This window comes from Somniosus microcephalus, chromosome 2, assembly GCF_052327205.1.
Source record: "Somniosus microcephalus isolate GS21.2 chromosome 2, FLI_Smic_1.0, whole genome shotgun sequence".
Lineage (NCBI taxonomy): Eukaryota > Metazoa > Chordata > Chondrichthyes > Squaliformes > Somniosidae > Somniosus > Somniosus microcephalus.
This window is the reverse complement of record NC_140988.1, coordinates 219,565,914-219,854,271: the sequence shown is the minus strand read 5'-3', so window position 1 is coordinate 219,854,271 and position 288,358 is coordinate 219,565,914. Positions and strand designations below refer to the sequence as shown.

At 47.7% G+C, this 288,358-nt stretch overlaps 1 protein-coding gene across 3 annotated transcripts; it reads left to right on the top strand.

Annotated features, from left to right (window-relative positions):
• Positions 1-98,946: 98,946 nt before the first annotated feature.
• On the top strand, positions 98,947-284,092 carry LOC147123232 (BTB/POZ domain-containing protein KCTD8-like). Of its 3 annotated transcripts, none has more exons than XR_015073924.1 (2): positions 98,947-99,220; positions 280,151-284,092. XR_015073924.1 is itself a non-coding variant. In XM_085969450.1 (2 exons), the coding sequence occupies exons 1-2, from the start codon at positions 99,009-99,011 to the stop codon at positions 280,606-280,608; spliced, it is 666 nt and encodes a 221-aa protein (XP_085825576.1). In that variant the 5' UTR covers positions 98,969-99,008; the 3' UTR covers positions 280,609-284,092. The 3 variants fall into 3 exon arrangements, 1 of the variants encoding a protein (XP_085825576.1); XM_085969450.1 differs by having other exon boundaries at positions 98,969-99,216; XR_015073925.1 differs by lacking the exon at positions 98,947-99,220 and adding an exon at positions 278,623-280,045.
• The last annotated feature ends 4,266 nt before the right edge of the window (positions 284,093-288,358 follow it).

Here is a 288,358-nt window from a genome sequence, read left to right as displayed (position 1 = left end):
TGTCTGGGAACAGGGTCTAATGAGAGGGAGGAACTGAATGAAATCAGTATTTGTAGGGAAATGGTGTTAGGGAAATTGATGGGATTGAAGCACGATAAATCCCCAGGGCCTGATAATCTACATCCCAGGGTACTTAAGGAAGTGGCCCTCGAAATAGTAGATGCATTGCTGGTCATCTTCCAAAATTCTATACACTCTGGAAAAGTTCCCATGGATTAGAGGGTAGCTAATGTTACCCCACTGTTCAAAAAAGGTGGTAGATAGAAAACAGGGAATTATAGACCGGTAAGCCTGACATCAGTAGTGGGGAAAATGCTAGAGGCCATTTTAAAAGATGTAATAGCAGAGCACTTGGAAAACAGTGAAAGTATTGGACAAAGTGAACATGGATTTACAAAAGGTAAATCATGCTTGACTAATCTACTGGGATTTTCTGAGGATGTAACTGGTAGAATAGATAAGGGAGAACCAGTGGATGTGGTGTATTTGGACTTTCAGAAGGCTTTCGATAAGGTCCCACATAAGAGATTAGCGTGTAAAGTTAAGGCACATGGGATTGGGGGCAAGGTACTGACTTGGATAGAGAACTGGTTGGCAGACAGGAAGTAAAGAATTGGAATAAACGGGTCTTTTTCCGATTGGCAGGCAGTGACTAGTGGGGTACCGCAGGGATCGGTCCTAGGACCCCAGCTATTCACAATATATATTAATGATCTAGACGAGGGAACTGGATGTAATATCTCCAAGTTTGCAGACGACGCAAAGCTGGGTGGGCGTGCGTGCTGTGAGGAGGATGCCGAGAAACTCCAGTATGATTTGGACAGGTTGGGTGATTGGGCAGATGCATGGCAGATGCAGTATAATGTGAATAAATGCGAGGTTATCCACTTCGGTGGCAAAAACAGGAAGGCAGATTATTATCTGAATGGCAATAGATTGGGAGAAGGGGAAGTGCAACGAGACCTGGGTGTCCTTGTGCACCAGTCTCTGAAGGTAAGCATGCAGGTGCAGCAGGCGGTTAAGAAGGGAAATGGTATGTTGGCCTTCATAGCGAGAGGATTCGAGTACAGGAGCAAGGATGTCTTGCTGCAGTTGTACAGGGCCTTGGTGAGACCACACCTTGAGTATTGTGTGCAGTTTTGGTCGCCTTATCTGTCATGTTCTTGTCATGGAGGGAGTGCAGCGAAGATTCACCAGACTGATACCTGGGATGGCAGGAATGACTTATAAGGAGAGATTGGGTCGATTGGGCTTATACTCGCTGGAGTTTAGAAGAATGAGAGGGGATCTCATTGAAACTTATAAAATTCTAATAGGACTAGACAGACTAGATGCAAGAAGGATGTTCCCGATGGCGGGGGAGTCCAGAACCAGGGGTCACATTCTAAAGATAAGGGGTAAGCCATTTAGGACAGAGATTAGGAGGAATTTCTTCACCTAGAGAGTGGTGAACCTGTGGAATTCTCTACCACAGAAGGCAGTTGAGCCCAATTCATTAAATATATTCAAGAAGGATTTAGATATATTTCTTAAGGCTAAAGAGGTCAAGGGATATGGGGAGAAGACAGGGCACTGAGTTTGGATGATCAGCCATGATCTCATTGAATGGTGGAGCAGGCTCGAAGGGCCGAATGGCCTACTCCTGCTCCTATCTTCCATGTTTCTATGTTTCACGATCCTGATCACCGCTACCCTCCCTCCAGATTGCCCCCTCACCTGGTCGTTCCAATTCCCGCTCCCCTTTAAAGACTTACCTGATGGCTATTGGTGGCATCCCAACAGCCTGATCTCCACGTCCTCTTCTCCAGTGAACTGCCTGGGGACATCTATTCTGTGTCCGCTGCTCTCCGGCATGATAATAATGAGGTTCGAGGCTATGGCCACAATAACACTTCCCATGCACTGCAAAGCTGCCTCTCAGGTCATTCCTTTCAAAAAACCTTTCTGACTAAGTGATAACATAAATGGCACACTTCCAGTCTAAGATTGTCCCATTGCCTTGCTCGTGAACTGGGCAAGCTCCTTACTCCTCCTGTTTCTGCTTCCTTGCAGTGAAATCAGAGGATTCAAATTTCCCACACTCTAGGGAATAAACTGATCAATCATTGCAGCTTCCCAGCATGCATGAAATTTGAATCCAGTCAGTTAACCACAAATAAATCAGGTCAAGCTATCAGATTAGTAGATTTGCAAGTTAAGTTAATCCATTCACAGAGCTACTTTTTGGTTTAAAATCAGGACTCAGATCCTTGTTTCCAATCTCTTCTAAGACTAAATATGGAGAAACTGAACACTGACTGCAAACACACTGGAAAAATGCAAAACATCACCTCGAAAAGCAATAGGTTTCAGTGTTGAATGCTTGTTTTGAATGTATTTCATAGTATTTACACTTGCAGCATTAAATGCTGGTTGAATCTACGGTTAAATCTGCAGGTGCAGTGGAGTCTGGGCATTAACTGAAATTCTTCATAAAATAAGTGCAAATGTGGAAAAGCAGGTCATTATTCTGCTCAGGGACTGGGTGGCCCAGTTAACTGCATTTTCAGATTGAAGGTTTTTTTGAAAGTAATATTCCACAATAGGGTTGTACAATGAATTTATCTTAGAGATTTCCTACTGTAACCCAGCTATTATTAACAAAGGTAGGGATTAAGGCTATTTAAATTTGATAAGGAAGGGCTAACATTTTATATAAGCAGAGTTTGGACGATGGCCAAGAGGAGAGTGAAAATAACAAAAGGAAAAGTAAATCCAGGCAAGTAAACAAATTGAAAGGAATAAACAATATCAGAAAATGTAGAGAATATTCTCCAAAGTGCCTTTACTTGAATGCTAAAACTGTTCAGCATAAATGGGTTGATTTTCCCTATCACAGTGCCTGGCGAGTGCTGAGTTCCCAGGTACGGTGGAATGGGAAAGAGGCTGGAGATCTGCTGCATTATTTAAATTAATAGAAGGAAAATCAGTTGGTCTCTGGAATGGGCATGTGATCCTCCCTTTCTGATTTTTCTTTCTGTACTCCACCCTGGCTTTGCTTTACACTCAGGCCTTAAATATGAAAATCTACCTCTATGAGTATGTTTAACATAAAGTGGGTAACAGTATCAGAATTAGTGAAAGTGGGACAAGATTGCCAATGTATCATAGACCCAGCTGGGGAAAGTCACTTTTAGACCTGCGCTGGGAATTTCCTCCAAATTGCCCAGAAGATTAGCGTGAACCCCGTTTACACTGCAAAAATGGAGCTTCCGCTAATCATCCACTGAAATTATGGAGGCCAATCAGGAAAACCCCGCTGAGGAAACTCCTAGAGCTGGTTCGTAAAAGTGACCAGTATGCATCCATAATATAGAAACAGTGGAACTTCAATAGACCCATGAGCACAATATAATTAGTTTTCAGATTATCACACCATTAACGACCAGGAGAAATATCTATATAATAAGAACATAAGAACTAGGAGCAGGAGTAGGCCATTTGGCCCTTCGAGCCTGCTCCGCCATTCAATAAGATCATGGCTGATCTTCTACCTCATCTCCACTTTCCTGAACTATTCCTGTAATGTATATACCTTTAAGGGGGGAACTACTTTTTACAGCTCATGTATACTGTAGTACTGGCAGTGACCACACCTGTATATAGCACTGAGTAGTAATCTGTACAGGCAGTTCCAGTGTGAGCCACGTTGAGTAAACACCTGTTGTACTGTTCTCCTGCAGTCTGTGTCTTATTATACACGGACACAACATTGGCGACAAGGCAAGTTCGAACCTACCTGCAACTCTGCATCACCTCCCGGGGATTCATTCCTGGAGATCAGTGGATTGGAGGTCAAGGCCAGAGACTCGGGCGTCGACCACGGGCAACCGCCCAGTCATCCAGCAGAGACTCGAGAATTGCGGGGGAGGCTGTCAAGAGCCAGGCTTGGCTTTCCAGTCGAGGTGGTCCAGCGAAATGGGCTGGCAACAGGTAGTGTGCAGACCCTTCCCTGACAGCGGCGGGCTAGAGCCCGACCGAGCGGCACAGCAAAGGGCCGAGCAGCGTCGATGGGGGAGAGAGAGAGAGGGCAGAGCACACAGGGCGCAGCCGATGTTCAGGGGCCGAGCAGCGTCGAAGAGAGGTAGAGAGAGACGCACAGAAACCCGCGAGGTGCCGACATTGCCATGAGGGCCGCCAAGAGCGGCGCTGGCAGCAGCGCAGGAGAAGCGTGAAACCTACAGGGCACCGCCATTGCCACGAGAACCGCCGGGAGCGGCATTGGCAGCAGCGGGGGAGGAAGGAAAGCGCAGGAGATGCCATTTTAAGCTATTGGGAGACGCCATTTTAAACCACACCCAAAATGCCGAAGAGTGGCAGTATCACCGCATTTGACAATGAAGTCGAAGATTGGACTACATATGTCGAACGAATGGAGGTACACCAAGGCAAATGAGGTGTCAGATGACAAGAAAGCGTCGGTATTGTTAAATTTATTGGGTGCAAAGACGTATGGTTTATTACGAAATCTAGTAACCCCAACGAAGCCAATGGAAAAGAGTTTTGAAGACATAGTAACGATACTCCAGGAACATTTAAAGCCCACACCGCTGCTGACAGCAGAAAGATTCAAGTTTCACAAACGGAACCAGCATAAGGATGAAAGCAATGCTGATTATTTAACAGAACTGCGCAAACTATCGAAACACTGCCAGTTTGGAGCGGGACTGGCAGATACCTTAAGGGACAAGTTTGTGTGTGGGCTTCAAAGTGAAGGAACCCAGAAACGGCTTTAATCTGAAAAGGACCTTATGCTGGAAAAGGCTTTCAGCATTGCGGTATCATATGAAGCAGCAGCACGGGGCGCTGCAGAGATACAACAGAGACCGCAAGAATATGGCACAAACGAAATGTCATATGGAACAGAGAAGTGCTATCGCTGCGGCAGAACAACACACGGCCAGAATGATTGCTGGTTCAAAGACAAAGTGTGCAGCCAGTGTGGAAAAGTAGGACACATAGCACGAGTCTGCAGGTCAGGAAAGAAAACCAGCAATAAGAAACCGACCATTGGGAAGTACAAGAAGGTACATAAGATAACGGAGAATAGTTCAGACGAACAAAAGAGTGATAACGACTCAGAAAGCAGGGAACTGAGTTGTCTGAAACTACATAATGTGATCACAACAGAGGATCACCGAACCATTTGGGTCACTCTCAAGATAGCAGGAGTCCAGGTAAAGATGGAATTGGACACAGGATCAGCTCTAACAGTCATAAACCAATGGGACTACGAGCGGCTATTCTCACACATACCCTTGAGAGACACAAAAATTATTTTGAAGACGTACACGGGGCAAAAAGTCTACCCCAAAGGAAAAATAAGGGTGACCGTTATATATAACGGTAAGGAAACACCAAAACTAGACCTGTATGTATTGCAAGATGGAGGACCACCATTACTGGGACGTGAATGGATCCGGAAAATACAACTGGATTGGCATTCCATACAGGCACTGACTGTGGCTGACAAAAAGGATGACGATGTCACACCTGGCCGACTGTCAAAGATCCTAACTGACGCGAAAGAAGTGTTCCAGCAAGGACTCGGAACACTAAAAGGCATGACAGCGACGATTAAAATTGAAGAAAACGCAAGCCCAAAATTTTTTAAGGCCAGACCGGTACCTTATGCGATCTGCCCAGCCGTCGAAGCAGAGCTGGAGAGTCTGGAACATTCAGGTGTACTGTCCAAGGTAGACTGGAGCGAGTGGGCTACACCCATCGTCCCTGTGATGAAAAAGTCATTGAGCAGCACGCCTGGGGAACCAAGGAAGGTTCGCATCTGCAGGGACTTTAAGGTAACAGTGAACCCGGTCCTTCACACCGTACAATATCCACTTCCGCGGATTGAAGATATTTTCGCCTCGCTATCTGGAGGGAAACGCTTCACTAAGGTTGATCTGGCCCAAGCGTATCTGCAAATGGAGGTAGAAGAAGCATCAAAAAAATACCTCGCAATCAACACCCATAAAGGTCTCTACCAATACAACCGGCTGGTATTCGGGGTAGCATCAGCTCCGGCTATTTGGCAGAGGGCAATGGAACAAGTCCTGCAAGGGATCCCAGGGACCCAGTGTTATTTGGACGACATCCTGGTCACGGGCGAAAATGACAGTGATCACCTTGCCAACCTGGAGCAGGTGCTCACTAGATTGCAGGAATATGGGCTCTGAGCTAACCGCCCCAAATGCGAGTTTTTTAGAAAACAGATCTCGTATTGTGGCCACATTATCGATAAAGAGGGGTTACATAAGTCCCCAGAGAAGATTGAGGCAGTAGTCAAGGCTCCAGCAGCGGAAAATGTGTCACAACTGAGGTCGTTCCTCGGGCTGGTAAACTACTACCATAAGTTCTTGCCAAATTTGTCTACAATACTGCACCCACTGAACACCCTACTGCAAACTGGGGTGCCATGGAAGTGGAGTGACGAATGTAGATGAGCTTTTCAGAAGAGCAAAACATTGATCACATCGAAAGAGGTATTGGCTCATTACAACCCAGCATTACCAATTCGGTTGGCATGTGTTGCGTCACCCTACGGCATTGGAGCGGCGCTGTCGCACAGATTCTCGGACGGCTCAGAGAGGCCAATAGCCTTTGCATCACGATCACTAACCTCAGCCGAGCGTAACTACGCCCAGATTGACAGGGAGGCCCTCAGCCTAGTGTGTGGAGTGAAAAAGTTCAATCACTATCTGCACGGGCAGGAATTCACCTTGCTGACTGATCACCAGCCTCTTGTCTCCATTTTTAATCTGAAGAATGGCGTTCCGGTGATGACTGCGCAACGACTACAAAGATGGTCACTTTTTCTCGGGGCGCACCACTATGAGATTGAATGTAAGGGCATGAAACAGCATGGAAATGCTGATGGGCTATCACGCCTGCCACTGCCTACTGCGGCGGAAGCACCAGCAGTGGATCCTGTCGAAATATTCCATTCGACTATAGTTGAATACCTACCGGTAATTAACGCTTGTATCGAAAAGGAAACCCGAAATGACCCGACACTGTCTCGGGTATATGATTTGACGGTGAAGGGATGGCCAGCACATGGCGACTCACTGTTGCCAGCATTCTCAACAAGGAAAGAACAGCTGTCAGTGTGCCGGGGGACCTTGATGTGTGGATCCCGAGTGGTAATTCCACCCAAGTTAAGGGATAGAGTGCTCAATGAGCTTCATGAGGGTCATCTGGGAGGGGTGAAAATGAAAATCCTAGCCAAGGCTTATGTGTGGTGGCCGGGAATCGATAACCAAATCGAGGACCTGACCAAGAGATGCTCAGGATGCCAGAAAGTCCAAAATGCACCACCACAGGCCCCTCTACACCCATGGGAGTGGCCCTCATCTCCATGGCAATGGTGCATATTGATTTTGCTGGTCCATTCATGGACTCAATGTTTTTAATAGCCGTGGATGCATACTCAAAATGGCCTGAGGTCATCAAAATGTCCTCCAACACCACGGAGAAAACTATTGCAGTCCTACGGACCATTTTTGCCAGGAATGGCTTGCCAGAACAGATCTGCTCCGACAACGGACCACAGTTTGTATCCGAAGAATTCCGGAGGTTCTTGAAAAAGAATGGGGTAAGGCATTACACATCCGCCCCGTATCATCCAGCCACAAATGGATTGGCTGAGAGGTTCGTACAAACCTTTAAGAAGGCAATAAAGGCTATGTACAATGACAACATTCCACTGCAGCACAAGGTGGACAATTTCCTGTTCACCTACCGGAATGCGACACATGCAGTCACCAACCAGGCCCCAGCCATGATGTTCTTTAACCGAAGGTTAGGATCTCGCCTGGATTTGCTCAGACCAAACGTACGAAGAGATGTTGAGAGTAAGCAATTCCAGCACATCCATGAGAAGCCAACAAGGAGCTTCAATGTAGGGCAACCAGTCTTGGCCCGCAACTACCGAACAGAAAAATGGCAGCCAGGAACGATATGCACACGGCAGGGCCAACTAGTGTACACAGTGGACGTTGGGGAGAGCATCGTGAGACGCCATGCTGACCAGATCCTAGAGTCACAAGAACAAGTCAACCCCATGCCTCGCCCATACGTACCTGGTGATGAACCCGACGTACAGGTCACATCTACCCCAGAAACAGTAGCGTCGGAAGCTGATGAACCAACCGACGACAGGGGGCCAGAATCGCCTCCGCACCAAGAGCAAGACACTCGGGAAAGGCGCTATCCAGAAAGGATCAGGAAGCCACCCCAAAGACTGAATATATAAATAGACTATTTTCAGCTAATGTTGCATGTTAAAAGTGTTAATTGTAATTAGTTTGATATTTAATTGTTAAATGAGTGTTATGGTACTGTTAATCTAAAAGGGGAGGAATTGTAATGTATATACCTTTAAGGGGGGAACTACTTTTTACAGCTCATGTATACTGTAGTACCGGCAGTGACCACACCTGTATATAGCACTGAATAGTAATCTGTACAGGCAGTTCCAGTGTGAGCCACGTTGAGTAAACTCCTGTTGTACCGTTCTCCTGCAGTCTGTGTCTTATTTTACACGGACACAACAACTCCCATATACCTTGATTCCCTTAATATTCAAAAATCTATCAATCTCTGTCTTGAATATACTCAACGACTGAGCCTCCACAGCCCTCTGGAGTAGAGAATTCCAAAGATTCACCACCCTCTGAGTGAAGAAATTTCTCCTCATCTCAGTCCTAAATGACCGACCCCTTATTTTGAGACTGTGACCCCTGGTTCTAGACTCCCCAGCCATGGGAAACATCCTCCCTGCCATCTGCCCTGGCAAATGCTGTAAGAATTTTGTATGTTTCAATGAGATCACCTCTCATTCTTCTAAACTCTAGAAAATATAGGCCTAGTCTACTCAATCTCTCCTCATAGGACAATCCCCCATCCCAGGAACCAGTCTGGTGAACCTTCATTGCACTCCCTCTATGACAAGTATATCCTTCCTTAGGTAAGGAGACCAAAACTGTACACAATACGCCAGGTGTGGTCTCACCAGGGCCCTATATAACTGCATAATATATATATCATATATATGATTTTAAAAAGACAAATTTTCAAAAGAATAAGAAGTGGATTAAAATGATTTAAATGGGAAATCTTATAGAAAGATATATCAGTTAAGGAAATACAACCTTTTAGAAACTATTGTGTTGAGTTTGCAAGATTAGGATACACGGAAGGAAACTAAGTGTGAGGTAAACAACCGGTCACTGAAATCGATGAATAGGTCAATTAAATGGGAGTTAAAAAAACTATACAAATGTCCACGGAAAAAGGAGGGGGTGGGTGGGGTGGTCGGGGTCTGTCTGGGAAGAATATAAGAATTTGTTGAAACAGGAAAAAAAGATATGAACAGTGAAAACAAAACCCAAGCGATAAATATGGCTAACGATATTAAGCACAAATATTGAAAAGATCTTTCACTGTTATTACAGTAAAAGAATAGTCAGAGAAGAAGTTGGAAATCTAAAAGATAAAATTGGTAGTAAATTAAAGATGATAAAATAATTGAATATAAGAACATAAGAAATAGGAGCAGGAATAGTCCACTTGGCCCCTCGAGCCTGCTCCACCATTCAATAAGATCATGGCTGATCTTGGGCTTAAAGCCACTTCCCTGCCTGCTCCCCATAACCCTTCACTCCCTTATCTTGCAAAAATCTGTCTATCTCCACCTTAAATGTATTTAATGACCCAGCCTCCATGGTTCTCTGGGGCAGAGAATTCCACAGATTTACAACCCTCTGAGCGAAGAAATTCCTCCTCATCTCAGTTCTAAAAGGGCGACCCTTTATTCTGAAACTATGTCCCTGAGTTCTAGATTTCCCCACGAGGGGAAACATCCTCTCTGCATCTACCTTGTCGAACCCCCTCAGAATCTTATATGTTTCAATAAGATCACCTCTCATTCTTCTAAATTCCAATGAGTATAGGCCCAGCCTGCTCAACCTTTCTTCATAAATCAACCCCCTCATCTCTGGAATTAACCTAGTGAATCGTCTCTGAACTGCCTCCAATACAAGTATATCCTTTCTTAAATAAGTAGACCAAAACTGTACGCAGTTCTCAAGGTGTGGTCTCACCAATACCCTGTACAGTTGTAGCAGGACTTCCCTGGTTTTATACTCTAACCCCCTTGCAATAAAGGCCAACATTCCATTTGCCTTTTTGATTACTTGCTGTACCTGCATGTTAACTTTTTGTGTTTCATGCACAAGGACCACCATGTCCCTCTGAACTGTAGTATTTTGTAATCTTCCTCCATTTAAATAATAATTTGCTTTTTTATTTTTCCTGCCAAAGTGGAAAACCTCACACTTTCCCACATTATACTCCATCTGCCAAATGTTTGCCCACTCACCTAGCCTGTCTATATCCTTTTGCAGATTCTTTGGGCAGGATTTTCATTGGGCCATGGAGGCAGGATTGGAGGCATGTGGGGGGCTAGAATCCTGAAACCGGGGGGCATGAACCCATCCCGACCCAACCCGCCTCCATGCCAGTTTCAAAGGAGGCGGGTACCCGACCCGCACTGGGACCCGCCACCCCGAGGCGGGAAGGGGATTAGTGCCAATTAACTGCTTGTTAACAGGCAGTTTTTAGCCTAATCCTATTTTCATTCTTGATGTGTGGGATTCCCAACGGCACCAAACCATGCCAAGTTAGCGAGGCGGGCCGTCGGGCTGAAGGGCTTGGAGGGGTCGAGATGTCCGGTGTTCAGGTGAGTGATGGGTGCATGAGTGCAGAGGTAAGTGTGTTTGTTGTGTTTAAAGTGTTTAAAGAAGTTTTACTTACCTTTACAGCCTTCCTTCCTTCAGGTCTCGGGAGTCCCTCATCTCATCGGCACAGATAGCAGAATGGCCGCGATCTGTCAAAAATTGCAGCATTCTACTTTCTGTTCTGGAGAGATCTCTAAATCATACTGAGAGGAAGGAATTAACTTGGAGTACAGATTGTCAGTGTTTGACAGCTTCAAACAGCTGTGAAATGCTGATATTTCATCTGTCAAAAGGTCTTGACAGATGAAATATCAATCTGTGATGACACCTGTTGCCGGGTGGCCCTTAATTGGCCTGCTGAGCCCGCTAGGCGGGCTCAACAAGGTCAATCAAGTCAAAATTGCATGGGTTGGCTACAACTCGATGGAGGTGGGACTACAACCCCGAAAGTTGTAGTCCCGCCTCCTACCCACCTCCTCAATGAAAATCCAACGTTTTGAGTCCTCTGCACAATTTGCTTTCCCACCCATCTTTGTATCATCTGCAAACTTGGCTACATTACACTCGGTCCCTTCATCCAAGTCATTAATGTAGATTGTAAATAGTTGAGGCCCCAGCACCGATCCCTGTGGCACACCACTCGTTACCGTTTGCCAACCGGAAAATGACCCATTTATCCCGACTCTCTGCTTTCTGTTAGTTAGCCAATTCTCTATCCATGCTCATATACTACCCCCAACTCCGTGAGCTCTTATCTTATGCAGTAACCTTTTATGTGGCACCTTATCGAGTGCCTTCTGGAAATCCAAATACACCACATCCACTGGCTCACCCTTATCCACCCTGCTCGTTACATCCTCAAATAACTCCAGCAAATCTGTCAAACATGATTTCCCTTTCATAAAACCATGCTGACTCTGCTTGACTGCATTGTGATTTTCTAAATGCCCTGCTACTGCTTCCTTAATGAAGGACTCCAGCCTTTTCCCAACAACAGGTATCTTAAGAAACAGCTTGCCAAAACCTCCAAGGGTAGAAATTTAGAATGAATGAGTTAGCATCTCTGTTAAAGGAGCAAAGAGAAACATTTGGTCTGAGCTCATTAAACATCTGTACCATAGTATTACCAATAGTAAGTTCTGAAGATTTTACAGATAAAGTAGATAGTGGCCATCCCTGTGATATATTTTATTTGAACTTTCAGAAAGCCTTTGATAATTTTCCTTATGAAATACATCTAACTAAATTGAAAGCCACAAGACTCTAGCACTGGATAAGAAGTTGGTTAAAACAATAGAATCCAAGAGTACTTGTAAAAACTTTAACGTCAAATCTCAGGGCGATGTTGAGCAGAATCCTGCAGTGGCCTGTACAAGTATCCACGTTGTTTCTAATCTAAATACATGTCCTGGATCTCTGAACGATAAGCTTGTAAAATTTCCGACAACACTGTAGTAGGAAGAGCAGTTGAGACATAGAATGCAGCTAATAATTTACAAATGTATTTAGATTGGTTGTGTAATTGGTAGACAAATGAAAAATTATTTTTAACATTAATATAAATGTAAAGTATTGCATATAGGTCAAATAATGTGGATCATTATATGCCCCAAGACTCCCACCATCTCTGCTTCAGCCCTCAGTGCAAGGGGTCTGATCCAATAAATATTCAAAAGAACTCCTGACTGTTTCTTCAGGAGTCAAGGCTGCTCCTCTAGCCTGGCTCAGGGGCGCAACTCCAGTGTAAAACAGAAGTAAATCATTGGAGAAAATTTGCTGTTGCAAAGACTTTAAAGCCTACAGTGAATTAAGGTTGCACCAGGCTCTTGAAGTTACAGCAGCTAAGTATGTTTTGGTGTGTACCTTCTCCTTCAGCTTTTGTTAGAATGTTGAATTGCATTGATATTTCTCCAAAGGGTTCCTTAGTTTTCTGAAGACTTCATGATGGCTTACACCTCATGCTCCGGTGGCTCTAGGAGGATGGCAGCCAAGATAAGAGAACAACGACCTTCCCATTTTCACATTGGCATCCCTGATCACATTCAGTTAAATGGAAGGACAAGCCCTCATTCCTATTGCGCCATGGCTCAATGGATAGACAACTCTTCCACCTGGAACCTGTGTTTGGAGCTCCCTCACAAGCATTTCTTGCCTGTCAATTCCAACTTCTGATGTTACAGCGTTCCTCTAGCACTTGTTCTTTCAGTTACATCAGCTGTCTGCTGCCACCTGGGAGATTCCTTTCAGATGCATACCATCACCTACTGCTTTTAATATTGTTCCAGGACAAAGTGGCACACAAACCCAGAAGTGGTAGACCATCAACCCTGGATATAAGGGAGCTTAGAGACTTTGAAGACCAGGTTGTTGAGCTCCAAGGGTTGCAAGCAGCAGTGGAAGTTGGCAACTGCCAAATATGGGAGTGCGCATGTTTTACACTTTAAGTGAGTTGTGCTGACTGATAGGTGGCTTCAAATTCCACTCCATGGGAAGCTTGAATCAGCCCACCCAATGATACTGATTTGCTTCACACGTGTAGATGAGTGGACATGGGGGTCTAAATACTGCCTGTCCATGTATAATGCAGGTGGTTGGCTATGTTTAGCTCACATAACCTATTAATGACAGTCATAGTAAGAAGATTACAAAAAATGTGCAACTTGCAGCCTTCACATGCATTTTTCAACTGAATTCAAATTCTCAAACTGATATTGGTGGGATTTGAACTCACAGATTATTAGTCTAGGCCTCTGGATTACTAGTCCAGTAATGCAACCACTACACTACCATATTCTCTTCGTGCCACTGTAAATGGCCTCGGCACAGCAAGGTGCACATTGAACATACACAGAATCTGTAGCCCAGAAGATAGTGCGAGATAGGGAGGAAATGGCAGTTCTGAAATATGCCTTTGTAAACAGAAACCTTACTCCCATAATTGCCAAGACTGGATAAATTCTGGATTTCCAGTCACTACCATATACCTGAGGCATTGCTTCAGGTCAAAAATATAAGAAGGCTTAAAAGTGGAAAGCTATGCCCATGATGGACACTGAACAGGAAACAAGCCAGTTGCAAAACTTTAACCAACCATGTCAGAATCATAGAAGAATCATAGAATGGTTACAGCAAGGAAGAAGGCCATTCGGCCCGTCGAGCCTGTACCGACTCTCAGCTAGTCCCACTCCCCTGCACTTTCCCCGTAGCCCAGCAAATTTCTTTCCTTCAGATACTTACCCAACTCCCTTTTAAAAGATAAGATTGAGTCTGCCTCCACCATCCTTTCAGGCAGTGCATTCCAGATCTTAAACACTCGGTGCATGAAAAAGTTTTTTCTTACGTCACCTTTTGTTCTTTTACCAATCACATTAAATCTGTTTTCTCTGGTTCTTGACCCTTCTGCCAGGGGGAAAACAGTTTCTCTTTATCTACTCTGTCCAGACCCCTCATGATTTTGAACACCTCCATCAAATCTCTCAATCTTCTCTGCTCCAAGGAGAACAACCCCAGCTTCTCCAGTCTATCAACATAACTGAAGTCCCTCATTCATGGAATCATTCTTGTAAATCTTTTCTGCACCTTCTCTAAGGCCTTCACATCCTTCCTAAAGTGTGGTGTTAGAGTTTTTTGAGGTTGTAACTAGCAGAATGGATAAGGGGGAACCAGTGGATGTGGTGTATTTGGATTTTCGGAAAGCATTCGATAAGGTGCCGCACAAGAGGTTAGTAAACAAAATTAGGGCTCATGGGATTGGGGGTAATGTACTTTGAGGATTATGGTTAACGCACAGAAAACAGAGAATAGGAATAAACGTGTCATTTTCGGGTTGGCAGGCTGTAACTAGTGGGGCCTCAGCTATTCACAATCTGTATCAATGATTTGGATGAGGGGACCAAATGTAATATATCCAAGTTTGCTGATGATACAAAGCTGGATGGGAATGTAGGTTGTGAGGAGGATGCAAAGAAGCTTGAAGGGGATATAGACAGGTGAAGTGAGTGGGCAAGAACATGGCAAATGGAATATAATGTGGAGAAATGTGAAGTTATCCACTTTGGTAGGAAAAATAGAAAACCAGAGTATTTTTTAAATGGTGAGAGATTGGGAAATGTTGGTGTTCAGAGGGACCTGGGTGCCTACCTTTATCTCCAGCCACTTCTCTTGCTTTCTTAGTTAAAGTCTTTATTCACATGATTATCTATAGTTATATTAATTCATTTATCTAGTTAATGTTAAAGAGAATAAAACACAAAGGGCTAGATTTTCAGTCGCTTGCGCCAGCAGTTAGCGCCTTAAGAGAAGTGATTTCCGGGCGCTATGCGTGTAGCGCCCGGGCACAGCGCAGTTTGCACCCCGCCCCAAATTAAGTTGCCCATTAGCGCCGGCGCAAAGTTTAGCGCCCGCCCGGATGCGCGCGCAGAAAATGACGTCACATCCTCGTGCAACGCCCTTTGGCCGCCCCGATTCCAAACTTCAGTCGGACCGCCCCATTGTGCGGCGGGCGGCCGGAGCGTTTGGAAAAAGGAACGCAACACAACCAGCGCGGGCCCCGGGGGGCGCTAATTAAAGGGAACGTCCTCTCCAGTATAAAGGCCAGCCATTTTTCAGAAAACAGTCTTGTGCAACGCATTTCTGGAGACACAACAAGGAGGATAGCTAACTGGTTTCAAGCAGCAAGAGCCAGGTATTTTTGGACTCAGGCCATAGCGCTGCAAGTGGCCATTTGGAAATTAGACTGTTTGCCAGGATTTGATGGGGCCTGCATGGGGTGCCAACGCGGAGCTGCAGCGCCATGTCCGTAGGGCTCGCAGACGCATTGTGAGAGGGGCAGCCCTGGCTAGAGGCAGAGGGGGCTACAGGCGTCGGCCACATAGGCCTTACCCAGTCAGGCTATACCGCCAGCAGCGCTCCTACCTAAACATGAGTGCCGCGCGATGTGTTAAAAGGCTCCGATTCCGAAAGGAGGTGATTGCAGAGATCTGCCACCTGCTTCGCCGAGATCTGCGGCCAAAGCTCAGGTGCAGGACGTCTCTGTCGGTGGAAGTGAAGGTGACGGTGGCATTGAACTTCTATGCCACCGGCTCCTTCCAATACGCTGCTGGGGACATAGCAAACATCTCCCAGTATGGCGCGCATCGCTGCATCCGCCAGGTGACCGAAGCACTGTTCAGAAGGAGAAGCCAATTCATCTCCTTCCCCATGGCCCTCGAGAGCCAGCATCAGCGCGCATTGGGATTTGCCAGACTCGGGGAATTCCCCTTGGTGCAGGGCGCCATTGACTGTACGCATGTGGCTTTGCGGGCCCCTCTGGAGCATGGCGAGCAGTATCGCAACAGGAAGGGCTACCATTCTCTGAATGTGCAGCTGGTATGTGACCACAAGCAGCGCATCATGGCAGTCAATGCCAGCTTCCCAGGCAGCAGCCACGATGCCTTTATCCTGCGGCAGAGTACTGTGCATGACATGTTCCAGGCACAGCCTCCCCCAAGAGGATGGCTCATCGGGGACAAAGGCTATCCTTTGTGCACCTGGCTCATGACCCCGCTCCGCGCGCCCAGGACCGCTGCTGAAAAGGCCTACAACGAGAGCCATCAAGCCACCCGCAACATCATCGAGCTAACTATTGGGGTCCTCAAGCAGCGGTTCCGCTGCCTTGATCGCTCCGGAGGAGCTCTCCAGTATTCGCCGGACCGGGTCTCCCAATTTGTGGTGGTTTGCTGCATGCTACACAACCTGGCTATCCGCAGGACTCAGGCACTGCCACCTGACGTTGGACCTGCACCTCAGGAGGAGGAGCAGGAGGAGCATGAGGAGGAGGAGGAGGAGGAGGAGCAGGAGTACGTTCCCAGGAGGGAGCGACCAGGGCCAAGGGCCGCACGACGCCACCTTATTACACGGTACTTCTAAGCCCCCTGTCAGGGAATGGCCAGGGGCCATGAGGGAAGATGAATGCAGCCGCTCCGCAAGCCCTCAGCCGGCGAAGCCAACAAACACTAAGAAGAACAACCATGGAGACTGCATGAATAAAGATAATTTTTTATTGCACAAAAATGAAAAGCCCTTCCCACATGAATCCCCAAAAACAATAAACGGGCCCCACAAAAAGCCCAACAAACGACTCACTCCCACAAACTGGGGAGGAGTCACTCCACCTTTCTTCAAACCAGGCCTCAACGTCGGCCTAACGCAAAAAATAAGCCCTCCAACAACACAACCATGGGCAAAATAAAGATGGCCACCGCCATATTAAAGGAAAGCTGCCCACACCCTCGACTGAGTGGCCCGCGAGGGTGAGACCTTGCCCAGCCTTTTGCCTCCCCTGCCCGGCCTGCTGCTCCTTCGCAAGCTCTGCCCAGTGGCTGCTGCGAGGCTGGGGGAAGGCGCCTGAGGCTCAGATGCCCTTCCGCCAGATGCCGCTGGGGGGCGGCCTACACGGCGTTTGGGCCTCGAGGGGCCGTCTGCTGAGTGGCGCACCTGAGCCTGGCCACCATCAGCTGCAGCCGCTTGCCCTTGACGCCCCAGTGGGGGAATGGCGGCGACGGATGGCGCAATGTGGGCCAGCTGGCGTCTGGGATGCGCTGGCTGGTGCTGTGGCGCGGTGGCACTCGGCCGGGCCCGCACTGCAGGATCCGCAGCAATCAGCCGAGGGGCGGCTTGCTGGGATGGTCCAGCGCGGCGGCTGCCCTGGCGATGCCTGCCTGAGACAGCGCGTGTGGCAGCAGTGAGTGCCCCTGTGGTCCTGGTGTGCGCGCGCATCACAGCCGCCAGGGTCTTGACGGCATCAGTCAGCATGCGGCCACTCGCGGCAGTTGCTGCCCCGAACTCGCGCACACTGGTCGCCAGCGACTCGATGGCCTCAGGCATGCGCCCCACCACGCTCATGAGCTCCGTGTGGCGCCGGTCCGAGTCGTCGGCCATCTTATCCAGCTTCCGCACCTCCTCCGAAGTGAAGGTGTCCGGACTGGAGTCGCGACTCTCCCGCTGGGGAGGAGGGGGCCGAACTAGGGGACCCTTGCCGCGTTGGTGGCGGCGAGTGTGCCGATCAGCAGCACTCCCCTCTGATCCTTCCCCCCTTTGGGGGGAAGGCCGCGGGCCACGCGCACGGCTGCTGGGTGGCTGGACGCCACTGGTCCCAGAAGCTGCATTGCCCTGCGACAGTTCCTCCAGGCACTCGTCCAGTGAGGAGGTGTCAAGCATTTCCTCCTCTCCTGCGGGACGTGACTGTTCCCCCGAAGGTCCGGCTTGCTCCTCCTCCTCCTCCTGGTCGGAGGTGCTGTCACTGGCAGCTTCAGGGTCCTGGTCGTCACCAGCTGAAAGCAGGAATGCACAAGAGTAGCTTCAGAGTGAGGAGACGGCGTCAGCGAGGGAGTTAGGACTGGTGGCATTCAGCGCATTGGTGGGACAGTGGCAAAGGAGGTAGCTCGGATGGGCCAGTGCGACGCGAGAGGGCCAAAAGGCAAGGTCCTTACCATTGCCGGGCAGTGGAGGGTCGGATACACCGCACGCTGTGGGGACAATCACACGGGCTCCCATGAGCACACACACGCGCTCCTCCAGCCGAGTGAGCTTCTGCAGCTTGGCGCGGCCACCCCTGGCATGGGCCTGGCGATTAAACGCTACTTTAGCCTGCAAGAGAAAGGACGGGCTGTAAGTGCGCAGTGAAGCCCTGATGTAGTGTGCACTGCCTCCCATGGTGGAATAGCTTGGACAGAGTGAAGCCCTGATGTAGAGTGCACTGCCTCCCATGTTGGAATAGCTTGGACAGAGTGAAGCCCTGATGTAGAGTGCACTGCCTCCCATGGTGGAATAGCTTGGACAGAGTGAAGCCCTGATGTAGAGTGCACTGCCTCCCATGGTGGAATAGCTTGGACAGAGTGAAGCCCTGATGTAGAGTGCACTGCCTCCCATGTTGGAATAGCTTGGACAGAGTGAAGCCCTGATGTAGAGTGCACTGCCTCCCATGGTGGAATAGCTTGGACAGAATGAAGCCCTGATGTAGAGTGCACTGCCTCCCATGGTGGAATAGCTTGGACAGAGTGAAGCCCTGATGTAGAGTGCACTGCCTCCCATGGTGGAATAGCTTGGACAGAGTGAAGCCCTGATGTAGAGTGCACTGCCTCCCATGGTGGAATAGCTTGGACAGAGTGAAGCCCTGGTGTAGTGTGCACTGCCTCCCATGGTGGAATAGCTTGGACAGAGTGAAGCCCTGATGTAGTGTGCACTGCCTCCCATGGTGGAATAGCTTGGCCAAAGTGTAGAGTGCCGAATGGCCATTTGATGCTCATGACTGTCTCAATGCTGCTGGCTGAGGGCTGGCCAATAGGACTTTCAGCTCCCTTTGCCCATCATGTCAGGTGTACATGCAAGAATGAGGAGGAGACTGGAAAGGCTACTCACCTTCACAATCCTGGTCAGATCGTTGTATTTTTTACGACATTGTTTGTGGGTCCTGGAGGCATCGCCGGTGAACGTCACCCTCTGGGCGATCTGCTTCCAGGCTTTGGTGTAGTCATGGTGGGTTGGATTCCTCCCACTCTCTGGAAACAAGATCTTGCGCCTCACCTCCAGAGCTGTGACCATTATGTCCAGATCACCCTCTGAGAAGCGCAGGGCACGCTGACGGGCCTTCTCTGGCGTTGCCATGACTCCCTGGGGCTGAGCAGCAGTGTTGAGGCCTCTTTGCAAGGCTGCAGTGTGCAGGGCGTGGCAGCAGACCAATTCGTCCCTTCCCCCTTTAACAGCTGGTCGGCACCACGGGGTCTGCTGTCAGTGCAAAAATGACCGCACCCGCGCTGCGCCCCGCCTGGGCGCTATCCCTCTGGACCGCCGGCTTAGCGCCTAAAGGTAGGAGTGGAACGCCTCTTTTAGCGCTCCACCACTCTCTTAGGGCGAAGCCACTGAATTTCCGGCAACGGGGCGCTACTTTGGGGCGGGCGCTAACTTCGGGCTGGCGCTAAGGTTAGCGCCCCAAAACTGTCTGTACTGAAAATCTAGCCCTAATACTCACCCACCAATCATCTACCTGCAGTCCTGTGATGTCTCTCCTTGCTTTTGCTGTTCTTTTGGAATTCGGCAGAGACTGGGGGGGTGGAGAGGGAGAGAGAGACTGGGGGAGAGAGAGACTGGGGGCAGAGAGAGAGAGACTGGGGGTTAGAGAGACTGGTGCAAGAGAGAGAGAGAGACTGTGGGGGAGAGAGAGAGACTCGGGGGAGAGAGAGAGAGAGACTCGGGGGAGAGAGAGACTTGGGGGTAGAGAGAGAGAGGGACTGGGGGTTCGAGAGACTGGTGCGAGAGAGAGAGAGAGACTGGGGGGGGAGAGAGAGAGACTTGGGGGAGAGAGAGAGAGACTGGGAGGAAAGAGAGAGACTGCTGCCAATTCCTTTCAGGTCCGCTATCTCGTGCCCCATGCTCTTTATCCTGTGCTGCTGCCGATTCCTTTCAGGTCCGCTGTCCTCGGGCCCTGTGCTCTTTATCCTGTGCTGCCACCTCTGCTGCCGATTTCTTTCAGTTAGGCATCTATGAAAGGTGACTGCATTCGAGACAGTTTCCTAGAATAATACGTATGCATTCAAGACAGTTTCCTAGAACAATACATCATGGAAGCAACCAGGGACAGGCTATTTTAGATCTTGTGTTGTGTAATGAGACAGGGTTAATTAGTAATCTCATAGTAAAGGATCCTCTGGGGAAGAATGGTCATAATATCACATTGAGTTTGAGAGTGAAATACTTCAGTTGGAAACAAGAGTCTTAAACTTTAATAAATCCAATTACATATGTATGAGGGGCGAGTTAGCTAAGGAATATTGGGAAATTAGATTAAAAGGTATAACGGTAGATCAGCAGTGGCAAACATTTAATGAAATATTCCAAAATTCTCAATAAATATATGTTCCATTGAGAAATAAAAACTCCACGGGAAAAGTGATCCACCTGTGGCTAACTAAAGAAGTAAAGGATAGTATTAGATTAAAAGAAGAGGCTATTAATGTTGCAAAGAATAATAGTAAGCCTGAGGATTCCAGAAACCAGCAAATGATGACCATGAAATTGATAAAAAGGGAGAAAATAGAATATGAGAGTAAACTAGCAAGAAATATAAAAACAGATTGAAAGAACTTCTACAAGTATGCAAGAGTAGCAAAAGTAAGCATTGATGCCCTAGAGGCTGAGACAGGAGAAATTATAATGGGGAATTAGAAAATGGCAGAGACTTTAAACAAATATTTTGTATCTGTCTTCACAGTAGAAGACACAGAAAGCATACCAAAAATAATGGGGGACCAAGGGGCTAATAACAGTGAGGAACTTAAAGTAATCAATGTCAGTAGAGAAAAAGTACTTGAGAAACTAACAGGACTAAAAGGCGACAAATCTCCTGGACCTGATGGCCTATGTCCTAGGGTTCTAAAAGAGGTGGCTGCAGAGATAGTGGATGCATTGGTTGTGATCTTCCAAAATGCCCTAGATTCTGGAACGATCCCAGCGGATTGGAAGGTGGCAAATGTAACCCTGCTATTCAAGAAAGGAGGCAGGGAGAAAACAGGGAACTACAGGCCAGTTAGCCTGACATCAGTCATCGGGAAAATACTGGAATCCATTGTTAAGGAAGTGGTAACAGGGCACTTAGAAAATCATAATATGATTAGGCAGAGTAACCATACTTTTATGAAAGGGAAATCGTGTTTAACAAATTTATTAGAGTTTTTTGAGGATGTAACTAGCAGGGTAGATAAAAGTGAACCAGTGGATGTAGTATATTTGGATTTCCAAAAATGAGGTGCCTCATAAAAGGTTGCTACCCAAGATAAGAGCTGTGTGGGTTGTGGGGGTAATATATTAGCATGGATAGAGAATTGGTTAATGGACAGAAAACAGAGAGTAGGGATAAATGGGTCATTTTCCGGCTGTAACTGGTGGGGTGCCGCAAGGACCAGTGCTTGACCCTCAGCTATTTACAATCTATATTAATGACTTAGATGAAGGGACCGAGTGCAATGTATCCAAGTTTGCTGATAATGCAAAGTTGGGTGGGAAAGTAAGCTGTGAGGAGGACACAAAGGTTAAGTGAGTGGGCAATTAAAGAAAGACTTGCATTTATATAGTACCTCCTACACGCCTCCATTGATAAAATCCAGCCCAATATTGTGTTCCAGGATTCCTGCCTATTCTACCTGGGAGGAATTCTTAGTTTAAGCTCCAATATGATTATGATAGAACGTCAAATCCAAATTTTCAAGATAAAAGTGTACAAACCACTGGCAGGTTGATATCTGTGCTTTGCCTGTGAGCTCAGTGGGGCTTGTCTGGGAGGGTGGTGTTGGTTTGATTGGCAGCCCTACTGATCAACTCCTGGACAAGTGACAGATTGAAAAATGAGCACCTAACCTCCTGTGGTCACAGGGAATAAAGGAGGCAAGAAGCACATTGGGTCAGTCAATGTTAGATCTGAGAAAGGAGTGCAGACTAATGAGGGACAACTCGCTCATATTTAGCTTAGAGCCAGTCAGACCCATAAGGCTGACTAGGAGAAGTTAAATCAGCCCACTAACGTGGGATAGTGTGGACTGATTTATTATTTTTCATATTCACAAGGAATGGTTTGAATTTAACTGAATAAGTGAATTTTGATTGTAACTATCACTGTAATTGATTTGCTGTCTGTAAAATAAAACAGCTGAAAAATTTGCATCTCATCTCAACAACTTGTATTTATATAGCATTTTTAAGGAAGGAAAATGCACAGCTTCGTCTCACTGAAGTATTTTCATCTGCCTACCAAAACATTGGAGAAGCGTATATCATCAACAACAATTTGAATTTATATAGTGCCTTTAAAACATCCCAGGGCACTTCACAGGAGTGTTATAAAAAAAAATTGACACTGAGCCACATAAAGAGAAATTAGGGCAGATGACCAAAAGCTTGGTCAAAGAGGTAGGTTTTAAGGAGCATCTTAGGAAAAAGAGGTAGAGAGGCAGAGAGGTTTAGGGAGGGAATTTCAGAGCTTATGGCCTTGGCAGCTGAAGGCACAGCCGCCAATGGTGGAGCAATTAAAATCAGGGATGCTCAAAAGGCCAGAATTAGAGGAGCGCAGATATCTTGTACATAAGGGCATGTGTGACGGATACGATATCCAGTTGAGATCACAGTACTAATGTAATGTCCCCTGGGTTATGCTATCATATGATTAGATTTTGGACAGTACAGGCACACTCCTGAACTTGTAAGACTTGGAGACTTTATATGAGCGATTAGCATCATATAAGGAGAGATTGAGTAGACGAGGCCTATATTATGTAGAGTTTAGAAGAATGAGAGGTGATCTTATTGAAACATACAAAATTCTTACAGGGCTTGACAGGGTAGTTGCAGGGAGGATGTTTCCCCTGGCTGGGGAGTCTCAAACCAGGGGTCACAGTCTCAGAATAAGGGGTCGGCCATTTAGGTCTGAGATGAGGAGAAATTTCTTCACTCAGAGGGTGGTGAATCTTTGGAATTCTCTACCCCAGAGGGCTCTGGAGGTTCAGTCATTGAGTATATTCAAGACAGAGATCACTAGATTTTTGAATATTAAGGGAATCAAGGGATATGGGGATAGTTCCAGAAAGTGGAGATGAGGTAAAAGATCAGCCATGATCTTATTGAATGGTAGAGCAGGCTCGAAGGGCTGAATGGCCTACTCCTGCTCCTATTTCTTATGTTCTTATGTTCTTATCATCACTGAATCTGAGAGAATATCTAAGGCAGACCCAAAATTTGTAATATTGTGCTTGATATTTTTGAAATGCTGTTCCGCCAAAACTACGATGGACAGGGACAATCCCTATGGAAATTCAACTCTTAAATATTTCAATTTCATCTAATGTTGCTTGTCCTTTTCTTGTGAAAATGCTGGTAAAAAATTTACGGCAGAAATTTCTACTTTGGTGGGGGTGTAACATGGCTGGTAGCAGATTGGTTGCCCATTATATGGGCTGCCCAAATTTTCCTTTCAATTGAAGTCAAATGGGCCGGGTGTATAACAAATAGCCAATTCACCACCGCCCATTGTATGCCCCCACCAAAGTTGAAAGTTCTGCCAAAAGTTACTGTTAATTCTAAATAAATGCATATCTAATCTAGAACATCAACCATTTTGCATCCATAGAATGCAGAATTCTTGATCCAAGAATAATATTTAAATAAATAATCAGTTCTAATCCAAACATGACATCTCCAATGATCCTGAACACAAAATATACTTTAATCCCTTAGTTTCACCTTTCGTCAATTTTTTTTGGTAATTTTGAGATTTAATGGATTGTAGTTAAAGGTTTGCAGATTGTCCATTTTTATCTATAATTCATGATGGTGTTCCTTATCCAAATCAATTCTAATCTGGGGCTGCACAGTAGCATAGCACACCGGAGCTCCAGGATGCTCTGCAGTGGAGTGCTCGGTCTTGTGATTCTGCACATGTTGAGTCGTGCCATCATAGGGACCATTGAATGGACTCTGCTCATTACATCTAGGAAGGGGATGAGGAGAACAAAGAAAGAACAATAAATGATTCTTGTCAAACTAATTTACTAGGATTTAACTATACAGCTCAGATCATTTCTGCATGTGTTGTGGGATTGCTGTCTCCTTAATGTAAAACAATTACAATTAATTAGGACTTTTAATTTAATATACTTATGATGAGCCAGTTATTAGCTGTGTACTTCTGGAAAAAAACAAAATTGTGTTCTGAGAATTTGTACAAGGCTTTAATTAATAAAGTGACTTGTTGTGGTGTGAGTTTTAGTTTGCAAAGACAATTTGCATTCTAATTGAAACCCTCCAGGGGTTTGGACCTACAGCGCGTGTGTGTCTTTGGCTGCAGACATTCAGTTTTACAAAACTTCACCCTCGCAGATAGTAGCCAGTGAATTTCATACTCTTTGCTCTACAGGATACAAAGGACGCTCAGATGACTACGCAGAGGTTCTATTGATTTTGACTTTTGTTGGATAATATCTTAATCCATTTGCATCACTACTTTCAGCCACAAATGTGGCGTATCTTGAGCTTGCTCACTCACTGCGTAATTCTTTCTGATGGCTTTAGTCCAGAAATACTAAATATTCCTGCCCTGAAATTTAAAGGAAAGCTCCTATTGATTCTGGCTGATGGGTAGCTGGATAACATACAAAGTGGTGGCTAAAACATTGGTAAAGAGTTCCTGCATTATAATATAAATAACAACTTGCATTTATCCCCGACGTTAGCGCCCTAAGAGAAATGTGTAGCATTTGATTTAGTGCTCCAATCACCTCCAGGGGCGCTGGAGACAAATTTCCCGGTCGCTGGCGATAATTTGTGCCGGGCGCTAAATTTTGCGCCCAGCCGATATTAGCGCCCCAAAATGGTCAATACTGAATTTTTCCCCCTAAGGACCTCTGTGTGCCAGCCTCAAACCGATGGCCTTGTGGATAGGTTCAATAGAACTCTTGAGTATGTTAAAAAAAGGTTGTGTATAAGGATGGGATAAACTGGGATACCCTACTGCTGTTACTTTGTTTGCAGTGAGGGATGTGCCTCAGTCCTTAATAAGGTTTTTCCCATTTGAGCTGCTGCATGGGTGACAGCCTCATGGAATCCTCGACATTGCTAAAGAGGAATGGAAGGAACAAAACAGCTAATCCAAAAATATTGTTGAACATGTAGTGAAGCTGAGGGGCAGATCAAGGAGTTTATGCCCATAGTGAAGGCTCCTTTGAGAGAAGGCACAGGAAAGCCAGAAAGCCAAGTATAATAAAGAGGCTGCAGTCAGGAGATTCTGACCAGGCGACCATGTAATGGGCCTTGTCTCCAGACCTGAAAACAAGCTCTGCAAGGTGGCAAGGTTACAGTGGCTGTGGGCCCGGTGAACTATAAGATCAGACAACCTCAGAAGGAAGCCTGAGCAGATATGCCACATGAACCTCCTAAAGCCATAGAGAGAGAGGCCCTCTCTGTGACGGAGGAACCGCTAGGGGGCCCTGATCTCAAGGTACAAAGAACAGTTCACCTCTCTAGTGAACTGAGGATCAGTATAGGCAGGGTCAGTACATGGTAGACCAGAACCACGATGTATTCACATCTTGACCCTGAAGGGCAAGGGCAATCTGTCGAGACTTGGTGACGCATCCTGGGGTGACAAAAGTAAGACCTTATAGAATCCCAGAAGCCAAATAGAGGAAGGTAAGCCAGGAGATTAAGAGAATGTTCAATAGCAAAATACTGCAGATGCTGGAAATCCGAAATAACAACAGAAAATGCTGGAAAAGCTCAGCAGGCCAGGCAACATTCGTGGAGAGAAAATAGAGTCAACGTTTCGGGTCAAACCCTTTGTCAAGGCTGGAAAAGCACAGGAAATGAAATAGATTAAGAGGCCAGGCTGGGAGAGAACAAAAGAGAAGTGAAGAGACATTAAGTGGTATTCAAAATGAGACGAGATGGTGATAAGACTAGTGGAGACAAAAGACGGCTCTAGATTAGATGTGAAATGCGCTGGCAGAATGGGAGACAGCTGCCATGTGGGAGAGAAAAAAAGGGGGGGGGGAAAAGGCCAAAACAAAGGTGTGGATAAAAAATAAGTAAAAATGTAATGGGGGCTGAGGTTATGATCTGAAATTGTTGAAATCGATATTGAGTCCGGAAGGCTGTAAAGTGCCTAATCGGAAGATGAGGTGCTGTTCCTCGAGCTTACGCTGAGCTTCCGTGGAACAATGCAAGAGCCCGAGTACAGTGAGGTCTGAGTGGGAATGGGGCAATAAATTAAAATGACAGGCGACTGGAAGCTCGGCGTCATCCTTACGGATTGAACGGAGGTGTTCCGCAAAGCGGTCACTCAATCTGCGTTTGGTCTCCCCAGTGTAGAGGAGACCACATCGTGAGCAGCGAATACAGTATACTAGATTGCAAGAAGTACAAGTAAATTGCTGTTTCACCTGGAAGGGGTGTTTGGGGCCCTGGACAGTGGGAAGGGGGAAAGGTACAGGGGCAGGTGTTACATCTCCTGCGCTTGCACGGGAAGGTGCCAGGCGAAGGGGAAGGGCTGCTGGGGGTATAGAGCAGTGGACTAGGGTGTCTCGGAGGGAGCGGTCCCTATGGAATGCTGAAAGGGGAGGGGAGGGGAAGATGCGTTTGGTGGTGGGATCACTTGGAGGTGGCGGAAATGGCGGAGGATGATCCGTTGAATGTGGAGGCTGGTGGGGTGAAAGGTGAGGACAAGGGGAACCCTATTGTGGTTCCGGGAGGGAGGGGCAGGAGTGCGGGAGATAGAACGGACACGGTCGAGGGCCGTGCCAACCACAGTAGAAGGGAATCCTCGGTTAAGGAAAAAGGAAGACATGTCGGAAGCACTGATGTGGAAGGTGGCATCGTCGGAGCAGATGCGGCGGAGACGGAGAAACTGGGAGAATGGAATAGAGTCCTTACAGGAGGCGGGGTGGGAGGAAGTGTAGTCCAGATAGCTGTGGGAGTCAGTGGGCTTGTAGTGAATGTTGGTCAATAACCTATCCCCAGAGATGGAGACGGAGAAGTCGAGGAAGGGAAGGGAAGAGTCAGAGATGGACCATGTGAAGGTGAGGGAAGGGTGGAAATTGGAGGCAAAGTAAATGAAATTGTCTCGTTCAGGGCGAGAGCAGGAAATGGCACCGATAGACTTTCGATAAGGTCCAGTATAAGAGATTAGCATTTAAAGTTAAGGCACATGAGATTGGGGGCAAGGTATTGACTTGGATAGAGAACTGGTTGGCAGACAGAAAGCAAAGAGTTGGAATAAATGGCTCTTTTTCCGAGTGGTAGGCAGTGTCTAGTGGGGTACCGCAGGGATCGGTCCTTGGACTCCAGCTATTCACAATATATATTAATGATCTGGACGAGGGAACTAGATGTAATATCTCCAAGTTTGCAGATGACACAAAGCTGGGTGGGCATGTGTGCTGTGAGGAGGATGCCGAGAAACTCCAATATGATTTGGACAGGTTGGGTGATTGGGCAGAAGCATGGCAGATGCAATATAACGTGGATAAATACAAGGTTATCCACTTTGGTGTCAAAAACAAGAAGGCAGATTATTATCTGAATGGCAATAGATTCCGAGAAGGGGAAGTGCAAAGAGACCTGCGCGTCCTTGTGCACCAGTCGCTGAAGGTAAGCATGCAGGTGCAGCAGGCGGTTAAGAAGGCAAATGGTATGTTTGCCTTCTTAGCGAGAGGGTTTGAGTACAGGAACAAGGATGTCTTGCTGCAGTTGTACAGGGCCTTGGTGAGACCACATCTTGAGTATTGTGTGCAGTTTTGGTCGCCTTATCTGAGGAAGGATGTTCTTGCCGTGGAGGAAGTGCAGCGAAGATTCACCAGGCTGATACCTGAGATGGCAGGAATGACGTATGAGGAGAGATTGGGCTGATTGGGCTTGTACTCACTGGAGTTTAGAAGAATGAGAGGGGATCTCATTGAAACTTATAAAATTCTAACAGGACTAGACAGACTAGATGCAGGAAGGATGTTCCCGATGGTTGGGGAGTCCAGAACCAGGGGTCACAGTCTAAGGATAAGGGGTAAGCCATTTAGGACAGAGATGAGGAGGAATTTCTTCACCCAGAGAGTGGTGAACCTGTGGAATTCTCTACCACAGAAGGCAGTAGAGGCCAATTCTTTAAATATATTCAAGAAGGAGTTGAATATATTTCTTAAGGCTAAAGGGATCAAGGGATATGGGGAGAAAGCAGGGACAGGGTGATGCGCTATCAATTACTCATAAAAGACTGAGAGTTAAGAGAGTAACTAAAGGCTTTTATTAGCAAAGAACAGAGCATGCCTCTCGTGGTTGACTGGGCTCCAAGAAGGCAGGGGGCTGCAGGTCAATCACCTTTATACCTGGGCCTGTGGGTGGAGCCAGCCGAGACATGTTGAGGCATGCATAGGTACAACAGTGTGTAACAACAACAACAACAACAATAACAGTGGTTTACCACATTCACCCCTTGTTTAAAATTGAGTCCGGCGGGGTGAAGTGTACTAAAGGTTCGTGTAAGTAAGTCTATCAGGTGGCCTTGTATGCCGTCCTGATCGTTGTGGTGGCGGCGGTGATGGTGCAGCATCCAACGTTGAATCTGGCGTCTCATTGAGTGGTTGGGTGGTCAATGACGGGTCCTGGGGCTGCGGCATGCCGTCTAGCGGGGTTGGGTTGTGGGTAGTGGTGGATGGCAATGGTAGTGTTTCAGGGGCACCCAAAGGTGCTAGATCTCGTGTGGGGGCTGTGTCCTCCCGACCGTCCGGGTACGCTACGTAAGCGTACTGGGGGTAGGCGTGGGTAGTGGTGGGTGGCGAGGGAGGTGTTTCGGGAGCACCCGAAGGTGCGAGGTCTCGTATGGAGACTGTGTCCTCCCGCCCGTCCGGGTACACCACGTAAGCATACTGAGGGTTGGCATGGAGGAAGCTCACCCTCTCGACCAGGGGGTCCGTCTTATGGGACCTCACGTGCTTCCGCAGTAGAACGGGTCCTGGAGAAGTCAGCCATGTTGGTAACGAGATCCCCGATGTGGACTTCCTGGGGAAGGAGAACATTCTCTCGTGAGGGGTAGCATTGGTGGCTGTGCAGAGCAGTGACCGAATGGAATGGAGCGCCGCAGGGAGGACTTCCTGCCAGCGAGAGGTCGGAAGGCCCTTAGATTTCAAGTTTAAAAGGACTGCCTTCCAGACCGTCGCATTCTCCCTTTCCACCTGGCCATTCCCCCGGGGGTTGTAGCTGGTGGTCCTGCTTGTAGCGATACCTCTCGAGAGCAGGTACTGCCGGAGTTCGTCGCTCATAAAGGATGAGCCCCTGTCGCTATGAATATAGCTAGGGAAACCGAACAAGGCGAAGAGGTCATTCAGACATTTAATGACCGTGGTACTGGTCATGCCTGAGCAAGGGATGGCAAACGGGAAACGGGAGTACTCATCAATTATGTTGAGGAAGTACACATTGCAGTCGGAGGAGGGGAGGGGCCCTTTAAAATCGACGCTCAGCCGTTCAAAGGGGCGCGTGCCTTTGATCAGGCTTGCTCTGTCTGGCCTATAAAAATGCGGTTTGCACTCGGCACAGATTTGGCAGTTCCTGGTCATGGTCCTGACCTCCTCGATGGAGTAGGGCAGGTTACGGGATTTGATGAAGTGAAAAAACCTGGTGACCCCCGGGTGGCAGAGGTCATTGTGGAGGGTCTTCAGTCTATCGACCAGCGCGTTGGCGCATGTACCACGTGATAGGGCATCCGGGGGCTCATTGAGTTTCCCGGGCCGGTACAAGATATCGTAATTGTAGGTGGAGAGTTCGATTCTCCACCTCAAGATCTTGTCGTTCTTGATTTTGCCCCTCTGCTTATTATTAAACATAAAAGCTACTGAACGCTGGTCAGTGAGCAGGGTAAATCGTTTTCCGGCCAGGTAATGCCTCCAATGTCGCACAGCTTCCACAATGGCCTGGGCCTCCTTTTCGACAGAGGAGTGTCGAATCTCGGGGCCCTGGAGGGTCCTTGAGAAAAAGGCCACGGGTCTCCCCGCCTGGTTAAGGGTTGCAGCTAGGGCAAAGTCAGATGCGTCGCTCTCCACTTGGAAAGGGATGGACTTATCCACTGTGTGCATTGTGGCCTTCGCAATATCTCCTTTTATGAGAGTGAAGGCTGCACAGGCCTCTGCTGTCAGGGGGAAGGAGGTGGACTTGATGAGGGGTCTGGCTTTGTCCGCATAGTTGGGCACCCACTGAGCATAGTACGAGAAAAACCCTAGGCATCTCTTCAGTGCTTTTTGGCAGTGGGGGAGGGGGAGCTCCATAAGGGGGCGCATCCTGTCGGGGTCGGGGCCGATGACTCCGTTCTCCACTACACAGCCAAGAATGGCAAGGCGCTTGGTACGAAACACACATTTGTCCTTGTTGTATGTTAGGTTCAGCCGCTGGGCCGTACGGAGGAATTTCTCTAGATTAACATCATGGTCCTGCTGGTCGCGGCCGCAGATGGTGACGTTGTCTAGATAGGGGAAAGTGGCCTGGAGCGCGTTCTGGTCGACCATCCGGTCCATCTCCCGTTGGAAGACTGAAACCCCGTTGGTGACGCCGAAGGGAACTCTGAGGAAGTGGTAGAGACGACCGTCAGCTTCAAAAGCTGTGTACTGGCGGTCCTCAGCCCTGATGGGGAGCTGGTGGTATGCCGACTTCAGATCAATCGTCGAGAACACCCGGTATTGTGCTATCTGATTGACCATGTCAGATATGCGGGGGAGTGGGTATGCATCTAGCTGGGTGTAGCGATTGATCGTCTGGCTGTAGTCAATAACTAGGCGCTGTTTTTCGCCAGTCTTCACTACCACCACTTGTGCTCGCCATGGGCTGGTGCTACTTTCAATAATCCCTTCCTTCAGGAGTCTTGCTACCTCGGATTTAATGAAGCTCCTATCCCCGGCACTGTAACGCCTGCTTTTGATAGCGATGGGCTTACAGTCGCGGGTGAGGTTAGCGAACAAGGAGGGGGGGGGGACTTTAAGGGTGGAGAGGCTGCAAATGGTGCGCGGCGGGCGGTTTAAAAGCTGCTGGCTGCAGACTGTGAGTGGGGGGAGGGGTCCGTCGTACGCTAATGTGACACTCTTAAGGTTGCACTGAAAATCCAACCCCAGTAGAACGGCAGCGCAAAGATGGGGCAGGACCAGGAGTTTAAAATTTTTGTCGTTTACCTTAATGTCCATCATGGACCTGGACAGTTGATGAGGGAGAGATTGGTCCAGCGTCACAGAGGCCAGCGTATGGTCGAGCGAGTCGATGTGGTCGTCAGATGAGGCGGTGGTTGAGTCCGGGTCCCCCGTGGTTGAAGTTGGAGACGTCCGAGATGGCGGACAAAATGGCGGCGCCCATGGTCCCGATCCCCACGCGGCTGGGGGAGCCCAAGATGGTGGACAAGATGGCTGCCCCCACGGTTCGCACGCGGCGCTGCTGGCGTTAGCGGTTTTACCTTTGCAGGCGCTGACATAGTGTCCTTTCTTCCCGCAGCCGGAGCAGGTAGCGTTTCCCGCCGGGCAGCGTGCTCTGGGGTGTTTTGCCTGGCCACAAAAATAACATTTCTGTGCCTTGGACGTCGCAGCAGCAGTTGAAGGTGGCGGTCCCATGACCCAAGGTTGTGGCGTCCACGTTGCGGAGCGGTTAGGGGAGAAGGCGTCCATATTCCTGTGGGCCGCGTCGAGCGAGAGCGCGAGGGACACTGCCTTTCTCAGGTCCATTTCTCCCTTTTCCAACAGTCTCTACCGGGAGTAGTCGGACCTTAGACCCGCAACGAAAGCATCTCGGATCAGTCCCTCTGTGTGTGCTGCGGCTGATGCTTCTTTGCAATCGCAGTCTCGGCCGAGTATCCGTAGTGCCCGTAGGAAGGCCTCCACCGATTCCCCGGGCTGCTGTCTGCGGGATCTTAAGAGGTGCCGGGCATAGACCGTATTTACCGGGCGCGCGTATTGCCCTTTTAGCAGACCGATAGCCGCCACGTAGGTCGTCGCGTCCTGGATTATTGTATAAACTTGGTGGCTCACCTTTGAGGCCAGGATTTCCAACTTGTTTTCGTCCAGGGTCACAGTTGAGGCTTGCAGGTAGGCCTCGAAGCAACGCAGCCAATGCGCGAATTTGGTAGCCGAACCCGCTTCTTGGGGGTCTAGGTCCAGGCATGTTGGTCTGAGGGCTCGCAGCAGCTCCTGTTGCTCAGCGTTTGGTGCAGCAGCTCCTGTTGCTCAGCGTTTGGTGCAGCAGCCTGCTGTTCAGCGTTTGGTGCAGCAGCCTGCTGTTCAGCAAATGTCGACATTTTGTTTTTGCTAATAAAATTGATGCGCTATCAATTACTCATAAAAGACTGAGAGTTAAGAGAGTAACTAAAGGCTTTTATTAGCAAAGAACAGAGCATGCCTCTCGTGGTTGACTGGGTTCCAAGAAGGCAGGGGGCTGCAGGTCAATCACCTTTCTACCTGGGCCTGTGGGTGGAGCCAGCCGAGACATGTTGAGGCATGCATAGGTACAACAGTGTGTAACAACAACAACAACAACAACAACAACAATAACAGTGGTTTACCACACAGGGTACTGAATTTGGATGATCAGCCATGATTGCATTGAATGGCAGAGCAGGCTCGAGGGACCGAATGGCCTACTCCTGCTCCTATCTTCTATGTTTCTATGTTTCTATACAGCCATCAATGTACCGGATAAAGAGGTGAGGGAGGGGACCCAAGTAGGACTGGAACAAAGAGTGTTCCACATATCCCACGAAAAGGAAGACATAGCTAGGGCCCATGCGGGTACCCATAGCAACACCTTTGATTTGGAGGAAATGAGTGGAGTCAAAGGAGAAGTTGTTCAATGTGAGAACAAGTTCAGCCAGGCAGTGGAGGGTAGTGGTGGATGGGGACTGGTCGGGCCTCTGTTCAAGGAAGAAGCGGAGCGCCCCCAGGCCATCCTGGTGGGGGATGGAGGTGTAGAGGGATTGTACGTCCATGGTGAAAAGGAAGCGGTTGGGGCCAGGGAACTGGAAACTGTTAAAGTGGTGGAGGGTGCCCGAAGAGTTGCAGATGTAGGTGGGAAGAGACTGGACAAGGGGAGAAAAGATAGAGTCGAGATAGGAAGAGATAAGTTCGGTGGGGCAAGAATAGGCTGGAACGATGGGTCTACCAGGGCAGTCCTGCTTGTGAATCTTGGGAAGGAGGTAGAAGCGGGCTGTGCGGGGTTGGGGAACTATGAGGTTGGTGGCTGTGGGGGGAAGATCTTCAGAGGAGATGAGGTCAGTGACAGTCTTGGAAACGGTGGTTTGATGTTCGGTAGTGGGGTCATGGTCCAGGTGGAGGTAGGAGGAGGTGTCGGAGAGGATGTTCAAACTAGGTGTGATTGTAGTGAATGAAGTACCCCATTGTTTTAGTTCCGAAGGGTACTGGCAGATCCCTTTAACAGATTCCATGAAAGAGAACAGGCCCCGAGGGGCTCAACTCGTACACCGTCATGCCATTGTGGATTGCATGGGGCTCCAGCCACCTTCCAAAGACTTGTTGACCAAGTATTGAGGCCTCATTCCCGGTATTGGGGCCTCATTCCCGGTATGCAGCAGCATATTTGGATGACATTATCATCTATAGTACAGACTGGGATTCACATTTACATAAAGTAGAGAGTGTATTAGACACAGGCTAAGGATATTTGGGCTCATGGCAAACCCAGAGAAGTGGCACATTGGGTTGTCATGGAAAATACCTCAGGCACACTGCAGGGGGCAGGGTGGTGGAGCCTCAGGTAAACAATATGGAAGCTATAAAAGCCTGTTCCAGATCAGGGAGTGAGAAACAATTCAGGGCCTTTTTGGTTACCGACTATTTATTCTGGACTTTGTTGCCCAAGCCGCCCCTTACTGATCTGACTAAAGCAAAAGCACCAAACCAGGTACAGAGGAGCCCTGAGGTGGAGGCTGCTTCAGGAACCTAAGCCAAGCGCTGTATAATAATCCTATGCTCATGGCCCCAGATTTTAGCAAAAAAATGCAAACTGATGACTCAAAGGTGGGTTTCGGAGCTGTATGCTTTCAAATAGTTGAGAGAGAGGAACATCAGGGTGGGGGGAGAAATTTGGTATAGCCCCATTTGGGGCGCTAAAACTTTAAAAGTTGAAAAATTAGCAGCAGGCGCTAATCATTCTCGCCTCCCGCGAAATTCAGCTTCAGCGCTCTGAGAGGGAAGTGGAGCGCTAAATAAAGCGCTAACCACTTCTCTTAAGGTGCTAAAGTCCGAGAGCTAAACAATTTTGAGCGCATTGTAAACGGCACTCTTTCATCACAGAGGCTCCTTCCCTCGCTTAAAGGGAAGGGCCAATGATGCAGCACAAGCTAGTTGTCGTCAGTTCTGTTTTGCAAGGCGACCTGGGTGACTGTCATTACAGCCCCAAACACTCTCACAAAATGGAGGGCTTGGACATCTTGCATCAATGAAATGTTAAAAACTTTCCACAGGCACCAGACTGGTGCAAATAATAAAGGTTGCGCTAGCTAAAAGCATTCCCTTTACTGCTCCGAAGCAGTCAGCTGAGTTCACGTCTCCTCTAGCTGGCGTTGTTGGCGCGAATCGACAATGCAGGAAGCGAGAGTCAATTTTCCATCTGGGGCGATAACGGGGCACTGCGCATTTTTATGACATCATGATCTGCTAGGCACTAGAGGCCCAAGCGCTAAGAGTTAGCACCAGTGCTAAACTGGCACTGAAGTTCGCGGGCATCACTGCATTCACCATGCCCAGGCACTAACACCTTAGCAGCCCATTAGCGCCCCACCAGGCGCTAACGGGAGGCGTTAACATACCGAATTTCGCGGCCCTTATGCTCTACCTGAACAGAAAATTGTTGCCTAGTGAGCAGCGGTATGCTAAGAAAGAATAAAGAAAGAAAGACTTGCATTTTGATAGCGGCTTTCATGACCACCGGGCGACTCAAAGCACTTTTCAGTCAATGAAGTACTGTTGAAGTGGAGTCACTTTTGGAATGTGGGAAACGCGGCAGCCAATTTGCGCTCAGCAAGTTCCCACAAACAGCAATGTGATAATGACCAAATAATCTGTTTTTGTTATGTTGGTTGAGGGATAAATATTGGCCAGGACACTGGGGATAACTCCCCTGCTCTTCTTTGAAATAATGCCATGAGATCTTTTACATCCACCTGAGAGAGCAGACGGGGCCTCGGTTTAACGTCTCATCCGAAAGATGGCACTTCTGACAGTACAGCACTATAGTATGGTAGAGAAGGAGTGCCTACCAATTAAATGGGCCCTAGAAACCTAGAGATACTACCTATTGGGTCACCAGATTTTCCTAGTGACCGATCACGTGCCTCTCAAATGGATGCGGTCTAACAAAGAAATGCCTGTTATCTAGTGGATTTTGTCACAACAACCCATTGTTTTGAGCTGGAACACCATGCGGGAGTAGCTCATGGGAATGCCAATGCCCTCTATTGCGCGAAATGCTTCATGGTGCAGGCCACTAGGGCCGATGACTCTATGCTGGGGTGGGGGTGGTGGAGAAGTGTGTAGCAGGGTAATTTTAACCAGCTTCTTTTAAGCACCTTATCGACTTGCCCTGCCACCTTTAAGGATTTAAGTATATGGAGACCATCTACACTTTTCAAAATCGTGCCATTTATAGTATACTGTCTTTCCATATTAGTCCTCCCAAAGTGCATCACATCAGAGTTCTCTGCATTGAACCCCATCTGCCATGCTTGTGCCCATTTGCCATCCTGTCTATGTCCTCTTGAAGTCTTCAACCATCTTCATCACTATCTACTACGTGGCAAGTTTTGTATCATCTGTAAACTTTATAATGCTGCTCACTACACCTGAGTCTAGGTCGTTTATAAAAATTGAAAAGAGTAATAGGCTCAAAACTGACCCTTGGGGAACACCACTGCAAACCACCTCCCAGTCTGAAAAACATCCATCTACCACCACCCTTTGCTTCCTGTTACTGAGCCAATTTTGTATCAATACCACCCTTTTCCCCTTAATTCCATGAGCTTCCATCTTCTTAACAAACCTCCTGTGTGGCACTTTGTTGAATGCCTTCCGATCTACTGCACTACCTTGATCAACCTTCACTGTTACCTCATTAAAGAATTCAATCAAGTTAGTCAGACACGATTTGCCATTAACAAATCCATGCTGGCTCTCCTTAATTAACCCATGCCTTTCCAAATAGAAGTTTATTTTGTCCCTGATAATGGTTTCCAATAACTTCCCCACCACTGATGTTAGGCTGACTGGCCTATAGTTTCCTGATTTATCCCTCTCCCCTTTCTTAAATAGTCGTATAAACATTAGCAACCCTCCAGTCCTCTGGCACTACTCCTGTATCCAATGAGGATTGAAATATTGTGACCAATGCCTCTGCTATTTCTACCTTTGCTTCTTTAAGCAACGTAGGATGCATTCTATCCGGACCAGGTGACTTACTAATTTACCATGATGCTAATCTTTTTAGCATGTCGTCTCTATCCATTACTATCCTGTCCATAACTTCCCTCTCCTCTTTTAGTGTAACTTTCACATCACCTGCTTCCTTTGAGAGGACAGGTGCAAAGTACTCACTTAATACTTTAGCCATGTCCTCTGCCTCTACATGAAGATTTCCCTTTTGGGTCTTTAATAAGCCCAACTTTTCCCTCGCTAACCTCTTACACTTTATGTGTTTATAAAATGTTTTAGGGTTCAACTTAATGTTGCCTGCTAATCTTTTCTCGAACCTCTCTTTGCCTCCTGTATTAACTTTTTCAATTCCCTCCTGCACTTTATTCAGGTTATTAACTGAATCTTGCTCCTAACATTTGTCATAAGCTCCCTTTTTCTGTTTTATTTGAACTTTTCTTTGTCATCCAGTGCACATTAGCTTCGGATGCTCTACCTTTTCCCTTAAAAGGAATGCCTAGTTTGTACCTGAAGTATCTCTGCTCCATTACTGCTTTACCTTGCAATAGCCTTTTCCAATCACCCTTCTTAAATCACTGAAATTAGCTCTTCCCCAGTTGAGCATTTTTACCTTTGATATTTTCTGGTCTCTTTCCATAATTACAGTAAACCAAATTATGTTGTGGCCACTGTTAGCTAGATGATCTCCCACTGTAACACACTCCATTTGCCCTACTTCATTTCCTGGAACCAGATCCCACACAGCTTCCTTCCGTGCTGGACTGGAGAGATAATGATCGAGAAAATTCTCCTGTACACATCAGAAATTCCTCTCCTTCCCTACTTTAACCCTGTTTTTCCCAGTCTATATTAGGGTAATTAAAGTATCCTAATAGTACTACTCTTTTTGTTATACATCTTTTGAAATGTAGACAATGTGATGTCTGAAACTATATTTCAAGTTCTGTCAATCTGTTTATAGATTCAATAAATGACAGGGACAGAGAGTATAGCAAGGAACAAACCTGCACATGTGTTTTTTGGGAGAATCACCATTACATTATCTAGCCTGTTAACCATAAAGTACTTCTGGAAAGCAATTCATCAATGGGCTATGAATTAAACCAGAATTATGAAAAATGAATCCAACAAACTAAGAGCTGGTTTACAGATAAAATGCTTGGCAATTCATTTTTTTTTCTCTGCAGATAAGGTTTATCCATGCAGAACAATCCTAATGTGATCAATATGGGATATAGTCATGCGTCAGCAGGAAAAATGAATTAGGAGCATGTGGCGGAGACCACATAGGGACAATAACACAATGTATAGCCAATACTGTTACATGTACCTAAACACAATTCACTTTGTATAGCAATGTTGTGATATGTACATGCTGGGTTGGGTTATCAGTGCAGGGTCCCTTTAAGAGCGTCGATAGTGTGATGACGTCATGACGTCGGTTGCGTGATGACATCATAGCCCCTGCACGGGGCTGAGCCTTCAGACCTCGTGGAGAGTGATTAAAGTAAGACACGTTTTGCCTTTGCTTAAAGAAAAGTCTCAGCCTGTTGATTTCTGTCGACTCCAACATTGGTGACCCTGCTGCTCTTTTGGACGATTCCAAAGACCTCATCTGAAATGGCGGCGAATGCCGTTTCCATCAAATTACCCGAGTTTTGGGAACAACAGGCTGCCGCTTGGTTCGCCCAGGCCAAGGCTCAATTTGCAATCCGGGACATCAGCGCGGATGACACGAGGTACTACTACGTCATCCCTGCTCTCAGCAGCTCCACCGCGGCCAGAGTCGTGAACCTGCTCGAACCCCCCCCGGAGCTCAACAAATACAAAACGCTGAAAGCACACCTCTTACAAACTTTCGGACTCACCAAAGCCGAACGCGCACACCGGCTTCTCTCTCTACCCGGGCTTGGCGACTCCAAGCCCTCGGAGCTGATGGACCACATGCTGGCCCTCCTGGGCACACACACACTGTGCTTCCTCTTCAAGGAACTGTTCCTTCAACAGCTGCCAGGTCAGATATGGTCGGCTTTAGCCAACTCTTCCACTACCGATTTCCGCGACCTGGCCATGGAGGCCGACAAATTTTTCTCTGCCGGGCAACTGTATTGCGCGGCCACGCGGAGCCCAGCCCCCACCGATACAGCCCAATGGCGGCAACCCTCAAGCCTCTGCTTCTACCATGCGCAGTTCAGCCCCAAAGCCAGGAAGTGCCGGCCCCCGTGCAGTTTTCCCATGTCGAAGCAAACTAAAGACCACTCGTCGGCTGCTATGGCTGTCAGCCGTTCAGGCAGTTTGTTGTTTATCACAGACACCAACTCCGGATGTCGTTTCCTTTGCGACACGGGTGCCCAGGTGAGCATCCTGCCCGCGTCAACCATAGACATTCAAGGGGGGAACCACGGCCCCGTCCTCGAAGCCGCCAACAGCAGTTCCATCCGCACCTTCGGGAAATGGAACGTGGCGCTTTGTTTTGGCGGGCAACGGTTCACCTGGGACTTTGTCACAGCAAAAGTGTCCACCCCCCTTCTCGGCGCTGACTTCCTCTGCGCCAATGGCCTTTTGGTGGACGTCAAGAACCGACGTCTCATCAACACGGAAACCTTCAGCTCGCTCCCATGTTCCCTCAGCGGGTCCAGCACAACGCAGTTGTCCAGCGCACTCTCGGCCTCCGACGAGTTTTCCCGCCTCCTCGCCCAGTTCCCAGACCATACGAAGACCACGTTCTCGTCCGCCGCCACCAAACACGGGGTAGAACACCACATTTCGACCACCGGTCCGCCTGTCTATGCCCGCGCTCGGCGCCTTGACCCGGGGAAGCTCGCCATCGCCGAAGCCGAGTTCGACACCATGGAGCGCCTCGGCATCATCCGCCGGTTGAACAGTCCATGGGCTTCGCCCCTCCACATCGCCCCGTAACCAGGCGCCGGTGCGGAGACTACCGGCGCCTCAACGACGCGACGACCCCTGACCGCAATCCGATTCCACACATCCAGGATTTTTCCGCCCGCCTGGCCGGGAAAGTGGTGTTCTCGAAAGTGGACCTTGTCCGGGGTTACCACCAGGTCGCTGTCCGGCCGCAGGATGTCCCGAAAACCGCGGTGATCACCCCGTTCGGGCTGTTCGAATTCCTCCGCATGCCTTTCGGCCTCAAAAACGCCGCACAGGCTTTTCAACGCCTGATGGACACCGTGTTATGGGACCTGCCATTCCTGTTCGTCTACCTGGACGACATCCTCATCGCCAGCGCCTCCAGGACGGAGCATGTGTCCCACCTCCAGACTCTTTTCGAATGACTCAGTCAACATGGCCTAATCGTCAACCCGGCCAAGTGCCAGTTCGGGCTGTCCTCAATCGACTTTCTCGGGCACCGCATCACGAAGGATGGGGCGGTGCCACTCCCATCGAAAGTTGAGACCGTGATGGACTTCCCGCGACCCCTCACCGTTAAGGCCCTGCAGGAGCTTTTGGGCATGGTGAACTTTTACCATCGTTTCGTCCCCCGAGCAGCCCAGCTTATACGGCCCCTTTACGAGGCCCTCAAAGGCAAGCCCAACAAACTCGTCGTCAACTAGTCTGATGAAATGGCCAATTCTTTCACGGACACGAAAAGGGCCCTGGCTAACGCAACCATGCTGGCGCATCCGTTGCCTGATGCACCAATCGCTCTCACCACCGACGCCTCGGAGTATGTGGTCGGCGCCGTCCATGAACAGTGGGTCAACGGCGCCTGGCAGCCGCTCGCCTTCTTCAGCCGGCAGCCCCGCCCCAACGAGCAGAAGTACAGCACCTTTGATCGCGAGCTTCTCGGCCTCTACCTCGCCATCCGACACTTCCGTTTCCTGCTGGAGGCCCGCCCGTTCACGGCGTTCGTGGACCACAAGCCGTTGACCTTCGCCATGGCCAAAGCCTCCGAGCCGTGGTCAGCCTGTCAGCAACGCCAGTTGGCCTTCATCTCGGAGTTTACAATGGACATCCTGCATGTGGCTGGGAAAGACAACCCCATCGCCGACTGTCTCTCCCGAGCCGTCGCCAGCGCCGTGCACCTCGGCATCGACTGCACCCGCATGGCGGCCGACCAGGCCTCCGACCCGGACATCCAGGCCTACAGGACGGCGGTCACGGGCCTTCAACTAGCAGACGTCGCATTCGACGCTGCCGGCACCACACTCCTGTGCGACGTCTCCGTTGGGCAGCCACGTCCCGTCGTGCCCGAAGGATGGAGACGGCAAGTTTTTGACGCCATCCATAATCTTTCCCACCCGGGCAGGAAGCGATCACAGAAGCTGGTGGCGGCCAAGTTCATCTGGCACGGGCTCAGGAAAGATATTCGCGACTGGGCCAGCACCTGAGCGTGGTATGCCAACGCTCGAAAGTACATCGCCATACTAAGGCCCCATTGGCGCCTTTCGCGGTGCCTGAGAGGCGGTTCGACCACCTTAACGTGGACCTGGTGGGGCCCCTGCCGCCCTCCCGCGGGTTCATCCACCTCCTCACAATGGTCGACAGAACCACCCGATGGCCAGAAGCCGTCCCGTTGTCTTCAACGACGGCCGCCAATGTGGCTCGGGCGTTCATCAGCACTTGGGTCGCCCGGTTCGGCGCCCCATCTGACATTTCCTCCGACCGGGGGCCCCAGTTCACGTCAGAGCTCTGGAACGCTGTCGCCCGAGGCCTCGGGTTAAAACGCCACTGCACCACAGCTTACCACCCTCAGGCTAACGGGCTGCGCGAACGGTTTCATCGCTCCATGAAGGCCGCGCTCCGAGCCAGCCTCCGGGACGACGGCTGGATTGACAGACTCCTGCGGGTCATGCTGGGACTCAGGACCACTCCCAAGGAGGACCTCCAGTCCTCGTCCGCCGAGCTCGTCTACGGACAGCCGCTGCGGGCTCCCGGGGATTTCGTCCCCAACGCAACGGAACCTTGGTCCGCAGCCCGTCAGTGGTCCGACCTTCTGGACAACGCCAAGGTTTTCGCTCCGGTGCCCATGTCGCCGCATGGCCTCCCGCAGTCCCACATCCCGCTCGACCTTCGTGCGGCGGAGTACGTTTTTGTTCGCCACGACGCCCACCGGGGACCACTTCAGCCACCCTACGATGGACCATTCCGCGTCCTGGAAACCGGGGACCAGACCTTCGTAGTGGATGTCGGTGGTAAGCCGGACTGCATTTCCGTGGACCGTCTTAAGCCGGCCCACCTGGATCTGGACCAACCCGTTGAGTTGGCACAGCCCCCGAGACGGGGCCGACCTCCGGTTTCCACACCCTCAATCCACCACCGAGCGCCCGAGGTCCCTCCGACGAAGCCCCCGGTCCCCACCCTGGAATTGAGGAGCCATTCTGACCGTGTGATCCGCCCCCCCCCCCAACGACTGACATTGCCAGTGCTAGTGAATTCTGGGGGGACGTATGTGGCGGAGACCACATAGGGACAATAACACAATGTATAGCCAATGCTGTTATATGTACCTAAACACAATTCACTTTGTATAGCAATGTTGTGATATGTAAATGCTGGGTTGGGTTATCGGTGCAGGGTCCCTTTAAGAGCATCGGTAGCGTGATAATGTCATGACGTCGGTTGCCTGATGATGTCATAGCCCCTGCACGGGGCTGAGCCTTCAGACCTCGTGGAGAGTGATTAAAGTAAGACACGTTTTGCCTTTGCTTAAAGAAAAGTCTCAGCCTGTTGATTTCCGTCGACTCCAACAAGCACATCTTTTGCATCACCATATGTTCCATTCTCCCTCCACCAGTTTTCAACAGAACTGGAGTGGAGAGCCAGATATAGCTTAGGAATATACTCTGCCATGTCCTGCCCATCTTTACAACCCCTCGATTTCCTGCAGGCAGGGTCTAACAGCATACAATACACCCGCTCATTTGGCCCCTGGTATCCAGCACTGCTGAGTCTAAAAGTGAATACTGTTTAGGCAGAAATTAGAGGTCTGCAATAGAGTAGTCTAATGATTAACTCAGTCGTATAGGGTCATGGAAGTATTAAAAAAAGTGTGTATGCGAGGAGTTAGCTAGAAATCAGGAAAACAAGTCTGTCAATGAACCAGGACGGAAGATTACCCTAGAAGAGGAATCAGCAGCTGGAGAGCAAGATTGAACTGTGCAAAATAGCTACTCTAATCAAAAAGTTGTATGTGTTTATGCTAATATCATCTAGGTTATAGATTTAAACAGGAAGTAAATGATTGCTATCTGTTTTACTGTCATATAGACTACAAAAAAGTAATTTTGCCAAACAGCATACATTGTAAACCCTGGAATTGAACATTCTGTTACTATACATAGATACATAGATACATAGAAGATAGGAGCAGGAGTAGGCCATTCGGCCCTTCGTGCCTGCTCCGCCATTTAATGAGATCATGGCTGATCCTTTAATTCAGTATCCCGTCCCCGCCTTCTCTCCGTAACCCTTAACCCCTTTTGCCCACAGAAACTATGATGTGAAGTTAAGGCTATTATAAGTCTGACAAACTTGATTGAATTTGTTGAAGAGGTATCAAGGAGGGTAGATGAGGGTAGTGCATTTGATGTAGTTTATATGGACTTTACCAAGGCTTTTGATAAGGTTCCACATGGCAGACTAGTCACGAAGTTAAAAGCCCATGGGATCCAGGGCAAAGTGTCAAGTTGGATTCTAAACTGGCTCGGAGACAGGAAGCAGAGGGTAATGGTTGATGGGTGTTTTTGTGACAGGAAGGCTGTTTCCAGTGGGGTTCCGCAGGGCTCAGTACTAGGTCCCTTGCTTTTTGTGGTATATATCAATGATCTTGACTTGAATATAGGGGGTATGATTAAGACGTTTGCAGATGATACTAAAGTCAGCTGTGTGGTTGATACTGAAGAAGGAAGCTGTAGTCTGCAGGAGGATATCAATAAATTGGTCAGATGGGCAGAACAGTAGCAAATAGAATTCAATCCGGAGAAGTGTAAAGTCAAGGAAAGGGAATACACATTAAATGGTAGGACACTGAGTAGTGTAGAGGAAAAAAGGGACCTTGGAGTGCATGTCCACAGATCCCTGAAGGTAGCAGGCCAGGTAGATAAGGTGGTTAAGAAGGCATACGGAATGTTTGCCTTTATTAGCCGTGACATAGAATACAAGATGCTTCAACTGTATAAAACATTAGTTAGGCCTGAGCTAGAGTACTGTGTGCAATTCTGGTCACCACATTACAGGAAAGATGTGATTGAACTAGAGAGGGTACAGAGGAGATTTACAAAGATGTTGCTGGGAGTAGAGAATCTCAGCTATGAGGAAAGACTGGATAGGCTGGGTCTGTTTTCCTTGGAACAGAGGAGGCTGAGGGGAGACCTTATTGAGGTGTATAAAATTATGAGGGGCATAGATAAAGTGAATAGAAAGGACATATTTCCCTTAGCAGAGGGGTCAAAAACCAGGGGGCACAGATTTAAAGTAATTGGTGGAAGGTTTAGAGGGGATTTGATGGGAAATGTCTTCACCCAGAGGGTTGTGGAGGTCTGGAACTCACTGCCTGAAAGGGTGGTAGAGGCAGGAACCCTAACCACATTTAAAAAGTACTTGGATGTGCACTTGGGATGCTCTAACCTGCAGGGCTACGGGCCAAGAGCTGGGAAGTGGGATTGGGCTGGATAGCTCTTTGTTGGCCGGTGCGGATATGATGGGCTGAAATGGCCTCCTTCCGTGCTGTAACTTTCTATGATTCTATGATTCTACGATTATACTGCAATTCTGAAACTAAGGCCGCGATTTTTACGGGGCTTAGAGGGCGGGTTTGGAGGTGGGTCAGTGTGGTAAACCACTGTTATTGTTGTTCACCGTTGTTGTTGTTGTTGCACACTGTTGTATCTATGCATGCCTCAGCTGGCTCCGCCCCTGGCTCCACCCACATGCCCAGGTATAAAGGTGACTGCCCTGCAGCCCCCTGCCTTCTTGGAAACCAGTCAACCACGAGAGGCATGCTCTGTTCTTTGTTAATAAAAGCCTTTTAGTTACTCTCCTAACTCTCCGTCTTTTATGAGTAATTGATAGCGCATCAATTTTATTAACAAAAACAAAATGTCGGCACCAAACGCTGAGCAGCAGGCGCTGCAGCAAATGACGGCACCAAACGCTGAGCAGCAGGCGCTGCTGCATGTCCTCAGACCAACATGCCTGGACCTAGACCCTCAAGAGGCGGGTTCGTCTACCAAGTTCGCACAATGGCTGCGTTGCTTCGAAGCTTACCTGGAAGCCTCAGCCGTGACACTAGATGGAAACAAACTAAAAATCCTGGCCTCCAAGGTGGGCCACCAAGTCTACACGCTCATCCAGGACGCGACTACCTACGCGGCGGCTATCGATCTGCTAAAAGGACAATACACACGCCCGGTAAATACGGTTTATGCCAGACACCTCCTGAGATCCCGCAAACAGCAGTCCGGGGAATCGGTGGAGGCATTCCTACGGGCACTACAGATACTCAGCCGAGCCTGCGACTGTAAAGAGGTATCGGCCGCGACACACACTGAGGGACTTATCCGAGATGCTTTCGTTGCGGGCCTCAAGTCCGACTACTCCCGGCAGAGACTGCTGGAGAAGGGCGAAATCGACCTGAAGAAGGCAGTGTCCCTCGCGCTCTCGCTAGACGCGGCCCACCGGAATATGGATGCATTCTCCCCTAACCGCTCCGCACCGTGGACGCCGCAACCTTGGGTCATGGGACTGCCACCCCCGGCACCAACTGCTGCAGCGATGTCCAAGGGCCCGAAATGTTACTTTTGTGGCCAGGCAAAACACCCCAGAGCACGCTGCCCGGCGAAAAACGCTACCTGCTCTGGCTGCGGGAAGAAAGGACACTACGTCAGCGCCTGCAAAGGTAAAACCGCTAACGCCAGCAGCGCCGCGTGTGAACCGTGGGGGCAGCCATCTTGTCCGCCATCTTGGACACCTCCAGCCGCGTGGGGATCGGGATCATGGGCGCAGCCATTTTGTCCGCCATCTTGGACGCCTCCAACTCCAATCGCGGGTGACCCGGACTCAACCACCGCCTCGTCTGACGACCACAGCGACTCGCTCGAACATACGCTGGCCTCCGTGACGCTGGACCAATCTCTCCCTCACCAACTGTCCAGGTCCATGATGGACATTACGGTAAACGGCCGCGCCACTACTTGCCTTTTCAACAGCGGGAGCACAGAGAGCTTTATCCACCCCGACACGGTGCGCAGTTACTCTCTCCCGGTCCTGCCAACGCGCCATCGGATCTCTATGGCTTCCAAATCCCATTCAGCAGACGTCGGTGGCTACTGTGTAGTGACCCTTTCAGTAAGGGGCACAGAGTACAAACATTTTAAACTTCTTATCCTGCCCCATCTCTGCGCTGCCGTTCTACTGGGGTTGGATTTTCAGTGCCACCTTAAAAGTGTCACATTAGCGTATGGCGGACCCCTCCCCCCACTCACAGTCTGCAGCCAGCAGCTTTTAAATCGCCCGCCGCGCACCATTTGCAGCCTCTCCACGCTTAAAGTCTCCCCCCCACCCCCTTGTTCGCTAACCTCACCCGCGACTGTAAGCCCATCGCTACCAAAAGCAGGTGGTACAGTGCCGGGGATAGGAGCTTCATTAAATCCGAAGTAGCAAGACTCCTGAAGGAAGGGATTATTGAGGGTAGCACTAGCCCATGGCAAGCACAAGTGGTGGTAGTGAAGACTGGCGAAAAACAGCGCCTAGTTATTGACTACAGCCAGACGATCAATCGCTACACCCAGTTAGATGCATACCCACTCCCCCGCATATCTGACATGGTCAATCAGATAGCACAATACCGGGTGTTCTTGACGATTGATCTGAAGTCGGCATACCACCAGCTCCCCATCAGGGCTGAGGACCGCCAGTACACAGCTTTTGAAGCTGACGCTCGTCTCTACCACTTCCTCCGAGTCCCCTTTGGCGTCACCAACGGGGTTTCGGTCTTCCAAAGGGAGATGGACCGAATGGTTGACCAGAATGCGCTGCAGGCCACCTTCCCCTATCTAGACAACGTCACCATCTGCGGCCACGACCAGCAGGACCATGACGTTAACCTAGAGAAATTCCTCCGTACGGCCCAGCGGCTGAATCTAACATACAACAAGGACAAATGTATGTTTCGCACCACGCGCCTCGCCATTCTTGGCTGCGTAGTGGAGAACGGAGTCATCGGCCCCGACCCCGACAGAATGTGCCCCCTTATGGAGCTCCCCCTCCCCCACTGCCAAAAAGCACTGAAGAGATGCCTAGGGTTTTTCTCTTACTATGCTCAGTGGGTGCCCAACTATGCGGACAAAGCCAGACCCCTCATCAAGTCCACCTCCTTCCCCCTGACAGCAGAGGCATGTGCAGCCTTCACTCTCATAAAAAGAGATATTGCGAAGGCCACAATGCATGCAGTGGATGAGTCCATCCCTTTCCAAGTGGAGAGCGACGCATCCGACTTCGCCCTAGCTGCAACCCTTAACCAGGCGGGGAGACCCGTGGCCTTTTTCTCAAGGACCCTCCAGGGCCCCGAGATTCGACACTCCTCTGTCGAAAAGGAGGCCCAGGCCATTGTGGAAGCGGTGCGACATTGGAGGCATTACCTGGCCGGAAAACGATTTACCCTGCTCACTGACCAGCGTTCAGTAGCTTTTATGTTTAACAATAAGCAGAGGGGCAAAATCAAGAACGACAAGATCTTGAGGTGGAGAATCGAACTCTCCACCTACAATTACGATATCTTGTACCGGCCCGGGAAACTCAATGAGCCCCCAGATGCCCTATCACGTGGTACATGCGCCAACGCGCAGGTTGATAGACTGCAGACCCTCCACAATGACCTCTGCCACCCGGGGGTCACCAGGTTCTTCCATTTCATCAAATCCCGTAACCTGCCCTACTCCATCGAGGAGGTCAGGACCATGACCAGGAACTGCCAAATCTGTGCCGAGTGCAAACCGCATTTTTATAGGCCAGACAGAGCAAGCCTGATCAAGGCCACTCACCCCTTCGAGCGCCTGAGCGTCGATTTTAAAGGGCCCCTCCCCTCCTCTGACCGCAACGTGTACTTCCTCAACATAATTGATGAGTACTCCCGTTTCCCGTTTGCCATCCCTTGCCCAGACATGACCAGTACCACGGTCATTAAAGGTCTGAATGACCTTTTCGCCTTGTTCAGCTTCCCTAGCTATATCCATAGCGACCGGGGCTCATCCTTTATGAGCGACGAACTCCGTCAGTACCTGCTCACGAGAGGTATTGCTACAAGCAGAACCACCAGCTAAAACCCCCGGGGGAATGGCCAGGTGGAAAGAGAGAACGCGACAGTTTGGAAGGCCGTCCTCTTAAACCTAAAATCTAAGGGCTAGATTTTCAGTTGCTTGCGCCAGCAGTTAGCGCCTTAAGAGAAGTGATTTCCGGGCGCTATGCGTGTAGCGCCCGGGCGCAGCGCAGTTTGCGCCCCGCCCCAAATTAAGTTGCCCGTTAGCGCCGGCGCAAAGTTTAGCGCCCGCCCGGATGCGCGCGCAGAAAATGACGTCACATCCTCGTGCAACGCCCTTTGGCCGCCCCGATTGCAAACTTCAGTCGGACCGCCCCATTGTGCGGCGGGCGGCCGGAGCGTTTGGAAAAAGGAACGCAACACAACCAGCGCGGGCCCCGGGGGGCGCTAATTAAAGGGAACGTCCTCTCCAGTATAAAGGCCATCCATTATTTCAGAAAACAGTCTTGTGCAACGCATTTCTGGAGACACAACAAGGAGGATAGCTAACTGGTTTCAAGCAGCAAGAGCCAGGTATTTTTGGACTCAGTCAACAGCGCTGCAAGTGGCCATTTGGAAATTAGAGTGTTTGCCAGGATTTGATGGGGGTTGCATGGGGTGCCAACGCGGAGCTGCAGCTCCATGTCCGTAGGGCTCGCAGACGTATTGTGAGAGGGGCAGCCCTGGCTAGAGGCAGAGGGGGCTACAGGCGTCGGCCACGTAGGCCTTACCCAGTCAGGCTATACCGCCAGCAGCGCTCCTACCTAAACATGAGTGCCGCGCGATGTGTTAAAAGGCTCCGATTCCGGAAGGGGGTGATTGCAGAGATCTGCCACCTGCTTCGCCGAGATCTGCGGCCAAAGCTCAGGTGCAGGACGTCTCTGTCGGTGGAAGTGAAGGTGACAGTGGCATTGAACTTCTATGCCACCGGCTCCTTCCAATACGCTGCTGGGGACATAGCAAACATCTCCCAGTACGGCGCGCATCGCTGCATCCGCCAGGTGACCGAAGCACTGTTCAGAAGGAGAAGCCAATTCATCTCCTTCCCCATGGCCCTGGAGAGCCAGCATCAGCGCGCATTGGGATTTTCCAGACTCGGGGAATTCCCCTTGGTGCAGGGCGCCATTGACTGTACGCATGTGGCTTTGCGGGCCCCTCTGGAGCATGGCGAGCAGTATCGCAACAGGAAGGGCTACCATTCTCTGAATGTGCAGCTGGTCTGTGACCACAAGCAGCGCATCATGGCAGTCAATGCCAGCTTCCCAGGCAGCAGCCACGATGCCTTTATCCTGCGGCAGAGTACTGTGCATGACATGTTCCAGGCACAGCCTCCCCCAAGAGGATGGCTACTCGGGGACAAAGGCTATCCTTTGTGCACCTGGCTCATGACCCCGCTCCGCGCGCCCAGGACCGCTGCTGAAGAGGCCTACAACGAGAGCCATCAAACCACCCGCAACATCATCGAGCTAACTATTGGGGTCCTCAAGCAGCGGTTCCGCTGCCTTGATCGCTCCGGAGGAGCTCTCCAGTATTCGCCGGACCGGGTCTCCCAATTTGTGGTGGTTTGCTGCATGCTACACAACCTGGCTATCCGCAGGACTCAGGCACTGCCACCTGACGTTGGACCAGCACCTCAGGAGGAGGAGCAGGAGGAGCATGAGGAGGAGGAGGAGGAGGAGGAGGAGGAGGAGGAGGAGCAGGAGTACGTTCCCAGGAGGGAGCGACCAGGGCCAAGGGCCGCACGACGCCACCTTATTACACGGTACTTCTAAGCCCCCTGTCAGGGAATGGCCAGGGGCCATGAGGGAAGATGAATGCAGCCGCTCCGCAAGCCCTCAGCCGGCGAAGCCAACAAACACTAAGAAGAACAACCATGGAGACTGCATGAATAAAGATAATTTTTTATTAAACAAAAATGAAAAGCCCTTCCCACATGAATCCCCAAAAACAATAAACGGGCCCCACAAAAAGCCCAACAAACGACTCACTCCCACAAACTGGGGAGGAGCCACTCCACCTTTATTGAAACCGGGCCTCAACGTCGGCCTAACGCAAAAAAAAAGCCCTCCAAAAGCACAACCATGGGCAAAATAAAGATGGCCACCGCCATATTAAAGGAAAGCTGGCCACACCCTCTACTGAGTGGCCCGCGAGGGCGAGACCTTGGCCAGCATTTTGCCTCCCCTGCCCTGCCTGCTGCTCCTTCGCAAGCTCTGCCCAGTGGCTGCTGCGAGGCTGGGGGAAGGCGCCTGAGGCTCAGATGCCCTTCCGCCAGATGCCGCTGGGGGGCGGCCTACACGGCGTTTGGGCCTCGAGGGGCCGTCTCCTGAGTGGCGCGCCTGAGCCTGGCCACCATCAGCTGCAGCCGCTTGCCCTTGACGCCCCAGAGGGGGAATGGCGGCGACGGATGGTGCAATGTGGGCCAGCTGGCGTCTGGGATGCGCTGGCTGGTGCTGTGGCGCGGTGGCACTCGGCCGGGCCCGCACTGCAGGATCCGCAGCAATCAGCCGACGGCCGGCTTGCTGGGATGGTCCAGCGCGGCGCCTGCCCTGGCGATGCCTGCCTGAGACAGCGCGTGTGGCAGCAGTGAGTGGCCCTGTGGTCCTGGTGTGCGCGCGCATCACATCCGCCAGGGTCTTGACGGCATCAGTTAGCATGCGGCCAGTCGCGGCAGTTGCTGCCCCGAACTCGCGCACACTGGTCGCCAGCGACTCGATGGCCTCAGGCATGCGCCCCACCACGCTCATGAGCTCCGTGTGGCGCCGGTCCGAGTCGTCGGCCATCTGATCGAGCTTCCGCACCTCCTCCGAAGTGAAGGTGTCCGGACTGGAGTCGCGACTCTCCCGCTGGGGAGGAGGGGGCCGAACTAGGGGACCCTTGCCGCGTTGGTGACGGCGAGTGTGCCGAGCAGCAGCACTCCCCTCTGATCCTTCCCCCCTTTGGGGGGAAGGCCGCGGGCCACGCGCACGGCTGCTGGGTGGCTGGACGCCACTGGTCCCAGAAGCTGCATTGCCCTGCGACAGTTCCTCCAGGCACTCGTCCAGTGAGGAGGTGTCGAGCATTTCCTCCTCTCCTGCGGGACGTGACTGTTCCCCCGAAGGTCCGGCTTGCTCCTCCTCCTCCTCCTGGTTGGAGGTGCTGTCACTGGCAGCCTCAGGGTCCTGGTCGTCACCAGCTGAAAGCAGGAATGCACAAGAGTAGCTTCAGAGTGAGGAGACGGCGTCAGCGAGGGAGTTAGGACTGGTGGGATTCAGCGCATTGGTGGGACAGTGGCAAAGGAGGTAGCTCGGATGGGCCAGTGCGACGCGAGAGGGCCAAAAGGCGAGGTCCTTACCATTGCCGGGCAGTGGAGGGTCGGATACACCGCACGCTGTGGGGACAATCACACGTGCTCCCATGAGCACACACACGCGCTCCTCCAGCCGAGTGAGCTTCTGCAGCTTGGCGCGGCCACCCCTGGCACGGGCCTGGCGATTAAACGCTACTTTAGCCTGCAAGAGAAAGGACGGGCTGTAAGTGCGCAGTGAAGCCCTGATGTAGTGTGCACTGCCTCCCATGGTGGAATAGCTTGGACAGAGTGAAGCCCTGATGTAGTGTGCACTGCCTCCCATGGTGGAATAGCTTGGCCAAAGTGTAGAGTGCCGAATGGCCATTTGATGCTCATGACTGTCCCAATGCTGCTGGCTGAGGGCTGGCCAAAAGGACTTTCAGGTCCCTTTGCCCATCATGTCAGGTGTACATGCAAGAATGAGGAGGAGACTGGAAAGGCTACTCACCCTCACAATCCTGGTCAGATCGTTGTACTTCTTACGGCATTGTGTGTGGGTCCTGGGGGCCTCGCCGGTGAATGTCACCCTCTGGGCGATCTGCTTCCAGGCTTTGGTGTAGTCGTGGTGGGTTGGATTCCTCCCACTGTCTGGAAACAAGATCTTGCGCCTCACCTCCAGAGCTGTGAGCATGATGTCCAGATCACCCTCTGAGAAGCGCAGGGCACGCTGACGGGCCTTCTCTGGCGTTGCCATGACTCCCTGGGGCTGAGCAGTAGTGTTGAGGCCTCTTTGCAAGGCTGCAGTGTGCAGGGCGTGGCAGCAGACCAATTCGTCCCTTCCCCCTTTAAGAGCTGGTCGGCACCACGGGGTCTGCTGTCAGTGCAAAAATGACCGCACCCGTGCTGCGCCCCGCCTGGGCGCTATCCCTCTGGACCGCCGGCTTAGCGCCTAAAGAGAGTAGTGGAACGCCTCTTTTAGCGCTCCACCAACCTCTTAGGGCGAAGCCACTGAATTCCCGGCAACGGGGCGCTACTTTGGGGCGGGCGCTAACTTCGGGCGGGCGCTAAAGCTAGCGCCCCAAAACTGCCTAAACTGAAAATCTAGCCCTAAGGGCCTTCCGACCTCTCGCTGGCAGGAGGTCCTCCCTGCGGCGCTCCACTCCATTCGGTCACTGCTTTGTACGGCCACCAATGCCACCCACCATGAAAAAATGTTCACTTTCCTCAGGAAGTCCACATCGGGGACCTCGCTACCGACATGGCTGACGTCTCCAGGACCCGTCCTACTGCGGAAGCACGTGAGGTCCCATAAAACGGACCCCCTGGTCGAGAGGGTGAGCCTCCTCCACGCCAACCCCCAGTATGCTTACGTGGCGTACCCGGACGGGCGGGAGGACACAGTCTCCATACGAGACCTCGCACCTTCGGGTGCCCCTGAAACACTACCATTGCCATCCACCACTACCCACAACCCAACCCCTGTAGACGGCATGCCGCAGCCCCAGGACCCGTCATTGACCACCCAACCACTCAATGAGATGCCAGATTCAACGTTGGATGCTGCACCATCACCGCCGCCACCATGACGATCAGGACGGCATACAAGGCCACCTGATAGACTTACTTACACGAACCTTTAGTACACTTCACACCGCCGGACTCAATTTTAAACAAGGGGTGAATGTGGTAAACCACTGTTATTGTTGTTCACCGTTGTTGTTGTTGTTGCACACTGTTGTATCTATGCATGCCTCAGCTGGCTCCGCCCCTGGCTCCACCCACATGCCCAGGTATAAAGGTGACTGCCCTGCAGCCCCCTGCCTTCTTGGAAACCAGTCAACCACGAGAGGCATGCTCTGTTCTTTGTTAGTAAAAGCCTTTTAGTTACTCTCCTAACTTTCCGTCTTTTATGAGTAATTGATAGCGCATCAGTCAGCTGTTAAAGTCACAATGATTGACGGTGGGTTGGAAACCTGCCGTGATCCCACCTCCGTGTGAGTTTCCAAAGTGTCGGGTCTACGAATTCAGAACAGACCCGACACCAAGTGACGGGTGAGGGATTTAAGACACTTAACTTCTTGTTAAGTGTTTGTTATTTGCTATTTTGACAGCCTTTTCCTATTTTCGCACATTTTCAATGGGTTTCATGACGTTCGGAGATCACGTCAGTTAAGTATGTCGGGAGTAGCATCGAGCTGCATAGTTCACAGCTGCAACTACAGTATAACAGCTGAACTCTCACATCTGTACACTTTCAAATTTCAGAGGTTGTTGATTTCAGGATTTGGAAGACACATTTGATCTGTCTTGAGGCTGTGAGTGTGTGGTGTTAACTCTATATGCACTGTCACTACCATTGCTGGACATAAAAGGCACCCTTACCCTTCAATAAAATCAAGCCCACACATATGGCAACCAATCTCATTCATACAACATTAATTTATTCCAACAGAGTAAAAGAACAGAAACTTAACTTTGATATCTAGCAGAACACCCAAGTGAGTACCCTTGTGATTATTTATGTGGCAGCTTTCTCTTACGCGTGCTTCTAGGTGGTGCTACCCCTGTGGCTTCAGCAGATGTAGAGGCCGCCTGCTCACTTCCCTGCTGTGCCTGCTTAGATGCCTTTGGCGGTCATCCTCTGGGTTTTGGAGCCTGTGAGGGCCCTGCCAAAGTCTGATCCTCCTGCGGCTGCACAGGGGCAGACTTGGCCATCACTGTTCAGGGAGTCATCTTGGGCTCTGACCAAGGGGTTGGCAAGGGGATGGCAGTTTGAGAGCTTTGAGAGGAGCCCCCACTTGCATATCCCCTCCCACCATCATCCCTCTCATGGGCCACCCACACTTTTCTGCTAGCAAGTAGCTGGAGTGACAGTCCTCATAACGGGGACATCCATGAACCTCTGGTTCCCCTCCACGATAGATGCCCATCTATCCTCCATAGCTGACCATCTATTTAGAAGAGTCACCATGTTCATTTAAGTCTGGCGATTTATGTCCTCCATGGAGATTGCCATACTTTCCATGGCGGGACCTACATTTGCCATTGCGTGCGTCACGGCATTTCTCATATTTGAGATGGACTCCTCCATTCTCTGCACACTCGTAGTCACCATGGTTGCAAACCTTGTCAGAGACTCCTGCACTTGTTCCTGAAGCTCCAGCACCGCTCTCTTTCTGGATGGCCCCAAAGGCTCAGTGTCTACATGCAGCTGAGCAGAGCTAGGAGACTCCTGCGGCCTCCGACAAGGACTCTCCACTGCTGCCCCTGTCTCCAACATCTGCTCTTGCTCACTCGTAAGTTGTGTTATGCCAGGTGACAACACTACTCTATCTCACAGAGGACCCACCGAGGTGTGCGTCCCTGCGCTGGTGCTGGGTGCACTCATTTCTGCTGATGCTGCTCCCTCAGAGGTTGCAGCTTCCTCTGAGGAGTCCTCCTGCTCTTCCCCCTGGACAGTAGGGAGGAGGGCTCTTGCTGGTCCTGTGGGAGAGTAATGACATGAGTTAGACATGTGATATGTAGATTGCAGACACATCCCATTGTGCACATGATGAGCATTCAATTTCTATTGACATCAGATCCCATATGTGTCACTCATGAAAGCCAAATAAGATGGATGGAGAAGCATTCTGTCACCAGGTTGTTCTACTGAGCCAATCTCTCCGTTCCCCCACTTTGAGCTGTTCCACTGATATCGCAATGTCGAGAGCAGCCTTCTCAGCGTGGGTGAGCTGTGAGAACGATTGTGGTCCTCCTCCTGTTCTCCCCCTCTCCCTCTTACTGTGGGCTCTCTTTTCCTGCAATGATGGAAAGAAGTGGAGTTTCAGTGAGAGTGATGGAATGAGTGTAAAGAATGGATAGGATAGATGTTTAGAGGGAGACGATGATGGAGTGGGTTCCCATTGCCAAGTTCCCTCCTTTTGAGTTGTTAGTTGTTGTCATTGCATAACCTTGAGGGTGGGTGTGAGAGGTGCATAGTAAGATGGGAAAGTGAATCTGTGCATAGGGAGAAAGGGATGGGTGATGGCGCAAGGGATGTTGGGGTGAGTTAGGATGTGCAGGAGTAGGGTTGGCAATGCAGAGTGATGGGGATGTGATGACCAGCACAGCAGAATTAAGGTAAGTGTGCTTTTATACTCACTTTTCCAGAGCGCAGGAACCTTTTCCTACATTGGACCCAGGTGCGTCTGACCTGGCATTGACCTCCTCAGCTATTTGCAGCCAGGCTGCCTTTGTCTGCTGAGGAGGTTTCCTTCTTCCATCACTGGGCATAGGACCTCCCGACGTCCACTGACTCCCTCCACAAGAACATGGAGGGAGTCATCGTTGAAATGGGGAGCTGCCTTTTATCTCCCTGCAGACATCGTGGAGAGCACCAGCACTCAGGAACCTCAGAAAAGAAGTGAGATCTAATTGTGAAATGGCCCCCTTAAATACACGGCTGCAAACGTGGCATCAGAGCAGCTCAGCAGACCCACACCTTGTGATCAGGACGGGTAACGCGCACGGCGGGCTTGACAAGCCCAATTAACAGAAAACTGTGTCAGCAGACCGGCTGGAGCCGGGAGCGGGACCGGAACCCGCCAACTGCTAATCCCACCGTCAACCCGCCTCCACTCGGAAAATCCAGCCCTAAGCTATTCTACATTTTATAATGATTACGTTAAAACCTTGCCTGCCTAGAAGTAGTGAAATAAAGTAGATGTTAGCAATGCATCAAAATATGCCCTGTTTAGTCCTTGTCATCTCTGAAATGAGCTTGACCGACGCCGGGCTGAATTCGTACTGATGGATGAGCCTGTGGCTGGATCGTTTTAATTAGGTCAGTTTATGTAGATTGAAACTCGAGCCAAATTAAGTATCACAGTAAAACCTAGACATAAACAAAAATAGATCAGGATTTATATCACATTTATTACTGAATAAAGGAGTTCTCTGTCTGTTTTATATTTCGTTTCTATTTTCCTGGCTAATTTTAATGCAATTATTTGCTTCATCTTTTCTATCTATTATTTAAAGAAATGAGTGATCGCAAAGATACTGCACCTGGAAGTGCCAATTTGAATGTAATGTTACATAACTAATTGGTTAGACTGGAACTACAACTAATATTATGTGACAGCACCTCACTGAACACTCAGAAATCCCACTGTAAACCTTTTAAGTAAAAAAAGTACTGGGTATCCAGAATATATCCTGCTGAGCAGAGCCTGTCAGAAAGAGAGGCAGAAATGCAGCTTGAATGAGCAAAGCTTACAACTCAAAGGTAGCTTAGGAAGTCGGTTCAGAAATGGAGGATGAACCAGTGATTAAAAAGGAACAAATGCGCATAGGAAGAAGCCAATAAACCTGTAACAACTGAAAATAATCCCTACTGAAAACCAAAAAGCACATGTCTCCAACATCCTAAACTGCCAGCTATGAACCAGCACCGCACCCCAGCATCACCACCAACAACCGCAACCCCCCCCCCAATAAGGTAACATTCATACTTTGCCCACCCTTGAAATTCCCACCGCTGAGGCCAAAGCATAAGCCCCCCCTCCTCATGCTGCTGAGGCCAAATGACCCAACAAACCTCCTCTCTATATCACTAATATTATCATAGAATCATAGAAATTTATGGCACAGAAGGAGGCCATTTGGCCCATCATGTCTGTACCTGCCAAAAAAGAACTATCCAGCCTTATCTCACTTTCCAGCTCTTGGTCCTTAGCCCTGTAGGTTACGGCACTTCAAGTGCATATCCAAGTACTGCTGAGAGTTTCCGCCTCTACCGTCCTTTCAGGCAGTGAGTTCCAGACCCCCACCACCCTTTGGGTGAAAAACATTCTCCTCAAGTCCCCTCTAATCCTTCTACCATTCAGCTGGATGCAGATGCCGTCGACAAAGAGGTTGATTTTGGAGGAGCAGCAACAAATGCGGGAGGCTCTGGCAGCTTTTGCAGCTGCGATGTGCACGATTGTATAGAGACTGGAGGATTCCATCTCCAAGGTGAGCAGCACCATATCACAGCTGATGGCGATGATGTGATCTTCCATGGAAAGAATGGCCACCTGCATGGAGCAGCAGATGCTCCAGTCACACGAGAACATGCTTGCTGTGAACAACAAATTGCAGACTTTCATTGACCTCATCTCTAGGAGGGATACTAACGTAGACTTGGGCATTCATCACCCCACTGATGTGCAGCAAGGTGCTCTCCAACTCCTTACTAGCAGGGAAGTGCGGGTGGCCCATGAGAGGGATGATGGTGAGAGGGGACATGGAATTGGGGGCTCTGCTCAAAGCGCCCCCACTTCTCCCCCGTTGCCACCCCTCAGTCAGAGCCCCACATGCTGCCTCCTATCCCGATGGCCAAGTGCCCCTGCATAGTTGCAGGAGGAGCAGTCTTTGGCGGGGTCCTCACAGGCTCCAAGACCCAGAGGACGTCTGCCAAAAGTGTCAAAGCAGTCACAGCAGGAAAGTGAGCAGCCTGCCTCTACCTCTGTGAAGCCACAGGGGTTGCACCTTGTAGAAGCGCTTGGAAAAGAAAAAAGATACAATCGTAGATGCACATGGGTGTTTTGCCAAAATGTTAGTGTTAAGTTTCAGTTCTATTTATGACACACATCAATTTATTTGGTTGCACTACTTTCCCGTCTTGTCCATTTTTGCCTGCTGCAGATCCCTGGAAGGAACCTGAGGTGAAGAAGTTGAGGGTGGTAGTGACTTTGACAGCCACTGGTAAGGCATGTCCACCAAGTCCTCTGGGCAGCAGGTCTTGTTCCAGCAAGCTACAAATGTCTGCGGCGACCTCGCGCGATAGCCTGAGCCTCCTGAAGCACAGCTGCTCAGTCATGTCCAGGAAGCTCACCCTCTGCCTGTATACCCTGTGTTGGGGGTATCGCCTACAGTGCGGTGCACCACTGTGCTGATCCTCTCTCTCCTGTGGAGCATCAGTTCAGTGAGGAGAAGGCTGCTGCTGTTGCTGGTGTTGTTGGTGCTGGGAGTCATCTTGGTGTGAATCTGAGGTCCAAGGTGAGACAATATAAGTGGCACCCATGCTGATCTGATAGATGGCAGGTAAAGTGGAGATCAGAGGCACAATCCTCCAATTTAGTGAGAATGACTTGCAATGTGGTGAGAGTGGCTCCTGACAGCAAAATCTCTGCACAAAATTGTGGCAGCAAGAGCCTTTCCGTTAGGCAAGGAAACAGGTGTGAGGTGTCAGTATTTATGTGTTTTGTCCAGCTGTCACTTAATGAAGTAGCACAATGGCCACTGAGCTCCCACCTTGCCTTCACAGGCGAGCTTTCCGAGGTCCGTGAATCCCCAGCGCAACCAGTTAAACCCCAAACCTGACGTTAAAAGGCCAGTTAAGGATCTGTAAACAAGCAGTTAAGTACCTCAATGAGGTCGCCCATCTCGAGCGTGTCCGTGGTGCACTTCAAAACGTGCCCCAGTTAAATGCAGAAGTCGGCGGGATGACGGTGGATTCCTGACGCGCTGTCAATTTCAGCGCTTTGAACTGCCGACCCGCCCCCAAACCCGCACACTCTGCAATGTGAAAATTCCGGCCATTGTCTTCGGTCCCCGCCACAAACTCCGTGCCCTACCCATCGACTCCATCCCCCTCCCTGTCCACTGCCTCAGCCTGAACCAGATTGTTCGCAACTTTGCCATCCTATTTGACGCTGAGCTGAGCTTCCTACCCTATATACTCTCCATCACCAAAACCACCTACTTCCATCCCTGTAATATTGCCTGTCTCCACCCCTGCCTCAGTCCATCGGCTGCTGAAACCCTCACCCAAAACTTTCTTACCTCCAGATTCAACTATTCCAATGCTCGCCAGGCCTCTCATCTTCCACCCTCCATAAACTTCAGCTCATCCAAAACTCTGCTGCCCGTATCATAACTTGCACCAAGTCCTGTTCACCTATCACCTTTGTGCTCACTGACTTACATTGGCTCCTGGTCTGGCAATGCTTTGAATTTAAAATTCTCATCACCCCAGCATTGGCGGCCGTGCTTTCAGCTGCCTAGGCCCTAAGTTCTGGAATTCCCTCCCTGAACCTCTCCACCTCTCTACTCTCTCTCCTCCTTTAAATGTCCCTTAAAATCGACTTCTTTGAATACCTCCTTATGTGGCTCGATGAATTTTTGTTTGATAATTGCTCCTATGATGAGCCTTAAGACGTTTTACAATATTAAAGGCACTATATAAATGCAAGTTGTTGTTGTTGTCACAAATTTGCCAGAACAAATTCAATGTCACTTTGGATGCTTGAAAGTTTCAATCAAATTCGTTGCACTTTTGGTCTTAATAATTCCCCCTTATTTGCCATTGTTCAGTTTTGTTCACTTTTCCCTGTAACACTTTTACAGTCTATTGATCTGTGACATTTAATTTCTTGTCAATCAAAGGAAAGAAATTACGTTGAATTGTAATTACTTGGCCTATTATCACTATGATTGTTTTGTGCTGATAATAATTCACAATGTCATATTAAAAATAATAACTAATTATTCTGCATTATCATTTGGAGGACCACAAGTTGTGTGGCATTTTGTAATGAATTCAATAATCTAGCAGCAATGACTAAAAACTAACAAAAGGCCAGACAGATTATGTTGCATTAGAGATGATTTTGTGAAAGAATGACCTTTGGTAGTTTATTCACACCTCACACACATCAATATTGGACCATTATGTACCATTGCTGCTGCACTATTCTGTATCTAAACCAGTGAATACTGAGAGACTTTCTCCAAATTTAGAAAACAGGTCCTGATTTCAATTATGCCATAATTTACATTTTAGACACAATTGTATATGACCATAGCAATTTAAGCTCAGAAGGAGTCCATTTGGCCCATTGTGTCTGTGCTGCCTCTTTGCTGGACCATCCAGCAGTACCTAACCTCTGGCTCCTTGACAACTTTAAAAACAACTGGCTGCAAGTATTTCACTTGTTGAACCCAAGTACTGTCCATCTTATTATACTGCCTTATGGTCTGACTCATTTCTTCCCCCTAGTTCTGGCCACCAAGACACAAGTAAGATATTCAAGCATAGGAGGTAGTTTACAAAAGAGGGAGGAGACTGAGCCCTAGTGTTTGAGGTCTGAATGATGAGGAAGGACAGGAGAAACTTGGGATTTCAGCCTTGAGAGGAGGTGACTGAGAGGTGCTCTTATAAATGTAGATAGGATAGTTAAGGAAATGGAAAAGGCAAATCTGGAATATTACTTTAAATTAAATTGTGAAAGTAGGATGAGGGGACACAGGTGCAAACTTAGGACTGTCCAGAAGTTCTTCTCCCCTTCTTCACACAGAGAGTGACAATACATAGAATAGACCTCCAGGTAGAGTACTGGAGGCAAACACTCTGGAATTATTTAGGAAACAATTGGATGATGGACTGTATGGGTGGATTAAATAGAATGTGCCAAATGGCCTTCCATATCTATATTTATTTTGTCATCTTAAAACTGTGGAAATCCTTATCTCGCTCAGACTCCCATCCCTCCTACAATATACAGATTTCAAAACCCAAACTTGGCATAACTTAACCACTACTTCTTGATTGATGGCCTCTTCTATTCTTTTCAACCGAGGTGGTGTTCTGCATTCTGGGCCTTGGTTGCTCATCATCATTTCTCAATTGAAACTTAACTTAATTTCAAGGACTAATACTGAAATTTGATGTATGAATATGTTTTTAAAAAGAGGCATAGTTATAGAGTTTCAAAAAGTGTTAGATTCAGAAATACATCTCGTTTTATTGTCAGCACCAAAAATATGGTTTCACGATCAACTATTTAGTTTGGTGAACAAATGAGATTTTAGTTTGGCAGCCAAGCAACTTCAGTTATGAGCCATTGGCCAATACTTGAGAAATGAACCTTAAAGCTCCAATTATATCAATTTTTTTCCCTTCCCACATTACAACAGTGATTACACTTCAAAAGTACTTCATTGGCTGTAAAGCACTTTGAGACATCGTGAAAGGCGCTAAATAAATGCAAGTCTTTCTTTCTCTCGTACACAGCCAAGCACGCCCAAGTTCAATGCTATTTTATAATCCTATGAATTTCAAACTGGGTTAATCGAATAGATCCAAATAAACAACATGGTTTCTACAGGCAAATTTACAAGTTTGAGGATCAAATGAAAACAATATGTTCTTCAATAAACCCAATTTATTTGAGTCAGGAATTTGCTGGTACAGGTATTAAACTAGAAATAGGCTGGACTTTCATTGAGGAAGCGGGTAGGAGGCGGGACTACAACTTTCAGGGTTGTAGTCCCGCCTCCATCGAGTTGTAGCCAACCCACACGATTTTGACTTGATTGACCTTGTTGAGCCCGCCCAGTGGGCTCAGCAGGCCAATTAAGGGCCACCCAGCAACAGGTGACATCACAGATTGATATTTCATCTGTCAAGACCTTTTGACAGATGAAATATTCGCTTTTGACAGCTGTTTGAAGCTGTCAAACACTGACAATCTGTACTCTAAGTTAATTCCTTCCTCTCAGGATGATTTAGAGATCTCTCCGGAACAGAAAGCTGAATACTGCAATTTTTGACAGATCGCGGCCATTCTGCTTTCTGTGCCGATGAGATGAGGGACTCCCGAGACCTGAAGGAAGGAAGGCTGTAAAGGTAAGTAAAACTTCTTTAAACACTTTAAACACACCAAACACACTTACCTCTGCACTCATGCACCCATCACTCACCTGAACACCGGACATCTCAACCCCTCCAAGCCCTTCAGCCCGACGGCCCGCCTCGCTAACTTGGCGTGGTTTGTAGCCGTTGGGAATCCCACACTTCAAGAATGAAAATAGGGATTAGGCTAAAAACTGCCTGCTAACTACCTGTTAACAGGCAGTTATTTGGCACTAATCCCCTTCCCGCCTCGGGGAGGCGGGTCCCAGTGCGGGCCGGGTACCCGCCTCCTTTGAAACTGGCATGGAGGCGGGTTGGGGGCGGGATGGGTTTGTGCCCCTCCCGATTTCGGGATTTTAACCCCCCACATGCCTCCAATCCCGCCTCCATGGCCCAATGAAAATACTGCCCATTATATTCCACCATTAATTGATATGCTGTACTTAATTGCTAGCTCTTTGTCTCTCCAAATATAGATAATCAAAAGCCCAAGTGGTGCCTAGTTCAAAGTCAATTGAACTTTCATCTCATTGCCCCTGGAGGATCTTGACTCCTGGCAGTATGTAGGCAGACGTAATACAAATCCATGAATGTGGATCTTCAAAGAAGTGGCAATCTGTGCACATTTTGTTAAACTGCACAATTCCCTTTTTAGTGACTTGATAATAAATGGATATTACGCATGGGATTAATATCCTCTGTGCATTGGAATTAGGAACATGATAATTGTGTATTATGGTGTAATTATTTTGTATGTTAACAGTGATGGAGTGGATACTAGCTTTTACCTATGCTCCTGAAATTTCTGTTTTGAGTAAACGATTGCACTCATTTTGCTTGTTAAGGGATGGATAAGGGGTAATAGAAGGGTTTCACCCTAAATTCCTAAAGATTGACTTATAATGGAAATGGTAAACTAGCAATAGCTGGCTAACAGCTTCACAAAAACTGACAGTCCCAGAATAGCTGACTGCTCAAAAAAGGTCATGAATAAAGTCTTGATAACGCATGAAGACGAGGGATGGCATTGAAAAAGCAATGAGAGATGTGACGATCATAATTTAAGCTGCAGATATGCCCAAAATGTCATCACTTTTATTGTAGGGGAATGGTCTTAAAGAACACAAAAGCAGTTTATGGCAGTGGTACTGAAGGGTGCTTAAAGTGTTGGATTTATTTCCTAGGAGGACCTGATGGCTTACAGCCCTCTCAGAAGGTTTTGATTTTTGACACTTTATTTGTGCATGTTTTGGCATTTTAGAGCCTATTATAATTCTGCCCTTCTCCTTGAAGAATTAGAGATATTTGAATATAAAAACAAAAGTAGCTGTATGTACAACTTTGTAGGGTAAAATTAAAATAAATGGGTTAACGTCCTCCTGTTAAAATAACGGAGAAAGGAATGCCATGTAGGCATGTTAAGTTTTCTGCTGCTGCTGTTATTGCCAAGAGTAATTTTTAGCTTATTTAATTTTTTCAACCTGTCAAAAAGGTTTTTTTTTCTATAGGAAATAAAAAGCCATTACACACAGCAATCATTAAAAAAAGGCATGCACAAAATCATGGTTTCCAGCAGCAGGTATGGGGAGCTGATCTTAATGCTCTCAGGTGCAGCTGACAGATTGCCTCCAGTCTGGGGTTTGTGATCTATTATACTCATTGATTATTAATTTCACTCCTCTATTTCCCTGTGGGTGTTGACCGTGCTAATATAAGTAGTGTGGGCTCTTTCAACAGTCACTCCACAGGCACAAAGGGACCTCAAGCTTGTATGCATAAACAAACTGGAAACAGCAAAACCACAGAACATATTCAGGCGTCTCACCTCACACACAAACAAATCAACAGACTCAATAACACACATAAATTTCGGACGTTCAATATAATTTGTTTAAATTAAGTAAAGTTCATCACCACTTTTACCCCACCGTTTATTTCCAAACCTTGACAATTCCACCAGTGCCAGAAGTGCTTAATAAAGTCAGTTAATGCATTCGCATCAGGGAACTATGGGGGCGATTTTCTCACTGGAGGTGAGATGGAGGTGGGTTTCAGCTTGGGTGTGTCAGAAACTCGTCTCCACTGATAGTTTTCAAAAAATTGAGATTTTCCCATGATTGGCCACTTGATTTCAGAGGTGTGGGATGCCCTTGCTCAATTAGTGTTTTGGGACTGAAACTCGCCTCTGTTGACTGCACTTTTCCAGTCTGAGTTTATGGCTTCTTGCTCCCTTAGCTCATTCCACAGCATTTCTGCTTCTCCTGCACCACCTCCAACATCTTTTGAGATCCGAATATCCAATTCCAAGGCAAGGGCCTACCCAAGGCTCTCAGGTGAGGTGCTGCAAATGTTGTTTGAGGGGGTGAGAACTAGCATGGAAGTGCTCTTCCACTCATCTCGGAGGAAGAGGCCGACCAAAGAAACCAAGGCTGTGTGGGTGCAGCTAGCAAGGGTTATAACCTCCAGATCTGTGTGTAGATTGGGAGACTGTTTCTGTGTATTGATGAAATGCCATCCCTGTTGGAAAGCATTAACATGGTTTGATGCCAAAATGTTGGTGTTATGCCATCTGTTACTTAGACTTAGGTAGCTCCATATTGCGGGCAACGCCACACTTGCGTTGTCAGGTTGGTGGCCTGACTGACAGAAGGCCAGAGAGTCATGTCCATTTTCAATGAAGTCCTGGCATGGAGCCAAGGACATGTGCCAACTTGGCCAACCTATACAAATCTGGCCATGATAAGTTAATCCCTTGCATCCCTGGCAGCCATGTGCTGCCAATGCTGCTGGTCGAAACACCAGCGCTCTGACCTCCTCCTGCTGCTCCTCCTCCTCCTGCTGCTCCTTGTCCTGCTTCTCCTCCTCCAGATCATCCTCCTCCTCCTCAGCCTCCTCCTCCTCCTCAGCCTCCTCCTCATCTGAGGCCCAAGGTGAAAGGAAATAAATGTTTCCATTCTGCTTGCAGATGCCTCCTCTGGGGAAGCGCTCATTGTAAGCGAGGTGAGGTTCTTCCCAAGAGGTCCCACAGTTGATGGAGTCAAGCTGCAGCACCTTTGACTTCGGAAGGCCTTCTAAAAGTGCTCAGAGACCTTTTAAAGACAAGGTCTGGCACCTGCAAGTAATCCTTGCTGCAGTGAACAAGATCTTGTTAGATCTGCAGCTGTGAGGAGGCCACCCACGAGTCAATCTGCCAGGTTTACCTGGCGTGGTTCAGGAGGTGCGTGAAGCACGCCGAAATGATGGTAAATTCAAGAGGGCCTCTCAAAATAGGATTAGAGAGGCCCTTAACAAGCATTTGCAGTAGTTAATTAACGCTATGGCCAGCTGGAGGCGGGAGCGTTTCCCGACCACCAAAACCGGCGCCGGTGAAATCCCACGGAGGCGGCTTGGAGTCGGGTTTCTGACCCGACCTCAATAATTCGAATTTTCCTGCCTTTCCCGCCTCCAAACCCGCCTCCTCTAGCGTCAGAAAATCATCCCCTTTATCTGCATCTCAAAAAAGTTGCTGCAACTAGTTTTGAAGAAAATAAGCCCTCATATAGAATAACCTACAAAGTTGCTTTGAGGAAAATTAAAAGCTACATTTCAGGAAGTTATTTGTTCCATGCAACTTCTTTGCAGACAAACGTGAAATAAACACACTGGCCCCGATTTTAAAGGGAGGGCGGGTATGGTGCGTGCGAGCCCTGAAGTGGGCAGTGAACGTCCTGTGGCATACCGACCACAGAAAGGACACAATCCGCTTTTCGGTCCGTAGACTATAAATCAGGCGTCATGCCTTTAAGAAGGATCACACCTTTAAGAAACTCGATCTGCAACATAGTTAAGCCCAGGGCGGGGGAGGGGCAGTCGAAGCTGTGGACTGATGAAAGGCAGTCATGCTTGGTGTAGGCTCTGACGCCATTTTGTGTTCAACATGCAGTCTCAAGAATTAAACCTTTTCTGTTGAACCTCTCCGAGTTCAGTATTTTTTGCTAGGAGTACGTAGACTCCTACATTGGTGACCCCGACGCTCAGGATGACTCCTAAGCGTAACCATGGCTGACACAAACGCAGTTTCTGTGAAGCTGCCGGAGTTCTGGGAGAACCTAGCCACCGCCTGGTTCCTTCAAGCCGAATCGCAATTCCGACTCCGCGGCATCACCGCCGACGCAACGATGTACGACTACCTCCTCGCCTCCCTGGGCAGCTCCACAATCACGAAAGTCTGGACAACACTACAAAACCCTTCGGAGGAAGGCAAGTACGCACATCTCAAGGCCGCGCTCCTTAAAAAATTCACAGCCTCCCAATTTTTGTGCAACTGCCACCTCCTCGACCTCCCGGGCCTCGGTGACTCCACGCCATCAGACTTGCTCTCACACATGCTTGCTCTGACCGACGAGAAACCGCCCGGCTCCCTCTTCCGCACGCTCTTTATCCGCCAACTACCTCCCAGCATCCGCCTGGCGATCGTGGCGTCCAGCCTCACGGACCTCGAGGTCCTGGCCGACAAAGCCGATAAGCTCCTGTCCGCCGGCTCCAACCACGCTGTCACCCCCGACCTGGCCTCCGCAGCGTCGGCGCGTGCTCCACCCTCTATTGCCGCAGCCACACAGCTCGGCCACGAGGCCCCCCAGGCCCCCACATCCCCCAAGCCCTCCGACCCAGGGCTACTGCTACTTCCATACCCGGTTTGGCGCACGGGCACGCCGCTGCAGCCATCCCTGCACGTTTCCAACCGCCCCCACACCGGCCTACACGATGGCCGTGGGGCAAGTAAGCGCGCTGCTGTACGTTATGGACAGCGCCTCCGGACGCCGTTTCCTATGCGACACGGGCGCGCAGCGCAGCATCATCCCCGCGTCCGCCCTCGAGATCCAGCGAGGCGGCCGCAGCCCTGCGCTGGCTGCCGCCAACGGCACCGACATCTGGACGTACGGCACCCGCACCATCACCATCGACCTCGCAGGCCGCCGCTACCACTGGGAATTTATCACCGCCAAGGTGCTCTCCCCGCTCCTCGGTGCGGATTTCCTGTGCGCCCACGGCCTGTTGGTTGACATGCCTCGGCGCTGCCTCGTGGACATGAACACCATGTCACCTATCCCGGGTGCCATGGCCCCCCTCAACCCACCGAAATGGCGTGGCAGTGCCGCGCCCGCTCAACGGACGACTACTCAGCACTCCTGGCTGAGTTCCCAGCCCTCATCAACCCGACCTTCTCCGCGAAAGTTGCTAAGCACGGGGTAGAACACTTCATCCCAACCACAGGCCCACCGGTGTATGCCCACGCCCGCAGGCTGGACCCGGCCAAGCTGGAGATCGCGCGGGCCGAGTTCGCCACAATGGAACAGCTCGGCATCATCCATCGCTCCAACAGCCCCTGGGCCTCCCCACTCCACATCGTCACCAAACCCGACGGGGGATGGCGCCCCTGCGGGGATTACCGGTGCCTAAACAACGCCACCACGCCGGATCGGTACCCCATACCGCACATTCAAGACTTCTCGGCTAGACTGGCTGGCCGCTCAGTCTTCTCCAAAGTCGACCTGGTGCGCGGTTACCATCAGGTGCCAGTCCACCCCACGGACGTTCCCAAGACGGCCATAATCACCCCTTTTGGGCTATTCGAGTTCCTCCGAATGCCCTTCGGCCTCAAAAATGCGGCCCAGGCCTTCCAGTGGCTCATGGACTCGGTCCTCCGGGACCTGAAGTTCCTCTTTGTCTACCTGGATGACATCCTGGTAGCTAGTTCCTCCAAGCAGGAACACATCGAGCACCTCCGCACCCTGTTCCAGCGGCTCAGTGAGCACGGGCTCATCATCAGCCCAGCCAAGTGCCAATTTGGCCTCAGCAGGATCGAATTACTCGGCCACCACATCACGCAGGATGGAGCCATTCCCCTGCCCGCCAAGGTGCAAGCCGTCCAGCAGTTCCCCCAGCCTACCACCATCAAAGGCCTCCAGGAGTTCTTGGGGATGATCAACTTTTACAACCGCTTCATTCCCGGAGCGGCCTCCCTCATGCGGCCCCTATACAAAGCCCTCCGGGGTAAGAAAGACAGAATGGCGATCGAGTGGTCGGCGGACATGTTGACCGCTTTCGACTCGACCAAAAAGGTGCTCGCCGACGCCACCATGCTCGCTCACCCACAGTCCAACGCCAGGGTGGCCCTCACCACGGACGCCTCCGACCACGTGGTCGGCACCGTGTATGAACAGTGGGTCGACGGGGCCTGGCAACCGCTGGCCTTTTTCAGCCGCCAACTGCGCCCCCCGGAGGCCAAATACAGCGCCTTTGACCGCGAGCTCCTCGCACTGTACCTGGCAGTCCGTCATTTTAGATTTCTTCTGGAGGGCCGCCCCTTCACCGCGTTTGTCGACCACAAACCCCTGACATTCGCGATGGCGAAATCTGCGGACCCGTGGTCAGCCAGGCAACAACGCCAGCTCGCCGCAGTGTCCGAATTCACCACGGACATCCGGCATGTCTCCGGTCGAGACAACGTGGTGGCCGACTGCCTATCCCGCCCCGCCGTCCACGGCGCTCACCTGGCAGTGGACTATGCTCAACTGGCAGCGGAGCAACGGACCGACCCCGATCTGCTCTCCGCGCCCACAACCCTCCCAGGGCTGCGACTGACCGACGTCGCCTGCAGCCCGTCCGCCGTCAGTCAAATGAGACACTTCCTTGGCGCAACCCCGCCCCGTAGTCCCGGCGTCCTGGTGAAAACGGGTGTTCGACATCGTCCACAGCCTCTCACACCCCGGCACCCACGCGTCCATTAGACTGGTGGCCAACCGATTTGTCTGGCGTGGCCTGCGCAAAGATGTGCGCGTCTGGTCCAGATCCTGCATAGCTTGCCAGCGTGCCAAAATCCACCAGCACGTCAAATCTCCACTCGCGGAGTTCACCGTGCCAGAAAGAAGGTTTGACCACGTCCACATCGACCTCGTTGGCCCCCTGCCGCCATCACAAGGTCACACGCACCTGCTGACAATCGTGGACCGTACCACCCGCTGGCCCGAGGCCATTCCACTGACATCCACCACCACCACCGACATCGCGAGAGCGTTCATCGGTACCTGGGTCGCTCGGTTCGGCGTCCCCTCCGACATGACTTCGGATAGAGGCCCGCAGTTCACCTCTGACCTGTGGGCTGCCATCGCCCGAAACCTTGGGGTGGCCGTTCACCGCACCACGGCTTACCACCCCCAAGCCAACGGACTGTGCGAGCGATTCCACAGGTCCATGAAGGCGTCCCTCCGCGCCAGCCTCGAGGATGAGGCTTGGATCGACCGCCTCCCGTGGGTGCTACTTGGCCTACGCTCCGCGGTCAAGGAAGACCTGCAAGCCTCGGCGGCGGAACTCGTGTACGGCCAGCCGCTGCGCGTACCCAGAGAGTTCCTGCCCACCGCCACGACCCCCTGGTCGGCTGACCAGCAACGCCGCGCTTTCGCCAACCGAGCACAACAGTTCGCTCCGGTACCCACCGGCCAGCACGGCGAACCAGCAACCCGCGTACCACCTAGCCTGCACATGGCCAAATTTGTTTTTGTGCGCCAGGATGCCCACCGAGGACCTCTACGGCCCCCATACGACGGACCCTACAAGGTACTCCAGACGGGGAACAAGTTCTTCCTCCTCGAAGTGGGCGGCAGAACTGACAAGGTGTCGGTCGACCGGCTCAAGCTGGCGCACCTAGAGCCCGATGAACCCATTCAGGTGGGCCAACCCCCACCGCGGGGCAGACCGCCTAAGAGCCCGACGCATCCGACCGCCCCGCTCCCAACACCAACTGCCAAGAGCCGTTCCGGCCGTGCCATCAAGCCGCCACGCCAGTTCGTACACTCCTTACTAGCGGATTCTGGGGGGAGCTGTGTGGCGTACCGACCACAGAAAGGACACAATCCGCTTTTCGGTCCATAGACTATAAATCAGGCGTCATGCCTTTAAGAAGGATCACACCTTTAAGAAACTCGATCTGCAACATAGTTAAGCCCAGAGCAGGGGAGGGGCAGTCGAAGCTGTGGACTGATGAAAGGCATTCATGCTTGGTGTAGGCTCTGACGCCATTTTGTGTTCAACATGCAGTCTCAAGAATTAAACCTTTTCTGTTGAACCTCTCCGAGTTCAGTATTTTTTGCTAGGAGTACGTAGACTCCTACAGTCCTATATTTATGTGTGTTATTGGGTCTATTGATTTGTTTGTGTGTGAGTCACGACGCCCGTATATGTTCTGCAGCTTTGCAGTGACCTGGAGGCCTGGCCTATCTTAATGGCTGGGCCTCATTTACATAAATTTTCCTGGAGTTCTGACCGAACCCGCCAGGTCTATTACCTGGCCAGTGGGCGGGAATGGGAGTGAGATTTTGGTAGCAGGAAGCTAGAGGTGGGAAGCCATGGGCACAGTCCCCAGCAGTCAGTTAAGGGGAGGTGGGGGCTGGTGGGTGCCTCCGGCCGCGATCGGGGAGTGGGGAGGATGCCCTGGGCAAGGGAGGCCTAGGGCTTCCTTGTGAAGGTTGGAGGAGCACTCCTGCCTCTCCTGGCTGACAAGGAAACTTAAAATTCAATTTTTTACACTACTTGCTGGACCTCCTCTGGCCCACGATCCCCCTCTCAGCAGCTCTGGCCAGACAGGGAAGCCGTCACTGCTCCCATGCTCAAGCCTCCGACCAAAATAGCAAAGAAGAACTCTGCTTCCTTCCTGCAAGTGTCCAGCTTGCCTGCTCAAAAGAGCAGGTTAAGATCAGGACACAGCGGGAAGGCCGCAGGATAAGGGTGAGATAAGTGACTGGCCTCATTTTAACTGCCCCCCTGCCCAGTTTCCATAGACAGGGGCAGTTAAAATCAGGGCCATGGCTATTACAATTCTTAGAAACCGTCAGCTCAGTTGAAACTTTTCTGCTTCAAGTTTGTGCGTAACCACCAGTGGGAGGAAAACACCCATCAGTTCCGTCCTCCAACTGATCTGATTGGTTCTGACAATCACCAGTTGTGCCTTCTGACTGATCTGATTGGTTCATATTGACAACCTCTAATCCCAGCGAAAAAAGCAGATGTTTCTGGTAAAACACTGACAAACTGCCACATGGGATGAAAAACTCACTGTCAGCTTAAAAAGCTAATGGTTGGCATGTATTTCATGTTAGGAGGCTGAGGAGAGACTTAATTAAGGTGTATAAAGTTATGAAGGGCCTAGATTGAGTGGATAGGAAGGACTTAGTTCCCGTAGCAGGGGTCATAGATTTAAAGTAATTGGTAGAAGGATTAGAGGGGAGTTGAGGAGAACTTTTTTCACCCAGATGGTGGTGGGGGTCTGGAACTCACTGCCTGAAAGGGTGGTAGAGGCAGAAAGCTTCACCGCATTTAAAAAGTACTTGGATATGCACTTGAAGTATTGTAACCTACAGGGCTATGGACCAAGAGCTGGAAAGTGGGATTCGGCTGGATAGCTCTTTTTCGACCGGCAGACTCGATAGGCTGAATGGCCTCCTTCTGTGCCATAAATTTCTATGATTCTATGATTCGTTCAGAGCTGGCACTACAGTAATGGACGGAATGGGGAAATATGTAATGTGACCTGCAACTGATAAAATTAGCAGGTGGGACAATGCAGAAACTAAGACAAGGCGATAGAGTAAGGAGATTGCAAAGAATGCCAAGATGTCCCAATGGAAAAGTGCTCTACATGTTGCAGCTTCCCAGTGTGGGTGTCTGGGCATATGTTACCTCTGATGTCAAAACCATTTGTTATGTTGTTGTGATTAAGATTTGAGACAGCAGAGCTGAATATGAGCACAGATTCTGTTAAAATATGACATGTGAATTGGAAATCATTAGGCATTCAGGATCAATATGTTATGAACAGGAATTCTAAAACTTACTACACCTGCTCACATTTAGTAACAATTTGCATTTATATAAGCGGCAATTTTACAAGTTTCTGTTCCCAGTGAGAAGTATTGTTTGCTGGAATTGTGAATTTGAAAAATTACCGCTATAGCGTTTTAAACATAGGAAACAGCCCAAGACATTTCACAGATGAGGAGAGAAACGGACAGCAAACCTTTAGAGAGAGTTAGGAGAGTTGACCTAAAGCATGGTTGAAGAGATGGGTTGTAAGAATTTGAGCATAGAGGTAGCAAGGCGGAGAGGTTTTGTAGAGGTAGTTACAGAGAATAGGGCTGATGTGGCTGAAGGGTCCACCACCAACAGTAGATGCGGAGGAGTGTGGGACAGCAGAAGGTCGTAGTTGGAGGACTGGAGGACACAGGAGAGAACATAAGGCTGGAGAAGGAAATTAAGCCATTGTGAAAAGCACAGTCAGTGTTAGCAGCTCCAAAAACAAAAACACGTTTCAAATTAAAAGCAAAAAATACTGGAAACATTCAGCAGGTCAGGCACCATCTCTGGAAAGAGAAACAGAGTCAACGTTTCAGGTCAATGACCTTTCATCAGAACTGGAAAAGGTTAGTGATGTAACAGGTTTTAAGCAAGTACAGAGACAGGGAAAATGGGGAGGAAAGGAAAGTACCAAAGGCAAGGTCTGTGATAGAAAGGCAGGAAATATTAAATGAAAAAAGGTATAATTGTATAAGGCAAAAGGAGATGGTAATGGGACAAGTAAAGAAACAAAAGACGAGTTTAGAAGAGGTATAAATGGGAATAGCAAAATCATATGCAACAGCTGCCATCTGAGAAAATGCGGGCAGAGATTATGATCTGAAATTGTTGAACTCAATGTTGAGTCAGTAACGTGTCTAACTGAAAGATGAGGTGTTGTTCCTTGACTTTCGATTAGGCACTTTACAGCCTTCTAGACTCAATGGATGTTCTTGCCATGGAGAGAGTGCAGTGAAGATTCACCAGACTGATACCTGGGATGGCAGGAATGGCGTATGAGGAGAAATTGGGTCGATTAGCCTTATATTCACTAGAGTTTAGAAGAATGAGAGGGGATCTCATTGAAACTTATAAAATTCTAACAGGACTAGACAGACTAGATGCAGGAAGGATGTTCCTGATGGCGGTGGAGTCCAGAACCAGGGGTCACAGTCTAAGGATAAGGGGTAAGCCATTTAGGACTGAGATGTGGAGGAATCTCTTCACCCAGAGAGTGGTGAACCAATGGAATTCTCTGCCACACAGGGCAGTTGAGGCCAATTCATTAAATATATTCAAGAAGGAGTTGGATATATTTCTTGAGGCTAAAGGCATCAAGGGATATGGGGAGAAAGCAGGGACAGGGTACTGAATTTGGATGATCAGCCATGATCTCATTAAATGGTGGAGTGGGCTCGGGGGGTCGAATGGCCCACTCCTGCTCCTATCTTCTATGTTTCTATAACATTGATTTCAACAATTTCAGATCCTAACTTCTGCCCCCATTTTTTTGTTGCTGAGGGTTCTGATGTTCCCATTTACACCTCCTCTAGTCCCATCTCTTGTTTCTTTACTTGTCCCATTATCATCTCCTTTCACCCAGCACCATCATCCCTTTTGTCATTTAATCTCTCCCGCCTTCCACCCTATAACAGACCTTCCCTTTTGTTCTTTCCTCTCCTCCCCCCTTTCTCTGCCCCTGCACTTGCTTAAAACCTGTTACATCTCTAACCTTTTCCAGTTCTGACAAAAGGTCATTGACCTGAAACGTTAACTCTGTTTCCCTCTCCACAGATGGTGCCTGACCTGCTGAGTATTTCTAACATTTTCTGTTTTTATTTCAGATTTCCAGCATCTGCAGTATTTTGCTTTTTTTTTTACTGAGTTTCAAATAGTGCTTGGTAAACACAAGTGCTGGAGTTAGTTCAATATATACAACCTATCACAGTGAATCATAAGAATTTTATGATGGTTGGTTAAACAAAACTCACAAAACCAAATGTAGTTACCAAGTATCAGGATGCTTCCAAAAGAGAAGGAAAGTTAAAAGTCATTCAACAGCTGCAATTTGATCCCACCTACACAGTTGCCAGCTAAGAAACTGTTTCTACCTATAACAGAACTTGTCAAGAAGCACATTAATGAGCCTAGTGATTTGAAACTTGCCTGGACTGACTGGGTCTCTTCAGTGATGGTGGTAATGAAAGGGAATCAATCCAAAGACAGTTAAAGTTCTGAAACATAATTACTACAGACGAAGCAAACATAGCTGATGTCCTGTCTGAACTAATGATAGCAACTGCATTCAATTTTATAGTTACAAAGAATAGGCTTTGGCATGCTGTATGAGATGAAGAATCAGGTCTGCTGACTAACTTTTTAACACTGTTTGGAACATACAAATGGTTGTGCATGCTTTTTGGAATCTGCTGAGGAATTTCAGAGAGGGCTTCATGAAGTACTTGGAAATCTGGAGAGAATCACTGGGGTGGGAGATGAGATTTTACTCTATGGTACAGATGAATAAGGTCACAATGGAAATGAAAAGCCCTATGAAGTAAGGCCAACAAAAAGGCATAAACATACGAATTAGAAACATAGAAGATAGGAGCAGGAGTAGGCCATTTGGCCCCTCGAGCATGTTCCGCCATTTAATGAGATCATGGCTGATCATCCATATTCAGTACCCTGTCCCTGCTTTCTCCCCATATCCCTTGATCCCTTTAGCCTTAAGAAATATATCTAACTCTTTCTTGAATATATTTAATGAATTGGCCTCAACTGCCTTCTGTGGTAGAGAATTCCATAGGTTCACCACTCTCTGGGTGAAGAAATTCTTCCTCATCTCAGTTCTAAATGGCTTACCCCTTATCCTTAGACTGTGAACCCTGGTTCTGGACTCCCCCGTCATTGGGAACATCCTTCCTGCACCTAGACTGTCTAGTCCTGTTAGAATTTTATAAGTTTCAATGAGATCCCCTCTCATTCTTCTAAACTCTAGCGAATACAAGCCCAAATGACCCAATCTCTCTTCATATGTCATTCCTGCATTGCCAGGTATCAGTCTAGTGAATCTTCGCTGCACTCACTCCATGGCAAGAAAATCCTTCATCAGAAAAGGTGACCAAAACTGCACACAATACTCAAGGTGGTCTCACCAAGGCCCAGTACAACTGTAGCAAGACATCCTTGCTCCTGTACTCGAATCCTCTCGCTATGAAGGCCAACATACCATTTGCCTTCTTAACCGCCTGCTGCACCTGCATGCTTACCTTCGGCGACTGGTGCACAAGGACACCCAGGTCTCATTGCACTTCCCCTTTTCCCAATCTATTGCCGTTCAGATAGTAATCTGCCTTCCTGTTTTTGCCACCAATGTGGATAACCTCACATTTATCCACATTATACTGCATCTGCCATGCATCTGCCCAATCACCCAACCTGACCAAATCATACTGGAGTTTCTCTGCATCCTCCTCACTGCACACACGCCCACCCAGCTTTGTGTCATCTGCAAACTTGAAGATATTACATCTAGTTCCCTCGTCTATATCATTAATATATATTGTGAATAACTGGGGTCCTAGCACCGATCCCTGTGGTACCCCACTAGTCACTGCCTGCCACTTGGAAAAAGACCTGTTTATTCCAACTCTTTGCTTCCTGTCTGCCAACCAGTTCTCTACCCAAGTCAGTACCTTACCTCCAATCCCATGTGCTTTAAATTTGCACGCTAACCTCTTATGCGGGACCTTATCGAAAGCCTTCTGAAAGTCCAAATACACCACATCCACTGGTTCTCCCTTATCTATTCTACCAGTTACATCCTCAAAAAATTGCAGTAGATTAGTCAAGCATGATTTAGCTTTTATAAATCCATGTTGACTTTGTCCGATTTTGTCACTGTTTTCCAAGTGCTCTGCTATTACTTATTTTATAATGGACTCTAGCATTTACCCCACTACCAATATCAGGCTATAATTCCCTGTTTTCTCTCTACCACCTTTTTTAAATAGTGGGGTTACATTAGCTACCCTCCAATCCATGGGAACTGTTCCAGAGTCTACAGAATTTTGGAAGATGGCCAGCAATGCATCTACTATTTCTAGGGCCACTTCTTAAGTACCCTAGGATGTAGATTATCAGGCCCTGGGGATTTATTGGCCTTCAATCCCATCAATTTCCCTAACACCATTTCCCTACAAATACTGATTTCTTTCAGTTCCTCCCTTTCATCAGACCCTATGTTCCCCGACATCTCTGGGAGGTTATTTGTGTCCTCCTTTGTGAAGACAGAACCAAAGTATTAATTTAATTGGTCAGCCATTTCTTTGTTCCCCATTATAATTTCCCCTGATTCTGACTGCAACGGACCTACGCTTGACTTCACCAATCTTTTTCTCTTCACATATCTATAGAAGCTTTTACAGTCAGTTTTTATGTTCCCTGCAAGCTTATACTCATACTCTATTTTCCCCCTCTTAATTAATCCCTTTGTCCTCCTTTGCTGAATCCTAAACTGCTCCTAATCCTCAGGTTTGCTGCTTTTTCTGACCAATTTATATGTCCTCTCCTTGGATCTTATGCTATCCCTAATTTCCCTTGTTAGCCATGGTTGAGTCACCTTTTTGTTTTATTTTGATGCCAAACAGGGATGAACAAATTCTGTAGTTCATCCATGTGATTTTTAAATGTTTGCCATTGCCTATCCTCCACCAACCCTTTAAGTAACGTTCCCCAATCCATCCTAGCCAACTCACACCTCATACCATCGTAGTTTCCTTTATTTAAATTCAGTACCCTAGTCTCTGAGTCAACTACTTCACTCTCTATCTTAATGAAGAATTCCATCATGTTATAATCGCTCCTCCCCAAGGGGCCTCGCACAAGATTGCTAATTAATTCTTACTCATTGCATAATACCCAGTCTAAGATGGCCTGATCTCTCGTTAGTTCCTCGACATATTGGTCCAGGAAACCATCCCGCATACACTCTAGGAATTCCTCCTCCACAGCATTGTTACTAATTTGGTTAACTCCATCTATATGTAGATTAAAGTCACCCATGATAACTGCTGTGCCCTTATTGCACATGTCTCTAATTTCCCATTTAATGCCATCCCCAACCTCAGCATTACTGTTTGGAGGTCTGTATACAACTCCCACTAATGTTTTCTGCCCCATGGTATTTCTCTGCTCTACCCATACAGATTCCACATCATCAGAGCCGATATCCTTCCTTACTATTGTGTTAATCTCCTCTTTAACCAGCAATGCTACCCCACCTCCTTTTCCTTTTTGCCTGTCTTTCCTGAATATTGAATACCCCTGGATGTTGAATTCCCAGCCTTAGTCACCCTGGAGCCATGTCTCCGTAATCCCAATTATATCATATCCGTTTACATCTATTTGCGCAGCTAATTCATCCACCTTATTATGAATGCTTCTCGCATCAAGACACAAAGGGGGAGAAATTCGGTATCGCCCATTTTGAGGCGCGAATATCGGCCGGGTGCAAAGTTTAGCGTCCGGCGCAAATTATCGCCGCCGCCTGCAAAATTTGCCTCACTCGCCCCTGGAGGTGATTGGAGCGCTAAATCAGGCGCTACACAACTCTCTTAAGGTGCTAACCCCGAGGAGCGAGGTGCTACCTCAGGGCGGGCGCAGCGCAGGTGCTGCCAGTTAGCGATTGAGCACAGACACACTGGTGCCAGTCAGTTCTTAAAGGGGAGGGTCGATCTTGCTCTGCAGCCATGCCCTGCTCACTGGAGCCTTGAACCTCGGCCTGGACAAACCTGTGGTGAAATCTTCCAGCCAGGGACTATGGAGAGGGCCAGGGAGCGAGCACAGCGCTTCAGCGAGCGCGGCTTGGAGGCTCTGGTTGGCGCGGTGGAGCGCAGAAGATCTCTACTGTACCCAGAGAGTGGCAGGAGGCCTTTGCCAAGTGAATACAGAAAAGCATGGAGGGAGGTGGCTCACAGCGTGACCTCAAGCAGCATAGTGCCTAGGACCCCTGTGCAATGCAGGAAAAAGTTCAACGACCTCACTCGGGTCGTCAGGGTGAGTGCCTTTTTTTCAAAATGTCCTCATCCCTCCATCTCCACCTCACTTTATGGCCAGAGGGTCTTGAAAGCCCCAATGCCCAGCACTCATCCAACACCTATGGCCCTTTCATAAAACACACACGCACATTCCACACTTTGCATACAGTAAGGGCTATTCAACCGTGGGAGGCATTTCAGGCATGATCATGGCTGCATACAGTAAGGGCTATTCAACCATGGGAGGCATTTCAGCCAAGATCATGGCTGCATATAGTAAGGGCTATTCAACCATGGGAGGCATTTCAGGCAAGATCATGGCTGCATATTTGCTCAGACGCAGTCCTTTTTCTTGCAGGCCAAGCTGGCTCATAATAGGGGACAGCAGCAATGGACCGGTGGAGGGCAGCCTCACCTTCAAGCCCTCAGCGATCTTGAGGAGCGCATCCACAGGATTGTGCCAAGCCGGATGCTTGGTCCCGTCGCCACTGGAGACACCGACCCCGTTCTGGCCAGCAATGGCAATGTCATCACCTTTTTGTCCTCTCTCCTTCCACTTGTTCCTCACAACAGCAGCCTTTGACACTTTCAATCCAAATCAGTACATCGCCGCACTCATGTCTCCCTTGCTGCCACCTTGTCCTCACGCTAAAGCCACTCTTGTACCTCCCTGCTTTCAGATGGTGTTTCACCAGGTGAGGAGACAGGCCCTCAAGCTGCCATTGGGATTGAAGCTGAAGGCGAGGAGGAAGAGGAAGCCCGACCATCAGCGCAACCCTCTGCCGAGGCAGCCCATGCCCATACTGGGGACACGACTTCCCTGGAGGGGAGCGGGGGGGGAATGGCCTGATGAAGGTGAAGCTCCAGGACCCAGCGGGCTGCAGCAACGCGAGGGGGTTAGGGAAGCTCGGGGGCCTTCTCCCCGGACAGAGAGTGTGGCCTCGAGTCCTGCTGCACTGAACGCAGATGAGGAGCGGGTCCTCGCTGAAATGAGCACCCAGGCGGAGCAAAGGCACACTGAGGTCAAGGCTGCAGTGGCAAGGATGCCCGAATCCATTGAATAACTGGCAAGGAGTGTGGAGCACTTCGCTGGAGCACAGGCGGCTGCCACACAAATGTTAAGTGCTGCAATGCAGTCAGTGGCTGGTCTCATGCAGACACAGATTGAGGTCATGCGAGCACTGACTGCTGCCACTCTCGCTGGATCGGGCAGATTTCCCTGGGGCTCTCACCACGCCGCAGCAGGCCAGCAATCTGTGCTCCATCAGATTGCTCCGCATGCTGAGGTGCGGCCCCATCGGAGTGCCAGTGTGTCGGTCGAGCAGGGAGTTGCTGTCCTCGCTCAAGATGACAGGATTCCTGCTGCCAACACTATCACTTCTCCACTGCAGCTGCCACCACCTGTAGGACAGACTGCTGCCGCCCATGCAGAGTTAAATAGCGCCCCCCCAGCCCCACAGTGACTGGGAAGCGTTCCAGTCAACCTGTCATTGGTCGCGCCAGGCGGAAAGGAGGGAGGCGCCAGTGAATTTCTGGTCCGGGGCGCCCCAAGGGCATTGCACTCTCGAATGACGTCAAGATCTGCGTGCGCAGGAGATCGGGCGGTATTGTTTAGCGTTGCCGCAAAATGTCTGGTCAATTTCGCGAGAGGCGCAGATATCGCCGCGCCCGGGCGCTAGTTGGTTTGCGCCCCACTTAGCGCCCTCTTAAGGCGCTAATGGGTGGCGCTACCAACTGAATTTCCCCCCCAAAGCCTTCAGGCTTGTTTTTTTAACACTCTTAGACCTTTTAGAGTTATTATTTACTGTGGCCATGTTTGATTTACACCCTTGATTTCTCTGACTGCCACTTTTACTTTTCTCCTTCCTGTCTTTTGCTTCTATCCGTGCTTCCCTTTCATCTCTCTCCCTGTGCAGGTTCCCAACCCCCTGCCATTTTAGTTTAAACCCTCCCCAACAGCACTAGCAAACACTCCCCCTGGGACATCAGTCCCGGTCCTGCCCAGGTGCAAACCCTCCAGTTTGTACTGGTCCCACCTCCCCCAGAACCGGTTCCAATGTCCCAGGAATTAGAATCCCTCCCTCTTGCACCATTCATCTAGCCATATATTCATCTGAAATATCCTTCTATTTCTACTCTGACTAGCACGTGGCACTTGTAGCAATCCTGAGATTACTACCTTTGAGGTCCTATTTTTTACTTTACCTCCTAACTCCCTATATTCAGGTTTTAGGACCTCATCCCGGTTTTTACCTATATCCTTGGTACCTATATGCACCATGACAACTGGCTGTTCACCCTCCCCCTCCAGAATCCAGAATAAAGCAGAAAAGAAATAAAATAAGCTTCAAGGAACGAGATGTTGATTTGGACTAACACCAACTGCTGTTAAAGTTGAAGAAGTGCTTCAGATTCCTCCTTCCACCAACAAACAAGGTGTCCAGATAATTCCTGGAATGACTATTTACATCAATTTACTCCAGAATTGTTGGAGAGTGCTACCTCTTCAACTGGAACTATCCACTCCATCCCCATTTCTCTGCTGTTTCCAAGGTCCTTTTATATTCTTCCTTTTCAAATACTTATCTAATTCCATTTTAAATGATTTTATAATATTTGCCTCAATGGGACAGATCTTACTGTAGCAGGGCATCTAACAGTGTCTGCCGTTAGTTAGACTTGCCCCTGCACTCTTCAGCTCAAAAATGTTTTGCCCACTAAGTTGCTGAAAGTGCAAGCTGATAACGGCACAGCGAGGAAAACCGGGCAGCTGGGAGCTGAGTGAACAGGGCAACCAGCAGGGTATCTCCTTAACCAATGAGATTTATGGATTGGGAAATAAACACAGGAAGGACTGAGGAAAGTGAATTAAAGGGGGGTGAATTCAATGTCAAATCAGGTAAAGAGAGAGAAATAATGTGAGGGAAAGAAAGATTGGTTTAAGAGAAGAGAAAAAAGACAGACAAATAAATTAAAAAATAAATTGACATGTTTAAAATCTCTTAAAACAATTCACAACCTGAAGGAATGAGACTCCATACTCATGATTGTTAATTTTTGGTGTCAGAGAGTCAATGGCCTAGAAATTCAGTTGGTTGCGCCAGCCGGTAGCGCCTTAGGAGGAGTAGATGTCGGGCGCTAGGCGGCTAGCAGCCGGGCGCAGCGCGAACTGCGCCTCTCCCCAACTTCACTAGAGATTTAGCGGCAGCGCAAAGTCTTTGCGCGCGCTCAGCTGCACGCGCAGATCATGACATCATTTCCTCGTGCAACGCCCTTTGTGCGCCCCCAACCGGAAATTCAGTCATGACGCCCCATTGTGCGCCTGGCGCCCCTAGCGACTGGTAGAGTGGAACAGTGCTCAGTCGATGCGGGGCGCGGGGGGCGCAAATTAAAGGGCACTCCTCCTGCACTAGAAAAGGCTGCCATTTCGCAGCACTCCTTCTTGAGAGACGGATCTTTGCAGAGATACCAAGGTAGAGAGCTTTCTGCTTTGGCTCAACACTCGGACAGGTACTTGTGGCTTCAGGCCACAGCTTTCCACTTGTCTTTGCCTCATTGACATATCATTCTTTGCTAACATATTATGGGGGCTGCAATGGGTGTAAACGCTGGCTTTCTCCATTGCATCCAAAGGGCTCACAGACGCCGTGAGAGAGTGGCAGCCCTGGCTAGACGGAGAGGGGGCAACAGGCGTCGGGAAAGGAGGCCTTACCCACCCAGGGTATACCACCAGCATTTCTCCTATCTCAACATGTCTGACGAGCAGTGTGTTCGGAGGCTGCGATTCCGAAGGGAGGTGGTCACAGAGATCTGCCACCTGCTTGGCGGTGATCTGCAGCCACAGCTGAGGAGCAGGACGTCTCTGTCGGTGGCAGTGAAGGTGACGGTGGCTCTCAACTTCTATGCCACCGGCTCCTTCCAATCCGCCACTGGGGACATTTCCAACATCTCCCAGTTCGCCGTGCATTGCTGCATCCGCCAGGTGACCAATGCCCTTTTCAAAAGGAGACGTCAGTTCATCTCCTTCTCCATGGCCCTTGCCAAGCAGCAACAGCGTGCAATGGGCTTTGCAGCATTCGCGGGCTTCCCCATGGTGCAGGGCGCCATTGACTGCACGCATGTGGCTTTGTGGGCACCTCTGGAGAATGCCGAGGATTACCGCAACCGGAAGGGCTACCATTCGCTCAACGTCCAGCTGGTGTGTGACCACAGGCAGCTCATCCTAGCTGTCAATGCCCGCTTTCCAGGCAGCAGCCACGATGCCTTCATCCTGCGACAGGCTTCTGTGGCAGACATGTTCCAGGCCCAGCCTCTCCCACGAGGATGGCTTATTGGGGACAAAGGCTATCCTTTGTGTACCTGGCTGATGACCCCGCTCCGTGCGCCCAGCACCCCTGCTGAAGAGGGATACAACGAAAGCCATCAAGCGACCGGGAACATCATCGAACAAACAATCGGCGTCCTGAAGCAACGGTTCCGCTGTCTGGATCGTTCCGGTGGAGCCCTACAATATTCGCCGGAGCGAGTCTCCCATTTCGTGGTCGTTTGCTGCATGCTGCACAACCTGGCTATCCGCAGGACTCAGCCACTGCCACCAGAGATTGGAGGACCACCTGAGGAGGAGGAGGAGGAGGAGGAGGAGGACCAGCACAGGAGGGAGGCAGAAAGTGCAAGGGCCGCCCGTCGCCGGCTTATTGAACGTCGCTTCTAGGCCCCCTCTCAGGGAATGGCTTGTGCCAATGTCAGCAGATGAATGTAGCCGCTCCACAAGCCCTCAGCCGAGCAGGGCAACCAGGACTTGACAAAAAAACCATGCACAGTGCAATTTAAGAACAATAATTTATTGCAAACCTCTGCCCTTCCCACATTACAACCTCATGTGGAGACGCCCCCCCAAAAACACAAAACTACCAGTCTCGGCCTTACAAAAACACAACTACACCAATCTCGGCCTTAAAAAAAGAAAGAAAGACACCAGTCTCGGCCTTACAAAAACACAACTACACCAGCCTCGGCCTTACAAAAAGCACCAGGCATTTGTGCAGAGCTTCTACTTTTTGCCCTGCGAGGGCGATGCCTTTCGCATCCTTGCCTGGCCCCTGCCCGCCCTGCAGCTCCTCCTCAATGGGAGCCCAGTGGCTGCAGCAAGGCTGGGGGAAGGCTGCTGAGGGTCAGATGGCGAGACGGCAGATGCCCTTGGGGGTCAGCCTGCACCAGCTCTGGCCTTGGAGGGGCCGGCTGCTGACTGCTCCAACTCTGCCTGGGCGGCAGCAGTCTGTCCAGCGGCTCGTGGCAGCTGCAATGGCGGAGTGGCAGTGTCGGCTGCAGGAATGGTGCCAACCTGGCAGATCGCAGGTGCTCGCTGGTCGCCTGAGACATTGGCACTCGCACGGGCCAGCACTGCAGCATGCGCAGCAAACAGCTGAAGAACAGACTGCTGGGCTGCTGTTGCGCGGCGGGTGCCCTGGTGATGCCTGGCTGATCCAGCGAGGGTGGCAGCAGTTAGTGCCCGTGTGGCCCTGGTCTGTGTCCGCATGACCACAGCCAGTGAATGGACGGAATGACTGAGCACTTGGCTCGAAGCCGCCTGTGCTGCCGCGAAGTCCTGTAGACTCCTGGCCTGTGCTGCTCCAAATTGCTGCACACTCCTTGACAAAGACTCAATGGAGTCAGGCATCCTTGCCACTGCAGCCATGAGCTCATTCTGCCTGCGCTCAGCCTGGACGGCCATTTCCTCCAGGAGCCGCACCTCCTCTGCGCTGACCGTCGCAGGACTGGAGGCCACACTCACCCTCTGGGGAGAAGTCCGCCGAACTTCCCCACCCCTCCCGCGTTGCTGCAGGCCGCTGGGCCCCGCAGCTTCACTCTTCACCGACCCTTCCCCCCGGCTCCCCTCCAGGGAAGACGTGTCCCCTTCCTCGCCATGGGCTGGCGCGGCTGAGGGTGGCACTGATGGGCCGGCTTCCTCTTCCTCCTCCTCGGAATCGGAAGCACTGACAGTGGCAGCTTGAGGGCCCGCCTCCTCACCTGGCGATTCACCATCTGAAAGCAGGAAGGCACAATAGTAGCTTTAGAGTGAGGACAGGGCGGCAGTGAGGGAGGCATGAGTCGGGCATTGGTCGGACAGTGGCAAAGGATGCTGATCTGAGGCGCAAGTGTAACGAGAGAGGTCAAAAAGGTGATGCCCTTACCATTGGTGCCCAGAACAGGGTCGGCATCTCCAGTGGCGACGGGGCCACTCAGCCGGCCTGCCATAATGCGCTCCACATGCTGGTCGAGGTCGGAGAGCTCTTTGACATCAGGACGGCCTCCCCCGGTCTCAGTTCATTTCCGCCGGTTGTACGCCACCTTGGCCTGCAAGAGAAAGGATGGCCTCTAATACAGTGTGTAGCCCTGATCTTGTCTGCAATGCCTCCCATGGTCGAATAGCTTGTACAGTGTGTAAAGTGCTGAATGTGCAAGTGATTTTCATGCCAGTCCCATAGCTGCTGGATGAGGGCTGGCCATTAGGGCTTTCAGGTCCCTTTGCCCATAAAGTGAGGTGCACATGCAGGGATGAGGAGGACACTGGAAAGGGTACACACCCTGACAACCCGAGTGAGGTCGTTGAACTTCTTCCGGCATTGCACAGGAGTCCTGGCAACCACGCTGTTGGAAGACACCCTGTTTGAGACCTCCCTCCAGGCTTTCCGGTAGGTGCTGGGCAGCGGCCTCTTGCCACCTTCTGGGAACAGAACATGGCGCCTGCACTCCACTCCGCCAACCAGCAGCCTCAGGTCACCGTCGCTGAAGCGCTGCGCTCTCTCCCTGGCCTTCTCCATAGCCCTGGGCGTTGTGCAGGTAAAGCTGAAGTGGTCAGGCCTAGGTTGAGGGCTGCAGTGTGCAGGGCGTGGCAGGCAAACAAATCGACCCTCCCCCTTTAAGAGCTGACCGGCGCCAGAGTGTCTGCCGTCAATCAACAACTTGCCACACCGGCGCTGCGCCCGGCCTCGGGGGTATCGCTCAGCACCGCCGGCTTAGCGCCTAAAGATAGTCGTGCATCGCCTGTTTTAGCGCAGCAGCAACCTCTTGGGGCGATGCGACTGAATATCGGCGAAGGTGGCGCGACTTTGCGCCGGGCGCAAACTTTTGCGTCCGCCCGACTTTACCGCCCCAAAAGTGGCTATACTGAATTTCTAGGCCAATAACTCTTATCATGGTGTTAAAAGGGTAGTTATGCTTATAAGCCCTAAATATTTGCAGCGGGTTTAATTCATATCTACTGCACAAATACAGCAACCTCATGACATTTAATGCATTTCAAAGGTGAGGCAGACAGCAAAATGCCTTTTTCACGAAGCTAACGGCAGAGCGGCGCAACTCGGACAGTAACTTTGGATATCCGTGCTTAACCGCACATCTGTCCCTTACATGAAGTTGCACATAAATAACGGCGATTGGCATTAACCTCCCCATTACTTTGATAACAAAATCTGGCCCAATAACTAATTGTGGTGCAGCATTCCATGTTCTGTGTCAAAACATTTCTTCTACCTTCCTGTTTTGTTCTTCCAAGTGATAATCTCCCCATTGCTACCAATTCACCAACCATTACAAACAATCTTTAACTATTCAACTTCTCAAAGCCTTTCGTAAATTTGAAAACCTCAATCTGCACTCTTTTACCCTTCTCTGTTCCAGTGAACAAGACCCCACCCGGTGTTTTGAACCTTTCATAACTATACCTTTTCATTTCTGGTGTCATTCTAGTGAATCTTTGGTGTACTTTTTCACTGTAATGAATTTATCTTGTATTGAGATGCCCAGGTCCGATTTAGTAATGTCGAGAGTACATAAAGTTTTTAGCCTGGAATTTACACTGTGCAATATCATTGTACAATCATACTCCTATCAAATTCCTTTGCCCTTTATTTTATCAGAGATATTTATCCAGATGTATTTATCTATTAAATGGTTGGTACAATAATATCACACAGTGTACTTGCCAGGCTACTGCTTCGAAATATGGATCAACATCATGTGTTGTGCATAGTATAGGCCAGGAATTAAATAGTCAAAATATCTGGTTGATGAAGCTTTTAATGCGGCACGATTTCAAAAGAAAATAAGGTTTAAAAGATTGAAATGCTATTATTTGGTGTTAACAGTTTATGGTGTCAACTGAACTCCTTGGGTGTGTTAAAGCTGATGATGAATTAATTCCATATATTTATTGTTGCAGGCTTTAAGTATTCACTAATGCTAATTTATAAATGTGAACCGGCACAGGTATTATATTTACCTACACAATAATTTACTTTCAAATAAATTGTGATATTAGCCTTCTACTGACACAGCATTGAGAGAGCAACAATGAAAAAAAAATCAGTCACTGAAAACTTCATCTGCTAATAATATTACAAATATATTGGGGGGAATTTATATCTGACTATCTTTTCACGCTGAAAACTAGGGCAGTCGGCAGACAAAAATTAAAAACAAATATTGCTGCAAGTTATCCGTCAGACTTGATTTTTTTGAGTGGAATTCGTAATAGAGAATGAATGCTCCTTCTGGCCTCACAAATATCTTCTGGCCCACTGCTGTGCCATCTGCACTCTCACCCCATGATTACAGCCACAATCTTTTAACTAATATCTTTTGGCTGAGCTCCTCTGAGGAGCTGCACGATTTCCCAACCCTTGAATGCGAGCTGCCTGTGAGCTGGAAAGATGGCTCGACCACAAAGATTGGTTGGATCTCAGACTGATTCCATCACACATCCTGCCCAATGGAAACAGTCATCCGAAAATCCCCCCTATTTTTGTGTGAGGCCTGTATTTTTCCCTTTCAGTTTTGTGTGCAACATTTTTTGCCTCAAGGCAGTTTTGTGAGCAATGGGCAATCTGCTTTTATGTTTCTTCTCTTCTTAGGCAGTCCCTCGGAACCGAGGATGACTTGCTTCCACATTAAAAATGAGTTCTCAGGTGACTGATGAGTCCAATGCGGGACCTACAGCCTCTGTCACAGGTGGGGCTGATGGTGGTTGAAGGGGCGGGTGGGTGGGGTGCTTGGGCTGATGTGCGTTTCTTGCGCTACTTGCACTTGGCCTTCACTTGCTCCCGGCGAAGAGACTCAAGGTATTCAGCACCTTCCCGGGTGCTTAGAGTCATAGAGTCATAGAGTTTTACAGCACAGAAAGAGGCCCTTCGGCCCATTGTGTCTGCGCCGCCCATCCATCCCTGTCCAGTCTAATCCCATTTTCCAGCATTTGGTCCATAGCCTTGTATGCAATGGCATTTCAAGTGCTCATCCAAATGCTTCTTGAATGTTGTGAGGGTTCCTGCCTCTACCACCCTTTCAGGCATTGAGTTCCACATTCCAACCACCCTCTGGGTGAAAAAGTTCCTCCTCAAATCCCCTCTAAATCTCCTCCACTTTGTGCAGTCTTGGGCCAGGGATTCCCAGGTGTCGGTGGGGATGTTGCACTTTTTCAAGGAGGCTTTGAGGGTGTCCTTGAAATGTTTCCTCTGCCCACCTGGGGCTCTCTTGCCGTGTCGGAGCTCTGAGTAGAGTGCTTGTTCTGGGAGTCTCGTATCGGGCATGTGGACGATGTGACCCGTCCATCAGAGCTGATCGAGCGTGGTCAAAGCTTCGATGCTAGGGATGTTTGCCTGAGCGAGAACACTGATGTTGCTGCGCCTATCCTGCCAATGGATTTGCAGGATCTTGCAGAGGCAGCATTGCTGGTACCTCGCTAGTGCTTTGAAGTGCCTGCTGTACATGGTCCATGTCTCTGAGGCATCCAGGAGGGTGGGTATCACTGCTGCCCTGTAGACCATGAGCTTGGTGCCGGGTTTGAGGTCCTGGTCCTCAAACACTCTCTTCCTCAGGCGACCGAAGGCTGCACTGGCACACTGAAGGCAGTGTTGGACTTTGTCATCGACGTCTGCCCTTGTTGACCATAGGCTCCCGAGGTATGGAAAGTGGTCCATGTTTTCCACATTTAGGCTGCAGCAGGCTATGGTAAACATCATAAAATGCACTACAGATCCTGGACTACTGGCGAACAATGTATTCCTTATGCTGTAAAATATATATGTTCTATTACATATTTGAAAATAAAAGATGCTTTCAAAGCAGTAATCAAATCTAAAAATTCAAATGGTGGTTGGGAACTATTTGGGTTGTTCTTTCAGTGTCCATGGTGCCTCCTGGTGCCTTATGAATTCGATTATTGTCTTGAAACCAGTCCCAGGTATCCATTATTCCTTTATCAATCCTCTACTAAAGTACCATTGAGAGAGTGGCATTTTGAAGCTCATGTTGCATTCAAAAAATATATATGTATATAAGTGCAATTTTTTCAATTACAGTACTTGAAAACTTCAATCTACACAAACTCTGAAGAGAACAGAATTCAATTTAAAAACATCTCAGTTTACAGTACAAGGATTACATTCTTAGTCTAGTGTAGTTTTAGCAGTAGAATCAGTGGCTTATTAGCAAACCCATGAGGATATGAAGTCCACTATGTCAGAAATGCCTTAGGTTAGTGTATGGCTTATTACCGGCTCAAGAATTCATTTAAAATTAGTTATTTGGATCCACACTCTCCCAAGGTGCCTGATATATTCTTTTTTTTTGCTTTGTTAAAACTCCCTATATTTCTGAAGAAGTCAGCTGATTTCCTTTATAGTCTGTTGGCCAAGTAATTTATTGTTTGCTGAGAAGCTGCATTAAAGAAATTTAATGGACTGGTAAAACGCTCTTATAAGGCTATTGACATTGTATCAGCAATTAGAATGTGTCTCTCACCTCAATATGCTGATAGTTTGATGTAACAACCTTAAATGTACCTCTGCTCTTTAGAGGATTGTAATTGACTTTTAATCTGATCCAGCTTCACATTAAAAATTGAATTCTTAAATATAGGAAAAAGTAGAAACTGAATAGCAGTGCAGTTGCTAATGACTTTGTCTGAAAAGGTAAGCCAAATGCATGCTGTGCAAAGTTTCACATCAGGTTTAAATTGCACCAGTCACATTTTAGGTCAGTTTAACAAAATTGCAGATCAAGTAAAACAATTGTGGGCCTCACCTGCATGTGGTCTGCATTTATATCAGGAGTGTGTGAGGCAGAGGCTTCTCCAGTGTCTCTGTTGGTAAATGCACTGCAGTATTGAGCCATACAGACATGGATGGTCCCAGTGTATGCTGAGTTAGTTGATTGCAGATAGGATAGTAGTAGGCATTCTACCATTGGTTACAGCACTCTTGCATTAATGAGAAGGAGGTCAGCAAGGGTTTCAATTGCTGATCATTTTCTTAAGACTACGGGGGTGAATTGCATATGGATAGGGACGCAAAACAGGCGGTATTGCATTGGTCACCCGTTATACACCCTGTCCAGCAATCTGTTCCATTGACTTCAATAAAACTGAATATCAGCCTTGTCATATAATGTCCTCAACTCCATCCCACAGCATGCTACCCGCCACAATCTCAGCACAACCCCAGCCCGGCATGAGGCTGAAAAAGCCATCCGACAACTGAAGAACAACAAGGCCTCAGGAGCAGATGGAATCCCCGCCGAGGCACTAAACCATGGCGGAGAAGCACTACTGGCGCAAATTCATGAACTCATTTCTCTTATCTGGAAGGAGGAGAGCATGCCAGGGGATCTCAGAGACGCCGTAATTGTGCCCATCTTCAAGAAAGGTGACAAGTCCGATTGCGGTAATTACAGAGGGGTTTCCCTGCTATCTGCCACAGGGAAAGTCATTGCAAGAATTCTCCTCAATCACCTTCTCCCAGTGGCCGAAGAGCTCCTCCCAGAGTCGCAATGCGGATTCCGCCCACTAAGGGGCACAATGGACATGATCTTCACCGCACGTCAATTACAAGAGAAATGCAGGGAACAGCACCAACCACTGTACATGGACCTCTTTGATCTCACAAAGGCCTTCGACACTGTCAACCGTGAGGGATTATGGAGTGTCCTCCTTAAATTCGGATGCCCTCAAAAGTTTGTCACTATCATCCACCTGCTTCACGACAACATGCAAGCCGTGATCCTGAACAGCGGCTCCACCACAGACCCAATTCACGTACGAACTGGGGTCAAGCAAGGCTGTGTCATCACACCAACGCTCTTCTCAATCTTCCTTGCTGCAATGCTCCATCTCACTCTCAGTAAGCTCCCCACTGGAGTGGAGCTAATCTACAGAACAAACGGGAAACTGTTCAACCTCCGTCACCTCCAGTCCAGATCCAAGGTTGTCCCATCCTCTGTCGTCAAATTACAGTATGCAGATGATGCTTGCGTCTGCGCTCACTCGGAGGTCGAACTCCAAACCATCGTAAACACCTTCACCGAAGCATACGAGAGCATGGGCCTTACACTAAACATCCGTAAGACAAAGGTCCTCTACCAACCTGCCCCCGCCACATAGTGCTGCCCCCCGATGATCAAAATCCATGGCAAGGCCTTTGATAACGTGGACCTCGGGAGCCTGTCAACAAGGGCAGACGTCGACAACGAAGTCCAAAACCGCCTTCAGTGTGCCAGTGCAGCCTTCGGTCGCCTGAGGAAGAGAGTGTTTGAGGACCAGGACCTCAAACCTGGCACTAAGCTCATGGTCTACAGGGCAGCAGTGATACCTGCCCTGCTGTATGCCTCAGAGACATGGACCATGTACAGCAGGCACCTCAAAGCACTGGAGAGGTACCACCAACATTGCCTCCGCAAGATCCTGCAAATCCATTGGCAGGTTAGGCACACCAACATCAGTGTTCTTGCTCAGGCCAACATCCCCAGCATCGAAGCTCTGACCACGCTCAATCAGCTCCGATGGACAGGTCACATTGTCCGCATGCCCGATACGAGTCTCCCAAAACAAGCGCTCTACTCGGAGCTCCGGCACGGCAAGAGAGCCCCAGGTGGGCAGAGGAAACACTTCAAGGACACCCTCAAAGCCTCCTTGAAAAAGTGTAACATCCCCACCGACACCTGGGAATCCCTGGCCCAAGACCGCACAAAGTGGAGGAGAAGCATCCGGGAAGGCGCCGAACACCTCGAGTCTCTTTGCCGGGAGCAAGCGGAAGTGAAGCGCAGGCAGCGCAGGAGCGCACATCAACCCAAGCACCCCACCCACCCGCCCCTTCAACCACAATCTGCCTCACCTGTGACAGAGACTGTAGGTCCCGCATTGGACCTACAGTCACATGCGAGCTCATTTTTAATGTGGAAGCAAGTCATCCTCGGTTCCAAAGGACTGCCTAAGAAGAAGAAGATAATAGGCGCTTAATACGATTCAGCCTGTTTTGTGTCCCTGCTCTTGTCAAATTTCGCCTCCCAGCCCCACCCCCCCCCCCCCCACTCCCTTTCTAGAAAACGGCACGTGTGGAGATCAGGCAAGGACAGCTTTGATTAAGAATAGCTATTTGAGCAAGGTACAAGAGGGTGGGTGGCACCTATGGAACTGTATAACTTCAGGAGAGGAGGAGAGAAAATTTAAAAAGAATAAAAGAACCATGTCACTTACTTAAGATGGCTGCAGGAGTGTGTATAAAGGTTGATTTCACTGAATTTCAGTGCCTGATAAGGTGAGACTTGGGGAAAAAAGGTTTATTAAATATGCAAGCTGAGACAAACACAAGGATTATATCAGAGCAAGGTTCAAGAGACTTTAATGCACAAAGTTTCATTGAAATAAAATGCTGAACAGCCAGGATAATCCTTTTAAATGTAACTTCTGAACTAGCAATAATAGTAACATGGTAGAATTCTATTTAAATCTCATTCTGAAGAGCCATCTGTACATTCCTATGTTCCTAAGAGCCATCTGTTGTGTTTACTTGTCTGCACAGCCCATTCTGTTATGCGTGCTTGGCAAGAATGGCCACAGAAAGAAAAGATCATTTGGGGCCACTCCACCTGTCAAATACCTGTTTCAGCAAATGCCGCATTAGCAGTAACAAAGGAAACAAATGTTTTTAATGACCCATCAAATTCAAGGGTTTTTCCCCAATTTATAAGTTATGAACCTTCACAAAATGCTGGAGTGATGTACTTAGGACCTTTATTAAATGCTATAATTTTCACATTTTATGGAATAGTAATGCCAGCAACTGGCATGACAGTTTCCCACAGAAACAAATAAATGTAAGTCTACAATCTCAGTTCATTCCTTCAAAGCAGAGTTAAAACATGAGTTATCAATGCTGGAGGAAAAATTCCTAAAATACATCCTGGTTAGTTGAAAAGCTTACTCCGTACTGAAGGAATAGCCCAGTTAGCACTGCTGAACTCAACTGTTTTTTTGTGTCTATTTTCATGTTCTCCTTTGAAGAGGCTCACTCTTGCTACTGATGGTCTCAAAGGCTCTCACACCCCTCTATTATCTTGCTCAATTACCTATTCTCAATTCTGAGTCTAAACAGTGAGTGTTGGCAGCCTATTCAGGTATAAGGGGCATAACAGCTGAGCCCAATTCTATTCTCACCAAATATCCATACATGCACAATTTCCAGCAGGAAGAACTGGATAGTGATCAGGAGCAGTTATGTACTTATGGGCCTGACAAACAATGTCAATCCTTAGCTGATTATTCTGCTCCCTAACCCAGGGGCGCCCAGGCTAATTAATGTTCTGGCTGATATTATCCTTGAATCGTTTGCCAACATACCAAGATAGTAATCCTATATTACAGCAAACCACTTAAAAAGAAAATTAACTTTAAAACCAAAGACGTGATAGATCATTCACATCTAGGAGAGAAAAAAAGTTGGCAAATGGAAAGGAGCTACTGCATGGGCAGATGTATATGACCTGGGAGCAATGAAACCATAGCAATTACTTTTTGGTTTGATTTTAGCTGATTTTTATAGCTAGGTGACCATTGGTTTCATCAGGAATTCTCAATTTCTGCCTCTGCTGCATTTCCCATTTCTATTAGGTCATATCGTATTTGATTGGGGTATGGCAGCATAGTGGAATAGTATTCCAGAGGCCTGGACAAATAATCGGGAGCCATGAGTTCAAATCCCACCATGGCAGCTGGGGAATTTAAATTCAGTTAATTTAATAAATCTGGAATTTAAAAAAAAAGCTAGTATCAGTAATGGTAACCATGAAACTACCAGATTGTCATAAAAACCCATCTGGTTCACTAATGTCCTTTAGGGAAGGAAATCTGCCATCCTTACCTGGTCTGGCCTATATGTGACTCCAGACCCACTGCAACGTTGTTGACTCTTAACTTCCCTCTGAAATGCAAGCCACTCAGTTGTACCAAACCACAATGAATAAAGAGCTTCACGACACGTGCAGTGGTTTAAGAAGGCGGCTCACCACCACTTTCTCGAGGGCAATTAGGGATGAACAATAAATGCTGGCCTTGCCAGCGACGCCTACATCCCGTGAATGAATAAAAAAAAATTAGATGCTGCCAAAGTCATAGTGAAAGAGGAGGTAGTGGAGATACTGGATGAGATAAAAATTGATAAAGAGAAGGTACTTGAAAGGCTGTCTGTACTTAAAGTTGATAAGCCACCAGGACCGGATGGGATGCATCCTCAGATGCTGAGGGAGGTTAAGGAGGAAATCGCGGAGGTACTCGCCATAATCTTCCAATCCGCCTTAGATACGGGGGTGGTGCCAGAGGGACTAGAGAATTGCAAATGTTATATCCTTGTTCAAAAAGGGTGTAAGGATAAACCCAGCAACTACAGGCCAGTCAGCTTAACCTCGATAGTGGGGAAGCTTTTAGAAACAATAATCCGGGACAAAATTAATAGTTACTTGGACAAGTGTGGATTAATTAAGGAAAGCCAGCACGGATTTGTTAAAGGCAAATGACCTGAGACAGGAGACAGGGCCTCAGTTTAATGTCTCATCTGAAAGACGGCACCTCTTCCGAACAGGGCACACTTTCAAAATTTGCAGATGACGCAAAACTTGGAAGTATAGTGAACAGTGAGGAGGATAGTGATAGGCTTCAAGAGGACATAGACAGACTGGTGAAATGGGCAGACACGTGGCAGATGAAATTTAATGCAGAAAAGTGCAAAGTGATACATTTTAGTAGGCAGAATAAGGAGAGGCAATATAAACTAAAGGGTACAATCCTAAAGGGGGGGTGCATGAACAGAGAGGCCTGGGGGTATATGTGCACAAATTGTTGAAGGTGCCAGGGTAGGTTGAGAAAGTGGTTAAAAAAGCATACGGGATACTGGGCTTCATAAATAGAGGCATAGGGTTCAATTTTCCAAACCCCGCGGAGGCGGGAGTGGGGGGAAAATTGCAGAATCAGGGAGCACGAACCCTTCCCGCCCCCCAACCCACCTCCATGCCCGTTTCTCAGGACGCGGGTACCTGACCTGTTTTGGGAGCCGCCTCCCCGAGGCGGGAAGGAGATTAGTGCCAATTAATTGCCTGTTAACAGGTAGTTAACAGGCAGTTTTTGGCCTAATCCCTTATTTTTAGCCCTGAAGTGTGGGCTGCCCGATGGCTCCAAACCATGCCAGGTTAGCGAGGCGGACCGTCGGGCTGAAGGGCTTGGAGGGTTCAAGATGTCCGGTGTTCAGGTGAGTGATGGGTGCATCAGTGTAGAGGTAAGTGTGTTTGGTGTGTGTAAAGTGTTTAAATAAGTTTTACTTACCTTTACTTACTAATGCAGGCTTCCTTCCTTCAGGTCTCGGTAGTCCCTCATCTCACCGGCACAGAAAGCAGAATGGCCGCGAGCTGTCAAAAGTTGCAGCATTCTGCTTTCTGTTCTGGAGAGATTTCTAACTGAGTCTGTGGAGAAGGACTCAAGTTAGAAGTCAGATTGTCAGTGTTTGAAAGCTTCACAGAGCTGTCAAAAGCTGATATTTCATCTGTCCAAAGCTCTTGACAGATAAAATGTCAATCCCTGACGTCACCTGTAACCGGGTGTCCCTTAATTGGCCTGCTGAGCCCGTTGGACGGGCTCAACAAGGTTAATCAAGGGAAAATCGCGTGGGTTGGCCACAAATCGATGGAGGCGGGACTACAACCCAAAAAGTGGGAGTCCCGTTTCCATCACATCCCCATTGACAAAATCCAGCCCATAGAGTACAAAAGCAAAGAAGTTATGATGAACTTTTATAAAACATTGGTTCGGCCTCAACTGGAGTATTGTGTCCAATTCTGGGCACCGCACTTAAGGAAGGATGTGAAGGCCTTAGAGAGGTTGCAGAAAAGATTTACGAGAATGATTCCAGGGATGAGGGACTTCAGTTACATGGATAGACTAGAGAAGCTGGGGTTGTTCTCCTCATAGCACAGAAGGTTGAGAGGAGATTTGATAGAGTTATTCAAAATCATGATGGGTCCAGACAGAGTAGATAGAGAGAAGCTGTTCCCATTGGCGGAAGGGTCGAGAACCAGAGGATACAGATTTAAGGTAATTGGCAAAAGAACCAAAGGCGACATGAGGAAAAACTTTTTTACTCAAGGAGTGGTTAGGATCTGGAATGCACTGCCTGAGAGGGTGTTGGGGGCAGACTCAATTGTGGCTTTCAAAAGGGAATTGGATAAGTACCTGAAGGAAAACAATTTGCAGGGCAACGGGGAAAAGGCGGGTGAGTGGGACTAGCTGAAGTGCTCTTGCAGAGAGCCGGCACGGGCTCAATGGGCCGAATAGCCTCCTTCTGTGCTGTAACCATTCTATGATTTGATGATTCTAGATAAATGTCCATATTGGGGGCCTTAGGCATTATGGTGGCCATTTTTCTCGATCCATTTTGCTGATGATGTGGCGAGATTGGAAGGTCAACCTGAATGTTGAGAGAGACAGGTTTAAATTTAAGCACAGTGCACCTCAAAATTTACAATAAGGTAAAGGAAATAATATTAGAATATAAAGGCTTAAAATATCATATCCACACAAAAGGAACATGATATTGGACAGAAAGTGCTGGAAATACACAGCAGGTTGTTCAGCATCTGAAAAAGAAAGACAGATTCAGGTGCAGAGGGCACATGTACATTGAGCGTTAAGTATTTTTTTTTTCCCCTTTTTCTCGAATGCCACCATTAAATGATTGAGTTCTAACTTGATGAAAATACGATTGAAGCTATGTCAGTAATGGGGATTGTTTGGCAATTGCTTTTCACAGATAACATTTCCATGCTCCCAGAAGTACAGGAAACATCATATCCCATGAAGTATATGATCATCTCTATTTAAATTTATCCCTATAACCTTCAATTCTATTTTTGAAGTGATTGATGTCATAGCATTTGCTGTTTTTGTTGGGACTCCATTCCACATATCTAATGCTCTCTGGGGGGATTTTCTTTTGTAACTTTTTGTCCTAATCAAGGTGAGGAATGATAGTACTTGGAAATTAAGTAGCTTTCCATTTCAAGCACCCACTGCCAGCATTAAACACTTCCAGATCAGGTACAATGTGGGTTAGATGTTATACTAAAGTAAAGCTCTCTCTGCTTTGCCCCAGTAATGTAAGGTGGATTTATCAATTACCATTAATGAACAGAAAATGATGCAGGCATGCTGATCTACTAGCCCAAGTTCCCACTATCCACTCTTGGCGCATGAAACTCTGCCCTGACAGCATCAATTCATAAAATCTACCCTGTGTCTCAATCTTATGCCCAGAAAAGTACTTTCTCCAGCTCCATTTTGACATCACCATTCCTATACCAGCCACCCTTATAGTCTACGTGAATTTGATTACAATTTCTGCCAAATTAGTGGTGGTCTTATACTGCGGAGCCACACCCACGAGAATCCTGCCGTCATATCATATTACACTGCAGAAACAAAACATTTGGCTCATCAAGTCTGCAATAGTGCTTTTCTCCACATGAACGACCTAGCCTAATCCCACTCTCCTGCTAACTCACCATACTTTTTTATTATTATTTGTATCAGATAATAAAAACATATAAAACATAAGATGAACTTACCTTCAAGGGTCCAGACTGCTTCCCAGGCCTGGACCCTTAAAGATGCAGAGGTGGGGGGCAGTATGACTAATATCCCTGGATATACCAGCCACCATACTTACACTAGATCCAACTAATCCAGAGAATCAGGAACTCCTAGTTCAGGAGTTTCCACCCTGGCTCTATCCTCTCTAAGGCAGGGGACCGTGTTTAGGATGGATGACATTTCTGCCTCACTGAAGGCCCCCCAGAAACTCCCAGAAAAAGCCAAGACCTGACACACCCAGATCCCAGTCTATTTTCTGGGCCTTTCGCTGAATTCCAGTTGGAGTTGGACTCCTGAATGGTCTAGCTCTAATTTTAAGATTATGCCCTCTTGTCCTGAATTCCCCCACCAGAGGGAATAGTTTTTCTGTATCTACCCTATCAAATCCCTTTATCATATTAAACACCTCCATTCTATCACCTCTGAACCTTCTAAACTCAAAGGAATACAAGCCAGGTTTATGCAGCCTGTCCTCATAATTTAACCCTTTAAACCCTGGTATTAACCTTGTGAAACTACTGTACTCCCTCTAAGGCCAATGTATCTTTCATGAGGTTTGGTATGTAAAACTGAGTGCTGTACTCCGAATGGGGTCTGACCAAGGCTCTGTACAACTGAAGCATCACTTCATCCCCTTTGTATTTCAGTCCCCATGAGGTAAAAGCCAACATTCCATTAGCCTTTTTGATTACTTTTTGTACCTGTGCACTAACTTTTAGTGATTTATGTACAGGGACATCTCCACAGTCCCGAGTCTCTCATGATTAAGGAAATATTCTGATTTGACTTCTCAGATCCAAAGTGGACGACCTCACAATTCCCCACATCAAACAGATCCCTGGGAAACACCACTTGTCACATTCCACCAGAGAACATTCCCTTTATGCCTACTCTCTTCTACCTCCCAACAATCATCCACCCATGTCACAATGTTACCTCCAATTCTGTGTACTTTTATTTTTGCGAATAATCTCTTGTACGGAACCTTATCAAATGTCTTCTAGAAGTTCATATAGACAACATCCATAGACAGTCCCCTATCTACCATGCTAATGACTTCCTCAAACAATTCAACTAGATTAATCAGATCTGATCTACCCTTCACAAATCCATGCTGACTCTCCTTAAGCAGCTCATGCTTGTCCAAGTGCTCAGTCACTATGATATGTTCCAGGAGCTTCCCCACAATTGATAGAATGACATTTGTAATTTTATAATCCAAATGCACATTTCCTGAATCTAGAGAACTTTGGAAAATGATGACTGCAATTTGCATCTGCAATTTCCTCACGTATTTATTTGAATACCCTGGGGTGGAAACCATCAGGTCCTGGAGAGTTGTCTAGCTTAAGCCCCAAATTCATAACATGTAAATCATACCAAAATACAACATCATACAAATTGTGTACGATTTAACTTTGGTGAAATTGACAAATGCCCCTTTTCTCCACTAACAAACAAAAACATAAACACGGTGCACCTCAAAATTTAGAATAAGGTAAAGGAAAGAGTATATGGAAGGCAAAGGCTTAAAATATCATATCTACACAAAGAAACACGATAATGGACAGAAAGTGCTGCTGGAAATACACAACAGGTTGGTCAGCATCTGAAAGAGAAAAGACTGATTCAGATGGACATGTCTACATTGAGCATTAAGGCTGGGATTTTGCTCACCTCAGTGTGTCCGTTGCAGGTGATGTTGGTGGCAGGTCGAGGCCCCGCTGTCTAAAATGAAATTACGTTGATAGGGCTTGTAAAGCATGCCCAGCCCGTTTCCCAGTCCATTTGAGGATGTAACTAGCAGGGTAGATAAAGGGAAACCAGTGGATGTAGTATATTTGAATTTTCAAAAGGCATTCGATAAGGTGCCACATAAAAGGTTATTATGTAGGAATAGGTGTATTCCTAACAAATAAAGGAGCTTGACTCGGAAGAACAACAAACAGGATTTTAATGTTAAATTAGATGAAGTACAGCAAACAAAGTAGAACGATGCAGGAGAGTCGTGGAACAGGTCTTTCCCCAGTGGGGATGCCACGAGGACTGACTAGGCAGTCCGGAGGTTTGTGCGATGACATCATCGCGTTTGCGTCGTGACGTCATCGCGTTGCTCGCCTTTCCCGCGCTTGGGGCGTCACGTGACTTGCAACGTGACATCATCGCGTTTGCCCACGCTTGGGGCGGTCACGTGACTCGCGTGATGACGTCACCGCGTTTACCCGGCACCCGCCATTGGAGCTGGCCGTTGCGGCCGAAGTCGCGGGAACGGGAGGCCGAGCTAGGCCAGCACTTGCCGCGGGAGCGGGAGACTGAGCTGGGCCAGCGATTGCCACGGGAGCGGGAGACCGAGCTGGCCCGGCTCACGTTCTTAAAGGGGCAACGGCCCGAACAGGCAAACTCAATACAACGTAGGTAAGTTAAAGGGAATTATGTATCATAAGTAAGGGACACCCGGTGGTACCGCTACAATTACACAAGATTAGGGCTCATGGGATTGGGGGTAATATAGTAGCATGGATAGAGGATTGGTTAACGGACAGAAAACAGAGAGAAGGGATAAACAGATCGTTTTCAGATTCGCAGGCTGTAACTAGTGAGGTGCCACAAGGATCAGTGTTGGGGCCTCAGCTATTTACAATCCATATTAATGACCTAGATGAAGGGACCGAGTGTAATGTATCCAAGTTTGCTGATGATACAAAGCTAGGTGGGACAGTAAGCTGTGGGGAGAACACAAAGAATCTGCAAAGGGATATAGATAGACTAAATGAGTGGGCAGTAAGGTGGCAGATGGAGTGTAATGTAAGGAAATGTGAGGTTATTCACTTTGGTAGGAAGAATAGAAAAAACAGAATATTTTTTAAATGGTGAGAAACTTTCAAATGTTGGTGTTCAGAGAGATTTGGGTGTCCTCGTGCAAGAAACACAGAAAGCTAGCATGCAGGTACAGCAAGCAATAAGGAAAGCAAATGGCATGTTGGCCTTTATTGCAAGGGGGTTGGAGTATAAGAGTAAGGAAGTCTTGCTACAATTGTACAGGGCCTTGGTGAGACCACACCTGGAGTAGTGTGCACCGTTATGGTCTCCTTATCTAAGGAAGGATATACTTGCCTTAGAGGCAGTGCAACGAAGGTTCACTTCATTGATTCCTGGGATGAGAGGGCTATATTCCCTCCCAAACACTTCTTTCCTTTGAATCCAGTCTTCCGTGTATCCTGCTTCCTCTCACCTCTATTTGTGTCAGAATCTTCAGCTACCTCAGCCCTCTTCGCAGGAGCTCCCTCCCCAAGTCCATCTACTCCTTCTCTCTTTCCATTTCACTCTTCCCCCTCTACCTAGAAAGGAGGGAGACAGAAAGCAGGAAACTATAGAAACATAGAAACATAGAAGATAGGAGCAGGAGTAGGCCATTCGGCCCCTCAAGCCTGTTCTGCCATTTAATGAGATCATGGCTGATCATCCAAATTCAGTACCCTGTCCCTGTTTTCTCCCCATAGCCCTTGTTCCCTTTAGCCTTAAGAAATATATCTAACTCCTTCTTGAATATATTTAATAAGTTGGCCTCAACTGCTTTCTGTGGTAGAGAATTCCACAGGTTCACCACTCTCTGGGTGAAGAAATTCCTCCTCATCTCAGTCCTAAATGGCTTACCCTTTATCCTTAGACTGTAACCCTTGGTTCTGGACTCCCCCGCCATCGGGAACATCCTTCCTGCATCTAGTCTGTCTAGTCCTGTTAGAATTTTATAAGTTTCAATGAGATCCCCTCTCATTCTTCTAAACTCTAGCGAATATAAGCCTAATCGACCCGATCTCTCTTCATACGTCATTCCTGCCATCCCAGATATCAGTCTGGTGAATGTTCGCTGCACTCCCTCCATGGCAAGAGCATCCTTCCTCAGATAAGGCAACCAAAACTGCACACAATACTCAAGGTGTGGTCTCACCAAGGCCCTGTACAACTGCAGCAAGACACCCTTGCTCCTGTACTCGAATCCTCTCGCTATGACGGCCAACATACCATTTGCTTTCTTAACCGCTTGCTGCAGCTGCATGCTTACCTTCAGCAACTGGTGCGCAAGGACACCCAGGTCTCGTTGCACTTCCCCTTTTCCCAATCTATTGCCGTTCAGATAATAATCTGTCTTCCTGTTTTTGCCACCAAAGTGGATAACCTCGCATTTATCCACATTATACTGCACCTGCTATGCATTTGCCCAATCACCCAACCTGTCCAAATCATACTGGAGTTCCTCTGCTTCCTCCTCACAGCACACATGCCCACCCAGCTTTGTGTCATCTGTAAACTTGGAGGTATTACATCTAGTTCCCTCGTCTAGATCATTTATATATATTGTGAATAGCTGGGGTCCTAGCACCGATCCCTGCGGTACCACACTGGTCACTGCCTGCCACTCGGAAAAAGATCCATTTATTCCAACTCTTTGCTTACTATCTGCCAACCAGTTCTCTATCCAAGTCAATACCTTACCCCCAATCCCATGTGCTTTAACTTTGCATGCCAATTTCTTATGCGGGACCTTATCGAAAGCCTTCTGAAAGTCCAAATACACTACATCCGCTGGTTCTCCCTTACCTATCCTATCAGTTACATCCTCAAAAAATTCCAGTAGATTAGTCAAGCATGATTTACCTTTTGTAAATCCAGGCCAGTTAGCCTAACATCTGTCATTGGTAAAATGCTGGAATCCATTATTAAGGAGGTAATAGTAGGACATTTAGAAAATCATAAGACAATCAAGCAGAGTCTACATGGTCTTATGAAAGGGAAATCGTGTTTGACAAATTTGCTAGAGTTCTTTGAGGATGTAACAAACAGGGTGGATAAAGGGGAACCAGTAGATGTAGTGTATTTGGATTTCCATAAGGCATTCAATCAGGTGCCACATAAATGGTTACTGCACATGATAAGGGCGCACGGGGTTGGGGGTAATATATTGGCATGGATAGGGGAGTGGCTAACTAACAGAAAACAGAGAGTCAGGATAAATGGGACATTTTCTGGTTAGCAATCAGTAACTAGTGGGGTGCCACAGGGATCAGTGCTGGGGCCTCAACTATTTACTATGGAAATTTTACTTGATGAAAGCCTTCCCCCAGGAGCTAATTGCAACTGGGCAACCTGGAAGTGCCTTAACAGACTTAGGACCGGTGTAGGTTGCTCAAAGGTGTCACTAAGCAAATGGGGATATTCAACAAGCCCGACAACTTGTGAATGTGGAACTGAGGCACAGACTATGCAACATCTCCTGCAATGCCCATCGTTAGAAGAACCCTGCACTGTTGCAGATCTTGCCGAATTCAACAACGAGGCGCAAAAATGTGTCCAGTTCTGGCTGGGCTATGTATAGACTGTCCGTGGACACGATAAGAAGAAGAACTATTTACAATCTATATTAATGACTTGGATGAAGGGACCGAGTGTACTGTAGCCAAATTTGCTGATGATACAAAGTTAGGTGGGTTAGCAAGTTGTGAGGAGGACAAAAGAGACTGCAAAGGGATATAGATAGGTTGAAGTAAGTAGGCAAAAATTTGGCAGATTGAGTATTATGTGCGCAAATCTGAGTTTATCCACTTTGGAAGGAGGAATGTAAAAGCAAATTATTATTTAAATGGAGTGAGACTACAAAATGCTGCGGTACAAAGGGATCTGGCGGTCTTAGTACATGAAACACAAAAAGTTAGCATGCAGGTACAGCAAGTAATTAGGAAGGCTAATGGAATGTTGGCCTTTATTGCAAGGGGTATGGAGTATAAAAGTAGGGAAGTTTTGATGCAACTTTACAGGGCGCTGGTGAGACTGCACCTGGAGTACTGTGTACAGTTTTGGTCTCTATTTTTAAGGAAGGATATACTTGCATTGGTGGCAGTGCAGAGAAGGTTTACTAGGTTGATTCCTGGGATGAAGGGGTTGACGTATGATGAAAGGTTGAGCAGGTTGGGCCTATACACATTGGAGTTTAGAAGAATGAGAGGAGATCTCTACCCCAGAGAGCTGTGGAGGCGGAGTCATTGAATATATTCAAGGCGGAGATTGACAGACATTTGAACTGCAAGGGAGTCAAGGGGTATGGGGAGAGAGTGGGAAAGTGGTGTTGAGGCCAAGATTGGATCAACCATGATCTCATTGAATGGCGGAACAGGCTTGAGTGGCCGATTGGCCTACTCCTGCTCCTGTTTCTTATGTTCTTAGAATGGGCCCATACTCTCTGGAGTTTAGAAGAATGAGAGGTGACCTCATTGAAACAAACAAAATTCTGAAGGGGATTGACAGGGTAGATGCTAAGAGGTTGTTTCCCCTGGCTGGAATGTCTAGAACTAGGGGGCATCGTCTCAGGATAAGGGGTAGGCCATGTAAGACTGAGATGAGGAGGAATTTCTTCACTCAGAGGGTTGTGAATCTTTGGAATTCTCTGCCCCGGAGGGCTGTGAATGCTGAGTCTTTGAGTATATTCAAGGCTGAGATAGATAGATTTTTGGATTCTAGGGGAATCAAGGGGTATGGAGATTGGACGGGAAAGTGGAGTTGAGGTCGATGATCAGCCATGATCTCATTGAATGGCGGAGCAGGCTTGAGGGGCCGTATGGCCTACTCCTGCTCTTATTGCTTATGTTCTTATGTTCTTTAGAGGAAGTAGGTCTGGTAACGTCCTTCATGACGCATCATCAGCCAGTTTCCTTAAAGGGACCATGGCCAACTTTCTTTTGACATTTGTGCTGGCAGTGTTTTACAGCATTGAGGTGCTGCAAACACTGAAAAGCACTGCACAGTGGTGCAGGGCTGCACCCAGGTTCTCCCATGACTCCCTCCATATGCTTATGGAGGGACGCACAGCATGCAGAAAGGGCCTCTTCCTTTCCCATGGGCGGAAGAGACCTCCCTAGGACACCACCACAGCCTGGTTGCACATTGCAGAGGTCACAAGCAGGGATGTTGTCAGGAGGACCTGGGTGCAGTGGCGCAAACCTTTTAATGATCTCATTATGAAACATTATGTAAGGGGTCGTTTTAACGAGCTTATGGTGTGCTAGATCGGTTTTGATTTCGCACTGCTCGTGAGCGGTTCCGAAGCGCTCCCCCCTCACCGGTTCTAGACACTGGGCTTATTGCCAGACAACCTTGATGTGTGGCCCAACTTGTGACTCGGAAGACAAATGGATCAGGTGAGACAAGGTGAGTTTTAAATCAGAAATATCTTTATTTTCAAGGAGAATAAACACAGAGAATGCAAGAATCAATTTAGACAAAAATCATTAGCACGTCTCCCAATGGGAACTAAAATTTAACACACAAGGAATAACTTTGACTATCTTAAATCATACAACAATTCTTAATCAGCGGTATACTAAAACGGGGGTGGGAAAAGCGCATGGACACATCGAAGGATAAATCACACTCCTGAATTACAAAACCCTTAATGTTACAAACCCTCCCGTTGCTAAAATATACCTGTGGTAAACCACTGTAGTTCACTGTGTTCACTGTTGTTGTTGTTGTTGTTGTCGTTCACTCTTGTTTCACTGTTGTGCCTGACTATGCCTCAGCTGACTCCGCCCCTGGGCTACCGAGTATAAGAGCAGCCGCATGGCAGCTCCTGGCATTCGGTCGTCCACTAGAGGCATAGTCCTGATCTGTCTGAAGTGCAATTCAGTAGTTAATAAAAGCCTGTTGTTCTGAACTCTGCCTAGCCTTTTATTAGAATTGATAGCGCATCAATACCTCAACTATGTCAGTTAGGTAGAGTTGGGCCTTTATGCTCACCAGAATTTTAAAACCCTCCTGGACCTTGGTACTCCTTGTTACGTCCGGGATCTCCAATCTTCCTTATGGGACCGGCTCCTGGACCCGCTCTCCTGCACAAACTTGGAAGTCCTCCGAACTCCTCGAGCCGTCTACTCTTCCGCACGGTCTTCGAACTCCTGATGGTATCTGGACTTGGACTTCACTGCTTCTGGTGAATCTTGTGGAACTGTCTGATTCTGGCTGAATCTCTCTCCTGCACAATCTTGAAAGTCCTCCGAACTCCTCGAACCGTCTCCTCTCCACTCGGCCTTCGAACTCCTGATGGTCTTGGATCTGGACTGAACTTCTGAATCTGTTCTCCTGCACAATCTTGTGGGTCCTCCTTGCTCTGTCCTTGACCTCGTGTCTGTGTGAATCTGTGATGGATCTGTCTGAATCTCACTGAATGAATGTCTTGCTGTCGATTTTCCCTCAACAGTTATATCGTTTCCTTGCCCTTATCTCGGTGCCAAATCAGGGGTTTTCTTTTGTCAAGGTAATGGGCAGGCTGCTTTGACAAAAGCAAGTACTTTATTTTAATGTCTTGTAAATGAAACTGATGGGATCTGTCCTGTGTCCCTCTGAGTTTGGTACAGATAATGTTTTTTTTCCTGTGCTCAGCGATTTCAGAGATGGGTTTGCGTTTTGCTAGCAATTAGCGCACCTCCAGGTGCAAATACTTTTGTTTACGAGTTCGTTACTGCTGTAACCATATTATCATATCAATAGCAGTAAGTTCTGGAATCTTCTAATCGGTGATGACTCAGGCTGCTGTAAGATACTGCTGGTGTGTCCTTTTGAACTGAGCCATGAGAACTGCCAACTCCATCTTGTGTTCTCACAATGTGGCCATTTCAGGGGTTTTACCAATCTAGACTGTATTTTTTGGATTTTGCGAATCCTACAGTCCACCCTGTGATACAATGAACATCTCAAATCGTCTTTGTATCATGTGTCTTTGGGTGAGCACAAATCCGTTCCCTCCCCAACTGACCTTCCCCGTAGTTTACCTTACTATGGAGTGTACCTCGCCCACGCACTTTCCTCATTCTGACAATGAAGTTGAGTAAACATCTCCTATCGGAGAAAGCATTCAAGCAATGTACAGACTCGCCTAGAGTCGTAACATAATCTTATTTCAATAATACAAAACCATCCAATGTACAAAACAATCCAGTGGAATACCTTATGCATTCATTCTAAAATAACAATAACTAAACCTTATTCTCCAAAATTATATGGCCTAGAAATTCAGTAAGGCCCCGCCAGCTCGCTTGCGCCCAAAAGTTAGCGCTGCACGCGGAGCTAGTTGCGACCATCAGAAATTCAGTTTTTGCACCCCAAGTCGGAACCGGGCGCTATTCCAGGGTGTGCCCGCCCCCGCTTGGGGCGCTGAAACTGAATTTCAGCGCTGTAGGTGCTGCTGCGCCACCCGCTGCGGAGCGGCAGGCTGCCGTACTGCAGGCCTCCTCCTTCTCTTAAGGGGGAGGTGCCTGCAACGGGGAGATCGCCGCTTGATAGTGCCGGCAAATGAGCCCGGCACCACGGAGAAGTGCCAGGCTCGCGGGAAGCAGCCGGCAATGCCGCGGGGGGGGGTGGTGGAGGAGGCCGGGGAAGGAGGTGCGGGCAGGCGGCCGCCGAAAAAGCGGTCGGCCGCACCTCCGCCTTAACTAGCGCCACTAAGGCTGCAGGACGGCCACGGTTGCAGAACGTTGTTTGCGGCCGCTGCGGAAGAGGCGGCCGCAACTAAATATGGGGGTCGGGCCGGTATCGGGGCGGAACCGGGGCACTACGCACACCGATGACGTCATCGGTGCCGGCGCAACACTACCGGCTACCGCCGCCATTACTGCTGCGCTGAATATCAGCGCAAACTCCTCTATTGGCACAGAAGCCCTCTTTGGGCGGTAACTGGGCGCAAAGCTGGCGGGGCATTACTGAATTTCTAGCCCCATATATCTATGTACATCTGCCGCCCGTCTCCGGACGGCCAGCTTATAATCTGCGGGGACTGTCGCAGGCCTCCCCCTGCGGCGTTCCCACATCAGTCTCAGCTGCTAGTCCCTGGCAGCCTGTGGCTGCTGGCTGTGGACTGTTTAAATTTCCCGCAGCTTTCTTACGGGGGTTTCTTTTTGCGAAAACCGGTGACCAGACCTTTTTCGGTTGCGGTTTTCTCTCTAACCGTCTGACGGTCACCACAAATGAGGTTTCCTCACGGGTCGGACCCTTGGCTGGAGTTTTGGCCCTGGCTGCAGTTCGTGGCTTCCCCACGACTGCCGGCTGTGGGCTTCCTCCCACAGGCTCCGCCTCCCTAGGCTCTGGGTCAGCGGCAGGCACCTCTTTGCTACCTGGGACTCCAGGTTGAGAGTCCCCGCCCCCAGACGCCACCTCTCTAATGCTACACTGAGGGGCAAGACCTAAGACCTCCAGCTCCTCGCCTTCACCACAGTCAGGGGCGGGACCTTCGTCCTCCGACTCGGCTTCCTTGTGACCAGGGACAGGACCTAGGACCTCCGGCTCCTCACCTTCTGGGTGACCAGGGACAGGACCTAGGACCTCCGGCTCCTCCCCTTCTGGGTCCCAGAACAATGGGGGAGTCTCCCGTGTGGACGGGACAACTCCTCCCCTCACGCAGGCTGCTCGTCCAGCCTGTGTGACCTGCGGCTGCAGCTCCCCTGCAGTTTTTAATTCTTTGCTGCCTTTTTCAGCCCCCGCTGCCTGCTTCCCTGCCTCCGGCTTAAACAGCTTACATTGATTGATGTGAAACCATTTTGTGCGCCGGGGCAGTTTCACAGCATACACCATGGGGCTGGCCTGATCTACAATGCTGTAGGGACCCATGTAAAGTGGCTCAAAATTCCCCACACGGGCGAAGTTCCTTACCATCACTAGATCCCCTACCTCCCAGCGATGGCTTTTACTGGGCTCGAGCAGCATCCTATTTCCCTGGTGCTGCCTCCCCATGTTACCTGCGGCCCCCTCATAGATCCTTTGGAGGCGTTCAAGGAGCGTGCGGGCGAATTTGTCCCGATTCACCTCCCTTAGCTGCCCCTCCGTTAGGACTGGGGCCAGGACATGGGTGGGGGTTCTCATGACCCTCCCGGTCATGAGCTCATGCGGAGAGTACCCCGTACTCTTCGACTGGCTGGAGCGGATCCCCATGAGGACAAGAGGCAGGGCTTCTGCCCACCTTTGGGGCGAACCCATTATCTCTTTCCTCATTTTTTCTTTTAAGGTGCGGTTCATCCGCTCCACAATCCCCGATGACTGTGGATTGTAGGCTACGTGCCATTTCCCCTGAATGCCCAGCAGCATCAGGGTATTCTGCATTACTTGGCCGGTAAACTGGCTTCCCTGATCGCATTCCATGAACTGGGGCAGTCCCCATCTCAAGAACACCTCCCGCACCAAGATTCTCGCAGTCCCTAACGCTGTGGCTGTTCGGCAGGGGAAGGCTTCAACCCATTTAGAGAACACGTCCACCAGAACGAGGCAGTACTTATAGTCTCCCTGGGTGGCGGGTAAGGGCCCGATATAGTCAATTTGGATTGACTGCCATGGTCCCTCTACCCTCCTAACGTGTCCCATCGGCACCTTCCTCCTGTGAGGATCGGGGTTATTTGCCGCGCACACAAGACAGTTCGCGCAAAACTCCCGGACGTCCTCCCGGAGTCCTGGCCACCATCCTGCTTGTTCCACCCGCTGCCAGGTGACCTCAGGCCCGGGGTGCCCTGCTCCTGGTCCCTCATGGGCCAGTTGAAGGAATTCCCTCCGGTGCTGCTGAGGCACCACCCACTGCTCTTCTTTAAACAGCATTCCCTCTCTTATGGACAGGGATGCTGCACCATACGGGCCTTCCATTTTCTTCCCCTCGCTAACCGCGTTAAATACCCCTCTCAGGGCAGGGTCCTGAGATTGGACCGATTTGAGGTCCGGGGCTAGCGCTACCCCTACACTCTTCTGGATCCCATCCCTGCCTTTTACAGCTGCCACTGGTCCGGACCCGTAGGGGTCCCAGAAAATGCCGGTCTGGGCACCCTCTCTCGCCAGTGCGTCAGCTCGCTGGTTCCCCTGACCGCGAGGTTCTGTGGAGGAGTGAGCCTTCACCTTGTGGATGAAGACCTCACCCTTCTCCCCCACGGCTGCCAGGATCTTCTCCAGCAGGGCCTTTACCACCAAGGGTCTCCCATCCGCGGAAGTGAATCCGCGACGGGACCAGATGGCCAGGTATTCGGTACACGAATTGCATGTAAACATGCTGTCTGAGCAAATCGTGTACGGGGTAGGGAAAACTTTGGGATGGGTAACCACATACGCCACAGCAGACAGTTCTGCCTGCTGGGCGCTCATGGTACTGGGGAGTTTAATCGGCAACACAATGTCAGCCGTTGGGTCATACACTCCGAACCCCGTGAGCCGCTTTCCAGCGGATACTGTGCTGGAACCATCCACGTAAATCTCACGGCCGGTGGGATGTATCCCAGCCCAGAGACCAACGTCGACCTCCCATACCCCTTCAATGGAACATTGATGGGCTGTTCCAGGGTAAGCCAGGTTGGCGGCTAATCTGGGCTCGCACAGGCCTCGTACCCGCAGATCCATTTGTGAGAGGAGTAGGGTCCAGTGCGCAATGCGGGCACTGCTTACTGTCCCATCCTTAATCCTCCCATCCAAAAGCATCTTGGTGGGCGTGTGGTGTGTGAGGAGGGTGATGGGGGAGGTGCCTGTGAAGATGGCGGATCTTTTCACAGCCCAGTGTGTGGCCAAGAGGTGTCGCCCACAGACCGAGTAGCTCCTCTCCACGTCATTGAGCACCCTGGAGGAGTAAACCACGGGTCTCAGCTTGCCATGTCGCTCCTGGAGCAACACAGCACTCAGACTGTCCCCGCTGGCCGCCACCTCCAGGAAGAACTCCCTTCCCCCATCTATCGCTCCCAGGGGCGGTGCGGTCTGCAGCTTCCCTTTTAGGAGCTTGAACGCGGCCTGGCATCCTTCATCCCATGACCACTCCACTCCCTTGTGCAGGAGTCAGAGTAGTGGGGCTGCCATGGCCGCATAGTCCTCCATGAAGTCTCGGCAGTACCCGGTTAGCCCTAGAAACGACCTCACACCCTTTATGGTGACGGGGACCGGTAACTCCTGTACCGCCTCCCTCCTAGCCCTATCGATGGCCCTTTCTCCGGCGCGGATAGTCAGCCCCAGGAACTTGACTTCCTTTTGACCGATCTGCGCTTTCTTTGGGTTGACTTTGAACCCCCTTCTGGTCAGTAGTTCCAACAATTCAGCCAGCAGTGGGCCGTGCTCCCCGACCGTGTCGGTAAACAGGAGCAGGTCGTCCACGTACTGTACTAACTGAAGGGGCTGACTGAACTCTTTCAGGCTATCCGCCATGCATTGGTGGAAAATGCTGGGACTATTGTGGAAGCCTTGTGGCAAGCAATTCCAGGTATACTGTTGCCCTCTGCAGTAAAGGCAACTTTATACTGGTCCTCCCTCCGCACAGGGATCGACCAGAACCCATTGGAAATATCCAGCACCGTGAACGTGGTCGCGGATGCGGGGATACTCCCAATGAGGTCGGCCACTGCTGCCACTGTGGGGGCACATGCGGGGATGTTGCTGTTCAACACCCGATAGTCCACCGTGGCTCTCCAGGAATTGTCCGGTTTCTTAACCGGCCAAAGCGGAGAGTTCACATGGGTGGCTATAGGCCTCAGCACCCCCTGCTGTACCAGCGCTGATATGGCCACCTCCATATCAGCCTCTGCTTCCTTTGGGAAGTTGTACTGCTTTTGGGGCCGGGCCATGGGATCCCCATCTACCCTAACCTCAAAGCCAGCAACCCTCCCACAGTCGTGTTTGTGCGTGGCGAACACACCTAACTGAGCCTGCACCTCGGCTCTAAATACTTCTGGGATACCCTCCATCATTTCACCAAGGTCGTAACTCCCTTTCGGCTTCATGGTACACAGGGTTCCCTTCCCATCCTTTCCCGGGATTACTACCACTCCACTTTCCTTTCCGGTGTTGGCCCCCCAAAGGCAATGGTTCCTGAGGTCCACGAGGATCCCATGGCCCACGATGAAGTTGGCCCCTAGGATCCCCTTCCCTCCCTCCGCATCCCATCTTGCCAGGACACATGTCCACTTTGTCTGGAGTGTGCCCAGGCGGATCGAGAGTGGCCTGGAGAACGCACCCGTCTGCTCCGCCCCTGTGAACCCCGATAGGACGTATGGAACCCCGTTAGACAGAGGTGAGGTGATGGGATTCTCCGTATGGATCACGGTGCATGAAGCTCCCGTATCCAACAGATAAGTCCCCGTTTCCTTCTCTACCTCCATCTGCACGAGCGGTCTCTTCCATCCGTCGTACTGGAGCGCACATAGATAGACGGGCTGCGCAGGCTCCAGTCATTGCGGGCCACTTTGGGAAGGGGTTGGGGGAACCGCTGGACCGGTGGTGGCTGCTATCTTTCCCTTAGTGAGGACCAATGACCTCACTGAAGCCAGCAGCACGTCCAGCAGCTCTGGAGGGACAGTTGGCTCCATCTCTCTCTCTGGGGCAGAGGTCGGAGGTGCGGCCGGGGCTTGGGCTGGGGCTGTGGGGACCTTTTCCCTTGTGTCCTTCCAGGGATTCTTACAGTCCCTGCGCCAATGCCCCTCCTTCCCGCAACCGTAGCACGTTTGTCGGCTTTTGTTGGGACGGCTCCCTTCCTGGCGCCACTCTTTACGGGGCTGGTCACCAGGCCTGACCTCACAAACCTTCCCGTTTTGCTGGGGTGTTTCACTATCCCTCCCGTTTCTAAAGGTGACGGTGAGTTGGCGGATCACCGTTGCCTCCGTGGTCAGAGGGTTTCGGGGGTCGAACCAGGCCATTGCCTGCGTTCGAACGCGGGGCAGGGAGTTATTCATCAGGCACCTGAGCCAGTGGACTGACTGGTCCCCGTCCAGGTTCGCTCGCGCCGGCATTCCCGGGCACGCACCCTGGTAGACTGGCCACAGCCTGTCCGCGAACGCCTGCGGGTATTCCCCGGGGAGCTGGACTGTTTTCTCCACCCGGGTGAACGGACTCCCCTCGTTCATCCCCATGGCCTCCAGGATCTCGTCCTTCAGCCTGCCATAATTTTCCTGACCCCTCTTACACCCATCGGGTAGCGTCTGGAGGAGATCGCTACCCAGGGAGAACAACATCATCTTGGCCTTCTCTGCCTCGTTGCAGTCGTTAACACAGGCCGCCTGCTCTATCTCCCTAAAGTGAAGAGAAGGGTCCCCCTTCATGGTGAGCTTGGGGATGTAGCTCACCATGGAGCGCAATTGTTGCGCACCGTGTGGCACCAGGAATTGGTTCTGGAGGTCCCCAGGTTCCCCGTCGTCACCGGGTGGTCCGTACCTCTGTTGTGTCACGGGGTACACCGGTCCCGGTCCCTGATTCTCTCTCGGGCTACCCTGGTCTACCTTGGGTTCTTCATCCTTCACCCCTCCTGATCCCAGACCTCTGGAAAACTAGGGGCTAGGGGTGGTGGCTGTGAAAACTCTGGTTCCCTAACCCGTTTTGTTCTGGGGGCTGCCTGCGGGACTTCCCTGCTTGGGTTACCGCTGAACTCAGCCTGGCCGACCTTGGGGCTAATGAGGCATATCATCCCCTTTGCCCTGGCCAATGCCAGATTCAGGCTTTCTATTTCCTGCCTACAGGGGCCGTGGTCTGCCTCCTCAAACCTTTGAGCGCAGGCCAGCTTATAGGCTGCTTTTACTTTGCCTACCTTTTCCTCCTGTGCCTTCAGTTCCCCTGTAAGGCGGCTAATCTCCGTTTTTAATCTCCTCTCTTTCTCCCTGGATTCTCTTGCCTGATACTCTACGTGTACTATCCTGAACCTAGCGCTCCCCTCCAGCTCAGCTATCTTGCCCTCCAACCTTTCTACCTTCCCCCGATGGTCCCGGACCATCGCTGCCCTCTCTTGGCTTATGGCCTCCAGAGCCACTAACACTTTCCCTTCCGCTGCAACCTTTTCCTGCAGCTCTTGGGACAAATGCTTAACCTTGGTTTCTTTACTGGCCACCACATGGTCCAGTACCAGAACCTGCTTTTTATAGCACATAAGCCACACCACTTTCTCAATGCCCTTGCGGTGCTCTTTACTAGCCGTCCACTGGGCGGCTGCCTTTAGGGGACGCTCGGCTCCTAACAGGTCATACACCCATTTTTTCGCTACATTTACTTTACCACACACGTAGGAGGCTAACCTATCTTCCATAACATCTGTCTCACCCGAGTCTTTGTCCACCACACAAGGTTTCTGTAGCCAGCGTCCCATCTGGGTCGCCATCCTGTAAGGGGTCATTTTAACGAGCTTATGGTGTGCTAGATCGGTTTTGATTTCGCACTGCTCGTGAGCGGTTCCGAAGTGCTCCCCCCTCACCAGTTCTAGACACTGGGCTTATTGCCAGACAACCTTGCTGTGTGGCCCAACTTGTGACTCGGAGGACAAATGGATCAGGTGAGACAAGGTGAGTCTTAAATCAGAAATATCTTTATTTTCAAGGAGAATAAACACAGAGAATGCAAGAATCAATTTAGACAAAAATCATTAGCACGTCTCCCAATGGGAACTAAAATTTAACACACAAGGAATAACTTTGACTATCTTAAATCATACAACAATTCTTAATCAGCGGTATACTAAAACGGGGGTGGGAAAAGCGCACAGACACATCGAAGGATAAATCACACTCCTGAATTACAAAACCCTTAATGTTACAAACCCTCCCGTTGCTAAAATATACCTCAACTATGTCAGTTAGGTAGAGCTGGGCCTTTATGCTCACCAGAATTTTAAAACCCTCCTGTACCTTGGTACTCCTTGTTACGTCCGGGATCTCCAATCTTCCTTATGGGACCGGCTCCTGGACCCGCTCTCCTGCACAAACTTGGAAGTCCTCCGAACTCCTTGAGCCGTCTACTCTTCCGCACGGTCTTCGAACTCCTGATGGTATCTGGACTTGGACTTCACTGCTTCTGGTGAATCTTGTGGATCTGTCTGAGTCTGGCTGAATCTCTCTCCTGCACAATCTTGAAAGTCCTCCAAACTCCTCGAACCGTCTCCTCTCCACTCGGCCTTCGAACTCCTGATGGTCTTGGATCTGGACTGAACTTCTGAATCTGCTGTCCTGCACAATCTTGTGGGTCCTCCTCGCTCTGTCCTTGACCTCGTGTCTGTGTGAATCTGTGATGGATCTGTCTGAATCTCACTGACTGAATGTCTTGCTGTCGATTTTCCCTCAACAGTTATACTGTTTCCTTGCCCTTATCTCGGCGCCAAATCAGGGGGTTTCTTTTGTCAAGGTAATGGGCAGGCTGCTTTGACAAAAGCAAGTACTTTATTTTAATGTCTTGTAAATGAAACTGATGGGATCTGTCCTGTGTCCCTCTGAGTTTGGTGCAGATAATGTTTTTTTTCCTGTGCTCAGCGATTTCAGAGATGGGTTTGCGTTTTGCTAGCAATTAGCGCACCTCCAGGTGCAAATACTTTTGTTTATGAGTTCGTTACTGCTGTAACCATATTATCATATCAATAGCAGTAAGTTCTGGAATCTTCTAATCGGTGATGACTCAGGCTGCTGTAAGATACTGCTGGTGTGTCCTTTTGAACTGAGCCATGAGAACTGCCAACTCCATCTTGTGTTCTCACAATGTGGCCATTTCAGGGGTTTTATCAATCTAGACTGTATTTTCTGGATTTTGCAAATCCTACAATTAGTACAAAGCCACACTCACCTTCATCCTGCTGTGCCTCTCATCACATCCCTATCACTTTGCTTTTCCTACCCTACTCCTGCACACCCTTACTCATACCAACTTACCTTGCACCTCCACCCATCCTCCCTCTATCTACATGATCGCTTCCCCATCTCACTAGCCACCCCTCACACTCACCCTTATCCTAGTGCAATCATACCAACTAACAACACACAAGGGTAGCTACTTGGGTGTTTTATCCAATGACCATGTAAAGTTTCTGTTAATGTACTGGTAAACATTGAAACCTTTATTTTCAACACTTTGCATCCTTGGACAGATTTGTGTGTACCTTTGGATGTGGCTTAGTGAGTTGCAGTGAATGTTGAGACATAACGGTACCCCCCCCCCCCCGCAATGGTGATGAGTGTGAAAGGAATGGCTTGGACATTGTAGGGATGCTTTATGGTGTTGGTGTGGGTGGTGCCAACCTGGCACATCATGTGGCAACCAGGGTGTACAGCATCAAGTGAAGTAAATCTGGCCATGGTGAGGCCATCCCTGGCCTCCCGGGCAGCAATGTGGTCGAGTGCTGATACCTTGTGTCCTGTGCAGCATCAGGTGATTGCGGAGAAGGTTGCCGTTGTTGTTGGTGCTTCTGGTGTCGGGTCTGATCGTGGTTGGATTGTGAGGACCAAGGTGAGACAGTATAAATGGCACCCATGCTGATGGAATAGATGGCAGGTGAAGTAGAGATGACAAGCATTCTGTCAATGGTGAGAATGGATGGAGAGTGGAAAGTAGAAAGCCTGCAGAATCTGTGCTGGAAATGGACTGAGGAACCGCTTGTGGCTGAGGAAAGTGATGATCTGTCGGGTGGGAGCTTTTACTGTACATTTGAAGCTGTCAAGTAATCAGCTGGAGCAATGGCCACTGAACTCTCGTCTCAGGTTCACAGACGTGGTCCTCAAGCAGCGTGGATCCTGTGGGCGAGCAGTTAAAGTTAAATGGTAAGGTTAAAAGCATTATTAAGGGTCTGTCAACAACCCAATAATTGGTTTAATTGGGTCGCCCGCCTCTGCGGGTCAGGTCGGATCCGCTGTCAAAAAAAAAAATTCTCACCTGACCCGCCACCGATCCCACCTGGACCCCCCCGGAATATTCCAGCCTAAGTATTTTTTCCTTTTATCAAATCTAATATAGAGATTTGTCCCCAAGATTTGTCACTGTTTGGGAAATGGAACACTTCCCAGAGTTATAGAGAAGCAAAACAGTAATTTACTTTCTAAGTGTCAGCTTGGATCAGTTGGTAACATTCTCACTGTTGAGTTACCATGGGTTCAAATCACACTTTAGTACATGAGTACATAATCTAGGATGACATTTCACTGTGGTACTGCTTTGTCAGAGATGCTGACGTTTAGATAGACATTAAACCAAGGCACTGTCTACTTATTGAAAGGGATGTGAAAGATGACGAGGAATGTCATTCATTCATACATCCAGAAAAATCCCACAATCCTGTCATTTTGGCATCTTACTGTTTCTTAAATTATTCAAGGGTTGGAAGCCTATTGTAAGTATTGATCAGTTTTCTGCTAAGAAGTCATGGTGGTGCTAAATATGTTCATCTACATTTGGATAACAACAAAAACTTGTATTTATATAGTGCCTTTAATGTAGTAAAATGTCCCACTTATTAATCAAAATTTGACATCCAGCTACATAAGGAGATTTTAGGACAGATGACCAAAAGCTTGGTCAAAGAGGTAGGTTTTAAGGAGTGTCTTAAAGGAGGATAGAGAAGTAGAGAGGGGGAGAAGTTTAGGGAGGGAATTTCAGAGCTTAGTGCCTAGACAGCTGAAGGCACGGCCGCCAATGGCGGAGCGATGAAAAGAATGGACAGGCATATTTTACTGAAATGTTAATGATAGGAATATGCCACCCACCACATTGCCATTAACAGTTCAGCAATACTGGGCATCGGCAATGCTGTTGCATACTTGGCATTCAGCATTGTTAGGGAGCCAAAGAGGCATTTCAAAATCAAAGGTCATCTTGCCTATTGGAATCAAGGGAACTAGGCAAAACAGCTTTGTAAAAAAGTAATTTTTTTTTTGAAAACCCCCATGGCCAGTGGCCACGCTGCCGAGGCGGGTGACCCAGCAGGACAGCAAATCAAACCAGAAGCCCTTCACAAAAATTATAATTACCTTGACACCAGAAGGTTTCCCAGGGTGAGAGTAAGGTGAGACTGGCAGGCACAAAGACTGCACGACCAGATCAGAAAAGCCAGGCCTTTGTATCTAAATGATAAAAAACACTTCCATATGAAATTTTGCTCTTTTAATATTGGATTTTTGCAATCTGTTTTCAGTAAGTGACATTTTTAAAAGAAATGACACTCTGGATTACTATCAGATGACTTCTACAGGCAGGTAGCTAGCTATTACATTTCTTAAGAATGCATTCTTGTTACCAGCGGTGAGATATGAACATTGTTGATTGCATATGACAAGGGTAGACAGGTAATAGCTGTAAGTAGACCTGTTAGAATAAATGTGAAGGATTACAGGCAGATTAAATAATATTTTGATGATTCATTGCAGTGTCTATGACAGATTAATACATTTGGACACTTACTGTAATTTTTAGCTCCATATATGTAAATAATCCTTTTTTGAAGATGATGTGCCAAATAACGGCCTGAATCCAAGAGGTTAAAGCTTAAAACTTAAGGCTTTTATTAAGTAAGAACATGGCATCAAGTTAACACAGGGCAACCATCATTCATCACCGACCCAGCCCTTATGCGTAAGACCCAGCTCTTATAAGTAAGACTCACACCAATCCGGAGGATCCAGAGGGGCGGGGCTAGGGAGGAGCATTAGTGGTTACACCTGTAGAACATTCCAGACATTAACAAGTACAACAACAACAGACAATACAAATGCCAGAACACAGAGTTATTTCATCACAGAAGATTTGTATTATTATTGCATTTCCCAAATCTTTAGGTACTTGCTCTTTGTGAATTTTGTAAATAGCCTTTGCATCACTTTCACAGTATGTTCCTCACCCACCTGCAACAACTCTGCAGTTGGCAGGAATTTAACTCAGGAGTCGGGTTGGAGGCGGGACTACAACTTCCGGGGTTGTAGTCCCGCCTCTATCCAGATGCGGCCAATCCACGCGATTTTAACTTGATTGACCTTGTTGAGCCCGCCCAGCGGGCTCAGCAGGCCAATTAAGGGCCACCCGGCAACAGGTGCCGCCACAGACTGAAATTTCATCTGTCAAGAGCTTTTGACAGATGAAATATCAGTGTTTCACAGCTGTTTGAAGCTGTCAAACACTGACAGTCTTACTTCTAACCTGAGTCCTTCTCCACAGACTCAGTTAGAAATCTCTCCTGCACAGAAAGCTGAAGGCTGTCACTTTTGACAGTTCGCAGCCATTCTGCTTTCTGTGCCGGTGAGATGAGGGACTCCCGGAACTTAAAGGAAGGAAGGCTGAAAAGGTATGTAAAACTTATTTAATCACTTTAGACACACCAAACACACTTACCTTTGCACTCATGCACACATCACTCACCTGAACACCGACATCTCGACCCCTCCAAGTCCTTCAACCTGACGGCCCACCTCCTCTAACTTGGCGTGGTTTGGAGCCGCCGGAAATACCACAATTCAACATCAAAAATAGGGATTAGGCTAAAAACTGCCCATTAACTACCTGTTAACAGGCAGTTAATTGGCACTAATCCCTTCCCGCCTCGGGTAGGCAGGTCCCAGTGCGGGGCGGGTACCCGCCTCCTTTGAAACTGGCATGGAGGCGAGTTTGGGTGCGGGAAGGGGTCGGGACCCCTGATTTCGGGATTTTAACCCCCCACACGCCTCCAATCCCGACTCCACGGCACAATGAAAATCCTATAGTATCCATACCAGGAGCCTTGTTCTTTTTCAAACTATCAATAGAAACCTTTACCTTGCCTTCCAAGAAATCCAGCATCAACTCTCCTCCATTTGTACAAGGCGATTTCTGCAGAACTGATTCATCCACCATGCTCTGTACATAGTATAGATCTTCAAAATATTCTATCCACTGCTTCGTCCCCAGTTATCTGACCATTTTGGTCTTTCATTGTAACCATTTTAAGTTTGTAAGATTCACTTAGTTCTCGTATCTTTCGATACAGCCCCTGTGTTTCGTTTTTTGTGGTGTAATCTTCTGCTTCTTTGCACTGGTCATTTATCCAATTGTTTTTATCTCTCTTGGCTTTTAGCTTTATTTCTCTGGCTGACCTGTTCTATTTGGTCCTCATATTAGGATCTGTTTTTATGCTCACCTTAAGGTTTCTTCGTTTTTCACTTAACTCCAGGGCTTCTTCTGATATCCATTTATGGTTCTTTGAGACGCAACACTTGTTCTGCAGTTCTTAATATTCCACTTTTGATGGTGTTCCATGGTTCTTCTACATCCATTTCTTCAGTTATTGCAGGTATGATGTGTCTCTCTCTACAACATCTTTGTACTTGTTTCTGGCTTACCAAAACCAATGCTTTGCCCTGAGTCCTGTCCATACTGTTTGGGTGGAATGCCCTAGTGGAGCAGGTGGAACTACCACAATCCTGCCTCCAGTTTTGAAATTGCCACTCTTGGGCAGTTGTCGCTCTGATGTCAGTCTTGCATAGTTGATCTCAGATGGTGCTGGTCCTGCTCTCTGCTTCATTGCTCTGTACCATGCCCATATTCACAATGTCTTCTATGACCATATTACTGTGGCTCCTCCTGGCTTGCATCCAGGGACATCCCCAGATTGCAGCCCTCTCACTGTCTTGACTATCTGTTATTACTGCCATGGAAGTGCCACAGACACCCCAGAAAAACTTACCTTGAAGATAGCCTCTCTCATTTCCTTGCACACCTTCTGGACCAAGTGGGCTGCAATTGCTCCTTTTTTTAATATTCGTTCATGGGATGTGGGCATCACCAGCAAGGCCAGCATTTAAAGCCCATCCCTAGTTGCCCTTGAGAAGGTGGTGCTGAGCCGCCTTCTTGAACCGCTGCAGTCCGTGTGGTGAAGGTACTCCCACAGTCCTGCTAGGGAGGGGGTTCCAGGATTTTGACCCAGCGACGATGAAGGAATGGCGATATACTTGCAAGTCAGGATGGTGTATGACTTGGAGTGGAACTTGGAGGTGGTGGTGTTCCCATATGCCTGCTGCCCTTGTCCTTCTAGGTGGCAGTGGTCATGGGTTTGGGAGGTGCTGTCGAAGAAGCCTTGGCGAGTTGCTGCAGTGCACCTTGTAGATGGTACACACTACAGCCACAGTACGCTGGTGGTGGAGGGGATGAATGTTTAAGGTGGTGGATGGGCTGCATTGTCTTGGATGGAGTCAAGCTTCATGCATGTTGTTGGAGCTGCACTCATCCAGGCAAGTGGAGAGCATTCCATAACACTACTGACTTGTGCCTTGTAGATGGAGGAAAGGCTTTGGGGAGTCAGGAGGTGAGACACTCGCCGCAGAATACTCAGCCTCTGACCTGCTCTTGTTGCCACAGTATTTATGTGGCTGGTCCAGATAAGTTTATGGTCAGTGGTGACCCCCAGGATGTTGATGGTGGGGGATTTGATGATGGTAATGCCATTGACTATCAAGGGGCGATGGTTAGACGCTCGCTTGTTGGAGATAGTCATTGCCTGGCACTTGTGTGGCGCGAATGTTAACAGCCACTTATCAGCCCAAGCCTGAATGTCGTCCAGGTCTTGCTTGCATGCGGGCATGGACTGCTTCATTATCTGAGGAGTTGTGAATGACACTGAACACTGTGCAGTCATCAGCGAACATCCCCAGTTCTGACTTTATGATGGAGGGAAGGTCATTGATGAAGCAGCTGAAGATGGTTGGGCCTAGGACACTGCCCTAAGGAACTTCTACTGCGATGCCCTGGGGCTGAGATGATTGACCTCCAAACACCACAACCATCTTCCTTTGTGCTAGGTATGACTCCAGCCAGTGGAGAGTTCCCCCCCCCACCCCCACCTGATTCCTATTGACTTCAGTTTTACTAGGGCTCCTTGATACCACACTCGGTCAAATGCTGCCTTGGTGTCAAGGGCAGTCACTCTCACCTCACCTCTGAAATTCAGCTCTTTTGTCCATGTTTGGACCAAGACTGTAATGAGGTCGGGAGCTGAGTGGTCCTGGCAGAACCCAAACTGGGCATCAGTGAGCAGGTTATTGGTGAGTAAGTGCTGCTTGATAGCACTGTCGAGCACACCTTTCATCACTTTGTTGATGATTGAGAGTAGACTGATGGGGCGGTAATTGGCTGGGTTGGATTTGTTCTGCTTTTTGTGGACAGGACATACCTGGCCAGTTTTCCACATTGTTGCATAGATGCCAGTGTTACAGCTGTACTGGAACATCTTGGCTAGAGGCACGGCTAGTTCTGGAGCACAAGAGGACCAGAGGCTGGACTCTTGAAACCTGTCACTGGCAAGCTGCCTATCCTTCATAACTCTATTTTCTTTGTTTTTTTCTGCAGATAGCTTCTCCTTTTATGGCTGCAAGGTTGAGCATGTTATCTCTGCGCACATGATATTCCAGGAGTCAGGACATATTTCAGTCCTGCAGCCCTTCAAGGAAATGCCTTCAGCACACACCTTAACCTATGGTCATATCTGTGAAATCTCTGTGGTTATGGGAGAACTCTGACTTTTGTTGGGCCAGCACAAATGCACAGGATGATCTTGTGTCACCCTTGGACCTGGTCAAAGAAGGTGGAATATAACCTGTGACAGAGCACCTTATCTTTGTAAAGGTGTTCCATCTTTCCAAAGACAGTTTAATTCCACATTCAAGTTCTGGAGTACTTGATAGAGCTTCAGTATGGTCCTCATTCAACTCATTCACTCTCTAGAGTGAGTTTACTGAGGCTGTGGAGCAGTTCACAGAGCTTTGTGGCCTATATAATTCCAGGAATAACATTAGAAATTATCCCTGACCCTGTCACTGGTTCCTCCACACTGGACATGGCTTCTCCTAAAGTACTGCTGTTTTGTGCGATACCCTGTGCTTTCACCCAGTCTGCCTTAATGCTTCTGTGGATACCTATATTATGGCATTTACTGTTCCTCTCTTCATCTCCATGTTCCTACATTTCCACTAAAAGTTCTGAAGTATGCACCATCCCACTGACGATGCCGAAAAAGCTGTGGGAGGAGTTCTATTTGGTAGGGCCATATACGGTCAGCTTGGCCCAAAATTCAGATTTTAAGATGGTACAAAACAATTAACAATAGTCAAATATAGTAAAACAACTAAACAAGGTTTATTTTCAACAACCACATAGAAATTTTGTACCTTTACATATTTTAGCCCAGGAACAGATAAGAATGCAGCTCACCCGCTTAACTGAGAGAAGGGAGGAAAAGCCTCAGAAAGCCAGATCTTAACTTTAGTATTAGTCGGAAAAACAGTAAACAGAACATTCTAAAAAAGTTTAAGATAAACTAAATATACTTTGATAAAGCAGGGAAGGATTAACCCTGTTTATATTCTCACTTTCTCAGCCTCAGCTATGCAGGCCTGTACACTATTACAAAATGAGAAGTACAGCGAGTGAAGGTTTGGGATTGGCAGTCACATGCCTTTCGTTGGTACTACAAGCATTGTACTATTCACTGTTAAGAGACACAAGAGAAGTGGCCTGCCACAGAGATAGCACTTTTTTGTTAGAATTAAGTGATATTTATTTTGTTCTTGGGATGTGGTTGACACTAGCCAGGCAGTATGTATTGCCCATCCCTAATTACCCCAACGTTTCAATCACATAGGCCAGAATTTTCTCAAGGGAGGCAGGTTCGGGCAGGGGGCCTCTGAGGTGGGTGGGAAACCCGGGAGGCCGGGTTTCCCGCAGGCCCTGCTGACTTTAACGGCAGTGCCTGGTTTGATTTGAGGCCTCAGATTGAGAAGCTGGCTGGCTGCGGGCAGGTAGACCTGAGAAGCGAGGGGCCGGTCTGGGGGATGGATCGTGGGAGGGGTGTCGGCAATCGGCCGGTGTCGGGAATCGGGGGGCGGAGGTCGGCAATCGTCCGGGGTCGGGGATCAAGGGGGTGGGAAGAATCGGCAGGAGTGGGGGATTGGTGGGGATGGGGGAGAGAGAGGATCGGCTGTAGATCGGGGGGTGGGGTTTGGGGGGAAGTCGGCCAAGGATCGGGTGGGGTGTCAGCAAGGGATCAGGGAGTGGGTTGGCAAGAGATCGGAGGGGTGCAGCCAGGGATTGGCAGCGGGGGAAGAGAGGATTGGGGCTGGCCACCGGCGGATTGTGGCCGGCCTCATTATCATCATTGTGGGGGGGGTGGGGGGGTGGGGGTGGAGGCCTCGTGGTGGGGTCTCCGATCGCAGGGGGTGGGTTTGGCAGGGACCCTGGATCCAGGAAGTAGGTATAAAGCCACTTAACTCCAGGATGGAGCAGTCCTCGCCTCTGTTTAACTGCCGGGTTTCACAAATGAAACCCGTCCACAAGCAGTTAAACATAAAATGGACTGGGAAAAAGAGACTTCCAGCCTCATTACAATATTTAAGTTGAGGTAACGCCCCCTGGGAACGGGTTGGTCACCCGCCCCCCTCCTGCCTCCGGCAAAACTGGAAGTGGGTGGATTGGAGGCAGAATCAGGTCGGGAATCCTATTTTTAACATTTTAACTGCCCCCACGGTCCAAACCCACCTGTTGTTTTTGGGGAAAATTCTGGCCAATGTGTGGGACTGAAGTCAAATACTGGGTAGAAGTGGCAGGTTCCCTTTCCTAAGGACATTAGTAAGCCAGTTGTTTTTTTTAACATATCCAGCAGCTTTATCCCCATTTGATGCTAGCCCATAGATTACCAGATTTATTGAATTTGATTTCACAACTTGCCAGGGTGGTGTTTGAACTCTGTTGTGAGTATTATAACCATTCGCTATTATACCCTTAAAGTTGTGTAAGCCAGGTAAAAGCTTCCTGTGACATTAGCAGATAAAACACTTGACAGTCTTAAACCTCAGTAATTATTATTACGATGCCATTATTCATATATAGATTGTTTAAGATGACAAGTGCTTGTTGAAACAACAAAATTAAATAAATTAAGTGACTCAACTTACATTTGTCGCTTTGTGATTCAATTAACAAATGTGGTGAATTTAGAGAATTCAAAATAAATAGACTCTGGTAGTGATGTGCCTCAATGAATCCGAGACTCGACGTTAACGGAGCAAAGCAAGGCTTTTATTAACTCAGAAAGTAATACACATTGGAGAAGTGTCTCTCATCCAGAGATCTGCTGTACTGCTGTGAGACATGCTGGGGCTTGCTTAAGTAGGGACCAGGTATGGGCGGAGCCCTACACACAATACAATACAGGTAAGGAAATGAAACTGAAACTAAACTAAACACAGGGAATACAGTGCCTGATGAATGGCATATTTCATCACATTCACCCCTTCTACAGATTTAGTCTGTTCGGGGGTTTGATAGTCCTCTGTGACCGACGTAGCTGTTGTGGTGCCACGGGTGTCAGCTGGGTGTCCCCAGTGGCCTCCTGGGTCTCTGCCGGGGGCGCCGCCAGGGTTGTTGAAGGGGTAGTTGGTGGGGGCACCGTTGGTCGATGTTCTTCCGGGGGTGGTGAAAGGATAGTGGGTGGGTAAGAATTGCTGTGATCGTTGTTGCTGTTGTTGTCGTGGTTGTTGTCATTACCGGCTGGGGCGAAGTCTTTTATGGACACGGTGTCCTCCCTTCTGTCGGCGTGCTGGACATACGCATATTGGGGGTTGGCGTGGAGTAGGTGCACTGACTCCACGAGGGGGTCCGTCTTGTGGCCCCTCGCATGCCTTCGTACAAATACCGGACCTGGGGTGGAGAGCCATGAGGCATGGATACGCCTGAGGTGGATTTCCGGGGAAAGACAAACATTCGTTCATGAGGCATGGCATTAGTGGCAGTACACAATAGCGACCGTATCGAATGGAGCACATCTGGGAGGAATTCCTGCCAGCAGGAGATAGGGAGGCCCTTGGTCCTTAGAGCTAGAGTGATTGCTTTCCATACTGTCCCGTTCTCTCGTACCCTGGGGGTTGTAGCTGGTGGTACGGCTCGTGGCGATCCCCCTGGACAGCATGTACTGGCGTAGCTCTTCACTCATGAAGGACGCCCCCCTATCCGTATGGATGTAGCTCGGCATACCGAACAGGCAGAACAGGCTGTTGAGGCATTTAATGACCGTGGCGCTGGTCATGTCTGGGCAGGGGAAGGCGAATGGGAAATGGGAGTATTCGTCCACAATGTTCAGGAAGTAAACATTGCGGTCGATTGATGGGAGGGGGCCCTTGAAATCTAAGCTGAGCCGTTCAAAGGGCCGTGTAGCTTTGATTAAGTGGGCTCTATCTGGGCGGTAGAACCGAGGCTTGCACTCAGCGCAAGTGCGGCAGTTCCTGGTCAGAGACCGAACTTCCTCAATCGAGTAGGGTAAGTTGCGGGACTTTATGAAGTGGAACAGCCGTGTGACCCCTGGGTGGCAGAGGTCGTTGTGGAGGGTCTGTAGCTGATCCCTGGTGGCGCTGGCACACATCCCTCATGAGAGGGCGTCGGGGGATTCGTTAAGGGCCCCTGGCCGGTAAATGATGTCATACTCGAAGGTGGAGAGCTCGATCCGCCACCTAAGAATCTTATCATTTTTAATCTTCCCCCTCTGTTTATTATTGAACATAAACGCTACCGACCGCTGGTCGGTAAGTAGGGTGAAGCGTTTGCCGGCTAGGTAGTGGCGCCAGTGGCGCACTGCCTCCACGATGGCTTGGGCCTCCTTTTTCACGGAGGAGTGTCTGATCTCGGGCCCTTGGAGGGTCCTCGAGAAGAAAGCTACGGGCCGCCCCGCCTGGTTGAGGGTGGCCGCCAAGGCAAAGTCAGACGCATCACTTTCCACTTGAAAGGGAGTGTTCTCGTCCACTGCCTGTAGCGTGGCCCGCTCAATATCCCACTTAATGCTTTTGAAGGCGGCGTGGGCCTCAGCAGAGAGCGGAAAAGAGGATGCTTTCAAGAGGGGGCGGGCTTTGTCGGAGTAGTTGGGGACCCATTGGGCATAATAAGAAAATAACCCCAGGCACCTTTTCAGGGCTTTGGGAGTGTTGGGCAGGGGGAGCTCCCGTAGGGGGCGCAATCGGTCGGGGTCTTGTCCGATTTCCCCATTCTCCACCACGCTGCCTAGTATGCAGAGGCGCGTGGTGTTGAAAACGCACTTGTCCTCGTTGTAAGTGAGGTTGAGTTTTTGTGCGGTTTTCAGGAACTTCTCGAGGTTCGAGTCGTGATCCTGCTGGTTGTGACCGCAGATGGTGACGTTGTCGAGGTAGGGGAAGGTTGCCTGCAAGTGGTGGTCATCGACCATGCAGTCCATCTCCCTCTGGAAGACCGAGACCCCATTCGTCACCCCAAAGGGGACTCTGAGGAATTGGTAGAGGCGTCCGTTCGCCTCGAAGGCGGTGTACGGGCGGTCCTCTGGTCTGATAGGGAGCTGGTGGTACGCTGACTTGAGGTCGATGGTGGAGAACACCCGGTATTGGGCGATTTGGTTCACCATCTCGGATATGCGGGGTAACGGGTAGGCGTGTAGCTGGGTGTATAGATTAACCGTCTGGCTATAATCTATCACCATCCGCGTCTTCTCGCTACCCCTCACCACCACCACTTGGGCGCGCCACGGGCTGTTGCTGCGTTCGATAATGCGCTCCTTCAGGAGCCTGTCTACCTCGGTCGCGATAAACCTCCTGTCCTCCCAGCTGTACCTCCTGCTTTTGATTGCTATTGGCCGGCAGTTGGGAGTAAGGTTCGCGAATAGCGAAGGCGGCTTTACCTTCAGGGTAGCCAGACCGCACACTGTGAGGGGCGGCTGGGACCCACCGTAATTGAGCGTGATGCTTTGGTGGTGGCACTGGAAATCCAGGCCCAAGATCACGCTCGCACATAGATTCTTCATGATTAGTAATTTAAAATTATCGTATACAGTTCCGTTAACGGACAATTGTACCGCGCAGTAACCCATAATGGTCAATCTCTGGGTTTTATCAGCCATAGAGATGGTGCCCCGAGCAGGGACCACCGTTAGAGAGAGTTGTTGTGCTAGTTCAGGGTGGATAAAACTCTCCGTGCTTCCACTGTCAATTAAACATTTAACCCCGCACACGTTTACCTCGATGTCCACCATTGATTTGGATAGCGGGTGCGGTCTGGTCTGCTCCACTGTGACCGATGCCACTGTAGGGCCCTGATCGAGGCAAGATGGCGTCCACGCTGTCTGCTCACAAGATGGCGGACCCAACGAGGTCAGGCAAGATGGCGTCCAAGATGGCCGCTCCCACGGCGCACACGCGGCGGTGGCGGGTTTTCCAGCGGGGTTCCCTCTGCACACCTTCCCGAAGTGCCCCTTCTTACCGCACTTAAAGCAGGTGGTGCCTTTCGCCGGGCACAGGTTTCTGATGTGCTTCGGCTGCCCGCAGAAGTAGCAGTTGGGGCCCCGACATGTCGCGGCTGTCGTAGGGCTTCTGGGGGGAGAGTGGGGCCCCGACGGTGTCGGGCTGCCAGGCGGGGAAGATGCCTTCCAAGATGGCGGCACCCTTGGTGCACACGTGGCGGCGTGGGCGGCGCGGGCCGAAGAGTAGGGGTCCGAGTTTCTCTGGGCCACATCCAGGGATCGCGTTGTGTCCACAGCCTGTTTCAGGTCCAATCCCGTTTTTTCCAGTAGTCTCTGCCGGATGTAAGTGGAGCTGAGGCCTGCGATAAAGGCATCACGAACAAGCTCGTCAGTGTACACTGCGGCTTTTACATCTTGGCACTTGCAGTCTTTGCCAAGCGTTTTCAGGGTGGCTAGGAACTCATCCAGCGATTCCCCAGGTCGCTGTGTGCGAGTAGCGAGCAGATGCCTAGCGTACACCTCGTTCATAGGCTGCTGGTAATGCGCCTTTAGGATGTCGCAGGCGGCCGGGTACGTGTTGGCGTCTTGGATGAGGGGGTAAACCCGGTGGCTTACCCAATTCCGCAGGATTCCGAGTTTCATACTCTCAGCGCCGGTAGCGCCTGTGGTGGCTGTGGAATTGTCCAGGAAGAATTCCATACACTTAAACCAGTGTCCGAATCGTGCCGATGCGTCCGAAGCATGCGGGTCCAAATCCAAACGTTCGGGTTTCAAGAGTTGGTCCATTGCGTTGAAAATTGAGTTAATAAAATTGATGTGCCTCAATGAATCCGAGACTCGAAGTTAACGGAGCAAAGCAAGGCTTTTATTAACTCAGAAAGTAATACACATTGGAGAAGTGTCTCTCATCCAGAGATCTGCTGTACTGCTGTGAGACACGCTGGGGCTTGCTTAAGTAGGGGCCAGGTATGGGCGGAGCCCTACACACAATACAATACAGGTAAGGAAATGAAACTGAAACTAAACTAAACACAGGGAATACAGTGCCTGATGAATGGCATATTTCATCACAGGTAGACTCTGCTTCTTGTGAATTTTTTACAGTGGGATCCGCAGCCAGTACAGATTCTGGCAAGCTCACTCACAATTATACATGGAAAGGAATTAGCACGGCCATCACTTTGCCTCATACCATTTTCTGTGCCTTTCCCAGCTGGCCTCCAGGCTGTTTTAACAGGACTTGGATATATGGCTTCCTTTCTGTGTAGTTGAAATCATGAACTAAATGAATGCGAAAAATATGGAAGGATAAACAAGTGGGCCTATTTCAGCAAACACATCCCTGTGCAGCATGCCAGCACATGCACAGAATTCCTTCACTTTTTAAGAAGAAAAATTATTGTAGCATCATAGTGGGACAAAGCATTCCACATGCCAGGTAACTCTTACTAAAAGCACTCAAAGGCAACCCTTCCCCCTCATGTATTCTTTTGGGGTTAAAATAAACTTGCATTTTACGTGGGAAGATTGCCATTGTTTGCTATTTATTGTGAAATCTTAAAAGTGCTCCTTATACACACATTTATGATTTCACTATAAATAGAGAACAGTGGAAATGTTGCTCCAAAATGACTCCACAGTAAGTGGTAGTTGAGATACTGATAATTAATGCATGAAGGCAACTTCATTCTATTATAAGAGGTTGTGTTCAAATGGTAGGCTGCTTATAACCTTTTAAGGCAGGCACAAACATACGTGAAAGGATTGTATTGTATGTTTTTGGAAGAAGTTTAGTATAAAATAAGGTGTCATCGTTCCTAGCTATAAATCTTTCATCCCCTTTCAGGAACTATTACAAAATTAATTTATCAGGTGTGTGAATCTTTCCGAGGGTTAATTAATGAGACTAGATGAATATTTTGTGTTCAGTGATGCTTGCTTTATGAACAGAAAATCCAAACCAACATAATAATAATGATTAGAAAGTGTTATCGTGACATTTCCTGGCACCAAATTCTAATATTGACATTGCTATAGGCTGTAGCTCTTTCTTTTACATTGATAAAATGTATATGCAATTAACATTCAGTCAATTGGTGCATGATTAAATCTGTACAAATATCGAGGAGCCGAACACCTCGAGTCTCTTCGCCGGGAGCAAGCAGAAGCCAAGCACAAGCAGCGCACGTCAACCCAAGCACCCCACCCACCCACCCCTTCAACCACCGTCTGCTCCACCTGTGACAGAGACTGTAGGTCCCGCATTGGACTCATCAGTCACCTGACAACTCATTTTTAGTGTGGAAGCAAGACATCCTCAGTTCCGAGGGACTGCCTAAGAAGCTGCCTAAGAGACACATATCTCCATTTAAAAGTGTGATTGGGATCATGCATTTATCCTATAGGGGGGATTTTAATTTCCTTTGCCTGGCAGAAAACATGCAGAATGGTAAGTGTAAAGATGATTTTTGTGGGGCCCGGAGGAGCAAGAGTATGCCTGTGCACTCTGCAGGTTTGGGCCACTGCCGCCCTAGCTCCTCCCTTTGTACAACTCCGCGCCCCCCCCCCCCGACAACTTACCTGTGCCCCGGCCAGGCGGCCCAGAGGCCCCAAGATATTTGCCAGCAGGAACCCAGCGAGCTGCCTCTGGATGGCCATTTGGAGTGGGCAACTTACCGCATGTATGTGAATCTAGAATCTAGAACTAGGGGTCACTGTTTAAAAATAAGGGGTCGCCCATTTAAGACAGAGATGAGAATTTTTTTCTCACAGAGGGTCGTGAGTCTTTGGAACTCTCTTCCTCAGAGGGCAGTGGAAGCAGAGTCTTTGAATATTTTTAAGGCAAAGGTAGATAGATTCTTGATAAGCAAGGGGTTGAAAGGTTATCGGGGGTAGGCGGGAATGTGGAGTAATCAGATCAGCCATGATCTTATTGAATGGCGGAACAGGAACGAGGGGCAGAGTGGCCTACTCCTGCTCCTAATTCATATATAATGAGATCCAGCCATTAAAATCTTGCAACACCTCCCAAGCAGTAGGTCCACGCGTTCTGCCGGCTGACCAGCCAGGAGTTAAAATTCTTCCTCAGATGTGTAGTCGTTTCTCATAACAATGGGCACTAATCAAGCTCTGTTTCCCACTGCATTCTTATCTGGCTTCTTTTATACAAATGATGAAAAGTGAAAACTTTTGCTCATGACAACTTCATCAAAATATATCGCATATATTCTGTAATCCTCATCAGCTTTTTCTTTTTTCACAAGATGCAGGCAATTCTGCATGCATGTGCTCACTACTAGTCGCTCAAGTAATAATTGCTTGTAAACAACTGGATAATGTGGTGTAGAGCCACATGTAGGTCATACCATTTTGGGAGGAGGGGCTTAGAAACAAGTTTATTTCCCTGAAAGGCATTAGTGACGGCTTTCATGGTTATATTTGCACAAACTTGCCATGGTGGAATTTAAGATTTAGGGCTGGATTTTCTCAGCCCTGAGGAGGCGGGCATGGAGGCGGGACTGCCGGTAAAGTAGCAGAAAGTGGGGGCGGATGGCAAACCCGCCCCCATCCCGCCTCCGTGCCCTTTTGCAGGAAAGGCATTAAATCCTTTTAACTGCCTGTTAACAGGTAGTTAACAGGCAGAAAAAAGGATTAGTGCCATTTTACCTTCACAGGTGAAGGCTTCCCAACCTCGGAGAACCCCTCCGGGTTGGAGGAGACGTGAAGGAGGTCTGCGGGGGTCGGAGGCACCTGGAAGTAAGATGTAGAGGTGAGTGATGGGTGCAAATGTGGAGTGGTAAGTATGTAAGGTGAGTGATAAGTGTTAAAAAATGTTCACTTACCTTGTTTTCTTCCTACAGCCTTCATCCACCCCGGATCGGGAAACCCGACATCCTCCTTGTCAATTTCACAGACTGGCTGTTGGATCCTCCGAACCAACAGCCATCTGAAATTGACAAAGTTGAAAGGTTTGGTGAGTCCTGAACATGAGGACTCATCAAGCTACAGAGAATGTCAGTGTTTGATAGCTTCACAGAACTGTCAAACACTGACATTTCTTCTTTCAAGAAGTCTTGACAGATAGCATGTCAGACGTTGATGTGCTTTGTCAGTGACTTCCTCCCTAATTGGCCTGCTGAGCCCGCAGGGCAGGCTTAACAAGGTCAATCAGGGGAAAATCCCTCTGGTTGGTCAGACGGTGATGGAGGCGGGACATTGACACGACAAGCAGCAGTCCCGCCTCCAACTCGTCTCCATTGAGAAAATCCAGCCCTATAGCTCACAACCTCTAGGTTACCAGTCCAATAGCACAATCACTACGCTGTCCTGCCCATTGTGGCTTTATTGAGAAAAAAAACATATTGGCCATGAAATTTGGCACCTTAGTGCCAGCAATTAAGGCCGTTTTTTAAACAAATGGCGGCTGCCTCACTTCCGCCCACTTCCATTGCGGCCTGCGCTGGTCGCCATCTTGGTGAGGGTGATAGCATGCACAGGATGTGTGTGCACAGTCAGTATGCGGATCATGATGTCAGTTAGTGTGTAACCTACAATTTTCAACGTCGCCGTTCCAAACAACGCCCACTCCTAAAAACGCACAGCTGAACATGTGTTCAGTTGCACAAGGGAAACCCACCAGTGCTATTTAAATGGATACATCCAACTTGCAGGTAAGTTGATTATTTCGCTTGTACTGGTTCTTGCAGAGTTCACTGCAAAGGTAACCGTGGCTCTGAATTTTTTTTGCCAGCGGATCCTTCCAGGCTGGAACAGGTGACATAGCAAACATCTCTCAGTTTGCTGTCCATCGCTGCATCTGGGAGGTCACAGAGGCTCTGTACTCTAGGAGATGGAACTTCATTGTCTTCTCTCTAAACATAGAGAAGCAGGAGGAGTGCGCAAGTGGCTTTGCCAGGATGTCGGGCTTCCCCATATTGCAGGGCGCCATCGTGGCTTTGCAGCAGCCACATATCAATGTTGAGATGTACCATAACTGCAAAGGCTACAACTCACTTAATGTGCAGTTGGTCAGTGACTGCACCCAGCACATCATGATGGTGAATGCCTAGTATCCTGGCAGCAGTCATGATGCCGTCATCCTGTGCCAGTGCGTTGTGCCAGCAATCTTCAAGCCACCATGTCGAGCCCAGGGGTGGCGGGTTGGCAACAAGGGCTATCCACTCTACACCTGGCTGATGACTCCGCTCCACAACCCCATGACTTGTGGCCAGCAATCATATAATGACAGCCATGCTGCCACGAGGAACCTCATTGAGCAGACCATTGGGCTGCTCAAGCAATGGTTCCACTTCCTTGACCACTCGGGACAAGCCCTCCAGTACTCACAGGAATGGGTGTCCCAATCCATGGTGGTCTGCTATATCTTCCACAACTTGGCCATCATGAGGATGCAGCACTTTCCACCATGACCACCTCAGGAGGAGGAGGAGATGGAAGAAGAGGAAGAGGAGGAGGAAGCGGAGTAGGACGAGGAGGAAGGGAGGAAGCAGCCTGCAAATCCCCATTCTGGATGGGCTGTCCATGAGCGCATCATCAGACTCCGGTTCCCCTGAATGAAACCCCAGAACCCCATTGCTCAACACTTCCCCACCTTACCATCCCTCTGTCATGGAACATCATAGCATTCTCTTGGCCACAATGCTGAAATTAAAACCACCACAAAACAAACATTCTAAACATAATTTATCAATGATTAATTCCAATATTGCATTACGAAGTCAACTAATCACCCTTGTGCATTCCCATAGTGTCTGTCTTTCGTGTGCTTTTGCCTATTCTAGTGCTCCTATGAAGTGCTACCCCAGTGGCTGCAGCTTGGGTACTGCAAGGCTGCTGACTTTCCATGGGGGAAACGGCAGATGGCCTTATTGGACGACCTCGAGCAGTTCTAAGCTGAGAAGGCCCGGCTGCAGACTGCACCACCTCAGCATAGGCTGCAGCAGTCTGGGCTGGCTGGCTGACAGGCATCTGCAATGCCACTGATGGAGTGACAGTGGTGGAAATACAAATGCTGTCATCCTGAGAGAGGACAGCAGGTTCAATCCTCAAGGAGCCACTGCCACTCCCCTGGGGCGGCACCTCAGCATTCCTAGCCATCTGCTGGAGGACAGATTGCTGGACTGCTGTGACACCCTGCAAGCCCCTTTCCACACTGGTAAATCCAGTGACGATGGCAGCAGTCTGAGCTTGCATGGCAGCAAGCTGAGCCTGCATGACAGCAGACTGAGCTTCCATTGCAGCACTCAGACGTTGAGTCGCTTCCGCTTGTGCTTCAATAGAAGCTGCGACATTGCCCATCACAACCAGCACCATGGTTGGATGCACAAGTGCTCTAATGGAGTTGCCCATCACTTCCATCCTGGAAATCATGGTCCCCAAGCTTAGTGCGAAGCCCCATGCAAGGTTGGAGCCGGACTCCTCCATGCTCCTTGACAGTGACAGTGATAAGAGGCTGTCTGACAAGCCTGTCATTGCACCAAGCATTTCTATGTGCATGCCCATCACCCTTCTTCTGAAGGCTGCCCCATCAAAGTCTTCATTAGACACAATTTTCGTGGTGCGGTATATAGGGGCTCCATGCCCCCACTTCCACTGAAGGTGTGGAGTATGCTGGCTGACACACAGTGGCACATTTCAGGATGGTTCAGGGATCAAGTGAGAGGGCGTACAGGTTCTCGGACACGCCAGTGGAGATCCTGGTGGAGGAGGTCCAGAGGAGGAAGAATGTCCTGTACCCGCAGGGGGGAAAGAGTCCACCTCGTCTTCCTGTCCCTCCTGTCCCTCTCTCCTGCAGCAGCTGCTGCTGCTCTGCCTGACCTCATGTCCTCCTCCCATTCCTCCTACAGACCAAACGGAACCCCTAGCAAGGTGCCGATGGCCAAGCACTCCCTTTCTCCTGGTGACTCCTATAAGGTGTCCAAAAAACTAGAGTAGCACTGCACTTACTCTTTTTAGGTGAAGTCGTCAGAGAATTTCCAGAATAAATGTTGATAGAGTGTTAATAAAGTCTAGACAAAATGTCCCAGAAAGTCTGTGTTTCAAAAGTTCTCTTCAAATTTCCAGCAGCAAGTGAAGAGTAAAAGGTGATATCACTTTTAAGTCCTGCTCGAAATCCTCTGTAATGACTTGTTTACTCCCAATCAGATGGTTGCTGTTAGGAGAGGGCGTTAGTTCAACTACGAGCCACCAAAATGCTGTGCAACCTCCTTAATGAGTGCTAGCAATTAATTTAAGTGGCAATCAGATCCTTAACGATCCTCTGGGTGGCCATTACCAGCGATGGCTTCAACTCCTTTACCAAGATGGCGACTTGCATTAAACACAGACTAAACCGACATTTCAGCTTAAGACCTCATCTTGGCAAGCTCTTCAGGCTCTTTAGCGCCTGAAGTATCCAGGGAAAATTACCTCCTAAATAATTACATTTTATTATTTATATGTTAAGCATTTTTAGCACTGATGTTTTCTATCAGGGATGTGATCTGTGGTAAGCCTTTTCTTTTCCTATTTGATATTCACAGCCTCAGTTCAAGTCAATGGTATTTGACACTAACAAATATTCTAATGCTAATCTCAAAGGTACAGCCAATTGTAATCAAGGTGCAGCAACTGAACTGGTTTATCTAGTGCAAAGACAATCATTTATAATGTATTGGAGCTGCACAATTTATGCATTTCAATATGTGGTGAATGGAATCATTTAACAGGCACAGGAATTGTATGCAGCACCCAATTTAAGGAGATGTGCCTAAGTTTTCCACTTACGCCCTGATTAGAATCAGGGTCTCTGGTGTATGAGGCAGATATAGCAGCCTTATTGATAGAGTTTTCCGCATATGTACGCGAGGCAGATTGAGCAGTGGGACCATGTAGCAGAAGCATGTGCCAGATGCAAATGATAATCATGCCTTTTGTTGCCTGTCATGCTCAGCAGTCCCAGAAGTACTTTCAATAGCAGAGTCAGGGTCGGGCATGTGGGAAATAAAATTTCCACATGACAAACTTTGTACGTGCTGAAGAATGTCTCAGTCCCGAAAGATTTACAAAGGCTAACAGAAAGCTGTTGATGGCTGGGTTCATAAAATAGGAAGAGCGGTGGCACAAGTGTTGATTGATGTGAGGGCAGGTTTTGATGTATTCCAGAGTCTCGGCTCTCATTTTAACATTAGTAGCCAAGACTGTCACCATAATATACAAATATAAGCAAGCAAGGTAAAGACAATTAAAAGGGATATTGAAAAAAAACATTCAACCAGTGTAAAGAAAAATAGCAACGGTTTTATAAGGAGTATCTTAGGAAATGGAGAATCATTAGGGAGAGGATAGAGCTTCTCAAAAATGAACATGGTGAGATTACTATTAGATAAAGAGATTTCAGTTGCTGAATGAATGTTTTGCTTCAGTGTTTAGAGAGGAGAATAAAGGGAGTCTTAAAAGCGCTAAAGTTTAATGGGGATAATTTTCAACCTCACTGCCCAGGCAGTAACCTGGCAGAGCGGATTGCCCATCCATTGTAGAACCTGTCTGATTTTCATTCTCAATCTTCACCACCTCTCTTGAACTGTCTACTCTCTCTGTTTTGTCAGATGACTTGTCTGTCATCCAATCTTGGATGATCCGCAATTTCCTCCAGCTGAAGATTGAGAAGACCAAAGTCATCGTTTCTGAACCCCTGCCACAAAGTCCATCTTCCTTTCTGGCCATTGTCTCATGCTGAACCAACTGTTTGCAATTTCAGCATCCTATTCGGCCCTGAGCTGAGTTTACAAACCCATATCCTTTCCATCACAAAGATTTCTACCTCTGTAACATCACCGACCTGCACCCCTGCCTCAGCTCATCTACTGCTGAAACCTTCATACACTGCCTTTGTCACCTCTAGACATGACTATTCCAATGCTCTCCTGACTGGTCTTCCATCCTCCAGCTCACATAAACTTCAGCTTATCCAAAACTCTGTTGGTCTTTTCTTACCTGCACTAAGTCCTGCTTATCCATCAACGTTGCCCTCACTGACCTATATTGACACCCTGTCCAACGCCTCAAATTTTAAATTCTCATCCTTGTGTTTAACCACTTCGCCCCTCCTTATCTCTGTAACCTCCTCCAACTCTATGTTCTTCTGACTTTAGCCTCTTGTGAAACCCTCCCTTCGCCCCACCATTGGTGGCCACACCTTCAGCTGCCTAAACTCCTCACTTGGAATTCCTTCCCTAAACCCCTCTACCTCCACCTCCCTCACATCTTTTAAGACCTACCTTAAAGTGGAACTCTTCACGAAAGCTTTTGGCCACCCTCCTAATATCTCCTTTGGTATGGCGACCATTTTTTCCTCTTATGCCTTTTTGTCTATTCTAAAGGTGCTACATTTATGCAAGTTGTTCTTGTATGGAATGAGAGATGGCTGAAAGGTAGACAGTAAAGGATTATGGGAAATGGATGTTCCTCAGATGTCAGAAGATGATAGGAGACTGAGAAGATAAGTGGCAGAAAAAAGAGAGATATAATAGGCCCAGAAATTCGAGTCGGAGGCTTCCCGTGGGTGCAAGCCCCCGACCTGCACTTACATAGTATGCCTGCCATTGTGTTGTGGGCCCGCGTGGGATTCCGATCCTGGGCCTCCTCCAGCTGCCGGTGCGCAGTGCTTGTGTATCCCGGGGCGCAGTTAGTTCGAAGCGTCCCCTGGGATCACATGGGCCATGGGGAGCCAATCATAGCAGGGAATCTCCATTCATAAATTTGTCAAATCTTTGAATAGAGATCGGCCCCAAAACCTAACTAAAACTTCAAATATTTTTTTTTTTAAATCACATTTTTAAAATAACTATAAATTACATAAAATACCTATTTTAAACAATAATTTAAATTTTTGAAAAAGTTAATTACAGTTTTTAACAGGGCTAAAATAAACTTACCTTTCTTTAAAGTATTTAAAAATAATAAACCTGTGGGAAAAATGTTTTAATTTTACTTAATTCACCACTTACCTTGTTAAAAGCAGGCCTTTCGCCTGCTTTTTAAATGCACAGCTGCTAGAGACTTACCAGTATGGAGAAACCTGTAAAAAAATCGGAAGTTCCAGGCATACGCGCTGCCTCTCCGGCACATGTGTTTGATCTGTGAACCCCTTCCTTCAAGGGAATGGAAGTTCCAGTTTCCAGCGCATGCGCAGTGCATGCACGAAACCAGCACTTTCGTTGGCCCTACGCGTGAGTCACCCGTGGGGACCCGAATTTCTGGCCCAAAATAAGTTTGGGAAGAAGAAGTATACCTTAAGTGATAAGTTTCTTGATGCAGTGGAGGAGCAAATGGATCTACGTTTTTAAATATAGAAGTCCCTTTGGGAGGACAAGTTAAAAAAATCCCATTAAGAAGGTGAATTATATTTTGAGGTTTTTATCAAGAGGGATTAAATATAAAAGCAAAGCGATCTTGATGATTCTGTACAAAATGATTGTTAAGTTATATCTGGATTGAGCATAGAGCTTGGAGACAGAGCTGGGTAAATCACAATCAGAGTGGATAGTAAGTAAAGTGGATGATTTGGTGATAGTGTAGCGGTACCACCGAGTGTCCCTCACTTACCGTACATTCCCTTTAACGTAACGATGTATATATGGGGTTTGCCTGTGCGGGGCGTTCCCTCTTTGGGAGCATGACGCGGGTAAATGCGATGACGCGGGCAAATGCGATGACATCATGTCGCACATCACGTGACCGCCCCAAGCACGGGCAAACGCGATGATGTCACGCCGCACATCACGTGACCGCCCCAAGCGTGGGAAAACGCGATGACGTCTTGACACAATCCACGGGACTGATTAGTCAGTCCTCGTGGCGTCTCCGTCTGGTTAAGACCTACTTAATGGCTCTCCTGTACCGATCTCAGCCAGCTGTTGGAATTCGATTATTCTTGCATTAAAGAACTATTTGATTGTTCTCCTGGAGTCGACCTCGATTATTTGATAGGCATTCGTCCAACACCTACAATTGGTGACCAACGACGTGAGGACGGGAGCTCATCAATACCTACATTGGTGACCCCATTTTTCGTGAACGTTTTTCACGAAAGCAGCGCAGTCGCACCCCGATTTTTCGTGAACGTTTTTTATGAAAGGCGCACGCATTGAAGCTACAGCCGTTTCGCTCAGCTACCGCAAAACTGGGAGCAACAATTGCCCTCGTGCTTTATTCTGGTAGAAGCCCCGTTCGCCCTGTGCAACATCGATACGGCGCAGACCACGTACCTGGATACGGTCTCCGTTTTCGACAGCTCTACCAAATTTCGGACCGTCAGCCTCTTCGACAACCCCACGGCGGAACAGCAAGTATAACACCCTCACAGCACGGGTGCAGCACGTTTTCGGGCTCACAGGATCGGAGCGCGCCCCGGCGGAGAGGCCACGAGGACTCAGTCCTCACAAGCCACCCCTCGCAACCCACGAGGCCTCACCCTTCACAATCCATGAGGTCTCGCCCCTCGCAATCCATGAGGATTCGCTCCTCGCAACCCACGAGGACCCACCCCTCGCAACCCACGAGGATTCCTCCCTCGCAAACCACAAGGATTCCTCCCTCGCGAACCACGAGGACCCATCCCTCGCAAACCATGAAGATTCACCCCTCGCAAACCACGAGGACCCATCCCCCGCCGATGCCGCACCAGCCCGTCAGCCTGCTGGTCTGTTTCTTCTACCATGCTTTTCGGCACGAAGGTGAAGCGTTGCCGCCCTCCCGGCAGTTTTCCCCCTAAATCAACAACAACTAGAAGCGTTGCCGCCCTCCCGGCAGTTTTCCCCCTAAATCAACAACAACTAGAAGCGTTGCCACCCTCTCTACAGTTTTCCCCTCAACAAAAGCAAACATCTACTGACGCGGCGACCATCGAGGACAGGTCCAACGGGCATCCCGTGGCCGCGATCGGCCACGTAAAAATTGCTGTCATCACCGATCACTGATCAATGCAGCAACGGTTCACTCTCTTCTGTGTTATCATAGTAGCACTACGGCACGCACCGTTCTGTGCATTCCCGACTGCCGAAGAGCTCGCTCGCCTGTCGGCAATTTCACCGACCTGCCAAGACCCACGTTTATTTCCTCCTGGATCGCCCGTTCAGCGTTCCTGCAGATTTCGTCAGACTGGGGACCGTCTTCCAACAATGACAGAGCCATGGTCCGCGTCTGCCCAACCTGCCAGTCAGTGTGACGCGGCCAGCTGTTTCGCCCCAGCGCCCGCTTCGAACCACGGGCTGCAGAGGTCACACGCTTCCACGGTCCTTCACAGGGCTGAATACGTTTTATTCACCCTTACACACATCGGGATCTGCTCAAGACCCCATTTACCGGACCACATATTTGGACCTCGCCCACCAAGTCAAGACAGCACGACTGCCGAGACCACCGACCACCCACCGTTGTTACGGCAGCCCAAGTATGACTGCCCGCCTGACCACCAGCTACCCATCATTGTTACGGTGGACCAAGTATGACCGCCCGCCAGACCACCAGCCACCCAACAGTCTCCGTCTCAAGACTACAGGAGTCGTTCGGACAGGCTCGTCAGACCATCTCATCGTTTGACGTTGTCCGTTAAAGCGAATTCTGGGGGAGGCGCATGTAGCGGTACCACCGAGTGTCCCTTACTTACCGTACATAATTCCCTTTAACGTAACGATGTATATATGCGGTTTGCCTGTGCGGGGCATTCCCCCTTTGGGAGCGCGGGCGAACGCAATGATGCGGGTAAACGCGATGATGCGGGCAAACGCGATGATGTCACGTCGCACATCACGTGACTGCCCCAAGCGCGGGAAAACGCAATGACGTCTTGACGCAATCCCTGGGACTGACTCGTCAGTCCTCGTGGCGTCTCCGTCTGGTTAAGACCTACTGTACCGATCTCAGCCAGCTGTTGGAATTCAATTATTCTTGCATTAAAGAACTATTTGATTGTTCTCCTGGAGTCGACCTCGATTATTTGATAGGCATTCGTCCAACACCTACAATAGTAAGAATTCAGTGGCGAGGAGGAAGCTGGTTTCTCACGTCCAACTCTAAAGGAGAAGTGGAGCCACAGAAGCTGAGGACTCTAAGTGAAGTATCTAGATATCTAATATTTAGGTTCTTTGTGTTTAGTATCTCAGTGATACTTGTTAAACTTGAGCAAATCATTTTGTCTTTTTTCTCCCTAAGTTAGGGCAGTGGGCTAAACTAAGACGTTTAATTGGTAGTCTAATAAATGGAGGCATGGCAGGACACCTCGGTCCCATTGAATGCACATCCTGTGCCATGTAAAAAGTAGAGGATGCTTCTCGTGTCCAGGACAACCATGTGTGCAGGAGGTGTCGTCAGCTGGAGGAGCTTGAGCTACGGGTTTCAGAGCTTGAGCAGCAACTGGCGCCACTACAGTGCATCCGCAAGGATGAGAGCTATGTGGATAACACATTTCAGGAGGTGGTCACCACTCAGCTTAAGAGTTTGCAGGCAGAGATGGAATGGGTGACTGCCAGACAAGGAAGACCACGCAGGTAGTGCAGGAGTCCCCTGAGTGCATTTCACTCTCTAACCGGTAGTCAGTTCTGAATACTGTTGAGGGCAGTGGTTTCTCTGGGGAGTACAACCAAGTCCACGGCACCATGGGTGGCTCAGCTGTACAGGGGGGAAGGCGGAAGGTCAGAAAAGCAATAGTGATAGGAGATTCAATAGTTAGGGGAACAGGCAAGCGTTTCTGCGGCCGCAGACGTGACTCCAGGATGGTATGTTGCCTCCCTGGTGCCAGGGTCAAGGATGTCACTGAATGGCAATGACTATCTCCAACAAGCGAGAGTCTAACCACCGCCCCTTGACATTCAACGGCATTACCATTGCCAAATCCCCCACCATCAACATCCTGGGGGTCACCATTGACCAGAAACTTAACTAGACCAGCCACATAAATACTGTGGCAACAAGAGCAGGTCAGAGGCTAGGTATTCTGCAGTGAGTGTCTCACCTCCTGACTCCCCAAAACCTTTCCACCGTCTACAAGGCACAAGTAAGGAGTCTGATGGAATAATCTCCACTTGCCTGGAGGTGTGCAGCTCCAACAAGACTCAAGAAGCTCGACACCATCCAGAACAAAGCAACTCACTTGATTGGCACCCCATCCACCACCTTAAACATTCACTTCCTCCACCACCGGCGTACCGTGGCTGCAATGTGTACCATCTACAAGATGCCCTGCAGCAACTCGCCAAGGCTTTTTTGGCAGCACCTCCCAAACCCACGACCTCTTCCACCTAGAAGGACAAGGGCAGCAGGCGCATGGGAACACCACCACCTCCAAGTTCCCGTCCAAGTCACACACCATCCTGACTTAGAAATATATCGCCGATCCTTCATCGTCACTGGATCAAAATCCTGGAACTCCCTACCTAACAGCACTGTGGGAGTACCTTCACCACACGAACTGCAATGGTTCAAGTAGGCGGCTCACCGCCACCTTCTCAAGGGCAATTAGGGATGGGCAATAAATGCTGGCCTGCCGGTGACACCCACATCCCATAAACAAATGAAAAAAATATGCTGAGGAGGGAGGGTGAACAGCCAGAGGTCGTGGTCCATAAGTGGAGGGTATGATATGGTAGTCATTATTGAGACATGGCTGCAAGACAATCAGGACTGGGAATTAAATATACAGGAAAGATGGGGAAAATGGCAGAGTGGAAGGTGTAGCCATAGTGATTAAGGATGAAATCACTCAATGATAAGAGCGGATATAAAGAGCGGTAAGCAGGTACTGGAGACTTTATATGTAGAATTAAGAAATAGGAAAGGCTTTAACACTATAATGGGAGTTGTGTATCGGCCTCCCTGGTAGCAGCTGTGAAGTGCTAGATTGTATAAATGCAGAGATTAGAAATGCATGTAACAAAGGCAGCGTGGTTTTAATGGGGGATTTTAACTGTCATGTAGATTGTGATAAGCAAACTAGCACCTGTCAGAAAGGCAGTGAATTTCTTGAGTGTGTCCGGGATAGTTTTCTACAACAATATGCCCTAGAGGCAACAAGGGGGCACACTATATTAGATTTAGTAATGAGTAATGAGCCAGATTTAGTTAACAGCCTAACTGTGCGTGAACATTTATTCAATAGCGATCATATCACAATCGAGTTCAACGTAACGTTTGAAAGGGAGAAACGCGAAACAGCTACAGGAAACCCTCGTTTAAACGGTGTCATGAATCTTATCATGACTCATGAAGTAACACTGGGTGGCCAGTTGGTGGCGCCGTCCAAGGAGTATAAATACTCGGGTGTGGGCCCAGCTTGCTCAGGATGTTTCTGTAACCAGGAACTACTGATGTAACTAGAAATCTCACGGTTTTGAAACAGTCGATTAAAGCCTTGTTTTATACTCAAACCAAGTGCTCAGTAGTCTTTTTACATCAATTTAATCAACTGTGTATCAGCTCCACACTCTGAGTAATTTCGGGAACAGCCAGCTATGAATTCAACTGTAGAAGGGAACTCCGACGTAGTAATCAATCCACCATGGACAAACTACTCAGACCCGCCCGTCTTGACCTGGACCCGAATTCACCTACAACTGCTAAAGTATGGAAACACTGGTATCGTACCTTCAGCAACTTCCTCAGGGTGTGTGGTGAGAATGTTCCTGATAAATTAGAGATACCTGCCAATTATGTATCTCCTCATGTGTTTGACTATATCGAAGACTGTGTAGACTATGACTCCGCTATCCTAATATTACAGCGACTATATGTTAAGGCCCCAAACGAAATTTTTGCTCGGCATCTACTGGCCACTACTCAACAACAACCCGGGGAATCACTTGACGAATTCCTTCAAAAGCTTCGCAGGCTCAGCAAGGATTGTAATCTTAAAGCTGTCACAGCTGAGCAGTACCAGAAGGAGCTAATTCATGATTCTTTTATTAACGGAATTATGTCTCCCTTCATACACCAGCGTCTGTTGGAGAATAAAACCCTCGAGTTACAGGCTGCCTATGACCAGGCATGTTCCCTGGACTTAGCAAAGAGGAATGCATCTTTTACCATGTGCATGGGCTGCTGCTATCACTTTTAATGACTCCTTTGATAGGTCTCGGGCGGAAGCCCTCACTGATGATGACTCTAACCTAGCGGATGACAACCCTACACTAGAAGCCTTCACTGATGACGACCCTGCCCTAGCAGCATCTTGGCAATCTGGAAGGAAGTGTTTCTTCTGTGGAGGAGCGTTCCACTATAGGTAATTTTGTCCTGCTCGTAACACAACCTGCAATCATTGCAGTAAGAAAGGTCACTTTTCTAAGGTATGCCAGTCAAGAGTCTCTGTTAGAAAGAAAGGCCACTTTTCTAAGGTATACCGGTCGAGAGCCCCTGTTAGTTTTGCAGCTACTATCTATAAAACTGCTCCTCCCCCAAGAGCCACTACTAAGGTTACAGCTGCAATCTATAAAACTGCTCCTCCCCCAAGAACCACTACTAAGGTTACAGCTGTCAAGGGTAAAACTGCCCCTCCTCCCATCACAGCTGTTTTTCCCCAAAGACTGTCCCATGCAGCCACGAAGGTTTCGGTAAATGGACACATTTTGCGTGCACTAATCGACTCATGCAGCTCTGACAGCTTCATTAGTGAGCGGGCTGTCAGTAAGTTAAAACTGCGTATTTACCCCTCGTACAGAGAAATTGGAATGGCTCTGACGACACTGACTACCAACTCTTCCGGCTTTTGTCTTGTCGATCTTATTCTCAATGGCCGCACTTATTTCTCCACCCGGCTCGGGGTGCTCAAAAACCTATGCAGTGATGTGCTCCTGGGACAGGATTTCCAGAAACAACACAAATGACTCACTTTCGAGTTTGGAGGGTCAAAGCCGGAGCTTACTATTTCCAAAGTACCATTTTGTGCGCTTTCGGCGGCTTCGCTCGATGAGCTCTCCTTATTTGCCAATCTTTCCCCCCGATGTAAACCCATAGTCACTAAATCACAACGTTTCAGCCAAGATGATCGATCCTTTATCGAGGCAGAAATCTCTCGCCTTCTAGCTGATGGTATCATTGAGCCATGTTCATCTTCCTGGCGGGCTCAAGTCATCGTTGTTAAAAATTCTCTGAAACAACACAAGAAACGTCTTTGCATCAATTACTCGCAAACTATTAACCAGTATACTGACCTGGATGCGTACCCACTACCACGCATCGATGACATGGTCAATAACCTTGCCAACTACAAGGTATTTTCAACTTTCGATTTAAAGAGTGCATACCATAAAGTACCGTTAAAGGACTCTGACAAAAAGTATATGGCCTTTGAGGGCAATGGTCGGCTTTATCAGTTTTGTCACCTTCCATTTGGGGTCATCAATAGGGTGGCTGTCTTTCAACAGGCAATGGATAGCCTAGTCAAACAGGAGAACTTAAAGGACACTTTTCCATATCTGGGTAATATCACCATTGCTGGTCATGACCAGAAGGAGCATGATGCCAATCTCCAGAAATTTTTTGACGTTCTCCGTCGTTGCAACTTAACCTTAAATGAGTCCAAATCTGTGAAATCAGTACCATCAGTCAACATCCTTGGCTACTGGGTGGGCAACGGTGTCATCAAACTGGATCCGGAGCGACTTCATCCGATTCAGGAGCTCCCTCCCCCTACGAATCTCGGCTCTCTTCGTCGGGCACTCGGCATGTTCGCCTATTATGTGAAATGGATACCCCACTTCTCCGACAAGATCCAGCCCCCGCTTCATGCAAAGTCATTTCCGTTGGAGGCAATGGCTATTTCAGCTTTCAACCTCCTCAAGTGAGAACTGGAAAAAGCCACGCTTCGTTCCATCGATGAAAATCTCCATTTCGTGGTCGAGTGCGATGCATCGGATGTGGTGATCTCGGCTACCTTGAATCAAGGTGGTCGACCCGTTGCATTTCTGTCCAGAACTTTGCAGGGTAGCGAGCTCCATTATCCTCCTGTCGAGAAGGAGGCTACGGCCATCATCGAAGCAGTACGTAAATGGAGTAATTTTCTCGCTCGTCGCCATTTTACGCTTATAACCAATCAGTGCTCTGTGGCCTTTATGCTAGATAGCCGGAAACGCACTAAGATCAAGAATAACAAAATATAACTCTGGAGGATGGAATTGGCCGCCTTTGGCTACACCATACATTATCGACCCGGCAAAGAGAATGTGGCCCCGGATACCCTCACACGGGCATTCTGCTCTTCTATGTCAACTTCTACTCTTGCGGACCTTCAAACTGACTTATGCCATCCTGGCGTTACCCGTATGTTGCACTTTGTGTGATCTAAAAATCTCCCATTTTCTACGGAAATATGAAAAGAACTTGCTCCACCTGTAGAATCTGTGTGGAATTAAAACCGCAATTCTTCCATCCATCGGATGGCTTGCTCATACACGCTATGCAGCCTATGCAGCGAATCAGCCTTGACTTTAGCGAATCAGCATTGACTTTAAAGGGCCATTGCCTTCCTCAACGCGAAACACCTACTTACTTACTATGGTGGACAAATATTCACGCTTTCCCTTTGCTTTCCCCTGTCCCAATATGCTTACTTCCACAGTGATCAAATGCCTCAATCAGGTCTTTTCCCTTTGCGGTATAGCCAATTTCATCCACTCTGATCGGGGTGCCTCCTTCATGTCAAGCGAACTCAAAAGTTATCTTTCCCAACGGGGAATCGCCACAAGCAAAACGACACCATATCGTCCCATCGGTAATGGACAGGTTGAGAGATACAACACTATCACTTGGAACGGTGTTCATCTTACACTGAGGTCACGCAACCTACCAGACCAGCAGTGGGAGACTATGCTCCCTGACGCGTTGCATTCCACCTGGTCTCTTCTTTTTACGTCCACCAATGTCACTCCTCACGAGCGATTCTTCAGGTTCCAGCGTCGCTCCACTCATGGAACGCCCCTGCCGTCATGGTTGGCAGCTCCCGGCCCCGCGCTACTCCGAAGATTCGTCCGATCTTCCAAAAATGATCCCCACGTCGACGAGGTGTAACTAACGGATGTTAATCCCACTTATGCGCACGTGCGGTACCCTGATGGCCGGGAGTCCACCGTTTCACTCTAAGATCTGGCTCCCTGTCCAACCAGTTCCACGGACTCAACTGGTAGAAGAACCCATGGTAATGATGCCGACGCTCTGCGCTCCTTTGAGGATGACGCCCTACCTGGGACATCAAGGGATCTGCCAGCTACTCCACCGGATCAACTCGGGGAGCCGAGCACTTCCCATGGGATGGCCATCCGAAGCCAGGACGCCGGTCAATCCCCGGCTACCAACCAAGATAATGCCAGCTCTGCGTCTGTGGGGACCCGCACCCAGAGTCATGATCTCCCCAATCTTCCGCAGGTCGATCAAGGCGACACGGGCCCCGTCGATCTACCAGTACGGACCAAGTGAGCCAGGGCCAAAGACACGGTCCGAGGAGATGTGCCTTCCAGCCACAAGTGAAGATCTAAAAGACTGCGGCTATTCGTGGTCCACCTAATCTACTAGAAGGAAGTCGTCGGACTTCCAAAACTTTCAGGCGGGAAGGATGTCATGAATCTTATCATGACTCATGAAGTAACACTGGGCGGCCAGCTGGTGGCGCCGTCCAAGGAGTATAAATACTCGGGCGTGGGCCCAGCTTGCTCAGGATGTTTCTGTAACCAGGAACTAGTGATGTAACTAGAAATCTCATGGTTTTGAAACAGTTGATTAAAGCCTTGTTTTATACTCAAACCAAGTGCTCAGCAGCCTTTTTACATCAAACGGTACCTAAATATCCGGAATTCTCTATTAATTGGCAAAATTCATACTCCGAAAACAACACCTCAATAACCGGAAATGTTGCCGAGTCCAAGTCCGAGTCTCCCGCGGTGGCCGAGTTAGTCAGTGGGGGTAGTTCTCCAAACTGCCACTACTCGGCTTCTTGGCACTGTCGGAAGTCCGAACACCTCAATAACAGGATTCTGACTCTCCCGCGCTGCCGGTAGTCGCTTCCGATCTGCCAATTACTGTATACTGCACATTTCTTGATTTTTTTATTTTTGTTTGTTAAAAATAGCCTCGGTAGATAACCCTCTCCATCATCCGGAATTTTTAATCAACCAGCACCACCCTGGTCCCGTCAGTGCCGGATAACAAAGAGTTTCCTGTACTAAGATTTTAGATTTAGGTAAGGCCGACTTCAACGGGATGAGTCAGAGACTGTCCACAGTAAAATGGGCAAATCTGTTAATGGGTAACACGACAGAAGATCAATGGGAGATGTTCAAAAAAGAATTTAATGTGATACAGACCAGTTTATACCCTGAGGGGGCAACAGCCCTACTTGCCAAAAAAAAAGCTATGGATGACCAAAGAGGTGAGTGACAGCAGAAAACTAAAAGAAAAAGCGTACAAAAATGCAAAAAAAAACACAGATCCTGGCAAATGGGAAAGATGCAGAAAGCCTAGATGAGTATAGAAAGTGCAGGGATATAATTAAAAAGGATATTAGGAAAGCAAAGAGAGGGCACAAAAAAATACTGGCAAGTAACATCAAGGAAAACCCAAAGACGTTTTATAATGCATAAAGAGCAAGCAGATACCTAAAAAATGAGTAGGGCCTATCGGAGACCAAAATAATCTGTGTGTGCAGGCGGATGACGTGGGTATGGACACAAAAGGCATCAAGGGGTATGGGGACAGAGCAGGAATATGGTATTGAGATAGAGGATCAGCCCTGAACATATTGAATGGCGGAGCAGGCTTGAAGGGCCGAATGGCCTATTCCTGCTCCTATTTATCTACGTTTCTATGTTTCTATGGTTCTTGATGAGTACTTTGGCCGCGAATTTAATCACGCTGAGGGGGCGGGTTTTGAGGTGGGCCCGCTGTCAAAATCACAAAGATTGACAGCGGGTAGGAAACCCACTGTGAACCCGCCTCCACACGAGTCTCCCAGGTGTCGGGTCTGTCAGTGCAGAACTAACTCGTCTCCAAGCGGCGGGGGAGACAATTCTGGTACAGGTAGACTATCCTTTATCCGAAAACCTCGGGACCAGCCGTGTTTCGGTTTTCGGAAAATTTCGGATTTCGTAAGGTGGGTCGGCGGGGGTCCGCGGGGGGGTCGGCGGGGGTCGGGGTCGGCGGGGGTCCGCGGGGGGGTCCGCGGGGGTCGGGGTCGGCGGGGGTCCGCGGGGGGGTCCGCAGTCGTGGCTTGTCCATCGCTGCTAGCCTGGAATGCAATGAAGTTCCGCATTTCCACCAACAGGTCGTCGTGCTCGGTCGGAACAGGGTCCGGCACCGCCGCGGGCTCAGAGCTCTCATTGCTTTCGAGCCTTTGGAAGAGAGTCAGGTGGTTCCGCGGGGGGGTCGGCGGGGGGTCGTGCGCACGACTTACGCTGACCCTCTGCTCAGCGTAAGTCGGCGGGGGTCGGGGTCGGCGGGGGTCTGCGGGGGGGTCCGCGGGGGGGTCGGCGGGGGTCTGGGTCGGCGGGGGGGTCGGTGGGGGTCCGCAGGGGGGTCCGCGGGGGGTCGTGCGCATGACTTACGCTGACCCTCTGCTCAGCGTAAGTCGTGCGCCACTCTGGTCATGTCGTGCACACGACTTATGCTGAACAAAAAAACCTTCGGTTTTTAGAGGGTTTCGGTTTTCGGAAGTTTGGATAAAAGGTAGTCTACCTGTACTTAAATGGCTTGTTAAGAGCCAATTAAGAGGATTTTAAGGCTTACTTGTAATTTTAGCTTCTCCCCCACTGGTTCCCCGCTGTTTGCGGAACAAGCCAAGCTCAACCTGGCATGTTTTGAGTCTGCTCTGATGTTTGTGAAAAACTGACAGCTGCAGAAGTGGTGTCAAGGATGCCATGTTGCAGATGGTGAGTTTCAGAGCAAAGACAATGTTGGTTACTGCATTTTTAATACATATAGAGATTCCTTTAGCTTACAAGTTTTTAAATCTATCTGCATGTCCAGTGCCACCTCATTGGGAGATCTTCTCTCACCAATGACAGATCGCTTCTGCCATCTCACCTGCAGTTGCCATCTATTGCAGCAACATCGGAGCCAATGAAACAATCAGACCGTGGTCCTCTGAATCCTTCCACGATCAGCTGCAACACCAACATCACCAACCTTCACTGCCATCACCTGATGCTGCACTGGACACAGGGCATCAGCCCCTGACAACATTGCTGGCCAGGAGGCCAGCGATGGCATCACCATGGCCAGATTTTCTTCACTTGATGCTGTTAACCCTGGCTGCCACATGATGCACCAGGTTGACACCATCCAACACCAGCAACGTGAAGCATCCCTTTAATGTCCAAGCCATTCTATCCACACTCATCACTATAGCGGGGGGTGGGGAGGGGGGGGTAGGAGTTATGACTGAACAATCACTGGGACTCAGTAAGTCACTTCTCAATTTGCGCTCAGTTCTGTCCAACTTTGGAAAAAGATATTACACTGTATGACACCACATTACCAGAAACTTCACATGGACATTGGCTAAACCTCTCAAGTGCCTACCCTTGTGTGTTGTTAGTTGGTATGCTTGCAGTAGGATGAGGGTGAGTGTGAGGGGTGGCTAGTGAGATGGGGAAGTGATAAAGTAGATAGATAGAGAGGGTTGGGTGGAGGTGCAAGGTAAGTTGATGCCCTGGGGAGGTCTCTTCCACCCTTGGAAGGGAAGAGAATCTCCCTGCGTGCTGTGACTCCCTCCATAAGTATATGAAGGGAGTAATTGGAGAGCCTGGGTGCAAGTGTTCACCTTTGTACAGTGATTGCCAGTGTTTGCAGCACCTCAATGCTGTCAAACACTGACAGAACAACTGTCAAAATAAAATTGTGCATGGTCCCTTTAAGGAAACTGGCAGATGACGCGTCATCAAATGACATCACCAGACCTGCTTCCTGTTAATTGTCCGGTAAGGGCGGGCTTAACAAGGCCAATCAAGGGAAAATTACATCTGCAGAGCAGAGGCAGCTGGGGGCGGGACTGGAACCCGGAAACCAGCTGACCCGCCCCCATCCCGCCTCCAGAATTAAATTTGCGGCCTTTGCACCGGTCTTCACAAAATAGAGGGAAAAAGCAGACATTGTCGTTGAGGAGGAGTGTGAAATATTAGATGAGATAAACATAGTGAGAGAGGAGATATTAAGTGGTTTAGCATCTTTCAAAGTAGAATAATCACCAGGCTCGGATGAAATGTATCCCAGGCTGTTAAGAGAAGCAAGGGAGGGAATAGCAGAGGCTTTGATCATCATTTTCCAATCCTCTCTGTCTACAGGTGTGGTGCCAGAGGACTGCTAACATTGTACTGTTGTTTAAAAAGGGAGAAAGGGATAGACTAAGTAATTACAAGCCAGTCAGCCTAACCTTGGCGGTGGATAAATTATTGTAAAAAATTCTGAGGGCCAGTATAAATCATCATTTAGAAAGGCATGGATTAATCAAGGACAATCAGCATGAATTTTTTAAGGGAGGTTGTGTCTGACCAAATTGATTGAATTTTTTGAGGAGGTAACAAGGAGGGTTGATGAGGGTAGCACGTTTGATGTAGTCTACATGGATTTTAGCAAGGATTTTGACAAGGTATCACATGGCAGACTGGTCGGAAAAGTAAAAGTCCATGGGGTCCAAGGGAAAGTGGGAAGTTGGATCCAAAATTGGCTCAGTGGCAGGGAGCAAAAGGTAATGGTTGATGGGTGTTTTTGTGACTGGTAGGCTGTTTCCAGTGGGATTCCGCAGGGCTCAGTACTAGGTCCCTTGCTTTTTGTGGTATATATCAATGATTTAGACTTCAATGTAGGCGGCATTTTTACGAACTTTGCAGTGATACAAAAATTGACTGTGTGGTTGATAGTGAGGAAGAAAGCTGTAAACTGCAGGAAGATATCAATGGACTGGTCAGGTGGGCAGAAAAGTGGCAAATGGAATTCAATCCAGTGAAGTGTGAGGTAATGTATTTGGGGAGGGCTAACAAGGCAAGGGAATACACAATAAATGGTAGGATACTGAGAAGTGTAGAGGAACAGAAGGACCTTGGCGTGCATGTCCACAGATCCCTGAAGGCAGCAGGACAGGTAGATAAGGTGGTTAAGAAGGCATACGGGATACTTTCCTATATAGTCGGGGCATAGAATATAAGAGTCGGGAGGTTATGCTTGAACTGTATAAAACACTAGTTAGACCACAGCTAGAGTACTGCGTGCAGTTCTGGTCACCACATTACAGGAAAGATGTGATTGCACTAGAGAGGGTATAGAGGAGATTTACGAGGATGTTGCCAGGTGAATTTGTAATGGGTGTGGAAACTTACAGGGAAGTGGCAGAATAGGGGCTAAAAATTCTTACTGACCTTTGAAAATGCTCAAAAGATATTTTAACCTGTTGGAGGCTGAGATGGAGACAGGAAGGAAGTGAAAAGAACAGGTGAAGTGAAAGAGAAACCATTGTGGAGGCATTAGATTAAGTTTGAACACATATAATGAGGCAGCCAATATTTGACCTCCTGCTGCAATGGACATGGTGTGACATGAAGTGGTTATGAGGATGTTGGCTGTGTTTGCCACTCCAGGGTACAAGCTTCATAGTCCATTCTTGTAGAACGTGTGGAAAGAGATGGTGGCAAGTTTGAAGCTGCACTTTCACTGGCAGCGCCAGCCCATGCTGCATGTTAGTTGTTCTGCATTTGGCTCTCTGCTGACCTGGAGCATGTGGAGACCAATTCCCCACCATTATTGCAAGGTTGGTGTGCCAGGGCCTTCAGACATGGTTTGTGGTATCTTGGTGAGTATAGCCAATCAGGCTATGGTGCTTGTTGATCGCCCTGGAATACAATACCATTTAATGCATGATGTACTGTGATTGGGGTGTTTCCAAAGAATCATCACGCATTATGGTTAGTCAGGCTTTCCTTTGTCATATTTGTGTTATTGGAAATGCTCTCACAGCCTTCATTGGGAATTAGAGTCTCTGTGCGCATTAATCTTCTGATAAACTGAGGTACGTGCCTTAGTTTGAAGAGATATCAAGAAAAAGGGATTTGTTTGGGGAGAAAGCAATTAAATGGAACTGTGTAAAATCATCCCTTGAGAGAGGTGGTGTAAATTCAACACAGGCTGAATGGCCTCCCACTGTGCTAAATTTCTGTTTCTGCAATTCTGCTGTACACTACCACAAAAGGAGATTGTGGAAACAAATTTCCTGTTATTCAATCAAAGCCACAATCATTCCAAAGACATTGCAATCAAAGAAACACTTTGAGACCATCCCCTATGTAATTATGTTCCATTTTGTTAGTGGTATGGATGATAGCTGACAGGCATGGTCCTGCTGAGAGGTATTCACGATGGGGTTCCTAAATTATTCTCAGGTGGTGCTGAGGCAGTCTTTTGATGATGGCACAGACAAGCATCAAGATGGTGAGGATAATCTCTTTAGCTATGATATTTCTTCCTTCTTCTGCCATCGGCTTCTCTTTCTGATAGACCTAACCTTGTCCTCTGTTCTCAGAATCGTAACTGTTGCATTGAAATGATACTGTTTACCATTTGCCTAAATTGACTGGACACCTTAAGTTTTTGATGTCTCACTCTTAACCCTTTCTCAGCTTAGAACATTGGCTTCATAAGCGATCTTGAACTCTCAGATTTTCCTCACACTCCTGACTTTTCTTAACTTCTCAAAATCTTTTTTTAGCTTCTATGGGTCGACTATAACTCAGGTTGAGATCGGTCCAGGGGGAGTCTGAGGCAGCCGATGGAGTGCAAGCCCGGCTGACTTTAATTGCCAGACCTCATTTACACGTAGTTAGTTGGCCTCCCAGCCGAACTCACTAAATGGCCAGAGGGCTGGATTGGGATTTCAGGTGGTAAAGGTCCCCAGCACTGAGGTAGAATGCTGCAGGGGATCAATAGGCTATCATGGTTGGGGGTGAGGGTGGTGGTGGTGGTAGAGAGTGAAGATTGGAAAAGAGGAGGCCCAAGGTTTCCTTGTAGGACCCGGAGGAGCATTTCTGCCTCTCCTGGACCACAAGGATTTAATCTAAAAAAAGGGAAAAACAAAGTGACATTTGAATTTTCAGCAAAGCAACCACTTTCTATACCATGTATGGCTGTGTCCTCTGGCCATCGATGCAGCTCCTGGTACGTTTGGCCTGGCAGGGAAGGCACCACCGCCTGCCCGCTTCGGCCTCAAGCTAAAATGGCAGTCAGGCCCTGATGATGTCATTGGTGGGGGTCATGGCAAGAGCGGAGCAAAAATACTTTACCATTATTGTAACCCCCTGACAGGTTATCACTGAGCATGGGAAGTTAAAATTGGGGCTCCCACGATCAACAATTTTATGTAATTATTTCTGCTAGGGCCTTGGAGAACAAGGTGAAGCAGAAATGACGTGTAGATAATGTTTTTTTTTCCTGTCAGCCAGCAGCAGAACCAACAGAGTTTCAGAAAAAACTGCAAGAAAATGGCAAAATTATTAGGCGCTGCATTGTGACCATTTATTTTTGTCAAAAAAGCTGAGGCAGATTCTTGTAACAGCAATACCAATAGAAGAAGTATACATTACAAACATGACTTATGACTGTGACCTTATCTCATTTAAATTAATGTCGGAGTGACATTCAGGAGTGACTGAAAAAGCGACTAGTGGTAAATTGTGATATAAACTCATGGATTTTGATAATGTATAGAAAAAGGCCACTTAATTGCTGTTTTCACTGAATAATGGACAGTTTTATAGAATTTGATCCCCAAAGCACTGGTAGAAATCACAGAATGAGTAGAAAAAAGTAAAATAAAAAATAAAAATTTTCACTGATGTATCATTTAAAAATACTTTTAAAAAAGGTAAGTTTATTTTTAACCCCGTAAAATACTTTAATTATTTTTTTCAAAAAATTAAATTTTTGTTTAAAATGCTTAATTTATTGTAATTTCAAGTCATTTAAAAAAAAAATTATTTAAAGTTTTACTATGTTTTTTCATTGATCTCCATTCATATATTTGACAGGTCTTCCAGTCAAATGTAAGAAGGGAGATTCCCTGCTGTAATTGGCTCCCCATGGCCCACTTGATCCCAGGGATGCTGTGAACTACCAGTGCCTCTGGGATACGTGGGCCCTGAGCTCTTGGAGTTTGGTGAGGTTCAGCATCGGAACTGTGCGGGTCCCGGGAGCCCTCAGGTAAGGGCGCAGATTTTTCCAGATCGCAGGCCGCTGCCTGCGGAAAATACGGGCCATAGTTTTTAAGATTAAAATTCTACATTTTACAGAGGAGCATTTCACCAGATATCCATAAGGAAAAAAGAGAGGACTTGCATTTATATTGCACTTCTCATGACTTCAGGACTTCCCAACGTACCTTATACGCAATGAAATACTTTTGAAGTCCAGTTACTGTTGTAATGCAGAAAATACAGCAGCCAATTTGCACACAGCAAGCTCCCACAAACAGCAATGTGATAATGACCAGATAATCTGTTTTAGTGATGTTTGTTGCGGGTTCAATATTGGCCAGGACACCGGGGAGAATGACACTGCCCTTCTTCGATTTCCCTTCAACATTTGCAATTTCCTCTTCAGGCTTTTAAGGTTTTTTCCCTCCTCTAATGCAAGTAAAGAAATATGTATATCTATCGGTTAAGTTACAGAGTCAGTGTAACAATTTGCTTTCACATCTTAGGCTTATAATCAGGGAAATTCTTGTGTTGTCAGCTTTTTGGGGGCTGTGGTAGCTTTTTTGAAGATGTTGGTCAAGGTTCATTAGTTCTCTAGGGTAGCATCTTTAAGGCCAGTGAAGGCAGTGTTGGAGAACTTGAGTCTGGAAGTAATGAAAGCACAGATAAGAGTTTTAGTGGCAGTGAAATGAAGTAAAGGCAGAGGTGGGCAGTGCTACAAAGATGGAAGTAAGCGGTCTTTGTGATGAATAAGCTATGGGTTTAAAGTCCAGGTCAAGTTTGAACAGGATGCCGAGGTTGCACCTCATCTGGTCCGTCCTATAATACATGGTACCTGCATGTGTCTTTGCACCAGCTGGTAAAGCATTGCATCTGTCTCTTTATTGACTCAGAAACAGTTCCTCAATCATTGCCAGATAGATATGCCAGGGCCTGTAGAAATGGTTGGTGGTATCTTGGTAAGTGAAGCTATGCTGGCCGTTGGAATATGGGAAGGAACATAGGAACAGGAGTATGCCATTCAGTCCCTCGAGCCTGTTCCGCCATTCAATTAGATCATGGCTGATTTGTATCCTAACTCCATCTACCTGCCTTGGTTCCATAAGCCTTAATACCCATGCCTAACAAAAATCTATAAATCTTAGTTTTGAAATTTTCAATTAACCCAGCCTCAACAACTTTTCGGGCGAGAGCGTTCCACTACTCTTTGTGTGATGAAGTACCTCCTGATATCACCTTGAATGGCCTAGCTCTAATTTTAAGGTTATGCCCCTTTGTTCTGGGCTCCCCCACCAGAGGAAATCATTTCTCTCCATCTACCTTATCAACCCGGGCTTGCCTTCTTTCATCTCACCGACATGATGACATACTGTGATTGGGGTGCTTCTGAGGAAGTAACCAACATTATGGTTAGTCAGGCATTCACCTGTCTTAGTTATCCCATCCTCTAACTGTTCTAGTTTCTTTTGGGAAGACCAAACTCCATGAGCACTTATTGTCTACCAATGTGAAGTATGTTCATCACCCTTCTGCAGGTGGCAGGTATGCGGGTACTGGTAAGTGGGTATAGAGCATCTCTCATGCAACCTGATCAGACTGGCTATTCTTTCAGGCATGTCAGATAGGAGAAATCCCATTGGAAAACCCATAAGTGCCAGTAAAAGTGCTGGGGGGGGGGGAGAAATAAAATATTTCATCGACAAATGACATGGCTCATGAAAACCAAGTGTCAACAGGAAAATAAATGAATAAAAACAGTTTTAAAAATGGGTAAAATTCAGTTACCTTTATATTACGGTGTTGTTTCTATGACTTTCTAGATATATACCAGCACTTAGCAAGTAGCAACCCTAGATACCCATTTAAAATGGGTGTCCTTAATGTCAGAATTCCTTCATGGTAAAACTGCAGATCTGGTGTGAAGGCCCCCAAATACATATCAAGATGAGAATCCTACCCTTTTGTGGTGGATGTTTTTAATGCTGCTGGTTCTGCTCATCAGAAAATGTATCGGGATGCATAACCCAGCACATTCCCAGTGGCTGTGACTTTGCTCGATTTTCCTCTTGCAGTCACCCTGATACCATCTGAAACTGGCAACAGAGGAGTATGAGTAAGCCATTCAGCCCTGGAGCCTATTTCCATCATACATTTCATCATGACCAATATGTACCTCAACTCTATTTATCTGCCTTTGCACCATATCACCAGGCTTTGGATCCTGCCTTATATCCCTAATTTGGGACAGAAAGTTATTAAACACATTTTTGATCTGTTGTATAAATTCAAGAAGTTTGCACTCCTGTCGCAGAGCATCACTCACTGGGAATGCATATTAGGAATTCAGGCATGTGACTCTTTACTTCACTTGTGGGCTCAGGAGGAGGAGGAATGCTTCTCTGGGCCCCACTAGGAAAGCTTAGGCCTCTCCGCCATGATTCTAGTTCTTTTCTTTTTACATGTGTTTAGTAGATTGATCCTCGGTAATAATTTAGTACATCGCTAAATAGGGCAAACTACAGAAAATTCATCTTTGGCAACTTTATACATTTTAGTTGACAGTTTATGCAATGAGGATATGTATTTGAAGATATCAAAATTAACTACCATACTAATCAGCAGATGTCAAGAAGACAAGTGTAATCTACTCCAATTATAAAAATGCTGCTTTTTGCAATTGCACACTTGTATTCTTGTGCAGCGCTCTGGAGCTCCCGCACAGCCGGCTCACTGGTTTTTAAATGGGAAAAACCGCATGTGCAGTATTTTGAATGGGCCGCACAGCCCCTTAAAGGGGCCACGCACCTCAAAAAAATTAAAGGTAACATTGATCCAATCCCCAACCCCGAGGGGGGTTGTGACCCCAGGGATGGGCAACCCTGGGTGGTCTGATCCCCAACCTGGGTGGGGGGGGGGGTGCATGGGGGGAGCTTGGGGGACTGGGGAAAGCACTTACCTTCTCCCTAAAGCTGTCCTCCCCTCCCTTCAGCTGCCGAGTTTCCCAAGACCTGGGAAACCCATCTGGCCAGGGCTAAACCTGCAAAGCAGGTTAAATCAGAGGCTGCCAGCCTCATTAAAATATTTAATTGGCCAACCTGCCTTCTGGGAGCAGATTGGTTGCCTGCCCTTTGGCCCACCTCTATTAAACCAGGAAGCACTTCTATCATTATCCATCTGCAGAAAGCAGCTCACCTTTAAGAAGTGCAGACTGTCTTTAAGAGGAGCAGGGTAGCTTTAAGTAAAGCTAGTCTCGCTCAAACAACACAAATTTTGGCCCCCTGCTGAGTGCACAGCCTGTCAGCAGTGCGTTCAGCGCTAGGCTATGTGTTTTAATCATTATAATTAGCAGGCAGCACGAAGTTGATGTGCTGCCTGCGCTTTTTGAACAGGAGCGGGCAATGTTCCCTTTAAGCTGTGCTAGGACAAAGACTTGCATTTATATAGCACCTTTCACAACCTCAGGACATCTCAAAGCATTTTACAGCAAATTAAGAACTTTTGAAGTATATTCACTGTAGTAAAGTAGGAAACGTGGCAGCCAATTTTCACACAGCAAGATCCCACAACCAGAAATGAGATAATGACCAGATAAGCTGTTTTAGTAATGTTGGTTGAGGGATAAATGTTGACTAGGGCACTGGGGGAAAACATCCCTGCACCTCTTCGAATGGGATCTTTTTTTTTCATCCACTGAAGAGGGCAGATGTGACTTGGTTTAACATTGCAGCTGAAAGATAGCACCTCTGACATTGCAGCCTCAGCACTGCACTGAAGTATCAGCCTAGATCTTGTGCTCAGGTGTCTGGAGTGGGACTTGAGCCAACAACCTTCTGACGTGGAGATGAGAGTGCTACCACTGAGCCACAGCTGACACCTATTTCAAATACATTCCAATCTGTTTATGTTCATGTAGGATTCTATGCTATTGATGTTCCTCACAAATTGTATTGTTATCAAACCAATTTGTTGGTGAAAAACTAAAATAAACAAAAAATTGATTTTCATAAACTTTAGCCTTCAGTTTACATTGTATCCTTAACTCTGCTCAAACTATCTCTGGGTGCTAACAAATAACAACAAAAATATTTATGGAACAAACAGATTCAGTTGTAAAGTTTTGATTGAGCTGTTATTATGTAACTACACTATTTTGATTACATCAGCTGAGAAGTCATCAGCTGGTCTTTAAATATAACCAAATATTTTATACCAATTTTGTCAACCAGCTGCACTCTTTGTAGCAATTTGTGGAACTCTTCCACCTTCGCTTACATGAGAATATGTATGTACATGAAGCCATCAGTCACCTTGCCTCCTTAATGAACAGATTTCAGAGGGATTACAATGTACTTTACTCTAGGTGTAGAATTATTTCTGTTACTCAATAACGATTGCTGATCTCAGGTAGTTGTGGCACCAGCAGATGGCTGAGGAAAAAGAGAGAGATGGCAATGTGGACATGCAGCACCAGATGGCATAGGAGCTGGCAGAGGGACACGGTGCGCAATAGGGAATGGGTCAGTGGACAATGGAAGAATTAAGGATTGCAGAGGAAGATGTTACAGCATGGCCTAGCTAGTATCGGGTGTTATATTCCAGTTTTCATTCTGTGCTCATTATTGGTGGTAGCAGATAATTAAATGCAAGGCTATGAGAGCAGGCTGACTAAGGTGAACTTCATCAGAGTATATTGCCTGATTTCTTTATGGTAATCAGATTCAAAGCTATCAGGGCTCATAACAATGGCAACATCCTGATAGACACAAATTTAGAAGTAGTGCTTTTGAAATGCAACATGCTTTCAATTCATCCCTCTAACAAGCTAAGTATTACTGTTACACAAAATAGCATTATGGCTTTGAATGTAACTATCGGTATTTACACATCCAGTCTGAGTGGCCATTTATAAAGATTGTAGCTCAATCCTGTTTTACAGTAATTTTTCTTTCTAAAATTAACATTTTCAGCAGTGATATTAAGGTAACAAAGGCCTAGAAATTTGACTTGGGCAGTGGCGCAAAATGGGTGGTATGGGACCGGCCATCCATTATACGCAGCACCTGATATTCCATTGACTGCAATGGAACTGAATATCAGACGCTGCATATAACGTGCACACACAGTGCTCCACTCCTGGCCAGTAAATGTTCAATGTTTTGAGAGCCAGCAGCCCCGATTTGACATCCCACTTTAGTTGTACTCCATGTCAAACGTAAGTAGTGTGAGGCAGCCTCTCTTGGGGATCTCATGGCATTCCAGAGCTCTACTGTCTAGTGATGCAAAAGTGGTGGTATAACTGCACCTTTAGAAGGCATAATTATAAGCCTCAAATAAGATGAGACATTCCTTCGAGGAGTGCCATTGCCAGCACTTATGATTTTCTCAATTTATTCTTCTGCAATGTTTTTTCAATGTACACGGGGATGGAATGGAGAGAGATAAATTTTCTCTCTTCCTGAGAATTGTAAATTAAAACACAGTGCAAGAAAATCTGTAAGCCATTAACAAAATTGCGAACGATTGGCAACACTGGGATGGTGGGTAAGTGGAGCACACTCGCAGTAAAGGCAGCTAATGTGAAGTTAAAAAGTAAGCAAACATTTGCATTTATGCAGCACATGATCACATCCCACAGTGCTTCACAGAGTCGATTACGTTTGAAACACAGTTACGGTTAATATGTAGGTAAATGCTGAGTTGATCAATTCAGCTAAAAATGTAGTTAGGAAATGGAGTCAGAGTTATCAGGATAAGTACAGACAGAGATGATCACATAGTCCATCGAACACGATGCATGCTGTTCTGCTGGAGCCATACAATTTGGCAGCTGTGTAAAACAACCAGCCAGAGCTGAATAATGGTAGCTGTGAGAATAGGTATTCATGTTTTCCTCATTATCTTTGGATTTCAAGAAAACAATTTACAGAATTTTCCCCAAATGAAATGAGTAAACTCCATGGCAGGCCAGATGATACAGGCTCTGTGAAAGGAATGGACTCAATGCGTTAGGTGGCCTTTCCTTATTCTATATTTCACATGTTCTTAAGATGATGCCATGTTAAATGTCAAGTATTTTCCACACAACCAGCCTTGACTTGCCTAATTTAATTTTTTTGTCCCCTATTCAAGTCCCTCTACATCATATACAGTTCCTCAGTCCACATGGTGGCCTCTTCCCTGGCTTCTGCCAGTGTAGCCTATTAAGCTTACATTTCTACATTAAACAGAGACTACACTACAAAAAGCACTTAATTGTCGGTAAAGCGCTTAGGGACATCCTGAGGTGGTGAAAGGCGCTATATAAATGCAAGTCTTTCTTTAAGCAGCAGACGAGAGCATCCCAAAATAACTGTACTTTTAATTTTCCCTCTTTCACTGTGAGAAGCACCAAACCGAGGGATTGGGTTTGAGTTTTAGGCGAGAGACCGGAGGAGCATGCCAGCTGGCCACTCACACTCGAAGCGAAGAAGTGGCAGTGATTTTGAGCTGCAGCCTCATTAACGTTGGGCTAATGAGCTGTAGGGTTGCAAACGGAGCACTCCTGCTCTTCATGGCCGCACAAAAACAATTCCAAGCTTCTATGCTAGGCCTCTTCTCCTCTGTCGCCTGTGGAAACGATCGAAGCCAGCATGGTGCATGCTCCGACCATTCCCAATCTAAAATGGCAATTGGGGTTCGAATTAAGATACAAGTTAAAATCGACTGCATAGTCTCTGTGCTTGTATGTAATGGTCCAACTAAGATTAGAAACTCAATGGCTGGAATGTTCACATTCGAGTCGTTGGGTGGGCTGCGTGGCTGCGTTTGGGCCGCATAGCGGGTCACAATCCCGAATTTTTCAACAGCGCGTTCTGCACTGCGCGTTTAACTGAATTGGATCAATTGAATCAATCATGCGGGTATCCCGGCCAATTAAATGGAGCGGGTCTGATGACTTCACCGATGACTCGCTTTCAGCTCAGATATTTAAAGGAGCCTTGCACACATCACAGTTGAAAGTTGTTGGAGGAGGCTTACAGGTGGTTGGAAGAGGTGGCTATGGTTATATATCAAAGACTTTTGTGTTGGTGCAAAAGGAAGAAAAGAAAGACTTGCATTTCAAAAAAGGAGGAGATTGGATGCTTAATATAAAGAAAGAAAGACTGGCATTTCTATAGCGCTTTTTGCAACCACCAGACATCCCAAAGTGCTTTACAGCCAATGATGTACTTTTGCAGTGGAGTCACTGTTGGAACGTGGGAAACACGGCAACCAATTTGCACGCAGCAAGCTCCCACAAATAGCAATGTGATAATGACCAGATAATCTGTTTTTGTTATGTTGATTGAGGGATAAATATTGGTCAGGACACCGGGGATAACACCCCTGCTCTTTTTCAAAATAGTGCCATGGGATCTTTTACATCCACCTGAGAGAGCAGATGGGGCCTTGGTTTAACGTCTCATCCAAAAGACAGCACCTCCAACAGTGCAGCACTCCCTCAACACTACACTGGAGTATCAGCCTAGATTTTTGTGCCCAAGTCTCTGGAGTGGGACTTGAACCCACAACCTTCTGACTCAGATGAGAGTACCACCCACTGAGCCACAGCTGGCACTCACAAGAAAGGATGGAGTCACAGCATCAGAAGGCTGTGCCCAGGTTCTCGGATGCCTCCCTGGAAGTCCTGGTCCAGGAAGTCAGAGCACAGAGGGAGGTCCTATTCCCTGGTAGCGGCAGGAAGAGACCAGCCACTGAAACCAAGAGGGAGATTGCACAAGAAGTGAGCAGCAGTGGTGTTGTCAGCTGCTCCTGGATTCAATGCCGCAAGAGATTTAATGATCTCATGAGGTCAGGAAAGGTGAAGTACAATGCCACACTCAACTACATCCTGATGTGTGTGTCACCCCAACCCCATCACTCTGCCTTCCCAAGCCTACTCCTGCACGTCACTCCTCACACCAACCTACCTTGCAGGTGCACCCCTCCCTCACTGTCTATGCACCTACTCACATCCCCATCTGACTAACCACTACTGACACTCACCCTCAGCCTAATGCAATCCTACAAAGTAATGCCACAGAAGACTAAAGGCTAATGGAATGCTCACCTTTATATCTGGAGGACTAGAGTACAAGGGGGTAGAAGTTATGCTGCAACTATACAAAGCCCTGGTTAGACCACACCTTAGGAAGGATATATTGGCCTTGGAGGGAGTGCAATATAGGTTTACCAGAATGATACTCGGACTTCAAGGGTTAAGTTACGAGGAGAGATTACACAAATTAGGGTTGTATTCCTTAGAATTTAGAATGTTAAGGGGTGATCTGATCGAAGTTTTCAAGATATTAAGGGGTCGATAGAGAGAAACTATTTCTGCTGGTTGGGGATTCAAGGACTAGGGGGCATAGTCTAACAATTAGAGCCAGACCTTTTACGAGTGAAATTAGGAAACACTTCTACACACAAAGGGTAGTAGAAGTTTGGAACTCTCTTCTGCAAATGGCAATTGATGCTAGATCAATTCTTAATTTTAAATCGGAGATTGATAACTTTCTGTTAACCAAAGGTATTAAGAGATATGGGCCAAAGGTGGATATATGGAGTTAGGTCACAGATCAGCCATTGAATGGCGGAGCAGACTCAAGGGGCTGAATGGCCTTCTCCTGTTCCTATGTTCTGATGTACCAAAGAAGGCTATTTGGCAATGTCATGCCACTACCTCTACAGATGTAGCCCATACATCCCTTACACTCATTCCATCACTCTCACTCAAAGTTCTCTTCTTTCCCTCCTTGCAGGAGAAGAGAGCACAGAACAGGAGAGAAAGAGAAAGAACCAGAGGTGGCCCTTCAATATATACTAATTTGATGCCTTCACAGGAGGATGCTCATGAAATACATGGAGTGACAGGGCTACTGGCAATGGGAAACGGAGAGAGGTGGACCTCCCAGCAACCTGGTGACAGAATTAAATATCCCACATGACATACAACAGTCACTCATGGTGACTGATGTCAGCAGCCAGTGAAATTTTATCATGTGCATAATGGTAATGTTACACATTCTTATCATAAGAGTTCTAATTCATGACATTATTCTCCCAGAGGTCCATCAAGTATCCCACCACTGTCCAGCCGGAGGAGGAAGATGACTCCTCAGAGGAAGCTCCATTCTCTGAGGGTGCACCATCAACAGGCCCATGCGCACCCAGCACCAGCGCAGATATACGCACCTCGGTGGATCCAGCGAGACAGAGAGTAGTGTTGTCACCTGATGTCTCACACTTCACATGTGAGCAAGAGCAGATGGTGGAGACAGGGACAGCAGTGGAGAGTCCTCACCAGAGGGCGCAGGAGTCTCCGAGCTCTGCTCCGCTGGATGCAGATGCTGAACCTCAGGGGTCGTCGACAAAGAGGGTTATTTTCGAGGAGCAGCATCAAATGCGCGAGACTCTAGAAGCTTTTCCAGCTGTGATGTGTGTGATTGTACAGAGAATGGAGGAGTCCATCTCCAACATGAGCACCATTGTCTCGCAGGCGATGATGACGATGTGCTGTTCCATGGAAAGGATGGCCACCTACATGGAGCAGCTAATGCGCCAGTTAAATGAGAACATGCTAGCTGTGGACAACAGATTGCAGACTCTTATTGACCCCATCTCTAGAAGGGATAGCAACATAGACTTGGCCGTTCATTACCCCACTGATGTGCAGCAAGGTGCTCTCCAGCTCCGTGCTAGCAGGGAAGTGCGGGTGGGCCATGAGAGGGATGATGGTGAGAGGGGTCATGGAAGTGGGTACCCTGCTCAAAGCGCTCCCACTTCTCCCCCGTTGCCTCCCACTCAATTAGAGCCCCACATGCTACCTCGGATTACGTCCGCCAAAAGTGTTGAAGCAGTCACAGCAGGGAAGTGAGCAGGCTGCCTCTACCTCTGCTGAAGCTGCAGGGGTTGCACCTCGTAAAAGCACTCATAGAATCATAGAATGGTTACAGCACAGAAGGAAAAGAAAAAAGCACACAATCGCAGATGCACAAGGGTATGCACATGGGTGTTTACCAAAATGTTAGTGTTAAGTTTCAGTTTGATTTATAACGCACATAAATTTATTTCTTTGCACTACTTTCCCGTCTTGTCCATTTTTGCCTGCTACCTGGGAAGTGGCCTTGTCACTTGGAGTGAACGGTGAGATATTACTTAACCTCGAGCAATGGGGGTTTGTTTGACTAGAATGGTTTAGTCATTTTAGGACTGCTTTGTGGTGTTGGTTGGCGGGTGGGGGTGGGTGATGGGTGCCCTGGTGCAACTTAACTAAATCGGGCCATTATGAGGCCATCCCAGGCCTCCCAAGTAGCAATGTGCACTGCTAATGGTGCCATCTCCACCTCAGGTTCCTCCTCCTCCTCCAAAGAGGCTGGGCGCTCTGCGCCTTGCTCCTCTTGTGGCTCTAGTCCTTGTTGCTGCGCTATGTTGCGCAGTGCGCAGAATACGATGATGATTCTGGGGACTCTGGCTGGTGTGTGCTGAAGGGCTCCTACAGATCAGTCAAAGCATCTGAAGCATATCGTCAGCATGCCAATTGCTTGCTCTATGGCACATCTGGTCGACATGTAGCTTTCATTATAGCGCTCCGTGGCCTCAGTACTTAGCCTCCTCGAGGGTGTCATCAGCCACGTCTTCACTAGATAGCCCTTGTCTCCAAGTAGCCAGCTGATAAGTCTGTTCGGAGGTGCGAAGAGCTGAGGGAAGGTGGACTGATACAGGGTGAAAGAGTCATGACAGCTCCCTGGGAATCTGGCACACACATGCATGATGATCTTTTTATGGTTGCAGATGAGCTACACATTGAGGGAGTGGAAGCCCTTGTGGTTCACAAACATTTCTGGGTGATGTGGGGGTGCTTTGATGGCCACATGTGTGCAGTTGATGATGCTCTGCACCTGTGGGAAGCCAGCCAGAGCTACAAAGCCGAGCACCCGCTCAGTAAAATTGACTTCATCAGTTGCAAAGTTGACATAAATGGCTGACTTTTCAAACATGGCATCAGTCACCTGGGTGATGCATCTGTGGGCGGCCGACTGTGAGATCCTGCAAATGTCTGCAGCAGATCCCTGGAAGGAGCCTGAGTCAAAGAAGTTGAGGGTGGTGGTGACTTTGACAGCCTGGTAAGGCATGTCCACCAGGTCTTCTGGGCAGCAGGTCATGTTCCAGCAAGCTACAAATGTCTGTGATGACCTGGCGCGATAACCTGAGCCTCCTGAAGCACAGCTGTTCAGTCATATCCAGGAAGCTCACCCTCTTCCTGTACACCTTGTGGTGGGGATATCGCCTCTGTCACAGTGCACTCCTGGGTTGATGCCCTCCTGTGGAACATCAGGTCGGTGAGGAGAAGGCAGCTGGTGTTGTTTCTGCTGCTGCTGGTGTTGCTGTTGCTGCTTCTGCTGGTGCGGCTGGTGTTGTTGGTGTTGGGGCTAATCTTGGTCCAAATCTGAGGTCCAAGGTGAGACAGCCTAAGCAGCACCCATGCTGATCTGATAGATGGCAGGTAAAGCGGAGATCAGAGGCACAATCCTTCAATGTACTGAGAGTGACTTGGAAGGTGGTGAGAGTGGATTCCGAGGTTGCATAAATCACCTGCAAACTCCTGAAAGCTAAATCTCTGCACAAACTGGTGTCAGCAAGAGCCTTTCCCTTAGGCAAGGAAGCAGGTGTAAGGTGTGAGTATTTATGAATTTTCTCCAGCTGTCACTTAATGAAGTAGCACACTGGCCACTGAGCTCCCGCCTTGCCTTCACAGGCGAGCTTTCCGAGGTCCGTGAATCCCCAGCGCAACCAGTTAAAGCCCAAACCTGATGTTAAAAAGGTTGTTAAGGGTCTCTCAACGAGCAGTTAAATACCTCAATGAGGTCGCTCGCCTTTCCCGAGGCGTCCATGATGCGCTTCGAAACACATCCCAGTTAAATGCGGAGGTCAGCGGGATGATGGTGGGTTCCAGACACACTGTCAATTTCAGTGCTTTTAACTGCAGACATGCCCCCAAACCCGCATGCTCTGCAGTGTGAAAATTCCGGCCAACTTGTGGCATCTCACTGATGCTAAGATGCATTCTACCACTTTGTTGATCAATGCATTGGACCATTCAGGCCAACCTGCCCTTTATGCCATAATTGAACTGTGAAAATCTATTGACCTGCCCCACTCCCATTCCCAATATGTCATGCATATTCATGTAGCATTTTCTTTCCTATAAAAAGATTTTCAAAGTGATAGCAAAAGTAATGTGGAAATTAGTATATGTATGTAAACCAAAGGTTACAAAATTCAACATTTCAGTTCAGTTGTTCTTTGGAGATGAAAGCAGGATTATTACTAATAAACTGTGGTTGATATTGTTATGTTCATTAATAAATAGACATTCTTATTATGAACACAGCTAGCTTTTGCTAGCTACTTTTATCGTGCACATGTGGACTTGTACAGCATCTTGTAGAGGCTTCCATCTTGACTGCTGTCTTGTGGGTAGCCTAGCCTCATGGGTAATGTAGTCTTAATATAATATATAGCTGGGTAGTGTAGTCTTATACATACAGCTATATACAGCTCTACTGCTCCACCTAGTGTCCACCACAGAATGACATGTTATTGATCACTACATCCTCCTTTCTTTGAGGTTTAACAAAATCAATATCAATCAACTTTCAAGAAAACAATAAAGATAATATCAGTAACACTTTTGTTAGTGCTCTATAAACATAAACATTTTCAAAACAGTCAACACATTTTCAAAGCTTTACATTGTACTCAAAGATTAAGTCTATCAGGCTCTTTTACTTCACGTGTGGATCTTCTCAACACGGGTAAGTCTGATGTGTCTTCATGAGATTGTTCTGGCGGTGAATGACAAGATGCAGTTGCGGTATTGTCATCAATCTGCTCTTGTATAGATCGAGGTCTCCTTGCGATCTTTGCTTGGAGAGGGTTTCAGTGTTTCCTTCACTCTTCATGCCATAACTCTCAATGTAGTCAATGCACTCTCGAAAAACTGCTGGCAGCTGGATCCCATCATACAGCATAGTCCTCTCAGCAGCCTCGGCTAATGGAACACCAATGATTGGCCTGAGGGAAGAAGGAGTATCCACCGGAACTGCTTCCTGCTCTGGTGCAGGCTTCTTCTTTTTCTTTTTCTCTTTCCACTGCTTAACAACATCTGCTGCGGTTATATCTTTGGACTTTTTCTCCTTGTGTTTTTCCTCTTTGTGCTTTTCTTCCTTTGGCTTCTCTTTGACCTTAAAGTCTTTTTCTTTCTTCTTAGAGAAACTAGGCTTTTTGAAGACATGGATACCCTTTGGCCTTTTCATCCTTGATGGGCTCTCTGCTTCATCACCTGAGTCATCTGATCTGCTTATGGCACAGTTTATACGGTAGACTCTTTTGACCAGTTCTAAGTCCTCACAAGCTTTGTCACCTAGTATCGAATCAAGTCTTTCAGCCACAACAGAAAACATGAGATGATGCACTTTGTCTTTGACTGTCACTTTGAGTCTGCATACACCTAAGCTATCTATTTTCTGTCCATTATAGTTCTTTAGTAGTACTGACTTTTTCTGTATTTTGGGCTTTTCTTTCATATTGTTAATGTCACTCATACTGATTAAGTTTGCTTTTGCTCCAGTGTCCAGTTTCAATGTAACTAATGCTCCATTTATCTGCAGTGGGATCATCCATTTTTCCTCTTTTACTGCATTAACTTTATGTTCAGCATTGTCTATTTCTGAGGGCTGCACATTTTCTGTATCTTTTTTGATATCGTCACATGACACCATTCCAACAAAAAATGTCTGACTTAAATCAGTGTCCTCAATCACATTAACTTGTTGCCCTTTCGTTGTTTTTACTTTTGAAAAGCATTGTTTGGCAAAGTGATTCTTTCCATTACACTTTGTGCACATTTTTCCAAACGCTGGGCATTGTCTTAACTGGTGTTTGTAACCACAGCGTTTACAATTAAAAATTTCATCCTCCGATTGCTTTTCATTTCTGTTCTGCCCATGTTTCTTCCCCTTGTAGGACACAGCACCAACAGCAGCATTATCGCTCGTTACATTCGCATCATTATTGATTTCGAGTTAGCTCGCTGGCTTGGCATATTTTCACCGCATTTTCCAAATTTAGTTCTGTTTCTCTCAACAGACGTTCCCTGACTTTTTTATCATGAATACCAAACACAATCTGGTCACGAATCATGAATGCTTTGAGCTCAGAGAAATTACATGTCTGTGCTTTCAGTTTCAGATCAGTTATGAAGCTAACAAAAGTCTCATTTTGTTGCTGTGTCTGAGAACAGAACATGTATCTTTCATAGGTCTCATTCTTTTTGGGAGAGCAATGTGCATCAAATTTTTTTAGCACATCTTCTAATTTTTCTCTGTTCTCCACTGGATTAAATACAAATGTATTAAATACCTCTATCGCCTGTGGGCCTGCAACCATAAGCAGCAACGCTATCTTCCTTGCGTCTGGCTTCGTACCGAATCCGATGGCTGCAATGTAGAGTTCGAATTGCTGTTTAAAAGTCTGCCAATTGTAGTCGATTTTTTCTGTGAGATTCAAACGCTCTGGTGGCTTCAAATTCTCCATGTCGCTTTTCACAATTTTCAGCAGATCTTCACCACCCTGGTACCATGTTATGTTCATTAATAAATAGACATTCTTATTGTGAACACAGCTAGCTTTTGCTAGCTACTTTTATTGTGCACATGTGGACTTGTACAGCATCTTGTAGAGGCTTCCATCTTGACTGCTGTCTTGTGGGTAGCCTAGCCTCATGGGTAATGTAGTCTTAATATAATATATAGCTGGGTAGTGTAGTCTTATACATACAGCTATATACAGCTCTACTGCTCCACCTAGTGTCCACCACAGAATGACATGTTATTGATCACTACAGATATCACTTAACAGAAACATGAAATTGGACAAAACAATTATCGATTAGGCAATACCTGTCAAAGCAACTTCAATCCAATTACATTCCAAATGTACATCACAGAATACCTGTGGAAAATACACATAGTGGGGGTGAAATTGGTCTTGACAGAAGTGCAAAACGGCGATAGCAAATTGACTGCCCATTTTACACCCCGTCCATTTACAGTATATAATGGGGGTTCCTTTCAACATAACTGCACTTCCTTGCTCATTTTACTTACATTTGGTATTATACGATAAAAGTGATTTATTGAAGAAAGCAGAAAGGAAGAAAGAACATGCATTTGCTGCCCCCACCACTAAAAACTCTCACCTTGGCCTTCATCCCATCCGTCTTCCACTCAATCACAATTCAATGGTATAAAACCTTAATGGAACAGCTTTACGTTCAATACCACTAAAATCAATATTTCTGTCCAACACTCTGCAAAGTAGTTGATTGAACTAGGACGCTAGCATGTGTAAGACAGCAATTATTACCTGGATTATTGTCAGGGTCCAGGCACTAACTAGCATTTCTTTTACCTGAGGAGTGGGCCAACTATGAAGAGGAGCAAATTGTCACAGTTTGCTCGGGGATTCCTAATTCTCCCAGTCAGAGCTGGTGCAAAAGACTTGATGCAAATAGCACAAACTCCAAATTATTTGTGTTTTTTTAAAGTAAAGAATTGGGTCCAAGTTGAAAATGTTTTCTTAAAAGAAATAGCATATGTCTCCATCTAATGATTCAGTTAAAGAATAAGGGAGGAGAAAATCAGGCAGCACCGCTGATCACCATCTGCTGGAAAGTGCACGTGTGTGGAGACCGAGTGAGGACAGGTTTGAGTTGATTATGATGGCCGCCAAAGTCAAATTCCCCTTTCAACATTTGTCCTTCCCTCTGTTACTGACCATCACAGTGTCCTCTTGGCCATAATGCTGAAATAAAAGCCACCACAAAGCAAACTTTCCAGTCCAACTTTATACATCTATCCATCCAATGTGATATCAAGAAATCAACTCATGCCCCTTATGCATTCTCTTAGTGACTGTCTTGTGACTGCCTTTGCCTATGCTACTGATGTCACACAGTGCTACCCCAGTGGCTGCTGTATGGCTGGTGGAAGGCTGCTGACTATCAGTGGGGGCACTGCAAATGGCCTTGCTGGTCGACCTTGAGGAGCTGGTGGCTGGGAGTGTGAAATCGAGTGACGGTGTTTCTTCTTCTTCTGTTCCCCCTCTTCTTCTTCTTGGTCAACCACTGGCTGGGCAGGCTGCATTTCTTGGGAGTGTGAAATGAGGAAGGCACAAGGGTGGAGTTGTGGTGAGGGGAGGGTGGGAAAGCAAGAGGTGCATGCCAGAAGGAGGATAATGTATGAGGATACCAGCATCTCGTATCCTTTCAGCCCAGTCGCTGGCCAAGGGCTCTGCCATGCCCCTGCCAAGAATGGCCTGCACTGTCTCCTCCAAGAGGGTGAGGCGAGACTAGGAATGGGAGATGTGCCTCGTGATTGGTACAGATTGTTGGTAGAGGAGTGATTGGGGGGCAGGGAGTCGTGCATTGAGCAGTGTGTGAGGTGAGTGATTCAGTTAGTAGGAGACGGCTTCTGAAGAAGCCTTCACTGACCTTGACCAGTGGTCAACAAGCTTCTTTGGGCACTGGAGCCAGGTGGCGAGGGCGACACCATTTTCTAGCCCAGCATTAACTTATAGCTGCAACACCCTTCTGATGGCATTAGTGGAGGCATCTGACTCGAAGTGCCTGTCCTGAAGTGGCGTTGCAGCTTTTTACAGCCTCTGGGAGCGAGGCTGTGGCATTCGCAATGAATTGTGGGCAATTAAAAGGGCTATAAATTAAAGGGGAACTACGTTCAAAGCTAACAAAAATTAAAATCAAGTGAAAAATTGCATTTTTCAGCCCTTACTGCCTTTCAGAAAAAAAACATTAATATTAAAAAGAAGTCCCAAATAGCCACTAACCACATGTAAGTACATAAAATTTTACTTGATAAGAAGCACCTTCCTGGGGAGCTAGGAGGAGCAAGAGTGTTTCCCACCTCCACTGGAGTCGCCTTCTCCCACCTGGGACTTACATAAGGGCTGTTGCCGGTGTAGCAGGTGGCCTGAAATTGACGTCTACCGTCAGGCGAGCTGCCCAATTATTCAGTTGAAGCCCGAAGACCAATTTTATCGATCCTCAGGCCACTAGCTGCGTTGGCACAGCACCAAGTCTGGGCGCTAAGTTTAAATTTGCTATAATCATTACGCTGTTCACATATAATATGTAAAAAAAAAATCAGCTTGCTGATTTATAAATGGCCTCGTCTCACTAGAGTGAATATCAGTTTGACTTTTGGAGTATAGATGAAACTCACAATGGGGCACATGTGTGATCACAGTGTCCAGTTTACATAAAAATGGTTTTAATTTTTATAACCCCAGGTTATACTATCGTAGGACTGATAACAAGGGATGTGAAGTCCATTTAAGGGAGAGATCAGTAATACTGAAGCTTAGGAGAATATTTAGTGCACACCCAAGATTTGCAAGAATTTTATAAGATCAGTCAAGTAACTTCCTCACTTCCATCTCTCTGAATAATAGCCTCCATTAATTGTTCTACTTCCACCTCAAATAGTGCAGCAGTCTCAATATCTATCTCCTCTGTGAAAGCTGAGCCAATGTATACAGATCATCAATATCAGGTCATGGGTTAACCACAACTTCCTCCAGTTCAACATTGCAAAGCCCGAAGCCATCGTTTTCAGCCTCTGGCACAAATTCTTCTTCCTTGCCACTGCCTTCATCCCTTTTCCAGAGCCACTCACTTAGGCAGTCACCTAAAACAGGCATTATGCCTCTTACATGTAAATGAGAGGCCTCATGCCTGTTTTAGCACCGCTCTAAATTGGATATCGCAGAGCGAAGCAGGGGCTGGCCCTGCAGGATGGTGGCTCACTGCCCCAAAAACATGCCATCCTCCTTTGCTCCCCAAGAGCTACTTCACAGGCTTCATCAGTGAAAGGAGCATATTTGCCCATATTGCTTTTGGCAACCAATTCTCTCTTTAAATGCTTTTGGTTAACCAGAGTTTATGGCTGGCACCCAGTCAGCTTGCAGGCCTGGCTCCCTGCATACATTTCTCATGAGCAGGGAGCCTAGCCAAATGATGAGGCAGGCCTTATATTGCAAACTTTTGCATGGCTTGCTCCCCATGCTACTGGTTCAGGTGTGCCTGTGCTGTGTGTGTGCACAATCCCAATGGTTCCAGCATGGCAAAAGCGGAATTCTGATGTATGCTCTAGCTACAGCGACAAGTCATAGAGGGTTGCTTTAGAACATTGCCTAGAGGCTAACTTGAGAATGTGTCTCCATTGACTCTGAAACAGTGCAGCTACACACTTTCTCTGGAATGGAAAAGGACCGAGAGAAAGGTCATTTAAAGAGAAGAAAGGAGAGAAAGTATTATTTAAAAAAAATAGCTCTCAAAAGAAATGGTTGTTTTGTAATAACTAATAGATTTAGGATTAACTGCTGGAGTTCCAGAAATATTATGTTGTCATTACAACATCCTATAAGTTGTAAATATAAACAGTTGAAAGGGTGGCAAAGTGACAGCTTCAGATGTGTGAGCGGGACAGAATCTCATTTTCTCATTGTGAGAGTGCAGCATCAGATAAAATAAACTCAGATGGCTGTGTGATCCACAAATGAAATCTCATTTCTCTAGTGCTGTGGTAGATTTCACTTGATTTAGCAGCTTATGTTTTTTCAGTATTTGTGTTGATAGTGAACTAACACAGGCCACTGATCCAATGATAGTATCTCATTCTTCTTAAATGGCTGTTATCTTCCCACAACAGAAAGTGAGGAGATGAGTGATTATGGTAACCGGTTAGAGGGCAATTGCACTGTCCAACATTTGCTGCAATATTTTCAATATTATTACTTTGAAGAACTTAAAGTCACAATCCAGGAGAGTAATTCCCTGAGGTAACCACACGCAAAATAGGATGATATAAATTGTACTGAAAAGTGTAACGACTTCACTTTCACATGAGGTCATTGCCATGAAAATGACATGTGGCCTTTCTGTGGCTTCCCTCTCTTTATCAACATGACAGGCCCTATTTCAAATTTTGGGCCTGTCATTAGACATTCTCTCAAGTTCAGCATCACCAGTCTCTCCCACTATAATCAAGTGTTTAGCTTTACTGCCCAATATCCAGTTTCAATTGCAACTCCTCAGATAATGCAGCAGTCCGTGCCCACATGCAGCAAGACCTGGACAACATTCAGGCTTGGGCTGATAAGTGGCAAGTAACATTTGTGTCACACAAGTGCCAGGCAATGACCACCTCCAACAAGAGAGAGTCTAGCCATCTTCCCCTTGAAATTGAATGGGATTACCATCGTCAAATCTCCCAACATCAACATCCTGGGGGTCACCATTGATCAGAAACTTAACTAGACCAGTCACATAAATACTGTGGCTACAAGAGCAGGTCACAGGCTGGGTATTCTGTGGTGAGTGACTCACCTCCTGACTCCCCAAAGCCTTTCCACCATCTACAAGGCACAAGTCAGGAGTGTGTTGGAATACTCTCTACTTGCCTGGATGAATGCAGCTCCAACAACACTCAAGAAGCTCGACACCATCTCGGGCAAGTCAGCCCATTTACCACCTTAAACATTAATTCATAATCTTGTAATAAAGGGGCCTTTAGGGAAGAGTGACCATAATATGATAGAATTTTATGTTGAGTTTGAAAGTGATTTAGTTAAATCCGAATCTAGGGTCTTAAATCTAAACAAAGCAAACTACGTAGGTATGAGGGGTGATTTGGCTAAGGTAGACTGGGAAACTACATTAAAAGGTATGACAGTGGATGAGCAATGGCTAGCATTTAAAGAATTAATACATAATTTACAACAAATATACATTCCTTTAATCCACAGAAACCCCACGGGAAAAGTGGTCCAACCGTGGCTAACAAGAGAAGTTAAAGATAGTATTAGATCAAAGGAAGAGGCTTATAATACTGCCAAAAAGAGTAGTAAGCCTGAGGATTGGGAGGATTTTAGAATTCAGCAAAGGAGGACCAAGAAATTGATAAAGAAAGGGAAAATAGAATATGAGAGTAAACTAGCGAGAGACATAAAAACAGATTGTTAAAGTTTCTATAGGTATGTAAAAAGGCAAAGATTAGCGAAAGTAAATGTGGGTCCCTTACAGGCTGAGACAGGAGAAATTATAATGGAGAATAAGGAAATGGCAGAGAAATTAAACAAATACTTTGTGTCTGTCTTCACGGAAGAAGACGTAAAACACTTCCCGAAAATAGTGGAGAACCAAGGTTCAGCGAGAATGAGGAACTGAAAGTTATTAGTATTATTAAAAAAGTAGTACTGAAGTAATTAATGGGACTGAAAGCCAATAAATCCCCTGGACCTGATGGCCTACATCCTGGGGTTTAGAAAGAGTTGGCTACAGAGATAGTGGATGCATTGGTTGTCATTTTCCAGAATTCCATAGATTCTAGAATGGCTCCCGCGGATTGGAAGGTAACAAATGTAACCCCACTATTTAAGAAAGGAGGGAGAGAGAAATCGGGGAACTACAGACCAGTTAGACTGCCCTCAGTAGTAGGGAAAATGCTGGAATCTATTATTGAGGATGTGGTAACAGGTCACTTAGAAAATAATAATAGGATTGGGCAGAGTCAACACGGATTTATGAAAGGGAAATTGTGTTTGACAAATCTGAGTTTTTTGAGGTTGTAACTAGCAGAATAGATAAGGGGGAACCAGTGGCTGTGGTATATTTGGATTTTCAGAAGGCATTCGACAAGATGCCACACAAGAGGTTATTAAACAAAATTAGGGCTCATGGGATTAGGGGTAATATACTAGCATGGATTGAAGATTGGTTAAAGGACAGAAAACAGAGAGTAGGAATAAATGGGTCATTTTCGGGTTGGCAGGCTGTAACTAGTGGGGTACCACAAAGATCAGTGCTTGGGCATCAGCTATTCAAAATCTATATCAATGATTTTGATGAGGGGATCAAATGTAATACATTCAAGTTTGCTGATGATACAAAACTGGGTGGGAATGTAAGTTGTGAGGAAGATGCAAAGAGGCTTCAAGGGGATATAAACAGGCTAAGTGAGTGGGAAAGAACATGGCAAATGGAACATAATGTGGAGAAATGAGAAGTTATCCACTTTAGTAGGAAAAATAGAAAGGCAGAGTATTCTTTAAATGGGGAGAGATTGGGAAATGTTGGTCTTCAGAGGGACCTGGGTGTTCCTGTGCACGAATCATTGAAAGTTAACATGCAGGTGCAGCAAGCAATTAGGAAAGCAAAAGGTATGTTGTCCTTTATTACAAGAGGATTTGAGTATAAGAGTAAAGGGCCTAGAAATTCAGTTGGTTGCGCCAGCCGGTAGCGCCTTAGGAGGAGTAGATGTCGGGCGCTAGGCGGCTAGCGGCCAGGCGCAGTGTGAACTGCGCCTCTCCCCAACTTCACTAGAGATTTAGTGGTGGCGCAAAGTCTTTGCGCGCGCTCAGCTGCGCGCGCAGATCATGGCGTCATTTCCTCGTGCAACGCCCTTTGTGCGCCCCCAACCGGAAATTCAGTCGCGACGCCCCATTGTGCGCCTGGCGCCCCTAGCGACTGGTAGAGTGGAACGGTGCTCAGTCGATGCGGGGCGCGGGGGGCGCAAATTAAAGGGCACTCCTCCTGCACTAGAAAAGGCTGCCATTTCGCAGCACTCCTTCTTGAGAGACGGATCTTTGCAGAGAGACCAAGGTAGAGAGCTTTCTGCTTTGGCTCAACACTCGGACAGGTACTTGTGGCTTCAGGCCACAGCTTTCCACTTGTCTTTGCCTTCATTGTCATATCATTGTTTGCTAACATATTATGGGGGCTGCAATGGGTGCAAACGCTGGCTTTCTCCATTGCATCCAAAGGGCTCACAGACGCCGTGAGAGAGTGGCAGCCCTGGCTAGATGGAGAGGGGGCAACAGGCGTCGGGAAAGGAGGCCTTACCCACCCAGGGTATACTGCCAGCATTTCTCCTATCTCAACATGTCTGACGAGCAGTGTGTTCGGAGGCTGCGATTCCGAAGGGAGGTGGTCACAGAGATCTGCCACCTGCTTGGCGGTGATCTGCAGCCACAGCTGAGGAGCAGGACGTCTCTGTCGGTGGCAGTGAAGGTGACGCTGGCTCTCAACTTCTATGCCACCGGCTCCTTCCAATCCGCGACTGGGGACATTTCCAACATCTCCCAGTTCGCCGTGCATTGCTGCATCCACCAGATGACCAATGCCCTTTTCAAAAGGAGACATCAGTTCATCTCCTTCTCCATGGCCCTTGCCAAGCAGCAACAGCGTGCAATGGGCTTTGCAGCATTTGCGGGCTTCCCCATGGTGCAGGGCGCCATTGACTGCACGCATGTGGCTTTGTGGGCACCTCTGGAGCATGCCGAGGATTACCACAACCGGAAGGGCTACCATTCGCTCAACGTCCAGCTGGTGTGTGACCACAGGCAGCTCATCCTAGCTGTCAATGCCCGCTTTCCAGGCAGCAGCCACGATGCCTTCATCCTGCGCCAGGCTTCTGTGGCAGACATGTTCCAGGCCCAGCCTCACCCACGAGGATGGCTTATCGGGGACAAAGGCTATCCTTTGTGTACCTGGCTGATGACCCCACTCCGTACGCCCAGCACCCCTGCTGAAGAGGGATACAACGATAGCCATCAAGCGACCAGGAACATCATCGAACAAACAATCGGCGTCCTGAAGCAACGGTTCCGCTGTCTGGATCGTTCCGGTGGAGCCCTACAATATTCGCCGGAGCGAGTCTCCCATTTCGTGGTCGTTTGCTGCATGCTGCACAACCTGGCTATCCGCAGGACTCAGCCACTGCCACCAGAGATTGGAGGACCACCTGAGGAGGAGGAGGAGGAGGAGGAGGAGGACCAGCACAGGAGGGAGGCAGAAAGTGCAAGGGCCGCCCGTCGCCGGCTTATTGAATGTCGCTTCTAGGCCCCCTCTCAGGGAATGGCTTGTGCCAATGTCAGCAGATGAATGTAGCCGCTCCACAAGCCCTCAGCCGAGCAGGGCAACCAGGACTTGACAAAAAAACCATGCACAGTGCAATTTAAGAACAATAATTTATTGCAAACCTCTGCCCTTCCCACATTACAACCTCATGTGGAGAAGCCTCCCCAAAAACACAAAACTACCAGTCTCGGCCTTACAAAAAGAAAGAAAGACACCAGTCTCGGCCTTACAGAAACACAACTACACCAATCTCGGCCTTACAAAAAGAAAGAAAGACACCAGTCTCGGCCTTACAAAAACCCAACTACACCAATCTCGGCCTTAAAAAAAGCACCAGGCATTTGTGCAGAGCTTCTACTTTTTGCCCTGCGAGGGCGATGCCTTTCGCATCCTTGCCTGGCCCCTGCCCGCCCTGCAGCTCCTCCTCAATGGGAGCCCAGTGGCTGCAGCAAGGCTGGGGGAAGGCTGCTGAGGGGCAGATGGCGTGACGGCAGATGCCCTTGGGGGTCGGCCTGCACCAGCTCTGGCCTTGGAGGGGCCGGCTGCTGATTGCTCCAACTCTGCCTGGGCGGCAGCAGTCTGTCCAGCGGCTCGTGGCAGCTGCAATGGCGGAGTGGCAGTGTCGGCTGGAGGAATGGTGCCAACCTAGCAGATCGCAGGTGCTTGCTGGTCGCCTGAGGCATTGGCACTCACACGGGCCAGCAGTGCAGCGTGCGCAGCAAACAGCTGAAGAACAGACGGCTGGGCTGCTGCTGCGCAGCGGGTGCCCTGGCGATTCCTGGCTGATCCAGCGAGGGTGGCAGCAGTTAGTGCCCATGTGGCCCTGGTCTGTGTCCGCATGACAACAGCCAGTGAATGGACGGCATGACTGAGCACTTGGTTCGAGGCCGCCTGTGCTGCCGCGAAGTCCTGTGTACTCCTGACCTGTGCTGCTCCAAATTGCTGCACACTCCTTGACAAAGACTCAATGGAGTCAGGCATCCTTGCCACTGCAGCCATGAGCTCATTGTGCCTGCGCTCAGCCTGGACGGCCATTTCCTCCAGGAGCTGCACCTCCTCTGCGCTGACCGTCGCAGGACTGGAGGCCGCACTCACCCTCTGGGGAGAAGTCCGCCGAGCTTCTCCATCCCTCCCGCGTTGCTGCAGCCCGCTGTGCCCTGGAGCTTCACTCTCCTCCGACCCTTCCCCCCGGCTCCCCTCCAGGGAAGACGTGTCCCCTTCCTCGCCATGGGCTGGTACGGCTGAGGGTGGCACTGATGGGCCAGCTTCCTCTTCCTCCTCCTCTAATTCGGAAGCGCTGACAGTGGCAGCTTGAGGGCCCGCCTCCTCACCTGGCGATTCACCATCTGAAAGCAGGAAGGCACAAGAGTAGCTTTAGAGTGAGGGCAGGGTGGCAGCGAGGGAGCCATGAGTGCTGCCATGCACTGCATTGGTCGGACAGTGGCAAAGGATGCTGATCTGAGGCGCAAGTGTAACGAGAGAGGTCAAAAAGGTGATGCCCTTACCATTGGTGCCCAGAACAGGGTCGGCATCTCCAGTGGCGACGGGGCCAATCAGCCGGCCTGCCAGAATGCGCTCCACACGCTGGTCGAGGTCGGAGAGCTCTTTGACGTCAGGACGGCCTCCCCCAGTGTCAGTTCGTTTCCGCCGGTTGTGCGCCACCTTGGCCTGCAAGAGAAAGGACGGCCTCTAAGTACAGTGTGAAGCCCTGATTTTGTCTGCACTGCCTCCCATGGTCGAATAGCTTGTACAGTGTGTAGCCCTGATCTTGTCTGCACTGCCTCCCATGGTCGAATAGCTTGTACAGTGTGTAGCCCTGATCTTGTCTGCAATGCCTCCCATGGTAGAATAGCTTGTACAGTGTGTAAAGTGCTGAATGTGCAAGTGATTTTCATGACAGTCCCATAGCTGCTGGATGAGGGCTGGCCATTAGGGCTTTCAGGTCCCTTTGCCCATAAAGTGAGGTGCACATGCAGAGGAGGACACTGGAAAGGGTACTCACCCTGACAACCCGAGTGAGGTCGTTGAACTTCTTTCGGCATTGCACAGGAGTCCTGGCAACCACGCTGTTGGAAGACACCCTGTTTGAGACCTCCCTCCAGGCTTTCCGGTAGGCGCTGGGCAGCGGCCTCTTGCCACCTTCTGGGAACAGAACATGGCGCCTGCGCTCCACTCTGCCAACCAGCAGCCTCAGGTCACCGTCGCTGAAGCGCTGCGCTCTCTCCCTGGCCTTCTCCATAGCCCTGGGCGTTGTGCAGGTGAAGCTGAAGTGGTCAGGCCTAGGTTGAGGGCTGCAGTGTGCAGGGCGTGGCAGGCAAACAAATCGACCCTCCCCCTTTAAGAGCTGACCGGCGCCAGAATGTCTGCCGTCAATCAACAACTCGCCGCACCGGCGCTGCGCCCGGCCTCGGGGGTATCGCTCAGCACCGCCGGCTTGGCGCCTAAAGATAGTCGTGCATCGCCTGTTTTAGCGCAGCAGCAACCTCTTGGGGCGATGCGACTGAATATCAGCGAAGGTGGCGCGACTTTGCACCGGGCGCAAACTTTAGCGTCCGCCCGACTTTACCGCCCCAAAAGTGGCTATACTGAATTTCTAGGCCAAGATGTCTTACTGCAATTATATAGGGGTCTGGTGAGACCACACCTGGAGTATTGTGTATAGTTTTGATCTCCTCTAAGGAAGGATATACTTGCCAAAGAGGGAGTGCAACAAAGGTCCTATGAAGAGAGATTGTGTAGACTAGGCCTATATTCTCCAGAGTTTAGAAGAATGAGAGGTGATCTCATTGAAACATACAAAATTCTTACAGGGCTTGACAGAGTAGATTCAGGGAGGATGTTTCCCCTGGCTGGGGAGTCTAGAACCAGGGGTTCACAGTCTCAGAATAAGAGTTCGGCCATTTAGGACTGAGATGATGAGAAATTTCTTCACTCCTTGGGTGGTGGATCTTTGGAATTCTCTACCCCAGAGGGCTGTGGAGGCTCAGTCGTTGAGTATATTCAGACAATCTACAAGTTGCACTGCCAAGACTTGCTCCCAAACCCTCAACCCATACCACCTAGAAGGACAAGGGCAACAGGCGCAGAGAAACACCATCACTTCCAAGTCACACACCATCCAAGATATCTCCTTTAATAAGAGGAGGAAGGCCTGCAGTACCCCGGCACAACATAGTGCTGTGATATTCACTCGCAGTGCCCCAAGAGGGAGGCGGGGCTCTACCGGTGAATTATGACTGTGGGGGCGCTAATTTTTTGGGGGCGCTAAATGTAACGCCCCAAAGGGGGCATGACCCAATTTTTCCCCCTTTAAGTCCTAAATCAACTGGTCCTACATAGTACTCCCTGTGCTCGCTGACCTACATTGGCTCCCGGTTAAGCAACACCTCGATTCTAAAATTCTCATTCTTGTTTTCAAATCCCTCCATGGCCTCGCCCCTCCCTATCTCTGTAATCTCCTCCAGCCCCACAACCCTTCGAGAATTCTGTGCTCCTCCAATTCTGGCCTCTTGAGCATTCCTGATTATAATCGCTCAACCATTGGTGGCCAAGCCTTTAGTTGTCAAGGCCCAAAACTCTGGAATTCCCTGCCTAAATCTCTCCACCTCTCTACCTCTCTTTCCTCCTTTAAGACACTTCTTAAAATCTGCCCTTACGTGGCTCGGTGTCAAGTTTTGTTTGATAACGCTCCTATGAAGTGCCTTGGGACGTTTTACTACGTTAAAGGCGCAATATAAATACAAATTGTTGTTGTTGTTGAAATGAGGTTGAGCAGTGGGTAGCTGGGGTGGTGCCCCTGGAGGTTTAAAGACCTGAGGTGGCTCTCACCTCAGGACAGCTCCTGTCCCAGAGGAACTAGCTTCCAGCAACCTGACACTTGTAAGATTTGCAAAATTTCTACATTTCCCCAAAGGTTATTATTAATAAAAGGGACCCTGCGTGGACATTTTGGGCTGGATTTTGCTACAGGGGTGGGTTGGAGGTGGGAAACCCACATTCGGGCTTGTTGTCCCGCCTCCATGGAGATGTGGCCAACCCACTGGATTTTCCTCTGATTGACCTTGTTGAGCCCGCCCTGTGGGCTCAGCAGGCCAATTAAGGGCCACCCGGCAACAGGTGACGTCAGAGATTGACATTTCATCTGTCAAAAGCTTTTGGCAGATGAAATATCAGTGTTTAACAGCTGTTTGAAGCTGTCAAGCACTGAAAAACTGCTAATTCAGCCTCAGTCCTTTCTCAGGATAACTTTAAAATCATTTTGCTGCAGAAACCAAGAAGCTGATTTTTTTTTTTAAATTGGAGCTTCTGCGGTTCTTGCAGCTGACTCCCGACACCGGAATGCAGGACTCCTGTAAAGGTAAGTAAAAGTAAGTTAAACTTATTTAAACACTTTAAACACTTGCAAAACACTTACCTTTGCACTCCTGCACCCCTCACTCACCTGAACACTGGGCATCTCGACCCCTCCAAGACCTCAGACCCACGTCCCGCCTCGAAAACTTTTCGTGGTTTGGAGCTGTCGGGAAGCCCACAAACCAGCAATAAAAATCGCGAATAGGCAAAAAACTACCTGTTAACTACCTGTTAACAGGCAGTTTAATTGCCTTTAATCCCTTCCCGCCTCTGGGAGTCGGGTTCCAGCACTTGTCGGCAACCCGACTCCTATGAAATTGACATGGAGGCGGGTTGGAGGCGGGATGGGGTCGGGGCCCCCGGATCTCCGATTTTCATCGCCCGCACGCCTCCAACCCGACTCCAGGAGCTTAGGAAAATCCAGCCCTTTAAATCAAAAAGGGTACTCAAGATGACGTCCGCGCCTCATGGCAGAAAGCCTGTGAGATTTTAAAACTTGGACTCTGCGACGCAGGCAGCTTGCGGAGAAATTGAAACCAGAGCTGCAGTTTCTGTGAAGAGAGACATTGCATTTTGAAAACCAGACAGGACTTTGAATTATGTATTAGGTCAAATTGGAGACAAATCTAAACCCAGTTAAGCCTATAGTTAAGGCCATCAAGCAGTTTGCATAGATAATCGGAAACAGATTAAGGAAGCCATCGAGGCTGGACAGGCCCATCAAGGTGTATTAATAACAAAACAAGTCAATTATCGGCCCAGTAGATGCGATTACCGGCCATCTAAAAACAGTTAGTATAGATTGCTACCATTATTTTAAAAAGCCCGTCAAGATTAAGACAAAGAACTAACCTGATTTGGCGCGCAGATAAGGGCCATCCATAGGAGTATAATTGAAGGCCCCGGGTAGCAATCTCTCTCCTCTCTGGCCTCTCCTTGCTCCTCGCCCTCGTGGCTGCTGCTCTTCCCCCAGCCCACGCTTACCCCCTGGCCTCTGCCCGTGCCTTTCCCCACTCCATCTGGAATCGCCCAGGCTCTGCATCGGGCGGACACGGACAATCCAGGCCAGGCGAGGCGGGACGCGACGAGGCGAGGAGGCAAGACGAGTTGAGGAAGATGACTGAGGAAGATGACTGAGGAGAAGAACTGAGGAGACGACTGAAGACAAGCTTCGAATGATCGGGCCTTCAGTCTCAGCTGACCTGCGACTATCTTTATGCAAACTCAAACTGTCGGCCGAGGAAGAGGAACCATCATCCCTGCAAGGTAAAGTACCCAAGCAGAGACTTTAACTTTGGGGTACTCGAACCTGGACAATGCCCTTGCAGCACCCGGAGACCACGTGACGATGGCAGGCTCCAGAGAGCACAAAGAGCGAACCCTGAACCCCACCGCTGTTTTGAGTTCGGCAGACCCTTTTGATTGGTGAGCATAAATTCTGGCCCCTCATAGCTTAATCTAGTTAGGTATTGGGGGTGGGATAAGGATAAGGGGATTGTTAAGATAGTTGTTTTCCCTTGATGTGCCGTGTGTTCCCCATTCCCTGTATAAGTATATAGTTATTTGTTTTTGCCTGTAATTTTACACTAGTAATTTCTCATAAGACTGTGTTATTTTTTCTGTTTAATAAAATCTTGAGTTTTGCTTACATCCTGTCTACTTGAGTCTTTTCTGTATCGCCGCCTGTACCTAAGTCCGGTGTCTAGAACCCAGGGGCGTGGGAGCGATTCGAACCACTCATAAACAGTCAGAGGCATAATTGACTGGGCGTACACGCGAAACATCACCACACGCCACCCCCTACAGACTTGCAATGACAAATGGGCGCATGTCTGAAGCTGATTTGAAGGTCATAAGGAATTGGACTCACTGTCATTTTCTGGAGAGACAGCAACATCTTCACTCATTCCTTGCAGCACACTGGTGCAGGATACAGGCTCAGAGGTACTAATGGTCTCTGTCATCATACATTTAATAGTTCCAATGAGGTTTTGGAAGTCCTGTGAAAGTGTTCTGTTCAAAGCATCTATTGAAGTCTTGGTAACTGCCACTCCAAAAGTCACCATTGTCCTTAGAAGCTCTTCCTGATGTCTCGATGCTGCAGTAATTTCCCAGGCTGGCACAACAGGTCATGAGAAATTTACATAGAATTACATAGGATATTCAGCACAGAAAGAGGCAATCCAGCCCAACCAGTCTATGTCGGCGTTTATGCTCTACTTGAGCCTCCTCCCGTCTTTCCTCATCTAACCCAATCAGCGTAACCCTCTATTCCCTTTTCCCTCATATGCTTGTCTAGTCTCCCCTTAAATGCATCTATACTATTAACTTCAACCATTCCCTATGGTAGCGAGTTCCACATTCTCACCACTCTCTGGGTAAAGAAGTTTCTTCTGAATTCCCTATTTGATTTCTTGGTGACTATCTTATATTGATGGCTTCTAGTTTTGCTCTTCCCCACAAGTGGAAACATTCTCTCTGTATCCACTCTATCAAAACCTTTCATGATTTTAAAGACCTCTATTAGGTCACCCCTCAGCCTTTTCTTTTCAAGAGAAAAGAGACCCAGCCTGTTCATCCTTTCCTGATAGGTGTACCCTTGCATTTCTGGTATTATTCTTGTAAATCTTCTCTGCGCCCTCTCCAGTGCCTCCACATCCTTTTTATAATATGGTGACCAGAATTGTACACAGTACTCCAAGTGTGGTCGAACCAGGGTTCAATACAAGTTTAGCATAACTTCACTACTTTTCAATTCTATCCCTCTAGAAATAAACCCTAGTGCTTGGTTTGCTTTTTTTTATGGCTTTGTTAAACTTTGTTGATACATTTCAGTGATTTGTGTACTTACACTCCTAGACCCCTTTGTTCCTCTACCCCATTTAGATTCTTATTTTCCAAGTAATATGTGACCTCCCTGTTTTTCTTACCAAAATGTAATACCTCACATTTATCTGTGTTGAATTTCATTTGCAATTATATGCCCATTCTACAAGTTTATTAATGTCTTCTTGTAATTTGTTGCAGTTCTCCTCAGTATTGGCTCCCCCCCACAATTTGGTGTCGTCCATAAATTTAGAAATTGTGTTTTTGATTCCAAGGTCTAAATCATTAATATAAACTGTGAACAACAGTGGTCCCAGCACTGATCCTTGTGGAACACCATTTCCCACCTTCTGCCATTCTGAATAGCTACACTTTACCCCATCTGTCTGCTTTCTGTCTTGAAGACAGCTAGCTATCCATTCTGCTACTTGTCCCCTGACTCCTTATTCCCTGACCTTATTCATTAGTCTATTACATGGTATCTTATCGAAGGCCTTTTGTAAATCTAGATAAATTACATCTACTGCATTGCCCTTGTCTACTCTCTCTGTTACCTTTCAAAAAATTCATAGGTTGGTCAAGCAAGACCTTTTGAAATCCATGCTGACTGTTTATTATTATATTATTAGTTTCTAGATGTTCTTCTATTTTCTCCTTTAGTAGGGATTCCATTAATTTTCCTACCACTGATGTTAAGCTGACTGGCCTATAGTTCCCTGGACATGTTCTATCTCCCTTCTTAAATATAGATATTACATTAGCTATCCGACAGCCCTCTGGCACTACATCTTTTTCTAATGAATTACTAAATATGTGTAGCAATGCCTCTACTATTTCTTCCAGAGATTCTTTTAAAATGCGCGGATGTAATCCGTCCAGACCAGGGGGTTTATCCTCTTTCAGTTTCATTAGTTTATTTAGTATATCTCCTCATTTTATTTTAATTGCAATTAACTCGGTACTAATCTCATCATCCGATGTCAGCTCCACCTGTTCTATCTCCCAACCTTCCTTTTTTAATTTATGTGCCTGTAAAGTATTTTACTATTTTGTTTTATGTTCCTTGATAATTTAATTTTGTAGTTCCTCTTTGCCTTCATAATTGTTTTTTTGACTTCTCTCCTAATCCTTCATATTCTCCCTTATCGTGCTTTCCCCTGCTGTCCATGTACTTAATGTATGCCTCTTCCCTTACCCTCAATTTTTCTCTCATGGCTTTATTCATCCATGGTGTCTCATTAGTGTTTAGCTTGTTCTTATTTTTTAATGGAATATATTTTTCCTGGACTCTGTTGAGCATCGTTTTAAATGTTTCCCATTGCTCTTCTATATCATTGTCTGCCAATACTGTTGTCCATTTTATTTTCCCAAGTTCTATTCTCAGCCCCTCAAAATCAGCTTTTCTCCAATCCTCCCTTTTTGGGATGTTTACATATTGGGTTAGAAAGGAGTCCTGTACACATTGTAGGAATGCCATTCCCTTATTCCCTTTACCTACCTCTAATATCTGGGAAGTTGAAATCCCCCATGATTATTATTCTTTGTTTTTTACTCATTTCCCTAATTTGTCTGCATATTTCTTCCTCCACCTCCCTTCCACTATTAGATGGTCTGTAGACTACCCCTATTAGTGTGATTAATCCTTTATTAACTTTTATCTCTATCCACATGGATTCTATTTCTGGAGAAACTCAGCAGGTCAGGCAGCATCTGTGGAGAGAAAAACAGAGTTAACGTTTCAGGTCAATGACCTTTCGTCAGAACTGGAAAAAAGCAGGAAATGGAACAGATTTTTAAGCAAGTGAAGAGGCTGGGAAAGGTGGGAGGGGAAGAAGGAACAAAAGGGAAGGTCTGTAATAGGATGGAAGGCGGGAGAGATTAAGAGACATTACGAGATATTCAAGGCAAAAGGAGATGGTAATGGAACAGATTAAGAAACAAAGGATGGCTCTAGATGAAGTGTAAATTGTGCTGGCAGAATGAAAGACAGCTGCCATGTGGGGGAGAGGAAAAAAAGACACAGACATAAAGTGTGGATAAAAATTATATATATATATATATATATGATAGGGGCCGAGGTTATGATCTGAAATTGTTGAACTCTATGTTGAGTCCGGAAGGCTGTAAAGTGCCTAATCGGAAGATGAGGTGCTGTTACTCGAGCTTACACTGAGCTTCCGTGGAAAAATGCAAGAGGCCGAGGATGGTGAGGTCTGACTAGGAGTGAAGCGGTGAATTAAAGTGACAGGCGGCCAGAAGCTCAGGGTCCCCCTTACGGACTGAATGGAGGTGTTCTGCAAAGCGGTCACCCAATCTGCATTTGATCTCCCCAATGTAGAGGAGACCACATCATGAGCAGCGAATACAGTATACTAAATTGCGAGAAGTACAAGTAAATCACTGTTTCACCTGGAAGGGGTGTTTGAGGCCTTGGGCAGTGGGAAGGGGGAGGTAGAAGGGCATGTGTTGCATCTCCTGCGCTTGCACGGGAAGGTGCCGGGCGAAGGGGAAGGGGTGTTTGGGGTGATAGCGGAGTGGACAAGTGTGTCGCGGAGGGAGTGGTCCCTACGGAATGCTGAAAGGGGAGGTGAGGGGAAGATGCGTTTGGTGGTGGGATCACGCTGGAGGTGGCAGAAATGGCAGAGGATGATCCACCGGAGATAGAAACATAGAAACATAGAAGATAGGAGCAGGAGTAGGCCATTCGGCCCTTCGAGCCTGCTCCGCCATTCAACGAGATCATGGCTGATCATCCAAACCCTAGCACCCGGTCCCTACACCGACAGCCATCCCACCCAAGCCCTATCCCCGTAACCCCGTAACCCCACGTATTTAATCCCCCTAACACTAAGGGCCAATTTTTATCATGGCCAATCAACCTAACCCGCACATCTTTGGACTGTGGGAGGAAACCGGAGCACCCGAGAAAACCCACGCAAACACGGGGAGAATGTGCAAACTCCACACAGACAGTCACCCGAGGCCGGATTTGAACCCGGGTCTCTGGCGCTGTGAGGCAACAGTGCTAACCACTATGCCACCATGCTGCTATGAAACACATGCCCTTATACCTCCCCCCTTCCCACTGTCCAAGGCCCCAAACACCCCTTCCAGGTGAAACAGCGATTTACTTGTACTTCTCGCAATTTACTATACTGTATTCGCTGCTCACGATGTGGTCTCCTCTATATTGGGGAGACCAAACGTAGATTGGGTGACCGATTTGCAGAACACCTCCGTTCAGTCCGCAAGGGGGACCCCCGAGCTTCCGGTCGCCTGTCACTTTAATTCATCGCTCCATTCTCACTCAGACCTCACCGTCTTCAGCCTCTTGCATTGTTCCATGGAAGCTCAGCGTAGGCTCGAGGAACAGCACCTCATCTTCCAATTAGACACTTTACAGCCTTCCGGACTCAACATAGAGTTCAACAATTTCAGATCATAACCTCGGCCCCTATCATACATTTATATATATAATTTTTATCCACACTTTTTGTTTGTGTCTTTTTTTCTTCTCCCCCACATGGCAGCTGTCTTTCATTCTGCCAGCACAATTTACACTTCATCTAGAGCCATCCTTTGTTTCTTAACCTGTTGCATTACCATCTCCTTTTGCCTTGAATATCTCGTAATGTCTCTTAATCTCTCCCGCCTTCCACCCTATCACAGACCTTCCCTTTTGTTCTTTCATCCCCTCCCCCCTTGCCCAGCCTCTTCACTTGCTTAAAAATCTGTTCCATTTCCTGCTTTTTTCCAGTTCTGACGAAAGGTCATCGACCTGAAACGTTAACTCTGTTTCTCTCTACACAGATGCTGCCTGACCTGCTGAGTTTCTCCAGCATTTTCTGTTTTTATTTCAGATTTCCAGCATTTGCAGTATTTTCTTTTTGTGTTAGTGGATTCTATTTCTGTCTTGCTGATAGCTGCGTCACTTTTTTCTACTGCCATTATGTTATCCCTAATAAGTAGCGCTACTCCACCTCCCCCTTTCCCCTCTCTATCCTTTCTAAATATGTTATACCCTGCAATGATTAATTCCCAGTCCTGATTTTTCTGTAGCTATGTCTCAGTAATCCCTACTATGTCTGGTTCCTCAAAATGCATGATTGCCTCCAGCTCCCCTGTTTTATTACGAACACTATGTGCATTGCTGTACAGACAGATTAACTCATTTTTAAAAGCAGTTCCTCTCACTTTATTTTTAACCATCTTTTTAAAGTCCTGTCCTGTAACTCTATTTATTCCCTGGCCATCAATGTCCTCCCTTACTTTACTCTTTCCTATGCTCTCCTTTCCTGTTTTGTTCATATTTAGTCTGCTTTCATTTCTTGTAGATCCCTCCCCATGTCTTACTAGTTTAAAGCCTTTGCCATCTCCCTATTTACCCTTTCCGCTCGGACACGGGTCCCATCCCAGTTCAAGTGGAGCCTGTCCCATCGGTATAGCTCCTTTCTGTCCCAGTACTGGTGCCAGTTTCCCATGGAAAGGAACCCTTCTTTCCCACACCAACACTTTAGCCACGTGTTAATTCTCCTGATCTGACTGATTCTATGCCAATTTTCATGTGGCTCGGGCAATAATCCAGAGATTATTACCCTCAAGGTACTGCTTTTTAATTTTGCTCCTAACTCCTGATACTCCTTCAGCAGGACATAGAAACATAGAAACATAGAAGATAGGAGCAGGAGTAGGCCATTCCGCCCCTCGAGCCTGCTCCGTCATTCAATGAGATCAAGGCGGATCATCCAAATTCAGTACCCCGTTCCTGCCTTCTCTCCATATCCCTTGATCCCTTTAGCCTTAAGAAATATATCCAACTCCTTCTTGAATATATTTAATGAATTGGCCTCTACTGCCTTCTTTGGCAGAGAATTCCACAGGTTCACCACTCTCTGGGTGAAGAAATTCCTCCTCAGCTCTGTCCTAAATGGCTTACCCCTTATCCTTAGGCTGTGACCCCTGGTTCTGGACTCCCTGACCATCAGGAACATCCTTCCAGCATCTAGTCTGTCTAGTCCTTTTAGAATTTTATAAGTTTCGATGAGATCCCCTCTCATTCTTCTAAACTCCAGCGAGTACAAGCCCAATCGACCCAATCTCTCCTCATACGTCATTCCTGCCATCCCAGGTATCAGCCTGGTGAATCTTCGCTACACTCCTTCCATGGCAAGAACATCCTTCCTCAGATAAGGCAACCAAAACTGCACACAATACTCAAGATGTGGCCTCACCAAGGCCCTGTACAACTGCAGCAAGAAATCCTTGTTCCTGTACTCAAACCCTCTCGCTATGAAGGCCAACATACCATTTGCCTTCTTAACTGCCTGCTGCACCTGCATGCTTACTTTCAGCGACTGGTGCACAAGGACGCCCAGGTCTCGTTGCACTTCCCCTTCTCTCAACCTATTGCCATTTAGATAATAATCTCCTTCCTGTTTCTACCTAAGTCGTTTGTTCCAACATGGACCATGACAACTGGGTTTACCCACTCCCTTTCCAATTTCCTCTCCAGCTGCCTCGAGATATCCCTTACCCTGGCACTGGGTAGACAACACACCCTTCAGGTTTCTCATTCATGGCTTCAGAGGAGGCTATCTATCCCCTAATTATAGAATAGCCTATCACTACCACTACAATATACACTTTCCTACAATGTGTTGCACATGTGTGTAGTGGACTTCCCCCACTTATCCATATATCAACCATATCCATGGAAACCATCGGCACTACCTACACATTTATGCTCCCGATCACTGTTCTTTTGATGACTGGCCTCCTGAAATCTGAGTACATAGACTCCTGAGTATTTCTCCCCCCGCTCCATGGAGGACCTGCACTCTACCTCTGTTCCATTCCTTCATTCTCACTAGTGCTTTGTGACAACCCTTCTGACTGTATAATTAATTTATTGCAAGTAGGTGTCTCTGTGCAGATGCTTGTGCAAGTAAAATGTCAGGACGGAGTTGGTGAGGAAATGGCAACATCTATAGATCTGGGCAGTTATCTTCCTGCAAGATGTGAAAGACAGAACATCTTGTTTAGCTGTGCACACAGTGACATTTGCCCTTCAAGAAAGAGTGGGTGAGTGTAAGGGCATTGCAATACTTTGAGAAAGCATAAGAAGCTGAAACTACATATGATGAGCCTGGCCCAGCCTTTACCAACCATCTCTTGCCAGGTCACCTCCAACCTCGCCCTCTCCTACAGGCTCTTCTGTACATTTGATCTTAAATCTGATGTTTCCTCTTCCTCTGGGCTCAGGGTTCTCAGTGATGATGGTCCTCCCCTGGTTGTCCTTCTATGGTGTTGATTGTATGTTTCTTTTCTCCTTTCAGTGGAGAGAGAACAGGCATATGAGTGTCATGGAGATTTGCCCCATATAAGGTCATGCATGCCAGTTAAAGGTGCCCTGACCCTTCAAATGAAATGTCTTTGAAGACTAACAGAAGCCCTAGCTCTAGGCAAAGTGAGTTGAGAGAGTGGTTTTGAGTGTTTGGAGAGGTTGCCTTTTACAGAAGTAAGTTCCAGATGCTGAGAGAGAAAGAGTATGAGAGCTAAGGAAGTGAGTGAAGCAGCATGAGTGGTGGAAGATGTTTATTTTACCACTAGAGCCATGACTCATTTTGGCCACCCTTATGAGGTCAGTGAACTTCTTCCTGCATTGGGTGGCACTTGAGATGGTGGCGATTGCATTGGCTGTCTTAGCAGCCTCCCTGCAGACAAACTGTACTACTGTCTTGGAGAGCCTTCTGCCCTCAGTGCCTATCAGAGATCTCTTCCAGTCCTCATTTCTGCCAGCCACACCTCCACGGGCACATCGGAAAATCTGGGGGTCTTTCCAGCAGTTGAAATCCGCGAGGCTGCTGCTCCTTCTGCTATCTTGCTGAAAAGTGGTGTTGCGCTTTTAAAAGCTGCCCCAGAAGTCTATTTCCCTTCCCTCGGTTATAGTAAGCCAATGGAAGGTGGATTCCTGGCCTCCAAGCCACCCTCCATGGCTAATGGGAGTTCTGGGAGGAAATTGTGGCAAATTAGCGATGGTTTCACATTTGTGGGTGTTGGAGTCATGCAAACCTGGCATTAGAAGGAATATCCAGGCCAGCATGTTAATGCATCACCATATTCTGGCAGTTTCTGAAAGTAAAGCAATCTTCTCATTTTCATGTTGTCATATCAGCTACAATATCCCTGCAATTTTATCATCTTGACATTGTGCAGCCATTCCTTCAAAATACTCCAGTGTTTGCTGATCTGTGCAACCTGCTTGACAGAGTTCTTCATTCAGCACAGTGATTCAATTCATCTCCCTCTCTCTATGTGTATATATATATATCTATATATTATTATATATATGTATATCAGTAGCTCTTTTATGCTGAATTAATTATGCTTTGGATTGCATCTTTTATTCTGCCCTTGAACAGCTTGTCACTATGTATATAATGTATATTTAACGGATCTGCCATGGTATTGCTGATGGCAAGTCAGAGGATATGCTATTCTTTTATTGCCAGGGGTGTTAATATCCCATGGTGTTGCTCACATAACAACGTAGGAAAAATTCTCTCCTTTCACATAATTGTTTCTCAGCTTGTCATCCAGTGCTGAATTCTTTCTGCGTCCCACTCTCTGCTTTTATTTACCTTTCAATATTTTTGTTTTTCTCTCTTACTTTATGCTTCTCATGCACATTTCTGTATCTGGGGGATTGTCTCCTCATTATATCTCTCTTTGTGTAAGTTTTTCCTGGTCTCTTGTCTTGTCTCATTTGTATGCTTCTCAGACAGCTTCTCTCTTTCAGTATCTCCTTATATCTTTCCTTTGTTCCGCATGTTTGACTCAAAGATCACAAAGATAAAATTCAAAAGAAAACGCAATTCAGCCTATCTTACTCCTCTTTGTATACAAAACTGTGACCATACTATCTTGTGAATGACTCCAGAGTTTTTGCTTCTAATTCTCTATCATTCTATGTAATGATTGCTTTCTGTGTGAGAAAGTGCTGTCCTCAGTCTTGACCTCACCTTTTAAAAGTTAATACTCTAATAACCCCTGATGTCCGGGTCTGCATGGATTCGGTGCTGGGAAGATAAGAGGAGCTGAGAAGCAATGAGGTCAAAGCTATGGCCCTGAAGGTAGTAAGATCACTGCTGCAATAAATAAATAAATAGATATATCAGGAGTTTATACATATTGTAGTTTTTCTTCTGGTGATTATTAACTTTATAACAACTCCAGAATACTATATTGTATTCAGTGCAGACAAACACCCAAGTCAACAATTTTCTTTCTCCACAGATTTTGCCTGAGCTGCTGAGAGTTTCCAGTATTTTCTGTTTTTATTCCAAAAATGTCTATGATAGTTACTACCCAGAATGCCACAAAAGACCCAGCCAACTAGTACCCAAATTGGTATACTAAATACCGCCTGCTGATAGGCAAAATGCTGTCCACCTTATTACAGGGCAGCAGAGAGTGGGATTTTGTCCAGGAGCAAAAATTTTGTAGGACAAAAAATGGCAACCTCCTAATAATCACAGGTTGCAAATGTAAGGGAAACAAGCTTAGAGACTGGGGAATAGTGACAGGAAAGCCAAGGTAAACAGTACTGGACCTATAAAACTAGCAAAAGCTGATCAACAATTTCAAAAAATGCTGTCACAGCCCCCACAAAAAGGTGACAAATCAAGAGTGGCCTTGACAAGTGGAAACATGGGCTTTGCAGAAAATTGGTGCTGTATTTCTAGGGGGCTTAGTGACATGTTCCACCTGCAAATTTTGAATTAAAAATGATGTGTTCTTGTTAGTTTTAAGGACATTTATATTTCACTATTGATAGTTTTTATAATCTTATAAAAGGGGGAAAAAGTGACATTTGGATTTTCAACAGCCCAACCAGACCATCACTTATCCAAAATTACCTCAACATTCACAATGCCACATACAACCTCCCACTACCCTAATTCACTAAAGTAGTCTACCCTCTTCTGGATCTAGAGGCCCTGTGCAAATATGATGTCGACACTAAGGCTTCTCTACAGTTGTCTTGAAATGTTACAGGGTGCTTGGCACATTCTTTCATGATTATATCAAATGTTGGTTCTTTTAAATGTAGGCCCTGTGGGAGCCAAATCCCAGGGTTCTTCAGCTGAAGAAGGACGTGAACTGACCCAGCCTGTGCTTGAAGGGGGTAAAGTCTGCGGAAACATTATTATAGTGAGAGAGTGGTATATCTATGGAAAAGGCTCCCTAGGGAGACGATGGAAGGGGATAGTGTTGATTCATTCCAATGAGAATTAGATTTCTTTCAGAAAATAACTTTTTAGGTACAGAATACAAGTAATTTGAGATATGACCTACGGTAAGTGCAGCATGCTTGGGAGAAACAGGTGATTTTGAACCTATGGTTCCCAAAGCTTTTCACCACTGGGGGTTTTCCTTGCCTCATGTCTGGGTCTATTGTACACTAATTAATAGCAATTGATTGCCATGATTAGTCAACAACTCAAGCATTGTTGTAATATGCGACTATCAAGGGAAGGCAAACTAGATGGACCTTAGTTTTTTTTCATCTAGCAAGTCCTATGTTCTTATGATTCTCCAGCCAGCCGGTTCCTGTTGGGGCACTGCTGCTACCACTTCCTCCGGCTCTGTGTATCATCTGGTGCACTCTCCTCAAACTGACTATCTAAATCTCCCTGTATTGTACCAGTGCTGGTTCTTGCTATGGAAGGAGTGAATGATGGATGTTACTGTGAGGTAATATCTCTTGAGCATAGTTCCTGGTTCTTGAGGGATGCATACAGAAACAGAAGGGGAGCATATGATATGATTCTGGCTGCAAGTCACCAATATAAACAGCGTTTATATTGCTAATAGTGCGCAAAATTGTAGTGTGCTAGAATTTATACCTGTGACTGAGTGAGTATAGAGAGAGAGTAAGAGGAAACGTATGATACTAGCCCTGATCTTTAAGGAGACCTCCAGCTTCCCCGTGGTCCCCTCCCCCTATGTTCTCAGGCTCCAGGTTCCCAACATGGTCTGTTCACAATGACTCAAAGGTTTGAAATTATTTTGGGCTTTCTCACTCTTACTTTGAACCAAGGAAGTAGTATTGAGATGCTGGAAGTTTGAATTGTGCAAAGAGTGAGATCCAAGTTCCCACCCTACACCGTAGCTTGAGTGTGATTAACGAAAGATGCATCGTGCAGATTGTGTTGCAAGTTTGCTTTGTGGGTTTACATTTTCAAATGTTAATGTGACAACATTTCCAGCCTGAAGTTGCAGTTATAAAGTGTGCCCTGCTGCAGTATGGACATGCATGAGAGGCTTGGAGAAAACTGTTTTCTTCAGATTTGAAATGCAGTCTCAGTACTTCATTGGCTGTAAAGTACTTTGGGACAACCTGAGGTCGTGAAAGGTGCTATATTAAATCAAGTCTTTCTTTTTCATGGTTTAACTGGGTGAGAGGAGGCAAAATTTACCCATATACCTGGTATAGTGAAATACTGCTGAGACCCACTTTGGCTTCTTCTGCAAAACTTTTTCCTCCTCTGTTCCCACTTCTTTTGGCTGTTGGACATGGCATTGACTCCATGCTTCACCCCCTACCAAGCAGAATTGATATTGCTCCTGTGGGGATGGTGCAGGGAGGTCCTTTGTTGCAGTTCTTGCAGCAGCACCTCTAAAACTGCATCAGGAAGTCAAGGAGCTCTTCAACTTTCCCAGCCATTGCCAGCCTATGACAAGCCAAACCGAAGCAATTTTATAAATAGCAGCTGCAGCCTTCAAGAAAAGCAGCTGTGCACTATTTCCTGGCACACACTGACAGTGAGACCCCGATTGCAGGACCAATCTAGCCTGGGAGTTTGCTGCATGTAATTAATGAAGCCAAGCTCACAAGCTCAGCCCAGTTCAACATTAGCATGTGTTTCAGTGCCAGCACTGGGAATTCTAACTAGCTGTGCCTGGAATAGTCTAAAATAAAGTGGTCTAGAAATTCGTTGATGCCGTGCCCATTTTGCAGGCACCTAAGCATCCAAAATGGCAGCCGATGTGCACACGTCCATTCTGAACAAGAACGGCGCTATCTACCATATTAATAAATGCTCCAGTATAGGCATCCAGGCCCATGCCTGAAACAGGCATTAAGCCCTTTGCATATGCAAATAGGGGGCCTAATGCCAGTTTCAGGTCCCCTTCCCAAATTTGGGCTGCTGGCACCGGGCCAGGATAGCCATGCCTACATGCGGTCTGAGCTTTCGACCCTATATCCTCTCCATCACAAAGACTGCCTACATCACCCATCTCCACCCCTGCCTTAGCCCATCTGCTGCTGAAACCCTCATCCATGCTTTTGTTAACTCCAGACTCAACTATTCCAATGCTCTCCTGGCCAGCTTTGCATCTTCCACCCTCCATAAACTTGAACTCATTCAAAACTCTGTTGCCTGTAACCTTAACTCGCACCAAGTCTCGTTCACCCATCACCCCTGTGCTTGCTGACCTCCATTGGCTCCCGGTCTGACAAAGCCTCGAATTTAAAATTCTTATCCCTGTGTTCATAGCCCTCCATGGACTCGCCCCTCGCATTCTCTGTAACCTCCTGCAGCCCTCCAACCCTCCAACTCTGCGGTCATCCAATTCTGGAGTCTTGTGCATCCCCGATTTCCATCGCGCCACCATTGGCGGCCGTGCCTTCAGTTGCCTAGGCCCTAAATTCTGGAATTCCCTCTCTAAACCTCTCCACTTCACGACCTCTCTCTCCTCCTTTAAGCCGCTCCTTAAAACCTATGGCCTAGAAATTCACTTGCGTTTGCGCCCAATTAGGGGCGAAAGAGTGGGTTGCGCCGGAAGTTGCGTCGCGCCCAAAATTAGGTGGGCCCTAACATCGGCGTTAGCCGGTAGCGCTGCGCCGGCACCGATGACGTCATCGGTGTGCGCAGTGCCCCGGTACCGCCCGAAACCACGCCGATCCCCATCTTCAGTAGCGGCCGCCTCATCCGTGGCGGCCGCTAACAACATCGGGAGACCGGGTCCTTACAGCAGCCTTAGCGGGGCGCTTTAAGGTGGAGGTGCGGTCGGCCGCTTTTTCGGCGGCCGCCTGCCCGCACCTCCTTCCCCGGCCTCCTCCACCCCCCCCCCGCGGCATTGCCGGCTGGTTTCCGTGGAGCCCGGCACTTCTCCGTTGTGCCGGGCTCTTTTGCCGGCACTTGCAATCGGGGCTCCGGCCGTTGCAGGCACCTCCCCCTTAAGAGAAGGGGGAGGCCTGCAGTACAGCAGCCTGCCGCACCGCATCGGGTGGCGCAGCGGGACCGGCAGCGCTGAAATTCACTTTCAGCGCCCCAAGCGGGGCGGCCAAACCCTGGAACAGCGCCCGGTTCCGCTATGGGGCGCTGAAAGTGAATATGGGGCGGGCACAACTGGCTCCGCGGCGGGCGCAAAATTTACGGCGCAAACGAGCTGGCGGGGCTATACCCAATTTCTAGGCCTATATCTTTTGCCAATCTTTTAGTCACCTGTCCTAATACCTCTTTATGTGGCTCAGTGCCAAATTTTGTTTGATAATGTTCTTGTGAAGCACCTTGGGATATTTTACTACGTTAAAGGCGCTATATAAATGCAAGTTGTTGTGAAGAAGGTTGCTCTCTACGACACTCCAGGGCACCATCCCAAAAGTTCTGCATTGGAACATGCCAGCAAGGAGGTGGAACTAATTTTCAGGCCACATCTGACTTACTGTCACTGGAGCTGCCAGCCTTTTGCTGCATAGTAGCTACTGGTGCCCTTGCACTCTCTGATGACCCATACACTATGAACGCCTGAGTAACTGTAATGTTGGATGCTTCCTCAGAAACATCCTAATAACAGTATGTTGTACTTTCCATTGCACTGCAATATAGAAAGAATGCCACAGTGATCAATACCTTAACTTGCAGCACTCGCCAAGATGCCACCATCCATATCTGCAGGCCTTGGCACACCTACCATGAGGAACTGTCTTCATAGTGTATGGGTCATCAGAGAGTTAGATGTAGAGCCCACTTTTCTCATTGGACCCCTATTAATTCCTCCAGTCTATCAATGTCAGAATCTAAAATAAAGAAAATGTTGCTACAGGGCAGTGTATTCCTATATAATGACAGCAGTTGGATATTAACCTTTAAGGAGTAATTTTACAAGTCCATACTGGTGGGAGGGGGAGTCTCACCTGCTGGTAGTGCTGGTACTCTCAAACTAGTATTTGGCACTCTCAAACAGATATTCAGCATTGAAAACAAGTGAGGGTGACAACATCTTGAAGGAGTGCAATACTGAGCCTGGCAACGTGAAGCAAAGGGCTACACAGGGGGGTACAGAAAAGTGTAGGAACGCTGTAGTAATTGGGGATTTGATAGTCAGGGGGACAGACAAGCAGTTCTGCTACTTCCAATGTATGGTATGTTCCCTCCCTGGTGCCAGGGTAAGGAACATCATGGAGAGGGTGCAGAACATTCTGCGGGGGGAAGAGGAAGAGCTAACGTCGTGGTCCATGTCAGAACCAACAACATAGGGAGGAAGAGGGTTGAGGTCCTGCAGTCAGAGTTTAAGCAGCCAGGGAGGAAGTTAAAAAGCAGGGGCTAGATTTTCAGTATAGACAGTTTGGGGCCCTAACCTTAGCACCCGCCCGAAGTTAGCGCCCGCCCCAAAGTAGCGCCCCGTTGCCGGAAATTCAGTGGCTTCGCCCTAAGAGATTGGTGGAGCGCTAAAAGAGGCGTTCCACTCCTATCTTTAGGCGCTAAGCCGGCGGTCCAGAGGGATAGCGCCCAGGCGGGGCGCAGCGCGGGTGCGGTCATTTTTGGACTGACAGCAGACCCCGTGGCGCCGACCAGCTCTTAAAGGGGGAAGGGACGAATTGGTCTGCTGCCACGCCCTGCACACTGCAGCCTTGCAAAGAGGCCTCAACACTGCTGCTCAGCCCCAGGGAGTCATGGCAACGCCAGAGAAGGCCCGTCAGCGTGCCCTGCGCTTCTCAGAGGGTGATCTGGACATAATGGTCACAGCTCTGGAGGTGAGGCGCAAGATCTTGTTCCCAGAGAGTGGGAGGAATCCAACCCACCACGACTACACCAAAGCCTGGAAGCAGATCGCCCAGAGGGTGACGTTCACCGGCGATGCCCCCAGGACCCACAAACAATGTCGTAAAAAATACAACGATCTGACCAGGATTGTGAAGGTGAGTAGCCTTTCCAGTCTCCTCCTCATTCTTGCATGTACACCTGACATGAAGGGCAAAGGGAGCTGAAAGTCCTATTGGCCAGCCCTCAGCCAGCAGCATTGGGACAGTCATGAGCATCACATGGCCATTCGGCACTCTACACTTTGTCCAAGCTATTCCACCATGGGAGGCAGTGCACACTACATCAGGGCTTCACTCTGTCCACGCTATTCCACCATGGGAGGCAGTGCACATGACATCAGGGCTTCACTCTGTCCACGCTATTCCACCATGGGAGGCAGTGCACACTACATCAGGGCTTCACTCTGTCCACGCTATTCCACCATGGGAGGCAGTGCACACTACATCAGGGCTTCACTCTGTCCACGCTATTCCACCATGGGAGGCAGTGCACACTACATCAGGGCTTCACTCTGTCCAAGCTATTCCACCATGGGAGGCAGTGCACACTACATCAGGGCTTCACTCTGTCCACGCTATTCCACCATGGGAGGCAGTGCACACTACATCAGGGCTTCACTCTGTCCAAGCTATTCCACCATGGGAGGCAGTGCACACTACATCAGGGCTTCACTCTGTCCACGCTATTCCACCATGGGAGGCAGTGCACACTACATCAGGGCTTCACTCTGTCCAAGCTATTCCACAATGGGAGGCAGTGCACACTACATCAGGGCTTCACTGCGCACTTACAGCCCGTCCTTTCTCTTGCAGGCTAAAGTAGCGTTTAATCGCCAGGCGCGTGCCAGGGGTGGCCGCGCCAAGCTGCAGAAGCTCACTCGGCTGGAGGAGCGCGTGTGTGTGCTCATGGGAGCCCGTGTGATTGTCCCCACAGCGTGCGGAGTATCCGACCCTCCACTGCCCGGCAATGGTAAGGACCTCGCCTTTTGGCCCTCTCGCGTCGCACTGGCCCATCCGAGCTACCTCCTTTGCCACTGTTCCACCAATGCGCTGAATGCCACCAGTCCTAACTCCCTCGCTGACGCCGTCTCCTCACTCTGAAGCTACTCTTGTGCATTCCTGCTTTCAGCTGGTGACGACCAGGACCCTGAAGCTGCCAGTGACAGCACCTCCGACCAGGAGGAGGAGGAGGAGCAAGCCGGACCTTCGGGGGAACAGTCACGTCCCGCAGGAGAGGAGGAAATGCTTGACACCTCCTCACTGGACGAGTGCCTGGAGGAACTGTCGCAGGGCAATGCAGCTTCTGGGACCAGTGGCGTCCAGCCACCCAGGAGCCGTGCGCGTGGCCCGCGGCCTTCCCCCCAAAGGGAGGAAGGATCAGAGGGGAGTGCTGCTGATCGGCACACTCGCCGCCACCAACGCGGCAAGGGTCCCCTAGTTCGGCCCCCTCCTCCCCAGCGGGAGAGTCGCGACTCCAGTCCGGACACTTTCACCTCGGAGGAGGGGCGGAAGCTGGATAAGATGGCCGAGGATTCGGACCGGCGCCACACGGAGCTCATGAGCGTGGTGGGGCACATGCCTGAGGCCATCGAGTCGCTGGCGACCAGTGTGCGCGAGTTCGGGGCAGCAACTGCCGCGAGTGGCCGCATGCTGACTGATGCCGTCAAGACCCTGGCGGCTGTGATGCGCGCGCACACCAGGACCACAGGGGCACTCACTGCTGCCACACGCGCTGTCTCAGGCAGGCATCGCCAGGGCAGCCGCCGCGCTGGACCATCCCAGCAAGCCGCCCCTCGGCTGATTGTTGCGGATCCTGCAGTGCGGGCCCGGCCGAGTGCCACCGCGCCACAGCACCAGCCAGCGCATCCCAGACGCCAGCTGGCCCACATTGCGCCATCCGTCGCCGCCATTCCCCCACTGGGGCGTCAAGGGCAAGTGGCTGCAGCTGATGGTGGCCAGGCTCAGGTGCGCCACTCAGCAGACGGCCCCTCGAGGCCCAAACACCGTGTAGGCCGCCCCCCATCGGCATCTGGCGGAAGGGCATCTGAGCCTCAGGCACCTTCCCCCAGCCTCGCAGCAGCCACTGGGCAGAGCTTGCGAAGGAGCAGCAGGCCGGGCAGGGGAGGCAAAAGGCTGGGCAAGGTCTCGCCCTCGCGGGCCACTCAGTAGAGGGTGTGGGCAGCTTTCCTTTTATATGGCGGTGGCCATCTTTATTTTGCCCATGGTTGTGTTGTTGGAGGGCTTATTTTTTGCGTTAGGCCGACGTTGAGGCCCGGTTTGAAGAAAGGTGGAGTGACTCCTCCCCAGTTTGTGGGAGTGAGTCGTTTGTTGGGCTTTTTGTGGGGCCCGTTTATTGTTTTTGGGGATTCATGTGGGAAGGGCTTTTCATTTTTGTGTAATAAAAAATTATCTTTATTCATGCAGTCTCCATGGTTGTTCTTCTTAGTGTTTGTTGGCTTCGCCGGCTGAGGGGTTGCGGAGCGGCTGCATTCATCTTCCCTCATGGCCCCTGGCCATTCCCTGACAGGGGGCTTAGAAGTACCGTGTAATAAGGTGGCGTCGTGCGGCCCTTGGCCCTGGTCGCTCCCTCCTGGGAACGTACTCCTGCTCCTCCTCCTCCTCCTCCTCATGCTCCTCCTGCTCCTCCTCCTGAGGTGTTGGTCCAACGTCAGGTGGCAGTGCCTGAGTCCTGCGGATAGCCAGGTTGTGTAGCATGCAGCAAACCACCACAAATTGGGAGACCCGGTCCGGCGAATACTGGAGAGCTCCTCCGGAGCAATCAAGGCAGCGGAACCGCTGCTTGAGGACCCCAATAGTTAGCTCGATGATGTTGCGGGTGGTTTGATGGCTCTCGTTGTAGGCCTCTTCAGCAGCGGTCCTGGGCGCGCGGAGCGGGGTCATGAGCCAGGTGCACAAAGGATAGCCTTTGTCCCCGAGTAGCCATCCTCTTGGGGGAGGCTGTGCCTGGAACATGTCATGCACAGTACTCTGCCGCAGGATAAAGGCATCGTGGCTGCTGCCTGGGAAGCTGGCATTGACTGCCATGATGCGCTGCTTGTGGTCACAGACCAGCTGCACATTCAGAGAATGGTTGCCCTTCCTGTTGCGATACTGCTCGCCATGCTCCAGAGGGGCCCGCAAAGCCACATGCGTACAGTCAATGGCGCCCTGCACCAAGGGGAATTCCCCGAGTCTGGAAAGTCCCAATGCGCGCTGATGCTGGCTCTCCAGGGCCATGGGGAAGGAGATGAATTGGCTTCTCCTTCTGAACAGTGCTTCGGTCACCTGGCGGATGCAGCGATGCGCGCCGTACTGGGAGATGTTTGCTATGTCCCCAGCAGCGTATTGGAAGGAGCCGGTGGCATAGAAGTTCAATGCCACCGTCACCTTCACTTCCACCGACAGAGACGTCCTGCACCTGAGCTTTGGCCGCAGATCTCGGCGAAGCAGGTGGCAGATCTCTGCAATCACCTCCTTTCGGAATCGGAGCCTTTTAACACATCGCGTGGCACTCATGTTTAGGTAGGAGCGCTGCTGGCGGTATAGCCTGACTGGGTAAGGCCTACGTGGCCGACGCCTGTAGCCCCCTCTGCCTCTAGCCAGGGCTGCCCCTCTCACAATGCGTCTGCAAGCCCCACGGACATGGAGCTGCAGCTCCGCGTTGGCACCCCATGCAACCCCCATCAAATCCTGGCAAACACTCTAATTTCCAAAAGGCCACTTGCAGCGCTCTGGCCTGAGTCCAAAAATACCTGGCTCTTGCTGCTTGAAACCAGTTAGCTATCCTCCTTGTTGTGTCTCCAGAAATGCGTTGCACAAGAGTGTTTTCTGAAAAAAGGCTGGCCTTTATACTGGAGAGTACGTCCCCTTTAATTTGCGCCCCCCGGGGCCCGCGCTGGTTGTGTTGCGTTCCTTTTTCCAAACGCTCCGGCCGCCAGCCGCACAATGGGGCGGTCCGACTGAAGTTTGGAATCGGGGCGCACAAAGGCCGTTGCACGAGGATGTGACGTCATTTTCTGCGCGCGCATCCGGGCGGGCGCTAAACTTTGCGCCGGCGCTAACGGGCAACTTAATTTGGGGCGGGGCGCAAACTGCGCTGCGCCCGGGCGCTACACGCATAGCGCCCGAAAATCACTTCTCTTAAGGCGCTAACTGCTGGCGCAAGCGACTGAAAATCTAGCCCCAGGACTTCAAAAGTAGTAGTCTCTGATAACCCACAGTGCTTTGCGCGAGTGAGAGTAGAAATAGGAAGATGTGGCAGGTTAATGCATGCAGGAGGAAGGGCTTCAGGTTCCTGGGACATTGGGACCAGTTCTGTGGCAGGAGAGACCTGTTCATGATGGACGGGTTGAAGTTGAACAGAGCTGAGACCAATATCCTCTCGAGCAGGTTAACTAGTGCTATGGGGGAGGTTTAAACTAATTCACCAGGCGGTTGGGCACCAAGATGTACTATTAAAAAGTAGAAAAAGGTGAACAGAGAATTGGGAGAGACAGTTAGGGCTCGATTTTGTCAATGGGGAGCTTTTGGAGGTGGGACTCCCACTTTTTGGGTTGTAGTCCCGCCTCCATCAACTTGTGGCCAACCCACGCTATTTTCCCTTGATTGACCTTGTTAAGCCCACCCTGCGGGCTCAGCAGGCCAATTAAGGGACACCTGGTTACTGGTGACGTCAGCGATTGACATTTCATCTGTCAAGAGCTTTTGACAGATGAAAAATCAGCGTTTGACAGCTCTGTGAAGCTGTGAAACACCGACAATCTGTCTTCTAACTTGAGTCCTTCTACTCAGACTCAGTTAGAGAGGCTCTCCAGACCAGAAAGCAGAGGCTGCAGTTTTTGACAGTTCAGCGGCCATTCTGCTTTCTGTGCCGGTGAGCTGAGGGACTCCCAAGAACTGAAGGAAGGAAGCCTGCAGGAGAAAGTAAAGGTAAGTAAAACTTATTAAAACACTTTACACTTACCTCACACACTTATCTCTGCACACATACACCCATCACTCACCAGCACAATGGACATCTCGACCCCTCCATCCCCTGCAGACCGACGGTCCGCCTCGCTAACTTGGCGTGGTTCGGAGCTGTCGGACAGCCCATACTTCAGGGCTAAAAATAGGGATTAGGCAAAAAACTGCCCGTTAACTACCTGTTAACAGGTAGTTAATTGGCACTAATCCCCTTCCCGCCTCGGGGGGGCAGCTTCCAGCACAGGACAGGTACCCGCCTCCTGGGACATTGGCACGGAGGCGGGTTGGGGGTGGGATGGGTTCCTGCCCCCCCGATTCTGCAATTTTCCCACCACTCCCACCTCCAAACCCGCCTCCTCGGGGCTTGGAAAATTGAGCCCTTTGAATTAGAATTAATACAGAATTAGGTGGGATCATAGAGAAAATAACAAGAGGAGTAAGTTAGGTTTGTAGTGCATGTGTGTAAATGCACAAAGTGCACTTAATCAGGTTGGTGAGCTGCAGGCACCAACAGCTATGTGGGAATATGATGTAGTGGTGATAATGGAGGCCTAGCTCAAAAAAGGGGGAGATTGGATGCTTAATATAAAGAAAGAAAGACTGGCATGTATATATTTTTTTATTCGTTTATGGGATATGGGCGTCGCTGGCAAGGCCAGCATTTATTGCTCATCCCTAATTGCCCTTGAGAACGTGTTGGTGAGCCACCCCCTTGAACCGCTGCAGTCCATGTTGTGAAGGTATTCCTGTTAAGTCTGTGTGTTAAAATGAGAATTATTACACAGACTTAACAGTGGCGACGAGTACGATCTTAAACTGCGGCAGAGATACATCCAAGGCAGTTTAACGGGCGTCGAGAAGAGGCATCCGCCCTCATCATTCTGCTGAGAAAAGACTCGAGTCTGCAGAGCAAAGGAAGAATTCTGACACGAAGCCTTCCATCAGCAACAGGCAGTGATCATCCCTTCTATCACGGTGGTGGGTAAGCCGATCAGCGACGAGCAGCAAGTCGGCCACGTTGACTGTGAAGTAGGGGAGGGAAAAACGGAGGATATAAGGGCGGAGAACTCGACCACGGCCGGGGAAAAGAGCTGGACAGAAGTCGGGGCCAGAGGCGCTGAGACTGGGGCAGCGTAAGGCACGGGAGCCGCGGTGAATACAAACGCAGCCGGTGTAAAAGACCGGGCTGCAAGCGGGCTGGGAGACGCAACAGCGTCGAGAAAGAGCTCGACCGCGACCGGTGAGAAAGGCCGGGCAGCTACCGAGGCCGCGAGGCGCAGCGACCGGGACAGCGTAAGGCGCGGGAGAAAATTTTAAAAAACGCGGAGAACTCAGCCGCAGCCGGGGGAAAGGACCGGACTGCAAGAGGGGCTGGGAGGCACGATTTGAAAACCGCTGGGGAGGGCGAACGCAGCAATACGGCAATCGCCATTACAGCCAGCGGGGGAGAAAGCAAACGCGGGAAGCTGCCATTTTCGTAGGCGGGGAAGAAGACAAGCGCGGGAAACCGCCATTTTGAAAAAAAAAAGTTAAAGAAAAATTTCGCTTTGTTTCTCAAGAAGATTGCGAGGATGCCTAAGCGTGGTAACATCAACGATTTCGATCCCGATGTTGAAGATTGGGCCACGTATGTAGAACGCATAGAGATATATTGTAAGGCAAATAAAATATCAAATGAAGATAAAGCACTAACCTTACTAAACTCAATGGGTGCGAAGACATACGGGCTATTGAAGCATCTTCTATCACCAGCGAAACCGGCGGATCAGACTTTCGCTAATATTGTTGCTGTCCTGAAGAATCATTTGAACCCCACACCGCTGATGTTAGCGGAACGATTTAAATTTTATGCGAGAACGCAACTGAAAGAGGAAAGCAACGTGGAGTATTTAATTGAACTGCGTAAGCTAGCGAAATACTGTCAGTTTGGGGAAAGACTGACAGAGGCATTGAGAGACAAATTCGTGTGTGGATTGTCGAAAGAAGGAACACAAAAGCAGTTGCTTGAAGAGAATGATCTTACACTTGATAAGGCTGTCACTATTGCAGCATCGCACGAAGCCGCAGCGAGAGGCACTGCGGAAATGCAGCTGAAGGCAGCGGTACTCAGCGTAGATCAAATGGCTTTGGGTACAACGAAATGTTATCGTTGTGGAAAGACAACACACGATCAGAACCAATGCTGGTTTAAAAACCAGGAATGTAGAAAATGTGGCAGGCTTGGTCACATAGCTAAAGTATGCCGGTCAGGAAAGAAGACCAGCAACAAAAAGTCACCGCAGGAAAAGTGCAGAAAGGTACATAAGGTGGCTGAGAAGAGTTCGGATGAACAGAATTCGGATTCAGACTCCAACAGCAAGGAACTGGGTAGTCTGAGAATTCACAATGTGAGTAAGGAAGCTGACCTACAAACTATCTGGGTCACACTTCAGATAGCAGGAGTCCAAGTGAAGATGGAATTGGACACCGGATCGGCGTTGACGGTCATGAATAAGCAAGATTACAAAAGGTTATTCACACATATTCCCCTACGGGATACGGAGATAGTATTGCAGACATACACGGGGCAAAGAGTATACCCCATCAGAAAGATAAAAGCCAAGGTGGTACACCAGGGCAAAGAACACCAAGGAATGGACATATATGTACTACCTGAGGGAGGTCCACCACTTCTGGGACGGGAGTGGATCAGGAAAATAAATATGGACTGGCACTCCCTAAAAGCAATAACGGTAGATTCCGGAAAAAAAGATGTTAAACCTGAACGATTGTCCAGAATATTGGATGAGGGCATATGCAGCAGTGACAGTGACAAAGCAGAGAGTGAGAACTCGGTGAAGACAATCAGCTCAGACTCTGGAACTGATGATGGTAAGACCAGCCCATGTGCAAAAGACAAGTCTAAAATGAACTTGCAGACTAATGATGGAAAAACGAAGGAGTGCATAAATGCTTCAGAAGAGAACAAAGTATCAGAACAGAATTCCACTGAACAACAACAACATAGTTTGACAGAGAATTCTGAGTCTGTCCAGTATACAGACATGCACATTTCTGAGGAACACCGGGCTCGAACTCAACTCAATTTCAAACTACAACAGCAATTAGAACAAATGATTCGCCGTTTTGAGCAAGAGATGAATGCAAAGAAAAAGTTCTTTGACACGGAGTTGGAGAATCTGGGAAGACAGCAGAAGCAGCTGATTGAGAAAATGGATCAGGAACACACAAACCGTCTGCGCGATGAGGCCAAATGAATCAAAGCTGAGCAAGAAAGGGAATATGTCAAATTCATCGATCAGTTGAAAGCTAAGAAGAAAGAGCACCCTTTTGTGAGCAGTGTCAGCAGTAATAAGCCACTCAGGGAATTGGTGGCAGAGGCAAAAGCTGAAGTGATGGAGGAAATAGAAGACAATAGAGAAGAAGCAGAAGATGATGACTCATCTGAACCATTATCACCCCTACCAGGTGACGCACGTGGTCCCTCCGAACTGAGCCAAATCAGTCTGGAAGTAGAAAAACTTCCCAAGGTACTCGAGCCTTTAGAAGTCAGCAATGCTGGTTCTGAAGTTACGAAAGTTCAAGCTGTTAAGTCCAGTGAAGGACTATTACATGAGTCACCCCAGCAACGAGAACCTACTACACCACCGAAAACTACTACACCACCGAGGCGTTATCCGGACCGAGTCAGGAAGCCTCCAGAGAGACTGAATCTGTGAACTGTTTTTACATGAAGTTGTGTATATATGTTATGATGTTATGTTTAATGGGGAATATATACGGTTAAGCTAAAAAGGGAGGATTGTAGTGTATGTAACCGTTCCACCTTTAAGAGAACTATTTTAAGGGTTGCACTACTTTATCTTGGCTGCTGTATACTGTAATACCGGTGGTGACCACACCGGTATATAAGTGCTGTGTAATGATTTATTGGGCAGTCCCGCCCTGACCTTCGACGAGTAAAGACCTGTTAAAATTTACTCTTGTGGTCTGTGGAATTATTCTCATTATAACACACAGACTTAACAATTCCCACAGTGCTGTTAGGTATGGAATTCCAGGATTTTGACCCAGTGACAAAGAAGGATTGGCGATATACTTCTAAGTCAGGATGGTGTGTGATTTGAAGGGGAACTTGGAGGTGGTAATGTTCCCATGCGCCTGCTGCCCTTGTCTTTCTAGGTGGAAGAGGTTGCGGGTTTGGGAGGTGCTGCCAAAGAAGCCTTGGCGAGTTGCTACAGTGCATCTTGTAAATGGTACACACTGCAGCCATGGTATGCCGGTGGTGGAGGGAGTGAATGTTTAAGATGGTGGATGGGGTACCAATCAAGCGGGCTGCTTTGTCCTGGATGGTGTCGAGCTTCTTGAGTGTTGTTGGAGCTGCACTAATCCAGGCAAGTGGAATGTATTCCATCACACTCCTTACATGTGCCCTGTAGATGGTGGAAAGGCTTTGGGGAGTCAGGAGGTGAGACACTCGCCATAGAATAACTAGCCTCTGACCTGCTCTTGTTGCCACAGTATTTACTTGGCTAGTCCAGTTAAGTTTCTGGCTAATGGTGACCCCCAGGATGTTGATGGTGGGGGATTCGGCTATGTTAATGCTGTTGAATAGCAAGGGGCGGCGGTTAGAATCTCGCTTGTTGGAGATAGTCTTTGCCTGGCACTTCTGTGGCAGAAATGTTACCTGCCACTTATCAGCCCAAGCCTGAACGTCATCCAAGCCTTGTTGCATGCGGGCATGGACTGCTTCATTATCTGAGGAGTTGTGAATGGCACTGAACACTGTGCAGTCCTCAGCTGCATCCCCATTTCTGACCTTATGTTGGAGAGAAGGTCATTGATGAAACAGCTGAAGATGGTTGGGCGTAGGACACCTGCAGCGATGTCCTGGGGCTGTGATGATTGACCTCCAACCACCACAACCATCTTCCTTTGTATTAGGTATGACTCCAGCCAGTGGAGAGTTTTCCCCCCAATTTCCATTAACTTCAGTTTTACTAGGGCTCCTTGAAGCCACACTCAGTCAAATGCTGCCTAGATGTCAAGGGCAGTCACTCTCACCTCACCTCTGGAATTCAGCTCCTTTGTCCATGTTTGGACCAAGGCTATAATGAGGTCGGGAGCCGAGTGGTCTTGGCTGAACCCAAACTGGGCATCAGTGAGCAGGTTATTGGTGAGTAAGTGCCACTTGATAGCACTGTCAATGACACATTCCATCACTTTGCTGATGATTGAGAGTGAAGTGATGGGGCGGTAATTGCCGGATTGGATTTGTCCTGCTTTTTGTGGACAGGACATACCTGGGCAGTATTCCATATTGTTGGATAGAGGCCAGTGTTGTAGCTGTACTGGAGCAGTTTGGCTGGAGGCATGGCTAGTTCAGGAGCACAAGTCTTCAGCATGATAGCCAGGATGCTGTCCGGGCCCATAGCCTTTGCTGTATAGCACCTTTCATGACCACAGGATGTCCATTGTGCTTTACAGCCAATTAAGTACTTTTGTAGTGTAGTCACTGTTGTAATAGAAAACATAGGAGCAGGAGTAGGCCATGAAGCAGCTGATCAATGAGATCATGGCTGATCATCCAAATTCAGTACCCTGTCCCTGCCTTCTCTCCATATCCCTTGATCCCTTTAGCCTTAAGAAATATATCTAACTCCTTCTTGAATATATTTAATGAATTGGCCTCTACTGCCTTATGTGGTAGAGAATTCCACAGGTTCACCACTATCTGGGTGAAAAAATTCTTCCTCATCTCAGTCCTAAATGACTTACCCCTTATCCTTAGACTGTGACCCCTGGTTCTGGACTCCTCGGCCATCGGGAACATCCTTCCTGCATCTAGTCTGTCTAGTTCTGTTAGAATTTTATAAGTTTCCATGAGATTCCCTCTCATTCTTCTAAACCCCAATCGACCGAATCTCTCCTCATACGTCATTACTGCCATCCCAGGTATCAGCCTGGTGAATCTTCGCTGCACTCCCTCCATGGCAAGAACATCCTTCCTCAGATAAGGTGACCAAAACTGCACACAGTACTCAAGGTGTGGTCTCACCAAGGCCCTGTACAACTGCAGCAAGACATCCTTGTTGCTGTACTCAAACCCTCTCGCTACGAAGGCCAAAATGCCATTTGCCTTCTTAACCACCTGCTGCACCTGCATGCTTACCTTCAGCGACTGGTGCACAAGGACACCCAGGTCTCATTTCACTTCCCCTTCTCCCAATCTATTGCCATTCAGATAATAATCCGCCTTCCTGTTATTGACACCAAAGTGGATAACCTTGCATTTATCCACGTTATAGAGTCATAGAGTCATAGAGTCATAGAGTTTTACAGCACAGAAAGAGGCCCTTCGGCCCATCGTGTCTGCGCCGCCCATCCATCGCTGTCCAGTCTAATCCCATTTTCCAGCATTGGTCCATAGCCTTGTATGCAATGGCATTTCAAGTGCTCATCCAAATGCTTCTTGAATGTTGTGAGGGTTCCTGCCTCTACCACCCTTTTAGGCATTGAGTTCCACATTCCAACCACCCTCTGGGTGAAAAAGTTCCTCCTCAAATCCCCTCTAAATCTCCTGCCCCTTACCCTGAATCTATGCCCCCTTGTTATTGACCCCCCTACTAAGGGGAAAAGTTCCTCTTTGTCTACCCTATCTATGCCCCTCATCATTTTGTACACCTCAATCAGGTCCTCCCTCAGCCTTCTTTGCTCCAAGGAAAACAACCCCAGCCTGTTTAGTCTTTCTTCATAGCTGAGGCGCTCCATCCCAGGTAACATCCTGGTGAATCTTCTCTGCACCCTCTCCAAGGCAATCACATCCTTCCTATAGTGAGGCGACCAGAACTGCACACAGTACTCCAGCTGTGGCCTCACCAGCGTTTTGTACAGCTCCATCATAACCTCCCTGCTCTTATATTCTATGCCTCGGCTAATGAAGGCAAGTATCCCATATGCCTTTTTAACCACCTTATCTACCTGTTCCGCTGCCTTCAGGGATCTATGTACATGTACACCAAGGTCCCTCTGACCCTCTGTACTTCCTAGGGTCCTACCACTCATTGTGTATTCCCTTGCCTTATTTGTCCGTCCAAAATGCATCACCTCGCACTTTTCAGGGTTAAATTCCATTTGCCACTTTTCCGCCCATCTGACCAACCCGTTTATACCGTTCTGTAGCCTGAGGCTTTCCTCCTCGCAATTTACCACCCCACCAATTTTCGTGTCATCTGCGAACTTACTGATCATACCTTTCACATTCTCATCCAAATCATTTATGTAGATCACAAACAACAAGGGACCCAGCACCGATCCCTGAGGTACCCCACTGGACACAGGCTTCCAGTCACAAAAGCAACCTTCGACCATCACCCTCTGCCTCCTGCCACTCAGCCAGTTTAGGATCCAACGCGCCAAGGCACCCTGGATCCCATGGGCTCTTACCTTCTTGACCAGTCTCCTATGCGGGACTTTGTCAAAAGCTTTACTGAAGTCCATGTAAACCACATCCACAGCATTTCCCTCATCCACCCCCCTAGTCACCCCCTTGAAAAATTCAATCAGATTTGTCAGACATGATTTACCCTTGACAAAGCCATGCTGACTATCCCCGATTAATCCTTGCCTCTCCAAGTGTAGACGAATTTTGTCCCTCAGAATTTTTTCCAATAATTTCCCTACCACAGATGTTAGGCTCACTGGCCTGTAATTCCCTGGTTTATCCCTGCTACCCTTCTTGTATAATGGTACTACATTAGCTGTTCTCCAGTCCTCTGGTACATCCCCTGTGGCCAGAGAGGTTCTGAAAATTTGTGTCAGAGCCCCTGCAAGCTCCTCCTTTGCCTACCACAGCAGCCTGGGATACATCTCGTCCGGGCCTGGGGATTTATCCACTTTTTGGCCTGTTAAAACCGCTAGCACCTCCTACCTCTCGATGCTAATATGTTCAAGTATGTCACAGTCCCCTTGCCCGATTTCTATGTCTGCATCGTCTTTCTCCATAGTGAACACAGATGCAAAAAATTCATTTAAAACCCCGCCTACATCATCTGGCTCTACACACAGATTGCCACTTTGGTCCCTAATGGGCCCTACCCTTTCCCTGGTTATCCTCTTGCCCTTAATATACTTATAAAACATCTTAGGATTTTCCTTTATTTTGCTCGCCAGTGTTATTTCATGGCCCCTCCTCGCCCTCCTAATTTCTTTTTTAAGTATGCCCCTGCACTTTTTATACTCCTCTAGGGCTTCTTCCGTCTTTAGTCTTTTGTAACTGCCAAAAGCCCCCCTTTTATTTCTAATGCATTTTTGTATATCCCTTGTCATCCAAGGTTCCCTTTGCTTGTTGGTCCCACCCTTGACCTTTACAGGAACATGTTGGCGTTGTACTCTCTCTATTTCCCTTCTGAAAGTCTCCCACTGTTTTGATGTGGATTTTCCTATAAGTAGCTGCTCCCAGTCCACTTTGGCCAGATCCTGCCTTATCATAATAAAATCGGCCTTCCCCCAATTTAGAACCCTTATTTCCGGGCTGTCTTTGTCTTTTTCCATGACCACCTTAAATCTCACCGAATTATGGTCACTGTCGCCAAAATGCTCTCCTACTGATACTTCCACCACTTGCCCGGCTACATTCCCCAGAATTAGGTCCAGCACCGCCCCCTCTCTTGTAGGACTTTCTACATGTTGGCTCAAAAAGTTCTCCTGGATGCACTTTAAGAATTCTGCACTCTCTAAGCCTTTCACACTCTGACTATCCCAATTTATATTGGGGAAGTTGAAATCCCCCACGATTATTACCCTATTATTTTCGTACTTCTCTGAGATTTGCCTACATATCTGTTCCTCTGTCTCCCCCTGACTGTTTGGGGGCCTATAGTACACTCCCAGCAAAGTGCTTGCCCCCTTTTTGTTTTTAAGTTCTACCCATATGGCCTCATTAGAGGAACCCGCTAATATATCGTCCCTCCTTACAGCAGTAATTGACTCCTTAATTAATATTGCAACACCCCCTCCCCTTTTACACCCCCCTCTGTCTCGCCTGAAGATTCTATACCCCAGAATATTGAGCTGCCAGTCCTGACCCTCCCTCAACCATGTCTCCTTGATAGCAACAATATCGTACTCCCATGTGTTCAACAACAACTTCAGTTCATCCACCTTATTTGTAAGACTCCTTGCATTAAAATATATGCCTTCCAGCCCTGCCATATTCCCTTTTGCCTTCACATATTTGCTCTGCCTTCCCAGCTGACTTGTTTTTTCCTCTGTATTTGGCTGTAAATCACCCCCTACTATAGCTCCACTCTGTACCCCATCCCCCTGCCAAGTTAGTTTAAACCCCCCCCAGCAGTGCTAGCAAACCTCCCCGCAAGGATATTGGTTCCCCTCTGGTTCAGGTGTAAACCGTCCGACTTGTACAAGTCCCACCTTTCCCAGAAGCAGACCCAGTGATCCAGGAAACTAAAGCCCTCTCCCCTGCACCATCCCTTTAGCCACACATTCATCTGTTCTATCTTCCTATTCCTATACCCACTAGCACGTGGCACCGGGAGTAATCCAGAGATTACAACCTTTGAGGTCCTGCTCTTTAATCCTTCACCTAGCTCCCTAAATTCTTGCTGCAGGACCTCATCCCTCTTTTTACCTATGTCGTTGGTACCAATGTGGACCACGACCTCTGGCTGTTCACCCTCCCCCTCCAGAATGCCCTGCAGCCACTCAGTGATATCCTTGACCCTGGCACCAGGGAGGCAACAATCCATCCTGGATTCACGTCTACGGCCACAGAAACGCCTATCTGTTCCCCTTACTATAGAATCCCCTACCACTATTGCTCTCCCACTCTTTTTCCCCCCTTCCTGGGCAGCAGGAGCACCCCCAGTGCCAAGAAGTTGGCTGCTGCTGCCTTCCCCTGGTGAGTCATCCCCCTCAACAGTATCCAAAGCGATATACTTGTTTGAGAGGGGAATGGTCACGGGGTCTCCTGCACTACCTGCCTGCTTCTATTGCTCCGCCTGGTGGTCACCCATTTCCTATCTTCCTGTGCAGCCCTTCCCTGCGGTGTGACCAACTCACTAAACGTGCTATCCACGACCCTCTCAGCATCGTGAATGCTCAACAACCCATCCACCCGCAGCTCCAGCGCCTCAATGCGGTCTGCTAGTAGCTGCAGATGGATGCATTTCCTGCACATGTGGTCATCAGGGGCAGTGTCCCTGAATTCCCACATAGAGCAAGAGGAGCACATCACGGGGCTGGGCTCTCCTGGCATGACTTACCCTTTAATTAATTTAAATTAATTTACTATCACCAATTTAAGATATCTCTAAGGCGCTTGTATAGTCTACCACAGTCCCTGCTACACCAGAAAAGACCCTAGTAACTATAAACTACAGAGTTAAAGTTTAAAAAAGAGAAATACTCACCAACCAATCACTTACCTGCTCCCTGGTGACGTCACACACTGATTACTTTTTACCTCTCTCCCCGCTGCTGAGTTGGTCGGGTCTTGTAGCTGCCGCCGGTTTTCAAGCCAGGCTCCTCCTCCGCTGCTGCTCTCCCCCGAACTGGTCGGGCCTTGTAGCTGCCGCCGGTTTTCAAGCCGGGCTCCTCCTCCGCTGCTGCTCTCCCCCGAACTGGTCGGGCCTTGTAGCTGCCGCCGGTTTTCAAGCCGGGCTCCTCCTCCGCTGCTGCTCTCCCCCGAACTGGTCGGGCCTTATAGCTGCCGCCGGTTTTCAAGCCGGGCTCCTCCTCCACTGCTGCTCTCCCCTGAACTGGTCGGGCCTTGTAGCTGCCGCCGGTTTTCAAGCCGGGCTCCTCCTCCGCTGCTGCTCTCCCCCGAACTGGTCGGGCCTTGTAGCTGCCGCCGGTTTTCAAGCCGGGCTCCTCCTCCGCTGCTGCTCTCCCCTGAACTGGTCGGGCCTTGTAGCTGCCGCCGGTTTTCAAGCCGTGCTCCGCCTCCGCTGCTGCTCTCCCCCGAACTGCCATCTGCCATGCTTCTGCCCAATCACCCAACCTATCCAAATCATACTGTAGTTTCTCAGCATCCTCCTCACAGCACACACGCCTATCCAGCTTTGTGTCATCTTCAAACTTGGAGATATTACATCTAGTTCCCTCATCTAGATCATTAATGGCCCAGAAATTCAGGTCGGGGGCTTCCCGCGGGTGTAAGCCCCCAACCTGCACTTATCTTGCGCGCCAGCCGTTGAGCTGTGGGCCCCCGTGGAATTCTGATCCGGGGCCTGCTCCAGCTGCCGGCGCGCAGTGCTTGCGTATCCCAGGGGCGCAGTTAGTTTGATGCATCCCCTGGGATCACGTGGGCCATGGGGAGCCAATCGGAGCAGAGAATGCTCCATTCATAAGATTGACAGGAAGACCTGTCAAAACGTATAAATACTACGGCCCAAAACAGCACTAAATCTTCAAATACATTTTTTTAAATCACTTTTTTAAAATAAGCTATAAATTACATGAAATAACTATTTTAATCAATAATTTAAATTTTTGAAGAAAGTAATTTTATTTTCTAACAGGGCTAAAAATAACCTTATCTTGCTTTAAAGTATTTAAAAATAATAAACCTGTGGAAAAAAATGTTTTAATTTTAATTAATTCACCACTTACCTTGTAAAAAGCAAGCCTTATGCATGCTTTTTACATGTCTAACTTCTGGAGACTTACCCTCCCGGGAAAACCTGCAAAAAAAAACGAAGTTCGATGCGCACGTGCTGCCTCTCCTGCGCACGCAATTGACCTCTGAACCTCTTCGTTCAGGGGAACGGAAGTGCCGATTTCCCGCGCATGCGCAGTGCATGCAGAAAACCGGCACTTCCATTGGGCTTACAGGTGAGTACCCCACCCGTGGAGACCCGAATTTCTGGGACAATATATATTGTGAATAGCTGGGGTCCTAGGACCAATCCCTACGGTATCCCACTAGTCACTGCCTGCCACTCGGAAAAACACCCATTTATTCAAACTCTTTGCTTTCTGTCTGCCAACCTGTTCTCTATCCAAGTCAATACCTTGCCCCCAATCCCATGTGCCTTAACTTTACATGCTAATCACTTATGTGGGACCTTATTGAAAGCATTCTGAAAGTGCAAATACACCCCATCCACTGGTTCTCCCTTATCTGTTTTACCAGTTACATCCTCAAAAATTCCAGTAGATTAGTCAAGCACGATTTACATTTTGTAAATCCATGTTGACTTTGTCTGATCCTGTCACTGTTTTCCAAGTGCTCTGCTATTACATCTTTTATAATGGACTCTAGCATTTTCCGCACTATCGATGTCAGGCTTACCGGTCTATTATTCCCCCTTTTCTCTCTACCACCTTTTTTGAACAGTGGGGTAACGTTAGCTAACCTCCAATCCATGGGTACTGTTCCAGAGTCTATCGAATTTTGAAAGATGACCAGCAATGCATCTATTATTTCTAGGGCCACTTCCTTAATACCCTAGGATGTAGATTATCAGGCCCTGGGGATTTATCGGCCTTCAATCCCGTCAATTTCCCTAACACCATTTCCCTACAAATACTGATTTCTTTCAGTTCCTCCCTCTCATTAGGTTCAATGTTCCCTGACATCTCTGGGAGGTTATTTGTGTCCTCCTTTGTGAAGACAGAACCAAAGTATGTATTTAATTGGTCAGCCATGTCTTTGTTCCCCATTATAAATTCCCCTGATTCTGACTGCAAGGGACCTATGCTTGACTTCACCAATCATTTTCTCTTCACACACCTACAAAAGCTTTTACAGTCAGTTTTTATGTTCCCTGAAAGTTTACTCTCATACTCTATTTTCCCCTTCTTAATTTGTCCTCCTTTGTTGAATCCTAAACTGCTCCCAATCCTCAGGTTTACTGCTTTTTCTGGACAATTTATATGCCCTCTCCTTGGATCTTATGCTATCTCTAATTTCCCTTGTTAACCACGGTTGAGTCACCTTTTCTGTTTTATTTTTAGTCCAAACTGGGATGAACAAATTCTGTAGTTCATCGATGCAATCTTTGAATGTTTGCCATTGCCTATCCACCATCAACCCTTTGAGTGACATTCCCCAATCAATACTACCCAACTCGCACCTCATACCATCGTAGTTTCCTTTATTTAAATTCAGGACCCTAGTCTCTGAGTCAACTACTTCACTCTCCATCTTAATGAAGAATTCGATCATATTATGATCGCTCCGACCCAAGGGGCCTCGCACAACAAGATTGCTAACTAATCCTTTCTCATTACATAATACCCAGTCTAAGATGGCCCGATCTCTAGTTGGTTCCTCGACATATTGGTCCAGGAAACCATCCAGGAATTCCTCCTCCACAGTATTGTTACTAATTTGGTTAGCCCAATCTATATATAGATTAAAGTCACCCTTGATAACTGCTGTGCCCTTATTGCATGCTTCTCTAATTTCCCTTTTAATGCCATCCCCAACCTCCGCAATATTGTTTGGAGGTCTATATACCACTCCCACTAACGTTTTCTGCCCCTTGGTATTTCTCAGTTCTACCAATACAGATTCCACATCATCAGAGCTAATATCCTTCCTTACAATTGTGTTAATCCCCTCTTTAACCAGCAATGCTACCCCACCTCCTTTTCCTTTTTGCCTATCTTTCCTGAATATTGAATACCCCTGGATGTTGTGTTCCCAGCCTTGGCCACCCTGGAGCCATGTTTCCGTAATCCCAATCATATCATATTCGTTTACCTCTATTTGCGCAGCTAAATTATCCACCTTATTACGAATGCTCCTTGCATTAAGACACAAAGCCTTCAGGCTTGTTTTTTTTAACGCTCTTAGACCTTTTAGAATTATTATTTACTGTGGCCATGTTTGATTTAAACCCTTGATTTCTCTGACTGCCACCTTTGTTTTTCTCCTTCCTGTCTTTTGCTTCTATCCTTGTTTCCCTTTCCTCTGTCTCCCTGCTCAGGTTCCCAACCCCCTGCCATTTTAGTTTAAACCTTCCCCCAGAGCACTAGTGAACACTCACCCTAGGACATCGGTCCCGGTCCTGCCCAGCTGCAAACCGTTCAGCTTGTACTGGTCCCACCTCCCCCAGAACCGGTTCCAATGTCCCAGGAATTTGAATCCCTCCCCCTTGCACCATTCCTCTAGCCACGTATTCATCTGAAATATCCTTCTATTTCTACTTGACTAGCACGTGGCACTGGTAACAATCCTGAGATTACTACCTTTGAGGTCCTAGTTTTAAATTTACCTCCTAACTCCATATATTCAGCTTTTAGGACCTCATCCTGTTTTTTACCTCTATCGTTGGTACCTATATGCACCACGACAACTGGCTGTTCACCCTTCCCTTCCAAAATGTTCTGCAGCCGCTCTGAGACATCCTTGACCCTTGCACCAGGGAGGCAACACACCATCCTGGAGTCTCGTTTGCGGCCGCAGAAATGCCTACCTATTCCCCTTACAATAGAATCCCCTATTACTATAGCTCTACCCCTCTTTTTCCTCCCTTCCTGTGCAGCAGAAACACCCCTGGTGCCAGGAAGTTGGCTGCTGCTGCCTTCCCTTGATAAGCCATCCCCCTCAACAGTATCCAAAGTGGTATATCTGTTTGAGAGGGAGATGACCACAGGGGGCTCCTGCACTACCTGCCTGCACCTACTATTCTGCATGGTGGCCACCCATTCCCTTTTTGCCTGTGCAACCTTTACCTGCGGTGTGACCAACTGATTAAACGTGATATCCATGACATCCTCAGCATCGCAAATGCTCCAGTATGTATCCATTCACAGCTCCAGTGCTGCAATGCGGTCTGCCAGTAGCTGCAGCTGGATACACTTCCTGCACACATGGTCGTCAGGGATACAGGAAGTGTCCCTGATTTCCCACATAGCGCAGGAGGAGCATACCATGGGGCCGAGCTATCCTGCCATGACTTACCCTTTAACTAATTTAAATTAAGTTAAATCAAATCAATACCACCAATTACACTATAATGAAATGATATATTCAAGGGCCCTTGTTTACCAACAGTCTCCCTTACACTACAGAGAGCTTAGAAACTATAAACCAGAGAGTTTAAGCTTGGAAAAAAGGAGATAGAGAGAAATACTCACCAACCAATCACTTACCTGCTTTCTGGTAATGTCACACTTTGATTACTATTTACTTCTCTCTCTCCCGCTCTGAGATTGGTAAGCCTACCTGGTCCTCGCCGCCTCTTGTAGTCGCTCCGCCGGCGCCTCGCTCCACCCAGGTCCGCCGCCGCTGTGGGGCCTACCTGCTGCTGCCGCCTCAGTTTTGTAGTCGCTCCGCTGCCGCCTTGCTCCACCCAGGTCCCCCGCCGCTGTCATGTAGGAAACGCAGCAGCCAATTTGCGCTCAGCAAACTCCCACAAACAGCAATGTGATAATGACCAGATAATCTGTTTTAGTGATGTTGATTGAGGAAAAATATTAGCCAGGACACCAGGGATAACTCCCCTGCTCTTCTTCGCAATAGTCCCATAGTATCTTTTACAGCCAGCTGAGAGAGCAGACAGGACCTTGGTTTAACATCTCATCCGAAAGATGGCACCTCCGACAGTGCAGCACTCCCTCAGCACTGTACTGGAATGTCAGCCTAGATTTTTGTGCTCAGGTGTCTGGAGTTGGACTTGAACCCACAATCCTTCTTCTAGACTCAAAGGTTCGAGTGCTACCAACTGAGCCACAGCTGACATTTGACATTCCTGGGTACAAGGTATTCAGGAAAGATAGGGAAGGAAAAAAAGGGGGGTAGCAGTTTTGATTTAGGAAAATATTACAGTGCTAGAAATAGAAAATGTCCTTGAGGGGTCAAAGACACAATCGATTTGGTTGGAGTTGAGAAACTATTGAGAAACTTGAGCTATTACGCTACTTGATGTATTTTATAGGCCACCAAATAGTGGGAAAGAGATAGAAGAGCAGATTTGCAGGGAAATTACTGAGAGGTACATGAGCTATAGTGTAGTGATAATAGGAGACTTTAGCTACCCCTGGGGCAGTGATTGTGTTAAGAGCAGAGCGGGAGATGAATTTCTGAAGTGTGTTGAGGAGAACGTTTTTGATCAGTATATTATCTGCTCAATGAGGAAGGAGGCATTGCTGGATCTAGTCCTAGGGAATGAAGTGGATTAAGTAGAGAATGTCACAGTGGGGGAGCATCTCGGGAATAGTGATAATGGTATCATAAGGTTTAGATTAGTTATGGAGAAGGACAAGGAGCAATCTAGAATAAAAATGCTTAACTGGAGGAGGGCTAATTTTAATGAATTGAGGAGGGATCTAGCCAGGGTAAATTGGAGTCAAAGACTGGCAGGCAGAAATGTAATGGAGCAATGGGTGGCCTTTAAAGAGGAGATGGTTTGGGTACAGTTTAGGTACCTTCCTACAAGGGGGAAAGGGAGGGCAACCAAAATCAGAGCTCCCTGGATAACGAAAGAGTTAGAGAGTAGGATGAAGCAGAAAAATAGGACGTATGGCAGATGTCAGCTTGATAATACAAGAGAGAATCAGGCTGAATATAAAATGTACAGGGGAGAAGTGAAAAAGGAAATAAGAAGGGCAAAGAGACAGTATGAGAATAAATTGGTGGCTAACATAAAAAGTCTTCTTTTGGCATATTAACAGTAAAATGGTTGTCAGAGGAGTGGTGGTTGTCAGAGGAGTGGTGGGGGCCGATTAGGGACCAAAATGGAGATCTATTGGTGAAGGCAGAAGGCATGGCTGTGGTACTAAATGAATACTTTGCATCGGTGTTTACCAAGGAAGAGACTTTGCCAAAGCTACAGTAAACAAGGAGGATGTCGGGATAATGGATGAGATAAAAATAGATAAAGAGAATGTACTAGAAAGTCTGGCCGTACTTAAAGTGGATAAGTCACCAGGTCCAGATGGGGTGCATCCTAGGTTGCTGAGGGAAGTAAGGGTAGAAATTGGGAGGTGCTGGCCACAATCTTCCAATCCTCCTTAGATACAGGGGTGGTGCCAGAGGACTGGAGGATTGCAAATGTTACACCCTTGTTCAAAAAATGGGAGATGGATAAACCTGGCAAATACAGGCCACTCAGTTTAATGTCAGTAGTGGGGATGGTTTTAGAAACAATAATCCAGGAGAAAATTAGCAGCCACTTGGACAAGTTTGAATTAATAAAGGAGTGCCAGCACAGATTTGTTAAAGGCAAATTGTGTTTGATTAAATTGATTGAGATTTTTGATGAGGTAACAGAGAGGGTGGATGTGGCCAGTGCAGTTGATGTTCTGTATATAGACTTTCGAAAGGCGTTTGATAAAGTGCCACATAATAGGCTTGTTAACAAAAATTAAGACCATGGGATTAAAGGGGTAGTGATAGCATGCTTACAAAATTGGCTTAGGGATAGAAAACAGAGAGTTGTGGTGAATGGCTGTTTTTCAGACTGGAGGGAGGTATACAGTGGTGCTCCCCAGGGGTCAGTAGCATCATAGAATCATAGAATGGTTGCAGCACAGAAAGAGGCCATTCGGCCCATCAAGCCCATGCCAGCCCTCTGCAAGAGCATTTCAGCTAGTCCCACTCCCTGCCCTTTCCCCGTGGCCCTGCAATTTTTTTTCCTTCAGGTACTTATCCAATTCCCTTTTGAAAGCCATGATTGAGTCTGCCTCCACCACCCTTTCAGGCGGTGCATTCCAGATCCTAACCACTCCCTGAGTAAAAAAGTTTTTCCTCATGGCGCCTTTGGTTCTTCTGCCAATCACCTTAATTCTGTGTCCTTTGGTTCTTGACCCCTCTGCCAATGAGAACAGTTACTCTCTATCTACTCTGTCTAGATTCCTCATGATTTTGAACACCTCTATCAAATCTCTTCTCAACCTTCTCTGCTCTAAGGAGAACAACCCCAGCTTCTCCAGTCTGTCCACATAACTGAAGTCCCTTATCCCTGGAATCATTCTCGTAAATCTTTTCTGCACCCTCTCTAAGGCCTTCACATCCTTCCTAAAGTGCGGTGTCCAGAATTGGACACAATACTCCAGTTGAGGCCAAACCAGTGTTTTATAAAGGTTCATCATAACTTCCTTGCTTTTGTACTCAATGCCTCTATTTATGAAGCCCAGGATTGCGTGTACTTTTTAAGCGCTTTCTCAACCTGCCCTGCCACCTTCAACGATTTGTGCACATATACCTCCAGGTCTCTCTGTTCATGCACCCCCCCTTTAGGATTGTACCCTTTAGTTTATATTGCATCTCCTTGTTCTTCCTACCAAGATGACTCACTTCATATTTTTCTGCATTAACCTTCATCTGCCACGTGTCCGCCCATCCCACCAGCCTGTCTATGTCCTCTTGAAGTCTATCACTATCCTCCTCACTGTCCACTATACTTCCAAGTTTTGTGTCATCTGCAAATTTTGAAATTGTGCCCTGTGCACCCAAGTCTAAGTCATTAACATATCAAGAAAAGCAGTGGTCCTAGTACCGACCCCTGGGGAACACCACTGTGTACCTCCCTCCAGTTTGAAAAACAACTGTTCACCACTACTCTCTAAGGCCTTCACATCCTTCCTAAAGTGCAGTGCCCAGATTTGGATACTACTAAGACCACTGGTGTTTTTGATCTACTTTAATCACTTGGACTTTTGGGTACAGGGCACAATTTCAAAATTTGCAGATGACATGAAACTTGGAAATGTAGTAAACAATGAGAAAGATAGTAATAGACGGAGGTCATAGATTTAAGGTGATTGGCAAAAGAGCCAGAGGTGACATGAGGGAAAACTATTTTACGCAATGAGCGGTTAGGATTTGGAATGCACTGCCTGATAGGGTGGTGAAAACAGATTCAATAGTAGCCTTCAAAAGGTAATTGGATGAATACTTGAAGGAGAAATAATTGCAGGGACATGGGGAATGAGGGGAGTGGGACTAACTGGATTGCTCTTCGAAAGAGTCGATGCAGACTTGATGGGCCGAATGGCCTCCTTCTGTACTGTACTATTTTATGATTCTATGATTTTATATCAAAAATATTTAGATGCCCGTTGTCCACAATTTGCAGATGAAATGAACAGAAAATGCTGGGCAGCACATGCTCTAATTTCCAATATGCAATGCCAGCGGCTGTGGCACCCTGGCAACAGCGCAGACTTGTAAACCTGCCCTTTTATAGCTTCAGTTTGCTATAATTGTCGCTGTTATCAGTAACTTTAACTGCACTACTGGCTGTGAAATACAGATAATAATGTAAAAATATAAGATTATGTTAAATTTAATTTATCCTCAATTCCTGTAACTCCAAAAAGAAGTTTAACGGTTGCAAAACATTTTCAAATTCAGGAATGCTTGTGGGTCTGTGAGGATTTTATTCATCTGCTGTATACCTCGCCATCAAACTCATGCTGCTACTCTGTCCCCTTTTGTATCACCATCCTCTATTGCCTTCACATCAAAGGCTGCTGAATAGCTCCTACTTATCTTGTCATTTTAATTCCAATCCCATTTAAGTCAATTTTAGCATAGCGCAGGGTGTTGTCAGGCTCTCTTCAAATGCTGCAGAGAGGATCTTAATGTCTCACAATTGGTTGCAACAATTACCATGTAAGTGGGTGCCCATTAAATGTGAACATGTATTACATGCAAAAGGGTCTGTGCAACCTACCGTCATATAAACGCTCCCATGTAATATTCAGATATATTGCTTTCAACATGCTTATTGGTTTCAAATCCCAATATATAATCAACAACAACAACTTGCATTTAGATAGCACCTTTAATGTAGTAAAACGTCCCAAGTCGCCTCACAGGAGCATAATCAGACTTAAAATGACACCGCGCCAAAGAAGGAGACATTAGGGCAGGTGACAAAAAGCCCTGTCAAAGAGGTAGGTTTTGAGGAGTGTTTTAAAGGAGGAGAGAGAGGTAAACAGGTTTAGGGAGGGAATTCCAAAGCTTAGGGCCTAGACGGCTGAAGGCACGGCCAGCAATGGTAGGGCGAAGATAATTGGGGATGCATAACAGGCCAGAGTTGGCAGAAGGCAAAGTTCTCAGAGGGTTGTAGGGCTAGAGGAGGTTACAGAGGTAGGGAGGGGCGAGGCCATGGATGGATTTGAACAGAAGAAAGAGAATTCTAAAATTGAAGCATTGGTGGACCAGGAGCCAATGTAGATCAGCGAGCACAGGGGTGATGGGTGAAAGGGAATTGGTGCGAGTTCAGGTTACAGGCAACAGATTTCTGAATGAGTTCATGTTTATGGAGGGTGGAAGATGCAAAGCTGGCCAGGAGAGCATTGGATTATTTGAGTCTGGAGTTAATAAAAGTATGGATGAGGGATTCAGCAGCAGATGGGCTTAGGCAGGGGTGGAGATGGGTGATGTTACGGAAGTGGAAGTAGGCAGTCTTTGTAATGGAGAGGATATGGTGTCGAAAGCTCAGATCAGGGTTAAGTAGGATGTTAAGGTTGCGAACAGTTACAATTACCTCACTATTTCAGCTCAATATTGACCTTTTAATACATCCCAACATCTGATTTGCTTTACTCACTGCTGCCGACCATTGTTGTCAATCAGGACCCCCAGATTTCTTTCATTTTCCATGCAGATTATTTTCTTTCTATTTAACTAACAGTCCCTTCCTGGATTTTTTTATCCCCATGTGAAGCACTTTCCATTGCTCTACATTAACTTTCATCTGCCACCTGTCTGCCCAATTCCCAAGGATATTCAGATCCTCCTGTAGCTTACGCCTGTAAAATGGGCACAGCATCAACACATTTCTAAGCTGGAGCTTTAGCATCTACCATCTTCATTAGCTTTTTATTATCTGCAAATTTAGCCATTATGCTTGTGACTCCAGTTCCAGATCATTTATGAAGATAATAAACAAAAGAGCTCGCAAACCAGGCCGCAGTGGGACCCCAAGCTCATGACAATCACTATATCACTTACCCTCTGAGTTCTATTGGTCAACTAATTATGTGTCCACTGTAAAATATTTCCACAGATTCCTTTATTTTCAGCACTTGGGGAAGCCTTTTGGCCCATTACTCCTATTTTGGTTATCCAAAAATTATGGTAGTTACACTTTAAAAACATTGGCGTGAATTTTCACTTTTACAGCCATGTGGAAAATCGATGGTGGTGGATCGGCCGCTTGTTCTACACACTGCCCAATTTACGATTCCATGACTCCACTGTGTGTAAAACGGATGGCCAATCTGCGACTGCCCATTTTCCTGCCTGTGGTAAAAGTGAAAACTCACACCATTCTCACATATTCAATTGCCAAGAAAACACATTCTACTCAGTAAGCACAGCTTGGATGTGCATGAAAATATTATTTTGAATCCGACAGGGGAACTGGGACATTTAACCTCAATAAATAATTTACTACTAGTGATGAATTATTTACAACACAGTACTTATTCATGAAAGTTGTATTCAAAATCTTCTACATCAGGATTGAAAGGAAAAATAGCCACTCGAAGCTACAAGAAGATATAAGAGGAAAAATATTAAAACTTATATCTCGTGTATCAAGTATAGTTTGTGTATAACAACAGCAAAGTTACATATTCTTTGTTAGTGGGATTGCAAACCTGATATGACTCAATGGGGGAGAAATTGGTTAGTGCAGGCTGGCCGGCACAGTCTTTGTGCAGCAAACAATTCACATGCTTATACAAAGGATCAATGCCTGTTTCAGGCTCAGGTCCAGGACGCCTCTACTGGAGCCTTTACCAATGTCGTGGCGGCGCACCTCCAATGCGGAATGTGCGTGTGTGCACTGCCCGCCATATTGAACACTTACACACCCATTTTACGCCTGCAAAATGGGCACAGCATCAACAAATTTCTAAGCCGGAGCGTCCAATCAGGAAAATTCAGCTGAAAAGTGAAATATTTTACCTTCATCAAGAGTGGGGATGACATCTTCTCCCTGGGCTCCCAACCCACTTTACAGCCTTTTTTTTTCAATTAAACCTGAGTGAGCATAAAGCGAACCAGTTAAGTGATATGAAGGAGTGTGTTGATTGTGGGCTTTAAAGATTGGGTATACTGCACAGTTTGCATTGGCAGAACGTGTGTAACTTAATTCTGGAGTGAAGTTGCAAGGATCACATTCTAGCAAATGATAGGAGAGCATTTCAAGATGATTGCCTTACACCTGCTTTGTTTTCACATTGGCTGCAATACAATTATAGCCAGCAAAGCAAACTTTAACAAGTACCCAGGTGGTCTAACAAAGCTTTAAAATGTAATTTTTAAAGCATTTTTTAAAGTTGGCAAAAAGCTGTGCTAACATTAAAAATATAACTACTTTTTGGGTGGCAGTGAATGGAGTACTATTTTATTAGTATATAAGAACAGGACTATGGTTTGCCTGGCCAGAAAGTATTGCATTGTTAGCACTGCTCTGCCAGCTCCTCGTCAATTTGAGAAGGTGCCAGTCTCAAACTATTATCTGCATCATTAACCACTGGTACCGACTGTGGGCAAACATAGCTGAGTGCTGATAACCTGGTTTACTAAGCTGACATGTGAAGAATGGTCTCTACGCTAAGTTCCATTAGAGGGCTGCCAGCAACCATGCAGTCATTCCTCGGTTTATGGGGGGATGAAATAGGTCTGCATCGCGCCTGACTTCTGGGTGGAAGGTAGAGGTTGAGGGGAGCAATTTCTTAGCACAAATTCCCGTGCCTGGGACATCCTTCAAAAATAGGTCAATTGGGGCTTAATGCCTGTTGTGGGACCCCATCACCAAATTCAGCAAAACCTGAGTAGCCTATGCACCATGCTGTTTTTCCAGATCTGTAGTGGCCTCACCAGTGATCCTGAAAGGGACCGCTGGAGGCCACCAAAGAACAGGAAAGTTTAAATTTTTTTTTTTACTAACAACGTGGAGTCAGGAAGAGTAGGAAAGTTTGCCTCCCCGCCGGAGGAACTTCAGAAGGCCCTGACCAGCAAGCAGCATCGGGATGCCCGATTGGCATCCGCAGCTTGCCAATATTGTGTAAGTGAGGGCTGAAGCTGAATTTCCAGCGAACTTCAGCCCTTCATCTTCAGACGCGTGCTCTAGGCATGCCACGCACTTCTCACACGAGACCAATTTCCTGGTTAATGTGTTTTTGCAGTCTTCTGGTGATGTCTGTGATTTGGAACAATGCATTGCTCAGAAACATTTTTATGGTGGTTTTCAATGTCATTGATTTTGAGTTGTAAACAAAGGCTGTGGTCAAATAAGTATTTAGAATAGTGACATACATTGAATTTACTCTGTCCATATTTCATGGTTTGTTGAAGCCATAGAGTCATAGGGCTAGAAATTGACTTTGGGGCGGCCAGCTCGCTTGCGCCCAGAAATTACCGCTGCGCGCGGAGCCACTTGCGCCCGCCGGATATTCAGTTTCAGCGCCCCAAGTCGAAGCCGGCCGCAAATCAAGGGTTTCGGCGCCCCCGCTTGGGGCGCTGAAACTGAATATCGGCACGCTAAGTGCCGCAGTGCCACCCGCTGCGGAGAGGCAGGCTGCGGTACTGCAGGCCTTCCTCCCTCTCTTAAGGGGCAGGTGCCTGCAACAGCGCGATCGCCGCTCGCTAGTGCCGGCAAATGAGCCCGGCACCACGGAGAAGTGCCGGGTTCCCGGAAAACAGCCGGCAATGCCGCGCGGGGGGGGGTGGTGGAGGAGGCCGGGGAAGGAGGTGCGGGCAGGCGGCCGCCGAAAAAGCGGCCGGCCGCACATCCGCCTTAACTCGCCCCACTACCGCATCAGGTAGGCCCCGTTTTCTGGTCACTGTTTGCGACCGCCGCGGAAGAGGCGGCCGCAACTCAATATGGCGGTCGGGCCGGTCACGGGGCGGTAGCGGTGCACTGCGCACACCGATGACGTCATCAGTGGCGGCGCAGCGCTACTGGCTAACGCCGCCATTACTGCATCGCTGAATATCGGGGGAAGTTTAGCAAGTGGCGCAAAAGCCCTCTTTGGGCGAAAACTGGGCGCAAAGCCAACCGAATTTCTAGGCCATAGAGTCATAGGCCTAGAAGTTCGGTTGTTTGCACCAGCGGTTAGCGCCTAAAGAGACCGAGAATTGGGGCGTTATCCAATGTTGGGGCGGGCACAATGAAGATAGCGACAACTCCCATATTGACTATACATTTAATGCCTGCGCTAAGTGTTTGCGCGCACCCGCGAGCGCAAGCAGATCATGACGTCATTTCAGTGTGCAACGCCTTTCAGGGGTGCCTGAGCGGATATTGGGTGGCGCCTGGAGCCATCATGCCTAGTGCTATTAGTGACAGTTTGAAGGAGCGTTAGCAGGCCCTTCTCGGAGTCGGGGGCGCTATTTAAAGGGGACAGCTCTAGTATAGAAGCTTCAGCCACCTGGCCTGTTCATTGCGATCGTTGGTGGAGAGAGTTGGTGAGCTACTGTGGAGCAGAGTTTTTGGAATTTAGCATTAGAGTACTTGGGACCTTCAAACCTGTCCGGAGCAGTTGGAGCACTAGACCTAACAGCCTTTTGGCCAACTGGCATTGGAATGAGAGATGCTTTGGAGGGCGACGGCCTCATGGCCGAACACTATGAAGGGGCAGAGAGACGGCGGGCGAGAGGGCCGGGATTGGCCAGAAGGAGGAGGGGCAATGGAGGTCGGCCAATCTGAGGGTATGCTGCGAGGCTCTTTAGGCAGCAGGTGTCATACCTTGACATGTCGGAGGAGCAGTGTGTGCGAAGGCTCCAAATCGGGAGGGACGTTGTTACTGAGCTGTGCCACCTGCTTGCTAAGGATCTGCAGCCGCGTCTATGGTGCAGGACCTCTCTGTCGGTGGCCGTTAAACTGACTGTTGCCCTCAATTTTTATGGCAACGGATCCTTTCAGTCAGCCATTGGGGACATTGCGAATATCTCTCAGGTTGCAGTCCACTGTTGCATCTGGCAAGTTACAGCTGCCCTTTATAGGCGAAGGTGTCAATTCATCACCTTCCCTCTGACCCTGGAGAAGCAGGCGGAGCGCGCGCAGGGCTTCGCTGCTATTGCGGACTTCCCCATGGTGCAGGGGGCAATTGACTGTACACACGTGGCTTTGAGGGCGCCATTCCAGAATCCTGAGGACTTCCGCAACCGCAACGGTTTCCACTCCCTCAACGTGCAGCTGGTCTGTGACCACCACCAAATCATCATGGCAGTCAACGCCCAATTCCCAGGGAGCAGCCATGATACCTTTATCCTGCGGTAGACCTCAGTTTGTGACCTTTTTGAGGGGCCGGCTCGACCACGAGGCTGGCTTATTGGGGACAAGGGCTATCCTCTCTGCCCATGGCTGATGGCACCACCCCGTGTGTCCGCCACCCCAGCAGAAGAGCTGTTCAACAGCAACCATCAGGCAACCAGGAACATTGTAGAGCACACTATTGGTGTGCTCAAAAAGCATTTCCGATGTCTTGACCATTCGGGGGGAGCCCTGCAGTACTCGCCGGAGCAAGTGGGTCACATCGTCGTCGTCTGCTGCATGCTCCACAACTTGGCGATTCGACGCACCCAGCCAATTCCAGCTGTCCCTCAACAACCAGCAGAGCAGGCGGTCGAGGAGGAGGAGGAGGAGGAGGAAGATGGAAGGGCTCCTGAAAGTGGAAGGGCCATCCGTCAGAGGCTCATGAGGACTTGCTTCGAAGCCCCTCTGGCGGAATGATGAGTGTCTTTACTCCTGCGCACTTTGGATGTTTGAAAGCCTCTGAAGGCCAGCATCACTGTAATTAGTCACGTGCACCATAGCACATTAAAACTTCTCTTTATTGTCACAAAAGTCTTTCATTACAGCAAAACAATGTCATGTCAACAGAAACCATAGCTCACAAAATAACAGTTAACTCTTCGGCAAAGCCGCAAAGCTAAACAAACCATTTCCAACAATTACAACAGGTGAGGGTGTCCTTGAATTTGGCGAAAGAAACGTCTCAGCACCTCCCTCTACTGCTGGCCCCTTGATGGAGAACGACTTCTCTTTCACGGTCGGCCCCTTCCCTCCCTGCTGCTCCTACGTAATTGAACCCCAGTGGCGGGGTGAAGGCTGGGGGACGCCTGCTGACTGTGTGGAAGCACAGAAGCCCCTGAGGGACGGCCTGGCCGACCTCTGGGTTTGGAGGGTGCGGACACAGGATGCTTGATCTGAGCATGGCTGGAAGCAGTGTGCCCTGCAGGTGGTGGCAGCTGCATTGCAGACGTACCAGCGCTGGCATGTGCAATGGTCACCTGCCGAGAGAGGACACCTGCACCATGGTCGGACGACACACTGGCTCTCTGAGGGGACCGGCTCGGCTCATCCGCCACAATTGCATGCTCCACTGATTCCTGGCCTTGTATGGGACTGGAAGGGCCCGGGGTGATCCTAGCTGATGCAGATAGGGTGGCTGCAGTGAGAGTTCGCGTTGCCTCAATCTGGGTGTGGATGAGGCCGGCAAGTGACTGCGTGACAGCAGTGAGAACCTGTGAGCCAGGTGCCAGTGCTTCGGAGAAGCCCTGGACAGTTCTTTCTATTGCTTCGGACAAGGCCGGTGCCGACCGCTCCACTGCCTCGGACAAGCCCTGGACAGACCTTTCCAGGGATTGTCCGAAGCCCTGAACAGTCCTTTCCATAGCGGCCTCGAAGCCCTGGACAGTCCTCTCCATTGTTGGCCCGAAGCCCTGGACAGTCCTCTCCATTGTTGCCCCGAAGCCCTGGAGAGTCCTCTCCATTGTTGCCCCGAAGTCCAACACACTCTTTGCCAGTGTATCTATTGACTGAGGCATCCTCCCCACTGCAGCCATCAGCTCAGTGTGCCTGAGCCGGGCCTGGGTGCTCATTTCAGCCAGGCGACGCACCTCCTCTGCACTCTGTGCAGCAGTCATCACTACCTGCCTTGCCCTCCGGGGAGACGGTGGCTGAACTTGCCTACTCCCCTTGCGTTGCTGCATGCCGCTTGTTCCGGCAACTGGCTGATCCTCAGAGACCCCCCCCGTCCCCTCCAGGGAACTACTATCCCCAGTCTGTAGATGTGTATGCTCCCCTGAGATTGGAACAGATGGTCCGGCTTCCTCCTGATCCTTGCATCCGGAGGCACTGGCACTGGCAGCTTCAGGGCGTTGAGCCCGAGTTGGTGATGCATCATCTGAAAGCAGGGAGGTGGAAGAATGGCTTTAGCAAAAGGACAGGTTGGCGGAAAGGCATGCCAGATTGCGGCAAGGCTCTGACATGGCTGCACACTGAGGAAGCATTCTGCCGGGGGGACCAAGTGGAAGGAAACAGCTGAAAAAGGAGAGAGCCTTACCCTCGCTGTCGGAAATGGGGTCGGCAGCTGCAGTGGTAACAGGACCAGACAGACGTCCTCCAAGAATCTGGTGCACTCTCTCCTCGAGATCCGTCAGAGTGACGACTTGTGGAGGCCCGCCATTGGTTCGAGTCTGGTCCTTTCGCCTCACCGCCAGCTTGGACTGCAGGGGAAAGAAGGGGAAGTTCTGTAACATGATGCCTTGAGAGATCATCTCATGCCTCCCATGGTGCAAGAGCCCTTACATGAGGCCTTGAGAGATCATCGCATGCCCCCCATGGTGCAAGAGCCCTTACATGAGGCCTTGAGGGATCATCGCATGCCCCCCATGGTGCAAGAGCCCTTACATGAGGCCTTGAGGGATCATCGCATGCCCCCCATGGTGCAAGAGCCCTTACATGAGGCCTTGAGAGATCATCGCATGCCCCCCATGGTGCAAGAGCCCTTACATGAGGCCTTGAGAGGTCATCTCATGCCCCCCATGGTGCAAGGGCCCTTAAATGTGGCCTTGAGTGAAATGTCCATGTGTGTGCCCAGAAAGGGCCATGGGTGCTTGCTGACAGATGGCCATTGGGGCATCATGGCAACAGGGTGCTCGAAGTCAGGTGCAGATGGAGGGAATCAGAAGTTTGCATAACCAACACTCACCCTAACGACCCGAGTGAGGTCATTGAATTTCTTCCTGCACTGAACAGGTGTCCTGGTCGCCATGCTGCTGGAGTTGACCCTCAGAGAAACCTCCCTCCAAGATCGCCAGTAAGCCTTTTGATTCGGCCTCTTGCCATTGTCAGGATACAAAACATCTCGACGGCGCTCAACTGCAGACACCAACTGGTCCAGAGCCTCAGTGCTGAAGCGCTCTGCTCTCTGTCTCACCTTTTCCATCCTGACCAAGTTTCTTGCGCCAGAGAAGGGCGAGCGCCGATTCTGAGGCCTACAGGGCGTTGAGTGTGGCAGCTCAGGCTGACTGACCCACCCCTTTAAGAGCCGGCCGGTGCCTGGAAGTCTTGTGGTTTCCGGTAATTGAGATCACCTGCGCTGTGCCCGTCCGCGCCGATATTGGGTAGCGCCTGAACTTTTGCGCCTTAGGAGCCCCGTGCAACGTCTGATTTCGCGCCTCAATCCCCTTTGGGAGCGATGCAACCCAATATCTCGCCAGGCAGCGATAAGTTTCGTCTGGCTATAAACTTTGCGCAGCGCCAGTTCTGTAAGATTCGCGAAATTTTCATCAAATAATCACGCAGGAAATTAGGGTTAATAAGACAGCTTTATTGACCAAAAAGAAGCTTGTACAGAGAAACCTTTGATAAAAGGGCACACAAAATGGCCGCCAGACCTCGTGACCAGCTTCTGGGACCATTTGAATTTCTGTTACTGCAAGCCAGACAGGCTTGTGGATTGAGGACATTAAGCCCGCGAAAACCAGAGTATACATATTGATTAGATTATAAGTACAGGCCAGATTTGGGTAGCAGGACAATTGAATGAACACTTTAACCCATTTACTGTACAAAGAGAAGCCGTTTAACAGCCATCAAGGGCAATCTCCAGACCGATCAATATACAAACCGAGTTACGGTGACAAAGCAAAGACATTATCGGCCCAGGAAGGCCAGTTCAGCTATCACCAGCTCCCGTTATGAAGACAAAACACCCCTGCAGAGAGTTCTGCCCGCCAAAATTATTACAAAGACAGGACTGTGGTGTATGTAACCGTTCCACCTTTAAGAGAACTATTTTAAGAGTTGCACTACTTTATCTTGGCTGCTGTATACTGTAATACCGGTGGTGACAACACCGGTATATAAGTGCTGTGTAACGATTTATTGGGCAGTTCCGCCCTGACCTTCGACTAGTAAAGACCTGTTAAAATTTACTCTTGTGGTCTGTGTAGTAATTCTCACTATAACACACAGACTTAACAGTGGCGACGAGTACGATCTTACCCTGCGGCAGAGATACATCCAAGGCAGTTGACGGGCGTTGAGAGGAGGCATCCGCCCTCATCATCCTGCTGAGAAAAGACGCAGGTCTGAAGAGCAAAGGAAGAATCCTGACACGAAGTCTCCATCAGCAACAGGCAGTGACCATCCCTTCTATCACGGTGGTGGGTAAGCCAATCAGCGACGAGCAGCAAGTCGGCCACGTTGGCTGTGAAGTAGGGGAGGGAAAAACGGCGGAGATAAGGGCGGAGAACTCGACCACGGCCGGGCTGAGACTGGGGCAGCGTAAGGCACGGGAGCCGCGGTGAATGCAAACGCAGCTGGTGTAAAAGACCGGGCTGCAAGCGGGCTGGGAGACGCAACAGCGTCGAGAGAGAGCTCGACCGCGACCTGTGAAAAAGGCCGGGCAGCTACCGAGGCCGCGAGGCGCAGTGACCGGGTCAGCGTAAGGCGCGGGAGAAAATTAAAAAAAACGCGGAGAACTCAGCCGCAGCCGGGGGGGAAAGGACCGGACTGCAAGAGGGGCTGGGAGGCACGATTTGAAAACCGCTGGGGAGGACGAACGCAGCAATACGGCAATCACCATTACAGCCAGCGGGGGAAGAAGACAAGCGCGGGAAACCGCCATTTTGAAAAAAAAAGAAAAGAAAAATTTCTTTTTGTTTCTCAAGAAGATTGTGAGGATGCCTAAGCGTGGTAACATCAACGATTTCGATCCCGATGTTGAAGATTGGGCCACGTATGTAGAACGCATAGAGATATATTGTAAGGCAAATAAAATATCAGATGAAGATAAAGCACTAACCTTACTAAACTCAATGGGTGCGAAGACATACGGGCTATTGAAGCATCTTCTATCACCAGCTAAACCTGCGGATCAGACTTTCGCTAAAATTGTTGCTGTCCTGAAGAATCATTTGAACCCCACACCGCTGATGTTAGCGGAACGATTTAAATTTAATGCGAGAACGCAACTGAAAGAGGAAAGCAAAGCGGAGTATTTAATTGAACTGCGTAAGCTAGCGAAATACTGTCAGTTTGGGGAAAGACTGACAGAGGCACTGAGAGACAAATTCGTGTGTGGATTGTCGAAAGAAGGAACACAAAAGCGGCTGCTTGAAGAGAATGATCTTACACTTGATAAGGCTGTCACTATTGCAGCATCGCACGAAGCCGCAGCGAGAGGCACGGCGGAAATGCAGCTGAAGGCAGCGGTACTCAGCGTAGATCAAATGGCTTTGGGTACAACGAAATGTTATCGTTGTGGAAAGACAACACACGATCAGAACCAATGCTGGTTTAAAAACCAGGAATGTAGAAAATGTGGCAAGCTTGGTCACATAGCTAAAGTATGCCGGTCAGGAAAGAAGACCAGCAACAAAAAGTCACCGCAGGAAAAGTGCAGAAAGGTACATAAGGTGGCTGAGAAGAGTTCCGATGAACAGAATTCGGATTCAGACTCCAACAGCAAGGAACTGGATAGTCTGAGAATTCACAGTGTGAGTAAGGAAGCTGACCGACAAACTATCTGGGTCACACTGCAGATAGCAGGAGTCCAAGTGAAGATGGAATTGGACACCGGATCGGCATTGACGGTCATGAATAAGCAAGATTACAAAAGGTTATTCACACATATTCCCCTACGGGATACGGAGATAGCATTGCAGACATACACGGGGCAAAGAGTATACCCCATCGGAAAGATAAAAGTCAAGGTGATACACAAGGGCAAAGAACACCAAGGAATGGACATATATGTACTACCTGAGGGAGGTCCACCACTTCTGGGACGGGAGTGGATCAGGAAAATAAATATGGACTGGCACTCCTTAAAAGCAATAACGGTAGATTCCGGAAAAAAAAATGTCAAACCTGAACGATTGTCCAGAATATTGGATGAGGGCATATGCAGCAGTGACAGTGACAAAGCAGAGAGTGAGAACTCGGTGAAGACAATCAGCTCAGACTCTGGAACTGATGATGGTAAGACCAGCCCATGTGCAAAAGACAAGTCTAAAATGGACTTGCAGACTAATGATGGAAAAACGAAGGAGTGCATAAATGCTTCAGAAGAGAACAAAGTATCAGAACAGAATTCCACTGAACAACAACAACATAGTTTGACAGAGAATTCTGAGTCTGTCCAGTCTACAGACATGCACATTTCTGAGCAACACCGGGCTCGAACTCAACTCAATTTCAAACTACAACAGCAATTAGAACAAATGATTCGCCGTTTTGAACAAGAGATGAATGCAAAGAAAAAGTTCTTTGACACAGAGTTGGAGAGTCTGGGAAGACAGCAGAAGCAGCTGATTGAGAAAATGGATCAGGAACACACAAACCGTCTGCGCGATGAGGCCAAACGAATCAAAGCTGAGCAAGAAAGGGAATATGTCAAATTCATCGATCAGTTGAAAGCTAAGAAGAAAGAGCACCCTTTTGTGAGCAGTGTCAGCAGTAAAAAGCCACTCAGGGAATTGGTGGCAGAGGCAAAAGCTGAAGTGATGGAGGAAATAGAAGACAATAGAGAAGAAGATGATGACTCATCTGAACCATTATCACCCCTACCAGGTCACGCACGTGGTCCCTCCGAACTGAGCCAAATCAGTCTGGAAGTAGAAAAACTTCCCAAGGTACTTGAGCCTTTAGAAGTCAGCAATGCTGGTTCTGAAGTTACGAAAGTTCAAGCTGTTAAGTCCAGTGAAGGACTATTAGATGAGTCACCCCAGCAATGAGAACCTACTACACCACCGAAAGCTACTACACCACCGAGGCGTTATCCGGACCGAGTCAGGAAGCCTCCAGAGAGACTGAATCTGTGAACTGTTTTTACATGAAGTTGTGTATATATGTTATATGATGTTAATGGGGAATATATACTGTTAAGCTAAAAAGGGAGGATTGTGGTGTATGTAACCGTTCCACCTTTAAGAGAACTATTTTAAGAGTGGCACTACTTTATCTTGGCTGCTGTATACTGTAATACCGGTGGTGACCACACCGGTATATAAGTGCTGTGTAACGATTTATTGGGCAGTTCCGCCCTGACCTTCGACTAGTAAAGACCTGTTAAAATTTACTCTTGTGGTCTGTGTAGTAATTCTCACTATAACACACAGACTTAACAAGGACTATGATTTGGCGGGAGATAAGAATGTTCCAAAAAGGTATAACTGTGGATTGAAAAGTCCATCAGGGGCTTCACTTCTTCAACGCTTCAAAAACGCTTCGGGACAGACTTTTCGGTTGAGACCTTCACACAGCACTTCGGTTCGGAACGGAAGACGACGAGAAGACTTCGGCTTGGAAGCCAGCTCGGCCAGGCAAGGCCCGGCCACGACGGGAAGATGACGAGGGTGGCCCGGGTACTTTTGTCGGGAGATCATCGACGACCCAGGCCGAAGAAGAAGACACCCTGTACGCCAGCTCGGCTTCAAATCAGAAGGACAATTCTGACTGTATAAAAAGGGCTTTTTGGGACCAGCGTCCCGCCCCGGGGAAGACCATCGAGAGATCGACGACCCAGGCCGGAGAAGAAGACACTCAGGGCCCAGCACTCCAGTGTCTCAACATCACATCGGTAATGGATTCATCCATGTGCATCCAGTTCTTAAAGTCACGTCGGTAACGGATTCATCCATGGCGAGCACTCACCAAGGCTGTATCGGCTGCCTCATCGCAGGAGACCCAAGAGGAAAACAAGCTGCGCCAGAAGCTTCCAAACCCACGTGACAACGGCAAGCGGTGTCGAGAGGCTGTGAACCCCTTTTCGCAATTCTTAAAGTGGTGAGCATGATCCCGAGTTCCTCAAGTCGAAACTTAGTTAGGTTATAGGGGAGGGGGTTAAGGGTAGTTGTAATGTGTTACCCCTTTTACGATGTGCCGTGTGTTCCCCATTTCTATAGAGTTAAGTTTATAGATGTGTGTATGCTTGTAGTTTCTTTAATCTGTGCATATGACATGTATTTTATAATGTTGCAAACTGTTCAATAAAGGCATCCATTTCGTGCTATTCGACCTGGTCTATTGAGTTTTTCTGCACTACAGCTCCCTGCACCTAAGTCCAAGGTCGAGAACCGTAGGGGCGAGTGGGTCGAACCACTCACGGGTAATTATTGCAAGAAGCCTGGCAGGAGACCAGAGCAAGCAAGAGAAACCCCCTATAGTTCTAACGCCTCAAGCGGGGCTATACCCAATTTCTAGGCCATAGAGTTATACAGCACAGAAAGAGGCCCTTTGGCCCATCATGTCCGCACCGGCCATCAAGCCCTGTCTATTCTAATTCCATTTTCCAGTACTTGGTCCGTGGCCTTGTATGCTGTGGCGTCTCAAGTGCTCATCTAAATGCTTCTTGAATGTTGTGAGGGTTCCTGCCTCTACCACCCTTTCAGGCAGTGAGTTCCAGATTCCAACCATCCTCAGGGTGAAAAGGTTTTTCCTTAAATCCCCGCTAAACCTCCTGCCCCTTACCTTGAAACTATGCCTCATGGTTGTTGACCCCTCTACTAAGGGGAAAAGTTCCGTTCTATCTACCCTATCTATGCCCCTCATAATTTTGTACACCTCAATCAGGTCCCCCCTCAGCCTTCTCTGTTCTAAGGAAAACAACCCCAGCCTGTCCAGTCTCTCTTCATAGCTGAGGCGCTCCAGCCCAGGTAACATCCTGGTGAATCTCCTGTGCACCCTATCCAATGCAATCACATCCTTCTGATAGTGTGGCGACCAGAACGGCACACAGTATTCCAGCTGTGGCCTAACTAGCGTTTTGTACAACTCCATCATAACCTCCCCGCTCTTATATTCTATGTCTCGGCTAATGAAGGCAAGCATCCCATATGCCTTTTTAACCAACTTATCTACCTGTCCTGCTGCCTTCAGGGATCTATGTACATGCACACCAAGGTCCTTCTGGTCCTCTGTCCTTCCTAGGGTTCTACCATTCATTGTGTATTCCCTTGCCTTGTTAGTCCTCCCAAAATACATTACCTCACACTTTTCAGGGTTAAATTCCATTTGCCACTGTTCTGCCCATCTGACCAACCCGTCTATATTGTCCTGTAGCCTGAAGCTTCCCTCCTCGCTATTTACCACTCCACCAATTTTCGTGTCATCTGCGAACTTACTGATCATACCCCCAACATTCATATCATATCTAAATCATTAATGTACATTACAAACAGCAAGGGACCCAGCACCGATCCCTGTGGTACACCACTGGACACAGGCTTCCAGTCACAAAAACAACCTCCGACCATTACCCTCTGCCTCCTGACACTAAGCCAATTTTGGATCCAATGTGCCAAATTGCCCTGGATCCCATGGGCTCTTACCTTCTTGACCAGTCTCCCATGCGAGACTTTGTCAAAAGCCTTACTGAAGTCCATGTAGACTACATCAACTGCACTACCCTCATCCACACACCCAGTCACCCCCTCGAAAAGTTCAATCAAATTGGTTAGACATGATCCCCCTCTGACAAAGCCATGCTGACTATTCTTGATTAATCCTTGCCTCTCCAAGTGGAGACTAATTCTGTCCCTCAGAATTTTTTCCAATAATTTCCCTACCACTGATGTTAGGCTCACTGCCCTGGTTTATCCCTACTACCCTTCTTGAATAATGGTACAACGTTAGCTGTCCTCCAGTCCTCTAGAACCTCCCCTGTGGCCAGAGAGGTTCTGAAAATTTGTGTCAGAGCCCCTGCAATCTCCTCCCTTGCCTCACACAGCAGCCTGGGATACATCTCATCAGAGCCTGGGGATTTACCCAATTTTAAGCCCGCCAAAACCGCTAGCACCTCCTCCCTCTCAATACTAATTTGTTCAAGTATATCACAATCCCCCTGCCTGACTTCTATGCCTAGATCGTCCTTCTCCATCGTGAACACAGATGCAAAATATTCATTTAAAACCTCACCCACATCTTCCGGCTCTACACATAGATTGCCACTTTGGTCCCTACTGGGCCCTACTCTTTCCCTGGTTATCCTCTTGCCCTTAATATACTTATAAAATACCTTGGGATTTTCCTTTATTTTGCCCGCCAATGTTATTTCATGCCCCCTCTTCGCTCTTCTAATTTCTTTTTTAAGTACCCCCCTGCACTTTCTATACTCCTCTAGGGGTTCCACTGTTTTTAGTCCTTTGTATCTGCCAAAAGCCTCCCTTTTTTTCCTAATCCATTCTTGTATATCCCTTGACATCCAGGGTTCCCTGGACATGTTGGTCCCACCCTTGAACTTTACGGGAACATGTTGGTGTTGTACTCTCTCTATTTCCTTTCTGAAAGACTCCCACTGCTCTGATGTGGATTTTCCTACACGCAGCTGATCCCAGTCCACTTTGGCCAGATCCTGCCTTATCATATTTATAGTAATCTGGGATGTTATGATTAAGGTTATCCACCAGGTGGTGCTGTAGCCAATGCTGCTACTAAGGTCAGAGGTTTGCTTCCTGTTAAGGTCAGAGGTTTGCTTCCTGTATAGGTCAGCACAAGGTGGAATGCCAGGATGCTGAAGCAGGCTGTCTGTAAACGTGTTTCCCAGTTGTAAATAAACTACTTGTGTTAATTCTAACATCTAGCCTCTTTGAGTTCCTTGTTCCACTTTCTGGATTTATCACATTTGGCGATGAGGCAACTAAAGGACCCTGCATAAAGAAGAAAAGTCCGCCGGGATGTTTAAACAACAAAATCACGAGCTAAAGTTAGCATACAAGCTGGAAGAGAGCATGGCTGCCATGATAGGAATGGTTTCCGCTTTTGATATTCAAGCACAAACCTGGGAAGAATACTGTGAAGTGTTGGGTTATTTTTTCAAAGCAAATGAAATAAATGATGCCGGAAAAAGGAAAGCCATTCTGCTTAGTTCAGTGGGAAGCGAAACCTACAGTTTGATGAAAAATCTGCTCAGTCCTGAAAAGCCTGGAGACAAATCATTTGTTGAATTAGTGGCTTTGCTAAAAGAACATTTCAACCCTAAGCCTAGTGAGATTGTACAGTGGTTCAAGTTTAATTCAAGGAACAGGAAAGAGGAAGAGAGCGTAATGGACTATGTAGCGGTGTTGCGTAAATTAGCACAAGATTGCAATTGTGGGAACAACCTGAAGGAAATGCTGTGAGATAGGCTAGTTTGCGGAATTATGGACAACCGAATGCAGCGTAGACTATTATCCGAGACTGGGCTTACTTATGAAAAAGCATTGGAACTTGCTCAAGCCATAGAGACAGCGATCCGAGATGTAAAAGAAATACAGGGTTCAGATAGGGCTAATGCTACGCAAGTTGCAGGTCAGGTTGTTGTGCACAAGTTGAACATGCATCAGAAATCACAAAGTGAGCATGTGAAGGCATGTTATAGATGCAAGGGCGATCACCTGGCGAGTGAATGCCAGTTTCTGGAGGAAAAGTGCTACAAGTGTGGGAAACAAGGACACATAAAATGAGCTTGCAGGGCGAAATCACCTGTGGAGGAATCCAAACCAAAAGTGGGAGGACAGCAAAACCAAGGGAGAGAAGTGAAAAAACATGGAGCACACCACATCAGCGGGGAAGCTGAGGAAGAAGAGGACATGTTCATAATGTATAGCATGTTAGAGAACATTCCAATAGTGGCACCTATCACATTGCAACTGACAGTAAATGACTCTAAGGTGAACTTTGAAGTGGATACAGGGTGCGGCGTGACCATAATGAACAAGGCAGAGTACTCAAAATTGTGGAACCGTGCAAAAGTTCCAGAGTTAAAGCCTTGCTCCCTGCATCTTAAAGCATATACAGGTGAATGAGTAGTGACATTAGGTACAGCTAAGGTAACTGTGCAACACAAGGACAGAGTGGAACAGCTACCTGTAGTTATAGTATCGGGTACCGGACCAAACCTGTTAGGTCGGGGCTGGATAAAAGAACTTAAATTAGACTGGGGAGCAGTACATCAAATAGATGCGGGCAAACAGTTGACTTTGCAAGAAGTGTTGAGTGAACATGAGAGTGTGTTCAAGGAGGAACTTGGCACATTTAATGGCCCCCCAGCTAAGATTTATGTAGACAAGGAGGCACCGCCAAGGTTTTTTAAACCACGACCTGTGCCTTATGCCATGAAGCCAAAGGTAGAGGCTGAGCTTGACCGTCTATTGAGGGAGAACATACTGGAGCCGGTGAAATGTTCAGAATGGGCAGCTCTCATAGTACCTGTTTTAAAACCGGACAATTTGGTAAGACTCTGTGGAGACTATAAATTGACTGTCAATCGGGTTTCCAAACTAGAGCAGTATCCTATTCCCAAAACAGAGGATCTCTTTGCAAACCTGGCTGGAGGAAAGAAATTCACAAAGTTGGATATGATTCATGCCTACTTGCAGATTACACTGGATGACGAATCAAAGAAGTATGTCACCATAAATACACACAAGGGCTTGTTTACATATAACCGCTTACCGTTTGGTGTCTCATCTAGTCCAGCTATCTTCCAGAGGACAATCAAAGGTGTACTGCAAGGGATTCCACATGTTTCCATCTATCTGGATGACATTCTGGTGATGGGAAGAACCGACCAGGAGCATCTGAGCACTCTGAGAGAGGTACTACAGAGATTTGAGAGGGCAGGGTTCCAGCTCAAGAGGAGTAAGTGCACTTTCCTAGGGAATGAGGCAGTGTTCCTGGGACATAGAGTGGATGCCACCAGGCTCCATCCACTCAAGGAGAAGGTACAAGCACTGCAGGACACCCCTGCTCCTATAAATGTGGCTGAGTTAAAAGCTTACCTGGGACTGCTGAACTATTATAACAGGTTTTTACCAAACTTTTCAACTGTGTTAACACCTCTTCACAAACTACTGTGCAAGAAGACACAATGGCAGTGGGGAGAGGAGCAGGGGGTTTCATTTGAACAGTCCAAGAAACTGATGCTGTCGTCGGATGTGCTGGTTCACTACAATGCAGAGAAAGACATCATTCTCTCTTGTGATGCTTCACCTTACGGGGTGGGGGCAGTTCTTTCGCACTGCATGGAAGATGGAACTGAAAGACCAATAGGGTTTATGTCCCGAACTCTAACACCAGCGGAAAAAAACTATTCCCAGCTAGACAAAGAGGTGATAGCAGTAATGTTTGGGTTACAGATGTTCCACAAGTACATATATGGCAGGAAGTTCACCATATGCACCGATCATAAACCTCTTCTCTCTCTTTTCAATGAAATGAAAGCAGTTCCACAGATCGTGTCACCCCGGATCCAGAGGTGGGCAGTGACGTTGAGGGCATATGAGTATGTCATCATCTACAAGGCGGGCAAGTACCACGGGAATGCCGATGCCTTGAGCCGTCTTCCACTGCCAGGCACACCTATCTGTGCAGCTCCAGAGGACAGAGTTTTGATGTTGGAGGACACTGACATGGCACTTGTGACTGCAGAGCAAGTAAGAACATGGACAGGTAAAGATCCAGTACTGTCTAGAGTTCAGGAATATGTGGTGAGGGGATGGCCACAGCATCCGGAAGGGGCTGACTTTACACCCTACAGTGTCAGGAAAACAGAGCTGAGTGTGCAGGATGGTTGCATGTTGTGGGGAGCACGAGTTATTATTCCACAGCCAGCATGACAGTCTATCCTAGAGCAACGACATCAGTGTCATCCTGGGGTCTCGCATATGAAAGCCTTTGCTAGGAGTTACTTGTGGTGGCCAAAGCTAGATGAGGAGATAGAAAATCTAGTCAAGACATGCAGCACTTGTCAGGAGCACCGGAAGGCACCAGCAGCGGCTCCTCTCTGCCCCTGGGAGTGGCCGGATAAACCATGGAGAAGATTGCACTTAGATTATGCGGGTCCATTCATGGGGAAGATGTTCCTCATAATCATTGATGCACATTCCAAATGGATGGATGTTTATCCTGTAAATTCTGCTTCCGCCACTACTACTATAGACTGCCTGCATCGGAGCTTCAGTAGTCAAGGGCTACCGGAGATCGTGGTGAGTGACAATGCCACTTGTTTTGTGAGTACATAGACAAAAGAGTTCTTGAGAAAAAATGGCATAGTGCAGGTGACCTCGGCTCCATATCATCCGTCCTTGAATGGACTTGCGGAGAGAGCCGTACAAACATTTAAGGAGATGATGAAAAAAAGTGCAGAAGGGAGTTTAGCAGCCAAAGTGTCACGGGTTCTTTTCAGCTACAGAATAACACCTCAATCCACCACAGGACTCTCTCCTGCTGAGATGTTATTAGGTCGTAGACTATGCTCCACTCTTGACCTTGTCCACCCAGACCTAAAAAGGAAAATGGAAAACAGACAAAACAAACAAAAAGAGAACCATGACAAAAGAACAAAGAGCCGAAGTTTTGGAGAAGGAGATGCGATCCTTACCAGGAATTTCAGTTATGGACCAAAGTGGATTCCTGGCTTCATACACTCAGTGACAGGTCCAGTATCATACAAGGTCACGTTGGGAGATGGTAGCATAGTACGCAGGCATGTAGATCAGATACTTCCCAGACAAGGGGAAATTGAAATGAAGGTTCCAGATGCAATGACTGAAGGCAGGGTTGCCCCCAGTTATCAAAGTTCATCTGTGGTGCCACCACCAGGGACAGAAATAATTCCACAGGAACCTATCTGTCAAGAGGAAACCATCGTTGAAGAGTCAGATACTCTGAGCACTGCTCAGGAGCAGCTGGTGGCTTCACCACAAACAAGCAGGGACTTTACTGTTAGACGTTCACAAAGGGCTCGTAAGCCACCAGAGAGATTGATACTGAACTGCTAGATTTGCCAAGTATGGAACATGATGAATGGAGACTCCTTATGTGACCCTCAGGAATGGTTGTTTGTTAAGAAATTCATACTGAAATCTTAAGGGAGGAGGGATATAGTAATCTGGGATGTTATGATTAAGGTTATCCACCAGGTGGTGCTGTAGCAAATGCTGCTACTAAGGTCAGAGGTTTGCTTCCTCTTAAGGTCAGAGGTTTGCTTCCTGTATAGGTCAGCACAAGGTGGAATGCCAGGATGCTGAAGCAGGCTGTCTGTAAATGTGTTTCCCAGTTGTAAATAAAGTACTCGTGTTAATTCTAACATCTAGCCTCTTTGAGTTCCTTGTTCCACTTTCTGCCTTTATCACAATATTAAAGTCGGCCTTCCCCCAATTTAGAACTTTTATTTCCAGTCCATCTTTGCCCGTTTCCATGATTACCTTAAATCTCACCCAATTATGGTCACTGTCACCAAAATGTTCTCCTACTGACACTTCTACCACTTGCCCAGCTACATTCCCTAGAATTAGGTCCAGTACTGCCCCCTTTCTTGTAGTACTTTCTACATGCAGGCTCAAAAAGCTCTCCTGGATGCACTTTAAGAATTCCGCACCATCTAAGCTTTTCATACTCTGACTATTCCAGTTAATGTTGGGGAAGTTGAAAACCCCTACTATTATTACCTTATTATTTCTACACTTCTCTGAGATTTGCCTACATATCTGTTCCTCTATCTCCCCCTGACTGTTTGGGGGCCTATAGTACACTCCCGGCAAAGTGCTTGCCCCCTTTTTGTTTTTAAGTTCTACCCATATGGCCTCATTAGAGGAACCTGCTAAGATATCATCCCTCCATACTGCAGTAATTGACTCCTTGATTAATATTGCGACACCCCTCCTCTTTTACACCCCGCCCCCGTCTCACCTGAACATTTTATACCCCGGAATATTGAGTGCCAGTCCTGCCCTGCCCTCAACCATGTCTCTGTGATAGCAACAATATCATACTTCAATGTGTTCATCAACACCTTCAATTCATCTGCCTTACTCGCAAGACTCCTTGCATTAAAATAAATGCCATCCAGCCTTGCCATACTCCCTTGTGCCATTACATATTTGCTCTGCCTTCCAGGCTGGCTTGTTTTTTCCACTATACTATAGCTCCACTCCACATCTCATCCCCCTGCCAAGTTAGTTTAAACCCCCCTGTAAGATCTTAACGATCTCTGAGTTCTTGGACAAGACACCAATAGGCAGCAGCCAGTATGTTTGAGCAATAGATCAAGATTTATTAAGCATACAGCGTAATATACTTAATATTAGATGATAGTTTTAACAAGTAGCTCGCTGCCCTACACCTCTGGAACCTCTCAGACACAGATGATGTCATCTTAAGTCTGTTCCTTTGTCCTCGCGGTACGTCTGTGTGAAGTTGTTCTTCGGGTATCGAGGTTTTAACCCTTTTCTTATCAAAAGTTGGTTTGGCCAGTGTCCATATATGGTCTTTAACAAAATCACCTTTTTTAATTGGTTTTAATGGTCAAAATACCATTGTCACTCAGACTAAGGTAACATCCCGCCTTTCCAGTATTTTTCCACCAACTTTGCCATGTTTAGTGTTATCTTGTTTATAGTTTTTCTCCCCATTGGAATTTACTTTATCTCTTTCATTTCTAGCTTCCCTGGTACAAGGCCTTTATACCAAGGGCCCATATCAACGCTGTTTCACTAGTCTTGAGGTATCAAAACGATCTCATTTTAATCTACCAGATAAATACTTTATCTCCATGATCTCTCTCATTTTATGTACTTATACTAATTATTTTTTAAATATCATTGCAATTAGTTTTGTTAAGCGAATTCTAATTTCTACTTAGCATCATAATATGTTATTTAATGATTTAACCTTCACTCGCAGTCTGTGGATGATTGTTATCAAAGCTTAGCCAAAATTGCTTTTGACCGTCCTTTGCATTTTGAACAAGTCTTAGCTTTCTTAGTTACTCAGGAGTAATTATGGGTAATATTATTTGGCAAAATGCTACACTTGAATTTATATGTATATGATTCTCATCTACTAAATAGCTCTAAATATCAGCCTTGCATACACCCCCCAACAGTACTAGCAAACCTCCCCGCGAGGATGTTGGTCCCGTTCTGGATCAGGTGCAACCCGTCCGACTTGTACAGGTCCCACCTTCCCCAGAAGCAGACCCAGTGATCCAGGAAACTAAAGCCCTCCCTCCTGCACCAACTCTTTAGCTACGCATTCATCTGCTCTAACCTCCTATTCCTATACTCACTAGCACGTGGCACCTGGAGTAATCCAGAGATTACAACCTTTGAGGTCCTGCTTTTTAATGTGCTACCTAGCTCCCTAAATTCTTGTTGCAGGACCTCATCCCTCTTTCTACCTACGTCGTTGGTACCAATGTGAACCACAACCTCTGCCTGTTCACCCTCCCCCTTCAGAATGCCCTGCAGCCGTTCAGTGACATCCTTGACCGTGACACCAGGGAGGCAACATACCATCCTGGAGTCACATCTGTGGCCACAGAAACATCTATCTGTTCCCCTTATGATAGAATCCCCTGTCACGATTGCTCTCCCACTCTTTTTCCTCCCCTCCTGTGCAGCTAAGCCACTCGTAGTGCCACGGACTTGGCTCTTGCTGCATTTCCCTGAGAAACAATCTCCCCCAGCAGTATCCAAAACGGAAAATCTGTTTGAGAGGGAAATGGACCCAGGGGACACCTGCACTTCCTTCCTATCTCTTTTAATCTGTCTGGCAGTCACCCATTCCCTGTCTGCCTGTGCACTCTTTACCTGTGGTGTGACCACCTCATTAAATCTCAGCTTTGCGGATGCTCCACAGTGACTCCAGCACCAGCTCCAGCTCCGAAACGCTGATTTCAAGTAGCTACAGCTGGAGACACTTCCTGCACATGTATTCGCCCTGGATACCGAAAGTGTCCCTGACTTCCCACATAGCACAGGAGGAGCACTCCCACTGCCGAGCTGCCCTGCCATGTCCTACCCTTAATTTACTCCCTTTACTTCCTTTAAATTAAAGAATGGCCCAGAAAGTCGGGTCTCCACGGGTGAGTAGGCGCTGGGCACTCACCCGTGGGCCCGATGGAAGTGCTGGTTTTGTACATGCACTGCACATGCGTGGGAAACCGGCACTTCCGTTCCCCTGAAAGCAGGGGTTCAGAGGTCGAACGCGTGCATGGGGGAGTCTGCACGTGCGCTTTGAACTTACGTTTTTTTTACAGGTTTCTCCAGGAGGGTAAGTCTTTAGAATTTAGAAATGTAAAAAGCAGGCGTAAGGCCTGCTTTTTACAAGGTAAGTGGTCAATTAATTAAAGTTAAAACATTTTTTCCACAGGTTTATTATTTTAAAATACTTTAAAGCAAGGTAAGTTTATTTTTAGCCCCGTTTTTTATAAAAAAAAAATTTCAAAAATTTAAATTATTGTTTAAAATAGTTATTTCATGTAATTTATAGTTTATTTTAAAAATGTGATTAAAAGAAAAAATTATTTGAAGGTTTACTGCTATTTTGGGGCCGTGGTATTTATAAGTGTTCACAGGTCTTCCTGTCAAGACTTATGAATGGGCATTTCCCTGCTACGATTGGCTGCCCATGGCCCACGTGATCCCAGGAGATGCATCGAACTAACTGCGCCCCTGGGACATGCAAGCACTGCGCGCCGGCAGCTGGGCCAGGCCCCGGATCGGAATTCCATGGGGCCCTACAGCTCAACTACCGGTGCACAAGGTAAGTGCAGGTCGGGGGCTTGCACTCGCGGGAAGCCCCCGACCCGAATTTCTGGGCCAATATTAAATACACTGGGGACTTTACTTCCCTTTAAACACTACTTACTCTAAACTAGAAACCTTTCTTTTACTTCAATGACTGGACTGTAGAAATACTCACCAGGTCCAACTTACCAATCAGCTCCTTCCCTGGTTGTGACGTCACTTTAGCAGTTTCGCAGTTGTTGTTGTTTGACTGCTCCCGCTCTCGGACTCTTTCCTAACTCGCAGCACTCCAATGTCGGGCCTCCTCTGCAGCGCTCTTTTATGGCCGCTCTGCCTCCTCTCAGGTCCTGCTGCCGCTCCCACACAGGTCTGTCTCCTTCGGTGTCGGGCCTCCTCTGCAGCGCTCTTTTATGGCCGCTCCGCCTTCTCTCAGGTTCTGCTGCCACTCTCACACAGGCCTCCTCCGTTTCATAGTTTTCCAAAACTTCAGGTTCAGCTATAGGGTTTCATATGGAATAGCGCAGAACAGAAACAGGCCATTCTTCCAGCAAGTCTGCACGGGTGTTTTTATTTTCCATATGAGCCATATCTTCTTCTTAGGCAGTCCCTCGGAACTGAGGATGACTTGCTTCCACATTAAAAAGGAATTCTCAGGTGAGGCTGAGTCCAATGCGGGACCTACAGTCTCTGTCACAGGTGGGGCAGACGGTGGTTGAAGGGGAGAGTGGGTGGGGTGCTTGGGTTGACTTGCGCTCCTTGCGCTGCTTGCGCTTGGCTTCCGCTTGCTCCCGGCGAAGAGACTCGAGGTATTCAGCGCTTTCCCGGATGCTTCTCCTCTACTTTGTGCGGTCTTGGGCCAGGGATTCCCAGGTGTCGGTGGAGATGTTGCTCTTTTTCAAGGAGGCTTTGAGGGTGTCCTTGAAGCATTTCCTCTGCCCACCTGGGGCTCTCTTGCCATGTTAGAGCTCCAAGTAGAGCGCTTGTTTTGGGAGTCTCGTATCAGGCATGCAGATGATGAGACCCGTCCATCGGAGTTGATCGAGCGTGGTCAAAGCTTCGATGCTGGAGATGTTGGCCTGAGCGAGAACACTGACTTTGGTGTGTCTATCCTGCCAATGAATTTGCAGGATCTTGCGGAGGTAGCATTGGTGGTACCTCTCCAGTGCTTTGAGGTGCCTGCTGTACATGGTCCATGTCTCTGAGGCATACAGGTGGGCAGGTATCACTACTTCTCTGTAGACCATGAGCTTGGTGCCGGGTTTGAGGTCCTGGTCTTCAAACACTCTCTGCACTGGCACACTGAAGGTGGTGTTGGACTTCGTCATTGGCGTCTGCCCTTGTTGACAGTAGGCTCTCGAGGTATGGAAAGTGGTCCACGTTGTCCAAGGCCTCATCATGGATTTTGATAATCGCAGTACTGTGTGGCAGGAGCAGGTTGGTAGAGGACCTTTGTCTTACAGATGTTTAGTGTAAGGCCCATGCTCTCATATGCTTCAGTGAAGGTGTTAACGATGGTTTGGAGTTCGACCTCCGAGTGTGCGCAGACGCAAGCGTCGTCTGCATACTGTAATTCGACAACAGAGGATGGGACGACCTTGGAAGATAGTCTGACGTTCCCTCTCTATACCTTTTAATGTTTATCTTCTAAATCCCTTTAAAATAATTATGGACTCTGCTTTAACAATGGTTGGTGCTGGATAATTCCCTCGTCTAACCACCCTCTGTGTAATGGATTTTTTCTCCCCCCCGCCCCCTTAATTTTTTATTGATAATCTTAAATATGTACCCTTTGATTAACTTGTTACTAATCTTGAAGACCTTTTTCAGATCACCCCTCAATACACTCAGCACCAGTAGTGTCTCAGATTTCTCTTCATAACCATAACCTGCCATCTCTGGTAACACCCTTGTGAATCTACACTTAGCCTTCGATAGTGTTTCTTTAATGGGTGTCCACAACTGGACCCAAAGTGCCATTTATCTGGTGCTGTGTGCCAGGAGAGTATGTATGTAACTGGCACAGAGTGAGAGAGTAATTGGTAGAGGAGGCCCTGTGCCAATTTCTTTTTGGGCTACAGAATCCCACTCTTCTGTTATTAGTGAGCTTAAGTGCTTCTCTGAGACTTACTAAGGCCCCAGATTTAATTCAAAACAAATTAAATGATTCAATGTGGTACCAAGGAGTCCAAGTAAACCCAAAGACAATGGGAATCAGTGGGAAAACTCTCCAGTGGTTGGAGTCATACCTGGCATAAAGATAGATGGTTGTGGTTGTTGGAGGCCAATAATTTCAGCCCCAATACATCACCACAGGAGTTCCTCAGGGCAGTGTCCTAGGCCCAACCACCTTCAATTGCTTCATCAATGACCTCCTCCCCATCATAAAGGGATGTTCGCTGATGATTTCATAGTGTTCAGTTCCATTTGTAATAACTCAGATAATGAAGATGTCCGTGCCCACTTACAGCAAGACCTGGACAATATCCACTCTTGGGCTGATTAGTGGCAAGTAACATTTGCACCACACAAATGCCAGGAAATGGCCAAGTCCAACAAGATAGAGCCTAATAACCTCCCCTTGACATTCAATGGCATTACCATTGCTGAATCCCCCACCATCAACAATGACCAGAAGCTCAACTGGACCAGGCACATAAATGTTGTGGCTACTAGAGCCTGACTCCCCAAAGCCTCTGTCTCACCATTACAATCCATTACAATCAACCTCATCTGAAGCCCGCATCGCCTTGTGGAAAGACCGGCTCGCCAGTCTTGAACAACCCCCAGCGATGGAAATTTTACCTGATGAAAGCCTTCCCCCAGGAGCTAATTGCAACTGGGCAATCTGGAAGTGCCTTAACAGACTTAGGACCAGTGTAGGTTGCTCAAAGGTGTCACTAAACAAATGGGGATATTCAACCAGCCCGACAACTTGTGAATGTGGAACTGAGGCACAGACTATGCAACATCTCCTGCAATGCCCATCGTTAGAGGAACCCTGCACTGTTGCAGATCTTGCCGAATCCAACAACAATGCGCAAAAATGTGTCCAGTTCTGGCTGGGCTATGTATAGACTGTCCATGGACACGATAAGAAGAAGACCTGCAAGGCACAAGTCAGGAGTGCTATAGAATACTCTCCACTTGCCTGAATGGATGCAGCTTGCAACAACACTCAAGAGGCTCAACAGTGTCCAGGACAAAGTAATTCGCTTGATCACACTTAGGAACCTAGGAACATTAGGAACACGATTAGGCCATTCAACCCCTCGAACCTGTTTTGCCATTCAATTAGATAATCGCTGACCTGAACCTCAACTCCATTTTCCTGCCTTTGCTCCATATCTCTTGATACCCTGACCTAACAACAATCTATCTATCTCAGTCTTAAAAGCTCCAATTGTCCCAGCATCCACTGTCTTTTGTGGGGAGAGAGTTCCAAATTTCTACCATCCTTTGTATGAAAAAGTGCTTCCTAATTTTGCTCCTGAATGGCCTAGCTTCATCCGTTAGTCTAAATATCAACCCCCTCCTCCACCGCCATACCATGACTGCAATGTTTACTATCTACAGAATGCACTGTAGCAACTCATTTAAGGATTCTTCAGCTGCACCTTTGAAACCTGTTATCTCTGCCTCCTAGAATGACAACAGCAGAAGGTGCATAGGGATACTAATACCTGCAAGTTTCGTTCCAAGTCATGCCCACCCTGACTTGGACAAATATCGCCGTTCCTTCACTGTCGTTTGGTCAAAATTCTGGAAAACCTCCACCTAACAGCATTCCCATCATCTGCTAAACCCTCTCCTCTTGATTTGAAGGTTTTTTCCAATGTCCATTTGTAAAGCACTTGGGGACATTTTCTTTGCTAAATGCACTGTACAAATTCAAGTTGTTTTTTTAATAGAGTTATATTTATAGATTTCCTTTGAAGATCAAACAATTTCTTCATCACACAGACTGCAGTGATTCAACAAAGCGGGGCCATCACCACCCCACCTTCACAGCTACTAGGGATGGGCAATAAACACCAGCCCTGACAACAACGCCCACATCCCGCAAATACATTTTTTTAAATTAACGGCAAACACAATTTCCTGCAATTTGTACTGGATTTGCTCTTCTTTCTTTTTGTGCCCATTTAAAATGTGAGCAAAGGTTGCTCCCTGGCTTTTACATAGTCTATGGGAAAATTTTTGTAATGTTTGTTGTACTTATTTTGTGCAGTGTTTCCAGGGAACCTAATAGACTGTGGAGCTGAAATAACACATAAAATAGGCTTTGTCCTTTGAAGAATCTGTAATCACTGGATGAAACCTTACTGGGGCTCAGAAACTGACTTTCTGAACCATTTGTGGATCAAGTGGGCTGAAGGCACAATGGCATTAGAAATTGTTTGATTGGATGAATAAGGACCCAACAGGAACTTACAGGGTGAGCCTAATTTTAATAAATATGGTGAACTGCTGTCCCATATTGGTCCTGATACTAGGAGTTCACCTGAGGGGGCGAGGAATGCAATATATGTGATACCCATCCATTGAGCTTATGACATTATTACAGTTTTCAAAGGAAGCACTTGGATACCATCTTAAGCTGTATGATTTGGACAGGTGGGTGATTGGGCAGATGCATGGCAGATGCAGTATAATGTGGATAAATGCGAGGTTATCTACTTTGATGGCAAAAACAGGAAGACAGATTATTATCTGAACGGCAATAGATTGGGAAAAGGGGAAGTGCAACGAGACCTAGGTGTCCTTGTGCACCAGTCGCTGAAGGTAAGCATGCAGGTGCAGCAGGCGGTTAAGAAGGCAAATGGTATGTTGGCCTTCATAGCGAGAGGATTCGAGTACAGGAGCAAGGATGTCTTGCTGCAGTTGTACAGGGCCTTGGTGAGACCACACTTTGAGTATTTTGTGCAGTTTTGGTCACCTTATCTGAGGAAGGATGTTCTTTCCATGGAGGGAGGGCAGCGAAGATTCACCAGACTGATACCTGGGATGGCAGGAATGACGTATGAAGAGAGATTGGGTCGATTAGGCTTATATTCGCTAAAGTTTAGAAGAATGAGAGAGGATCTCATTGAAACTTATAAAATTCTAACAGGCCTAGGCAGACTAGATGCAGGAAGGATGTTCCTGATGGCGGGGGAGTCCAGAACCAGAGGTCACAGTCTAAGGATAAGGGGTAAGCCATTTAGGACTGAGATGAGGAGGAATTTCTTCACCTAGAGTGTTGTGAACCTGTGGAATTCTCTACCACAGAAGGCAGTTGAGGCCAATTCATTAAATATATTCAAGAAGGAGTTAGATATATTTCTTAAGGCTAAAGGGATCAAGGGATATGGGGAGAAAGCAGGGACAGGGTACTGAATTTGGATGATCAGCCATGATCTCATTAAATGGCAGAACAGGCTCGAGGGGCCGAATGGCCTGCTCCTATCTTCTATGTTTCTATGTTTCTATGTTTCTATAAAATATACATTTCTTGTTGAATTTAAATTCCATTTTCATCGCAATTACCGTTACAATTTTTCACATTTTGTACTAGATATTCTCACAGTTTTGATGTCATCAATCACTCCCATCACTATTCCAATAAACTCTCCAAACCCATCTTTCACCCTCCGTAAACTTGATCTCATCCAAAAATAGGCTGCCTATATTCTAACTCACACCAGGTCCCGTTCACTCATCACCCCTGTGCCTGCTGGCCTACATTGGCTCCCGGTTCAGTAATGCCACAAATTTAAAATTCTCATCCTTGTGTTCAAATCGCTCCATGGTTTCGCCCCTCCTTATCTCTGTAACCTCCTCCAGCACTACAATCCTCTGAGATATCTGCGCTCATCCAATTCTGCCCTCTCGTGCATCACCAATTTTTATCGCTCCACTATTGGCAGCTGAGCCTTCAGCTTCCTTGACCCTAAGCTTTGGAGTTCCCATCTAGACATTTCTGCATCTCCACCTCTCTTCTTCTTTAAGATGCTCCTTAACACCTACCTCTTTGACCAAGCTTTTGGTCACCTGTCCTGATATCACTTTATGTGGCTCGGTGTCAAATTTTGTCCGATAACGCTCCTGAGAAGCGCCTTGGGACACCTTACTACATTAAAGAGGCTATATAAATGCAAGTTTGTTGTTGTTGTAAGCAGACTTCACCTCCCCAATAATCTGGATTGCATCATTTACTGCCTAATATCTATTTAAATGATAGTGACCCAGGATTGTAACATGGAACCTTTGCTGAGAATACCAGCTGCTGTAAGATCATATATGTTGCCACATGCGTTCTCTCTTTACACAAGACTGAAAAGCATTCTACTGAGATGAGGTGTGACTGCAAACCAATAAACTAGTTTATTTTACATAAAATGTATGGATATTCAGAAAGCAGTTTTCACAATGAGAATGGTTAACTTCCTATGGTCCATGATAAGAATAAAAATAAAGATGCAATCTTACTGACCCCCTATGCATAGGCCTACTTTCAAGCCCAACTATTCCAAAACTAGTTTGTGCTGGCTTTCTTTTACAGGCTGCAAGGACTCACTTGCCCACTCTGTCTCTGAGAGAGTGTGAGACTTCTCTAACACCTGTCTTAAGTCTCTGCAGATCAGGGGTTTGGCCTGACAAGCTGTCAATCGTCAAGTGCTTAGACTAAGCTTACTCTTAAAGCGATAGGGAAACAACATATCTTTCATTGTTTAATTAGCCTAGAATAACTAGCTATCCCCACTGAAACAATCTTTGTTGATATACCTACATTCTTGTCAATGACTGGACATATCCACTGACTGACCTCCTGGGGGGTCTTCAAATGAAGACCCAATCGTCAAAATGATCTCTTCACCAATCATGTCAAATTGGTCTTCTCTATCTACTAACCTGGTCAATTATCCAAAACAATATGCTGGATGACAATGCCCTTTTAATCAGTTCAGTGTTAATAATTGGTTACTATCTTTGTCTCACTCTGGGACACTGCTTGATTCCTATAAGAATTATAAATTAATTAAAGATTTCAAAGGTATCTAATATGGTGCACTACTAAGGAGAGTTGTAATTAACTCTGATATATGTGAATCCTTGTTTTAGCAAACGTTCCCCCTCTGTCCAAGATCCTCTTATGTTTCTGCTTATATGCAGCCTTTTTGTCTGTTCCTTATGGCTGTAACAATGAATAATTCAGTAGCTCAATATAAAAAAAAGCTTTGTATTGTCTTCTGACAGTCAGATGATGTGCATTTGTATATGTCATAGATGCTTTTAATGCTCACCAAAAAAAGCAGAAAAAGCTGGAAACATGTAAGGTCAGCCAAAACTAGAAACTCAAAACAGATTCATATTTAGGGTGGGGCTCTTCAATAAGAATTGAAGAATATCTTTTCTAATACTTACGACACTTACGACACTTTGGGCGATAGTGTAAAATGGGCGATATTCGATTTGTCACCTGTTATACGTCTCTCCCAATTTAAATTTCCATTGGCTTCAATACTTTGAATGGAGGAAAGCTGCATGATGGGGAAGAGCAGATGGTTCATAAGACATTAAAAACAGCACCTCAAGTGAATAAGGCCATAAAGCAAAGCTAATGGAATACTGGGTTTATGGCTAGAGTTACAGAATATTAATGTCAAATTATAATGTTGAATATATAATATCTTAGTGAGGCATTATTGGAGTATTGTTTTTGTTAGAAGACATTACGAGGTGATTTTATAGAGGTGTTTAAAATTATAAAAAGAAAAAAATTATGATTAAAATTATGAAGGGATGGACAGAATAGGTAGAAATTGTTTCCACTGTTTGACGCATCTAGACTAAGAGGACATAGATATAAGAGAAAATGGTTTTCATCCACCATATCTTTGACTTAAGAGCCACAGAAATGCTGGAAAAATGGCATAAACACCATATATGCCATTTTTCTGGGTATTCCCTGGCACTTCCACCAAAATTATGCTGGGCAATTGGATGAACCCTAGCGGAAAGTGACCCTAAAATGTAAGAGTGCAGGAGAAACCATTTTACACAGAAGGCTGTGAGGCTGTGGAATGCACTACCAGAGCTAGTGATTGAAACATGTCAACACTTAAGAATAGATTCGATAGATGGTTAAAAGTAAGAGGAATAAAGGGATTTGGGAACAGAGCAGGCACAGGAGATTACGATTACTGCTCCTGTGGAGCTCTAACATGGATCAGTTGGGTCGAATGGCCTGTTTCTGTGTTGTAATTTTCATGCAATTCTATGCAGTACTGAGCCATATAGACCAGAAGGCTCTAGGCTTTATCTCCAAACTATTCTGAGTTGGTTGATATCGGGGGCAGCAATTTGTGTGTTACAATTGGCTTCAGATGCCCTCGTCTAGGTGAGCCAGGCTTCCTGTTCATGAATGCTGCCCCGTTACTTATCTGGAAAAGTGCATGGGACAGAAATTCGATGGCACCATGCCCATTTTCCAGCGCAAAATGGAAACCTATGCATCCAATATGGCGGGTGAGAAGCGCACGCTCATTATAGGCTGGTAATGCACCACCCACCATATTGGATTGGGCTGCTCCGTAGGCATCCAGGGTGCCCGCCAGAACTATTAAAATGGCTAATTAAGATATTTAATTAAGAGTCCTAGGGGGAGAAATTTGGTATTGCCCCGTTTGGAGCACAATTATTGGCCGGGCGCAAAGTTTAGCGCCTGGCGCTAATTATCGCCTCCGACTGCAAATTTGGCTTCTATCTGGAGGTGATTGGTGCGCAAAATCAGGTGCTACACACCTCTCTTAAGGCGCTAACGCTGAGGAGCAAGGCACTACCTCAGAGCGCTGGTGAAGCTCGTGATGTCAGTCAGCAATGGAACACAGACATACTGGCGCCGGCCAGTTCCTAAAGGGGAGGGTCGATCTTGCTCTCCACCCACACCTTGATCATTGCAGCCTTGAGTCTCTGCCTGGAGAGACCTGTACATCAAATCTGCTGGAAAGAACAATGGAGAGGCCCAGGGAAAGAGCTCAGAGTGCAGTCCCCATAGTCTCTTCTAAATCGATACAAGGAAGGTCAAATCAAAATGAACCTGCAAAGTGCTGCTCAGTACCCAAAACTCCTTTACAGTGTTCAATCTCTCCAGAAGTCTCTCTCTCTCTCAGAATGCGTGGTGCAAAAATGTCACCAACAAAAAAAGTCAGGAAGCGGTCACCTTTAAATAGCGCTCCCAACAGCCCCTTCCCGAATGCAAAACGTTCCGCTCAACCTGTCATTGCTAGCGGCTGGCGGTAAGGCAGGGGGCGCCACTCAATATCCGGTCCGGAGCACTACCAGGATGTTGCATGCTTGACTGATGTCACGATCTGCGGGCGCAGGAGATCGTGGCGGTAGTGTTTAGCGGCGCCGCAAAATGTTTGGTCAATTTCGTGAGCGGCGCAAACATCGCCGCGCCCGGGCACTAGTTGCTTTGCGCCCCATTAGCGCCCTCTTAAGGTGCTACCGGGAGGCGCAAAGCAATCGAATTTTTCCCCCCTAGACTTTCTGATATTGGGTTGCCCCAGCCCCTAACTCGTTCGTGATAACCCTGCCCAGCAACTCGTGGTACTAAAAGACATGAAGGATGTTAGATCCGTGATTCTGAGAGTATGATGTTTTCAAATAACTACACGGATGCTGTACATCAACAATAAACAGGTCTTTACTGGAGGAGGGTAGTCTCAGGACTGGGGGTACAGAGGCATGCGCAAAGCTTATATACCGGTGTGGTCACTGCCGGTACTACAGTATACAGGAGCTGTAAAAGTAGTTCTCTCTTAAAGGTACATACACTACAATTCCTCCCCTTTTAGATTAGCAGCACCCATAATATTCAAATAACAATTAACACTTTAACATGCACATTAAACAAAAATAGTCCATTTATAGATTCAGTCTTTGGGGCGGCTTCCTGATCCTTTCTGGATAGCGCCTTTCCTGAGGTTCTTGTCCTTGGTGCGGAGGCGATTCTGGCCCCTTTTCGTCGGTTAGTTCATCAGTTTCCACTGCTACTGGTTCTGAGGTAGATGCTACCGGTATGTCGGGTTCATCCCCAGGTACTCGAGACATGGGGTTGACTCGTTCCTGTGACGCTAAGATCTGATCGACGTGGCATCTCACAATGTTCTCCCCAACATCCACTATGTACATTAATGGCCCCTGCCTTGTGCATATCGTTCCGGGTTGCCATTTCTCTGTTCGGTAGTCACGGGCCAAGACTGGTTGTCCTACATTGAATCTCCTTGTCGGCTTCTCATTGATGTGCTGGAATTGTTTATCCTCAACATTTCTTCGCACATTTGGTCTGAGCAAATCCAGACGAGATCTCAACCTTCGGTTAAAGAACATCATGGCCGGGGTCCGGTTTGTAATTGCATGTGTCGCATTTCTGTAGGCTAATAGGAAATTGTCCACCTTATGCTGTAATGGCCTTTATCGCCTTTTAAAGGTTTGTACGAACCTCTCAGCCAATCCATTTGTGGCTGGATGATACAGGGCGGATGTGTAATGCCTTACCCCATTCCTTCTCATAAATTTCCAAAACTCTTCGGACACAAACTGTGGTCCATTATCAGAGCAAATCTGCTCTGGCAAGCCGTTCCTGGCAAATATGGTCCGTAGGACTGCAATCGTTTTCTCTGTAGTGGTTGAGGACATTTTTATCACCTCAGGCCATTTCGAGTGAGCATCCACTGCTATTAAGAACATTGAGTCCATGAATGGACCAGCAAAATCAATATGCACCCGTTGCCATGGAGAGGAGGGCCACTCCCATGGCTGTAGAGGGACATGTGGTGGTGCATTTTGGACCTTCTGGTATCCTGAGCAGCTCTTGGTTAGGTCCTCGATTTGTTGATCGATCCCCGGCCACCACACATAAGCCCTAGCAAGGCTTTTCATTTTCACCCCTCCCAGATGACCTTCATGAAGCTCATTTAGCACTCTCTCCCTTAACTTGGGTGGAATCACCACTCGGGATCCACACATCACTGTCCCCTGGCATACTGACAGCTGTTCTCTTCTGAATGAGAATGCTGGCAACAGTGAGTCGCCATGTGTTGGCCATCCCCTCACCGTCAAATCATATACCCGAGACAGTGTTGGATCATTGCGGGTCTCCTTCTCTATAACCGCGTTAGTTACTGGCAATCGTTCAATTATTGATGAATAAAATATCTCGATAGGGTCCACTGCTGGTGCTTCCTCCACTGTAGGCAGTGGCAGGCGTGATAGCCCATCAGCGTTTCCATGCTGTTTCGTGCCTTTATATTCTATTTCATATTGGTTCGCCCCTAGAAAAAGGGACCATCTTTGTAACCGTTGTGCAGTCATCACCGAAACGCCCTTCTTTGGATTAAAGATGGAGACAAGTGGTTGGTGGTCAGTCAGCAAGGTGAACTTCTGCCCATGCAGATAGTTGTTGAATTTTTTTACTCCCCATACTAAGCTGAGGGCCTCCCTGTCAATCTGGGCATAGTTGCGCTTGGCTGAGGTTAGTGACCGAGACGCAAAGGCTACTGGCCTCTCCAACCCATCTGGGAATTTGTGCGACAGTACCGCTCCAATACCATAGGGTGATGCATCACATGCCAAACGAATTGGTAGTGCTTGGTTGAAATGGGCCAACACCTCTTTTGATGTGATCAATTCTTTGTACTTCTGGAAAGCTCGTTTACGTTCGTCATTCCACTTCCATGGTACCACTGTTTGCAGTCGGGTGTTCAGTGGGTGTAATACCGTAGACAAATTTGGTAAGAACTTATGGTAGTAGTTTACCAGCGCGAGGAACGACCTCAGTTGTGACACATTTTCCGGTGCTGGAGCCTTGACTACTGCCTCAATCTTTTCAGGGGCCTTATGTAACCCCTCTTCATCGATAACGTGGCCACAATACGAGATCTGCTTCTGGAAAAACTCGCACTTGTGGCGATTAGCTCGTAGCCCATATTCCTTTAATCTAGTGAGCACATTCTCCAGGTTGGCGAGGTGATCACTGTCATTTTTGCCCGTGACCAGGATGTCGTCCAAATAACCCTGGAATCCCTTGCAGGACTTGATCCATCGCCCTTTGCCAAATAGCCGGAGCCGATGCTACCCCGAACATCAGGCGGTTGTATTGGTAGAGACCTTTATGAGTGTTGATTGTGAGGTATTGTTTCGAGGCTTCTTCTACCTCCATTTGCAAGTACGCCTGGGCTAGATCAATTTTGGTGAAGCGTTTACCTCCAGATAGCGAGGCGAAAATATCCTCAATTCGTGGAAGTGGATATTGTACCGTGTGAAGGATTGGGTTCACTGTCACCTTAAAATCCCCACAGATGCGGACCTTCTTTGGTTCTCCAGGCGTATTACTCAACGACCTCTTCATTACAGGAACGATGGGTGTAGCCCACTCGCTCCAGTCTACTTTGGACAGTACTCCTGAACGTTCCAACCCTTCCAGCTCTGCTTCGACGGCTGGTCTGATCGCATAAGGCACTGGTCTGGCCTTAAGAAACTTTGGGCTTGCATTTTCCTCTATTTTAATCGTTGCTGTTATGCCTTTTAGTGTTCCGAGTCCCCCCTGGAACACTTCTTTTGCGTCAGTTAGCATTTTTGACAGTCGTCCAGGTGTGATGTCATCATTCTTTTTGGCCTCAACCTTCAGTGCCTGTATGGAATGCCAATCTAATTGTATCTTCTGGATCCATTCACGTCCTAATAGTGGTGGTCCTCCATCTGGCAATACATATAGGTCCATTTTAGGTATTTCCTGGCCTTTGTATATCACTTTCACCCTTATTTTTCCTTTGGGGTAGACTTTTTGCCCAGTGTACATCTTCAAGACAATCTCTGTAGCTTTCAAGGGTATGTGTGAAAATAGCCGCTTGTAGTCCCTTTGGTTTATGACTGTTAGGGCTGATCCTGTGCCCAATTACATTTTCACTTGGACTCCGTCTATCTTGAGTGTGACCCAGATAGTCTGGTGATCCTGCATTTTGGTTACCTTATGTAGTTTCAGACAACCCAGCTCCTTGCTTCCGGAGTCTGTATCACTTTTCTGTTCATCTGAACTACTGTCCATCACCTTATGTACCTTTTTGTACTTCTCCTGTGGAGATTTCTTGCTGTTGGTTTTCTTCCCAGACCTGCAGACTCTTGCTATGTGTCCTGCTTTTCCACACTGTCTGCACACTTGGTCCTTGAACCAACAATCCTTCTGGTTGTGTGTTGTTCTGCCGCAGCGATAACACTTCCCTGTTCCATATGACATTTCATTGGTGCCATATTCTTGTGGTCTCCATTGTATCTCTGCAGCGCCCCTTGCGGCTGCTTCGTGTGATACTGCCATGCTGAAAGCCTTGTCCAGCTTAAGATCCTTTTCTGATAGAAGCTGTTTCTGGGTTCCTTCACTTTGAAGCCCACACACAAACTTGTCCCTTAACGTATCTGCTAGTCCCACTCCAAACTGGCAGTGTTTCGATAGCTTGCGCAGTTCCGTTAAGTACTCAGCATTACTTTCGTCTTTATGCTGCTTCCTTTTGTGGAACTTAAATCTTTCTGCTGTCAGCAGCGGTGTGGGGTTTAATTGGGCCTGTAGGATTTCTACTATGCTTTCGAAATTCTTATCCTCAGGCTTCTCTGGGGTTATTAGATTTCGCAGTAAGCCATAAGTTTTTGCACCCATGGAATTTAACAAAACCAGTGCTTTCCTAGCATCTGGCACTTCATTCGCCCTGCAGTACACCTCAATGCGTTCCACATATGTCGCCCAATCTTCGACTTCATTGTCGAATGTAGAGATACTGCCACTCTTCGGCATCCCTGGGTGTGACTTAACTGTCAAAAATGGCGTCTCCCGCGCTCTCCCTTCTTCTCCGCTGGCACAAAATGGCGTCTCCCGTGCTTTCCTTTCTTCCCGTGCTCGCCCTTCTTCTCCGCTGCGGCTTCTAAAAATGGCATCTCCTGCGCTCTTCCTTCTCCGTGGCTCAATGGCGTCTCCCGCGCTCTCCCTTCTTCTCCCCGCAGACACTGTTCAGCCCTTGCGCCCTGGCTGTGCTCTGCGCGTTTTTTTTTTTTTGTGCGCCTTTCCCGTTTCCGCCGCTCGGTCCTGAACCCGGCTGCTGCTTTACCCTCTCTCTCTCTGTTTTGTTTTTGTCGACGCCACTCGGTTTTCAACCCCCGGCTGCGCCCTGTGCGCTTCACCCTCTCTCTTACCCCGTCGACGCTGCTCGGCTTTTTCTCTGCCGTCGGTCGGCTCCAGCCGCCGCTGTCCGGGAAGGGTCTGCGCTGTACCTGTTGTCAGTCTGTTGCTGGATCGTCGTGGCTGGGGAACCAAGCCCGGCTCTCAACAGCCTCCCCTGCGATGTTCACTCTCTGCCGGACGACTGAGCGGTTGCTCGTGGTCGACGCCCGTGCTTCTGGCCTCGACTTTCTTCCACCGCCCTCCCGGAGTGAATCCTTGAAGGGAAATGCAGAGTTGCAGGTAGATTCGAATCGACACTCATCGCCACTGTTAGATCCGTGATTCTGACAGTATGATGTTTTCAAATAACTACACGGATGCTGTAACTTAACAATCAACAGGTGTTTACTGGAGTAGGGTAGTCTCAAGACTGGGGGTACAGAGGCATGCTCAAGGCTTATATACAGGTGTGGTCACTGCCGGTACTACAGTATACAGGAGCTGTAAAAGTAGTTCTCTCTTAAAGGTACATACACTACAAAGGACCAATCAGCAATGCTATTTAATGACCTCATCCATTACATACCGATTAGTTGCTGGTTTGTCCTTTTAGGCTGGTGGTTAACTCTGGGAAAATTTTGGCCAGTTTTCTGCCATATAAAAATTAATTCTGACTGATTTTGCTGGTAGGGCTGCCTTTGGGGCTGGAGGAGGAAGGGAGCAGCAAGGAAGACATAGAGAGCAGAAGCAGCTGGGACAAGAGGGAGGAGGAGGGTATTGTGCAGGAAGCCATACCCACAGCGGGTCTTCAGGGAGAACTTCTCCGACCTCAACTTCTCTGAGGAGCAATGTTTGAGGCGCCTTTGCTTCACAAAGGAGACTATCACCGAGCTATGTCACCTGCTTGCAGCCACAACTCAAGCCTCGCACCAGGGCATGGACAACACTGTCTGTGGCTGTCAGGGTCACCGTGGCCCTTACTTTTATGCAACAGGCTCCTTCCAGGCTGCAGCAGGTGACATCAGCGACACCTCACAGTTTGAAGTCTGCCATTTAATCGGGAGGTACCTGAGGCTCATGATGCAAGGACGAACAGCTAGATTGCTTTCCCCATCGACAAAGCGAAGCAGGATGAGAGGGTACTAGGTTTTGGCAGCATTGCAGGCTTCCCGAGGGTCCAAGGTGGCATAGACTGCACTGAAATTGTCTTGGGTGCTCCTCATCACTGCAGCTGGTTTACGACCACAGGCAATGCATCATGCAGGTCTGTGCTCAGTTTTCTGGCAGTAGGCATAACTCATTCATCCTTCACCAGTCCTCTGTGTCACCTTTATTCCAACCAGGCCGCCAGGTTACAGGACAGCTACTGAGCAACAACTCATGACTGTATGGGGAGGAGGAAGAAGGTCAGAAAAGCAATAGTGATAGGAGATTCAATAGTTAAGGGAACAGACAGGTGTTTCTACAGCTGAAGATGTGACTCCAGGATGGTACGTTGCCTCCCTGGTGCCAGGGTCAGGGATGTCACTGAAAGGCTGCAGGACACTCTGAGGGGGGAGGGTGAACAGCCAGAGGTCATGGTCCACATCGGTACCAATGACATCGGTAGAAAGAGGGATGAGGCCCTGCAGGCAGATTTTAGGGAACTAGGAAAGAGATTAAAAAGCAGGACCTCAAACCCCGGTACGACGCGCTACTGAGTACAGAAATAGGAGGATAGAGCAGATGAATGTGTGACTGGAGAAATGGTGCAGGAGGAAAGGCTTTAGATTCCTGAGGCATTGGGACCGGTTCTGGGGGAGGTGGGACCTGTACAAGCCAGAAAGGTTGCACCTCAACAGGGCTGATTCCAATATCCTCGGGGGGTGGGGTTTGCTGGTGCTTTTGGGGAGGGTTTAAACTAGCTTGGCAGGGGGATGGGAACCTGAGCGTAGATTTGGAGGGGAGAAAAGCAAAGCTGGAAATGGAAGGCAGTAAATTAGTAAGTGAGTTTGGAAGGCAGAGGAAACAAATGCTAGAAAATAGACAACAAAGGGGTTCGGCAGTGCTTTATTATGGTATATACTTCAATGCAAGGATTCTAGTAAATAAAGCAGATGAGCTGAAGACAGATAGACAAGTGGAAGTATGATATCAGCTCTTACTGAAACATGGCTGAAGGGCAGAAATGGTAGCTCAACATTCCCAGTTACAGGGTTTCAGATGAAATAGAGAGGGGGATAAAAAAGAATGGGGGTGCACAATATTGGTTAAAGAAACAGCTGTGAGGAGGAATGATGTTAAAATGATCAAATGAGGCCATATGGGTAGAACTGAAAAACAAAAAAGGGACAATCACACTACTGGGAGTAGCCTATAGGCCCCCAAATAGTCAGAGGGAGATAGAAGAGCAAATATGTAGGCAAATTTCTGAGACGTGAAAAAACAATAAGGCAGTAATAGGGGATTTCAACTACCCTAATATTAACTGGGATAGAATCAGTGTAAAAGGTATAGAGGGCGCAGAATTCTTAAAATGCATTCAGGAGAACTTTTTTAGCCAGTATGTAATAAGCCCAACAAGAGAGGGGGTGGTTCTGGACTGAGTTTTAGGGAATGAAGCTGGGCAGGTTGAAGGGGTATCAGTAGGAAAGCATTTTTGGTGGTAATGATCACAATTCAGTTAGATTTAACATAGTTATGGAAAAGGACAAAGATAGACCAGGAGTAAAATTTCTCCATTGGGAAAAGGCCAATTTTACTAAGCTGAGATGTGATTTAGCAAAAGTGGACTGGAAACAGCTCCTTGAAGATAAATCAGTGGGAGGGAGTCAAGGAGGAGAAAGTGAGGGGTCAGAGCAAATATGTTCCCACAAAGTAAAAGGGTGGTACTCCGAAATCTTGAGCCCCCTGGATGTCAAGGGGCATACAGGGTAGGATAAGGCAAAAAAGGGAAACTTATGTCAAACACCAAGAGCTAAATACTACAGAAAGCCTAGAGGAGTATGAAAAGTGCAGGGGTGAAATTAAAAAGGAAATTAGGAAAGCAAAGAGAGGGCATCAAAATTATTGGCAAGTAAAATCAAGGAAAACCCAAAAGTGTTTTATAAATACATAAAGAGCAAGAGGATAACTAAGGAAAGAATAGGGCTTATTAGAGACCAAAAAGGTAACCTGTGTGTGGAGGCAGAAGACGTAGGCATAGTTCTTAATGAAGACTTTGTGTCTGTCTTCACAGAAGAGAGAGACGATGCAGACATTGTAGTTAAGGAGGAGGAGTGTGAAATAGTAGATGAGATAAACATAGTGAGAGAGGAAATATTAAGTGGTTTAGCATCTTTGAAAGTAGATAAACCACCAGGCCCAGATGAAATGTATCCCAGGCTGTTAAGAGAAGCAAGGGAAGATATAGCGGAGGCTCTGACCATCATTTTCCAATCCTTTCTGGCTACAAGTGATGTAGTCGATATGGATTTTAGCAAGGCTTTTGAGAAGATCCCATAATGCAGACTTCCCAGAAAAATAAAAGCCCATGGGATCCAAGGGAAAGTGGCAAGTTGGATCCAAAATTAGCTCAGTGGCAGGAAGCAAAGGCTAATATTCGACAGGTGTTTTTGTGACTGTAAGGCTGTTTCCAGTGGGGTTCCGCAGGGATCAGTATTAGGTCCCTTGCTTTTTGTGGTATATAGCAATGATTTAGACTTCAATGTTTAAGAAGTTTAGGGGGCATGATTAAGAAGTTTGCAGATGATATAAAAATTGGCCGTGTGGTTGATAGTGAGGAAGAAAGCTGTAGACTGCAGGTAAAAAGAGAAAAGAAAGACTTGCATTTATATAGCGCCTTTCACGACCACTGGACATTCCAAAGTGTTTTACAGCCAATGAAGTACTTTTTTTGGTGTAGTCATTGTTGTAATGTAAGAAACATGGCAGCCAATTTGCACACAGCAAGCTCCCACAAACAGCAATGTGATAATGACCGGATAATCTGTTTTAGTGATGTTGGTTGAGGGATAAATATTGGCCAGGACACCGAGGATAACTCCCCTGCTCTTCTTCAAATAGTGCCATAGGATCTTTTATGTCCACCTGAAAGGGCAGATGGGGCCTTGGTTTAACGTCTCATCTGAAAGACGGCACCTCTGACAGTGCAGAACTCATTCAGTACTGCACTGGAGCGTCAGCCTAAATTTTTGTGCTCAAGCCTCTGAAGTGGGACTTGAACCCACAACCTTCATGACTCAAAGCCAACTGAGCCACGGCTGACACTAAGGAAGATATCAATAGACTGGTCAGATGGGGAGACAAGTGGCAAATGAATTTGGGGAGGGCTAACAAGGCAAGGGAATACACAATAAATGTTAGGATACCGAGAAGTGTAGAGTGTTGTATCCGTGTGTTAATGGAGACACAGAATGCAGGAGTTGGTTTAACAGGTGTTTACTGAACAAAGTCTGGAGGTGAACTAAAAGATACAAGACGCTATACAGGCTTATATACCCGAGTGGTCACTACCGGTATTACAGTACACAGGGGCTCTTAAATGTACATACACCACAATTCCTCCCCTTCCAGATAGCCAGTACATAACATTTTAAGTAATCATTAATTAACATGTTTACAAGAACAATAATCTACACATTTGCTGCAGTTAATCAATTATAAGTCAGTCTCTCTGGAGGCTTCCTGACTCGGTCCGGATAACGCCTCGGTGGTGTAGTAGTTTTCGGTGGTGTAGTAGGTTCTTTTGGCAAGGTCGATTCGGCTTGAATGCCAGTGTCTGGTTCATCTGGTTCCAGTATCACCGGATCGGAGGTAGATACTATGGGTATCTCTGCTTCATCATTAGGCATATAGAGTTGTGGTGTAGGTTGTCCCTTTTCAGATGATTCTATGATCTGGTCAGCATGGCGCCTTATTATGCTTTCTCCAATGTCCACGGTATACATCAACAGTCCTAGTCATGTGCAGATAGTTCCAGGCTGCCATTTCTCGGTACGGTAGTCCCGGGCCAAAACTTGTTGACCTATCTGGAAGGTTCTAGTTGGCCTTTCATTCATGCCTTGAAATTGCCGGTTCTCTACGTCCCTTCTGATGTTTGGCTTGATCAAATCTAGCCAGCATCTTAGTCTTCTATTGAAAAACATCATGGCGGGAGTTTGGTTTGTAACCACATGTGTTGCATTCCTGTACGCAAACAAGAAGTTATCTACCTTATGTTGTAGATTTATGTCTTCATTACCCATGGCCTTTATGGCCTTCTTGAAGGTCTGGACAAACCTTTCAGCCAATCCATTGGTGGCGGGAAGGTATGGGGCGGACGTGTAGTGCTTAACCCCATTGTTTTTTAAGAACTTCCTGAATTCTTCGGACACAAATTGCGGTCCATTATCAGAACAGATCTGTTCAGGCAGCCCATTCCTGGCAAATATGCTCCTTAATACTGTGATGGTTTTTTCCGTGGTGGTGGAGGACATCTTTAGTACCTCCGGCCACTTGGAGTGTGCATCAACCGCGATTAAGAACATTGAGTCCATAAATGGACCAGCAAAGTCGATATGTACCCTTTGCCATGGAGATGAGGGCCACTCCCATGGATGTAGAGGGGCTTGTGGTGGGGCGTTTTGGACCTTCTGGCATCCTAGACAGCTCTTGGTCATTTCATCGATGTCTCCATCGATACCTGGCCACCACACAAACGCTCTGGCTAGGTTCTTCATTTTCACTCAACCCAGATGCCCCTCGTGAAGCTCCTTTAGCACTTTATCCCGGAGTTTGGGTGGAATCACCACTCTGGATCCACACATCAAGGTTCCTCGGCACACTGACAGCTGTTCTCTTCATTGCGAGAAAGCTGGCAACAGTGGTTCGCCATGTGCTGGCCATCCCTTCACCGTTAAATTGTAGACTCGTCGGGTCGGGTCATTTCTCATTTCCTTTTCAATGGCAGACTTTGTTACTGGTAGACATTCCACTATGGTTGAGTGGAACATCTCCACTGGGTCCACTGTAGGTGCCTCTTCTACCATTGGCAACGGTAGGCGCGATAAACCGTCAGCATTCCCATGCTGTTTTGATCCTTTGTATTCTATGTCATATTGGTGTGCCCCTAGGAAAAGGGACCACCTCTGTAGCCTTTGCGCTGTCATAATGGGAACGCCCTTTTTAGGGTTGAATATGGAGACGAGGGGTTGATGGTCAGTCAACAAGGTAAATTTTTGTCCGTGTAGGTAATGGTTGAATTTCTTCACCCCCCACACCAGGCTGAGTGCTTCCCTGTCGATCTGGGCATAGTTACGCTCAGCTGAGTTCAATGAGCGTGACGCAAAAGCTATCGGCCGCTCCGAGCCATCAGGGAATCTATGCGATAATACCGCTGCTACGCCGTAAGGGGATGCATCGCACGCCAGTCTGATTGGCAGTGATGGGTTGTAATGAGCCAACACTTCCTTGGATGTGATCAAGCCTTTGCATTTATGGAAGGCACGTTTACAGTCTTCGCTCCATTTCCAAATTACTCCCATTTGTAGCAGTGCGTTAAGAGGGTGCAAAACAGTTGACAAGTTCGGTAAAAATTTATGATAGTAATTTATCAATCCCAGGAACGACCTTAATTGTGAGACATTTTCAGGTGCTGGGGCTTTTATGACCGCTTCAATTTTTTCAGGTGACTTATGCAACCCTTCTTCGTTAATTATATGGCCACAATATGATATTTGTTTCTGGAAAAATTCGCACTTGGGGCGATTTGCTCGTAGGCCCCGTTCTCTCAGCCTAGTGAGCACCTGCTCCAAATTGGCAAGGTGCTCGTTGTCATTTTCTCCTGTTACAAGGATGTCGTCTAGGTAGCATTGAGTCCCCGGAATCCCTTGCAGGACTTGCTCCATAGCTCTTTGCCAGGTAGCTGGAGCTGATGCTACTCCGAAAACCAGTCGGTTGTACTGGTACAGGCCTTTGTGTGTGTTTATCGTGAGATACTTTTTAGAGGCCTCCTCAACTTCCATCTGTAGACATGCCTGTGCCAATTCAATTTTGGTGAAACGTTTCCCTCCGGATAGTGAGGCGAAAATAGCTTCTATCCTCGGAAGAGGATACTGTACCGTGTGAAGGACCGGGTTTACAGTCAGCTTGAAGTCCCCACAGATGCAAATTTTTCTCTGTTCTTCAGATTTATCATTATTCAACGTTTTCTTCATGACCGGGACGATGGGTGTTGCCCACTCGCTCCAATCTACCTTGGATAACACGCCTGCCTTTTCCAAATTCTACAGCTCTGCCTCGACGGCTGGACGAATTTGCACATTCTCCCCGTGTTTGCGTGGGTTTCCTCCGGGTGCTCCGGTTTCCTCCCACAGTCCAAAGATGTGCGAGTTAGGTTGATTGGCTATGATAAATTGACCCTTAGTGTTAGGGGGATTAAATACGTGGGGTTACGGGGATAGGGTGGGATATGTGTTGGTGTAGGGGTTACGGGGATCGGGTGGGATATGTGTCGGTGCAGGCTCGATGGGCCGAAATGGCCTTTATCTGCACTGTGGGGTTTCTGTGATTCTGTGATTCTGTGACTGCTGGACAAATTGCGTATGGCACTGGCCTTGCCTTAAAAAACTTGGGAATTGCCGCATCTTCCACTTTTATTGAGGCGGTGATGCCTTTCAAGATTCCTAGTTCCTGTTGGAACACTTCTTTGGCATTGCCCAAGATGTCTTTTAATCGTTCAGGTATGACATCATCATCATTTTTTTTCTGACTGGTCACCGTCAGTGCCTGAATGGAGTGCCAGTCTAAACGTATCTTCCTGATCCATTCACGTCCCAACAGCGGTGGACCACCATCTTGCAGAATGTATAAATACAACTTCTGTATTTCCTTGCCGTTGTATACAACAGGCACCCTTATTTTCCCTCTGGGGTATACTTTCTGCCCCGTATATGTCTTCAAGATAATGGATGTGTCTTTCAAAGGTGTATGTGGAAATAGCCGCTCATAATCCCGTCGACTTATGACGGTCAGAGCTGATCCTGTATCTAGCTCCATTTTGACTGGGGACCCCGCTATCATGAGGGTAACCCAAATGGTCTGGTAATCTTCTTTGGCAATTACATTATGTAATTTGAGACAGCTTAGTCTCTTGTTTCCGGAGTCGCTATCGCTCTTCTGGTCTTCAGAGCTGCTGTCCGTCATCATTTGTACCTTTCTGTACTTTTCCTTATTGATTTTTTTTCTGTCAGTGGATTTTTTGTTTCCAGATCGGCATACACGTGCAATGTGTCCCATCTTTCCGCATTGCCTGCATGCTTTGTCCTTGAACCAGCAGTCCCTCTGATCATGGGTGGATCTGCCGCAGCGATAACATCTCTCAAAACCCCGTGTCATTTCTTGGGTGCCGAAGTCCTGTGGCTTTTGCTGTATCTCTGCAGCTCCTCTTGCTGCTGCTTCATATGATACAGCCACACTGAAAGCCTTGCCCAGTGTCAAATCTTTCTCAGAAAGTAACCTTTTCTGTGTTCCTTCACTTAGGAGACCGCAGACGAATTTGTCTCGTAGAGAATCTGCCAGTCCTGCCCCGAATTGGCAGTGCTTTGACAGCTTTCTTAAAGGTGAGGTAATCAGCGTTACTTTCATTCTTGTGCTGATTCCTCCTGAAGAATTTGAATCGTTCCGCTATCAGCAGCGGTGTTGGGTTTAAGTGCTCCTGTAGGGTATCAACAATCTCCTTAAAATTCTTGTCCATCGGTTTGGCTGGAGTGATTAAGTTTCGTAACAGCCCGTATGTCCTTGCGCCCATCAGATTTAGAAGTACCGATGCCTTTTTATCATCCTCCTACTTAATTCGCTGTGCAATATACCTCCACTCTTTCCACATATGTGGTCCAATCCTCTATATTACTATCGAAAGCAGTAATATTGCCAGTCTTAGGCATCCTGAAAATCAAAAATGGCGCCTCCCGCGCTTTCCTTTCTTCCCTGCCGAGAAAAAATGGCGCCTCCCGCGCTTTCCCGCTGCTGCCGTTGCTGACAACGCTGTTCTCCGCGGTTTTTATTTACACAGATATTTTTAATAGTTGGAGACTCGTTCCTGCCCGACTCTCTGGGACTTTTCCCTCCCTCTGCTTGGTCCGAACGCCGACCTGCTTTGTAGGGCCGACCGTCCCCCGAGTGCTCCACCCTCCGTCTCTGTTTGCCTCCGCCTTCCGACTTGCTGCTCGGCCCTGCTGCAGAGCCACCCGATCGAGCCCCAGCCCGCCGCCCAGGAAGGATTAGTGCAGTACCTGCCACCAGCCCGGCTAGCTGGTGAAACCACAGTTTTTTTTCTTTTTTTTTCTTCGACCTTCGTCTGAGGAATCAATCTCTGTGAGGTGCTGCTGAATTGCAGGTAAGTCCATTTCCAGTTCGTCGCCACTGTTGTATCCGTGTGTTAATGGAGACACAGAATGCAGGAGTTGGTTTAACAGGTGTTTACTGAACAAAGTCTGGAGGTGAACTAAAAGATACAAGACGCTATACAGGCTTATATACCCGAGTGGTCACTACTGGTATTACAGTACACAGGGGCTCTTAAAGGTACATACACCACAATTAGGAACAGAGGAACCTTGGACTGCATGTCCACAGGAAGCAGGACAGGTAGATAAGGTGGTTAAGAAGGCATACGGGATACTTTCCTTTATTAGCCGAGGCATAGAATATAAGAGCAGGGAGGTTATGCTTGAATTGCATAAAACACTAGTTAGACCACAGCTAGAGTACTGCGCACAGCTCTGGTCACCACATTACAGGAAGGATGTGATTGCACTAGAGAGGGTACAGAGGAGATTTTTGAGGATATTGCCAGAACTGGAGATTTTTAGCTAGAGGAAAGATTGGATAGGCTGGGTTGTTTTCTTTGGTGCAGAGGAGGCTGAGGGGAGACTTGACTGAGGTGTCTAAAATTCTGAGGGGCCTAGGTAGAGTGGATAGGAAGGACCTATTTCCCCTAGCAGAGAGTTCAATAACCAGGGGGCATAGATTTAAAGTAATTCATCAAAGGATTAGAGGGGAGTTGAGGAGAACTTATTTCACCCAGAGGGTGGTGGGGGTCTGGAACTCACTGCCTGAAAGGGTGGTAGAGGCAGAAACCCTCGCCACATTTAAAAAGTACTTGACGTGCTGTAATAAACAAGGCTACAGACCAAGAGCTGGAAAGTGAGATAAGGCTGGATTGCTCTTTTTCGGCCAGTACAGACACGATGGGCTGAATGGCCTCCTTCTGTGCCATAAATTTCTATGATTTCCATGACTCCTGTCAGAAACCCAGGCACAGCTGCATTGATGGCATACAGTGAGAGCCATGCTGCCACTGGGAACATCATTGACCAATCAATTGACATGCTCAAGCAACGCTTCCGCAGCCTGGACCATTTGGCAGGAGCTTTGCAGTACATGCCTGAGCGAGTATCCAGATTTGTGGTCATCTACTGCATTCTGCATAACTTTGCCATCATGAGGGACCAGCCCTTGCCACCACCTGGGCAGCAAGAAGAGCATGAAGAGAAGGCGTTGCATCAGCCACTAATGCCCCTAGTTGCTAGAGCTCTCAGGTAGCAGCTCGTCGAAGACTGCAGCAACTCGGTGTTGGCTAGGGCAGACTGGCCCAGGTGGCTGTGTGGCACTAACAAGGGCACTGGCAGATTGTGTGGCGGGGGAGCAAGCATGCTGTCGTACTGTGAGAGAATAGTAGTTGTATCTCCCATGGAACCATGGCCACACTCCTGTGACTGGAATCCCCTGTCAACATTGACCCCCCTAAGCCTAGATGGCAGCCGTCTGAGCTTCCATGGCAGCTGTCAGCAGAGGCTCCATCATGGTGACAGCCAATCTCGTGCTCATAGAGCTGACCGCTCGCTGCACGTTGGACAGAATTGTCTCCATGCTCTGTGTGAAGCTTTGACATAAGTTAGAGCTGGATTCCTCTATGCACTGAGCCATTGTGCGCAAGCTCTCTGGCAGGCACAGTGGCTCAGTGCATGGAGGAATCCAGTGCATAGCATTTTCTGGTATATGCCCATCAGCCTTTTTTGGTAGGCTGGGTCCTTGAAGTCAGCACCCGAGTCCTCTGCAGCAGAGCTGGTTTATGATTTTGCTCTCTGGCGAGCTGGCAGCTGTGGCGTCCTATCCCCCTACCCTAGCTCCCGCACACTTGTGCCCGGTGATTCACTAAGTGAAGACCCATCCTGTAGCCTAGCCTCTAAAGTACACTTGTTGCCAATCTCTGAGCTGGTGCTTGCGAGCGGCAGATCGAGTGACAGTGCATCTTTGGGAATGCTGGGTGTCTCTTGCTGAAGTGGCAGAGGTATCTCCACATTCTGCAACTGAAATGAAAGAGAGGGATAGCTGTTAGTGTGAAGGGAGTGCAAAGAGAGATGAGTGGCTCGTGAAAGCAGCTGCAATTTGTTATTTACTGTATGTAGAGTAAGAGAGAAGTAAGAAGGGAAAAAGAGGATAAGGTGTGAAGAAACCCTGCATGACATTGCCACTCACAAGGGCCATGATTCTGCCCTGCTTGTGATGGTCAGCATGCTCTCTTCGATGGAGGAGAGGCTGTGCAGGCGGGCTCAGCCTCCTCCAATGGCAGCCTCCTGTCTGGAGTTGTGTGCGACCTTCTCCTGGAAAAAAGATGGGAGTGTGCTAGTGACATCCTTGTGAGGTATTTAGATAATGTACCTGTCATGGTCAATTAGTTGACATGCAGTGTGCCAGATATGAGGTGTGGGGAAGTAAGGGTTACAATTGCGGTGAGTATGAAGAGAAGGAGGTAGAATGATGTATGGTGCAGTGATTGTAGGAAGCTGAATGGAAATGGGAAGGGGAGTATTGTGAATATTAAGGCTGCAGGTGGTGGAAGTGGAAGTGTATGTTTTCTTACATTGACAACTCTGATGAGGTCATTGAACTTTTTGCGGAATTATAGCCATGTCCTTTGAGATAAGCTCCTGGTATTGGCTTTCTGTCCCCTGGGGGAGCAGGATTTCCCTCCTCCTGGACCAGGGCCTCCAAAGTAGCTTCAGAGAACTTGCTGGCCCAATCTGCAGGTTTTGCAACCACTTCTGTGTTCAGAAGTGTTTTTTTATTGTCTGCAGCTAGAGTGCACCTCCCCTTTAAGAGGTTCAGGCTGCCTTTAAGTAGCATTAGAGAAGCCCAATTTCCAACCCTCCTAAACAGATGTGCAGTCAATGTAGCACTCGCTTCATGCCTGAATCTTTTCAATGAGGTCCCAACACTAACTTAGCGTGCTGTTTGGGACCATGTGAACAGGTATGAGCAGTGCGAACTGCACCCCTTGCATGCCTGTTTTCGGGCACGATTACTTTTGTAGGCCCCATGTTGGAGATATCAGGTGGAGATAAAGTTGGGCTTGGCTAACACTCAACCCTTAATGTCTAGGCTTACATATACATAACAGCAAATTAAACAAAGTACTGGTAGACTGATGCCACCTCTTCAACTATATCTAGCATGAGTCACCACACTCTGGGAAGAGAACATTTTAAAAAGTGGTGGGTAACTATTATTTTTAACTTGATTTAAAAGGGTAGTGGATTATATAAAGCAATTTAGTGGTTTAGATGACAAGCATAAACACTCCTATGTTTTATATCATCTGAAGCCAATTTTGCTACTGCCTTGTAATTCTGTATGTAGCTATCTACTGTTCCATATCTATCTGTCAATACAATAAGAATTCTTGTGTCTGGTGTCCCCAGTTCCCACTTCTGAAATGTCACTTTTTTTCATGCGTATGGAGTGATGAAGTGCCACTTTTGTGCATTCTTATTGGTTGTCTGGTTTCATAAAACCAACCAAAATAAATTTCAGAGATTTCTTTTTCAAATTCTCTCTTAACTAATTTACTGTAAAAATAGCTCATTAAAACCTTTACACGGATTAATTCAGAAAACCAAACAATCATATGAAATAAGAAACCAACAAATCATCCTGGAAAAAAAGCAACAAATTTTCAGATACCATGACAGTTCCCATTCCTATCTGTGTTAATCTTCCACCCCAGGCATTTTATTGAATTCTCAGCCTGAAGGTCACTCCAAGATTACAAATCATCCTGACTTGAAAATATATCATCGTTCCTTCATCGTCGCTGGGTCAAAATACTGGAACTCCCTCCCTAACAGCACTGTGGGAGTACTTTCACCACACGGACTGCAGCGGTTCAAGAAGGCGGCTCACCACCACCTTCTCAAAGGCAATTAGGGATGGGCAATAAATGCTGGCCTTGCCAGTGATGCCCAACTCCCAGGAACGAATATTATCCAGGAATAGATAGGCGTTTCTGCGGCCGCAAACGAGACTCCAGGATGGTGTGTTGCCTCCCTGGTGCAAGGGTCAAGGATGTCTCAGAGCGGCTGCAGAACACTTTGGAAGGGGAGGGTAAACAGCCAGTTGTCGTGGTGCATATAGGTACCAACAATATAGGTAAAAAATGGGATGAGGTCCTAAAAGCTGAATATAGGGAGTTAGGAGGTAAATTAAAAAATAGGACCTCAAAGGTAGTAACCTCAGGATTGCTACCAGTGCCACGTGCTAGTCAGAGCAGAAATAGAAGGATATTTCAGATGAATACGTGGCTAGAGGAAAGGTGCAAGGGGGAGGGATTCAAATTCCTGGGACATTGGAACCGGTTCTGGGGGAGATGGGACCAGTTCAAACCGAACGGGGGGAGTGTTTGCTAGTGCTCTGGGGGAGGGTTTAAACTAAAATGGCAGGGGTTTGGGAACCTGAGCAGGGAGACAGAGGAAAGGGAAACAAGGATAAAATCATAAGATAGGAAGGAGAAAAGCAAAAGTGGCAGTCTGAGAAATCAACAGTTTAAATCAAACATGGCCACAGTAAATAATAATTCTAATAGGTCTAAGAGTGTTAAAAAAACAAGCCTGAAGGCTTTGTGTCTTAATGCGAGGAGCATTCATAATAAGGTGGATGAATTAGCTGCGCAAATAGAGGTAAACAAGTATTATTTGATTGGGATTACAGAAACATGGCTCCAGGGTGGCCAAGGCTGGGAACTCAACATCCAGGGGTATTCAATATTCAGGAAAGATAGGCAAAAGGAAAAGGAGGTGGGGTAGCATTGCTGATTAAAGAAGGGATTAACACAATTGTAAGGAAGGATATTTGCTCTGATGATGTGGTATCTGTATGGGTAGAACTGAGAAATACCAAGGGGCAGAAAATGTTAGTGGGAGTGGTATATAGACCTCCAAACAGTAATGCAGAGGTTGGGGATGGCATTAAAAGGGAAATTAGAGAAGCGTGCAATAAGGACACAGCAGTCATCATGGGTGACTTTAATCTACATATAGATTGGGCTAAACAAATTAGTAACAATACTGTGGAGGAGGAATTCCTGGAGTGTTTACAGGATGGTTTCCTGGACCAATATGTCGAGGAACCAACCAGAGATCAGGCCATCTTAGACTGGGTATTATGTAACAAGAAAGGATTAATTAGCAATCTTGTTGTACGAGGCCCCTTGGGTCGGAGCGATCATAATACGATAGAATTCTTCATTAAAATGGAGAATGAAGTAGTTGACTCAGAGACTAGAGTCCTGAATTTAAATAAATCAACTACGATGGTCTGATGCACGAGTTGGGTAGGATTGATTGGGGAATGTCACTCAAAGGGTTGACGGTGAATAGGCAATGGCAAACATTCAAAGAGCACATGGATGAACTACAGAATTTGTTTATCCCAGTTTGGCATAAAAATAAAACAAAAAAGGTGACTCAACCGTGGCTAACAAGGGAAATTAGGGATAGCATAAGATCCAAGGAGAGGACATATAAATTGGCCAGGAAAAGCAGTAAACCTGAGGATTGGGAGCAGTTTAGTATTCAACAAAGGAGGACAAAGGGATTAATTAAGAAGGTGAAAATAGAATACGAGAGTAAGCATGCAGGGAACATAAAAACTGACTGTAAAAGTTTTTATAGATATGTGAAGAGATAAAGATTGGTGAAGTCAAGCATAGGTCTCTTGCAGTCAGAATCAGGGGAATTTATAATGGGGAACAAAGAAATGGCGGACCAATTAAATACATATTTTGGTTCGGTCTTCACAAAGGAGGACACAAATAACCTCCCAGAGATGTCGGGGAACATAGGGTCTGATGAAAGGGGGAACTGAAAGAAATCAGTATTTGTAGGGAAATGGTGTTAGGGAAATTGATGGGATTGAAGGCCGATAATTCCCCAGGGCCTGATAATCTACATCCTAGGGTATTTAAGGAAGTGGCCCTAGAAATAGTAGATGCATTGCTGATCATCTTCCAGCATTCAATGGAATCTGGAACAGTACCCATGGATTGGAGGGTAGCTAATGTTACCCCACTATTCAAAAAAGGTGGTAAAGAGAAAACGGGGAATTGCAGACCGGTAAGCCTGACATCGGTAGTGGGGAAAATGCTAGAGTCCATTATAAAAAATGTAATAGCAGAGCACTTGGAAAACAGTGACAGGATCGGACAAAGTCAACATGGATTTACAAAAGGTAAATCGTGCTTGACTAATCTACTGGAATTTTTTGAGGATGTAACTGGTAAAATAGATAAGGGAGAACCAGTGGATGTGGTGCATTTGGACTTTCAGAAGGCTTTCGATAAGGTCCCGCATAAGAGATTAACGTATAAATTTAAAGCACATGGGATTGAGGGCAAGGTATTGACTTGGATAGAGAACTGGTTGGCAGACAAAAAGCAAAGAGTTGGAATAAATGGGTCTTTTTCCAAGTGGCAGCCAGTGACTAGTGGGGTACTGCAGGGATTGGTCCTTGGACCCCAGCTATTCACAATATATATTAATGGTCTAGACAAGGGAACTAGATGTAATATCTCCAAATTTGCAGACGACACAAAGCTGGGTGGGCGTGTGTGCTGTGAGGAGGATGCCGAGAAACTCCAGGATGATTTGGACAGGTTGGGTGATTGGGCAGAAACATGGCAGATGCAATATAACGTGGATAAATGTGAGGTTTCCACTTTGGTGGCAAAAACAAGAAGGCAGATTATTATCTGAATCGCAATAGATTGGGAGAAGGGGAAGTGCAACGAGACCTGGGTGTCCTTGTGCACCAGTCGCTGAAGGTAAGCATGCAGGTGCAGCAGGCGTTTAAGAAGGCAAATGGTATGTTGGCCTTCGTAACGAGAGGGTTTCAGTACAGGAACAAGGATGTCTTGCTACAGTTGTACAGGGCCTTGGTGAGACCACATCTTGAGTATTGTGTGCCGTTTTGGTCACCTCATCTGAGGAAGGATGCTCTTACCTTGGAAGGAGTTCAGCGAAGATTCACCAGGCTGATACCTGGGATGGCAGGGATGACGTATGAGGAGAGATTGAGTTGATTGGGCTTATACTCGCTGGTGTTTAGAAGAATGAGAGGGGATCTCATTGAAACTTATAAAATTCTGACAGGACTGGACAGACTAGATGCAGGAAGGATGTTCCCGATGGTTGGGGAGTCCAGAACCAGGGGTCACAGTCTAAGGATAAGGGGTAAGCCATTTAGGACAGAAATGAGGAGGAATTTCTTCACCCAGAGATTGGTGAACCTGTGAAATTCTCTACCACAGAAGGCAGTAGAGGCCAATTCATTAAATATATTCAAGAAGGAGTTGGATATATTTCTTAAGGCTAAAGAGATCAAGGGGTATGGGGAGAAATCAGGGACCGGGTACTGAATTTGGATGGTCAGCCATGATCGCATTGAATGGTGGAGCAGGCTCGACGGGTCGAATGGCATACTCCTGCTCCTATCTTCTATGTTGTTATTAAAAAACCTTCTTTCCCCTGTCAATGCAGACCTTGCTTCTTTGCCTTGGCCTGCTCCTCTCTGAGGGGCCTCAGCAATGTTTGTCACTTCTTTACCTGACCCCAGACTATTCTCCTTGACAGTCTCTCTTGATCATTCCCTGAGCCTCCTGATTTTTCTCAGACGCACAGTCTCTGGCTCAATCTGATAAACGAGTCCATGAGCTTCCCGCCCCAGTGAGTACAGTCCCTCTCGGTCTTCCAGTCCCTGACCCACACATGCACTGCTCATTCTCCAGACTGCCTCTGCTCTTTGCTTACTTCCTGGCTCACCTCTGCTCTTCATTCATTTCCTGATCCACCCCTCTGCCAACCCCTCTCCCCCTGTTATGCCTGTTTCTTCTCAGGCCCCTCTAATGCCTTCCCAGGCCCCAATTCAACCCAATAATTTAACACTCATATTTTGAGTGACTCAGTGCATTCTCTGACAATCCCCCACAGATCAAGTTGTAGATTCTCAGTAGGCAGCAGGCAGGTTGTCACAGTAAGAGGTTTGCAGATTGGGCTTGGGAGGGGGGCGGTGGCGGGGGGGCATTCCTATTCCCTCTGGGACCCATTCATTCCTTGTAAAGCTGCTGGGTCCTCAGGTCCATCATGTTCACTGACTCAGTTCCTGCCATAGTTGACCCCTGTGGGAGGTGCTCTTTTGTGAGTTTGTAATTCTGCCCACATTTCTGATAACTGAGAATTTCCTGAAGCACCTTTGGAAACATGTTTCCCTGACCTAAAGCAGTTTGCTCTGTAGATTCTGAAGCCCAGTTTTCTGTGAATTAACATTTCATGTTCAGGCTACACAGTCACACCCAGTCCCAGGCTGACTGCTATCTCTGAGGTCCACTCCAGCGCTCAGTCCCTTCCATGCACTCTCTCCCATGCGCTTTCCCAGCTACAGTCTGTCTCCTTCCATTGTAGGCATAGTTTCACACTCCTCCCTCAGCCCCAGATGTCTACTCTTCCTGAGGATTTGGACTGCTGCGCTCTCCCAGCTCCAAACCTCAACCCCCACCCTCAGTTTCTCTTGCACCCTCATGTGTTGCAACTGACAGGCGGGAGGATCTGATTGCTGCCCTTTGTAAACATTTTGGCTCTGCAAACTCCCGAAGGACAGTTTTGCAAAGGACTGGGATTGGGTTAGACACCAGCTCTCCCAAGCCTGTTGTAAATCCATCTCTCAACTTTCCAAGAAAAAATGTTAAAGCAGACCAATCAGCTGATGTTGAAAATGGTATCAGAAGATGCTGCCTAAGATGTTGATTGGTGTGATCTCCTGGATTATTATTTCCAGGGTGGTCAGACTCTTCCATGGGTGCTTTGAGGATTAGGCTGATGCTGGATAGCTTTACACCCAAGGTCAGTTGGCTATCAGAGAGATGGGACTCCAAGCATGCCTTCAATTTACTGTGAGAGATGAGAGGAGAATGGGAGAGGAAGTATGTGCGATATGTAGAGTGGCAGGCATAATGATGCACATCAAATTACATATAGAGGAAAAGAGGAACAGAGAGAGAAACTAAAGGCATAGAGAAGAGGAATCGGAGGGAAGGAGACACTCAAGAGTAAAAAGAGAGATACAGAGAACCATACAGAGAACGAAAGAGGGAGATTGAAAGAATGGAATAAAAACAGAAACGCAGAGTGAAGGAGAGAAGCACAGGGACACTAATTTTATTTTTATCTACGAACAGTCCTACAGGCGTTGATAGGAACAAAGGAAAGTACCTGTTGGATCAACCAGTATCCTTCCATTTCCCAGTAGCTGTTTCTGTTTCCTCACTGAGAGACCTGATGTGCCTAATCCCATGGACTGATTGTGCAATTGCTCACCATTGTCACAAAGCCAGGTCTGAGAAATTCGTATGTTGCTGGGCGTTAGGCTTTGAAAGTGATTGTAATTCATGCAATTTTTTCTCAGGTGGTTGTGAACTATTTATTAGGGTGTCGTGCCACAGAGCTTCCACATCTTGCCTTAGTGACTTCAAAAGGAAGGTATAGTTTTGGTGTCTTGTACCAGTGCATGATGCAGTGAACCAAAGTAATGGAAATGTCTGTGAGTAATTTTTTGTTTTATCAGCCCTTTTCTAACTTTGACAGGAGGACTACAGAGACCGGCCTCACCGAAGTTGGAATGTGATGGCAGGAAACACGACAAGGGAGACAAAGGGATGGAAAGTGGAACCTCTTGTAACGAGCTCTCCACCTCCAGTTGTGAAAGCCAGTCAGAAGCCAGCAGTCCACAGGAGAATGTCGCTTGTGCAGCGCAGCCCGCACCACCTCAGCCTAATACCCTGACACTGGACCGGCCTTCCAAGAAAGCTCCTGTTCAGTGGATGCAGCAGCCCGACAAACGCAGAAACAGTGAACTTTTTCAAACGCTGATGAACAATTCCCGTGACTCAAGCCTCTGCAAAAAGAAAATTAACGAAAAGCTGAGCGTCGAGGATGAAATGAAAAAATGCATCCAGGATTTTAGGAAGATCAAAATACCCGTTCAGTTTCCAGAGCGTAAGCGCCCATGGCAGTCTGAACTATTGCAGAAGTATGGACTTTAAATTTAAAAAAAAGACTTGCTGCAGCTTGAGTTCTGTTTGAAATTAGGGTCTGTGGTTCTCATTCACCCGCTGTTCATCTTATGTTTTCTGTCTTATCCATTGAATTGTGGTAAGATTGCAAAAAAAAAATCTGAGGAACGTCTGTGAGCTGGTCAGTCAGAAATTCTGTTCTGCCGTCCTGCACATGACATGAGGCATACCTTGTATATGCTTAGAAAAAAAAGGTTAGTTCATTGAATGCAAACATTTCTAGTAGGGTCAGCTGGTCTACTGGCAGGCCATGTGGTTAGATTATGTATCTGTTTTGGCACGTTTCAGTCTGATTAATAACAGTAGCAAAACTAATGGATTCTCTACCAGTGCATTGATGTCAGAAACAGTTATGCATGGGCTTAAAGATTGGATGCGATGCAGCTCTTGAAAACTTTAAATGTTGCGTCATTTCTACGATCACGCTGGCCACTACCAGTTAGCTGCAGTTGTATTACTCTTCATTAACACAAGTAATGCGGGCCATCTCCCCTTTCTTTTTAAACTGAAATCTCCAATTTGGCAGTATAATTCTTAGAACATTGACTCTTAATTTAGTAATAGTTTGCACAATTTTAATAAAAAGAAAGACCAAATGCAAGAATTAAGGTTAAAATACTTTTGAAGAATTTACGAGATTCCAAGCTTTAGCATTATATTGCTTTAATAGTCAAAATTAAAATTAAAAATATCTGTTGTCTAACTGCCTTCCTTCCTCAGCTATTAAGATTGAATGAAAACGGAGCGATTAAAAAAGTGCTATTTTTGGAATGTGGATAACGAGGTTGAAACTGTTCTCTGTGCGTTCGGTGAGATTTTCTTGGGTGCAGTGGATTGCCGAAGTGAATATTGGACAATCAGTATAATTATCAGAATCACCAGTAAAGGAATCCACCGACTTGCCTGCATATTGGAGGGGAATCAGGCAGGTTTGTTTCCAAGTGTGCACTCCAGCCTGCCCAAACCCAGGACAAGCTCCCTTATATTCTTTATATAAACGTGTTTGCAATTATGCTACACATATAGTATATAGAGCAAATCTTCTCCCCTAATTTCGTATGAGTTTGGTTTTAGATTTAGTTTGATGTGACATAAATGCATTTCATAGCGAGCAATTCAAGACGCAAACAAATTTATGTAAAATTCAGGCCTACTTTAAATTGTAACTTCTTAAATGATGGTGTTATTTTACTTTTTAATTGAAGGTTTTATATTGGTATGATATGCTGCAGTAAACTGAACTGTCCCTCCAGAGTTCACAATAAACAAGAATAATTTAAAAGCTTTAACTTATATTGACATTTGCACACAGGGCAATCTGTTCAGAGAACGGCACTGTCTTCATAATAATGTACTTGGTAAACTTTTTTCATATACATTGAAGCTCATGCTGCAAAACTAAAAATTACTTTGAAGCTCATCATTGCATCACTTGCAGCCGATGACATTATGACAGAAATAACATACTGTTCTATTCCCACTCCCCTCAAAAAAATTAAAGTTGGCAAAGTACTTTATCACGAAGTCGTTGCTTTTTGAATGGAGTGGGACACAATATTCTATATGAACATATGACATTAATGGATAGGAAACGATCATCTGGTCCATCAACTCTGCCCGGTACTGTCATGTTGTACTAAGCACCGTGACTCCCAATGCTCCGCAGCCATTAGCAGAACTGAGTGAATCCCACCCTTGAATGTCATTCATAACGAGGCTTCTTCCAGGGTATCAGTTTGCCTTTCTTATCCGGGGAGTGAGGGGGTTAAAAACTATCCTGAAAGAAGTGAATTCCTTTCCACATCACTAAAATGTGTTTCCTGTTGGTTGGAGCAAGGATTACTATTGGTATTGTCTAAGCGGAACTCCTGAGACTGCAAGAGCAGCCCTACTAACCCAGGAAGGTAGTGAGAGAATAAAACAAGTTAACTCAATGGAAACAAGAGAGGGACATGATCAAACTTTCAAGTGGGAAACAATTGCTTATTAAAATGCTTTCCTTCCCCAAGTTCAAAACTTAAATCTTCATTTTTCATTAATATTAAGAAGCAGCACATCCACCATTGAAGGCTTCAACACTGTATTTTGGCCAACATTCCAATGGGCCTAAATTGTCAAAACAAATGCGTCAGTGCAGAGTATATGACCGTCCAAATGGTAGGATATGAACCCCATCTGAAATTGCAAGGATGGGGTCTTTAGCATGCTCGGAGGGAGGGAAGGGTGGCTGGCTGGCACATGCTTGCATGGGCACAACAGAAGCGTCTGCTCCAAGTAGCTCTCAATTAGTGAGACTTTCACTGAGGCCTTTTAAGGGTATAAAGGACATAATTCTCAAGGTAGCCCAGGAATCTTCCCCCATCCCCTAACATGCTCTCTTGCCAAGGAAAATGGCTGGTGCAATCCAGGTGCAAGCTGGTCCTGCCTCATACCCTGGACCCTGTTGGGCAATCTGTCCCAGATGTACACAGCACCCGATTGGCATCATGGGCCTAATATGTTTACTGGTGTAAGATGATTGTGAACAAATTATACACTTGAAATTTCCGGGTGGGTTTTCCCGATCTCCCATCGTAACTTTGGCAGAAAATCAGCTGAAACCTCGGAGAGCCAGCATATATGGTCAGGGCTTCCGCTAATCTTCCGCTGACATTATGAGGGGAGATCAGGAGAACCCTCATGGAAATTCTACCCCATGACGCTCTTATAGGAAGCTCTAGCTTCAGAAGAAGCTTACCTACAGTTGCTACAATTTGTTTCATCTTTATAGGCAAGAAGTATCACAGCCAATAGATTAACGTTCCTATATTGCTTAATGTAACATAGATACTTAAAGATTATTATTGTCTTTCAATTAAGCTTACTGTCGTTCATATAATGGCATTGGTAGTTAACGTTTCCATTTTTTATTTACTATATGAAGCTGGGTGTGATTTAGCAAGAGAAAATTTCACATTTGGCCCTGATGTTCTGGCAATTTTTAAATTAAATGGAGTTCATCCAACTTTAGCAGGAAGACTGGCTGAAAGCTGGTAATTGTTTTAGAGTACGAGCTGGAACAACTATAAATGGGACATAATTACACACTGGCTGTTAAATTTACTCTTCAGTGACATCACGTTCCAAGCTACAATTCATGAAGCAGTCTCCTCACAAGAAAGAAGTGGATTTAGTTCTCCAACAAAAACTTTGTGTAGAAATGCAGGATCATTGTCACTTACAGCAAAGGCGAGATTTTCCAATACAGGTGAAAGCCTGTAAAATGATGTAACCATGATCTCTGTTGCTGTGTGTTGTCATGAGTAATGTAACGTTCTTGATGGTTTGCTCTGTTTGATGCTACTTTTAGCTTTTAACGCCTTGAAAAGTGGCTACTTCACTTAAAAGCAAGTTGAACGTGTTTTGCTTAAAGAGGGAGTTACCTCCTTTTAAAAATTAAAAGAAAGCATTTCAATCCTTTGTGTTTTTCTATTTCTTTTTACTTTTGAATTTTTGTTTAATTAGTGAATATTAACAGCATTATTTGATAACTGAATTGGAGGAGTTAGTGAGCAAGACAATGTGGGGGAGATGAAGTACTCAATAATAATCCTGAAATGAGTTGTTCAAGTCAGTCCAAATAAAACAGCAGTTTTGATACAGTTAATGAAATGGTCAAACAAACAAACAGGGCAGTTGAGTTCCTTTGGCTTTTCTTGTAGAACTTTTCTAACACAAGGATGGACAAAAACTTCTCAAAAGAAGAGTAGTTATCCAATCCCTACTGGTTATATCGGTGCCTTACCTATGGAGCTGCACTTTGCATCTGATCTGTTGCAGTTTGGTCAAATTATAAATGATTGGAACATCAAAGGCTGGTTCTTATGCCATAGCACCCTTTGAAGTAAAGTCTTCTCAAAGGTCAGACTTAATGGCTCCTTCAAAAAAAAGCAGTTTCTTCTGCATCATCAGCATTTAAAATACAGAAAAATAGAAATAACCAAAAGGATGTTAAGGTTAACAGAGTTCTTAGTAAAGATTTAGCCTGTCAATCAGGCTGTGGGATAGAAATGTCTGAACACTTAATGCATTCATCTGAAATTTCTTTGACCACTATTTAATTTTAATGGGCCAGAAATTCGCGGCCAGAAGCGTGAGTACGGTCGGGGTACTCACGCATCTGGCCGTTGGAAATGCCGGCGTTCAGCAGGAACAGCGCATGCAGGGAACGCCGGCATTTCCAGACCCGAGGTCTATTCACAGCGCGTGCGACTGCACAGGCAGCGCTTGCGCAGTGAACTTTGTGGATTTCAATGATGGATTCAGTGAGGGTAAGTCCTTAGAAGTTACACTTGAAAAAAGCAAGTGTAAAGTTGTTCATTGGCTGCGGAGGAAGATATATTTTATCGTGGAGCTTCTGAAATGCAATATTTTTGTTTGGGAAAGGGAGGGAAGTTATTTTAAGAAATTTTAAGTAAGTTTTAAAGTTAAAATTTTTTTTTTTTAAAAGGGTTTTCAGAACGGTAGGTAGAAGGAGCAATTGTGGCTGTGTGAATGGAATGTGAGAATGAGTTATGTATGTATGTCCACATATATTCGTTTACGTATATGTATGTATGTTTTATATTCCTTTACTAATGTGCATGAATGTATGTTTTTAATTATGATTTTCCAATAAGTTACTTTCTCTGAAAGTCATAATTAAATAATACATTCATACACATAAGTAAAGGAATATATACATAACACGCAAAGGAATATATACAGACATACATACTTTCAGAAGCTCCACGATAATAAATATCTTCCTCCGCAGCCTCTGGAGCAACTGTACCCATGCTTTTTTCATGTGTAAGTTGTAATGACTTGACCTCACTGAAAGCATTAATGAAAGCGGCGAATTATACTGCGCACGCGCTGCCTGTGCAGTCGCACGCGTTCTGCCTCTGAACCACTTCGTTCAGAGGACAGGAAATGCCGGTTTTCCCCACATGCACTGTGCATGCTGAAAACCGGCATTTCATCCAGCCAGATGCATAAGTACCCCGACCGTACTCGCGCATTTGGAAGGGAATTACTGGGCCAACATTTTACATGTCAATAAAATGAAAAATTTAACAATTGCACGACTTGCCCCCTCGCATCTGCGACTGAGGGTCCAAGGAGGTGCATTGCGCAAGAGGTCATCATCGTACGTATCCTCACACTGTTCCCTTTGGGGAACTGTATGAAGTGGTGGAAGGATTTATGGCCGTGATTAACGCTCATTCCATGACCGTAACCATCTTTGAACCAGCCATTAGGGTGGTTAGTCCTATGGCGGGAGGGTTTTACGGGCTCCCACAACCCATCTGAGGGGGGGGGCCACCAACACCCACGGACGCAAGTATCCCGCTGGATGCCCACCCAGAATTTAAAGTTGGAGCTCCGACTCCACTTGCCGGGACTGTCTGGAGTGGGGTTCAAAACCCTACTCCTTCTGGCCCAGCGGCGGGGATGCTTACTGCTACGCAAAAGGCCCACTCCGCACAAAAGGTGACACCCATACGTTTCCTGCGCCTTTTCCCTCCCCGTGACTGGAGCCCTATGCTGCCATTTCATGTTGCTAATCGGATTGGGCCTTTGTCATAGCGGTAGGATCCCCGCCGCTGGGCCAGATTAGGGTAGGGTTTCGAACCCCGCTCCAGACAGTCCTGGCAAGTGGAGTCGGAGCTCCGGCTCTAAATTCTGGGTTGACATCCAGTGGGATATTTCCGTCCGTGGGTGTGGGTGGCCCCCCCTCCTTGTATAGCTTGTGGGAGCCCGTAAAACCCTCCCGCCATAGGACTAACCGCCCTAATGGCTGGTTCAAAGATGGTTACGGTCACGGAATGAGCGTTAATCATGGCCATAAATCCTTCCACCACTTCATACAATTCCCCAAAGGGAACAGTGTGAAGACAAGTATGACGACGACATTGCTAAATAAATAAATGGAATTAAAAAAATTCTTTTAGGGCTTTTAAAAGTCTTTAAATTGCTTTAATTCTCTTTAAAACTACTTCAGATTACTCAAAATAATGTAAACATTTAAAAAAGTTTATAAAAGTTACCAAAATCTTCAAAAAACTTCCAAAAACCTATTTAAACTGCTGCTTTGCATGTAAAAATGCTTAGCAGCTTGACAGAAACATTGGGGGCGTGTCCAGTGAAACTGAGACCTCAAGGGGCGTGTCTCACTTGCACTGCACGCTCCTGGCTTCACGCTGGCTGCACTCCTGGGCGGCGTGACGTCATACGCTGCCCGGGATTCTTCTTTCTGTTTCAGCAAGTGCATGCGTCCCTGGAGCTGATCGGCAGGAGCGCGGGGTAAGTGCAAAAACGGGGCTGCAAGCCCCGTTCAGCAATTTCTGGCCCAATGCCTCTGAATAAGTCAGTGGAAAGAAACATTGGGCATGGTATTTAATGGGAGGTGGATCCGCTACCATCCATTTAATCCCGCCACCCTGCTGAAGCTGAATTTTACCCCCAAGAAATTATACAGGCTCATTAAATGTCTGCTAATGTCACTAACAGCAATTTCTAAGCCATGATTTTTAAATAACTTGGTTATAAACAGTAAAACTAAGAGTGTGTTATAGAGATGTTTCCTTATTATTTTATATGCCCAAAAGTCTTGGTTGAAAGAAGTTCACAAACAGATGTTTTTCCATAGAATCATAGAATGGTTACAGCACAGAAAGAGGCCATTTGAGCCCGTGCCGGCTCTCTGCATGAGCATTTCAGCTGTCCCACTCCCCCTCCCTTTCCCTGTAGCCCTGCAAAAAATTTCCTTCAGGTACTTATCCAATTCCCTTTTGAAAGCCACTATTGAATCTGCCTCCACCACCCTGTCAGGCAGTGCATTCCAGATCCTAACCACTCGCTGCGTAAAAAAGTTTTTCCTCATGGTGCCTTTGATTCTTCTGCCAATCACCTTAAATCTGTGTCCTCTGGTTCTCAACCCTTCCGCAATGGGAACAGTTTCTCGCTATCTATTCTGTCTGGACCCCTCATGATTTTTAACACCTCTATCAAATCTCCTCTCAACCTTCTCTGATCTAAGGAGAACAACCTCAGCTTCTCCAGTCTATCCACGTAACTGAAGTCCCTCATCCCTGGAATCATTCATAAGAACATAAGAAATAGGAGCAGGAGTAGGCCATTTGGCCCTTTGAGCCTACTACTTCATCTCCACTTTCCTGCACTGTCCCCATATCCCTTGATTCCCTTAATATTCAAAAATCTATCGATCTCTGTCTTGAATATACTCAACGACTGAGCCTCCACAGCCCTCTGGGGTAGAGAATTCCAAAGATTCACCATCCTCTGAGTGAAGACATTTCTCCTCATCTCAGTCCTAAATGACCGACCCCTTATTCTGAGACTGTGACCCCTGGTTCTAGACTCCCCAGCCAGGGGAAACATCCTCCCTGCATCTACCCTGTCAAGCCCTGTAAGAATTTTGTATGTTTCAATGAGATCACCTCTCATTCTTCTAAACTCTAGAGAATATAGGCCTAGTCTACTCAACCTCTCCTCATAGGACAATCCCCCCATCAGTCTGGTGAACCTTTGTTGCACTCCCTCTATGGCAAGTATATCCTTCCTTAGGAAAGGAGAACAAAACTGTACACAATACTCCAGGTGTGGCCTCACCAGGGCCCTATTTAATTGCAGTAAGGCGTCTTTACTCTTATACTCAAATCCTCTTGTAATAAAG

Coding starts and splice junctions, on each gene's coding strand:
- LOC147123232 (XM_085969450.1), top strand. CDS start 99,009: ATGACGTCACCGCGTTTACCCGGCACCCGCCATTGGAGCTGGCCGTTG. Junction 99,217..280,150: donor ACAGGCAAACTCAATACAAC/GTAGGTAAGTTA, acceptor TAACTTTGACAG/GAGGACTACAGAGACCGGCC.